Source organism: Lethenteron reissneri, chromosome 25, assembly GCF_015708825.2.
Source record: "Lethenteron reissneri isolate LAM-NWPU_2019-01 chromosome 25, ASM1570882v1, whole genome shotgun sequence".
Classification (NCBI taxonomy): Eukaryota; Metazoa; Chordata; class Hyperoartia; order Petromyzontiformes; family Petromyzontidae; genus Lethenteron; species Lethenteron reissneri.
In genome coordinates, this window is record NC_083803.1 from 16,794,779 (window position 1) to 17,079,246 (window position 284,468).

The 284,468-nt window shown below is 52.4% G+C and overlaps 5 protein-coding genes across 9 annotated transcripts; 3 read left to right on the top strand and 2 right to left on the bottom strand.

Annotated features, from left to right (window-relative positions):
- Nucleotides 1-4,690: 4,690 nt before the first annotated feature.
- WDPCP (WD repeat containing planar cell polarity effector) lies at nucleotides 4,691-40,407 on the bottom strand. 4 transcript variants are annotated; one of them, XM_061559548.1, is made up of 22 exons: nucleotides 40,250-40,401; nucleotides 37,049-37,174; nucleotides 31,184-31,253; nucleotides 29,416-29,460; nucleotides 29,216-29,269; nucleotides 28,848-28,918; nucleotides 28,335-28,394; nucleotides 26,213-26,327; nucleotides 25,457-25,578; nucleotides 21,176-21,427; nucleotides 17,497-17,659; nucleotides 17,192-17,322; nucleotides 16,189-16,392; nucleotides 14,866-15,019; nucleotides 11,747-11,935; nucleotides 11,093-11,216; nucleotides 10,849-10,912; nucleotides 9,775-9,877; nucleotides 8,881-9,091; nucleotides 8,672-8,772; nucleotides 7,914-7,960; nucleotides 4,691-7,058 (listed from the first exon to the last, which is right to left on the bottom strand). In XM_061559548.1, exons 3-22 carry the CDS (start codon nucleotides 31,242-31,244, stop codon nucleotides 7,008-7,010), a joined length of 2,322 nt encoding a protein of 773 aa, XP_061415532.1. In that variant the 5' UTR covers nucleotides 31,245-31,253; nucleotides 37,049-37,174; nucleotides 40,250-40,401; the 3' UTR covers nucleotides 4,691-7,007. The 4 variants fall into 4 exon arrangements, with proteins under 4 accessions (XP_061415532.1, XP_061415531.1, XP_061415529.1 ...); XM_061559547.1 differs by lacking the exon at nucleotides 37,049-37,174 and having other exon boundaries at nucleotides 40,250-40,407; XM_061559545.1 differs by lacking the exons at nucleotides 37,049-37,174; nucleotides 40,250-40,401 and adding an exon at nucleotides 35,253-35,278.
- A 642-nt stretch (nucleotides 40,408-41,049) lies between these two features.
- On the top strand, nucleotides 41,050-63,081 carry MDH1 (malate dehydrogenase 1). Its single transcript, XM_061559549.1, has 9 exons — nucleotides 41,050-41,192; nucleotides 44,012-44,110; nucleotides 45,331-45,427; nucleotides 47,335-47,510; nucleotides 50,212-50,334; nucleotides 52,723-52,899; nucleotides 54,495-54,608; nucleotides 56,318-56,407; nucleotides 62,311-63,081. The coding sequence occupies exons 1-9, from the start codon at nucleotides 41,190-41,192 to the stop codon at nucleotides 62,437-62,439; spliced, it is 1,008 nt and encodes a 335-aa protein (XP_061415533.1). The 5' UTR covers nucleotides 41,050-41,189; the 3' UTR covers nucleotides 62,440-63,081.
- A 6,906-nt stretch (nucleotides 63,082-69,987) lies between these two features.
- On the top strand, nucleotides 69,988-144,104 carry DPP3 (dipeptidyl peptidase 3). The gene is made up of 18 exons (XM_061559550.1): nucleotides 69,988-70,112; nucleotides 72,464-72,759; nucleotides 74,888-74,977; nucleotides 76,653-76,790; nucleotides 77,317-77,391; nucleotides 78,741-78,834; nucleotides 79,191-79,321; nucleotides 84,342-84,472; nucleotides 85,173-85,231; nucleotides 87,094-87,288; nucleotides 90,581-90,693; nucleotides 94,768-94,860; nucleotides 100,924-100,986; nucleotides 117,009-117,133; nucleotides 131,868-131,988; nucleotides 132,440-132,619; nucleotides 132,859-133,021; nucleotides 143,433-144,104. The coding sequence occupies exons 2-18, from the start codon at nucleotides 72,472-72,474 to the stop codon at nucleotides 143,582-143,584; spliced, it is 2,211 nt and encodes a 736-aa protein (XP_061415534.1). The 5' UTR covers nucleotides 69,988-70,112; nucleotides 72,464-72,471; the 3' UTR covers nucleotides 143,585-144,104.
- A 311-nt stretch (nucleotides 144,105-144,415) lies between these two features.
- LOC133347346 (E3 ubiquitin-protein ligase pellino homolog 2-like) lies at nucleotides 144,416-201,422 on the bottom strand. The gene is made up of 7 exons (XM_061559551.1): nucleotides 201,173-201,422; nucleotides 182,124-182,294; nucleotides 174,980-175,109; nucleotides 159,991-160,092; nucleotides 151,203-151,400; nucleotides 149,801-149,989; nucleotides 144,416-145,936 (listed from the first exon to the last, which is right to left on the bottom strand). The coding sequence occupies exons 1-7, from the start codon at nucleotides 201,178-201,180 to the stop codon at nucleotides 145,319-145,321; spliced, it is 1,416 nt and encodes a 471-aa protein (XP_061415535.1). The 5' UTR covers nucleotides 201,181-201,422; the 3' UTR covers nucleotides 144,416-145,318.
- Nucleotides 201,423-243,079: 41,657 nt separating this feature from the next.
- On the top strand, nucleotides 243,080-276,178 carry AFTPH (aftiphilin). 2 transcript variants are annotated; one of them, XM_061559553.1, is made up of 10 exons: nucleotides 243,080-243,204; nucleotides 246,672-248,805; nucleotides 252,702-252,838; nucleotides 261,032-261,158; nucleotides 262,421-262,477; nucleotides 263,259-263,390; nucleotides 264,052-264,112; nucleotides 266,435-266,521; nucleotides 269,238-269,361; nucleotides 270,133-276,178. In XM_061559553.1, exons 2-10 carry the CDS (start codon nucleotides 246,820-246,822, stop codon nucleotides 270,287-270,289), a joined length of 2,868 nt encoding a protein of 955 aa, XP_061415537.1. In that variant the 5' UTR covers nucleotides 243,080-243,204; nucleotides 246,672-246,819; the 3' UTR covers nucleotides 270,290-276,178. The 2 variants fall into 2 exon arrangements, with proteins under 2 accessions (XP_061415537.1, XP_061415538.1); XM_061559554.1 differs by lacking the exon at nucleotides 266,435-266,521.
- The last annotated feature ends 8,290 nt before the right edge of the window (nucleotides 276,179-284,468 follow it).

Below are 284,468 nucleotides of genomic sequence, written 5' to 3' on the forward strand. Positions count from 1 at the left end.
ATAAATCATCACCATCAAATGGGAATGTAGAGTAGCAGGTAAATCATGCCAAGCGCCTGTTGCGTTAGAGACGCGGAGGAGTAGGGGGGAGTACACACCGGAATAACCCGTAGAGCAATCAACGCGACTACCACGGATAAACTAAACTAAAGCTAAACTGTCTTATTTTACCAGGTGAGGCCCACTGATATTTTTCGAGAAGTGACCTGGCCACAAACGATAGCTCAACGAAGTGGCTTATCACGTGCAAATGTATCGCAGCCAAACACTCCAAACGCGTGTTTTTGTTCTTTAAATGTGGAGCGAAATACCGGAGGACCCGGTGAAAAATCCACGCGACCACGAACCTGGCCACCCGAGTTCGATTCCCGCTCACGGGAAACACTTGTGACCTGGGCCTCCCCTAGGTCGGCTGAGCCTCAAATGAGCACCTGGGGCGCTGTGGCCCAGGCGGCCGGGCGTGGTGCTGGCCACCCGCCCCCTCGTGTGCCGTGCCGGCCTTCGTAGGTGCTCGCTAATAGCACTTGCCCCTACAGTCTATTGAGGCTATCCAGGGGATCGTTATCTTTTGCGTGGGTGGGTAGATTGGGTTGACACTAAACGGTGAAACTATCAAAGAGGGTGTGTATGTCAATTAAGCAAAATGGGGAACTAACCCCAGTTATCGTCCGATGATGCCTGGAGCACAATCATCACAACTACAGCGAGAGACGGGAAGTGGGGCGCGTGCACGAGAACGCACCGCAAGTTGGAGGTGTCGCAGTGAGACGATCGGTCAGGTGGGGCCTGGGCAGGACGCGCCCCGACTGGGCGGGGGGAGGGTGGCTCAGAGGGAGGGTCGAGACCAATGACGGAGCGGCAGCCGAGAGACGGAACGAGCCCGAGAGAGACGGGGCCGTGAGATCGGCTGATGCGCGCAGGTGCGAGTCTTCGCGTTTGTATCGCAGTACCCGTGGGAGATGAACTGTGGCTGAGTTTATGCATGTCTTCATCCAGCGGTGGATAGAACATGCGTGATGATGATGACCATCATCATCATCCACGTATGAGCCGTGGATCGTGGTGAAGATGTGGGCGCTACCCTGGCGGCGGACAGAGGGCCCCGCAAGGAGCAGGAGGAGACGGCGGCGTGGTCGCGGAACTGCGCGGCAATTAAAGGATTACTCTGCGGAATTCTGGGCGATCTCGCCCATAATTGCGGAGATGGGGAGACTGGCAGAGAGAGAGAGCGGAGACACGCGGTCTCACGAGAGATGGAGACTCCCTCTCCACTCCGCAGCCACCAAACACATTCAACAGCCATCGTTCTTCAGTTACCACCACCGTCACTAATAGCATTAATTTACCATCATCCGATCAAAATCACCATTACCGTCGCTATCGACGCAATCGTTTAACCATCATCATTCATCTATCGGCATCATTATCGTGACCATGAGACTGACTTACATTGGCGCGTCTCAAAGCGCGTGAAATATCTACATCATCATCAGACGCAGGAGCAGCACACGTTGCTTACAAAGCGACACGCGTGCTGTGATGTGATGTGCACGTGTGGCACACGATAAGGGGAGCGCTTGCGACTCGTGAAAGTGCTGTGTGCGCCGCGCGCTCTCAAACGGCATTGTCGGGTAACCACCACCACGACCACCACCACCGAGTAACCACCACCATCACCACCGAGTAACGACCACCACCCCCACCGAGTAACCACCAACAACACCACCACCACCACCACCGAGTAACCACCACCACGACCACTACCACCGAGTAACCACCACCACGACCACCACCGAGTAACCACCACCTACACCACCACCACCACCGAGTAACCACCACCTACACCACCACCACGCGCGCGAGAGAGAATCGGCCTCCGTGTCGAACTTGTGATTCCCATCGCGACGCCGGGCAGTCTCCACCGTGTTGGTCACCGTCCTGGTCAATCCACTGCTGGATGGCTTCCCAAGTCTCCGCTGGGTTTGATCCCCCAGACCTTGACGACGCTTTGTTGTCTATCTCCCGTGTCTCTCCCTCGTGGGGGTCGAGTGGATTGTTCTCCGGGTTCCTCCGTTGTGTTTTTTACCCCCTCCGCAAACACCACGCGTTTCAGGATGAGTTATCTGCCACGATATATTCCCACGACGACGACTATGACTCTCTATCCAAGCCCCCTGCGACGAGACATCGCGTGTGGCCCCAGGCCGCCGTCTGAACCAGAGCTGCGTGGCTCGCGCGTGGATTTGCCTGGTGAATGAAACTACAAAGAGGGGCTCTGGGACAAACAAGCGGCGATTTTGGAGAGCGCGGCGCGATCCAGAAGAGGAGAGAATTAGACGACCCTCTTCGCTGGAAGCAACGAACGCCGCCGAGACGACGCCGCGGTGCTGGCGGAGCTGGACCCAGGCGCCGTGCCACCTGGCAGGAGCGCGGGCAGGCAACGATCCATCCCCCGTTTAGCCTCGAGCAGAGAGACTCTCTGGGGCAAGCGCCGTGAGCGAGCGCCCTGTGAAGGCCGCCACGGCACACGCGAGGCGAGGGTGGTGGTCTCCCCCGGCGTTCACTTTTACTACACACCGCACCATGAAACTCGCTTTTACTACACACCGCACCGCACCATGGAACTCACTTTTACTACACACCGCACCATGGAACTCACTTTTACTACACACCACACCATGAAACTCGCTTTTACTACACACCGCACCATGGAACTCGCTTTTACTACACACCGCACCATGGAACTCACTTTTACTACACACCGCACCATGAAACTCGCTTTTACTACACACCGCACCATGGAACTCACTTTTACTACACACCGCATTATGGAACTCACTTTTACTACACACCGCACCATGGAACTCACTTTTACTACACACCGCACCATGAAACTCGCTTTTACTACACACCGCACCATGGAACTCGCTTTTACTACACACCGCACCATGGAACTCACTTTTACTACACACCGCACCATGAAACTCGCTTTTACTACACACCGCACCATGGAACTCACTTTTACTACACACCACACCATGAAACTCGCTTTTACTACACACCGCACCATGAAACTCGCTTTTACTACACACCGCACTATGGAACTCGGGTTCAGATAATCGTCACTGGTGTTGGCCGTGAGCGGGAATCGAACTCGTGTGGAAGTTACCGGCGTGGTGAAGTATGGTCAAACTAAGAGGCCGCCATCCAGCAGTGGACTGACACGGGGCCCTGAACAAAGGAAGAGAGAGAGGAGAGTTCATCTACACAACATTATATTGTTACACGCACGCCTGGGGTTGAATTTCACCCGATACGGATTGACTAGTATGTTGGGGTGTAATGCTTTAAAGGTGTCTGGTAGAAAGTCGAGGTGGGAAGACGACGACGATTGCCCATTGCCACTGCAACGCTCTGCGTAGGACACGCTCGGCTGGAATCCGGTTCTCTTTGTTTAAAGTGACACCAAACTTGTGTGTCCCTCCCCTTCACTTCCACACGCACGCGCACGCACGCGCACAAGCATCCAGATAACAATATATTTCTTTCCATTTAATGAGCACGTTTATACCCCCCCCCCCCCCCCTGGCAAGCCACCAGCCTCTTGCCCACATCCCCTGCAGGGGCAGGCTGGCACTTGTGGCGGCGCGCGGCTGGCTGATGGCTTAAGGGAGTCGTGCCAAGAAGCCGGGGTGGGGGGGGCTCAGACGCGTGGTCGTGACACGAGGAGCCGAGGTGCCAATCCCGCACCCGGCACCACGCCAGCCCAGGGCCGCGCCTCCACCGCGCACGCCGCTCTTGAGCAACGGGTGGCGCCCATCGACATTGGCGGTCACCCTCGCCGAGCCGGTGGTGGAGTTGCACCATCCCACACTGCCCGCGGGCAGAGGGCCCCGCGATCGTTGATGGGACAAATATTGTCCACGGTGCAGCTCCTTGCGTCAAGCCGCTGCTGGATGGGGCACATGCCACGCTTTGGCAGTCACGTGGCCCGGCGCTGGCGGGCTCGAAGATTGTTGCAGAGGTCCACGGTTCGAATCGAGCGGCCGCCCTGATTAATACTGCAGCGTGTATTCACTTCTCGATGAGGATCATGCATGACATGTTTGAAAAATGTCCCACCAAGTATGGGTGTAACAATACAATTCAGCCATCACGATTGTTAAACTCATGATACGTGGATCGAATCTTGCAAGAACATTCGTAAACTTTAATTGCTTAACCCAACTTACTCATGCATGTATTCAATAGACATGCTGCATTCACAATGTTATCAAAAATAATCGACGAATCGGATCACGAGTGGGCGTATCGTGAAGAGACAACACGCAGTATGTCCAAGAGTTGACGGTGATCGTCAGCCATGGTCTATCCACTGCTGGACGAAGGCCTCCCTAAGCCGTCGCCATCCCTCGCGGTCACGCGATGCAACACTCACTCGATTCCTGCACATGAACTAATCTCATCGCTCCATCTCCTCAATGGGCGTCCTCTGGCACGCTCCCTCCTTCGCTCCGTGGAACGGTACCAACACTTGCCATTAATAATCATAACGCGGTTTCCCAGAGAGCCCATGCAAACAAAACAATGCCTGGGCTCTCATCTGGCTAACTGACAGCGAGTGGAGGTAATGAACACGGGGAGGGAGGTTGGTTCTGCACGAACGGAACGACACGCCAACAGCCACTCGTAAGTCACAACGCGACCTTTATTCTGTTTGTGTATATCTTCAACAGCAAGCCCAATGTACATTCTCGACGCAAGAACATCTCAACACACCCACACAGCAACACACGTATAATCAGCACCCGCTGAGCCTGACAGACGGCCGTCACCAGGGTTGTTAGCGAGCGCCTATCACATCTGGCTACGGCCCTCGGGTGGGGTGGTGATGCCAGCAAAATGTCGATGTGGCCATTCGTTTTCTCACATTCTGCTAGCTACCGCCCTTTTAGGCCGAGTCAACATAGGTGCATGCCCAGGTCATATTGAAATCTGATTCACTTCTGGTGCGGCGTTTGGCCAGAATTCAATGACGAGCGTGTACAGGTCACCGAGTTGTTCATGAGCACGAGCACCGGTTGCGAGGAGGGCGCAACTGCAATGTCTGCTCACGCTTACGCCAAACTGTGCCACGCGCAGCGGGAAGGAGACTGTCTCACTGGGCTCTCTCTTGGACACAAATGGAAGTCACACTGACGGCGTTGCAGTTGAGAAGAAAAAAAGAATGAAGTGGATTGCACTTGTTGACAAAAACGGTATTTACCGCAAAGCCACCCACACGGACACAAGAGTCACGCACGGGTACACACGCCACATAAATCCACATATAAATTCATACACAGAGCGACAAGTGCGTTTGGGTCAGCCAGGGCGAAGAAGGCGTTTCGGATATTCTGTCCGGACCGGCTTCATTCTGCTCCGGGTGGTTGACACGCGTCGTTCGTTGAGCCCCGCTCGCTGCACGCACGAGGCGACGTGCACGGCGCCGTGGCCAGGCGGCCCCGAGTCCCGCGCTCGTTGGCCGTACTTCCACATCGGCTGAACAGATGCGATGCTCACTTTTTTTGGCGAACAAACCGGAGGGTGATGTTTTAAACGGACTCGTGGCCGAGTATCCTGCGCGCAGTGCATTAGCCACTGGGCCAGTGCACGTGGTAAAAACTGCATGTGTAAATAAGGACTTTGCGTGAGCCACGGGGAGGCCTGGTTTTGTGATTCATCCGTGCATAACGGACAGCGAGACGCAATCCCGTGCGTCACGGGCCGAATGAGGACGCATAAACACACACAACACCAAGGTGAGACGCAAAAAAAAAACACATGACTACAATGAGAACTAGAATCCCTGACAATTACAATACAGTACAACGTTGCAATGACAGATCAGCTTGAAATGTACACGTGCACGTATAAAATAATACGAAATGACGCTTACAAAAATCGAGTAAAAAAATACTTTGATTTCTCAAATATTGCACAACAGGGCTCTCTCCTCCCTGCTCCTCGTTTCTCTGTACCCCAGAATGAGTAACTCCCTGTATTTCATTCTTCCCTTCTGCCTCTCTGCTCCCCCCTGCTACTCTTTGCCTCTCCCTGGTTCCCTGCTCATTCCCGTTCCTCCCCAGATCATCCATGCACATCTATTTTCACTTCTGCTCCTCAGCCCATTCCTGCCCGTTTGCTCCTCGCCATTTATTTATGTTCCAGCTTGCTTCTCCTTGCTACTCCTTGCTCATCTCTGCTTCTCCTTGCTCATACCTTTCTGCTCCTCTCCACGAGCTCACTCTGTCTGTCTGCAAGACGAATGCCCACCGCTAATCTTGCAGTCTCGCCGGACCCAGCGAGCCCGTTAAAGGTCGACCGATGCTGGAAACTTTTGCGCTTTGTGTCATTGTAATGCCACACACAACTCCGCCCGTTATATTTTTACATTTATTTGCTAAACCCTAGGCCCGATCGTGTCTGCTTTCCTCAGCCGGGCTGAAGCCATGAAACGCCATCCCATGTACTTAGAGGCAAATGTAAATCGTTTCTCACGCGTGGAATGTAATCCACTCTTCGTGCACAGATTTGTGACTACAGAGAAGGCTGTGTGTTTGTGTGTGGGGTACTGGCACGTTCTGAGAATATTTACGTACACATTGCAGTAAAAGGCCGATGATGCCCAACAAGACACAGCCTCCACGTGGCGCGGTGCTGCAGTGTTGTGGTGCACGTGTCATGACGCTGTGTCGACGAGCGCTTGTAGACATTCCGAGTTCTGGAAAACAAGTCCACCTTGGGTTTGAGTCCAAAGCCAAACGTAGATCTCTATCAGAGTCCTGAAACATTTTGTTTCAGGACGACTGGGTCCAGCATTGGTCCAGCCTGGTGCCTGTGCGTAGGTCTCGTTCGGATATTGGTTCGGGCCTGCTCCGGGTTTTGTTCCGCGTCTGACTCGGGTCTAGGCCCAGGCGTGGCTCGCACAAGGCCCAGGCTTGGCTCAGACGAGGCCCAGGCTTGGCTCAGACGAGGCCCAGGTGCACCACCTGCAGGGTCCCCATGGCATGGCCTCCCTGTTGCGCGGCGTGGGGACACAGAAGGCGGAGTGTTAATCCCTGCCCACGCCGGTCCCTCCCCAGGGAAATCAATGTCGCTCCCAGCTACGGGTTTACTTGGTCCATTTTTTTTATTTTCCTCTTGTTTAAAAAAACATGAATGTCAACCGTTTTATTTCCACATTTTAAATCCTCAAATACATTACCAGCGATCAAAACGGTGGGTCAATGCATGGGGCAGATGAAATGTTGATGAAATGAGATCTTAAAACTTATACAGAAGCTTACGTCAATGCTCTTTTTAAAAACATTGCAATGTTACGTGACGTGCAAAACAACCGCCGGGTATCTTGCCCCCTCGGCCCTCCGCGGCCCCGCTTAACAACGCAAGCGACGACGTCAAGCGAGCAATCGGAGGAACTAAAAATAATGGGGAGCGCAAAAATGACGACTTTAACGAGCATTTAAGCTCCTGGCTGACTATTACCGACGGGACTGTCTCTGCCATTAAACTACTCCAGGTGAGACACTTTCGCACTTAAAATGTGCAGAATTTATCACGCTGGCACTATTAATTACAGTAAGTTAGCGCGCCCACATAATTGGACGTGCCACGAAACGGGCTATTAGAGTCTACATTAGTGACGACGTGTGACGGCGTAATCCCGCTGCAGACGCGCGGGCCGCACGTCTGCAGGCGCGACCGCACGCCCCGCGCGAGCCGGGGCGTGCGGTCGCGCCTGCAGACGCGCGGGCCGCACGTCTGCAGGCGCGACCGCACGCCCCGCGCGAGCCGGGGCGTGCGGTCGCGCCTGCAGACGCGCGGGCCGCACGCCCCGCGCGAGCCGGGGCACGCTCGCAGCGCTTGCTCACCACGCTCACCTCCGATCCCAACTGCTGCCCGTCCACGCCAGCCGCTCCTGCGGGAGGAAGATTACGAGTTACTCTCCTCTCTCGTATCCACGGGGGGAATGAGGGATTTAGCCAAACAAGGGACACATATGAACACGCGCTCACACACGGAAAATAATGGACAGATTTGTTATCCAATTTGTTTTAATCTCCCGGGATTACACTTGTAGCGGTATTTGTTGTGTATGATGTTCTGTTTATGGTGGCTGTGTAGCCTAGTGGTGTGTGCATTCGCCACCGAAATGGTAGATTGCAACGGTTTGACAGTTCAAATACCGGTAACGCCTTGTGGTGACACCAAAGCCTGTCGCCCGTCAGTGGTAAAGTAGACTTTAAAGAGCCTATGACATGTTTGAAAGAGTAGGCCAGTGTATGCTGGTGTTGGAACTATATCTGTGCACGGCCTTGGGTCACTCACAACATGCAGCCTTAACTGCATGAAACTTGTTCCCGTGTCCCTGGTCATCTGTGTCTTTACATTCCCTGCAAGTCTCTCGTAACCGCGCGTCTCTTCCACGTCGGCCTCCTTCAAGTCCAGTCCTCGCGCCCCCCCACGCTACAGCTTTCCACAATTGCCAATCACCAGGGCGCATGTAGTGTGCAGTGGCTTCATTGGCACACGACGAAGAAAAAGTGTCGATGGCGAGAAGGCGGATCGCAGGAGGAGTGGCAGGGGTCCAGAAACCGTGCAGCAACAGCGTGGCCGCGAGCGGTCGTACCTGCACGTGCCCACGCGGCGGGGTCCTCCAGCAGAGCGGCGGCGTACGCCTGCAGGCACGGCTCACACGACAGCTCGGCCCCCAGCTTCCGCCCCACGGGCCTGGGCGCGAGCGGGGGCGACAGACATTAGGCTAAGCGATAACCGAAACCATGCCGTCCGCCAGCGTGGTGACTGCGATGCGGCACCGTTCCCCGTCTCCTTCCCCACCTCGCGCTGGGCTCCGCCGGCTCCAGGCCGTGTTTGCCGGAGCCGCCGCCGTGCAGGCTGCCGCCCGTGTCGTAGCGGCGAGGCCCCGTCCGGCTCCTCTCCGCGGCAACGGCCCTGGTCAGCCCGGGAAGCTCCACGCGGCCGCTCGGTGGCGCTGGCAGTGCGCGGCCCGTCTCGTCACACACCGCCCTGTCCAGCAGGTCCACAGTCTCTGTGGCAGCCGTCCAGCGAGCATGTTAGTACGGGGGATATTTGATGATTATATTCACCTGAATTTAACGAACATTTTTGTCAAATTTCTACAGTTGTATTCCGATTATGCTATCGGCATCATGTGATGAAGTATCTATTTGGATCTCACAGAGCAGTGTTACAGAATCACAGAGTTACCTCTGAAATCCCTTCAAGTCACCTCTGGTCCACAGAGTAAGGGGCAGGACCTTCACTCGCACCCAGCCAGTGGTGGTCGATGCCGAGACCGCCGCTGGCTGGGAACCTCCGACTTAGGCCCGCATGGCACTCAAGTACTCTACTCAAGTCCTCTACTCAGATATGCACAAGGTCCGTAAATCATGGATTGATGGTATGAATATCCATCATTTTTATGTAAACCCTGTTTATGGAAGCAGTATCTATAACCTTCAATCGAAGCTGTTATTTACAAACATGTGCTGTTTTATAAGCTGCCTGAAAGGCTCAAATCGAATTTCCACTTTTTTATAATGCCCGCCCCAAATGAAGCGCTCCATGACATCGTCGTGACATCACGATTCGTTCGTTGTCCGCGTGTCAGGCACAGAACGAGCTACGTGGGCGATCCTGCACCTTGGCTGCGTGGCGCTAGCAGGTGCAGCGTGGGGAGGTGCGTGGGGGCGGTCGTGCGGGTGGACTAACCGACGCCGGCAGTGATGCTGTCTGCGTCCACCTCGTCCGCCTTCCTCCTCGCCACCGCCGCCAGCGCGAGCTCGCCCCGCGCCGCCGCTGCAAAGTGGATGTCCTGGGGGACGGGGCGGCGCAAGCGACCGGGTTAATGCCTCGGACTGTTGGGACGGAGGGGAGGTAGTCGGGCCTACAGAGTTACGGGATAATGCATCGTTTTGGGGTAAGGAATACGGTGCAGGGTACGTGTTTAGGAGTTAAGAGTTAAATTTAGCATTACGCTTGTTTACTCAGGGAAGCCTCACGCTTATCGCAGTAGCAAGCGATGATTCATGTGCATTTCAATAGAATAATTTGCAGGAAATGTTTGACATTTGGACCATGCCGCCGGCACACAACGGCCCGGTCCTGTGACCGACGTCACGGTACCTTTAACGTCCACCGTTAAGTGGACGGCGCGCATTTGCGGTTGAGGGTTAGAAGTCAGGGAAGCCCACTAGAAATCCAGAAAGTCAACAGCGTGACCCCATGTAAGCGGGACGCACTGACGTGCTTCCCCAACGTGTCGCCGGAATGTGCGATCCTACCCAACCTTAGCGAGAGCTCACGACTTGCGGAGGAGATTGAGATGAATTTCCTGGACTCAACGAACAAGTTTCAGGATGGAACAGATCTCCTCCTTTGTGCTCCCCGACTATAGAACTCCTTTCCGTCCCTTTTTCCACATTCGTGTGACGTTGCTGAATTTTTTTCAATGCGTGAGTTTGTATCTGCCCTACTGCAAGCAGTGCTATCTATCGCTGGCTACTTTTAACTATAGGTTTTCAAGCCTGTGCTAAGCAGGCTTGAAATCTCGATGTTATTACCATTACAAACCACGAACAAGGATTTGAGCATTATTTTTCATGGCTCCACTGATGCCCCAGGTTGAAATCGTCAAACTCATCGCACGAGAAAATTATTTTACATTCAAAACGGAACATGAGAAATGAACCCGGCGGTATCGTCACGGCGACGCCGGCTCGGTGCCCCCAAAATGGACACCCCCCACCGCCGTTGAGCCGCCCAGCCTCCTCGCACCACCCTCACCATGAACAGGTCCCGCGCGCCGATGTCGATGGCGAGCAGGAAGGCCTTCTCAAACTGCTGGTACCTGCAGCAGACACACGGCCGGTCACTCGCAAATCGCTCGGCACACAATCGCCGTTGCTCCATAAGCGCCGCTCGTTCCGTAACTGTGACTCGGTGACTCGCGGGTGACGGGGGAGCTCCATCGCGAGGCGTCCCCGTGGCGAATGGTTTGGTGGCGAACTTCACCGGAAGGCGTCGTCACCTGAGCAGGTGGTGGAAGAAGCGGCGTGCGTAGTGGCAGAGCGCGTCGCGGTACGCCAGCACCGTCGAGTCGGCCACAGCGCGCCGTGGGGCGTAGAACGTGGCGAGTGCCGACTCCAGCAGGGCTGACACGGAACAAAGACAAAGATCTCGCGTATCGTTCAAACAGACTGTCGGGGCAAGCGCTGTTAGCGAGTAGGAGCTATGAAGGCCGACACGGCACACGAGGGGATGTTTATACACCGCACCAGGTACTCATTTGAGGCTGGGTGGACGTAGAGGAGACCTAGGACCGGTTCAGATAATTGTCATTGATGTTGGCCGTGAGCAGGAATAGAAATCAAGGTTGCCAGGTTCATAGCACAGCGCGTTAACCACTGCATTGGCCGGAAATGTTTGAAATTGTGCAAACATCCCAGGTGTAGGGCCACTCTGAAATCGTCATGATTTGACAGTGAAAAACACGATTGACTGGCATTAAATTATATTATTTTGCTGAAATGAAATGTTTTCTTGATCAACTGGTGAGTCAAAGTACAAAAGGTGAGTGATCGCCCTTGCGTGTGTGACACACCAAACGGTGAAAATCGTTTGCGACGTGAGCACGGGGGAGTGCGACGACGTGCGAACCCATCGCGCCGTAGGCGCCGCCCACCTTCCGTGTCGGGGGTGAGCGGCTGCCGCAGGAGGCGGTCCGCGACGGCGGTGAGGCCTGCGAGGCACTCGGGCCCGTGCGAGTCCCAGCTGAGGCTGGCGAGCAGGCCCACGGCGGCGCCGGCGCGGCCCCGACGCAGGTGCTCGTGCAGCAGCTCCGCGGCGCCCAGCCGCCCGCCGCTCAGCACGCCTGGCGACGCGCAGAGGGAAGGCCGCGGCGACGGCGGGAGCGAGAGGGGGTGGCGGCACTTAGTCGGGTGAGGAGGAAGGGATGGTGGCGGCGAGGGCCGGTTGGGGGGGGGGGACGCGTGGGAGGACGCGACGCTGAAAGCGAGATCGGGGCGGGGGAAGAGGTTCCCTAAAACGTAGAGAACGAGTAAGCGATGAACAGGGTAGCGCGCCGAAAGGGATAGAGGGCGTGGGGGCAGGCACCGGGCAGTGGCGAGTTCATTAGGGTTAAAGTTCAGGGGAATGCGCAGAGCGAGCCTCTGGAGTGCGGCAGCCCGACAAAAGCTCGGCGAGACTGCGGGCGCATTGCAGGGCGGCGCACTTCATGCGCCCCCTCCCCCGTCCCCTCTTGTTAAAACGTCGGACAAAACGGCACGGAGCTCCACCGTCAATCACAACGCGATCAAACGAGCCGGAGGGGGGGGGTGGCGTGGGGGAGCGAGGGGGGGGCGCGCAGCGCGACTTGCGTAAACCCTGCGTGCGAAGCGAGCGCACGCGCGGGGGCCCTTTTCGCAATGCGCTCTTCAAAAACGGACAAAAGCGAGCGCCGGCACAAAGCGATCACGAGAAGTCGTGGGCACCCCCCCCCCCGCACTCAAGAGAGTGGATGGCCACCCCCCCACCCCCCCACGGTGCCTGGGTGGCGGGGCGCGGTGCGTCTTATTCCGGGCCCCCTCCGAGAGTCGCACAATTAAGATTCCTCGCCCCGCTGCTCATTTAACGGGTGGCCTCCTCCAAAAGGGGCAGAGCACAAAGGCGAGACACCCACCCCAATTAGGGCGGCCGGTGGCACGGCGGGCTCTCGTCCTGTCAGCACGTGCTGGGATTGGGCTAATTGCCAGGGTCACTAGAAATCTGCGGAATCGCCATCTGCCTTCGGCATGAAACCATTCCTACCCCTTCGCTTCTCTCCCCTTTGCGTGTGCGTTATCGCGGATCGTTAAACTTCAAAGGCACGGGGAGGAAATAATAACACTGGAATATACGTTGCACGCAGCGGGGTTCAATGTCGACTCAGGGGTGCGGGGGAAATGAAGAGCGGGTTTTTCGGCGCAGCCCCTGAAGCCGCCCGTGCCAACCGATGGGACGACACGATCGCACGGTGCACATCACCGCACGAGTCTCTTGCGCTAAATAAAGACGTGTAACCGCGCCGAGTGGCACGTTCATGGCAACACGGGGCCACAGCTCACCAGCGCCATCGCGATGCTAATGAGTCGGACTCATTAGCATCGCAACATTGACTGCTATATGTACGGTATACCTACTATAATCACCCAGGAATGTCTGTCCATAACGCTCGTGACGTCACTCCACACTGACCAGCTCCCATCATTAATATTCATGAGCAGGTGACATCCTCCAAATGGACACCCCCCCACCCCTCCTCATTAATAATCATGGGCGGGTGACGTCACTCAATATGGAGTACTCCCCCCACCCCCTCACTAATAATCATGTGCAAGTGACGTCACTCCACATCGAATAGCCCCCCTCATTAATAATCATATGCAGGTGACGTCCTCGAAATGGACACCCCCCCCATTATTACCGACTATAATGAACCAAGAATGTCTGTGTGCAACGCTCGTGACGTCACTCCACGTCGACCAGCCCCCTAATTAATAATCATAAGCAGGTGACGTCCTCCACATGGACCCCCCCCCCCATTCATAATAATTAGCGGGTGACGTCACTCCACATAGGGGGGCGAGGCGCCTCCTCCCCTCTTCTTGGCGTCAACTTACAACCCTCACTACAAAGGCAGAACCCTCACGTCACGCGATCTCCGTAACGCTGTTGAGACATGAAAGTAAAAAGGACGTCGTGATGAACAAGGGATTATAACCTTAAAATGAAACAAGTCTGTGTCACCGCGCCCTTACAAAATGTACGCACATTGATGCGATGAATATATCACGTCGCGGTCTGCTTTCCGCTTGCAAGTTTCACATTTACTGCAATACACCCGTCCTTGGACGGGCAAAAGACTAGTAAGTTGAAATAGAGCACAGGATGATACCGAGATCCCCCTTATCAAATGTTATTCGAATCGTAGTATTTGCTTCCGCAGATTTCTAAGGGCAAGGCTAATTGCCTTGGAACTGCTCAATACCTTCAAGGAAATGCAGGAGAGGGGAGAATGGGAGAGTTGGAGAGTGGAAGGAAAGGGGGCGCCGGAGTGACTGAAAAAACTGAAGGATACAAAAAAGCAGCATCGTACAATTAAAAGGGATCGTTTCCAATTAAAGTCGTGATCTGCTCGTCTCTTAGTGGCGGCGTGGCCTGTGCGCTGTGGTCTGTTTGTTGTGGCCTGGGAACCTGGAATCGTGAACTTCATGGCGTGATGCACATTAATACCACGCACACATGGATTTAAAACGGTCGTTTCCTTTAAGCCACTCGCAGGCACAGTTGTATTGAATCTCTCGGTGAGTGAGTGGGTTAGAGCTCAAAAGAGTGGAAGGAATCATGCTCACAAGCACAATGTGTGTCTTCACTTGTACATTATTGTGTTTTACATTTTATGGGTTTTGTTCCACTGATGATCTCCAATAATATAGTGACAGTTCTATATTGCACTCAAGATACCAAGTAAGGATAAAACCAGTGAGCAAGTTGGCAAGTCGCCTTACTGCCGTACAATATTAGTTCACAGTTCTCATCGTTTTAGCGCTGGTGGATAGTTCTGAGCTATCGTACACTCAACCGCCCTACTGGGCTCGCACGGTACCATGGGGTTGTCCCATAAAGTCGCGCTCCGAAATATTTTGGAACACGGGCGTCGCACCACCATACAGGTTCACTGTCGTAATTCCATTCCCCTCCGCCCCGCACTCTCCCTGCTCTGCCCTTGCATTAAATATTAAGTGCCGCGCCCCGCCTGTCTACCTGGTTTGAAGTCGAGGACGCCCAGCGGGCCGGCGCAGAACAGCACGAACAGCGAGTCGGCTGGCTCGGGGCGGCCGGGAGCGTGGGCCGACAGGGCGGCCGCAGCCCACTCGAGGCGGGCTAGCCCACCTTGCGAGCGCACCCACTGAGACAGCTGATGCACACACACACACGCGTAAATACAAAGACACACACAGACCACCTCCCGTTTAGCCGTAAAGACTATATGAGCGAGGGCAGTTAGTGAGCATCTGCTGTGGTTATTGTAGCTCACGAGGGGGTGGTGTGGCCAATACCACGCCAGACTCCTTTGCCTCCCCAGTGCTGATGTTTACAACTCTGCACTGGGGTCGTTACTTTGGTAACGACCGATGGGATATTTGTGAACTGTGCGGCCAACGCTCGGCGGATGTGCCAATTGGAACGACCACGGTGTCTTTTGCCGCATCGCCCCGCAGAGCCCAAAGGCCTCTGCGTATCTCTTTTCGTCGCCCTGAGAGTACCGATCCAAGTGGCGGCCGCACCTGGCGGATTAAGTATTTTATGACATTTATCCAACTGTGTGAGAGCATGCGGGGGGTGTGGGGGGGGGCATGGGGCGTGTGTGGGCCCCAACATTTGTCACCAACAACCTCCACGAGCAGCGCAAGTCAACTTCCGAAACGAGCGCCGTGCTGTCATTGTGATTTGTGCATAACAATAATAAAGAAATAAAAATACACAATTATAATTGTATTATGTATTAATTAATCCATGGATAATATCAGTGGCGCGCGATACAGGAACCGGTCCTGCACTCTCTCGTCATCACCAACCCACCATTGACCCACGAGGCGCATTATGGTCAATAAACCTCCATGACTGGTATGGCGTGGAGTGGACTTCATACATTCGTAGATTGAGAATGGCTGTAATTCATTTAACTTTATTTATTTCACAACCATAAACAGGGAAGGGTGTGTTTCTTTGCCATAAATGCGTTGCAGTGCCGTGTCCACCTTTTACCTCCCTAACGTTGCAGGCAATACGGACAATGCCACCGTTCGAGCAACATTGCCACAACATTCACCATTTAATGTCAGCTTGAGGCTAAATCTTCATCTTTCATACGGAGGATGATGTAGATGCAGAGCAAAAACTACAATTTCACATTAAGGTGGTCAAGCCGCATAACCGCGTCAGGAGCAGCGGAGTGTATCGCTGTGATGTCTCCTTCATATTTGTGGATCGGGAATTGCATTTTTATATGTTGTACGGTCTGGGATGCCCTTGTTTGTCTGTGAATGAACGAGCGAGGGAGCGAGCAAGCGACCCGGGACTCACGTCGATGGCGACGACTGGCGCGGGCTCCTCGGCCGCGGCCTGCGCGCTCAGCGGGGTGAGCGCCGCGTCCAGGCACTGCACGCGCGCCGGCTCGCAGCTCGCCACCGCCACCACGCCGCCCGCCGGGTGCCAGGCCACCATCTCCGGCCGCACCTCTGCCTGTGCCACCAGGCTCAGCTGGCAGCTGGCGTCGTACAGCACCACCTGTGCGGGCCGGCGGCACGACCCAGGGCGGCACGACCCAGGGCGGTTAGGACAGCACCGGGACAGCTTAATTCGACGGTGGGCATTGCACTCGCAACAATGTTTTTGTGTAAACGCGCTTGGTGGGCGACCATAGTGCAGCCCCACCACGTGGGCTGACGTGCACCTAGTCTGGCACCACCACCGCAGTGATGTTCTTGTGTGTGGATGTGTTCATAATGACGTTATAACTGCTTAAATAATGCATTTATTGTATTTGTTGCCAAGTTGCAGCAATGATAGTAAACGTCGACCTCCCCCATTTCTTGACGATGTGGGAGACTGCAGTGTGGATAACAGAATTTGAAGATATGAGGAGTTTCCCTGGGATAGTTTTTAACCAATCAAGGATTAAATGTGCCATAGTCCTTCCGCACTGTCACGGACATTTACTTAAATTATTCTTAATTCAGGATTTCAATTGTAATCTCAGTAGCGCTGGCTTGGTGCTCTGACATGAGCTTCCTGACATAATCCGAGTGGCTGACAAGTGTTCTTACGCTGACACCTGTGGTGGGTTGGCTCCTACTCCGTTTAAGTTCACCCTACTCCTTTAATTTGTCTCCCAAAGCGTGCAACTCCTGCTGCTGCGTTTTTATAACTGCAGGAGCGCACGCGCTTATGACCACGCCTTGCTTAGGAACAACCTGGCCGCGCGTTCAAGTATCGCCGCACGTTTGTGCTTGTCCACGCATTTTGCGAGAACCACCGTGCGCACCGGCGTGCGCAACGCGTCATTCCGGCCTGCCTCGCGCCACACCTGCGAGTCGGCGCAGCCCAGCAGCAGGCGGTGCTGACCCCCGGGGCCCCAGCTGCAGGAGATGGCGGGCGCCGGCAAGGGCACGGTGGTGACGCACACGCGCTGCAGCCACGAGCCGCCACTTCCGCCCACTGACGGTGGGCACGGGGTGGCAACACGGGATCAAAGGCACGATCACTGCGAAGCAACTAACATCCTGAACGTCTGTATATCTGCATTGGCAGTTGCACCAGGGCCCATGCCAATCGAGCTACGCCACTGGCGGTGGCGGTTGTGGAGCGGGGCGGATCATCTGCGGCGAGTACCTGTACCGAGTCGCGCGGTCGTGCACTCGTAGAGGCACGCGTCGGCCGTGGCGCTCCCCGTGGCGCTGCCCCACGGCCGCTCCACCGTGCACAGCTGGTACGGTTGCCCCGAGCTAAACCGCACGTCCAGGGGCTCCCCGTCCGTGCACACCCAGCTCAGCACCTGGGGCCGTCGTCACCAGCAACAATGACATCGGCACCACAGCCATCACCGCTATATGTGTCTTCTTGAGTCGCCCGTGTGTTCGTCTACCTGTCTGTCCATCGCTGTGCTTGCATGGTCACATGACGAGACGCATTCCCCATCACGTGAATTGATTGCGGATAGTTGCATGGCAATGTGAAGGCTTAATACAAAATTTGGATTCGCAGTTTTTCCGTGGGTCATGTGGAATCTTGGGTGTCCACAGGAGACTACCCCATGAAATGTCACAGGCAGGGTCTGGTGTGTGTATATATCAGCATACAATGCATATCCGTCACGTCGCTTTGCGACCTAAGTTCAACGTTAACCATTGAGGTATTGGGCCACAGAGCTCATTTTCTCGATAGACTTAAGCCGCCGAATGTTCCTGGAATGATACGCTCTCGCCCGGGACCCTAATTCACTTCGCACTCCCGACTCCCCATCTCTCTACACTCAGAGCCCACTACCGCTACTGCCACCACCATCGTCACCACCACCCTCACAAATAGGCCCCTCTCATGACATTTTCCAAGAGCCAGGAGGGATGCCCAGGGGCTCCGTCACAGCGGTCGGTAAGGGCGCAAGGTGAGGGGTGGTGAGAAGAGCACGGTGGGGTTATGGGAGACGGAGACTTTGTTTGGAGAGGAAAAGGCCGCCCCCTCCCTCCTGAGGTAGTGCCGGGCTGATTAAAAAACTAAGCACCCCCCACCGTCAAGTCTTCACTGCTCGCCCCCCCCTTCGCTCCCCTCACCTCTCTCCGTCACCCTGCATGCCCGGGTTGTGCCGTGCCACAAATCTCTGCTGCTAAGTGAAAGCCTCTCTAACAGTGGCTGGCATAACCGGCAAGCATTTCTTCAGCTCCTCCTCCGGGCACTCTCGTGTTAATTAAGCAGACGCAGTGCTGGATGACAAATTGACGTTGAGTGTGGAATTAGACTGGCGCACCGCCGCCAAAACTACAGGACTAAAATTTAAGTCGCTTGCCACAAAGGGGCTGCTATTAATTGATTGATATAAATATATATATTTTCACATCTCCATTCTAGACCTACAGCGATGCACTTAACCCAAATGCCATTAAGAGCAGAAGCTCTGCTAAATGTGCCTCGTGGGACAGATTAGCAGCATTAATACCCGGCCGACGGGGGTGTAATTCATGGGTGCCTCCACGGGACGAGCTTTTATTAAGGGGGATTATACCCTAATGTTTAATACCTATTAATGCCACACGGAAAATAACTCTGGAATCCTTCCCCCTACTCCTGGCTGGAGCTAAGTTTGGGATTTTTGACAGTGCCACACGGTGCGCTTTAGTTAACGCTTTTGGTCACCCTTTGTTGAACGCGGTTTATTAAGGGACACAATGCTGGGTGCACGTAAACAGTTTCCCTTTCATACTGATCCAACGTTGGTTGCTATTGGCCTCAAGAGCCATGTTTCAATGGACTCCATCCATGTGAGTGAAGCTGAAATTGAGGCTTCACGTTTAAAATCGCACCACGACAAGCATTGATTACACGAAACGCTTTTGACGCTCGCAGTCAGCGGTGAAGGGGAGAAAGCAAAACACGACGGCAAAATTGTTAAGCGCCAAGTTCGTTAGGCGAGCATTTCACGTCCGCACGCTGAGAAGGTTTCTCCTCCTTGTGCCTTCAGAGTTTAAAACTTTTGGTGTTTTTTTATTTTCTAGAAAAAAGACCCTCCGCAGTTTTTAACTTTTAGTGCAGCACACGAAGGCCTTGAGCGTGTCATGAAAGGCGAGCGGTGGGCTTGCGCAAGCTCAGCTGACAGTCCAATTAATGTCGCGGTGGCATGAAAGCCACCGGGGCGGAGGAATTTTGCCGGCTGACGAAGCTCGTCAGCTGAAAGGCGATCAAGTCAAAGTCTTTCAAATTAACTTAACTACTTGGGATTGAGCACAACTTCGCTGTCACTTATCGCAGTTCTGCCATAACCTCAAAGTCCGTGCCATGCGCTGGCACCCGTGATGCACTCCAACTGCAGGCGTGCACCGCGGCCACGTGACCCATCGTCGTCATGGCAAAGTGCACATCGGTACGCCGATGTTGCCGATGTTGCCGATGCTGGATGTACTGGGCAATGTTATGCCGAGACAGAGTGGTTTTCTGGGATAACTTGGATGTCACTGCCAAGCTAAAGCAAAGTTTTTTTGCGGCGGGGGGGGGGGGTTAATGCGTCACATGTGAAAGCAACACGATTTGTGGTCTGAAGACAAGGCCCAAAAGCAAGTCTCTGCCGCGATCGCTGATGCACAACTTTAATGTATCCTGCGTTGCGAGTTTGTTTTTCCTCGAATTACTTACCCACCACCCCACACATCGATCGACTCAAAAACTCCCGAGCTAAATTAAATCAACTGGCAAGTGCCATTGATTTTGGCAGGAATTTTCAGCTCGGTGCGATTAGAAAGACCGTAGAGTCGTAAAAGATGGCAAGCAGTGTAAAAAACGGCGGCGAAATGCGTAGCAGGTGTTGTGAGCGACACGAATCGTGACACAAGAAAGTGGCAGTTGTGCAATGGTAGGCTTTGAAGCAGGTGAGACACTGCTACAGGTACATGCTCTGTATTCCCTGGTTGGCTACAAGGGCAAATGAGTCGGTATTAGCAATTATTCACGGATTCATTGATCAAAATAATTTGTAAAGCTTACAATAAATGTACTAAATCGTGCATGTAGTAAATTGATCACTCTTGACTGATGGAGATTGTATGCGACGTATTTCTTTGGACCAGTGGTCGGAAAAAGAATTGGACAGGTTCAGACGAGAAACTACACACTCACTAGACAGTATTAATCAGACGGTGCCAATAAAACAAAAACTATTTATAATTAAATATAATTGTGACCCAAAATTTGGTCGGAAGGGTGAATGATTTTGTGACGAGTCTTGGGGAGATTTGCAAAGGTGAAAGCGGTTGTTGCAGGACGTACACGCAGATGAAGGTTGAAGCACCTTGTGCACTTTATGAGAGGCAGAATGAGTCAGGCCGGACGTAAAAAGGAAGTCAATATTAATGAACATTTAAAAATTCATTTGGTAGCAGTGGGTAGAATAGCACAAGACCAGTGGAAATAAGAAATCCTCAAGGTGGACGCTGCAAATCTTACATGAAGGTAAAAAATGGGATTTGGGTTCGAATCCAGGCCTTAACCCAAGATTAGACTGGGCTTTCAAATATAAAACTTGACGGTTTTAGCTCAAATACAATTTTGCTTCCATTTCCATGCAAAGAAAATCTCTACAATTGGGCACGCGGGCAAGTACAGTGCTTACTTTAAGGGATCTCGGGAATAATTCCACGACATCAACTTCCACAAACTGTTCTCTAACACAAACTGGGTGATGTACTGCTCTGTGAATAGACAATTTGTATCACGGCCACGACACCAACACCCTAATTTGGTCCAAAAAAAATAATGAAAATTTCCACTCGTGCCGCCCCTGGCACCGCCTCTGCGGCAGACGCACCTCTAGACGTCCCGCGGCACAGCACAGCAGCAGGAGATTGGCGCGGTCCCAGTCGGTGGCGACGGGCGACCAGGGGCACGCTCCCTGGACGCCGGGCCCAGCGCCACCGCCGCCGCCACCTCCAGCCCACCAGCACGCCGCCAGGTCCTGTGCCGCGTTGACGCACACGTGCCACTCCACGCGCCGCGAGGGCCCACCCGGGGGGGCGGCAGCAGCGCCGAGAGCAAAGGCTGGCAGGTCCACGGACGACACCTTCCATATGCACGGGAAGGAAAGGGGCGGACATTGGCAGAGGGGGAGACTGAGCGACTGAAATTTGCCACCAGTGTGGAGGTATGTTGAATTTCTTTCACACTGTAAGTAGCCAACCACGCTAATCGGGGGTGCGGGGGAAGGACAACAAACTAAACACAAAAAGCAGATCTAAAGAAATTAGTTTTAAATATAGATTTAAAAGTGCATAGCTCCAGTGGCTTTCTAATATCAGATGGAAGAGCATTCCAGACGGCCACAGACGCAGCGCAAGCACGTATAAGATTTATCCTTGTAGGATGCGATTAATACAAATCGGTGTCATAACTCGATTTCATACATTTTTATCTAATTTTCATCATAAGTTTTTCCCGCTTATGTAATTGTGTTTACCCCATGAGTGTAATTACAACATAAGCATGGTCAAACAACGCCCATGACCGACACGGTGCGGAGGAGGCCTTCATGTAAATTGGCTGTAGATGTTGACTGGTTTTCATTGTTGGAATGGAGAATTTCCACCGTGGTTTAGGGCTACCAATGTGGATGAGCACTCCCATATGCTCTTATGAGCAGGAAAATATTTGACCTGGCTCTGACTGCATGGGAAGCATGGGTTAAGTACTTGTAGTTTAAATATATCCTGTACAAATCCCATGTTTGAAGCACAACTACTTTTTTGACAATGCCATTGAACTGGCTGCAGCTGATTTTGACATTGACTAAATCCAAATATAATGTTGTTAAATAAACAGAGGTAACCTCTGAAACACTCACTAATTATTATTTATTAGACCTTAGCGGTTATATTTCGCCTGTGCCTTCCGCATTGATTGTGTTACACAGCGCACGCAACTCAAGTTGGATGACCATCTGGCATCCTCGAGATGTAAAATCAAATTTTTGCCTTTCCCTCAACTTTAAGCAAATTTGCTATCAGGAGAATCCATTTCGATCTCTCACAGAGCAGTAAAATGCCCTGTGTTACAGATTGCAATATTTAATTCTCAGAGCTGCAATTTAGGATAATTAAGTGCAGAAGTAAATGTAATATACAGGGTTTTGTTGCAATCATTGGTGACCAGGCTGAGACATTGATCTCAATACAATTGAGAACCCAGTTTAATTACAATGGCCCACACATGTGAATGGTCTTTCACATACACTTTATAACTGGTGCAAGCAATACATTAATTTCTCGTTGGCAAAGTACTGCAGTGGTACAGCTTCACTCCACCCTACCCACACCTACCCCACTAAATAAATAACAAACAAGTGCAACCCTCTGTCAATCCACTACTGGAGATAGGCCTTCTCATGATTTATTGAACATACATCACCCCACTGGTTAGTGTGGGTTGGTGAAGGAGAAACCTAGGAACAGTTCAGATCTCACACGCAACTGATATTAGCCGTGGCCGGCAATCGAACACAGGTCGACAGGTTCACGGCAGAGTGTACTAAACCCTGCAAATCTCTGCGCCACTACTCCCCTCCACCCCCGCCCGCCCCCCACCCCCAAATAAATTAGCGGTAATTAATTAACAGCAACAACCACTGTGACAAAGTAGAAATGATTCAGCGGCCGTGCTCCATTTTTTTTTTATTCCACCCCAGCAACTGCTATAAATATAAAACCAGAACACGTCCAGTTCCGCGCTCAGACATTTCACCAAGATACTCCCGTACGAAAGGCCCTGCGACATAAAGCGCTTGCGCACACCACACGTCGCGGTCCGTGTATATTTATGGCAATTTCCAAAGGCCATGCAAACGAGCGGCATCCACGGCCATCGCAGGAGTCTTAGGCGAGAGTGAGTGGCGTTGCGAATCTCTCCTGCGGCACTGTGCCGTCACTGTCGCCACGTGCAATCAGCGCGCTGTCAGCGGATTAGACGATCGTTTTAACCCTTTCCGCGGCGCCAATTTCACGGCGGCCGAGAGGCCCACGGGGGGGCTCCAAACTTTTAGTGGAAAGAGGGCCCAATAAGGGGGGGGGACGTCGCTGCTGCTGCTGTGGCCGCCGTTACTGCAGCCGTGCTCAACGTCGGGTGTAGCAGTGCTTTTTGCTTAACGGATGGCAAAATAAAAAAATCAAGAGCCCCCCCCCCCCCCCGTCGTGACCCCATATTAAAAAGTGGAAAATAAAGGCAACAGTGACTTGTGATCACAGCCTTATTTTATGCTTCTGTTACGGTACCGTTTAAACATCAAGCACTCGGATTTTTTTGCCTCCCGCTATCATTCTCCCTCCTTGCCCTCTTTCTCTTCTCTCTCGATCTTTTTATTTCTCCCTATCTTCATATCTCAATCTACTAAGCATCTTCGCTCCATCCCGCCTCTCTCTTTCTCTCTGACTCTTGCCAGCCTTCCTCACCTCCTTTTACTCTCTTCTCTGGCTCTCTTGCTGTTTTAATATCCTCCCTCTGTTGCTCCCTCTGCTCATTCTCCATCCATTCACCTCGTCTCTCTTTCTCAATCATCCTCTTCCTCTCCCGCTTCCTTTACTAATATATATTTTTATCGCCGTTCAAAGTAATTTGGCGGCTCTGGCCGTGTTGCCGCTATCAATAAACCCAAGTGGCAGCCGCCTGTCCCCGCGGGATTTACACGCGCCTTAGGAGAGCCGCACCACCAAAGGGACCATTTAGAAGCGTGAAATGCGATGGCCGGCCGATTTAAAGTGCTCTTCCAGCGCACGAGCAGCCAAGCCCGAGACGCCTTCCACACCGACCGCTTATGATCACGTCCCGGCACACAGAAGGTGGGAAGATGGGAGTAGCTGCGCTGATGGGGATAGAGGTGGGTTGGGTAGGGGAGGGTGTTGGGTAAACTGGGAAAGAATCGGCTCTTTAGGATTAGAAGAGAGTGGGAGAGAGAGAGAGGAAAAAAAGGCATGAAATCGAGCGAAATTCAGAAGGAAATTTTCGTAATTGAGTTCGGAATTGCGTTTTGACACATCAGACCGCGGCCACGACATGTGACAGAGAGGCAGAAAATTGATTTTGTAAGGGAAGAAATGTCGTAACACATCCGCTCCGTGATGGAAGAGTGCTCCCCCGTTTCTGTTTACAGACACAAAAGCATCAAACGCGCGTGTTGGGACACCCCCCCCCCTTCACCGCGACACAAAACCTCAATTTGGAGTGCGACGCTTTGCCGAGCTGGGTGGCGCGTGGCTCGCTGGAGACGCGATACCACCGGGGCTGTGGCTATTAACCCCCCTTTTGTGTGGCCTGGGGAATCAGAAGGCACACCCCATAGGGCTGCGGCCATCGTCTCGAAATGGATACATGTCACTTCTTGGGGGCGTGCCACCACTTTCTCAGAGTGGAAATTTAGTGTGTGAATCTTTTCTGACAAAAGAAAAAACTCTTAAAAGTTGTTCTTGTCTGTTCACGTAATATTTTTCTGTATTCGTAAATATTAAAAATAATTTTACTTGCATACAAATTTGATTCTTGACTGTGCACGGATGAAAGGCAATATTTGAAGCACTTAAAAGAAATGCGCAAAAAAGTAAACACACTCTTTTGTTAGAACAAGAGGATATAAAATATAACTTTTAAGTCCATATTTGCCACTTCTTCCTAAAACATATTCATATGAAATCCAGCAATTACGATTTCGCATGACCACCGTGGCCATGCAGCAATGGGATTATTCCATGCGCTGGGTTGAAATGGATTTTTAAATCGGAGGATGGTGAGTGGTGGTGCTGGGATGTGGAAGGCTAAATCTAGCAGTGGAAGGAGAATGGCTGATGATGATGATGATGATAATGTACCCATCTGGTCCCCAATTCCTGCTGTAACCACCCAGCTATTGCTGGTTCCCAGTGCGTCCACATAGCTCCTTCTATTATCTGCCATATAAATCCAGCTGTTAATAAGGTCTGCTGCACCTATCCAATCTCCTCTAGTGGCTGCTCTGTCCACCAAAACCCAGTCCCTCCCCGTATCTGCTGTTATCGCCGAGCCGCCGCCGCTGCCACCGCTGCCGTCATCGTAGTAATGCAGCCACGCTCACCTTGATGTCGGCGGTGGAGATCTTGTCCTGCTTGCGGTCGCGGTCGGCTGCTCCAAGCGACACGTACGACAGGCGGGCCTTCTCCACGAAGGTCGCCAGCAGGAAGGCATCCATCAGCACGCCTACACGCGCGGACCGACACACGTGCATGCCCGCGTGCTATTGTCTCACCGCATCAGCCACTATGCAAAGGTGAAAACTTTTAGTTCTGCTGAGCAAGTAAAAAAACCTAAAAAGGGTCAATATTTTGACTGGCAAATGCTTCATCAACATTTGAGCCAACTGAGAAACGTACCAGCTGCACTATGAAATATTATGCAAAAGGGTCTTTCTAATGCTATTGTATATCTATGGTCTGGGCATGTTTCAGGGCAAGTGCTAAAAGCACGCATCTACTAAGGCTGAAAAAGTTCACGGGAGGGAGCTGGGGAAAGAAGGCCTGGTTGCCCGTCACTAAGGGTGACACCACTGCTGCGCTCATTTCAACCGTGTCAGTCTAGAGTAGCCCCAAGGGTAATTTAAAGGCAAATGAGATGAATCTCCACTCTCAACTTGTTTTATCCACTACTTTGTGTTGCCCACCATTTTCACTACTTTAAAAGAAATCTACAAATTTTTTCACGTAGCAAATCCCCACCCCCTACCTCAACGATTAAATGTTTCCCACAATTTAATTCAAGATCAACTTTTTAACACTAATTTCTTATAACTGGATGAATCGACGCGTCGTTACATGGCTGCCGATCTGAGTGGTACCGTTCCAGATGGTGTCGGCCGGCAAGCGGCCCACCAGGGCCTTGTCAATCACAACCCGGTCGAGGTCGGCACCGACCAGGAACAGCGTCACCAGCATGCCCGAGCTCATGAGCATCTGCGGGACAAGCGGACTTCACGAACCATCTTCAGCACGGCCACCGGCACCGTTACCACTGACGGGGAGCGACGGGCGGGGGGGGGGGTTGTCGCCACCTCCACAACAATCGATTGTGCGCAGCATCAGCAACCCAAGTGGCCGGTGCCCGAGTCAGTGCTGGGCTGTGCCAGCCAGGTGGTGCCTCACACGACCACGGGACCCTCCTGCACCATTGTTTGCTTAAAGTGACGCCTGGTCCACACAGTACAGGGTACCACTGTCCCCTCCACTGTCACCGGGAGCGATGTTCTTCGCATGGACGGTGGAACCGAGGTTTAGTTCTCATCGGAGGAATTTAGGAAAATGTAGTACAGAATCATATTTCGTGGGATGATTTAATATTTGCAGTCATTGGTGATCAAGTTGGGCCAATCAACTTGCTACACTTGAGAACCCAGTCTGGTTACAGGTTGGCTGCCTGGATTTTCCAACCCAGGATCTCAGCGGTGTCAGCTTAGCGCTCCGATCTTTAAGCCACACGGCCACCTCTGTTGGTGTGATGTGATTCACGCGACAACATTGCCAAACGGAGCACAGATATAATTGCGGGCAAAAAAAACCACCGTTAAGAGAAACATCTAGCTTAGGTGGCAATATGTAGACTGAGTCTATGCAGCAGATTTAAATACCAACAGAAATAAAATGATTACATGTATGTCATGGCTATAAATAATGAATGATATAGCTAATTAGTCAACAGTGCACTTTGAGTGGGGGCAAAGTAAAAGCAAACGGAGAACAAGCTATCTGAATGCACAAACAGCATGGTGAACAGAAGGAGCTATATGAGAAGGAATGAAAATGCCAAACAAGGGAAAGAATACGAACACCCTTGTAAAACCATTAGGAAAATAATGAACTGAACGGGAGGGAGTAATGGGTGTTAAAGAGCCCCTGCAATTGTTATGAATTCCCTTTCATTACACCTCCCCGTTTGGAATGTGAGCAGTGGCACACAGGTAGGCAGTCTCCCACGTAAAATTAGCAGACAATGAGCCTTAATGACACGACATGAAATCCCATGAATATGCAAAGTTACCCCCCCCCCCCCCCCCGTGAATTATGATGCATTGCTTCGTTCAACGACTGCCCATTGAGCCCATTGTTTTGTCGGGGCCTCCCAACCCATTCCAATCCCCACCTCTCATTCTCTGGCCTCCCCCGCCCCATGACAACGTCCAACAATGAGGGGCAGTCAATTGCCTAGGGTGCACTCCTGCCCCCAGCTGTGCACATTTTTCAAATCCGGTTAATCGAATCGGCAAATTTCCACATTCCCATGATATTTTAGCAACCTCACTGGCAGATGTACAGACGCACACACCTTCACTATTCCGTACCACAGTCAGTATTCATATGGCAAAGATGGCACCGCTGTGATCCAGTAATTAACTGGGCTCACAAGTTTCATGAATTAATGCTCTCAGCCCATCACTGATCACTACAAAATACACGGTTTGGACAAAAGTCTTACGTCAAAGAATAATAATAAAATAATTAGTCCTTCATCAATGTACTGCCAAATGAAGACATGTTCTCGTTGTGTCAGTCATGAGGTTCTTTGACCATACTTCCCCACGCTGGTCAGTGCAGATTGGTGAATGGGGGTTCTGGTGTAACACAGTACTCCTGTTAGCCATAAACAGGAGTCAAACTCAGGATTCAAAGCGGAATGTGCCAAGCACCATAATGCCATCCACTCCATCCTCCTCAAATTCAGACCAAAATTTGTTTTCATCCTGTGCTTTAACATTGGTGTCATGAAGAGTTATCTTGTTGCAAGGATATATTGCCCATGAATGACAGCATGTCAAGTAGACTACCAACCAATCTATGAAAACTTTTTTTTTATGTTGTCCCCAAAGAGGTGTTTTATTTTTCCATAAGGGTTCCCTAAAACATATAACTCGAGAAAGAGACTAAATATCCCCAGCATTATATTTGTCCATGGCCACGACCTCTCACCTGGCAGCAATGCTTGCTCCTCCATCTCGTGTCCACGCAGCGGCTGCCTTGCAGCAGCTCCTAACACCGACACAACGAACACGCGCAAACGTGCATGTATCTGCATACGCACGCCACTTAGAGAAGCAACGACGCACAAACGTACACACGTGTGCCTAGTTCAGCTTGGCATATATTCACACACAATGGCCATTCTGGGTCTAATAAATGTGGTGCAGCTGTGGCATAGACCAAAGGATAGATGTTGCTACGTCCATATAATAACCACACAGTTTAAACAATGTGCGACTTGTACTCCAGTACTCCAGTATTATGAAGTGGCTTTAGCAGAGGAGTTAAACACTCACGCACAAAACAAGAATATTTATAAATTATTTTAAGCTATCTGTATGCTTTCCTATGACATCATCCCTGCCGATGAAGCTCGTATTGCGTGGAAAATTAAGGCAATGGGGAGAGGCCAGGCACAGTGGCCACGCAGTGCATTCTGGGTTTTTGAGAATGTGTTTGCACCTCCAGGTCCTTGAGAGTTTCGCGCAGTTTCTCCGGCCGCTTGTTCTTGGGAACCCACGTGTAGTTGCGACCTGGGTGACACAGGAGTTTGCCTGACAGCTCAGCTTAGCTCCGAGTATAAACCAACAATAAAAAAAACACCAATTAAAAAAAGCCGCACATTCGCTGCGACGCTCATAAAATAAAAGACCGATTGTGCAAGCTACGTGCGTTGGAAATTTGTTTTTTTTAATTGTAATCCTCAACTTGTGATTTATCACGCACTCTCGAACAATCTGTTAACTGTTTCAAAAAGGCTCTCTCTTGTGAGTGTGGTTCCCCCCCCCCGCTCAACGTGGGTGTTGGAACGTGAAGGAATTCCACCGTACTCTCGGCGTAGCGCTGCTTGTCCTCCAGATAGAAGAAATCGCTGGTCGGGGGAACTGCACGGCAAAACCACATGTGTGCAGGGCTCAAAACGATGCGCGGATTTCACAAAACATGCAATTTATTGATAAATCTTTTCAAAAAGTACAAATTGTTACCGCACGGTAACAACATTAAAAAAAACCCAAAGACATCCGCATACCTGCCTCGCCCTTCTCGTGATAGTGGAAACAGCCGATGTCGGTACCTTGCAAGAGAAAAGGTGGGGAAAGGAGAAAAAAACGCCAAGCTAAATTGAAGTGGTTTATCTAAATTGCAATCCAAGGCGTTCACCTCAACGTTACATGGCGGGCAGCTGTGGTCAGGCGTCCATGCAGTCCAATGCCGCGTTTTTTAAAATTATAGATTTCGGGAGAATTACCGCACGTGGGAATGCGAGCGGGGCAATCGGTGGTGCAACAAAGCGCCGGCAACATGGACACCCTTGTGGGAATCGAAAACGGAAAAACCCCAACAAAACAAAACCGACAATGAGCCAGCTGGGGGGTTCGCCCGGTCATGCCAACGCAAAGCCAGGCTTGCAGACATCCATGGGAATATGAATAACGTACAGAGCGTATATATTAATACAGACAAAGATCCCCTGTATAGCCTTCACAGACTGTTGGGGCAAATGGTGTTAGGAGCATTGAAGGACGGAACCGAAAACGAGGGGTCGGGTGGACAGCACTATACCCGGCCGTCTTTATCTCCCTAGTGGCGACACACTGCACCAGGTACTCATTTGAGGCTGAGTCGACCTAGGGCAACAGCACCGGTTCAGATAATCACCACTGGTGTTGGTGGCCGCGAGCAAAAGTTGAACTTGGATTCGTAGCGCAGAGCGATAACCGTTGCACCACCGCTCATCACATTCATATACACACACAGACAGTAACACACACACACTGCCGAGAAAAGCACCCTCGTCCGTGCGGACCTCTCCGCCCGGAAAGATTCCTACGCGCAGCGAGCGTCTGATGGTCTCAGCCCTTTCACGGGCAGCTGCACAAACAAATTGCGCACTTTGAGGCCAAGCGGGTGGTTTAGGGAAGACAGATATGGAAGCACATGCCTGTAATCTGGGAGATGTATAGTTCATACACACACGCACAAATATGTTGTGGAAGTTGGCCCTAGAGGGCCCCCTTCACCCAGCTCAGCACGGGAGCCACCGGGACCGGGCGGCATGAAGATGATCACAAGCAGGTTGTTGACCAGTCATGGTCAACAATTTAAGTTGCCTCAGAGACTGACACACAATGGCTGACTCCTGCAAATTATCAGGTGACTGAGGCTAAAATGGAATGGGAGCTCATCCTGTACTTTACAAAGAGGTGTATTGTCTCGTGTGAAAAGACTGTTGGGGCAAGTGCTGTTTGTAAGCTTAAAGCCAGCAGGCAATACAAGGAAAGGTGAGGCCAAGCCCCACGGATATTTGGCCACCTTTGACCCCACAGATCTAATGTTAAACACATCGGACAAGGCAATCAATTTAGGATGAGCTGACCTAGGGGGAGTCCGAACAAGTCTGAATGGCACTTGTTGTTGACCTTATCCATGGCTGGGTGGCCGGGATTGCAGCACAATGCACAAACCACTGCACAACCACTCCCTAAACTGCTACTCCAACACTCAAACATATCCACTCACACACACATATTAAACCGACATTCTAATTGAAACATTTCACATTCTATAATGTTTCACTTTGAGTTTAACCCTGAGCTGCTCACCTATTGGTGATCCACACTAGATTCACAAGCAAAATGCTAAATGAGTTTGTAACCGTGGCCAGAGATTGCACTTGGCTGGCTGGTATTGTAGCAAAGAGCAGTCCCAGTGACACATTGCTTGTACCACCCAGCCGTTTTCCGAGCTGGCAGTTGAAGACGACAGGGCCCAGTCATGCTGTGCTGCTCCTCCATTACCTTTAACGGCGAAGGAATTCTTCATCGTCCAGAGACGCAGCTCTGCGTGGAAGTACGCCATCCGAGAGCCCTGCAAAAGGCAAGCGGCACATGGCGGCGCCATTTCACGTGGCTGCTGTAATTAAAATCAGGATGCATGCTGTATGGGCCCAATCCACATGCCGGCAAATGTATTCTTACAAAATATTCGGAAACAGCGTGAAAAAGAATGTCACCGCCAATGGAGCAATGTGTTTCGGCTGTTTCCTCGACCTGTGACTCTGGGCCCAAATACACAGTTACTAAGTGAGCACACATTAAGAGGTGAGGCCACTGACCACAAGAGATTGAGTTTGAATCTCGAGCAGGACCAATTCAGCCTCGTCACCGTCATCCGGTGAGGGTTTGGTAAAAGGAGCACCTCCTGTTCAGGCTCGACGATAAACTGGTCCCTGCCACATGAATATAGTTTCCACCACTGGATCAGGACCACGGATGAAGAATAATTCTGTGCAGGTCTCTTGAGAGCATGGAGACCCTTAAAGATTCATGACTTGGTAATATACTTAATGTGTCGGAGTTGGAGACTGATTTCAACATTTTTATATTGTTCGAGTAAATATACATTCACGTATAATGATTGGTATAGTGAGTGATAACAGTCGTGTGTTAATTCCTTCAGTAGATAGAACGTATTCTTTGGGGCTTTCGGTAAAGTCACGTAGATAGGTTAAAAGCAATTAACAAAAACTACGACGTTTCGATCGCAACACAAGCGGTCGTCATCAGGAAAAGGGGGTTATAGCCTCTAAAGGCAAACTGTTTATAAAGGTTTGAAATGGGCGTAGCCCAAGTGTCATCAGCATGGGCGGGGCAGCTGATGTTAATGTACGTGATGGTACTCGTAGAGGGCAACGACGGCGCTGGTGGTGGGTTTCCACCAATTAAAGGGCTGCCAAGTGATCATTGCACCTCGCTAACACACTCACACAGCTGACGGTGGAGGTTGCTGCTAGAGGTGATGGTACTCGTAGAGGGCCACGGCGGCACTGGTAGTGGGCTTCCACCAGTAAAGGGCCACTGCTAGTGGTGATGGTAGTAGTGGGCATTGATGGTCCAGGTGGTGGACTACCACCAATTAAAGGGCTGCCAGGACTACAATGGAAACATTACAGCCAGTTATGACTTAAACTGGTTGATAACGTCCTTCCAGTGATTGCTGAGTTTGTACCCATCTTCTCAGTTGAAATTGTGTCTATGTCTGTATATATGGATGGCTTCATGAACGAATCTTTGTTGATAGCCAGTGGGTTTGCAAAGTAACTTCGTCTTAGAGAAATCAATTTCGAGTGAGCCCACCGCATTAAAACAATGATCAGCCACGGCCAAGGTATTGGTCCTACTGTGTTTCAGATCTGCCTTATGTTCACGAACACGGTCCGAGACATGTTGCTTAGTTTCCCAAACGTAACTACTGCCACAGACACAGCTTAGTTTGTAGACGCCGGAGTATTGCATGTCAGGGATCACATCCTTCACAGATGGGATCAGATCACGAATTTAACGTACTGTGTGTACTGTGTTAAATCGAACCTGGATCTTGTGTTTGCTCATGATTTGGGAAATATTTTTGGTGTCTGATGATAATTATGATGATGCACGGTATTTGTGACATTCCCAAAAAGTAGTCTGCAATACAGCAAAGCTGTGAAGTCTGAGCAACGTTAGTGAATTAATAATTTAGGCATATCCAAGTAACACTAATTTTCTAATATCCCTTCATTTAATACACCCTGTAAATAATAGGACAAATTTTCTGAAACATGCGAAGAATAACTTTCCTCTTCCTGAATCTCTCACAAGCACCACTTCATAAAAACATGACAATTTTAACCTCCAAGTCAGTTTATAAATGGCCAGAAGCCAACAAAACATGCCAAGGCACAAAGCATCCCCACTAGATCCTTCCTGCGCCATTGTAGACTCACTTTTTGGAAGCGGGCAGGGGTCCAGTACAGAGAGAGGGAGAAATCTAAACGGCTTTGACTGAAAATATAATAAAAAGTTCACAATGCATGCCACGCACCGACGGCGAGATCGACGCGCCACGGGGCACGGCTCTGCCCACTTTTTTGGGCAGGAGTCATAATGAAGGAATTTTGTATTTTATACGTTTCATTATTATTATTATTGATTTAAAGTGCCCGTGCCTTTTCAGCCGCATATCCGTCCACAGCCCCGGGCTCGCACGGCCGCGACAAAAGCGTTCCGGGGACGCTCCCCTCAGGCCCCTTCCTGCCAGCCAATTAGCGCAGGGCGAGAGACGAACAAAAAAAACTCACAACAAGGGGCCGCGAGACGCCAGGGCCTTTGATCGGCCGAAAAGCGTGGAGCAGTGGGGGGCGGGGGGGGGGCCCAAGGGCCCCCCTTCGGCCGCGCACGCCAGCATGACCCATGCAGCCGCGACTTCCGACCCGTAGGTCAGCACTGGGCTCCCTAGCAGGGTGCCGCAATTAGAGTAATTCAGGGTGAGAAGCAGAGATCAAGGATGCAATAAGTCACCCAGAAGATGCGAGTGCTTTCAATTTTTCTTAAGAAACGTGACACGCTGTCTGGTGATGTACACAAACTACTCGCCATAAAAAAAAATCACAAAATTATTCTAATTTGCAAAGAAAATGAGAATACCACAATAATAAATTACCAAATGGTATTAGATTTTCAACCCATAAAAAAAGTTGCTACCTAATTGCAGTCTGATAAGAGCATGGCTGTTGCATTACACACATTTGACAATTTATTCATTAGCTAACGCAAGTTTACAGCACAGCCTACAACAAAAACATCACTTGATGTGTTTTATGTGACTCGTCTTTTTCTGTGAAAGCACGTTCCAAGACAGCAGGCTAACTGACGATGTTGGAAGTCCAAATATGGACTTACAATTACAAATGCAGTCTTTTTGCCCATGTGGTGCATGTATAATATATTTTTCTCAAACGCATAATTGGTTCTTAAACAACGTGCACGTGCCATAAGTTTCTGACCCAACGTTAACTGAGGAATGAATAAGTCGTCCAGTTCCGAGCGGCCAAGATAAAGCAGGGTTGGGCACCGACTTTGACGATGTGGGTCCTTCCGTGCATGCACCGTGCCACACAGCAGTGTCTGTGCTCTGAGATGCACGACAGATGTAAGTTGTTGTTGTTGTCTATGATGAACCCACTTTGCGTTAAACTAGAGTTCTGCACGAGTACAACTTCCACATCATAGAAAATTGCTCTTTCAATCACAAAGCACATTATGTAATTTATTACTTGAGTTCAATGTGTAATAACATTTTTGTTTGTGTTAAATATCTTGTGAAATTGTATTGTAAAGAACACAAATTGCATATTTATTCAATGAATGAAATAATTAAATAATGGCGATGTATGTAGCAATCCAATTTCTTTCGAAATGGAAATTTGTTTCCAATACAACAATGCTCATATTTTGATAAATGTTACTCATGAGGCCGCTTTAAAAAAAATTTCATTTTCTGTAAGCATCTAATGAATAACAAACTTCAACAAATGCTGTGTCGCTGACCTACAGAATTCCACTTCAGCTATACTGAATGAGGTCAAGGACCCCATTGACTACCGACTTCAGAAGAAGCTGTCCAAATGTGAAGCGCCAGTGGTTAAGATGTTTGGGTACCGATAAATCTAAAGTTTAATCTGAAAACAAAGGCACCTGTCTGCAATTCTTAAAGGTTTGGCTGCTTCCAGGCTCCTCTATTGAACCCTACTCCCACTCTCAAGTTCATCTGATGGGTTGTCATCCACCTCCAGTCATAATAAAACGTCTAAAGCCAATGTAAACTAGGGTAACATATTAACTTGTCTTGTGCAATTGACTCATCATTTCATCAGAAGTCACAGGTCTCTTTTCTGCTATTGTTGTATCCCTTTGCCTGTCCTGGTGACACCACGCTCATTTATGTCCTTCCCACGCACCTCCGATTAGGACGGTTGGCTACGTACGGTGCGAGAGAAGTTCAACGTACACACATACGTGCCACAGTTCACACAGGTGTGTGACTTACGTGAACCGCTCGTCGTAACGTGACGTTTTTGGTCCACAAGCGACGCACGGAGGAGCCACCTCGGATTTCCCAGGGAGTCCACGTTGAACACGAGCGACTGAAATGACGACCGCTCTTACTCGTGTGACTATGACACGCTGGACAGAATACGTACAATGAGAGCATGTGGGAAATCCCACACTGCCTCCACGCTGTTTCACTTATGTAGTTGTAGTAAGAGCCTTCGTGAAGTACACGTACGGTCACCGCACGCAAAGCCGTCATTTTCCGTTGTGTTTATTTCATTTCGAGGGATTTGCGATAATTGTAATGGTTTGAGGCTCAGTTTCAGTGGCGAAGGATAATCTGTTGTGGGCAAGGGCTGAATTTGTCAGCGCAACAGTGCCACACGCTGGCACGTTCGGGTACTACGCTGTATCAAAGATGAAGGTGCAGCCCTGCAATTGCTTGTTCAGGACACTGCTGGGAGAAGGGCCTCCCACCAGACGGAGCTCTAGAGGACCTCATTAGAGGGTATCTTTGCCCACTTTTCCAAACTGGCCAGACATCTTGGAAGAGGCTGGAGTGCCTGCACTATACCAGGCGACACGCACCCTGCTGATTTGCCTGTGGTGTACCAATCTACACTACTGGATGGACAGAGGCTGGAGGATTGAAATACACTTTCCGATTGTTTTAACTGCCATGCTGGGAGACCGAACCAGCGTCTTCTAGAAGTTGTGTCCTAACAATGACACCACAGCAGCATCCTTACTAGGCTCTGGACTGCACCATATGGTCGGAAATAAGTTTAACACGTAGGCTTTCGCGACCAATATCATCCATAATACAGTTTTTTTTTTGGGTTAGATCACATAAATATAAATGTCTCGTTAAACCCGTCACCACCCGACATAGCCATTTAGTAAGGTTTGTCACATAAACAGAACATGCCAATTCGTTACTAATACAGCAGACCGGTGTGTTGGAGAGCAAATCCACAGCATTTCCATGTATTACTGGCGAAACGTCATACTCAGATTGTAAAAGTTATGGATATTTACGCGATCTAACCCAAAACATACCACAATTAAGTGACATTGTGCAAAAGCGGTAATTCCCATTGGCCAAGGACAAGGGTACAATTGTGCAGTTTCACATTTCTGCATTCAAGGCAGAAATTGACACCGGAGTCCTATAACTGGAAAAGTGAGCAAGAAATAGAGCGGCAATGCAATGTGTGTGTGTGGCCAATGGGCGATGCAGGGGCAGGAAAACGTATGATCACCGTGGCCTACGCCAATAGGGCCTGGGTGCCGAGCGAGGAAAATGGAAGGGAGGAGGCACGTGCTCGCTGCGTGGGTTGGCCGTGCACTTTGGCAGTGATTTAAAATGGGAACATTGTATTCAAAGAAATAATTATATAAAAGCAGCGGATTAAATTCTCGTGTTTGCGCAATAATTCCCAGGGGCTGGTCCAAATCACTTTAAAACAAGGTATACAAAAAATGTTTCTCCCACCACATTCATGACTTTGTTTTAAGCCACACATTTCTGGTCCAATCAAAATAATATGATGGATTAAGAGGTCTATTTTTTTTTTTTATAAATCAGGATGTGGTTAAATTTAATATATTTTTGTCAAAAGAAGCAAGCAGTCATTGGGTGGCCACTGCAAGCCTGACATCCTCCAAAGGATCGGCCTGGCTGCATCCATTATGCAGTCTATCCACAATATCTGGCCTCAACGTCGCTTCATCACGTCGACCGAGATGTAAATGAACAAGGCTTGCGTGATGCCGTGATGCCAGTCTTACTGATTGTCGCTGAGATGTGGACTTCTCCTGCAGTCAGACTTAAACAGGCTGCAGGCCTTCCTGTCACATGCGGTGCGAGTGACAGCTCCTTGGCACCAGATGGTTTGACTTTTATACTCTTTGGTTCTTTCGGTAAAGTCATGTAGGTGAAAAAATAGAATGGGAAAATAAATAAATAATTATTCAACAAAAATTTCTAATAAAAATAAATCTATTTTAATTTAATTCTTATTTTTATTATTTTTTATTATATTTTTTCACCTATGTGACTTTACCGAAAGAACCAAAGAGTATGGATCCTTGCAGTCACGAAAACTTCAAATCTGGTTTGACTTTTGTCGCAATACTGACGTCTAGTCAAGGAGGACTGGTCTTCCTGTTATGATGGACAACATCATCTGCTTAATAAACATCCATCTGTGTGGCAACATTGCAAGAATGGAGGACTACTTTTATCCATCCAGGTAAAGAGTGGACCTCCACTGTCTCCATCACAGCACCATCGAGACGGCTGTCCAGAGGACTCATGAGTTGGTCAGATCTGTCATGACACCGGTCTAACCTTGCAGAAAGCATTCTACAATACAGTGGAACGTGGACACTCTGGTTGGTGCAACAAACCTTTTTTTGACCGCAGAGCGTCATTCATGCATATTGCAACTTCAACAAGCTGAACAATGTGAACAACTTTAACATCTAAAATGGTACAGGAACACCACAGAGATACAACACAAACACGATACAGGGTACGGAAGTGAACACGATACGAACCAGGTGGGGCGACAGTACACATTGAACCTCTTAACATCAGCAACCATATTTCATCAAGTTGGTCTGTGCGAGCTCGTGAAGAGGTGAAGCCCAGGACTAGTTGAGACATCGCTTGCCACTGATGTTAGCCATGGCCAGGAATGAACTCTGGCCTCCGGGTTCATAGGAGAGTATACTTTCCACGATGACACTGTTCGCTAGCCACCAATCGGTAGGTTTTAGATCAGTGAACACATTCACATAATGCTAATTAAATATTTCTCTACTGACACAGACAGTAAAAATTGTTACATGAGAATATGAGATTTTATTTTTAAACACATTTTGAATGACATGATTTCCTCGTTCAGTGCAGCTTTAACAATAAATAATTTCACAAGTCGAGTCTGAATTACTTTACCTGTTAATTAATTGCCTTGAATCCTGATATAGTTTTAAAACTCGACACGTTCGATTCAACTCCGTGCAGCTTTTCGAGGCAAGATCAGACCTAAACTCTGCTGCCCGTAGGCGTATCTACATAGCAACGACCTCACGGCATTAAAGTTTCAGAGTGCAGACGACGAGCATGAAACGGAACCGCCCAATTACATTACTTGCAGTTCCTGGGCAACTCGCTCGCTATTGTTTGCCAGAAACACAACACGCCACGCTCTTATCGCCACGGATAGATTACGTTCATTACAACCTCATTACACCAGCAGCGTCAGCACAAACTGCCAGGAAGGATGCAACCCAACCGCGTGGAGTTACACGCCACGCTCTTGGTGCGTTGGGCACACGCAAGAGGTGCTTCCCTGGCCGCTGTGTACGCACGTAACATGTGCGCGCTCACGGCTCTGCAACTTTTCGATGTGAATTAAACGGACGCTCAGACTACTTGGGGTGGGAATAAATGGTGTCAGCCATTGGTTATACAAATGTTAGTCACATTTAATGTTTGATCAATGCAGCTTTGTCCCAGAGTGTCCTCACACAAAGGAGTAGTTTAACTCTCATAGTGTTTGGCTAGGTATTATGGGTTTATTACCGCTACCTAATAGGCCGTCACTCGAGCATTCAAATAGCTTATGTCCACTAATCCGTGTCCCCCTTAACGTATACAGTGATCGCGTGCAAATGTACCTCAATGAGCCCTCATCGCCTCCTAAATACGTAACCGGGTAAACACACACACGTGTGAATACCACGGGAGGGATCCCCGATGATCAAGTCGACCTCAATGAGCTGCTTGTGCTTGATGTTTATGTTGAAACACACACAGGTCTATTATTAGACGCCACTCTATTTATGACGACACAACACCCTTCATCATCTCCCGTCCATAAATGACGTCACGCACCTAAGGGGGGGTCAGACATTTGTGACGATGTGTGACGAGGGGGGTTTGAGAAATGTGACGTCACGTCAAAATGTGCAACTTTAAATATAAACAACACGTTCTTACTTAATTCAATATAATTGTTATAACACTAATTTTGATTAATTTTCATTATTAACTATTTGATTATTTAAATTTACTAAGGTCACCTTTTATTTATTCCATGAAGGAGCATTTTGGTTCTCCACGGGAGAATTTAGAAGCTTACATTTAGTAAATGTTTTGAATGATTGTTATTAAACATTTAGATTTTCAGAATTCTACCAGGGCTTTTCATTCTGTGGAATGAATATGTGGTTGTTATAATTGTACTCTCCATTTTGCTTCGTTCTATTACAAAGTTTCAAGTATTTTTTATTGTTAGAATTACTTTTAATATTTTATAAGAGAATTTCAATATAATATTCTAAACATCTGCAGTTTTAGTTAGACGTTGAATATTTTAAAGTGAATTTTATGCTAAATTTCAGCTTTCCAACGCCGCCTTTATAATAAATGTTTTCTCCTACAACATCAGAGTGCAGTGCCACATTAAATACACACTACAATGACAATAGTTTAAAGAGATTTGACGCATGTTTTAAAAAAATTGGGGGGGGGGGGGGGGCAGAGCTTTGTGACGTCATATGAGGGAGGGGGGGGGTCTGATTTTGTGACGCCGTGTGACGAAGGGGGGGGGGTCAAAAATCATCCAAAACCGCGTGATGTCATTTATGGACGGCCCCTAACATTCGTAAAACAAGTGACAAGTCAAGAAAATTTAAATCAAAGTAACGCGCTCTACGCACACAGGCAAGCGACGTTAAGACCACCGAGTAACGTTACCTCAGTCACGAAAGCTTTAAATCTAAACAAAAGCAACGCTGTCATGTCCAATGGTTTAATCGACGACGCAGCGAACAGACCGGTGGGGTGGCCGTTCAGTGTGAGCGGGCGTCAAATGTAAACACTGGGGGGCACAAGCGGCTCCCCTCCGCTGCGCGAGTAACAACATCGAGGCCGTCAACGAGTCCGAGTTGTCGCATGGGCGAGGTGACCCACGGCCCTACCTCGATCGCTCGCAGCGACACCGACAGCCGAGGTGTGGAGGGGACTTGCGAAGTTGCCGCTCGCCTCACGCGGGGTTCATTACAACGCGGACGAGCTCGCGGTTGCCAACGGACGCCATCAAGTTCGGCCCGAGGAATCGATCCGGAATTTCTAATGATTACACCCACGATCGATCCGCACCGTTCAAATCAATACAGCTCGGAATCGATAGCCTGGTAAGGTTCGATTCTTTTGGGATCGACTCCGCAGTGGTCTGTTGACGCACGGTCGGGACGCAGAGCTCGCTGATTGGGTTAAGCCGCCCAGAAAGAGGCGTGGTTTTGAAGCTGGTCGACCAATCGCGAAGAGGGATCTGTGAGTGACGTCACAAGGTAGGCGTGAACTCTCCACGGGGATATAGAGCCGCCATCTTAGTCAGGGATATTGAAAACTCTTGTTATTTATTGGTTTCTGTGATTATTAAAACATGTAAACTCACACTTGCGTTTTTATCTCGTCGATATAAAAAACAACAATTTTATATACACTTTTTTGTATTATTGTTCCGTAATTAAACGTTCACATCTGGGCGTGTTAACTGCTGTAAGATGGCGTAATGTTTCTCGCGGAAATGACGTCATCAACGTCACGGCCACGCAAGCTCGCACTTCAACCTCTACGTTGTATCCATCCGCGCTACAAAGCTCGTTAATTCTAAGCAAAAAAAAAACATTAACGTGAACAAAGCATTATTTAAAACACATCTTGTTCAGTCTCCAGTAAAAAAAAAATCCCAAAAATAAAAAATAAACAAATTCTTGCGCGCCGGAACTACAAGGACTCTTTGCGGAGCGCGCACGCGTACACCTTCGCACGCACCGCGGCCACCGTCCTCAGTCGCCCTTGGTCCGCAGTCGTGCCGAGTCGCATACTCCAACTCTTCCTCCTCCTACAGCAGCAATGGTGAGCAGCGCTGCGAAACCACTCGTCGTCACAGTCACAGAGTTGTTGAACGCATCTCGTAGACAAACACTCGTCCACTGACCTGCCTCATTACAGCGGCTGGCTAATTGGTGCTCGGTGCGTGTTGCCATTGAACGATAATTGCGCTGCTGAGCCGTGGCGGGCTCTCTCGCCACGGCTCAACGCGGACGCAGCGCCGCTGTGCATTGCTCTGTGCGATTGTTTAGCGTTCATCGTTGAGTTGCAGTTGTTGAATTGCGCTTGTTGAGCTGCAACTGTTAAATATATTCGACCTTGTGTCGCGAAGCGGTGACGGCTGTCCGGCTGAGGGGGGAGGGGGCGTGGGGCGTCGCTTTCGACCAATGGCAGGGCCCGATAGTAAGGAGGTGCGGCCGCGCTGGCCAATGGGAGCAGCCCTTTGATCGGCGCCCGTGTTCGCAATCGGGCCATGTGCGCCAAGCCACTCCACTGCTGGATGAGAGGACCTCATCCTAACCCCCCCCCCCCCCACGGCCGTGCGGGGGTTAGTTGACCATACTTCACCACGCTGGTCACTGCGGGTTGGCGAAGACGAGGAGCAGAGACGTTGGCGCATAGGATGGTGTTAACGGTGGACTTTGTCGCATTGCCGATGTTTTGAAGCAATTCCTCTCGCGTTCCTCCCATGCTGATTGTGTTATTTAGCGTTACGTTGGAGTGTAATGTTAGTGTACATGCATTTAGCGCATCTAAAAAATGTACACTAGTAATTGATGGATGTAGTGCCAAAAACTGTTGTTATTTATGTTTTGTAATTTCGTTTATAAATTTACTTTATGTTAAGAGCAATATAATTAGTTTTAAATTATGCCTTTTCAGTTCTAAAGGTCATTCTAAAATACTTGATAACTGATTTTCCTCACTTTGTTGTGTTGTCCATCCTGACTTGATTAAATAATTTGACAGTCCACTCTTTGACAGTTGTGTCTGCGGCTTAATCCTCCAACTCAATGCGAGCATTACTCTCTGTACAACGAGCTTTTGTTTTGGGTTATTGAGTTCTACCACAATCGCTCGCACATAATTTTACTATCTGTCGTCAGAACACCATCGTTGTCGGTCGAGGCGTATTACATAATACACTGTTAAGTCGAAAGTCGACCGTCCTACCCTCTGCTTTGTCATTGGATGATATAAGGGCATGTGGACGGGTGCCAACATCAGCAGCAATACAATGCCGCATCATGATACAGCAACACCTCTTCACATCACACGGTAGTGGGGGGGGGTAATGCAATTGACAACTCGTGATATAAGCACGCGCCATATAGAAAGAAATGTGCTCACGCTCCCCCGTGCTTATGTCCAGTATCTAGCTTAATCTTAAAACGGAGTTGCAACGAGGTTTATGATGTAAGAGTTGTAAAAAAATGATAACCTTACGTGAGGGAAGTGAACACGATCACCTAGGCGAGGGCCCATTGGGACTTGGCGTCTCTGTTTAAGGCAGACCTGGGGTTTATTTATAGCCTCCAAAACGACGCGAATCAATATTGAGCTATTTTATGATTTCGCGTCGAATTAGGATCCATAACTTCGAGACGGGGTCCTTGCAGTTAGCATCTGGAAGTTCGCCAGCATTGATTCAAGCAAGTCTGACTGCTGGTGGAGTTGTACAAAGCCGGTCCATTGTGTTGACGTCCTCAATCAATGCTGCGGAGGCTTGTGTAAGATAGAGATGAGTGGCGAGCCATATATGTAGGAGACTTTGCTTTTCTACATTCGTTATTTATATTCTCCAGAAAGACACTGATGAGTATTGGGTTTGAGTAAAGACGGCAAGTGGTGGGATTGGATTGACTAACAACAGGTAGGTAGGTGGAGCCTGCCTGCGCCCAAACTATGCCACGTCGCACGCAAAGTCTGATAATGCGTGTACCGCTCCTTGCTTGTTACTATTAAGCTGCTTGCATTTTATTTACATCTCGTTGCACGTCAGATTTTTTTGGAATTGACCTGTATTTTAAGCGGTAAATAGACATGTTTGTTCAGTGGGCCATCTAATCTGTGTTGCATAGAACAATCGATCGATTTAAATTCTCTGCTAAAATGTAACAAACATGGGTGCGCATTCTTTGCCTGCAGACGAAGGTCACGAAGCATGACTTGGCAATGCGGGTATTTTCCGATTACAGATTTTTGAAAGCATTTAATTGGAATCAAGGGTTACGCACAGTGCACAGGCGTGCTCATCCGTGGAAGTGGCTGGTGCTATTATTAGCGTCTCCCCAGACCACAGCCTTATGAACTCGTTAGGCTTTAGCATTCTCCTCGTGAGTACCGCATTTCACAAGGATATCTCAGAAAGGGTGTTAGCTTCGCGCGAACATTTTGTGTGTACCTGTACAATGCTGGATAAGGGCCATCTCACGCTTTACGGATTTGGCCATACTTCACCACACTAGTCAGTGTGGGTTGAAGGTGGGATGCATAAATGTGGGAGCATAGAAGGACAGTACACCCATGGGTTTGCTGCACCGCCCACTTTTGTGTTTATGAATAAAACACCTTTCGTCAGCAAGGCATACATTTCACGTGGAATACGTTTATTTCTTGCTCTTGTTGTTAGCGTTACTTTTGGCTTCGGAACCCGAGTACCACCAAGTCAGCCTGAATAGACATGATATGCACCACATTGGCTCTTTATTGACTTCTTACTGGTGTTTTTTTAGCTATGGATGTTCTGAGTAAATCAGTTGTGTTGTTGTTCATCGTTGAGAGCGTTAAATGCAACGACTGTGGGCATCGTTAAGATGTGCGTGCGCGTGTTCTTCCAACAGACGGGCATTGTGAAGGTTCTGGTGACGGGCGCTGCCGGGCAGATCGCCTACTCCCTCCTGTACAGCATTGCCAGTGGCAATGTCTTCGGCAAGGATCAGGTGAGGAGGGTCTGCCCTCGTCATGCCAAAGACAAACTCCAATGAGTGTTGATGACTCCGAGTGGAGCCGCAAGCAGGAGATTGCAGTACCCTACTCGACGTCTCCGAGAGACTGAAGTGGTAGCTAATTAGCAGTTGGCAGTGGCAACTTTGCAAGTCTACCTTGGGGGAAAAAACACCGTTTGGAGGTGCTCTCTCTTGGTGAAAATAAATCAAGGTTTTCATTCCAGTGCAATCGTCGAAGGGTTGTGTGAGTTTAAAGTCGGAGAGGTGGGGATGTACGCACACCGTTGTGTGTGCCGACGGAACCGAGCCAGCTGGCGTGCTGCCGGGGTCACCTTGGGCCCCAGTGAAGACCAGATGCTGCTGCTGGCTGATCAAGTTACATTTTGTTTAAATTTAACTGGATGGGGTGTGCTGTCTACATATAAATAACGCAGTGTTGTGGTAGCACCGGCTTATTTTAATATTTGCATTTTTAAGCCTTTGGGTCTATTTCATTAATTTAAACATTTGTAATACAATTATTTTTTATAATGCTGCCATCAGAGGCAAGTGCAGCAATATCCGTTGTTGTGCTGCACTATGCTCCAAAGTCTCTGCTCCCTGCCTTCACGAACCTGCACTGCCCAGCATGGTGAAGTATGGTCAAATGACCCACATGGCATGTGGCTGCCCATGTCCATCAGGTGATTGATAAAAGGACTGTACATGGCACAATAAAAACACACGTCTCTCGTCTTGTAGTTCTGTACCTCGACTCGTTTAAACAATACTATCTATTAGTGGCAAGTCAACGGCAGTCATCCCGTGTTGAGCCTCGCCCCCGCCGTGGGGACGCGGAATTTCCACCACCGGGCTCAGGTTTGCCATTGACAATAATTGCAACTGCATTGCTTGTTTGAACAGTGAGACCCTTTTAATTAACTTTAAAAAAATACTTTGCATCTTTAAGTCTCATTTAGCAGATTTGCACCACTTGAATGCATATCTGGACTTGGCAAAATTCAAGCAGACGCTGTAGATTTAGTATTTTTGGCTCTGGGACGCGAGCCAAGCCGCACCAGTGGTTGGGAATGACCTTGCAGCAGGCGCTCGCCGTGGCGGGTGCAGGACGAATGGGAGCCAAGTCACCTCTTGTGAAGCGATGCCTATGTCTCGGCAGTAAAAACGCGCGTCGCTCCGGTGTCTGTGTGTGTGTCCGCGTGGACCCCACGCAGCCCATTTCCCTGGTGCTGCTGGACATCACGCCCATGCTCGGCGTGCTCGAGGGAGTGGTGATGGAGCTGCAGGACTGTGCCCTGCCCCTCCTCAAGGGTACGCACGTAGAGGGCACACGCCCTGAGCCATTGACATGCGTACAGCTCGCGTAGTCCGCATGTGCAGCGCATGTGGGCAGCCTCAGCCCGAATTCATCATTTGAAGTTTAAAATCTTGAAGGCCTCTGCCAAAATTATAATAATTTTCGTCTGCAATTTTTTGGGATATTAATAAGTTCTGTTAAAGGGAGAATGGAACCTGACGGATGTACAGTGCTCTAATGTTGTGGATATGAGGCATTGAGCATGTACAGTTTTGCCCTTTGTGGATACAGAGGTTACGTGAACCGATCACATACTAAATGTATGATGTGAAAATAGTGTATGCTTACATGCAGTATTAGATGCATGAGAGTAAGAAGCAAATTTATTGAATTAAAATGGATGATAATTATAATTGACGGTTTATGTAAAATGTATTCCAATTTAATTCCCATATTTAAGTGAACTACGGTCGAACATTCCCCCTGTATGACACAACATGGAGTTGCCCCTCATCCAGCACGGGATTACGTCCGTCGGTCTCTTGTTGCCCCAAAACAATTCGCTTACCTTCGCGCGATCGCGAGTGAAGGTCATGCGACCTTCACTCGCGATTGCTTGAGTGGCAACGAAAGCCGCCTCACGGCCTTACCTCTGCGACACGTCATACCATAGAAGTCGAAAATATGCCTCGCTTTGTCTCTTTCGTTGTATGCACAGGCAAGGCGAAATATTTATAGTCGGTTAATCGTAAAGAATTCCTTGAATATACTTTACAAAGGACAAGCCGCTTTTTCTCTATTTGTTCACATCTAGTCGTACTGCCAATCTGCGCTTTATGATGGACAGAAAGAGCTGTGCTTTACGAGTTCAGGACGCAACGGGGCCCCCGTATTGTTTCCGTGCAGGCAGCGAGGCTGCTGTCATCCTGTGTGAATTGCACCTCGCGCGATCGCGGGTGAAGGTTCGCTCGAGCTGCGTAGCCATAGTTTCGCACTTGCCAACTCAACGGACAAATAACATCCCACTGACCTTTGCTTTGCCATTCCGTGTAATCTTATTGTTATTGTGAACACACGGCCTTGCAGGCAGTTGCCCCTGAGCTAATTCCAATAAACTTTCCTTGTAAATGTCAAGTTACAGCCCTTACCAATCCACTGCTGGATGAAGGGTGGAGATGGGCACTCGAGGACTGGTTCAGATATCACTCGCTACTGGTGTTGGCCGTGGCCAGGAATCGAACTCGGGTCGCCGAGTCCATAGCACAGTGGTGTAACCACTGCCCGTCTGTTTCACCCATAAGTGGGAACAACTCGCACGCATATCATGTAAAGTATTGTAATCGTTCATGCGTTTATCGTCCGACGACCAAACATTTACTTTGAGCAGTAAAGCAGTATTTGCATAAAGAGACAATTAGAATGTAAGTATTATACTATGCTACATATTGTACAATACATATAGATTATCGTGATTCAGTGATTGATATAAATCCTGATCGTGTGATTGAAGAACAGTCAATCTGAAAGCTAGCACAAATAAAGTGGAGTCTACGCTTATAATGCAAACAATTTCAAAACCAACATTGTTAAATTAGAGGCGGCACTAAAACACGACACAAGGTGACGCGGGACAAAAACGCCATGGCGTCAAGGGAAAGGGGCAGGGCGTGAGTATTCAGGAGGAGACGCGGCACCTGGCCTTCACTGTTCTTAGCCACACGTTTCAACGTTGTTATCATCCATATCAAATTGGGTACATTTCATGACCGCGTGCCGGGTTGTATGGAGCCGATCGCCACACTCAAGGAGGATTTGCCACCTTTGTAACGGACGCCCTCCTCTCTGCGCTCGCTTAACCCTTCCGCCGTCATTGTTAATGCCGTGCCGTGCGCGTTGCGCGACGGCGTGCCGCGCTGCGCAGAGGTGATCGCCACCGACAAAGAGGAGGTGGCCTTCAAGGACCTGGACGCGGCCATCCTGGTGGGTTCCATGCCGCGGCGCGAGGGCATGGAGCGCAAGGACCTCCTCAAGGCCAACGTCCGGATCTTCAAGTCGCAGGGCGCTGCGCTCAACAAGTACTCCAAGAAAACCGTCAAGGTGTGCCCGGCTAGTGTGTCCTCCCACACTCCACCCTGTCCTTTACACACAACAATAATAATAAGTAACTTGTCACACGCCTCGCTGGTAAAAAAAGTTGGAGCGTTATTAGAAGGCGCGGAGCCCAACTGTCAAAGGCTCGCCAGAACAAATGCTCCCCAAGGTGCCCACGATACGACACATTATTTGCTCTGATCTTGAAAATACCGAGACTGCTTTTTCCAAACTGTGACATCAGTTCGCACGGCCATTTTCAGTTGTTTTTTCCACTCCACAACGTTCTAGTCATCTTGTCGTTATGGTAATGGTTTGCGAGAGCAAATGTTGCAGGTTGGCTTTTGAACGGCCATTGTTTGTACAGTATATATTCACCTCCTCTTACACATGCCCTGCTATTCAGTTATATGCAAATTTCACCTGGAGGCAAATAGCCAGAACAAACATAACATACATTAGAACTTGAATAATACATGAGACAAATAAGAAATCACTGAAAAATACAACTCTATCTGTATAAAAATAAACCTGTGGACCTTGTCCTCCAGTGGCGTCAGCAGAGGGCAGTGCAGAAAAATCTATTGTACTATTCTATGCTCCAACGTCTATGCTTTCCGCCTTGATGAACCCGCACTGACCAGCGTGGTGAAGTATGGTCAGATATTTCTCAAGTCCCGCACAGCGTGGGAAGACCCCCTCATCCAGCAGTAGATTATCCAAGAGGGCTTTCCATGTACTGCCGTCACAGCCTTTGCTGTGATGGGCACCCAATAAAAGCGTGCACACGTGTTTTGTTTGGTTTATTCCACCACCTGCCCCCAATGTAGATGTCACATTTTGCTTTAATTAAATTTGCTTGTTGACTTAACAACCGTGAGTAAATTAATCATTTATATTTCGAGGGACAGGTGCCAGCTGCTCATTATCCACGATTGAGTGCCACAGGATGTGAAAAATCTATCACTAATAACAATAATTCATCCGGGAAAGACTTACTGAGTCTCTTAGCCTCTCTTTTCAGGAGGGAACTGAATTTGACCAGTCACGTTATATAGAGCGTTTTTAGTTTGTACAAGGAATTGCTTTGCACGAGTACCCAGAGAAAGACTCTTAAGGTCTACACACATAATGGGTGCATAAATCCTATTACTGCTCTTCTGCCAACTCTCAGCGCAGGGCGTGGGAGTTTCACAGATGTGTTTGTCATTCGCAAGCTCGTTGCGCTGGGTCACAGGCGTACGCGCCATCAAGCCAGGCACGATGCGATGTCCGTGTAGCGTGGGAATTGTCACACCACAGACTGACCTCGGTTTTTATCGAAAAATCAAGATCCACCTCTGCGGATGATAAAACGTGGTTAATACAATTGGCGACATTAACATTTTACCACGCATATAACACACCGTCCATAGGAGATGATCGTAATGATATTAAATTTAACAGTAATGGTACCCGACAGATTTTTCCGGTTGATCAAATTTCGGATGGCTTTCCTGCCAGTCGTGCCATGTGCTATTACTCGCGTTCAATTCATCCTTACGCCATTCATCTGCCATAGAAAATCTCATTATCGCAGACTGAATGAGTCTCTGTTTCGTTTTAAAACTACATCAAATAAGTGGAAGGTTATTCAAGCCTTACTCTCACACTATAATACAATTTAATGGAGCGATTAACATACTCGAGCTTTATAGAGCAATTCGACGTGCGTAAACAGCCGTATTTAAATTTTGTGTCTTCCGGGAGCTCAGGTGGCTGTACAATTACACTAATTCTCCAGCAGAGGGTGCAGCGACATCAGACATTCAGAAACGTTGGCTTTTGTAATGGGCTACGGTTAGGTCGCGCTGTGTGGGGCAACGCTTTTGTAAACTGCTCAAAACCCCCAGGGGCCATCCTCTTCGCCGTTCCCAACATTTAATGTTCATACGCCAGATAAGCCAGTGCACACTGCAAGCTGATAATCACAATCAAGATGGTTGGTATTGATGCCAACCTCTTCCATGGGGAGGTCCTGGAACTGGAATTGAAAAACGCTGGTCTAGAGGGATCATTGGAATTTAAACTTAAATGAAAATCTAATTGAAAATGTAAGCATAGTATTATGAACCAAACATTAAACCTTTATGGATTGATTATCATTTGCTTAAAACACAGTAGAGAAGCCCGTTGGCACTGGAGGTGTACTATCCTGTTTGCAACTGGATATAGTCTGCATCTTTAGCAGCTGAAGTTTTTTTTTTATTCTGCATTATTGTTCATTCGCATGCCTATATTATGTGTACCTCAGCATTCTCTATCTGAAAAGTGCCGCTGGTCATTCCATTGGAATTTGCAAAGTAGCACTACTTTTCATGCGCAACTGCATGTGAGCCCGTAATTGCTAAACCCCTTGAATGCTGTTTCAGTTTTAGCACGGTGAGTACACCGCTGCTAACATGCCACGCGGCGGTGCTCACTTTCGATGCACGTGCGTGCGTACATCTTTGGCCCCGTCGGCAGCGTAGCTATCGAGTGTGCGCACGGTGCAATCTTACTGGGGCCTGAGGGACCCGGGCGCCGGGCTACAAAGAGAGGGGTGGGGGAAATGGAGAGGAGGGCCACGTCGCATTCCGTGCGTCGGAGCCCTTGGCTGAAGTCGACGCCGCCGCTGCTCTCCTGGTCCTTGCGTAACCGCGGTGTCTTCGTGCGTGCGCGCGCGCAGGTGCTGGTGGTGGGAAACCCGGCGAACACCAACTGCCTGATCGCCCTGAAGTCCGCGCTCACCATCCCCAGGGAGAACTTCACATGCCTCACTCGCCTGGACCACAACCGCGCCGTGTCGCAGGTAACCCCTCCTATCTCGTGCTTATTGGCAACAATATAAATGATCTACACTGTCGCCAACTTAATTTGTCCTCTAAGTCTGTAAATACGTCAAATCTTTACGGTCTGGAGACATACGGTATGCAGGGTTTGTGACCTTTGACCTAGGTAGGAAAGTCGTGATTTAAAATGATCATCATGCTAATTTATGGTCGTTTTAGGAATTTCTAAGCTGTCATTTGCCTCATTTTTTTAGGCGAGATGCAGGAGTAGTTTCGTAAAATGAAGAAAAATCGGGGTAACGTGGGGAACACATACAGTCCTTTGGTGAACTTCAATCGTGAAATATTGCGGTCATATTGCATTAATTACAATACAGGTGATACTAATTATGATTGGTGAGAAGAATTATCATTGTTTAGCCAGCCAAGTCTCACTGAGTCTCAATACTTAATATAGGACGGTCCTGTTGGGAATGTTTGGCCGATATTTTTTTATAAAGTATTTACATTTTCAGTGTGGGAAGAAAATGGAGTGCTTCGAAAAAACCTTAGAAACAAGGCGAGATTAGAAACCTACTAACTGTACTACGTGATATATGGGTATCACATGCACGTGGTTCGTCCCCATCTTTGTCAGCCACCAACCCACTTCCAGGCATTTGGATGGCAGGCATGCTTTACCTCCGCTCCAGGGTAAATGATGCGTTTCCCACAGCTGTGGTTCACTTTCATCCATCCATTATGCAGCTCTGGCACGACACATTGGCATTCATTTCTATTTCACCGCTACACTTGTGTTTTTTTATATAAATTCCGGCAATTGTCAAACGCAATTTTACTCGAATGCAATTCGGCGGTTTAGACAATGTGTTTCTGCTCGTGTGTTCATTGGGGAATTGCCAGCGCCACGCCGGGGAGGGTCGATCGCCAAAACTGCACACCACCGTCTCCTGGTTTTGGGGGGAAACCACGTAGATGGATTTGCTGACGAATGCGATGCGCGGGATGGGTACACTCGGAACTTCCCCCGAAATACCGGAGAAGGCAGAGCGTGAGGCAGGGGAAGGAGTGGGGAGAGCACGAGAGAGAAGCACGCTTGACAGTTCTCTAAAGCTGGGAGAGTTGTCGGGAATCTCCCGTTATTAATCCAGCCCAGTGGCCGCCGTGCTGGCGCCCAGACACATTGATTGGGATGAGTCCCGTGCTGCGATGAACGGAGCGTTTAATCATAGGGTCCACCACTTTCCCCTCCCCCCTGGGGTTCTCCAGTGAGGGGGGGGGCGTATATGGCGCAGCTCCAGAACAAATGGCAGATTACAAAAAAAATGACAGATGACTCCGACCGAGCATAATGAATTGTATTACTTGTGTAACACTTTAACCATTTGTAAGCTGGAAAACAGAGTGGTTTTAGTGTGCGAGTCGATTCTCGTACCACGTCTTCTCAATTTGAAAGTGACTGGTGTTTTTATTGGTTTGTTTTGTACGCTTAGAATATAAACACCCGTGAACTTACGACTAATATGTTGGCTGCTCTGGCAAAAGTGATACACGGTTAAGATACCAATGTTTAAGGTTACACTGTTTCTTTTCCATTAATAATATTATAAATGGTGATTCGTCTAATGCTATTTTTATTAAATGGTGTGTGTTTAATACTTAATAGATTAAATGTATAAATTATACAGGTCTGTCAGAACAGCTATAATCACTTTAGGGTTATAAATGCATAAATATTATGCATGTATGTTTATATATTAATGGGAGTGGAGTGGTGGCGCAGTGCTTGGTGGTGTTCTCCGTTGTGAATCCGCTGAACTGGGTTCGATTCTTGGCCACTGATTTCAGTCCCAGGCCTCCTCCTCCTGCCATCACAAAGCCTCATTGGACATCTATTATAATTCATTGACCAGTGTGTGGAAGGATGTCCAAACAACTGCCGTGACTGACACGGTGTGGGGAGACTATTATCCAGCGGTGGATTGACAAAAGACTCTTGGTTTCGGCAGTTGTAACTTTATGTTTATACGTACGACACATACACATCTAACTGCTATCGGAAAATATTTTGAAGTCCTATTGTCTGCACAAATGGCTCTGTGTGAATCAATTCATCTTTAATGTTCGGTTTTTAGAGCTCCTTATTTTGGTGGCCCATAAAGTGAAGTAATTGTGAGGTGGCTCAGAGGTCAGAGCAACGAGCCTGCACTTCTAACAGCCTGAATTCGAATTCGGGTTTCAGCCACCCATGGTTGCACTGTGGTCTCAAGTGTAGCAAGTTTGTGGTCTCGACCCAGGCACCAGTGACACAAAACGTACAATTTTATTTGATTTTCAAATAACTTGGCTTCGCGCTCTGATCTCTGAGCCACTCCGCCACCCTTGGTAACGAATCACCGTCCCCCCAGGTGGCTATACGTGTCGGCGTTGACGCGGCTGCCGTCAAGAAGGCCATCATCTGGGGCAACCACTCGTCCACGCAGTACCCGGACGTCCACCACGCCACCGTGAACGTCGGCGGACAGGAGCTGCCCGTCTTCCAGGCCGTGAAGGATGATGCATGGCTCAAGGGCGACTTCATTTCGGTACGTCGCTGTCGAATCCATTGGCTCAGGCTTTGTTATGCAGTCTATTCTTAGTCTTAAGCCTCACCTTATCATATTAATAAAAGTATGCGGCTCTTGCTCCACCACCTCCTCCAACCATTATATAAACGGAGTGGTGGCTTCTGCAATCTCTCATTTACTTTATACAGCTGTCGTGGCTGTGACGGTACCAACTGAAGACGGAAGCTTGTGTTGCCTCCGAAACGTCGTGATTTTTATTTTTAATTTTATTTTACTTTTTAATGTTTTTTGACCTACGTGACTTTACCGAAAAACCTAAAAATATGAATCATTGCAGTCACGAAAGCTTCAAATCTAGAATTAATACAAGACATACTTCAAAATAATGCCTCTTGTTTTTTTCAACGACTTTTAATTGAATTTTTAGATGATACTTTATGGGAATGTCACTAGTAATTGTCCACTTTTCAGCATAGTCTCCATCCTGTGCTGTACATTGGCACCAACATAGAGGCAGAGCCAACATTTCATCACAAACGCATCCATTGGCGGAACACAACGGTTTGCAAACGTCATCGTGTAGAGCGCCGTCCTTTCAACGCTGACCTCCGAGTCGGTATCGGGGCATTTCCACCGTGTGTGCCATATCTGGGAAACAAACCGGCTTTGCCAAGAGCTTAGTTGCGACCTTGAGCATTGCTTTGACTAAGGAATAGGAAAACAATTGGCATCAAGCGCTCGTTACAAAACTTGTCTGAATAGCAACCGCCTGGCCGTAATAACCACCCTCGAGCACTCTGTCGCCTTCTTTCAACTGTGTCTGGGTTCCGGAGTCTGTTGGCGGTCCGGTTTAGTCTCTTGTGCGGACCGCAGTTTGTGTGCCGGGGTATCGCTGGCCATGTGGGAGCAGCGTTGACAACCCTGTGTGGAGCTGCCTCGCGTATCCTGCATTGATAACCCTCTGTGTAAAATATTGTGCCCCGGTGTCTATAAGTGCCTCTATTGAAAATAGATGTGTCTAGATGCAGCTACAAGCTTGCTTGTGAGTGTGTGAACCAGCTATAGCTGGTGCAAAGCATATAGTGTTTTATATTTTTACATACGTATGATTGACTCGCAGTAAAAACAAACTAAGCGAGTAAGATATTGCAGTGAGTACAAATACATATTTTATTTTATGATTTTATCGTTTAGGTACTCATTATATCAGAGTGCAGGATTAGTAGGTAAACATGAAGATTCAAAGTAATCCTATAATGGTTATAAGCGGAATATGGAAGGATCGGGGTCACAACTCTTGTCGGCATCTCACGCCCGTGTGCGCGGAACCCACCCGTACACGAGAGCCCGTGATGGACGATTTTTTAGCGAGGATCCGAAGGCGCTCATTATTTGTGGATCCCCAGTCGGACATTCCAACGGCTGCTCCGTGCCCCGACAGATTCTCGCTCCATCTGCGCATGAGGCCGGTGCCACTCGCTCGCCCGCTCGCTCGCATCTGGCCGCTAAAACGCAACGCGAGGCTCGCAGCGGTGTCGCCGGGAAAAAAGTTTTGCGGATTTAAATTAAATGTTTGTGTGCTCTTTCATCCCCCCGTGTTTGGTCGCCTGCAGACGGTGCAACAGCGTGGTGCAGCGGTGATCAAGGCGCGCAAGCTTTCCAGCGCCATGTCGGCCGCCAAGGCCATCTGCGACCACATGCGCAGCTTCTGGCACGGCACTGCTGAGGTGTGCGCCGCCTACTCACCGAGCCGTCACGGCCCGCTCACCACCTACACACCCGCTCAACGCCTGCACACTCGCCAATTGACCGCCTACACACGCCCCCGCTGACCGCTTCCATACTCAAGCGCTCAACCACCTCCGCTCACCGCTGCCAGACTTGCTCACCACGTCTACTCCCACCGTTTCTCGTACACTAAATCCCTCACCACCTCCACTTACTCCCTGTGCTTGCTCACTCCACCCACTCTCCATGATCGCGCTCCACTCCAATTAAGCGGAGTGATCTGATGGCCTGGTTTTGTGTGTTTTTTTATATCTCGGTGAATTTGCATATACTTAATTTACTATGTTTATAATATAAGTGCATTAAACATAATTACCAGCAAACCGGAGATTTATTTACTTGTGCTCGTGCATTTTCCAATTACGCGAATACGCTTAAACAAATATTCATACAAATGTGTGCTTCACAGAGTAACTCTTGGCCAAAAATTAGACAAGGATGTAAATAAGACCTGTGTGCTTGTTTCACGGGAGGGGCATCTTATCTTGAGACGAGTTGAGCGCGGCTATTTCTCCTTTCCCTCGTGCTCTCTGTGATACCGGCGTCTGGATTTGTGCCGCTCGACACAAATCAGTGGACGCTTGACGTGCTCCTGGCAGTGCATTAGTCAGTGAGGTTTGTTACCGCTAGCTCCCGGTCTCAACTTGAATGCAGTCTCCACGGACCGACGCAAGCAACCCGCTATCAGGCTATGGCTGTCCTTAGAGTCAGTATCTCGCAAGTGATATAACCTTACAGACACAAAGCAATTTTGTCAGTGTTTGGAGAGATGAGCTTTATTTATAACCACATATGTTCTGTGATCCTTACTGTTGGGTCTCTCTGGGCATGTGATGATTGACCTCTTGACGATTTGACGGATGATCATGATTTGGGTTCGCGATTCAATTCACAAATCTCTATTTTACGATATGATTTTTAGCATCTCGGCCATATTTTTGCACGATGTTTTTACATCTCCTTTTCTACAATAATGTTATCTCCGATGCATGCGAGCGTAAATAATCTCACGTCAGTCAATTCATCCGCGCACGGTTGCGTGGCCTTATCCAACAGTGGCCTCTTCATGTGAACGTTACGTTAGCTGTTGCGATAGCCGACGGCGATAGAGATGCGAAGCACAACTGCCCCGGCAGGTGTTGTCCCCCGCTGGGGCAGCAAAAGGGTGAGACTAGCGGGCGCGCGGAGCCACGCGCCAGCCTCCGCGTTTGAGACTTGGCCAGCGGAACACTTTGCCACGGACCCGCCGTCATTTGTCTTAAGCCAGCCGTTCAAAATGGCAAATGTTTATCTACTTTTCACTTTGTTTGCACAGCCCCCCCCCCTAAAAAAACATGAAATATGATTAAAAGCCGAATTAATTGTTAATAGTGTCCGTAAATTAGAATTTGAGTCCATCTGGTGCTGGAAGGGGGAGGGGGGGGGGGCCTGTGTGCATTGCGGGTGAAATTGACCAGATGGTCTTTTTCTAAAAGCAGAATTACGCATCCTTGGCAGGCATCGAGGGTACGAGCCATATGTGCGACCCCCGTGATTGAGCGGTTTGTACGGAACCCAAGTCGTCTCACGCATGAAACGTGTGCAGCGGTGGAGCTTTGGCGTCCACAGCCGAGTGGACGTAACCCGGCCGTCCGGCGTCTCGTTGCAGGGTGACTGGGTGTCCATGGGCGTGGTTTCCGACGGCAACAGCTACGGGATCCCCGCCGACCTCATCTACTCCTTCCCGGTCGTCATCAAGGTGAGGGTCGCGGCGGCCCCTCGGCGTCTTGTCACCACCGCGGTCTGCCAACAGCGCTGATCACGCTTCGAGCAAATGGGGTTGAGTTTCTGTTGGCCTGAGTCTCTTGGTGACCGCGTGGCAGGTTACATGTTCGTGTGGTCATGTGTCAACTGCTTTTTGTGCATTTATTTTTGTCGTCCCGCCGCACCTGCGATTAGCACGGTTGTCTACGTACGGTATGAAAACACATTCCTGCGGAGGGAGCTGGTAGGAACGTTGGGTTGCTCGGTCAATGGCCAGGGTCAACGGCAGCGTGGTATATTCCGCAAATATGCCCGACTGTGAGGGCGGCGGGCACAAGCCGGCGTGAGTAGATTAAACATTGAGTTTTATAAGGGCACCACTAGCCCCACCCCTCCCACCCCCCACTCAGCCCCACTCTCCCCACCCAGCCTCTCCCCACCCTCCCCTCCCCACCCAGCCCCTCCCTCCGCACCCAGCCCCTCCCTGCACGACGGACGGACGGACACAATAATCCCGTGGGCTGGTGTAACCAGAGGTTCCTACCAGTATAAGTTATACATACATACGTCCTGTGGCACTGTAATGATGTGGCTGAAAGTCACTTTATCATCTCTTTTCTCATTAACCTTCAAATTGATGTCGAACATCCACAAAGGCTACGAATATTTTTTTAAATATATATGTCCTCTGCTTTCATTAACTTTTAAACTTCAATAAGATGATCACACAGCATTAAACATTAATGCTCGCACGGGCCGCTTGTCACGTCAAGTGAAGCATACGAAGGGCCCCGCCCCCCCCCCCCCCCCCCCCCCCCGCGTGCGCCACGCTGCCTTGGCCGTCAATCTCCCTCCCAGGGCTGCCCGACAAGCCAAGCGATGGGCACCAAGGCCTCCCCACAAAACACGTGACCAAATCACCCAACGTACTCCCAGTCTCATCAGACCATGGAAGCTGAGCAGGCCTGAGCCTGGATTGTAATTGGGTGGGTTACCACTGTGCATAAATCAGGCATTGTAGGATGCTACAGAGCTGCCGAGGGTAGTTCAGCAAAATACATTGTTGTACTGTACTGTGCTCCAACATCTGTGCTGCCCACCTTCAAGCCGCACTGACCAGCGTGGTAAAGTACGTTCATGTGACCCGCGAGGCTTGGGGAGGTCCTCATCCAGCAGTGGATTGACAAAAATGTTCCATACATTGACACAAAGCATCAGCTCATGGCGTGTTCGTCCGCTGGTACCCGTGCACATGAATTGGGTGCATGTGTTGTGAAAAGATAAGATGTGAAGCATTGTGAAAAACAAACTTCTTTAGTTTCAGTACTTGTGTTTTTGTGTTGCTTCTTCCCTTACATTCTCTTCAACAGTGATGTTTAAAAAAAAAAACTCTTGCTCCCCCCCCCCCCGTTCCAACGTGTGTATGATAAGCGCCTTTGTGACTGGACAGGACTCGAGAGAAAATGTTAGAGCCACACCATCGCACCGCGCTCCTTGTGATTGAGGCTGAAATCAAAGTGGTCGCCCACCCAAACGGGTGGGCCGTGCTCATCCCTTTACATTCCTGAGCTAATGTGGAAATTCAGAATTTCTATGGCAAGGGTAACTTGATCTACAGGCGAGTCACTATTGAGTCGCTGTGGTGAGATGTTAACTACTGCGTGCCTGCTATACTGGAGGTCATGGAGTCTATCCCATATTTGGCGTTTGCACGTTCTTCCTGTGGTTGCGTGGATTTTTCACCGGGTCCTCTGGTTTTTCCCTCCACATTTAGAAACGCGTTTGGAGTATTTGGCCGCTATAAATTTCCACATGATAAACCACTTAATTGGGCAATCATTTGTGTCCAAATCACTTCTGAAAAAGAGCTACATAGCTCAGTGGGCCTTACCTGGAAAATTGTAATTAGTTTAGTTTTAAACTCTTTGGTTCTTTCGGTAAGTCACGTAGGTAGAAATGAAACAACAAATCGCGACGTTTCGATAGCAACACAAGCCATCGTCTTCAGGTGAAAATCGCGACAGCCATTGCGCAATGTCTGCTGCGAGCAGACATGGCGGCTGTCGCCTTACCAACACTTACTTCACCTGGAATGGTACTTTCTATATACAAAATGAAGGTACCCCCATGGAATCCCCCCTATCACCAGTGGTAGCTAATGTGTTTATGGAGAAATTTGAAACAGATGCCATCCTGACATTCACCCTACATCCTTCCTTGTGGAAGAGATACGTAGATGACACTTTCGTCATTTGGCCACATGGTCAAGCAGCACTGAACCAATTTCTCAACCACATCAATTCCATACACCCATCCATCAAATTCACCATGGAAGTGGAGAAGGATGGTAAGCTACCATTCCTGGATGTTCTCATTGAGAGGAGGCCTAATGGCTCGTTGAGACATTGTCTCCAGGAAAGCTACCCACCCACTTTGCAAACCTTCGGTTTACCTTCAAAGATTTGTACATGAAGCTATCCAGATATACAAACATAGAGACAACTTCAACCGAGAGGGATGGGTTTCAGCTGAGCAACCACTGGAAGGAGGTGATTAACCAGCACGGCGACCAGCTTCCGCAACCTGGTCTGACCAGTCTTCCTCTCGCAGCGCAGCAGCCAGCCTCGCAGCAGCAGCAGCAAATCCATGGCAGCAGTCAGCTCCGCAACAGCGAAGCTCCGTAGCTGCGGGCTCCGTAGCAGGAGCATGCTCCGCACCCTAACGCGTTAGCACGGCCATCTTTTGGATCGCTAACACGGCTGCTTTTGTCACACATGGACATGCAACCACCGGCATGACTGCATCGACTTGCTCATCTCTCATTGCCTTTAACATGCCACGCCATTTATTATCTTTACACTATAATTCCCCATTAACACTACTTCGGCTACCTTTGTTCTCAAAAACGTATATAAACTCTTGCTGGTAGCAGCTTCTCTTCACAAGGCAGCAGACATCGTGCTGCTCACAGCAGACATCGCAGCTGTCGCAATTTTCACCTGAAGACGATGGCTTGTGTTGCTATCGAAACGTCGTGATTTATTTTGTTTTATTTCTACCTACGTGACTTACCGAAAGAACCAAAGAGTATGGATTCCTGCAGTCACGAAAGCTTCAAATCAAGTTTAGTTTTAGTTTAGAGTTGTGGGAATTTAATTGACCCCAGAGAGATTAAGGGCGAGGTTGACCCACGCAAAGGATTTGAAGTTTAAGCCTTCCGATTGCGAGCCACACACCCAGACCACGTTGGCACGAGGCCAAGACGTCCGACCGACACTGATTACTCGGTGACCCAACGCAGACGTGCACGATGGTGAGGTCCATCGCGCTGTTGACACTGCTCGCCACTGTGTAAACTTGATTCCTCGCTCTTGCTACCCACGCTGCATACGTTTGATGAAAATGTAATGGCTTTCCTGCTCTCCGTACATCACGTGTATCTGTTGAAACCCATAAAACCCAACTTATTTTTTATAAGCTTGTAAGGTTATGTGCGTAAAAAAAATATTTATGTGCTGAAAATAATTCTTCGGAGATAAAGAAATTGAATAGGCCAGTAAATTGCACGGCAGGAATTTTCTCCATGCGAGTTTGTTCATGCGCAAAATATTTTTAATTGAGTCGTAATTTACACTCTAATACATAGTAAACGTATCAGATAATTTAAATATTAATCTTTTTTGTTGCCATTTTTGCAAAAAAATGCTGCTGCACCAGTCTCGTGAATCAGTGCGTTTTATTTCATACAGAGAAATTGAAATTCCACTCTTCTTCCCGCTTATCTCGGTAGTCTGCGAAACATTAATGCGTAGTTATCTTTCGTCTTCCCAATTCTCCGTCGCATCTGAATGTACTACTGCAAAATACAAAGTTAACCCCACACCTACTGAACATGTTCACAGCACAATTATTCACGCGCCTCAATTTCCACAGTGTCAACCGTTGGGTCTGTAGGTGCACAAGGCAAGAGCCAGCTGCCTGCCTGTCCACTCTGCCCCTGTTCAAGTGCCCATTCCATACCTCTACCTCCTGCCTATGTCTAGGCGATGCAATCATCTGATTGCTGAAGGAAGACACGCACCTCAAATGATATTCATCCCTTGTCTTGTAAACACGTACCTAGACTGTATTTTTGTCTCTTCGATAAAAGTTTTAAGGTTCATAGGAAAATTTTGTTTAAAACCTGCAGTCAGGTGTGTACCACATTAGCACTTTAGTGATGACATTGCAACATTACTTCCGTACATTTAAATACAAGGTGAATCCAATGACACCTTTAGAATGCTTTGGTACCTTCTGTCAACTATTGTCATGCAGTCTGGGACGCACAACACAAGTGTGTACCTACAAGATGAGAGCTACTGATTTGTAATGGCCTAGTGTTGCCCATTGTGGAAGCGTGGTAATCTGCAGGCTGCGAGTGTTGAGCGAGGTTTATTACTGGACAGTAAAGACAGCGGCACGGCTGTGGGCATGCGAGACGTACACGGCGGAGTGTCCGGGTGCGACTTTGTGAGCGGTGGAATAGTTTTGCTAAGCAGAGCGATTTGGAAAGCGCTTGTTTCAGCCAATTCCCCCGCGTGCAAATGGGGCACCGCTGGGTTTCCAGTGTTCATTGAAAGTTACGGGCGCACCACAGACCCGAGCGGTGGGTACTGGTGCACGTCGTTACTGTCGTGTGCATTAGCGGCGCTAATTAAGCCTCCCGCAATATCAATTGGTGTACGGTTGACTCCCGCTAGTTCAAATTAATTGGGACCGGACCCCATGTGGACCGGCAATTTATTTTGGATTAGAACTTGTCCTTTAGAAAACAATGAATAGTCGCTAATTAGCACTTAATAGAAGGTAGTTGGTGTGTGGCGTAGGCGGCTTGAATGCCACGGAGGTGTCGCGCGTTGGCACTCGCCGTTTCCTGCACATTGAATCGTGACCTTCGGCGCAAGCGATAGTGTCAGCCGTCATCTTGATCTCCTTAATTATCTAATTTTATTTCGATTTTGTATGTTACACCAATCGCAAAGAAGAGGTTTCTCATTAGTGGACTTGACATTCGCGCGAATCTGCATTCTTTCCTTCGAATTTTGGACACCAAACGGAAATAGCAGAGTCCCAGAGGCCACATTTGTGCCTTTTACAAGCAGCTGAATTTAAATTGTTGTTAGGGCACCCATGCAAAAGCAGTTTCCAATTAAAAACACAATGATAATAATAATTATGTGGCAGTAGTGCCGAGTGCACTCTGATGCATCATAATTTAATAATTGGGGTCCGTTTTCCAAGAAGCAATTAAATGAATGACACGAGTGACAAAGCATTGTATGTATGGGTCGGTGTCATTAATTGGGGTGTAAGGATGCATCAATTAAAATTCTTAAGCTCACACTACATGCATCAACTTGCACGTTTAAGGATCTGTTTCTAAATCCATGTATGTGTTATGTAATGGGTTTACCTGATTCTGCCACTATAGTTTATACAGCCACCAGGCATCTAATAATTCACCCTTTTCTCCCGTCTACCCCTTAGAGTTGATTCATTGCCTTGATTCGGGGACACGATTCATTAAAATAATTAATCTCTGTTTTGTGTTGTCTGTACCATTTAATTTGTCTTGTTTTTTTACATCCGCCGAAAGGTAGCACTTCCATGTAATAATTTGCATAAACAGTCGACTCTTACGTGCAGGAGCGCGTCAGCATGATAACTTATTTCACCACGGCTGGATGTGCAACGATGGCTATGGCGACGACACTGCGTGCAGACGTGTTCGCGAGGACGGCACGCCCCGACCTCGAGCGTTTCCCTGGACAGACTTTGCCCCTGGATGCCGGTGCCGTGGCAACGTCGCTGTGACTCACCCCCCGCCTCTCCCCCTCTCCGGACGTCTGTGCGCAGAACAAGAGCTGGAAGATCGTGGACGGACTCGACATCAACGACTTCTCCCGCGAGAAGATGCTGCAAACCGCCAAGGAGCTGGTGGAGGAGCGCGACATGGCCCTGGAGTTCGTGTCTGAAAGTGCGTGAACGAGCGCCACGTAAAAACAAAGCAAACCCTGCCCCCCGCACCCCTCCCCTCGATTCCCGCTGATGCCTCCCACAAACCCCCTCTGCCCACCTCGCACCCTCCCCAACGGTCGTGGCGATGAAGCGTATCCGGTGGTACCACCTGAAGCACGGACAAAGCGTGTGGTGTACGTTCGTAATGTGTGAATTGAGGATATAGGGAACTGAGAGAAATGGTTGATTGATGCGCCATAGGATATTAGCAGTACAGATTAACGCTTGATATCGTAGTCACGCACAGTGCAGTGAGCCCCATAGTCGCTGCCACTGTAGAATGTCCCCTGCACTTCCGATCTTGCTGAATGTACAACCACGGTGGTGAACACTCAAACGGAAGCATGAACCAACTGGTACGCTATAACAGTGACTGAACACACAGACGTATGTATGTTTAACTTCTTTTGCACCGTACGTAGCCAACCGTGCTAATCGGAGGTTCGTATGCGTATACATTTCCCTCGCATTCTCTTGAAGTTTCGTAGCGTACTCTTAAGATAAATGAAGCTGTCGGCATGTCTCCGAGTCTCCTCGAATCCACAGATTTCAGCCTGTAATAGGAATGGCTTGCACTTCATGACATACAATAAATGTGTGATCAGTGTCCCCCGGTGTCTCGCTTGCTTGATTGTGATGTCTGTCGGCAGAGTCCTAGGAAGGGAGAGATGGAACTGTGTGCCTTGGTATCAGCTTGGTTGAGACCCAGGCAAACACATCCACCGATGTGGTTGTTTCAGGGACTTGGGGAGCGAATATTAAAAATGGTTTAAGAAACTTTTATCAAAATCGACAATTTCATCCTGTGAAATTGAAGTGTAATTGATTCCATCTCATTCCTAGTATTGAAATTGATTTCCTAACTTAGCCATTTCCGTTGGCACGTTGCTTTGTATACGTTACAGTTTCTGCCACCATTTAATAACTTTACACATTGTTAACATATGAATAAGCAATGCTTTCAAGGACATAACATGTATAAATGTACATGTTTAGTAGGCGGTTAGGGGGCTGAAGGGTAACAAAACCAATCACTCTGCATCCTAGCTAGTTTGTGTGTGTCTGCCAACAGGTAAGCTGTGACCAGCAAGATTTGCTTTCTGCATTCTTCATGCGGAAGCAGACAGAAGCTCTCAAGTGCTTGAGCGGTGCGCTCCTGGATGCCTCGCTCGGTGCCCGAGTTGGGAAATTAATTAAACATTCCGCACGTTCGCTTCGCCGTCGATTCCCAGTGCAATTACACTGCCCCCCCCCCCCCCCCGCAGCCTATTGATTCGTAATTTTTGTCTCGGTGTATCCTGTTGACACCTCTGCGCCACTCTCTCGTTGCGTGCTCCCCGGCGCCAGCTGCCCCGGCTGTGGGTATGGTGGAGCGGCGTTGCCGACGGCCGTGGTTTCGCAGCGCTTGGCGAAGGCTTTAGGGGTCTGTGACACGGAGTCGTGTTTACCTCGACCATGATTTGGGGAACCTTTTACCGAGGGTCAAATAGGGCTTTTCCATCGCTTTGGTGAGCCAAACATTAAACCACATTTTAGAGTATTCTATATGTGTTAAATCTTGCATTGTGTGTATTTGTATGCATCACTTTCAACAAACTTTTTTCAAGCTACATGGACAAATTTGGTATCAATCGAAAGCCCACCTGTAGATGTGCAGGCAAAACAAAGTTTTTTTTTTTCTTTTTCCCACAACCTATTCCAAATTATGGACGCAGAGCAATGTGGACTGCAAAATTTAAAACCCATGTACCCAAAATGCCGACGTGCATTGCAAAATGAAATGTTTAGTTCCTGGCCACGAGGACTAATTGTCAGGCTAGCAACAGGTGTCTCTGGCAACAGGTGTCCCTAGCAACAGGTGCCCCTAGCAACAGGTGCCCCTAGCAACAGGTGTCCCAAGCAGCGGCTGGCCCAGAACGTCTTCGGAGAGCATCAGGGGTCCTGGTGGGAGGTGCTGGACGAAATTATTGAATGGACCAAGAATCATGTGTATGTGTTGAACTTCTTTCGCACCGTACGTAGCCAACCGTGCTAATCGAAGGTGCAGTCGTTCGAACGATTGAGAGGAATTTAGTGGAGAATTAAAGACAAGCCACAGTACGACTGGCCAAGCAACCCATACTCTGGACCATACTCATAGTAAACCACTAGTCTGCTCCAACGGAGGAGGAATAACACCATTACACAAACTCTCCGAAAGTCATCTGGTTGTGGCGAGCAGACCTCTAGAACATACGGCTGTCCTACGCAAGAATAGAATAACATGAGCTGAATGATGGAGGAATGAGTAAGTGTATGAAGTATGAGAGAATGAAATAAGGGATACATGAGTGAATTAGAAGAAATTAGTGAGAGGAATTGAGCGGTTTGTGAAGGAATGAATGGAATGATTGAGGTAAGCGTAAGATTGGGAACTCGATTCTCGGAGGAGCGCTTCACTCTCCGGGCTCTGTGTGCTGCTAGGTAGATTCGGCCTCAAATGAGTACATCGACACTGGGGAGACGAAAGCGGCCGGGTGTGGTTCTGGCCCCCTCGTGTACCATTCCGGCCTGCGTAGGTGCTTGCTAAAAGCACTTGCCCCAACAGTCCGTAAAGGCTACATGGGGGATCTTTGTTTTTGCTGCTGTGGGCTCCAGTGGGTGGGACGTGACAACTCCACGCACACAGATGTAATGTTTTTGCATAGCTGACTGATCGTATCTGTAATTACGCGTCCTTTGAAACAAAATAAATACAATTGTATTTACGGCACGCTACTTTGTTGTGCAAATGTAAAGTTGAGAAGATCTGGGGCCGTGGAGTGACCTGGCAGGGTGATATCAAAACGTTTAATTCACCATTCATATCACCATTCATATCACCATCTTCTTAACACGTAGGTTTTTTCTTGTGTTAGGCCATGTAACGATCTGGGTCAATTATTGTCGCAAGACCCTCCACCACCAAACATCAAAACAAATGCAATTGTCACACTGTGAGAATTGTTCAAGTCACCGGTAAGCTGAGCATTAAACGTTGATGCAACGCGTGACAATATCGCGTGTTTGTGGAGGAACTGAAAAATCACTGTTTGCGGATATTTGTAGCTTTGAACAAAATGTGCGGAATGAATTCCTTCTCGTTAACACTGAAATATGGATGGCGTGAGTTTTTTCTGTGAACTTTCCGACTCGAAAGTTTTCACTTCTGTACAACTTGAACTTCCCTCGTCGAGATATTTTCGCGCACACAGCCGCGCACCACGTGCGCAGCAGTGGATCCGGCAAACCATGCCCGTGGCACGGCGCTCAGCGGGCGAGGGATTTGGTGGATCACGTAGATTTGTGAAACTCCCAAACTCTGAGAATAGGGCTTCGCCTCGCCGGGGCTGCGAGGTAGCCATGATATAGCAGTACAACAAGTGGATGTTTCTTACACTATGTAACACAATTTTTGTTCCTGGGTAGTGTTATTTCCTAATTGCTTATGCCTCAAAAGGACAGAAATGGCTATTATTCCCCACAAACTTTGCTTACGTGACCACGACTTTATGTGAAGGAATGACACAAATGCACACCACGTTTGCTCATTGAAAATAGGTACATTTCAAACTATCACTGTCGGGAATAATAGCTTTAATAGCAATTTTCTGTATTTTTGAAGCATAAGCAATTAGGAAATAACACTTACTACCCAGGAGCAACATTTTGTTTGTTCCACAGTGTTATTAATCCTCCTGTGTGAAGCTTTGAGTGTCACCCTCTCATGTATGTTTGGGGATTCGTCGAGGCCGAGTATTCCGATTTCAATCATTGGTTAAATATCCCAGCGCAGGACCCTCCCGCGACACACACCCAACGAGTGTTAAACACGTCCCACGTGACGGACTAATCAATTAGCGCTGATCTGCGCCGCACGGAATAGGTGCGGCACAGACACAATCTGAATCGGCTCCATTCACGCAGACGGCGCTAATTGCCTAGCGCGTCACGTGGGACGTGACGAGCAGCCATCGACCGCGTGCAGCGTGGGACGAGTTAATTTGTTACTTGAATGGGGAGTAAATTGAACGCGGGAAGAGCGTAGTAGTCACGTGGTGTTCAGCCGCGAGGCCTGCAGTTTGGCAAACCCTGCCCTTGGGACTGGCCCATGGAACATCGATAGGTAAACATCGATACTTTTAGTGAAAACACTGATGGCACGCCGTGAGATTGGCACGAAAGCACGAAAGTTTGTCCGATGTTGATGCTTTATCGAAGGTTTTTTTAAAATGTCTACAGGATAGAGCAACGTAAATTTCCAAAATAAATGCTGATTATCGAAGTGAATAATAAGCTTTAAAAAATGCAAAAAAAAACACAAGTACTGTAATCAAAAGGCACGAGGCTGGTATTGAAGGGTTAAAGCTCAACCGCTGGCAAACTACATGTCCTCTGCAGCATTGTAGCCCTATCTACAGGTCGCATGCACGTGTCAGCGATGTTTGAAAAGAACCAGTTGTCTTTTCTGTCGCATCCGAAGAGCTTCAACGATGTTTTTGGCGTGACAAAAAAAGTGGGTCTTCCGGTCTTAGCGGAGGAATCCCAACATCGATGTCACCGATGTTATCGATGTTTTCTTGCTAATCCCGACTTAAACCCGTGCTAACGACGCACACGAGTGGTATTAGTTGAAGTGTCACGCGTGAATCGTCTTGTGTGCCTCCAGCAACACGCGTAAGCGAGGTGGCCACGTGCGCGTGTAAGCACGTGGCGCAATTAGAGAATTGGACGCGAATCCGAGCACGAGCCTAACAAGCCGCACTTGTTTATCAAGCTGCACTCGTTTAAGCAATTTAGGCAAACTCTGGAGCGAGTTGAAGCCGAATCTCCGGCACGTTGCTCAATATGTTCACGTAATAATGTGTATTCGTAAATTAATTACTTATAGTTGACTAACAAACAGGGTGGCGTCAGCAGTGACAGCAGTGAATGGGGCCCTAATTGTTTGCAGGTCTATGTTGAATTTTTACTTAAAACTTTCGTGACTGCAGGAATTAATATTCTTTGGTTCTTTCGGCCTATGTTGAGTTGGCTGCAGTTCGATAAACTCTTTAATTAATCTATTTTCGTTTTAGAAGTAAAGTTACATCGAAGCACAAAACAAGACGATAAAATATATGACTCAAGTTGTGAAATACAACTTTGGCATCTTAAAGGGGAAATAATTATCGCGATGATCATGAAATTTAAAATCGTAGATTGGAAATTTTTAAACTCAAAGTAATCTCCACATATATATAAAAGGCAAAGTTGTGATTATGTGTGTCTGTTCAAAGATGTTTAGCGTACTTCCCGACATACAACAAACTTGAAATTTGCCATGTGGGTACTTTCCAGACCGTACACCATGCGAAATTATAAAAAAATACACTTTTTATATTTTTTTTTTTGGGGGGGGGGGGGGCGCAATAATGCATCTATATTTTGCACGGCAAGTGAGCTGTGACGTCACATCTGTCATGTCACCCGCGCACGTGGAAGCGTAACGCAGTTAGCCTGCTGACGTCACGCACCCCCCCCCCACCCAACCCTCCGCGAGTAAAGTGCCATACACATGTGTTGCAGGTCTAAGGCGTTCTTCGCGCAGCATTGCTTTAACACGTTCCTTCGGAGTGGGCAGGTAGGAACTTGGTTGGACAGCGCATTCGTGCACGACAGACAGACAAATAATCCCTAGTGGGCATTGTGGAAGCTGTTGTTCCTACCTGTATAAGTGTAGTGTATCGTGTCGTGTATAGTGTAGTGTGTAGGTTAAACGTTGAGTTTTATAAGGGCACCACGTGGTGACCAGCCCCACCCCACCCAGCCCCACCCCACCCAGCCCCTCCCCACCCAGCCCCACCCTCCCCCCCTCCCAGCCCCGCCCCACCCTCCCCTCTCCACCCAGCCCCACCCCTCCCACCCACAACTGAATCACCTTAAGGCTGGGAATGTTGAAAGAAACACGAGGCAAAAAGATCCGCTTTTTTCTTTTCAAGGGTTCCATTTTATGAATGGAGCCACCCTCCCCCAGTTCCATTTTGTGAATGAAACATCGCCCGTCTCCTCATTGGCTCGAGTGGCGGCGGTGCCCCCCCCCCCACCACTAACCCCCCCCCACACCGCTAACCCCCCCCCCTCTACCAATCCCAACCCACCGCTCCCATTGGTCGGCGCCCCCGAGCCAATGGGAGGGCTCTGGTGGGGCGGGGCCATGCACGACAGACAGACCAATACTCCCTGGTGGGCAGTGTGGAATTGGTGTTCCTACCTGTATTGTTTGAGTCGTTTACTGCCGTACGCACCCTGAAAGTTGTGTGTGTCTGCAGCAAGCGCGTGTGTGTGTACCTATGGACGCGCACGCGTTTGTGTGTGGGGGGAGCGGTAGTGTAGTGGTTAGCGCTACGCTGCGCTACGAACCCGGCGACCCGAGTTCGATTCCCGCTCACGGCCAACACTGGTGACGATTATTTGAACCGGTCCGGGGCCTCCCCTAGCTCGACTCGGCTTCAAACGAGTAACTGGTGTGGTGTGTGAACATCGCCACTGGGGAGACAAAGGCGGCCGGGCGTGGTGAATCCAAGTCCCGGGCGAAACCGGGGTAGTTAAAGCTAGTACTGTATATAAAACAAACGACGCCTCGGGAAATGGCTCTTCAAATCACAAATGCGAAGGCTCATTGTCTGAAACGTCGCCTATTCCAGTATTTATATGAATCGCAATGTTATTGACGGATGTCTTGATTTTTTAAAATAGCCGTGCTTGTGTTGTACCACTGCCAACGGAGCAGCACCATCACCATACACCTGCAGCACCGTGGGTCACGGGTTGTTATTGATTCAGGCAGCTGATTCAGGCAGCTGATTCAGGCAGCTGATTCAGGCAGCTGATTCAGGCAGCTGATTCAGGCAGCTGATTCAGGCAGCTGATTCAGGCAGCTGATTCAGGCAGCTGATTCAGGCAGGTTGTTGTTGTTGTTTGACTTGCATCCCACTGGGATTGTTGCACACAGCGTTGGTGTACGGTGTTTTTCCTGCAATATTTTCCTGTCTTTTCTTGGATTTTCTGTTTGCACTTAGTCACATATTCACTTTAAGATGTTTTTTGTTCATGTTTTGTGTTTGTTGCGGTTGCACCCGATTCAAGAGCCGAATGGCTCACAGGGCTTCACCTAATACAGGGGTCGGCAACCTACGGCTCCGGAGCCGCATGCGGCTCTTTACGGGCTGCTTCTTGACGATATGTACGTATGTACAGTATGTACTCAGATGCATTGCGGCTCTTGAAATACTGAATTTTGTACCGAATTGGAAAGAAATGGCTCTTCTTGTTATTTTGGTTGCCGACCCCTGACCTAATACATGAACTTGAACTTGAGCTGCGCAGGCAGCCCCGCCCCCCACTCGCCCCGCCCCTCACCCACTCGCCCCCCCCCACTCGCCCCGCCTCCCACTCGCCCCGCCCCTCCCCCACTCGCCCCGCCTCCCACTCGCCCCGCCCCTCCCCCACTCGCCCCGCCTCCCACTCGCCCCGCCCCTCACCCATTAAAGCCGGGCCCCCACACCGCGGGACTATTCACTCCGCGTGCTTTCAGACTTCCGCCTCCTTCGCCGCCGTCTCACGCACCCCTCCCCGCACAGGTACGTGCTGCCGCCACATCGCCACCTCCACCTCCTCGTCCACCTCCGTCCACCTCCTCGTCCACCTCCGCTTCGTCCACGGCGCCAACTTCATTTAACGCGCCGCCAAATGAAGGCCGACGCCGGTTTAGAAATCGCAGCGCGCTTCGGCACGGCCGGGGGGGGGGCGGCCCGCGCGATTGGCCGAGCGCGCCCCACGTGACGCGCGCCGGCGCGACTCTCTAGAAACGATAGCGCGGATGCGGCCCGAGGCCGCGAGGACGTCGCCTTTAGCAACTTTTATTTGAGCGTAAACAAACAACATTTCGGCTTTTTACGCGACCCGCGTGTCTTTTAATTTACTATTTTTTTTAAATCGTGTCCAAGCGAAGCCCTTCGCTCGTGGCTTTTTTTGTTGTAGTAGCAGTAGTCGTGTGTTCCCTCTCCCACACTACCGATGAGTCGCTAGCTGGGCCACGCCGGGGAGAGGCGTCCGTGTCGGTATTGGTGTTTGTTATTATTGTACCCCGGGGTGTCTGGCCACAGTCGCAGCTCTTGTTGTTGTTGTTGAGCTCTGGGGGTCGTTACATTGTAAGTTGGAGGGGGGGGGTGTGTGATGTACAGTTTGTTGAACTTCTTTCGCACCGTACGCCAATCGAAGGTGCGGGCGCAGTACGGCCAAGCGCAGCCGTCAACCCACCACGCGGTGTTGGGCCGCCTGCTTGCCCAGGGACGTCGAGTTGTCATGCGGCGTGCAGCCGCTTCAGCAGTACCAGCACACTGCCAACACGTTTGTGCTTCTCCCCTGTGATGGGGCTTTGCAGGATGCACGTTGCGATGAGTAGGGGGCACGTGGTGGCCAGCGAGGCGTGGAACGTGCCCTCCTGTAGTGTACGGCAGGGCACTGACCAGGGGTTGACGGGGTTGACGCACCGACAACGAGCTCGTCCCGATGGGGTTCTGCCACTTCCGATTGGGCTTTGTCGGCGTGCAGCTGTTGATCGTATCCCGATTCGCGTGAACGCCGCCCGTGAGGGTATATCGGGTGGTGTTTGACGGTGACACGAGAACGCGTAACAAACACGCGTGCAGCCGCACCGTCTATCAGCACGGTCGGCTACGTACGGCGCGAAAGAAGTTCAACAAACAAACAGGACGCACGCGAGAAGCCCTCCCTGGCTGGCGACATTGGCCTCGAGCTCCTGAAACTTGTGCTGCGATCACGCGGGGGGGGGGGGGGGCAGCAGCAAACTCCACTGTTGTACGGCACTTCTATACCCCCCATTCTCACCCCCCCCCCCCACCGCTCGCCCGACTTGACCAACCCGCACTGAGCAGAGGGATGAAGTCTGGTCCAGTAGCTGCCACGACCCGCAAGGTGTTGGGAGGGGTTCTCATCCAGCAGTGGATTGTACCACCGTGTTCATAAGATGCTTACTACTGCTTTAACAAGGCGCAGTCGTGTGTTGGTCTTAACATATGTACGTATATGACTAGCTACAGAGTCACGTGAACGATGCAGAACGTTCATTACATTAAGGTTGGTGGTTAAACAAAAAATTGGAGACATGCGGATATCGTTGCAAATTCTGAGAAGGATTTGCAAAATGTTGGATAAAATATAATTTTAAAAAATGATTGACAATCGACTAAACTATTTATGTATGGTCGCAACAAATAAGGTCAAGTTCAAGTCGGTGACATCAAACATTAATGGGCTGCAGCACTAACGAGTTAGCATGAACACCGAAGATGGAAGGTGCATCCAAGACAAATGAGACGAGCACTGGCAACAGATGTGTTTTCGAAGATGGGATCTGTGTTAAAAATAATTATTGACGACAAATAGAATACTGAGACTCAAAACACACGGGGTGCACTAATATGGATGAGAAATCTGCACTTAAGACCTGGAGAAGCAAGCTAGAAGAAAAAGATGTGTTTTTTAAGGAGGATGTTGCACGTTTCATTGACGGTCCACACAACAGGTACACGAAGAAAGTTAACAAGAATAATTGGAGGAGGCAAGTTAGAATTCTTGGAGATGCAATGGGAAAACGAGAGACTGAATATGAACGTTGTTTTGACCGGGAAAATTAGACACGGCAAGAAGCTGGGGAAGGCGATGGCTTAAGTCCAAAAATCTATTTGAACAATTGGATGGAACTGGGAGTGTCCAATGCAGCGTTCTTGAGTAAATATCATGGGCAAAGCTAAATGGAAGGAAGCCCGTGATTGTCGGAGTCCTTTTGAGAAAGAGGATATGGCGCGTAGACATTGCTCTGGTTGGGTTTCGAGACTCGCTGGCTAACGCGCTCGACCACTGCACCACCTTTCCCCCCATCCTCGTCCCTCTGACACCGACGTCTCAGGCCGAAAAATGTCGGGAAGCGCCGCCACCGTGGACCCGCAGTTCATCCTGCCCAACAGGGTGAGCGTGGTGCCGCTGGAGTGCCGCGCCGCCTTCGAGCTGCTGTCGGCGCGCGAGCGCCAGTACGCGCACTACCTGTCGCGCGCCGCCTGGTACGGCGGGCTGGTCGTGCTGCTGCAGACGTCGCCCGAGTCGCCGGCGCTCTACGCGCTGCTGCAGCGCCTCTTCCGCGCGCAGGGCCCCGCTGAGCTGGGCGAGCTGGCCACGCGCCTCGAGCTGTCCGCCGACGAGTACCAGGTGTGTGTGTGTGAGTTGCTCTGTCGGTGTGTGTGTGGGTGGTGTTCTGTCGGTGTGTGTGTTTCTAGGTGTGGGGAGCGGTTAGCGCCTTCCGCTACTAACCCAGTAACCCGAGTTTTATTCCCGCTCACGGCCAACACCAGTGACGATTATCTGAACTGGTCATGGGCCTCCCCTAGGTCGACTCGGCCTCATTAGTACCTGGTGCGGTGTGTAAACCTCGCCACTGGGGAGCTCTGCGATCACTTGTTTGGGAGGAGCGGATGAGTTCATGCTCTTGACACAGCCCAGAAACACAGATTTGGGAGCTTTATGTTATGAAGTCAACATCGCACCATGGCGCCGTGGCACTTTAATTCTATTCCACAGCCACACGTACAACACAGTGATAACATTCAACTCCGAAACGGTGTCTTTCCAGTTCCAGGTAGGGAGCATAGTCATTGTGGGATTAGCTTCCTGGCACGCGCCGACTTCTACTGGCGTAACGTGGCTGGCTTCAATAATGCACCCTTGTCAGCTCCCACAATGCAGTGTGGCTGTGGTGCTGTGACCGGTTTATTTATTTATTTGTATGACTTTTCTATGGGTTTATTAATATTGTATGACAGTCATGCTCAACTGATTGCACTAGAGGGCGCTGTCGTCGGGTTCCTGAAATTCATGCGAGCGTGACTTGAATTATTGTACAAGATCATGAGAGCTGTTTGTCTTCCTTGAAGCTCGGCTCACACATCGCTGTATCAGAGTGGTCGTCTTCGTTGTGACGCACCTTTATGACGTGGGGGTGGAGGCTGGGGGGGGGGGGGGCACCTTGAAAGTCGTAGCTTGACCCTCCACCTCATGGCCATGCGCTCGTTCAGAAAGGAGTTGGGTCTCTTATCGATGATTTATATGTAAGCTAATGCTCTGGGCGCTCTGAGCTACTGTGTTGGGATTTAAACATCGCTACCTGTGCTGGGTTTCGGTGTACAGCTGCATAACGGCGGGTGATGTCCGCACCACACTGCGTTTATAAAGCGTCTAAATATGGCCACTTCTCAGAACTCTGACAGACTTTAATATCTCACATTGGCTTCGTTTGTGACCTTTTCTGTTCAAGTCTTTTATTCCCCCAAAACTTCTCCCAAAAATACCATTTTTATATTTAAACAGAGGTGAAAAATGGGCAAGTTCGGAAATCCCCTGTGGCTCGGTTCACCCAGCAATCCACAATCTAATTTTATTTGCCACCCTGAAGGTGTCTGCACATTGTAGCGTTGTTGATGATGTAAAACCGTTATTTAAGAACTCTACAGACCTTTTTGTTAAAACATTTCGGACCCTTGTACGAGGTTCCGGTTCGAATCCAGCGACTAGCCCGATTTTTTTTTCTTGCTGCCGTGTGTAATAACCGTAACAATACTACACTGTGCTTCACAGTGGACGTGAAAGATCCCCAGATGTCATTCGCAAAAGGCCATTGTTCCGGTGTCTTGGTCCAAATTTCCGAAATCGAACATTGCCCGCGTATTGCTCAAGTGTGATTGTACACAGCCGCAATCGTTTACCCCCTTTCGGCAAATTGATGCCCCAGGTTCACCCTTGCAAATTAGACTTTCCTGGTGCCTCAAAGTCTCACCCTGGTGAAAGTCAACTTGAACTTGAAACTTTCTTGAATTCTCTACGCTGAGCTGCAGTCTCTCAATACATTTGTTTCGGCTGACGTTGAGGTCGCATTTGCCGGAACGGTCTGTGCGCGGCTGGTAAGGGGCCATTCATTTAGTACGTACGCTTGACGCACCCCGCCATGTGATGATCCGATATAAAGACGCACCACCTAATACGGTTAAGTGGCCGATTATTTAATCCACGCAGAAACGATCAAGGATTGATAATGATTACGTGTTTTGAGCTAACAATCCACCACCGGACTAACTAATTTGAAGGCCAATGTCGACAAATTATTACGGAGGCTTCACCCCCTCCATTTTCTATGCTTGTGTACATTGTCAGTAGACCCCCCCCCCCATACGCAAGCGTACGCATTTGGGTTAACTCCCCCTTCCATGCGTACGTACTAAGCTTGCTCGTGTGTGTAGGTCGTGTGTGTGGGCAGTGCGTTGTGACCATGTCGCACTTCTTGCAGAGTTTTCTGGTGTACGCCGCCGGTGTCTACGACAACATGGGGAACTACAAGTCCTTCGGAGACACCAAGTTTGTGCCTGCAGTGACTAAGGTTTGGTTATATGCATTTGTTCAGTTGCGTCGACATTAGAGGTCTTTGTTTAGAAAATGTAAATGGAACAAAGTTACTTGATAAATTATTCTTGCTTGGTTGCGTACAGCCATACAATTGGTGTAAATATTCCATATTATATAGGCTTTCTGAATTGTAGAACTGCTTGGTCAATGGAGAAACCCAAGAATTGTATACCATGAAACCCACGCCTGTGACAACTTGTTAAAGCTTTGCAAATGCACCCTAACAACAAATATTGCATTGAATTAATTTTAAATGTTCAGATTTTGTACACCCATTACGTTTCGCAGGCTGAAAACAAAAACTTGCATTTTGTTGACAATGAACCTCTCATGGTTATGTTTTATTTCACAATCGCGCAGTGTTTGCCCAATGCTTAGGTCTTGGAGCTCCTGGGAAAAGGTACTCCGCAATTAGTGTCTCGTTAACGGCTTGTGCTTGCCACACATCTGTGAGACGCTAATGAGGCAATGATCACAGCCCTATTTCAGCAATTTACATATTTGCACTGTTTCATCTTGCGAGATCGCCAGTCCGCTAGCTGTGCACGCCGTCGTGTGATATATGACTGTTGGCCACTGTTGTCAATGGGAACATTTCGCTCGTCAGCTCTGGGGAGGCCAGCACCCCTGTTTCATCACCGAGTGAACGCGGCAGCGTTCCGGTGTTTGAGTTTTAAACCATGTTTTCAACTGGTCAGTCGAGCAGGCCGTTGATGTTTGGACCAAGCCCATTGAGTCGACCAATTAGTTTTCGATGGTGAATAGTGCTCCATATCAGCTATGGGGGGGGCCTCGTTCTATGCAAATGTGGTGCAGTAGAACCACACGGAGATGAGGAATTCTTTCAGGGCTGTTGCCGTTTATTAAAACACTGTCACACTCGACATCCTACACTCACGCCAGTGTAGGTGCACTCTCTCACGGCCCTTTATCCTGGACACCGAATACTATTTGGGATTTTCCCTCGGCTACCCTACGGACTCTCTCACTCTTCCGCCGGAGCAGGGGTTCAGACAACACCGCTCTGCGCTGAGGCGGGAGAGACCCTCTCCCAGCCGATCCCTTACCCTGGCTCCCTACGACGACCTCGCCTGCGTCACGGGGCCCCCCTTAAGAACCCTTTGGACGGCTCCCCCCCCCCCCCCCCCCCCCCAGCTCGGCTCCGCCCATGTTCCCGGTGCTTTCCGTAACCCGTGACGTTACGTCATCCTTGATTGGCTACCCACTTGCACCTCCCTCTGCTTGCCCCCTCATTGGTTACTCACAATACTCCTCTACACAAGTAGCAGTACCGTACAAACTGGTACAGTGACTGTCTTTCGTGGTAAAACCCTGTTCTAATGAAGAGCTAAATTTGATTATTTTACAGCTTGCAATGTTTTTCACTGTTCGGCAATTCGTGTTTTATAGTTAAACATAAATTGTATAATGGCATGTTTCTTAAATACCAACCCTCAGCTCGGTGCGCCCAATGGTGTAAATGGCTGCACCACAGTTCGTCGATCGGCAGGTTGAGGTATGGTGTGGGGGTCACTTCCACCTCTTCTAAGGTGTGTGGCCAGCGTGGAAGAGGGAGGCCAAAAGTGGCGTGCGCAAGTAACTGCAGGGCTGCACCTTTTTACCAAACACCGTGCTTGGTGTCGCCACAGGACAAGCTGGAGAAGCTGGTGCTGGCCTCGGCAGCTTGTGAGAAGAACGCGGAGGAGATGAAGGCGCTGTGGCAGGAGTGCAGCGGCCCCATGTATTCGCTGGCGCCGGGAGAGTGCCAGCTTGGCCTTGGCACCAAGGTGCGCACCGTTGCCAGGACCGTGTCATCAGTATTTTTTTGCGCTGCTTTGTTCTATTCCGCCGAACCGCGTACATTTTTTTTTCTGGCGGTTTTGTCGCTGACTTCGGCGTTGCGTATTCTCCGTGTGAGCATTGGCTGACGTGCATTTGTTTGCTGTAGAGGGATGTCTCGGTGGACTGAGTTGCTTTGTGACCGCAAGGAACGAATTTTGGGTTTCTTCTGAAGTGGTTAAGACGATTCCTTTTTTGGTATTGAGCTTTCGGAACCAGACTTCTGCGGCATTAAGTTTCGTTGCAAGGATTTTGACGGAATTGGTCACCCAGATGTTGTTGTTGTGCAGCATCCGAGTCGCTATTATTTTAATTATAAATCCACGACCACGGGGAGAAATGTGCAAACTCCAAATTTTCTGGCGTCGGGATCGAACCCATGACCTCCTGCACACCAGGCAAGGTTGTGAAATGAATCGTCACCGTGGCACCCCGTAACGCGCAGCGTGCCCTTTTCCCTTGCTCTCGTCCCAGGGGATCTCGTCGTATTTCTCTGGAAACTGCACGATGGCGGACGCGGAGCTCGTGCAGAAGTTCCTTGATGAAAAGGTAAGGGGGGGGGGGGATGGTCGTTTTTGCACACAGCAGAAGTCTGTGTGCCCTTGGGGGAGTGGGGGCGTGGAAAGTACCTCCCTTTAGAAACTAATAGCCTTGCCGATAAAGTGAAATGGCTTGGATTTTCAATTATTGTGATGGGTTTTTTTTGTTTGGTTGACATGGGTTTATTGGGTTTATTGTCCTGTCGACAAACCGGCGAGCACTCCTTCCTCTCGCTCCACCAAGAGCGAGGCTGCGGGCTGCTTGGAGGGAATTAATATTGTGCCAGCTATAATTTGGTTAAATCTAAATTGGATTAATTCCTCAAAAGCAGACCTGCTGTAATGCAAATATAATTTGCTATCGCGCCTAATTTAGGAGAATTGAAATGTTGGTATCGCTAACGATCGTTCAAGCTGTCTGCGATTGCTGCGCGTTTGTATGTAATTTGGCGCGAGCCGCTTGCGATGGTTGATGTTGCGCCTCCCCCGTGACTGCGCGTGAGCTTGTGTTTTTAATTGTCATTAGGTTGTCGACTTGCGTTTGCCACCTTTTTTGAGCTGCTTGCAATAAAACATTTTTGAGCCTTTCAGCACCTTGGATATTAAGTGATGTTCCGGATGAGTGAAAATCAGTGTAGTCCGTGGCTAATTGTATTAGAAACTTGAGCATTAACGCTGCCTCTATAACATGACATATTGTCAAGCATTCGTTTTAGGAATTCGTCTTCCTGAGTGGTAGATGCTCTGAAAGACTGGCACAATTGGAACAGTGCTTCCCGCACTGCTGTGAACTGGTTGGCCCGAGTTTGATTCCTGACCATGGCGACCATCGGTGACGCGTGATACTTGATCCATTCCTGTGCACTCCCCCTCCCCCTTCACCAAACGACAGTGACCAAAGTGATGAAATATGGCCAAATACTTGGCATGACCTGCACGGCGTTGAGAGGCTGTCATGCTTTTGCTAATATCGAGGTGTACTTTTTGAGAGCGAGACAGGGCGCAAACATTTGTGGTGGAGTCTTGGGTTGCAGCAAGAGCTGGTTTATCCAATTTCTTTAAATGATCAATTTACTCTCCTGAACGATTCGGTTACATGAGTAATCTTAACGTGGTTGGAAATAAAAGCCCCGCCTCTGTTCCCTGGTTGGTGGCGTCGCCAGCTGCGGCACTCTTGACGTGGCTTGCTGGGGGGGGTGGTTTCCCACCTTCGCGCGGTCGGATAGGGTGGCAGCCGCTGTTTTTTAAACGGGGCCACAATTGAGCGGTGCATTGTAAATGTTCAGTTGATGAATCGACGTAATGGACGAGCCCCGTCTCCGCCGCTGCACCTGATTATTTTTTTTTTTGTTCTCGCAGAGCATCAGCGCGTACAACACGCGACTCTTCAAGACTGTGGCGAGCGATGGCAGCGTGGAGTACGAGGTCCGCCAGGCGTCCATCGTCCAGCAAGGTTCGGACGTGCCACGTGTCCCCAGAGTCATCACATTGCGCATTCTCCCAGAGGGACTGCGCTGTGATCGGCCGAGTTTTTTTGCGGTTTGGGTTTGTTGCTGTGGCCGAAGGGCTAGACTCCTCTACGTCAGGAGGCCAAATGGAGGATCAAGCAATGAGATTGGATGAACAACTTGGACAAGAAAGGACGACAGAGAATTGATGTTTGGCTCATGGCCATGAATCAAGAAGTCTTTGAACGACGATGGGGCAAGAAGGCTGGCGAGTCGTGAGCAGGCCCCGGTGCCTTGTAGTGTGTGTCACTGTGCGCCTTTCTCACCCTCTCCTGTGCTCTCCTCGTGTCTACTCCCTCAGACAAGCCAGTGGAGGGGGAGAAGGAGAACAAGTGTGGTCAGTACGAGTTTGAAGGCAATGTGTTCAAGGTGACACGTGGAGACTACAGTCCCCTGTTGAGCAAGGTAGTGGAGAACCTGAAGAAGGCCAAGGTGAGGAATTACTGCACACTCCAGTACTGTTGATGTCTCTTCCCCCCCCTCTCCACTGCTCGCGATCCACCCACTGCGTGGGCTACGTGGTGGCACCGTTGTCCGTCCACACATTGGCCACGACTGCCAATTTTCAACGGCGTTGTGAACAGATGTTTACCCCCCCCCCCCCCGCGTGTCCTGACCGCACCGCGAGGTCAAAAGGCTCTGCGGCCCAGCCCTCGACGGCTGGTTGAAGAAGTCCAATGGAGGTTCCTTGGTATGCTCTGTAGAGCTGTGCAAGTTAAGACCAATAAAAACACTTAAAGGTGTTTCAATGCAACCAGCCGTTACCTAATTCAATCTGTTTACTTTTGTATAGAGCGCAGCGCCTTTCCGCAATAAAATTGTCTTAAAAGTGCTGCACAGAAAAACTAATGAGAACAAAGAGCAATAAAGTGTCCAAAGCCATAACGATTGTTGAAAAAAATATATGTGCAAATGATGGGTTTAAATTTTTTATAGTCTAACTATAAATAATGCAATTTGATAAATGGCAACTTCTGAAGACAGTGTGCAATAAGACAACAATAAACGATGGTGTGTAAATCAATTTAAAAGTAAAGGGGTAAATAAAGATGACGCAAGAGCTTAATGCACGTGCATGTTTCCTAGCCGGCATTCGCACAGCAGCGACGGCATCCAGTGGCGGTCTCTCTCGTGGTGCGGTTGTCGTTGAGATGCGCAACTGCCGTTTTGCAACGGGAAGGAGCGTTATGAATTTGCGTCCAGCTTCTTTTGGCCATCAAAATGGCGTTGGCTCCGAGCCGACGATTGGTTTGGTGCACGAGAAATTTAATGGCGGAGGCTGTGAGAAGGTGGCGCCGTTGCATTTCCGTGCCCCAAGCGTGCAGCGATTTGCCTGCGTTACAAACTACTCCGGTACGCCACTTGCATAGCTCCATTGCTATTTCACACTGGGGGGGGGGGGGGTGTGGAAATAGTTTTGGCCGCGAGATGTTTTTTTGTGTGCGGCCGTGTTCAATGAGCCGCTAAGGCAGCAATAACATGTGCTGCTCTTGTAAGCTAGCTGCCGACTGAGTAATGAAGCATGTAACATACACTATCCATGCTACAAGTGTGTGTGTGTGTGTGTATATATGTATCATTCCTGACAAATAATACATAACGTAACTAGTAATTTTGCCAACAACGCACTATTACATATCAGTATCGTGCCGATGGCAACGAAGATATTTGCATGATGAGTTAATCAATTTGCGTCGCACGCAGCCTTGTGTTGCTGGTACGCAATTGAAGCAGCGTGGGTGGCACGGGGTGGATGACTTTGTGAAGTGCGCTGCGTGAACACCATTGCTGCTTTTTGGTCTTCAGTTTGTCCTTTCCCTGCACCTCCGATTTTTTTGGACGGTTGGCTAAATGCGGTGCCAACGAAGTTCGCCGTACATGTGTGTACCGTTGCTCGCGGGCCTCGCCGAGGGGCGTTGCGCGTCGAAGTCGTGCAGCTGTGTAGCGGCGGCGCGAGAGCTCGCGGCGTCTTGAGCGAACATCCGATGGCGTAGACCGTATCGTGGCAGCGCGCGGAGTGCCGCGTTTCGGTTTCATTCATTTGGTATAGCCCTGTGAGCCATTCGGCTCTTGAATCGGCTCTTGCGTGTAACCGGCGTGCTCCTTCGCTCTCGAGATGCGACTCGTTTCGTCCGCAGCGCATTTAAAACGCGCCGTCGTTCACGGCGTTTAATACCTGACGCAAAAAATTGACGCCGCGGTAATGGAAATTTCCGCTCTAGCAGCTCGCGAAGCAACGACCCAGGGACGTTTGATGCCTCTGGCTTGAAATGCTTGGCCGAGTATGGGGATATTAATAAATAAATAACTAGCTACTAAAACACCAGCGACACATTATGTCAACTTCTGACACCTTTCAGACATTTTTGTTATTGCAGCCGAGTGTTTGTATATCAATTTCCTCCATCGGCCTCGCGTAATAAAAACGTCAGTGCCACCCGAAAACGATTAAGTGGAAATGTGCCATAATTAAAATGTTGAATGATTGCACGTTAGTTTGCACTGAGCTGCACAATTTGTTTTAATTATTCTGCAAGAGTGCGCAGTTTTGCCGTTTTGTATGCCAATTGCCGTGGTCGTCTCCATTGCCACTTAACCGTATTAGATGGTGAGTCTTCATATCGGATCATCACATGGCAAAGCAAGCCAATATAACGGAGTCTGTAATTTGCTGAATTAACTCGGTCGCAATTGAACCGTGATGGGGGATTGCCTGTGCTATCATTACGAGTCGATGATGGCACAGGCAGTCGGGCCGAGACAACCAGTCTGCCACACTTTAAACCCAACGTCTTGGCGATGTCAGCCCTCGCCCATTGAACCGGCCACCCAAAGACTTGAATTTAAGAAGCCTTCCACTGGCACGCAGAGCCAGTTGGCTGTTGAGAGAAAGAGGAGAGTAAGCGCTGCGTAACAGAGATCCGTGGAAAAACTAAAACATTCGGTGTCACCATCGTGTGTCGTGAATGTACACTTGCTTGCAGCATTTGAGTGTAATGCACATTGGTACAAATGACCGGTGCTGCTGCCTGCTCGCCTTGAAATTGCGCTGCCAATTCCCAACAATCTCGTTCATATCGAAGCTTCTTGAAACCATAAATGACCACGCTTGCTCGTGCCACAGACATGCGAGGAGTAGACATTTGGGGCGGGGTGGATGCGAGATGCTCCCTCTGCCTGTGGAGTGACCGCTCCTTCTACGATAAACTTTTCTCATCTTTCTGTATGGCGGTTCTTGAGATCCATTTCGGATCTGGGGTTGCAGGACAATACAATGATGACAGTAGTTCCTTGCAACAAGAAATATCTAGGTTCGATTGCTGCTCGCGCACCTCTGCGCCTGAGTGGTGTTAGTTTGTTATCCATCGGTTTTCTCCACTTTCCTCCCCCAAAGCTAAAAATGTGCAATGTTAATCGGTGTTGGCCAAAATTCTCCTGAAAAATATTTTGATTCATTGTCGATTTGCTGGTTAAATAAATAGTGATTTGGTATTGTTATTGAATTGTAGTACATTCATTGGTCGGTAATAGATCCTGCTATGTTCCAAACATGCCCACAGCCGCTGGACTAACAGAGCCCTTCCGCTGAAACACAACTGGTTGTATTTAAAAAAAACATTTCCGTCAATAGCTGTTTAGCTTATCGCAATATTGTCTGTGACCTTTTTAATGGTGGTTTACGTGACTGGAAAGTATGTCCTCTTAGCTTCTGCTCGTTGTTAATACATAAATTAGTTTTTGTTCACGACTAAAAACATTCTGCGCATTTAGGTAAACTTGCTCTGTAGCATTCACGGCGGGCCTTGATAACGTCAGGTCACGCGCATTAAGGGCGACCCTGTCAGTACTTACTACTGCAACATCGCAATCGGCATTGCATTATGGGAATGATGTGTGGGTTGAATCCGGCCTATTCATCTGCATTGACTGCACTGTTTTGAAAACATTCAATTGTTGAACGCAGTTGCTAAGCACAGGCGCAAAGGTACAAAAGACCAAGTGGGCTTTCAAAGTAGCAACAGAAAAGAGATGAAATGTGTTCGTGAATAGTGAGGTTATAAGAGCGTGGCGGGGCAGGGGAAATACGTAGGGGAGCAGCGGGGAGGGAAGGCACAGACAGAAGTGTTTTTTGACCTGCAATGTGGTGGTGGTGGTTGACCACCTGAGGTGTGGCATTTAACACCACATTACATTGCCTCGTACAAGGAAGGGTCTTTGTAACGTTTAGGGATCTTCTGTAGTATAGTGTTCTCACACTTTGTACAAACTCTACGGTTGTACGGTGTCACAACGGCTTGAACAACCCCCAATTGTTTGGTCAATTACTACAGTGCTTAAGAGTTCATTATTCGGTCAGGAGGTGGTTACCTGAAATTGCTGAGGTCAACCTGGCCCTTTTGTGGGGTTAATAAAACAAGCACTGCTTTGTGAGAAGTCAACAGAAGTCTGTCGAATTATTCATCTCGGCCATAGGAATGTGGAATGTCCATCTGGCTTGGAGCTGTGAGCAGAGGCTCTGGCTGCTTGCCTTGCTTGTCTCGGCAGGAGGCTTCCAGAAGTAAAATGTACTACGTTAATTGCAATTGGCCAGCTTCACCAAATTTGTAAACCTTGCAGATAATATTAGTCGTTTTAAAAAGAAATATGGGCGTCGTGAAATGTAAAAATTCAAATTTTTTTAAGATGTGGCTCGTGGAGTAAGTGATTGGTTTACACGCACATGACACTGAATTGCACCATCACGTCCCAGTGTGGATGGAAATGTCAGTTTGATTACGTCCGGGACTGCAGTATTTTAAGAGCTTATTTTTCGTGTGGACATTATTTCTCCATGGATTACAGTCCTAATTGCCAGACATAATGTGAACCTGCTAAAAGCCACAGACGGCATGGTGATGCTAACAATCGCCCACATCGTTTGTGTGTCTAAAATGTATGTTCAAAATCCTGGAACTTTTTTCATGGCAGAATAAAATGACTGGTTCTGGAAGTAAGCCACAATCCCAGGGCTTGGAAACCACCGACTCTTTTCCCATAGTTCTGTGGAAGAGCGTCAAACGTAATGTCTAAAAACAAGCATTGTGAGGTGCTTCGTTGGAATTATGTTGAGTCACGGAGGAACACGTGCATTTGAGAACGCATGGCAATTTTTTTAGTAATTATTTTAACTAAAGCAAGTGGGTTTGTATAGGAAATGTCCCTAAAAGGGATAATTTGGTGGTCTCTACTTGACTGGCAGGCAAGGAGAAGTCGGCACCTGAGCAGGTGGCACGATTAAAATCGACTCCTGCTCAGGTGCCAGGTGGATCAGTTCCATCGCAAGACTGAGAGGACACGTCAATGGCTTTGGAAGCAGTAATTCGGCAGTGGATCGATCGTGGTGGACGACTGATGATGGTGTGGGCGAGGGTGGTTGCTGACCGACCATGGCGTTGTGCGGTCCCCTTGGCAGGAGTGTGCGGCCAACGAGCACGAGGTGGGCATGCTGGCGGGTTACATCGACAGCTTCACCTACGGCTCCATTGACGCGCACAAGCGTGGCTCCAGCCACTGGATCAAGGACAAGGGCCCCATCGTGGAGAGGTGCGCGCCAGCCAGAGCGTCCCCACATTTCCATTCCCTATTAGTAGTATTCATTTTATCAAGACAAACGTAATTATTATGGAGATGAATGTGAACGGTAGTGTGTGATGTATGTTATGTTTTTTTTTTTACTTTGGAAAAACTGTAGCTTTGCTTGGATGGGCAGTCTGCTTCCTGGAGGTGGGGGGGGGGGGGTTAACCAAATTTTCCACATTTTCTGCAGGAAATTGCCAGCATGAGCAAAACGTTGCTTCTTTCATACTGTTTTTCTGGATTTCAGCCCACACAAGTTCGACCTCGGGTTCTTGCGTTTTCACTGCAGCTGCTTTTTGTTGATGGCATTAAAAGTTCAACATCAATGAAATTAGTTGAATATTCATAAGAAATGTCTGCAAAGCGGGGCCCCCCCCCCCCTCCTTCTCCGGAACACAGCTTGGTTGCGTTGGGTCTACTGTTTGCGACGGGAGATCCTCCAACTGAAATACAAGACTGTATCGGGCTTGTGAATTGTTACGTAAAGCTTTATTTATTTTTAATGTAATGTCTTCATTTTATGCAGAAAAAATAAGGACCATTTAGCAGCAGTTCCATTATCACTTAACTGGTGACCTCTGATTTGTTGTTGCAGTTACATCGGATTCATTGAAAGCTACAGGGACCCATTATCACTTAACTGATGACCTCTGATTTGTTGTTGCAGCTACATCGGATTCATTGAAAGCTACAGGGACCCCTTCGGTTCCCGTGGTGAATTTGAAGGTATTTCCGGCACAACGCTACATCTCCGCGTCATTTCATACTCTGTTCTAAATGTGCTCACTGCATCCTGTTATGAGGATGACGACCTTTTCCGTTCGGAACCTTTGCCTTGCCACCAGTACCTCGTGTTGCAGAAAGGCCCTCTCCGGTAATTGACATCGAAAACGACTTTGTGATTTGACCTTCTTCGGATAGCCTCATGATGCACGTTTGGGATACCATTTTATATGCCATGCAATGGGCACATACAAGTTTATCTTTTGTCACTTAGATAAAAAAAAAAGTTTCAATCTTAGAACTGCAATACACCAGGTTCGCCTAAATTTAATGGACCAATTTTTGTTGTACGGTTGCTGGTAACTCGGCGGAGACCAACTCGCTGGACTTGAACCCGGTTGAATCACTGGCAGCTGAATCTAGGCTCCTTTTCAGTGTGGCCTCGCATTACCAATAGTTCCGTGAGCCACCACCTGATAACTTTTTTAAATTATTTTGTATTTTATAGTACCACCTAACCAGCTTTCATCAGAAATGTATTGGCAGACAGCGTTTTTTTTGCTTGCAACGATGCCTCACAGACTAGGCCACAGCTTTGCATTTGTCAAGTTGTCGATCAGCTGCGGGGAGGAGTGATCGCCGAAATGTCAGGTTGTGTCGGAGCTGTGATATTTAGTTTTCATTAATGTAGCCTTTACGCCTCCCCTCGCGATGACTGGTGGCAGGCGGGCCAAAGGTGGTTTTTTATTTTTATCGATAAACGACAACGGATGGGGGGGGACGAGTTTGCCATGCTCGTCCGTGTGCTTTGGAGACGAGACGACCGCGCAATGCAATTTGCTTGCTTTATTGCTACGCCGGTGGTGATTTTATCCGTCTGTTTAACCCCCTTTGACCTTGGCAGTTTAAAATAATAACAGCGATGCATTTCGCTGAGTATTGCTGGTTTCTTTTGAACCCACCCGGGTGCATTTGATTTGTCATAAATTGTCAGTTGTGCCAAATGGGCAAAATGAGAGTATTTTACCAAAATGCCATTAGACGAATAGCAACCTGAGACCTAATGCTCGGTGTCCAGGCAATGCGTGTGAGTGTGCAGAATGGATTGGTTTGCCGACTACATGCTCGGTTTCTCTGTTTTCACGGTCTCAACGACTGCATGGTAATTGAGGCGGAGTTTAAACCAGCTCTTGAACAGGGCCCATGCCAAGCATGCTTAGCACAGCCAAATAAACCATCGCAATGAATGCATTCGTAATTGCTGACTTGAGCCAAATGGGATTGCGCCTGCATCTTGTTAATTTGGGATCCACTGCAAAGTTTTGAATTAAAAAGGAGACCTCTTAACCACAGATAAAGCAGTAGTTGCTAATTCGCTATCTTACATGATATAAATGGCCATGACCAAATCGCCTGGAGTGCATCCAATCTCATCAGTTCTTGGAAGCTGAAGCAGGGGTTGAGCCTGGGTAGTTGTGGGCTGGGTGACCACTGTGCATGCCAGGTGGCTACAGGGGGCTGTGCTGCGGTGTCATGTCTATGCTCCCCACAGTTACCAACCCACACTCACCAGCGTGGTGAAGCTTTTCCAAATAACCTTTGCAACGCGCAAACGGCGTAGGCAGGACCTCGCCCCTCGGTGGATTGACCAAGTGGCATTTACACGTATACACGTACAATGTAACACGGTATTGCATTGTACACGTGTACAATGGCGTGCGGTTATAAAACTAGCACTGTTTATGTGCACGTGTGTGTGCGCAAACTGCCTTGAAATTCTTCTCGTTGAACATCTCAACTCGCATTTAACCGTGCGAGTGCGTGCGTGTTCCACCTTGGCCGGCCTCCCTCCCTCGTCCGCGAAGGCTTCGTGGCAATGGTGAACAAGGACATGAGCGCAAAGTACTCCCGGCTGGTAGCCTCGGCCGAGGAGCTGCTGCCCCAGCTGCCGTGGCCGGCGTCGTTCGAGAAAGATCGCTTCCTCAAGCCGGACTTCACCTCGCTGGAGGTGCTCACCTTCGCGGGCAGCGGCATTCCCGCCGGCATCAACATCCCCAACTGTACGTCGCCCAGAGACGCACACACGCGCATACGCGCAAGCGTGCACGCGCGCACAGCAACAGCTGCCGTTCGCCACTAAGTGACGGTGACGTCACCACAGCGCTTGTGTGCCAGGGTAGGTGGCACGTGGCACGTCGATGCTGCGTGCAATGAAAGAAGAAATGGCTTGACCTTTTCAGGCAATAATACAGGAGGTATTAAGATGCTCAAACGCCATGTAAACACCTTTTTACAAGCCATGAAGTCTGCATTAACCACACATACTTGCGGTATAACATGCAAACAAATATGCTTTAATGTATGCTTTGTCCTTGAAACTTATTTCCTACACCAGGGACGTGTCCTGTAGTGTATTTTTTGCATGTTAATGCTGGCAACAAGGGTCTCGTTGGCACGCACCATTTATAGAAATTTTGCCTGTTATATATTTACCCCCTTTTTTAAGGAAGTGTTCTTGATTCGTGTTGCTTTTTTAAAATGTGCCTTTTGACCACTGCCAGCGTTGTATCACCAAATTATTTGTTTAACACCCTGAGGTTTTGCTAGACAAGTAATGTGTACATTAATATACTGTGTATATACACGACAGCTGTTGTACTTTTTAAATGCAATATAAACATTTGCGCCTTGCTCTCGTGTCGGTAAATATGTGCCGGGGGGGGGGGTGTTACTTTTTGCGGCGGTTTGCTATTTGACGTCTCGTCCCCCAGCACCTCTCTGTATTCCCACACCCCGCGCGCACGCATCTACCTGTTGGCAACACGTCGGTGACACGCGCGCACGCCTGTTAGGCAGGCCGGGACGGCCGTTCCCCGCCGACACGTTTGTGGAAGCGTAGAGAGAGAGAGAGAGCGTGCGCGTGTCAAACTTCCCCCACGCGCTGTTTTGTCAACGCCGCGAAAGCTGTTTTTCCCGGGAGCGCCGAGGTGGCTGGTGCGCGTCACCGCTTGCCGTCTGCGCCGCGCGCGGTTGTTCTTGTTGGGTGGGGGGGGGGTGCGCCGGGCACGACGGCCGTGTGCGCTTACCGCCATCGACCCCTCGGTGGCGCCTCTCGCCAAACGTCTGCCCTCGCGTTGGCGTGACGGTGACGCGGCGAACCGCCGAGGCTTCAGTGCCGCCAGGTTTTGCGCGTATAGATTTTTTCGTAGCGAAATTTGCAGGCCTTGAAATGATGCCGTAATTGCCTCCTCAGCCGGCCCTGTCTGAGGCACGTACGGTTTATGATTTTCTTTTTTAATTTGTCTTTTTTACGATGATGAACATGAACGAGCGGTTCTTGACACGCACGACATATCAAGCTTTACAAGCCAATAAGTGGAATCGAGGCATTTTTTTCCCAGTGTAATGCGATGTAAATGAGCATCCAAGGGCTGCTCTGTTGCAACCCATTATTCTGCAATTATGGCCGGCATTTGCTACGAAAATTGTTTTTGAAGCCAGCTCTTGTGACTTGTTGTAGCTGCATTAATGTGCGCTTGAGGTAAGGGCGTTTGGGGTAGAGAATGTGTCGTAGCCACACTGAATAATACATTTTTGTTGGGCACTTTTTTTTGCGCGCATGAAAGTCGGGCTGCGTTTTTTTCTGCGCTCTCTTGAATCAAGAAATCGTGCTGTTATGGTTTTGTTAAAAAAAAAAACATCTGGCACTTTTGTTTTGACTTCTGACGGAGATGAAAGTGGCGCCTGCTGCGACAACACAACTTGCCTCTTGCTCGACGACGTTCTCTGAGACCACGACGCCACCGGCGTGCACTCGTGCACGTGGTAGTCGTGCACGGTGCTCCTATTAGTAGGGTGGAGCGTTTGATTGTCATGCGCACCAAGCGGAGTGCAGCGTGGGGGAAGGCTTAAACGATTTGACCTTCATGGCGATGGTAACTCAACGAGAATAACATAAAACGGCACGCTACGAATTACTGGGGATGGAACCCTTTCTCGCCTTCTGTTGCTTTTTCCGGTAACGGTGGCGGGCGTTCGTGTGCACGACTACAACCAAACGTTGTCGCTGTTTTGTTTATTTTAATTGCTGAACAAACGCCACTTATTATTTTTTTGGCCGTACGCACCAGGAATGGAGGCGTTTCGGCACTAGCCGCTGTTGCTGCTGTGGAGAGGGAATATTCTAAGACCTTTAGTTTTTGCCGGCTGCCCAGTAAAAATATCCTGAAATCTCTCGTGGCGTTTGCCTCTCGCTGGCTTGGCTCCGATGAGATGTCCACTCGGAGTGTAATGAACACCAGCGTGTGTCTCTCGGCTGGCTCTCCTGCGGACAAACTTGACGTGCCGTCCGTGTACGTGTCGGCAGATGATCACGTTTCTCGTAACATACAACCGTAAATGCCCCTGACCCCATCATTACTTGGATGGATGACCACCAGGGCTTGCCAGATGTTTTGGGAGTGGTTGCGAGGTGGCTTGGATTTACAGCTCTGGGTGCCGTCCCCTCGTGTGTTTTTGGGGGGCTGGGGGTTCTCTTGGTCTTCCGCTGTCCCCCACGTGCCAAACACTCATGGCTATGAGCAAGAATTGCAAAATGAGCAGGACCTTGCTGAATTAAGTTTAAAGTCTTGGAGCTTTTGTGGGGAAAATCTTTTCTCATTTGTCCATTCTGGGGGCTGGAACATGGCCGAGCGGTAGCAGCGGCGTTCCAGAGGTTAACGTTGCAGAGTTTAACGGTTCGTTTCCAGCAGCCGCCCTGGTAAATGCTGTGCCTGTATTAACTGTAAACGTACGCGCAGTCTGCTTCGCAATTCACAAGAATAGGCCACATTGTGCCAGCATCATGGTCCACATAAAAAAAACTATTTACCTGAAATTGCTAAATTGGCGTTACACATTAAGCATCACCTAATGCGAAAACTTGTCAGGACCCTCCTAGAAAGTCATGATACCTGGTGAGGTTTTTCTCCGGGAAAGCGTAACAACGGTAATTATTATTATCGATGCTAAATAAGTATTTTTGCATTGCCCTAATGTCGATCGCAGACTTGTAAAATGATTGAGAGAACAGCCTCTCCGTATATATATTTTTTTCCCCACCAAACATTTCCAACGAGAATTTACTTTTTACCCATCTGCTTCCTGGTGGGGAAGCGTGCGAAAAAACACTGTTCGCAGCCGTGCGCGAATTTAGCACACATGTTGGAATGCACTCGCCGACTCTAGCGCACTTCCCCCAGCTCCCACGCCCACATCACCCGTGGCGCCCGCAAGCTCGGCACTCGCTCGCCCGTCCGCCCACCCGGCCTGCGCGTCTAAGTCTGGGGGGTGTGCGCGTTTTTTCTTTTTCAGACGACGACATCCGACAGTCCGAGGGCTTCAAGAATGTGTCGCTGGGGAACGTGCTGAGCGCCTCGTACCAGGAGGAGCGCGAGAAGCTCACCTTCATGTCGGAGTCCGACAAAGTGAGCAGTGTGGGTTGGAGTTGAAATTCCTGGCAGAACGACTGTGCTGGCCCAAAGGGTGCTCTCCTCCAATTTTCACAAAAAAATTTCCACATATTTATTTCCGTTGTCCGCTAAAAATAATTCTTGTGGAGCCATTGCCGCCAACACGTGAATCGGAGCCGACGTGATTAAATGCAGACACATAGCGGAGACCGAACGCTGGCCTTGGGAGCACGTGGAAAACGCAATGTCTCGTTTTACGCGCCGTGCGTAGAGTACATCCTGCAGCTGGGACGAGCCAGGTTTGTAGCAGAAGGCGTGCGCTTGAGCCCTGGCTGTCAAAGCGGCGTGTACACCAAGCCGCGACTTGTGATTAACACATTGTTCTGAAGTGCAAGGCGGTGTGAAATGTGTTTTTTTTTCAGATGTACAGCACCATTAGCGACGTGCCGCTACCAGGAGCCCCGAGGCGGATTTTCGCTTTGCAGCGAGTTGGCAATTCCCTGCGTGTGGCCTGCGGCACATTACATGGCACTTTTGCAATGCTCCTTTACTCGGAGCATTGCTGCATTTAAAACTCCCCGTGTGTCCCGGAGGGAACCGGGGGAAGGGAAGGAAGGGGGGGGGGGAAATTGCAGGGAGATGGGAATGCGGAGGTGGGAGAAAGTGGTGGGGGTGGGCAGAAGCGTGGCAGTGTCTCGTCCTGTGCAGGGGAGCAGTATTCTTTCCTCTGCCAGCCCTTCTCATACTGCTATGTGTGCACACGCACGTAATCATCAGCATTTTTTTTTAAATAGCGGCGTTGGTCCAAATTGCTTTTCAAATGACTGTAGGATTATTTAACGTGCACAAGTTGTTTGCGTGGCAGCGTGGGAAGCCAGACGAGTAGGAAAGCAACCAGAACCGGTGCCAACATTTGCCCACGCTCTGTGGTCCTATGTTGGGCCAACTTACATTTATTTTAGACGAGCGTTTTAATACATTTAAGTGGAAACCGGAGTACCTGGGGAAGACCCTATGCGTGCGAGGGGAGTAAACGCAGCCTTGCCTACCGGAAGAGCTCGCCGAAGGATTTGCGAGGTCCTCGCACAATCCAGCTTGGTTAAACTCAGGATGGATAGTAGGCATGCCAGCGTGAATGTTTCTAATTGGCCCTATTAGAGGGGTCCACGTTTCACAAGCATAAAAGGGAGGGCATGACTGGCCGAAAAGACCACGAAGCTTCGTGCGGCGCGACCAAACCAGGTAGCTTCCACGCAGCATTGCGCAGCCCGTGAAAGATAATGCCGCCCCACTGATTCGGATGGAGTAAGACTTCTGCTGTCAAACCGGAGCTCGTCCGCACACGTACGAACGCCTCCCATGTGCACCGTGTCGGCCTTAACAATCGGTGATCTCTCGTGGAGTACTCCCCTGCTCCACAGGGTTCTTTACCTTTCTTTGTTCTTGTGCACGTTGTGTTCATGTCTGCGTGTAATTCACGTGAATTTGCTCTCGTGTAAGAGTTTCTCATTACGGTAGGCTAAGCGGGGCCCAAGTTTGAATTATAACCCAATCGCTGCCTCCCTACCCCGCTCGCACAGCTCTTGACGCCTCCCAACTCCAACCTGCACACAACTAGTTGTGGTGGCATTAGAATCTTTTTTTCTCACCCAGCAGAGCAGTGAGTGATGAGGCTGTCGCTACTCGTTAGTCCTGTTTGGAGATTCTCAAAGCCATTTTTGGCTCGGGGAAAAATATGAAATACATACCACAGTGTCTCTTAGTGATGTGACATTGGCTAAAATTATGTAAGCTAACAAAGTAAGGAGAAAAAAACTGGCACAGATGCAATCGTCTAGGATTTACATCTTGCCTGCTGCGATCAAATAGTTGTGTTCATTATTCTTGGCAGTGTCCTGTGGCAGGGCATTAAATTCAACATCTCCCTAATGAAACTGTGTGTTAGCGCTGCACACACTGGGAGTCGGCCGCAGAGCGGGTGTGTTTTTTCGAGTGAGCTGAACGGTTTGACCTTGTATGTTGGCCGAGCGTGGTGTGCGTGTCGGAAAGCCCGGAGTTGGTAATTTTCGGCGCCCGGTTTGCATTTGCCAAACTTCGCTCGTCCCGCAACTCTCAATCGGCGTAGTGCCATTTTACTTCCCATAAAAAAAAATTCCCCCCCCTTTTACGTCAATCGTTGCGGTGCAAGTGTGAAGGTCGACCGCTCGCCAGCCAAAACGAGACAGGGTGGAGTTTAAAAAACACATTAACTCGGCAGAATGTGCCCGGTGATTCCCTGTTGCCCAAGGTTGTCAGACATCAGGAGTGATGAGTTTTGTATCTTTGTTTTTCTTCCCACCCTCCCCCATTTATTGTTGTTTATATTTGAAACTTGGTCTCGTAGCGTCTTGTTTTCCTCCCCGCACCCCGTTGTGCTGGTTATCTGTCCACGCATGGCTCTGGCCGCAGTACGCAATCCGTGGCCCTGCAGCCATGCACCGACACGGGCGCCGACTGGCACTTCGCGGAGCCCGTGGTTGGGAAGTTTCTCCGACATAGGATAGCGTACAAGGGGAGGGAAGTGTAGGCAGGGGGGGTGGGAGACGGGCTGATTGGGAGGTACCCCCCTGCAGGGCCGCGCAAAGTAATTGGGTCGCCGCGTCTCTCCTACCCCCCCGCCCCCGCATCCCCCGTCTCTCCCAGGGTGCTCGTGGAATTTCGCGATTGCGACGAGTTGGCACGGGTGAGATTGATGGGCGAGAGGGTGAGCTGTGGCCCAGATCTGTGCCAGCAAAAAAAAAGCGGAGTAGCTGAGTGGTGCGAGCATAGCAGTTAGCTGTGCATCCACAACAAATCCGGCGGCAGCTCGTGTTTTTGTTTTAATTTGTGCGTGTAGGAGGTGCTGGCCAGTTACGCTTGGTCATGCGCGCGTTAAATGTCAGAGATTATCTCTGTGCTCTAAGTTAGTGCCTCAAATAACACGACTACCCAATCGACTCATTCACATATTACCTGACTTAATCAGGTCAAGCCTGCTTGACGAAGCATTCAACCCGTGCAGAGCTGTTCAGTCGAACTCGAATGCACTTGTGATCCTTCAATATGCAAGGACTTGAAATGATTATGGCCAATTCGAAAGATCTACGGTGACCACTCCATCTTGTTAGCTCCATTACAGTAGCATGTTAGTGCTTCTTTAGTTTGCTGTGGGCAAAGGTATTTCACGAGACTCGTTTTTAAAGGCATTCATTATGTTGATTGGATAATGAGCAAACTAAACTGTTATAATTTTTTTAGATTGAATGAACCCATTGCAGTGTCATTTAATGTATCATGTCACAAGCAACAAGAGACCATTAAGGCTGGCTCAACAAATGCAGCCTTGAAAAATTAAATTAACTTGCAAACGGTGAGGTAGTTGCCAGTACGTATGTACGTGCACTTTCTGCGTTGGCATTTTGCACGTGTCCGTCTCCAGTGTGTACTGCAAGACGAAGCGCCTCCTGTAATGAGTGCTGTATGGCGCGCGCGTGTGCATGGTGTCACGTGCTTGTAACACCTCGCAAATGGCCGTTGCTTCACTAGGTGTGATTTAGGTGGAGATGGACGCTAATTGCCCTTTAAAGACATGCCTGCCCTGATAAGAGCTGCTGCTGCTGCTGGCAGGCTTGCAGGGCCGTGGGTGTTAACAGCATCCTAGGATGTTTTAATGGCACAAACATGCACATTAACAGTCACCCCTAATCTCACGCTTCTCTTGGTATAATGCCTTGCGCCGTGTAGAGGGGTGATGCGTAGGGGCAGTGGTTGGCACGCTGAACTATGAACCAGGCGACCTGAGTTCGATTCCAGGCCAGTGATATCTGAACCAGACCTGGGGCCTTCCCCTTATTTCCGGACCAGCGTGCTGAAGTATAGTCGAAATAACCCGCATATCCATCGCTGCGAGTGGGGACCTTCATTGCTAGATTTCAAAGAAGCTAGACGTAGTAGGCCGAAATATATCAAACGACAACATCACACTTATTGAATTGTAAAATTGACCTTTGGTAATGAAACTGTGCATTGTGAGCTGACTAGTGTGTGTGTGTGTGCGCTCCCCTTCCCTAGGACCTGTACGTGCAGTGGAAGGGCCCGTCGTTCGAGGTGCAGGTGGGGCTGCACGAGCTCCTGGGCCACGGCAGTGGAAAGCTCTTCACCAAGGTGACCACCGCCACACGCGCACCCACTCGGCCTTGCACACGTGGTCCGCTCCCGTGCAGGCCAGCCCAGCCTGATGGTACCACGCGCAGTCCCACCCAACCTAATATACAGGGATCTACCGCCAGATGGACGCCAAGGTTCATATATGGTTGCGCCTCCCCCTCCCAGTCGGTGACTTGGCCTAGCGGTAGTGCTTTCGCCACTCGTTGCAGAGGTTCGCGGCTCGACTCGAGTAGCTGCCCTGATTAAACCATAACGTTACACTCGGTGTGCTTTACATTGGATGTTGAAGATCACAAGAGTAAGGACGCCCTGTAATGGCACTATGGTCCAAATCTTGTTAATTTGGAATAGACTGCAATCATTGGACCATCCTGGAAAAACTGGGCAGGATCATCCTGGAAAAAAGCAATGAGACTTGGTGAGGTTGTCCTGGGTAAATGAGTTTAGTAATAGTAATAATAATCAAAAAGGATTTAACATTTTTCTGTAATTGTAGTATTTTATTCCTTTATTAAAAATGCAACCCTTTGTCAATTCACTGCTGGATAGAGGCCCTCTCCAAGCTGTCTCTCATGTTGGTTTGATCTTATCACCATGCTGCTCCATGTGATTTGGTGAAGGGGGGGGGGGGGTGAGGGAGGAGCCCAGGAACGGTGCAGATGATAAGGCTCACTACTGATGTTATCCGTGGCTGGGAGTCCAACTCAGGTGATTGTGTTCATAGCGCGGTACGCTGACAACAGCGCCGCTGTTCCACCCCCCCCACCTCATCGTAGGAGACCCCGAGTAGACCATAATCTCCTTTGGCACCCTCTGGACGATGAATTTGGATCGCTTCACGCGATGATTCAGATGGCCCACTGCAGATCAAATTTGGAAACAAAAAATCAATAAATGTTCAGTGTTGGCATATGGGTGTTGTTTTTTAAAAATAAATAATTCAATTAAATGTCATTAGAAATTTTATCCCTTCTAACATAATGACCAAAACCCATCGTCCTGCTGTCATCATCATTATTATCATTTATAGCCCTAACGAAATTTCACACGACACGGCCAGGTCCCTTGAGGCTTGCGTGTTGGCGGTGCGACCAGGGTCACTGCGGCTGCGTCCAGCGTTTCCAGCAAGACCTTGCCGTTATTGCCACCGCCGCCGCATTGCCCCTGTCCATTTTTTTTATTAGCTTTTCCAAAGCCCTCGGGGAATTAACTCAATTCCAGAAGATTGTCAATGATTGTTGGACAAAGATTAGCCCCTACACATTTTTCCACGCTAATGCCGCAGCAGTGGCGCTAATGACGGGGCGTGTTCTTTTGTTAATCCGCCAGCCCTGCGTGAGCGGAGCGTTGCGATCTGTGACGCGCAGTTAGATTCCTGGACCCGATGCATAAACGCCACGTGGTGATCGGTATCTGAAAGTGTCCTTGCCCCACTTCTAGGTTGACTCAACCGAACAAGCAAGTGTTTATGTGAAGGTGTACGAGCACCATGTCTGGTGAGACGGATGGTGAAGCGTGTGTCATGCTGGCCTTGTCAAGGATTGTTGGTTAAAGATTTAAGTGTGCCATGCCGGTCATATTAGGTGCCCCTCAAACGGCACTTGTTCTAACCGTACTAATAATTGCATCTGTGTGTGGGGGAAATGAAGCCATAGGCTTGCCTCGTGAACTTGTTCGTCTCAAGGACACGTGTATGAAACGTCCCAACGTGTGCATTTGAGTGTGCAACTGTGCGCGAGGAGTGGTGGCGCAGTACTTGGTAGTAGCGCGTTGTGAACCCGGCGACCGGAATTGGATTCCCACTCAAGCCAACTCCAGTGATAATAATCTCAACTGGTCCTAGGCCTCCCCAAGATCGACACTGCCTTAAATGAGTACTTCGTGCGGCGTGTTAAACATCAGCACTGGGAAGACAAAGGTAGCTGGGCATGGTGCTGTCCACGTCGCTCCCTAATGGGCCACGTTGGCCTTCATAGCTACTTGCTTACAACACTTAAGCCAAGGGTCTCTTACGGCTATAGAGAGGTCTGTTGGTGTGTTCTCTAAGTGCACCTAGCCTGGCACAAGTGCCTTGACGTCACCACCACTTGGTGGCGAATGGCGGCTGTTGTTGGGCTGTTCATGCATCGGTTGCTCATTGGTTTAAGCGTGGAGCAGAAAAACAATCGTAGATTTTATTTAATTTGGCTTTTTTTATTGTACTTGGTACTTTAAAGATGTGCGAACACATGATGCAAGTTGTTTTAAAACTGAAGCATCGTCCAAATACGAGAAACTCGCGCAATCTGCCTTAATTATCAAGTTGTTTTAAAAGCCGGCCATTCATAGCAACTGTCGGAGCTGGTGCGATTGCAAAGCTGTTTGGGCGAACGTAACGAGACCCCGCTTGGTTCGGGGGATCGTCTATGTGCCGCTGGCCAGCCATACTCCACAAATGCACAATGAGGCCTTTTTTTTTTAGAACGACATTTAGGTGAACTTTTTGAACAACCTTGAAAGGGGGAAGCACAATGTTAACAAAAGCAGTGGAACACGGGCAGAGGCGAGCACGATACGGAAGCCCGGCGTGTCCACTTGCGGGGGGCGGTTTGCGCGCCGCGCGTGAACCGCGGTCGCTGTCGTGATCGTTTGATGTGGCGACCTGGGTGGTGCTTGTGCGTTCCCGTTTTTTAAATTCGTCGGTCGTCTTTTTTTAGGATGAATGGAGGTGCGCGTCGAGAAAGTTCGCGCGACGCCTCCGTCGAATAATAACACGTGCGGTTGTGTTTGTGTGGTTTTCTTGTGACAGTACGTTGAAAGAAAGAACAAACTGTTTGAGCCTGAAATAAAAAAAGGGAACTTAAAAAAATATATCCATAAAACAAAGTTTTGCACATCAAGACATTGAGACGTGTTATGACAGGTGCCTGTGTTATGATTAAATTTTTTATGGAAATGTTTACCTTATCGCAGGCTGCAACCCACATTTTCTTTCGTGCGTGCTTTTTATAACAAGGCTGTCTTGTAAAATATCACTTTGTATCTACGCCTCGCCCAGTCACAGAACTGTTTTTATTTTTCGGAGTTCCTCTTTAGATGTTAGGGCAGTTTTAAAATAATGCTCATGTGCGGGACGAAACCACGATACCCAGAGAAAACCCACATGCCTGGACGAGGTGAAACGCACACAGAAGGCTCTAAAGCGTCGTCATCCCCCCCTCGCCGTGCTTCCCCATTGAGTGACAAAATTGGTTCGTTCAGATGATTGTCACCACCTGTGGCCTAGGTGCACTAACTCTGCACAGCGCCACCCTCACTGTCGGTGGTGTCCACTGCCCTCGCATCTTTATTTAACCCGGAGAAATCCTATGAGCTATGACGCTCTTGTTCACAGATGTCGGTCTCCTCGACTCGGTTCCACCGGTGACCATTGCAATGCACGGCAAGACGATGGTTTTGCAAGATCGGATCTTGTAAAGACTGTTTTGCTGTGTCGGCATTTTTACTTGCTAAAGTTGCAAACCAATACAGGCTCCGTTCCACCTTAAAACATGTGTTATTTTTTTTGTTTAAATGAGGCAACTAAGGTGAGCAAATTGGGGAACAATTACACACCAACCCATGAAATAGATTGTCAGGTTTGTCGTCAATGCTGCCTTGTAACAGATAGAGATAAACATGTATAACAGGCTAATGTCTTGGGCAGCACGCGGTCCCTTTTCAGAGCAGAGCGGGAGTAGTTGGACCAACTTTTGAATCTCTCGCTGTTCCAAAGGCCGCCGCGTGGCTCCCCATTCCAACAATCGCCGGGGCAGCCGGTGCTCTCCATTCCAGAGCCGGTGGCAGGATACCTCCGTGCTCTCGTGGCAGGCTCGGCCTAATTCACCACGGGGGGGGGGGGGGGGGGGGGTGGCTGATTTGGCACCGGAAACTCCACCGGCGATCGAACTTCCAATAGCGAGTCACGTGCCCTGCCTGCAGCAGCAGTGCCATCCGGCTGGATATGGGGGGAGGGGAACTTAAGTCTCCCATTTTTCTGTTTTTAATTTGGGCTTTGTTGCAACGAATGATTTATGTGGGTGGCCATGTAGCTCGGGAGGTGGTGGTGGGGGGGGGCTTGTGCCAATGTTGGTCGGTGTTGCCGAATCTGTCGGATCGGGGCGAATCGCCGCGGGGCAGACAAAGTGAAAAATGAGCGCTACCGCCTGTGGGTCCGGCGTGGTTCTCCCGCGCACAGCTCTAATGGTCGCTGCCTGGTAGGGGGACGACTTCACGCGACGTCTGCCCCCCTCGGTTTTGTGTCTGACAGTAAGTTTCCCGTGCTCGGCTCGGAGTGCGCGTAGGCCAGGCCTTCCCAAACTCCGCTTCTCCTGAACCCCCGCGGCTGCTGTACGCATTTCCAAGGTTGCCGATTTTTACCCTCCCATTTCGAATCCGGATTAAGTGGTTGCAAGCGGCACATGCCAGAATGCGTTGGCGTTCCACATGATGGAGAGTCTCCGATTTTTTTTTTTTATTGAGGTTAACAATTGCCACGTGAAACATGCATACACGAGATGCCCATCTTAATTTGAATGGCGCTCCATACATCATGGGAGCTATTATTGCCCAATAATGAGGTGCATGCACAGTAGCTTTTTAATCGGCATTGTGTCCATGATGTGAAGTATTTTTTGCAGAGCAGTGCGAGTGACCCTTTTATCCGCACCAGGGGCACGCTTTCCCATTATGCCCGGCTACAAAATAATTGGTTGTATGTATAGTTGCACTATCAGAGCTGAAATGTATCCAAAAATCTAATTAAACTAAAAGACATGTTACACACACTGTTTGTATGCAGTCATTGACTGGGCTGAGACAACCAACTTGCTATGCCAGAGGGAACCGGGTTTTAAGCGCAGATTGCGTAGCCAGATTCGAACCCAGAATCTCATTGGTACTGGCTCAGCTCCTGCCCCCGAGCTCAAGGGGGTCACCCTTGTTCTCTTAGCTGGCGCTTTACTCGGTTCGTGTTTTCGCAGTTGTGGGGGGGGGGGGGGGCGACTTCAGAGGGTTTTGAGGTGCTTGTAGCAAAAGGCCACTGCAACGCGGGGGTGGGGGGGGGGTTAAAGCAGCGGGCGGTTGGTTAAAAGCTTTGTGACGCTTTAATTTCACTGCCTGGAAATTAGACGCCGGTGCATAATTGGTTTCTTTTAACATTGATTCTCAAGCGCTTATTTAGCGTGCATCGAATTGTGTGGCGAGAGTCATTATTTCATACGGCATATATTATACGTAATGGGTTGATGTGATCCCTGCTGTCACGAGTGGCTTTTAAATTCACCACGATGTAAACTAAAGTGGATTCTAGAATTGTGAATCGGGACCCTGAATTGAGACGATTCGTCGCGTCGCTGCGGTGGCGCGAGTCGGTGCGCCTCGTGATGATGGCCAAGTGGCGATGGCCCTCTGTGGTTGTAGATGGGCAGGAAGCGGGAAGGGTTCCAACCGATTGTTGACATACACCGCAGGTCCATCTGCTGGAAGACTACTATCTCACATCATTGAGAATAAGAATAAAAGAAGAGCATTTATCATTCAGCCAAAAAAATATATATAATTATTTATACTTAAATTATTGGTTGCCTTTCATGGTCAAGGTTGTTGCAGTGTGGATTAACCTAAATGCCACCTCAATTTAACTACTCGTTCCGGTCCAGGTTTTTCAGCATGCAATTGACTTCTCTCTCACTCTTCCCCATGCAATTTACATTGTCTTGTTATCTCGAAGCAGCTGTACAGCCTCCTGCCTAATTAGGGTGGTTTCGGCAGAAGGCAAGGACTTGGCATTTTCGTTGCGATGGTGGTGTGCACGTGTTTTGTGTGCGCACGTGTCGACCGAGCTTATTGGGCCTGTGTGTGGGCGCACAATGCCCTTGCGGTCTGCGGATCGTCATGGAACACACCTCCCCAATGTACGCGTGGAACCCTTGAGACTGATTTTCTGCCGTGATAAGACGGCTGTCCAAAATATTTTTTAAATTATTTTTGCCCCCACCCTCCATGAAATGTGTGCGTATGTTTTGCCCGTCTGTGCCGCAGGATGAAAAAGGGGTTTTGAACTTCGACGTGGACAAGGTGGTCAACCCGATAACGGAAGAAAAGGTACGGTCAAACCGGTCTTGTGCTCTCTTGCGTGACCCCTCACTGTTTCATAACTCCCGATTTGGCAGCGTGTGAACAAGAAAATCTCGCATATATACTGTATTTTTATAGCGTAAGGTACAATGTCAAACGTCAATTGGCTAAAAATTGTAATAGACTACAATTTTTTTGGTGACAGCCCACAACCTGCCTCCCTGAACACAGGAACCCCCCCCCCCCCCCCCCCGCCGCAAGCCGTGGGCAGCGTGATGCGGCTGTCGAGATTGCCAAATCGCGCCCATCCCCTTCCTTGGTGGACACAGACGAGTCTTAAGTTATCTACATTCTATGCACTTTTTGTCTCTTCATCGAAGCAATAAACGGTGGAGTAAGTGGTCATTAAATAATCTCGTAACCCGGCTCTAACTTTGTATGTTATGTTGTACACGCTGCTGTGAGCGGGTAAGTGAACCTTGTCACCGACATGCAGTGACCTGAACGGTCTACGGAGGAGTGTTTAGTGCTCTCTAAGCGGCGGGAACACCCCCCCCCCCCCACCCCTTATAGTGGCGCACTCTGCTGCTGTTGCATGGCACTTTGTTGGTGTTTGAGCTTTGGGAGGGGGGGGGCACGGTGCAATCAGAGGGTTGAGTGAGGGGGTTTTGCAAGAGGCGCAGCACCGAGGGCTCCATCCTCGCGCCAAATGCACATTGGGCTGTCCGCAGAGGCCACCCATCACCATCACTGGGGCAGCCACAGTGGTGGTTGTTAATGGGGGGAACTCGCTGCCGACCCTGGGAATTGTGGCATTTCATTTCCTGGCTTGCAAACCGTCAGGTGGAGATGAACGTGGGTATATGCTTGTTTTGAGCCGAGGGCGAGCGAGAGAGACACTTGCACACTCTGGCTTTTTGACTACATAAGCGTGGACACAACTGTACCTGCCTGCTCAAATTATGGGGTTTGTTACCTCTGGCCTCTTGCCACCCTTTAGGAGGTGTGCGTGTTACTGCAAAGCCTTTCGGTTTACCTCGCATGGAGAGCGGTCGCCAAACCTGTGCGCACGCAGGACAATCGGTCGTCTGTCCTCCCAGTTTTACTCCCAAATTTATCTTCCCGTCATTATGGGATTAATACATTTGCTCAAGTCGCATCGGCGCACCATCTTTTAAACTCAGAAACCGGTTAAGGAAAACCTCCTTTAGAAATCCTTATCCACATTCAATGGCTCAATGTTTTATATGGCTTGCAAAAAGTGTTCATGTGTCGGTCAAACTGAAATTATTCATCGTGAAAGCTGGAATAATAAAAATGTATTTACAACCCAAATTTTGTATTTTTCTGGGTCCTTGGCAATGGAAGTTTAAAAAAGAAAACAAATATTTTTCTCTACTTCTTTTTTTTAGGGTTTGTTTTATACACCTCCTAAAAGCAAAGTTTACCCTATAAATGTAATTAATGACAACATAAACTACAGAGTGTTCTTTGAAAGTTTCTCATTTAAGAGTTTTTTTCTTTAATCTACAAAGAAATGCCTCTGCAATTAAGATAAATTTCCATCAAAGCCCTCCAACGGTACGGCGCGGCTGAGAAGGCGGCATTTGAAACGACTTGGGCGAAATAAGAATCCCAAAACAGCAGCCTGCGCCCGGGGAGAGAAGGCTCGCCAGCACCACGTGCGCACGTGCGTAGACTCCATTACCGTCTCCCGCCATCTCGCACGTTTTACGAGCCCCTCCGCTGCAGTGGCAGAAGCAGCAGGCGGCGCATGTGCGTGAAATTGTTTCTGTGCGTGCCAGCGCGCTGGTGGCGCTCGCCAAGTTTCTCGTTGCCCTCTCCACGCGAGGTCTTTTTTTTTTTCTAAGCGGAACACGCTACTCTGCACCTTCGCCACTCATGGCGCCAGTGTGGGCGAGCCTGCCCTCTCGCCACGCCACCCTCTCGTGGTGCCACCCTGTCGCCGTATTTCGCCGGCCAAGTAGCGGCATCGAAGGGTTCTTGGTTTTGCACGTGGATTTACATGCGCTCCGAGAGCGAAGCCGCACATGCGCTTGATCCGCTGCCTCCACCTTTGCTCTCCTGTGAGCTTGTGCCTCCTCGGTGTTCCAGGGGCCCGTAGGAGGGCTGCTTGAACTGCTGTCGGGGCTCTCCGTGGCACTGTGAGATTCTGCAACACCGCTCAATTTATTTTGCCCATGCCTGACCTGCATTCACTTGAGCTGCCATGGAAGGTATCTCCGAAATGTGTGCGAGTGAAATTAATGTTACCATTCACTCCGATTCGGATCGTAAAGTGAGAACGTGCTTGGTCACAGGCTTCTGGACCAGGCACGTAGAGAAAGGTTTTGTGTGTGCGCGTGCGCACATTTAAGGTCTCGGAGCGAATGTATATTATTTTAATAGATCTTGATGAGAGCGAATTGCAGTGGCTTCTTGCGTAGATCTCATTTGGAGTAAATGGTTGTGACGCTTATAGATGTTACTGAAAGGGATGAGCAGGAACTTTAATATATATCTGTGAAGGTGAATGCCAATTGCTCTAATGGATTTGAATGAGGCAGAGTGGAAGTCTCCTCCTTTTAACAGATCTCAATGGGAGTGAATAGCGGTCAGTAAGACACGTCAGATTTAGCCATCCTCGCAAACTTGGCAGTCGCTCGTTGGCGCCGTCGTCTACGTGAGGAAACGTGTGCGCTAGGCCCAGCGCCAGCTCTGGCGCAGAAAAAAACCCGTTGCCGCCGTCCCCTGTGCCTACCATGGGAGCCGTTCAAGGGCCACGGTGCAGATGGCGGGGGACGTGTTTTTAACGACCGTGCTCCGATGAGGGCAGACGGGTAGAAGGATCCAGGGTTCTCCTGTTGTTCAGCCACACCAAGCTTTTTAAGTGCTGCCAGTCAACTTTTTTTTTCTTCCATTCGGATGCTGCTCGTGCCCTCAAAGCACCCACACGGGTTTCGCGACGCGTCCTCCACCGTTCGCGGTGGTGCGCCGCTCTCGCGGTCAGCCAGTGGTCGTCTCTCAACTGGTCTCGGGCATGGCTCGGTGGGAGGATGTCGCTCGCGAAGATTCACTTGCCCCCACCTCCTGTGACACTTGCGGTTGCTGTGGAGGCGTGCGAGGTGCGACTTGCACACCTGCGTGGTAAATGAGGTGTGGCCACCGTGTAGCGAGTAACTCGTGTCGTCCGTCCATGTGGAGAGAGCGCGTTATGTTCTTGTGCGCTCCTGGGATTTCTCCCAGGCTCTGCGGGTTTTCTCCTAAGCAGGAATTGAAAAGGGACTGCAGTGGCGGTGGTGTACGAGCACAAATAGTAATAAAATAAAAACTCAATCTTTGTCAATAACACTGCTCGACACCAACAGAAATATATCGCAGGCTGACAATCGGCCAGTGACCTTTCCTCTTAAAGTAATGTGCTCAAAGTCCCAAGAATGACTCACGCGAGGGAGTTTAATCCTGCGGTGTTTCTGGGTAGAATGTATGAATCACGGACGGCAAGAGAGAACACCATTTGCGCGAGTGCTCCATTTTGGTGCTGCAAGATTAGCGCCTTTGCTCCTTCTTTGGGGACTCCTCGGGTTCATCCACCCGAGCTGGACACCCTGCGCTGCTATCGACACGGAGCCCGTTGCAGTGCGAGACGACGAAGCTTTCGGAGCAATATAAAAACTGTTCGTCATGCGGCGGGGAGCTCATTACACCCGTGACGCGATGACATCGAGTGATGGCCAGCCGCCACTCCGAGCCACCTGCTGAATCGCAGTCATCTCTCTGCCGCGGTGCCGCCCCCTCCTCCTCCGCGTGGTGGGGGGCGGGGGGCAGCTGGGGGCCCGCACAAAACCTGGGTGGCCAATTATCGGCTGCTCGTTAACATTTCAACCCTTCTCACCTACACGGCTCCCTGGGGCACGGCCGGGGGAGGAGTGGGGGGGGGACATCTGGGATGCGGGAGTCGTCGGGCACGGAAATTAGGGGGCAACGTGCGGTGCCCGCGACGAATACCGCGTACTTCTTTCCCACGCCGGGTGCTCCGCAGACCTTTCCGGGCTGCAGCGTTTATCGCTGTAATGATCGCAATTGCTTTATCAGTCCCCTGGACAATGAGAGGTAAAGAGCGGCAAGTCTTTGTGGGGGGGGGGGGGGGTGGGGGTGGGAAAGCTGAGCGTTTACAATGGACCGCTGTCAGGATTCCGGGAAGAACTGCTTCATCAATTGGTCAATTCCTTTTATTTAAAACAAAGCGAAAAGCTATTGATATTCAATGTCTCTTCTTCCCTGGTGGGAGAGGCAGGTTTTGTCGAGTGGGTGGACGCATGGAAGCATTGTTTTGGTTTCTGCGAGGAGGAGGAGTGTGCAGCATGTAAATGTGAGAACACGTGGGGATAATGGAACTGGTCACCGACCGCTGTACGAAAACAACAGCAACAACCAAAATGGCTTTTCTGCATCGAACCGACTTCCCCCTCCCACACTGCCCCCCTCCGCTCGCCTGCGTTTCCACCGCCTCTCACTTTAACAGACCCTCCGTGTGCCCAGCTGTGTTCGGTGGAAATTGTCGGGAAAGCTATCCATCACTCGACGCTGGGCCCGCCGCGCGCTTCCAGCAAGCCGCCTCGTTATTGCTCCCCGTGCGGCCTTCACAAAAATATCTCTCCCATCACGTGCACTCTGTTCGGCGACCAGGAGGGAAGGAGTCGAGCGCAGGGCGTCGTCTTTAGTCAATTAAATCCCCTTTAAATTTCGATTTAAAGCTTTCGTGACTGCAGGGATTCATCTTCTTGGTTCTTTCGGTAAAGTCACGTAGAATGGAAATAATAAAATAAAATAAATTAAACATAGTAGAGAGTCTGTCTACTCGACAGACCTGCTCTCCACCTGAGGACGGCTGCTTGCGTTGTGGCCGAAACGTCGTGAGAATAATTTTATAATGTTTTATTTTTATTATTTTATTATTTCCATTCTACGTGACTTTACCGAAAGAACCAAGAAGATAAATCCCCTTTCTAAGATCTTCCTGCAACACCGCTGCCGTTCCTCGGTTCTTTCTGTCGGGCGTCTTGACGGTGGGCAGGGGCGGCGCTGCGACGAGGCTGCCTCGCGTCAGCGCTGCGGGGGCTGCCAAGGAAGCCGCCACGGAAACCAACGTGACGGATTTTAATGAAGCCAAAACGTCCCGCTCGCGCTCACAAGGGTGGCCGAGAGGAAAGCCAAGGTGATTGTTAAATCGGTGGGGGGGGACGCACGGAAAGGTTTGACGTGCACGCGAGTCTTTTTTAAGTCGGGCGTATTCTAGCTTCATCGCTTCGCCATGGGCTTACGATTCTTAAACGTGAGCCGCCGTGATGGCTACACTCCCCCTACCACCCCAACCCTTTGGGCGGGGGGGGGGGGGGAGTCTTTCTTGTCAGACAAACTTGTCCGCTTTGCTGCAGGGACGGCTTGTCAAGTGGCGTGTGAATCGGGAGACCTGAATCTCTCGCCTCAGGAGGGATGTTGACAGCTGCGCCAAGGAGGGTTCTGAAAACCGCCCCCAAACCATTGCACCGCGCCGTGCCCGCTCTCTCCATCTCTGAATACCACCGCTGCCTGGGCAGTGCCTGAACAATGTCTGGTTGTTGGGTCTATTTTGAGCCAAAACATTTCTAACGGGAAAACAGCAATCTCAAGACCCAGAGAACATGAATAGCAATCACCCTGTCATCCCGACCTGCATACGGTGCACAATACTTTTTTTCTCGCAGCTGGCACTGAAGCGAGAGCAGTTTCCTGCGCCGCTGTGTTGTGAACTGTTGAGACGACCTCCCAAGAAAGGTGCCTGCGAGAGGAATGTGAGGTGGGAGGCGGGGGGGGTCACCTCTCCTTCGGCCTCCCCAGCCAATCCGAATCCTTGTCAGCAAGTGGTTGGGGTGTGTGGCTACACCGTGCAGGTGTGCGTAATTGCTGTAATGGTGCAAGGCTCCCCTTGATTATTCGTCCGTTTCCACTCTGCAATCCAACCGTATCGTCTCCTGCGCAACCGCAAACCCCCGAGAACCCTGCACAAAACGATGAACTCAACGACGTTTCCACGCAAGCCCGCCGAGCAAGAACGTTCACTCTCAAACAACGAACCTTGGGGCAATCTCGACGCTCCCAGCAGGGGTGCCGCGGGGCCGGTGGCGCTCGCGTTGATGCAGATTTACATCCGCGCCTGCCGAGCGGCACGTAATTGCATTAGGACGCGTGGCGGCGGCCCCGTGTTGCTCCGAGCGCGGTGACGAAGAGGTGCGTCCAAGTGATAAAAAGGCCCAGATTACGTGGAGCTCCTGTGGGCGCAAGCTCTCGCCGGGTGACTATTAAATGTGCGTCCTACGGCTAAATAATGGAGTGTGTGGAAACGCCGACTGTGACGGAATTGCTGCAGTCGCGGCTCTCTTGAAGTCCGGCTCACGATTGTGCTGTGTTTATTTTTTAACGACTGCGTTAAACGACGACATCTTTCACCCGTGCGCGAGTCGCGTGGTGTAAAGTGAGCGTACGTCGCTAGAAAATTGATCCGTGTGTTTGATCGGCATGAATGGGTGCCGGCAATTCATGCGAACATCAAGGGGGTCACCGTGCCATGGCTTTTGTCAATTCCTGTTGGCCGCTTCCTGATGCAAATCGGGATGACGCACTCCTGAGATCCATCGCTTGACGTGAAGCCTCTGGATTGTGCAGAAATAATTGTGTAACCGGGACACCAGAATGAGGAAGTGTCTTGTAGATTGACAAGTATTAGATTTTAAAGTTTTCTACTAATTTTGATTTCTTTGGATATTTGAAGTTATTTCTGGTCATTCCAGTTTCCTTTGCACAAAAATACTCTCGTGGTTTGACTCGGCATCCCGCAGTGCCCTACTGGAAGAGTCTTGACTCCATTAAGGCAAGTATCATTAAGTGAGATCCTTTGTGAGCGATCCATTCTGGCGACTTGACGAGAGATCTGGAAGCTATGCGTGGCCCTTCCGTCATTGGCTGCGCGTCAGCTAACTCCGCCCGGCGACCTGCGATTTTTTTTTTTTTTAAACCGTGCTTCGGATGCGAGGCGGAACCCCTCGCCGCACCACGTTAGTAATGCGCAATAAAAAGGCCAACGAAATACGGTCGTGACGACAACGACAACAAAGTTCTAAAGCGGTTTGGGCGGAGACATAAAACATGCATTTGGGGGGGCCTTGACGCAGCGGTCGTATAAATTGAGCGGGCAGATGACATATTTCGCAGGGTGTCGCGGGGGCTGCCAGCACTTCAAGCAGTCCATTAATCTGCATTACGATGGTGGTGGGCAGCGACTTGGGCTTGGGGCTAGCGGTAATGAATTTGTTTGAGCTGCCAGGCTTGGAAATAAAAAGCTCCGTGTCGGCGTGTGAAGTCGGCTACTGGTGGATGGTAGTGGGGCCGCTCTTAATTTTAGTCTGAGATGTCTTTAACGCGTGCGCCGCGCGGGTAGGGGAGGGGAGTGAGCTCTGGTGAGTTGCGGGTGTTTTTTATCGCGAGGCTTGTACGAGAGGGCTCCGCTTTGTTGTCGCGATACTCGACTAGGTAGCCGAGTCCGTAATGTTCTTGCCCGTGGAGGCTGTGAGGTTTGGCGGGGAGCAAACCCCCCCTCCCCCCAGCCGCTGCTGTCTTGTGTTGCTGGGAGCATGTCGTTTATTAGAGTGGGTGGTAAAAGCCCTGTGATAATCTGTGCATTTGGAGACAAATGTCACATTTTGGAACGAGATTGTGCAACAATACTGAATTCCGTTTGTTAAGCTATGCACGAACTGTGGACATGGCAAGTGAACGATACACACATGTTTCTGAATACCTCAACCAATTACCATACGAAGAAACTTGCATGAATACAATATTGCGGAACTCTCCATTTGACGGTTAACGGCTAATTTAAAACAAATAGGACTCCACCCTTTATTTGAATTGATCAGAGTTCATCAATGCGGTGATTCTTGGTCGGAGTACCACGACTCGCGATCGTGTAGCAAACGCAGGTCTGACGTCGGCGTGCGGTACTTGGAGAACTGTAATTGCAGACGAAATATGCCCTTGTGCCTAGTGCGAGCGCACGTGTGCCTATTACGCAGTTACACGGTGGAGGAGTGGCATCGCGATTAATGATCGCGCTTGCGCCACGGTCCCGACCACCTGGGTTTGATTCCTGGCCGAGATGCTCGACGTCGGCAGCGTGGGCTTCCTGAATCTGGCCTCGGTTGGCTGGTGCGTATGAACATGAAAGTGCTCGAGAGGCAAAGGCAGCCGGGCGTATATGCTTTTAATCCAAGCGTGCGTGTGCTGAGATCTGGACACATTCCCATCGGCGAGCGCCTCCGGCTGGCGAGGTTGCGTTGGTTGGGTCATGTAGCCGGCACACTCGGCCACCGCAAGCCCAAGCAGCTTCTGTTGGGCCGCATAGAGGGGGCTAAACGGGTACGACATGGACTGGAGAAAAATTGGGAGAATATGGAGCTGAGTAAACTTGCCAAAGACTGGTACCAGCCGTGTCAAGATCGGCCTTTGTGGAGGAGGCTCGTGAAGGACGCTACTGGGCGCCCTCCAACAACAACAACGGAGGGCGGAGGAGCGACGCTCGCAACAACGAGTGGCACGCCGGGTGGCTAAAATAAAACAAGTTGGCACAGTAGGGGGTTACAGCTGGTGCATCTACCAGTCATCTCGGTCAGCGAACCCATGGCACCTGGGTCTGTCCCGTGACCTGTCGGCGAGCCTTTGACACTTCGTGGCCTCAAAGTGCACCTAGCCTGGCACAGGCGCTGTGGTGACATCCACTGTCACTTAGTGGCAAATGGCGGGTATTGGTGGAGATATACAGCTGTAACAAGGTAGATTAACGTGAGTGGTCCGTGCCTTGTCTGTATGTATGTTCAACTTCTATTGCACCGTAGCCAAAATTTCTTATCGGAGGTGCGATTTTTGTTGCATGGTGCAGTAACTTGAACATGATAGCCAGCAGTTGAAATAGGTAGCCAGTGTGAATCTCGAGCGGGGGAGTTGCGTGTCCACAACGCACGCATCCTAGGCGAGAAATGAATTGTAGATTTAACAAACGAGGAATCGAGGAAATGGGCGTGGCAAGAACCTCGCTCTGACGAGTTTGAACGAGACCGCCTTGGTTCTAATGGACGGATCGCAGACGTCGGATCCCCTGCCTTCAATAAATTCAACGCCGGACACGACCACAGACTGGTGTAGTGCAATCTGTGCTGAAACTTGGCCAAACAGGGGGCAATCCTGATTGCAAACAAAACGATGATGATGAACAGAAATGCTATTCATAATCAACGTTTTTGGGTTTAGATCGCGTTTATTTATAAATGTGTCGTAACCCTCCACCACCCGACACGGCCAATCAGTAAAAAAGTGTCACGTTGACAAAGACAAATAGTTCACTGCTTTAGCCCACCGGTGTGAAGCCACAACATTTACAATTTGAGTACGACGTTTCGCTGGTAATTGCAACCAGCATCATCGGGCAATTCGCCAGAACCATTCTGGCGAATAAACCCAAAAACGTTGATTATGAATAACATTGGTCGCGAAAGCCTACGTGTTAAACAGAAATGCTATGTTGGCATACGCCTCCCTTTTGTACGGCGTGTTTACAGAGATAACAGAATTTATTTGTTTTGCAACGGCAACTAAAGTTCTGATTTTGAGGTCCGAGGTGGTTTAGCTATTCGGCAGCTTTGGTTGAGCAGGAAACGGATTGTAAATGAACTCGTAAGCAACAGATTTGTATGCTCATAAAATCTATCGATGAAATGGATGTCGCCACTTTGTTTCGTGAATTAATGATCGTGTTGTTAATGAGTAGTGCATTGCAAGTGGGGGTGAAGGTTTTGAAAGCAAATTGACTGACAACCGCAAAGACCCGTGAAAGAGAAATGTAAAGGGATGGAACCTTGACATTATTCGCAAAAATGCAAAACTGATTGGAGAAAAGAAATCTGAGTCACAAATTATTGAAGATGTCATCGCGCGACGGGAGCGTGGAGGCGGCAAATGGGGGCTGATGATTGGCAATTTACAATGGTCGCCCGTGGGGAGAGAGATGGAACCCTAACTCAGGGGAGAGGATCTGAACATACGTGTAGATTCTCCCCGATCAGAAAATGCACGTGGCTCTCGGTCCGTCCCACATATCGATGTTGACACCTGCAAGCCGCCACGCTGCTGCTCCCAGAGATGCAGTGTGATTTTGTTTACGTGGAGCTTTTAAGTCCCCACAACTTTTCACGTCGACGTTCAACAGAGGTCTGTGTAAATCTCCGAATTCGTCGCGTGGTTTTGATCGGTAGTACATGTTCATTACGGATTCCAGACTTTCAGAATCCTACCGAGAGTGTCGAGCAATGTATTGAATGGTCGAGGCCAGGCTTGATGTCCACTACAGTCACCGAGACTCGTTGTCACCGAACGCGCGTGAAGACTAACGCAACGCCTGCAATGAAATCGTGCGTTTTGTGTGGTTTTTTTAAACCTATTGTTCAGCACCGCCTTAAGTCAAGTGGCCAGAAACGAACAGAGCCATCAGAGTTGCGATGGGTAACCGTTTACGCACTTCCTGATTTTTGGGCAAGGTTATTTATACTCAACGAGACGACGGAGCGTTGCGCTGTGCGGTGCTCGTACACGTTGTGGATGAGACGCAGCAGTCCTTTATCGGCACGTGGCAATTTTCCCCCCTCCCCGCCCCTCCTTGCGATTTTAATTCGTTGACCTTATTCAATTCAAGAACCTGTTCACTTCAAGTTGTCATTCTAGCACCTCGAGTAACTGCAGGGGTAACACCAATCCATCGCATTCAACATGATGCAAATTGAAAATAATTGATTCTGTGCACGCACTGTGTAGACCGGTTCACGGTTCCGTGGCTGACACGCTGATATAAAATGAACTGCAGTAGCTCGCGAGAAAGTAAATCGGCAGTCGGTAACGCCTCCTTCCCGCATTCGTCCCTCCACATTTTCACTGCCATCGGCCACACGGACTTCTCGGCGTGAATTCGTTCGTCAGCATTGGTTCAACGCAAGCGAACACTGGACTGGTTTTGACATTCAGTCAGGGGCGGTTTCTTCATTAGGGCGATTGGGCGACGCACCACCAATGTCATTCAACCACAGAGTCACGCTAGCCGTCACTGCAGCCTCTGGATATAGTCCAATCAGCGTCATGTCACGTTCTGTGGAGTACCGCCTCTTTTTGGGCGATTTCACTCCGGCTGAGAATCGCCCCGAGTGGCCCCATAGACTTACATTGAAAGAGGGGGGCGCTCCAATGCATTCTCTATGGCTTCCGGGAGGGCAAGCCCTAACGTGCTTACGTCATCATACGTGCTTACGTCATCATACGTGCTTACGTCATCATACGTAAGCACGTTTCATCCAACAATATAATTTATCGCCACCTAGTGGAATCTTCTTCTTGGTTCTTTCGGTAAAGTCACGTAGAAGGGAAGTAATACAATAATAAAAATAAAACATAATAAAATTATTCTCACGACGTTTCGGCCACAACGTTCCACTCACTGACATGGTGCAGTGTGCAGAGTAATGTATGGTGTCGTAATTGTATAGTAAATATATAGCAGTGTGATACACATTAGGGTGGGTAGAATAATACATAGTGTTATATTAAAATGGATAAGGCAGCAACTGCAGCAGCAGCAGCAACTGCAGCAGCAGCAGAAACTGCAGCAGCAGCAACTGCAGCTCCCTTTGATGCTGTTAATCCTGCATAATGCACATGCATATGCAGTACTAATCACATTCCTGCATTTCCCATAAATATGCTAAATTCCTCTTGATATGCAAATTCATTTGTCAAGGCGCCCAGCTTATATATGCTCCAAGCTCGTGTGCTGTTTCATTCAGACTCTGTCGCCTCGACGGACCTGGTTTTCACCTGAGGACGGCTGCTTGCGTTGTGGCCGAAACGTCGTGAGAATAATTTTATTATGTTTTATTTTTATTATTTTATTACTTCCCTTCTACGTGACTTTACCGAAAGAACCAAGAAGATGAATCCCTGCAGTCACGAAAGTTTTAAATCAAAATCTAGTGGAATCTTTAATAAAATAAACTTGAGTGGTTTCTTTTAATAGTGAGTATAGAAACAAACAAGATGTATTGTAAGAGTCACTTTATTTTTCATTAATATTAAAGAAGTGAAGTTGCCTTTACATGCTTAAGCTGTTAATTTATCCATTGCATGGGTGGACCTTATCCTTATCAATCATCCAGACATTTGCCCCCCCTGAGAGATTTTGCAGGAGCCGCCACTGCATTCAGTGTCTCTATCGGTAGAATTTATGGGCGCAGGACCTCCTCGCTAAGATGTGGGTCATAGTTCGCTGCTAAAACTAAATTCGTAATGCACGAGAATCTTGAACACCATCGTGCAAGAATGTCAAGATAAACGGACGGACAATCTGCAAATCCTCTTGGAAGAGAATCCGTGCTGTACCCCGCTGCCTTCGTTTCTCTAGCGCTGATGTTCGCACGCACCAGCCTGTCCTTTATAAGGTTAAGCCAACCTAGCCCAGGTTCAGAACGCACGCGCTGCTTATGTTGAGCATCCCGATCTGAAATCTAAACCCAGGTGGCCAGGATCGTGGCGCAGCGCGATCATTAACCACGCTGCTGCTCCCACCGCGTAATTACGCACAGACGCATGGGGACGGGCACGCGTGCGTGTAGGGCACAAATGGTGTTGTGCGTCCGCAATAATAAATAAAAACTACGAGCGGAGTGGAATGAAGGCGGAGATTGATGTTGGCGCGTGACATTTACTGCTACGTGAACGCCCATCTGCCGAATGTGAAACAGTGAAACAAGTGCAGGGGAGAACGAGCAGCATGCAGGCGCCGATGACGTGTGTGTAATTGGGGATTGAGCAATTAACGATATGGGCGTTATGGTCGTGTGACGGAGTTGACTTGTGTCGAACTTATTTATGTTTGTGTGGTTTTTTTCTCGGCCGTTTTTTTCTGGAGCGCTTTCTGCGTCGTGCGAAGCGGTGAGGACACTGCCAATGGGAACTCGTAGTGATGAGTGTACCACCTTGTGTCGGAGGACAGCTGCAGACATGTTAGTGCCTGCTAAAGCCTCTTGTCCACTTGGTGGAATAAATGCCGTCAAGTGGATGGAGGTGGGGGAGGTGATTTGATAAACTGGGCCACCACCACGCCGGGAGGTGGAATCGAACCGGTCGACCTCTGGTTTGCGAGTCTGGTGTGCTCCCCGTTCCACCGTGGCAGCTCTCGCAATGCACAGTTGTTGGTGTTGGGGCCGAGACCATCGGCTTGCCACATATAGGTGCGTAGATTAACCGCAGGTGGTGGCCACCCCAGGTTCAATGCAGGGTCTGGCTCGGAGCTGCGGACACGGCCGTTTTTACGAGTCTCCCACTGCCACCATTTATATTTGTTGTTTACGTGCCTCGGCCTGCAGTCGTGACGGGGTACCCGGCGCAGTAATTTCTATCAATAACAATTGACTGCGGTTCACACGTGACGCGCCCGTTGCCTTTTTACGTAGGCGAGGGTTTAAGTATATCGCAACATATTCCAGCCATTACCGGTCCAATTACCGCCACGCTTGGACATTCCGCCATTTATTACACTTGCCATAAAACCCCGTAGCAATTGCGACGGCCGTGTCTTTGGTCCGGAGCAGCTTAATTGTGCCCACTTTATTTACACCGGGGGGGGGGGGGGGGGCAATGTAAACTTTGACTGCTCGAGGTGAGCAGCGGTGTGATGTCCCTCCTCGCGAGCTTCGGCTCGACTTTAAAAAGGATGCATTCCAAAAGCGCAGATCGCTTTTGTAGATAAGCGTCTAGGCTGGCTGACGTGAGTTGGAAGATTAGTGTGGGGGGGGAGGGGGGGGGACGTTTTGGTCACCCCAAGCGTAGCACTTCAAAAATGTCAGCGCATTACCGTGTTGAGGCGTTGTGGGAGTGGTGTCACCCAGTGCTGTGACAACTCTCCTCCCAGCTCGTGTCAAGACAGCCTGGGACATGGCCGAGGTGCGTCTTCCTTTTTAAATCGCCGCTCGCCTGTCCAAACATTTAAGTTCTACGACGTAAAAATTCCATCTCTGCTCTGACATCGCTGTGTTTGCATTTCCTCTCTTATGAGCTGACTTTGTCCGCTGCTCTGGTTTTTACTTGTTAACGTTCCGCATTTACGTGTAATAAATCCATATTTAGATTATTTAAAATGTATTCTTACAATTAATGCATTGAATCGTGCTCGTAGAAAATAAGTCTTCATACAACATATGCAAATCATATGCAAATCGCACACCATTGCAGCGTTTGGGATGCCGAATTGAACGCAACTTTACAAACGAGACCTGAGAAACGGTACCAACTCAACCATTAACGATAAGACGCATAATCAATCCTTGAGTGCAATCGTAACCCCAAAGCTTGCCGATCGAACTCGCAGATGGGGTGGGGGGGGGATGAGTGGTGGATGCCCTCCCCCAACCTTATCAAGCGTGCCCAGTCTCCCGGACCGCCCTCGTGCCAGAGCCGCCCCAGGCTCGCTGTCGACGAGCACCACCGTTGTTGTTACACGCGGGTGGCGATGGTTGGGTGGCACGGTGGGGGGGGGGGGGGGGCTGCCAAAGTGGTTTTGCGTTGACTTGACCGGTCGGGCTCGTGTGCGAAAAGTAAATCCTCAACGATGCCCCCCCCCCCCTCCCATTATCTCGCCGTTTGCCCCCCCCCCCCCCCCGTCTCGTTTGAACCGCGGCCGCTCGCTCCCCTGAGCCCCCTGGACATCCTGTAATCGTTGCCGGGGCGCTCGCAGCTTTGATTTTTCGTTTGTGCCGGGTTGGGATGATGTGCCGCCGCTGCCGCCAAATTGGACCTCTGAGGCTCTTTTAAAGAGCAGATAGTGAATGCAATCGCAAATTACACACGGTGTCCGTCTCGGAGGCAGCGGCGTTCACGCCGCTCTTGCATCCTTCGCCCCGCTTTGTTTGCGTTTTTATTTATTTATCTTGATGTTGTCGTCTCCGTTGTTTTGTTACGTTGCCGTGCTTTGGTTTTTATACTCCCCCCGCCCCCCATAATCGCTACGTCTCCATTTTTCGGGGGCCCGCTCGCAAGTCCCTGCGTCGTCGCGGATGCCCGCTGAATTATTAATTGAGCAATTTTAATAAGTTCTGGTCGGGTGACCAGTGGTTATGAGGGCTCAGAGAGGAGGCTCTCGCCGCTCAATTAAATTTCGCCCAACGTTTATGAACGAATTCCAACTTACGGCTCCGCCATTTGCGGCCAATGAGTTTATTTTATTTTTTTAAAGTCTGCAACTGCAACACAAACTAAAGATTATGGATGTTGCACTTAGTGGGTGATGGAGGATAATTGGCACAAATGTCCCCCCACCTCTCAAGGAAGTCTTTTAAAATAATTATGGAAATAGCACCGTTCGTTCCGACATAACGATTTCATTAACGGTGACTCCCAAGTGGTATTAGGTTCTAGGGGGGGTGGTGGTAGTTATCCTTAGCGCTGTGGGTAATTTTAAGCATGCCCACGTGTTTAGTGATGTGCAATAATTCCATTGCATCGTGCATCTGAAGTGCCGTTGCCCATGTTTTCTCGCGCACGGGCGACGCTTGCACTCTCGGCACGTGGTGCGTGTTACGCCGCATTATTTGCTGATGCTGCTTTGCTAAGTGTTTGGTTTAGTCTTTAAGTAATTTTTTTCCACGTACTGTGGGGCCCATTGGGCTATTGGTGGGAACACGCGTCGGTACTCCAAGGCGGAATAATCGACAAACATTACCAAAGACATGGCAGAAAGGAAACCTAATATACATTTTTTAGGAATCTAATTTCATCCCCCAAGTCGTGATAGTTGATCAAAAATCGTTGGCGGGATTAATCGCGGCGCGACTGGAATGCCCACAGTCAACCACAACCCCATTCCCTAACTTGACCACTCCACTTAACATTCACCCTAACCCCCACTTGAACCCTGTGTACAGATCAAGAGCTGGTACAAGTCTAAGGAGACGTGGGACGGCAAGTTCTCGTCCATCGCGTCCACGTACGAGGAGTGCCGAGCCGAGTGCGTGGGCCTCTATCTGAGCCTCGACCTCGGCGTGCTGCGGTGAGTCGCGCACGCACGGAGAACGGGAGCGATGTTCGTATGTATTAACCGTCGGGCACCTTTTTCAGTTCACACACGAATAACTGACGAGGCGGGAGCCTGAACAAATACTGTGCAGCCAAGGAGATAAAAACTTTAGTTAACGGGCGAGCAGAAAAACGGTGAGCGTGGCATTATTCAAGAATGCACCAAACCCTGTGCGTGGCAGAGAATGTATCTTCAGCCAGTGGGCAGCCTCACCTTCCGGAGCCCCGCGCTTGATCGAAAACTCGTGTTTTATATTTTATTTACTTTTTGTTTAAATTTATTTTTTGCAATCCCCAGCACGATGGGACAGTTTAAGAGGATTTATGCTCAGGACTTTGTCGGAATCCCCTGCCACGCCATGGTGGGACAAACTGCTTACGCAGCTCTGTCCTTTAGTTTTCTGTTCCATTTTTTTCCCTCCTCCACCTTTTTTTTTTAACACCGGGCCATCTCGCCGCGGTCCAGCGAGCATTGGTAATTGGCTTTCCCCGGCAGCCGTGGGGGTGAGATAAAGTCGCCGCGAGCCGGCTCCCGCACTCGTAAATCGCCCGATAACGCCGAGCCAACGGCGCGAGCGCGGCGCAGGACGCTCCGCGGGGCGGGGAGCCGGGGGGACGGGTGGGCGCCGGGTGGCGTCGCTCTGACGATGACCGTGGGAAGATGTGGGAGATGAGACCGAGGCGTGGGCATTTGCTGGGGTCTCAGCGAGAGGGCGTTGGTTGAAGAGGGGCCTTTTTTGAGAGGCGGTGGCTGTCTGTGCGTTTCTCGAGGCGGCGCGGTCGTGGGCGGGCCCTTGGGAGGGCGGGGGGGGGAACGGGGAGGGACGTTGGAGCGCGAGCAGACGTGGCGCGGATGAGAACCCCTGGACCTGCTTTCCCCTCTTGCAATGCAAGCGATTGTTAGAACGCAAGTTTGTGAGCGTTTCTGTTTTCCTTGTCCTTCCCTCCACGTCGCGTCCGCCTGCCATCTTCCCGCACCACCGTCTCCGTTACAGCTGCCTTCACGTGGTGGGCCCATGATTTAAGCGTTGCTTATTGGCCGCTTTGGCCTGGCAATGATCATAACTCTTATGAATGGTTGCCTGGGCCCAGGCATTAAATGATGCTCATAAATAGTGCTGTTAAGTTTTGAAGCCCGAATTGGGTTTTTTAATTATGCGCTGTGATTCAGTGGCAGCCTTCGCTGTGCCTCATCAGCACCGCAATTCCACGGCTGGTGAGCACAAAAGGAAGAGTCGTCCGTGGGTGGGAACAAAAAAGGGGCAAAACCTCACTGATCCGTCGCGTATGGCTTTCCTCGCGCTCGCTGCTGCAGCTGCTGTTTAGAATGTTTAATTAAAGTTTTCTGCCCGACTGGGCCACGTAATGAATAAATATGAATAAGTGAAGGGGTGAAATGGTTCACGGTGGCTGCACCACTCATTCGTCGTAAGCGCCCGTGATGGGAGCCCTCCGCATGCGTTGGCAACTGGGCCACCAGTACGAGCCGTGGTGTCTTGCCTGAGCGCAGTGGACATCGGAGAAGCATTGCCCGCTTGAATGGTTGATTGATTTGAAACGTCGCTGGCTCCACGTTGGTTGGCGTCCCCGCCGATGAACCACTGTGCACTCGGCCGACAGTTTAGTTACCGCTGCTGCCTCGAGTGTACTGTGAGCATGAACGCGAGCATCTGCTGTCAAGTGAGCGTTCAAGGCGCCCATGTGACCGTCCACAAGAGTGGACGACGGTTTTCCAGTGCCCCCAACCCTAATCGCAAATTCCCAAAACTGAACGGCTCGTTTGTAATGAGAGAGTTCACCAGCACTCTAAAGTAAAATTAACCACGGAGCCCGCCTGCTCCATCCAGTAGCACCCATGCCCTGTACCCGTCACGCTCCGCTTGCCCCACCGAACCAGCTCGGCCACCTGGAGAAACCCCATGCATGGTCGTCGCCCAGCCCCCGATGGTCGCCCACTCTGACCTCGTTCGCTAAAGTGGAGACGGTGCGCAGCAAACTTCCTGAGGACCCGAGTTGCACAAGTGTGCACCTTGTTTTATTTGTTTGATTTTTTTTAACGTTGAGAAATCGTTACGGTGTCCACTACCCCCCACCATAGCCCCGTTAGGCTGCACATCCCTCGGGGAGCCTCGTGCGAGCCAGGGTACATCTGATGGAGCGTGCTCACAGCGCTCGGCTGAGTCGAAAGTAAATAAATTGCCCCATTGCAGATACCCTGTTGAAGTCACGGTGGTGGCCGTAGGGGATGGCTTAGGCAAAGCATGCAGGGCAGGCGGGCGCGACTTAATAATAGCGGCTGGAGCATGTAAACCAATACATTTCGCCTCGATTCTTTTTTTTGCCTGTTACTGGTGTGGGAGACACTGCCACTCTGAACAATCGCACTGCGGACAATTGGCAGCTCCAACCCTATCCGTGACCTCGGCACGAAAGGTGCACGGTTACATCACGCCCACCAACACAGCCGTTACTGGGTCCTACGGGCCCACCAAAGCCAATTTTTCTGATAGGCAGCGGCGCCAGGTATTTATCATGGCGGAGGAGCGCATTCGCCGCGGCGCGTGGCGGCGACCAACCACTGGGCACCCCCGACCTCTGCAGCCCGTTAACCTCTCAGGCACAGGACCATTGCGCTATGACCTGGGGTGCCAATTAGGCCAGAGGTGGCGGGGAGTTGCTCAAACGAGCAGTGCGCTGGGGCCCGCCTGCAACTCGCCGCTCCGAATTCGGCAGTGAGAATTACGAGGTGTCCCGAAAAGTTACGTCTCGATTTTATTTCGCCCACCAATACAAAACTTTTATTTATTCAATCATGGGAACGTCGTGAATGTTTGACCGTTTTTCAACATTCTTGGTGCTTTTCTACGCGCATGCGTGCGTGCCAACGTAGAACCAGGCCCATCTTTCCATCCTGGTCAAAGGATGCATCCGTGTCAATGGTACCCTTTTGCGAGCACCATTTTCAAGGAGCCAAACATCCTTCAAGAGACCAAACGGATAAATATCTAGGGGTGCCAGATCTTGGCTTAAACGATGGATGGGGGCAGCTTCACCCATGACTTGTTGCTCATTTTACCAACCCCAAAATGGATGATGATGAAGATGGACTCGGGACCTCGCGATTTGGCAGCTGTGCATATTTTTCCTAGCTAAATAGTAGAGTAATCGCTGTAATGTTTCTGTTTTTAAAATGTATTATTAACAATCCAGGTCATCGACAATTAATATAAAAAAACCTGTAAGAACAATCTTGTTTAATGCTGACAAAATGTGGGTTTTCATTTCCGCAGCTTATTGTGCAGAGCCTTGACAGCCAACCGAGGTATTTGTTGCATGTGGCTTCAGGGTAACCATGTGACCTGTGATGCAGCGGTGTAGGTGACCGCATGCCCATCTCAAACGGGGCATTATGGGTAGAGGCAGCCTCGCACGTGAGCATACAGTATGGCATTAATTCTATTCAATGTCGGTAAATCTTTTTGTTATAATTTGCCGTAGCCGAGTTATTTTTATATATATTTATACACAACACCTGCAGTGATTTTTGTTTAGAGAACATTGCTTTGTCCCAGATTAGCGAACAGGCACACGGTTAAGAGACGTGCTCAAAAACATGCTGGCAAAAGCCAGAATATCTTTCCCACTCGGACATAAAACCGCACGCCGTGGCATCCCCTCCTTGAGTGATGGCCCCCCTCCTCCAGCCCCCCCCCACACACCCATCTCCCTCTCGCCCTCCACCCCCAAGGTCCATTCAGCCGACCTATGTTGTTCTCCAGGATGGTCGTACGCCCCCTGGATTGCCATCAATCGGTGCACAGCGTAAACAAACATCTTGGCTATGTAAATTATCCAAACTAATCTTGAGCTAATCAGCGTTATCCCCTCGCCGCCGCGTCTCCATTTAATTAGCCCTCTAGCGCATCACCAGCTCTCGCCTTGTGACCGTCACTTCTGGGAGCTCGTATTTTTACGGCAAATATGTGGAGGGGAGGGGAGAGGGAGACGTTGAGAAAAATGTGATAGTTATGAAATATCAACTCGATAGCAATTTGCTATTCAATTAGGAGGACTGTCTCGATGGGGTTGTGCAGGCGGCAGAAAACCGTGTGCGGCGCACTCCGGGCCGTTCCGGGGCCCGGGTTGCGCTGCTCACTCCGCCGCATGGCACGCGACGCTGACACTCCGGCGCATGGCACGCGACGCTGACACTCCGGCGCTCGCGTGGAGCGTCACCTGGCGTGAGCGCTCGTCCCGTTACAATGGTCGCCGAGATAACGATTGCATGGCGACGGTGAGTCTCCATTGGCCGCATCCATGAGAGGGGGGTGTGCAGCTGGTGGTTTCCTTGACGGATTTGTAAGGCGTCTATCGGTGTGTTAGGTTGTGGCCAAATCTTAACGGGCCTTTGCCTGGGCAATGAGCCGGCTGGATCTGGACTGCCGGCTCAATGGACGGTGTTGGTGATGACACATCATGGGTTCCATCTTCCAAATTTTCACTTAATCCGAAAAGCGTAATATGAATAATTTATTTGACAATGTTATGAATTAAAACCGCTCTGTTTAGAAATGTGCGCGAGCCGTTTGGCAGTTTAATGCAGGAGTTGTTAACGCTGGTGGTGTATTAGTTTGTTTTATATTTAATTTGCCATCATCACTCGAATGTGTTCCTATTAAGTGGATGGGGGGGGGGGGGTTGAAGGCTCTTGTAATTGCCGCTTTAATCCCCAAGTAATCCATCCCCTGAAATTGGTCTCCTGTGAAATACCCTCTTGGCGTAAATGTACATGCTATGCGCACGTTAAAAGCAAACGTCTAGTTTGCGAAACTACGGTTTGTGGTTTGTCGGGTTCACCGTTTCATCTTTATTATATTAAGAACTGCATAATTAGACGTTCTAAAGTTAAGAAGATACAAGTATTATGAGGTCCTGATTTCTGTTTTTGTAATAGCCCGACTAATTTATGATCTAATTTGTCATTGCATACCACGGCACCATGCCCCGCGTGGCTGCCCCCTCCCCACACTATTGTGGCCACGGCCGTGGAAATCCCTCGAGCGCCCCAGGCCTTAAGCGCAACCCCGTCGGGGTTTCTCGCCGTGCGTCGCCCGAGGGCTGTTCCTGCGATGAGCGTGAACGTTGTCCGAGTGCCGCCCGCCGCCGCCTTCGGCACCAAAAATTACTGCCGTTGGAACAAATGTAATAAAGTAATTCCTGAAGCTTTTTCTTGTCAATCCATTGTCATATTTCCATCAAGAGCCCGAGACATTCATTGGGTTATCCATTTTCTCTGGGTGGTCCTTGGGAGCCATAGCTATATTACGTTTTCATTATTCAGCTGCGAGTCGTTTTTCAAATCTGTGATTTACGCCGAGGCAGCGGCGCTCTATGGCCTTACCGCGGTAACGGGCGTCGCGGTGATGAACGTAATCCAGGGTTTCGGAGGCAACTCCCCAACCTGCTGGGCTGTTAGGTGGCAGTACAGCAAGTGGGTTTACAAACGCGAGCACTCTGTGTAATGGTGTTATCACCCCCTACGCGTGGGTGTTTTCTCTAGGTACTGTGCGGTCCGTGTTTCCACATCATATCAGTAATAGGTAGAGATTGAAAACCCTCCTTTAGGCACACGGGAGCGTTGGCTTTTCAATGTCAAGTTAATTTGGCGAAGAGCGCTGGGACCTGAGGTTGACGCACCGCAGTACGTTTTCCGTGTCCCTCCCAACACGCATCTCGGTTTGTTTTTAGAGAACCTGCGTTGTTGTGACTTTGGCTTTGCTCATGTTTCGAGCGCAACTTTACAGCCCTCCTTTCTCAATCGGTGCTGCCACGTCTTACATTTCGTTTCCATTGTTATAATTGTCTCCATTTTTCTCAAATGGTTTGTATTTTTCAGATTTTTATGTGCATTGCTTTTGTAGTAGTCCAATTTGCACAGTCTTGAAATGCCATTGATAATTATCTTTGACGAGAGCATGTATCTGTGCCCGGCTCCATTTCTGGTGTGTTTAGTTACTTCTTGCAATCCTGAGTGTCTGTTCCATCATTGTCAATTGTTTGGATAATTTCTAAAATATATTTTAAAATTTACAATACAATTTGCATTTATATATGCTTCACGGGAAACGCAACAATCTCGTTAGCCATATGCCCACTTAAGACCCTTAAGTGTTTACCCAGACAAGGGCAGCTGCAGACGTCACCCACACGAACTTCACGAGGAGGTGAATTCCAGACATGAGGAGTAGAAGCAGAGGAGCGACCGCCCGTGGAAGCCAAAGAAGGCATTCGGTTTCCAGTCAAATGCCACTTAGCAGTCTCCAAAGGATAGCCACGTTACATAATATTATTTGACCATTAATCTTCCAGAATATGATTGGTATATACAGAATCGTGGGAATGAGGGCTATCGCATGGCATTCATGTTATATTTTAATAAAGTAGTTGTGTGCAGTGGTCTTTCAGTTCACTGCTAGATGAAGCCTTCCCCCCCCCCCCCTTCCACTGTCAGTCATATGGGTTTGGCCATACTTGACCACGCAACCCCCACCGTGGGCTTGGCGCAAACCGACAACTTGTCGTGCGAGAGTTCGAGCCTCCTGCCGGCCCAGCGGGCAGGCAGAGGAGCGTGCGTCGCTGCGGATTTCCACGGGGCCGGCTTAACGAGCGCTCTCCACCGGAGCCTTCCGCTGCCTGTCGACCCCGTGTGACCCCCGCTGCAGCACCGTCATGGTGGTGTTTGGGGGGGGGGGGACGCGTGCCGTCGCTGCTCCTCCACCCAACCGTCCGGAAAAACGTCCCCCCGCCACCCCCCTCGTCTGTGTGGGAATGGGCGCTGCGCATCTGTGGTGCCGCACCATTGAATTCGGTCGTAGAATCCGGTTGGCTGGTTCTGTATTTTTTGTAATGAAGGAAACATTTTTTTTCATCTTTAAAATGTTCAAACTCAACATCCGTCGACTCCTCCACAGCACTTGCTTGCCAAAGCAGTGGCACGTGATATCCGAACCAGTTCTGAGCTGCCACCCCCCCCTCCCCGTCTTACACTGAGATGTTTGCCCATTTCGAGCGTTTTGCATGTAGGATGAAGCCAGATTGCCCAGTGCGAACCTGCACTTGAATAGGCGACACGTCAAAGTCCGTACGGACGGGTTTATGGAGCTCGCCACTCCACTGCCACCGCATGGCCGTGTCGCAGGCCCGCCGGTGGGGTTGGAGGGTTCGTGCTCCACCACCCCTGGCTCTTGACGAGCCGGCTTCCTGGCACGTGCCACCGTGCCCTGGTACTCGAGCGCTTTGTTTAAATTGTGGGTGCGCGCGCGCGTTCGCCGTACCCGACGTTATAATGCGTGCGGCCGCCGATCGATTTGCCTGCGGCTATGCCGCGGAAAAATGAGTTATGTTTATTTGTTTACGCATCGATTCTGTTCATTGAATGCCAATGCGTGGGGTGGCTGCGTTACTATTGTGTACGGAGTGCGGCGGGGGAGGGGGTCCCTGTTGTGATGAAATCGCGCGACGTAGCGAACGTCAAGTGGTGGTGGGGACTGCCGCTCTCGCGATCTGATATTGCGAGTTCAGATCCCATTTAGGGGGTTTCTACTGCTTCATCATTAATTGCGGGGGGGGGGGGGGAATCATTAAACTGAAGCTAAAGCAACTAGTAAACTGGCCTGTTCCATGGGAACGTTGAATTTCCATCAACTGTAATTGGCGGCGTAGTGTGGTCGTTGCGACGCTGTATAATGCTTATTCAAATCTGACGCTTTGCTTCATGTCTAGAGTTCTAAAAAGCGTTTAACGGTATCTCGCAGGATGCGGTCTCTTTCACTGTTGGCTGCTATCGTGTGCTGTAGTCTGTGTGCTGTGCTCGTATCATTTGCACCGATGCCGGCCTTGGGATTGAAGATTGTGCCTCGTGGGAGCCACACCCACAATGACTTTGGGCTGCTCGTTGGCTCTCTCTCGTGCTCTCTTGGCACGCACTCCACACGGCGATGAACGGTTACGATTTGGCCGCGCGCTGTCAGTTCGCTGCCCCCCCCCCCCCCATCGCTGCCACCAACAACAATAATCGGCCAATTTGAAAATCGCCGCGGACGTGCACAGCAAATCGAGTGAGCGGCCAATTCCAGGGTAAAGGGTTTGAGAGAGAAAGAGAATATATTAAATCTCACCGCCGGGGATTTTTTTCCTTGACAGCCGTGTGGTGAAGCGCGCAGTCCGCGTGTGCAGCTCGCTCGGCGCGGCGCTCTAAACAAACGCTGAATGATCCCCCAAATCGCGAGTAATGGAGTAAGCGAGCAGCTCTGTGACGGAGCCCAGCGGGGCCGTTAAGGGGAGAGAGCGAGAGGCGCGTGCAGCGCCGTGGCTCGCTCGCGCGTCCGCCTCCATTGTGAAGATCATTAAAACAAATCGCCGAGTCGATTTGCTTTTTGTTATCGTTGCTTTCCATTCAATAAGCGCGCTCCCGCGCGTGGGAAAGCCGCGCGCCTGCTTGAGGTACCTGCCCGCCGTCGCTTCTCGCGCAGACGAATGTGGACATGATTTTTTCGATATTTTTTTTTCTTTCGTAACTTCGTTGTTTTATTCCTGCGAGACCCTGCCGCGTTGAAGCTCGTTTTGAAAATACATCTTGTTCTTTTCACGCACGGTTGCCTAATTTGACAGCGCCGCGCATGCTGCGATAGCGCCAAGTTGGTTGTATTGTTGTGGCTTTAATTGCGGGGCATCTGACCACGGCTGGCCGCACCTGACAGGCCGAGCGCGGGGTTTCCGCGCGTCTCCCCGCCCGTCTGCCCTCCATTTAAATTCCACGTTTGTCGTTGTTGCCGTGTGCCACGCGAGATGATGATGATGATAATTATTTAAATGTCGGGTGTTTTCGAGAGCGATTCTACATTTTGTATGAGGTGAGGTAGAGAGTTGGACGGTTCAGCAAAACTTGTTAAACAAACACAAAGGGCTGCCGGGCGTTTTTTTTTTTTGTTAGAGCCACATGCCGCTTAAGTTGTATAAAGGTTCTAACAGATTGTTGTTTTGCACGTGTCTGCAACGTAAACATTCGGTGTTATTGGCAACGTGGTATTTTGCCTTTTAGTAAAACAAAAACGTGACCGAACTCGGATTCCAGTAAACGAGGTTGACCTCTCGGCCAAGACGAGCAGCAGTGACACATGGTATCTGAATCTTGTCCGAGCCCTCCCCTCAAATGGGTACCGACTGCGTGGCGTTCCGGACAGCAACTGCACCCACCGCTCGTGCGTGGTCCCGGCCTCAATATGTGCTCACTAATCCCACATTGCCCCCCCCCCCCCATGCCCAATTTCGGTTACACCAGGAATCTTTGCGGGCATCTGTTTCGTAGCGCGTCCGTGTGTCGCGTGTATCCGTGACGACGTGTCGCGTGTATCCGTGACGACGTGTCGCGTGTATCCGTGACGACGTGTCGCGCGTGTCGCGTGACGACGTGTCGCGCGTGACGACGTGTCGCGCGTGTCGCGTGACGACGTGTCGCGCGTGTCGCGTGACGACGTGTCGCGCGTGTCGCGCGTGTCGCGTGACGACGTGTCGCGCGTGTCGCGTGACGACGTGTCGCGCGTGTCGCGTGACGACGTGTCGCGCGTGTCGCGTGACGACGTGTCGCGCGTGTCGCGTGACGACGTGTCGCGCGTGTCGCGTGACGACGTGTCGCGCGTGACGACGTGTCGCGCGTGTCGCGTGACGACGTGTCGCGCGTGTCGCGTGACGACGTGTCGCGCGTGTCGCGCGACGACGTGTCGCGCGTGTCGCGCGACGACGTGTCGCGCGTGTCGCGCGACGACGTGTCGCGCGTGTCGCGCGACGACGTGTCGCGCGTGTCGCGCGACGACGTGTCGCGCGTGTCGCGCGACGACGTGTCGCGCGACGACGTGTCGCGCGTGTCGCGCGACGACGTGTCGCGCGTGTCGCGCGACGACGTGTCGCGCGACGACGTGTCGCGCGTCGACGTGTCGCGCGACGACGTGTCGCGCGTGTCGCGCGACGACGTGTCGCGCGTGTCGCGCGACGACGTGTCGCGCGTGTCGCGCGACGACGTGTCGCGCGACGACGTGTCGCGCGACGGCGTGTCGCGCGTGTCGCGCGTGTCGCGCGTGTCGCGCGTGTCGCGCGTGTCGCGCGTGTCGCGCGTGTCGCGCGTGTCGCGCGTGTCGCGCGTGTCGCGCGTGTTCGCGCGTGTCGGCTCGTGTCGCGCGTGTCCGCGCGTGTCGCGCGTGTCGCGCGTGTCGCGCGTGTCGCGCGTGTCGCGCGTGTCGCGCGTGTTCGCGCGTGTCCGCGCGTGTCGGCGCGTGGTCGCGGCGGTGTCGCGCGTGTCGCGTGTGTCGCGCGTGTCCGCGCGTGCGCGCGGGTCGCCGCGTGTCGCGCGTGTCCGCGCGTGTCGCGCGTGGTCGCGTGTCGCGCGGGTCCGCCGCGTGTCGCGCGTGTCGCGCGTGTCCGCGCGTGTTCGCGCGTGTCGCGCGTGTCGCGCGTGTTCGCGCGTGTCGGCGCGTGTCGCGCGTGTCGCGCGTGTCCGCGCGGGCGCGCGTGTCAGGGCGGTGTCGCGCGTGTCGCGCGTGTCCGGCGCGTGTCGCGCGTGTGCAGCGCGTGTCGCGCGTGTCGCGCGTGTCGCGCGTGTTCGCGCGTGGTCGCGCGTGTCGCGCGTGTCGCGCGTGTCGCGCGGTGTCGCGCGTGTCCGCGCCGTGTCGCGCGTGTCCCGCGCGTGTCGCCGTCGTGTCGCGCGTGTCGCGCGTGGTCGCGCGTGTCGCGCGGTGTCGCTCGCGTAGTCGCGCGTGTCCCGCGCGTGTCGCGCGTGTCGCGCGTGTCGCGCGTGTCGCGCGTGTCGCGCGTGTCGCGCGTGTCGCGCGTGTCGCGCGTGTCGCGCGTGTCGCGCGTGTCGCGCGTGTCGCGCGTGTCGCGCGTGTCCGCGCGTGTCGCGCGTGTCGCGCGTGTCGCGCGTGTCGCGCGTGTCGCGCGTGTCGCGCGTGTCGCGCGTGTCGCGCGGTCGTCGCGTGTCGCGCGTGTCGCGCGTGTCGCGGTGTCGCGCGTGTCGCGCGTGTCGCGCGTGTCGCGCGTGTCGCGCGTGTCGCGCGTGTCGCGCAGTGTCGCGCGTGTCGCGCGTGTCAGCGCGTGTCGCGCGTGTCGCGCGTGTCGCGCGTGTCGCGCGTGTCGCGCGTGGTCGCGCGTGGCGCGCGTGTCGCGCGTGTCCGCGCGTGTCCGCGCGTGTCGCGCGTGTCGCGCGTGTCGCGCGTGTCGCGCGTGTCGCGCGTGTCCGCGTGTCGCGCGTGTCGCGCGTGTCGCGCGTGTCGCGCGTGTCGCGCGTGTCGCGCGTGTCGCGCGTGTCGCGCGTGTCGCGCGTGTCGCGCGTGTCGCGCGTGTCGCGCGTGTCGCGCGTGTCGCGCGTGTCGCGCGTGTCGCGCGTGTCGCGCGTGTCGCGCGTGTCGCGCGTGTCGCGCGGTTCGCGCGTGTCGCGCGGTCGCCGTGTCGCGCGTGTCGCGCGTGTCGCGCGTGTCGCGCGTGTCGCGCGTGTCGCGCGTGTCGCGCGTGTCGCGCGTGTCGCGCGTGTCGCGCGTGTCGCGCGTGTCGCGCGTGTCGCGCGTGTCGCGCGTGTCGCGCGTGTCGCGCGTGTCGCGCGTGTCGCGCGTGTCGCGCGTGTCGCGCGTGTCGCGCGTGTCGCGCGTGTCCGCGTGTCGCGCGTGTCGCGCGTGTCGCGCGTGTCGCGCGTGTCGCGCGTGTCGCGCGTGTCGCGCGTGTCGCGCGTGTCGCGCGTGTCGCGCGTGTCGCGCGTGTCGCGCGTGTCGCGCGTGTCGCGCGTGTCGCGCGTGTCGCGCGTGTCGCGCGTGTCGCGCGTGTCCGCGCGTGTCGCGCGTGTCGCGCGGGTCGCGCGTTCGACGACGTGACCGCGCCGCGCGACGACGTGACGCGCCGCGCGACGACGTGACGCGTCGCGCGACGACGACGCGTCGCGCGACGACGACGCGTCGCGCGACGACGACGCGTCGCGCGACGACGACGCGTCCGCGCGACGACGACGCGTCGCGCGACGACGACGCGTCGCGCGACCGACGACGCGTCGCGCGACGACGACGCGTCGCGCGACGACGACGCGTCGCGCGACGACGACGCGTCGCGCGACGACGACGCGTCGCGCGTGCGCGCGTGTCGCGCGTGTCCGGCGTGACGACGTGTCGCGCGTGTCGGCGTGACGACGTGACGAACGTGTCGCGCGTGTCGCGCGTGACGACGTGACGACGTGTCGCGCGTGTCGCGCGTGTCGCGCGTGACGACGTGTCGCGCGTGACGACCGTGTCGCGCGTGACGACGTGTCGCGCGTGACGACGTGTCGCGCGTGTCGCCGTGACGACGTGTCGCGCGTGTCGCGTGACGACGTGTCGCGCGTGTCGCGCGTGACGACGTGTCGCGCGTGTCGCGCGTGACGACGTGTCGCGCGTGTCGCGTGACGACGTGTCGCGCGTGTCGCGTGACGACGTGTCGCGCGTGTCGCGTGACGACGTGTCGCGCGTGTCGCGTGACGACGTGTCGCGCGTGTCGCGTGACGACGTGTCGCGCGTGTCGCGTGACGACGTGTCGCGCGTGTCGCGTGACGACGTGTCGCGCGTGTCGCGCGTGACGACGTGTCGCGCGTGTCGCGCGTGACGACGTGTCGCGCGTGACGACGTGTCGCGCGTGACGACGTGTCGCGCGTGTCGCGTGACGACGTGTCGCGCGTGTCGCGCGTGACGACGTGTCGCGCGTGACGACGTGTCGCGCGTGTCGCGCGTGTCGCGTGACGACGTGTCGCGCGTGTCGCGTGACGACGTGTCGCGCGTGTCGCGTGACGACGTGTCGCGCGTGTCGCGCGTGTCGCGTGACGACGTGTCGCGCGTGTCGCGTGACGACGTGTCGCGCGTGTCGCGTGACGACGTGTCGCGCGTGTCGCGTGACGACGTGTCGCGCGTGTCGCGTGACGACGTGTCGCGACGTGTCGCGTGACGACGTGTCGCGACGTGTCGCGTGACGACGTGTCGCGTGACGACGTGTCGCGTGACGACGTGTCGCGACGTGTCGCGTGTGTCGCGTGACGACGTGTCGCGTGTGTCGCGTGACGACGTGTCGCGTGTGTCGCGTGACGACGTGTCGCGTGTGTCGCGTGACGACGTGTCGCGTGTGTCGCGTGACGACGTGTCGCGTGACGACGTGTCGCGGCGTGTCGCGTGTGTCGCGTCGCGGCGTGTCGCGTGTGTCGCGTGACGGCGTGTCGCGTGTGTCGCGTGACGGCGTGTCGCGTGTGTCGCGTGACGGCGTGTCGCGTGTGTCGCGTGACGGCGTGTCGCGTGTGTCGCGTGACGGCGTGTCGCGTGTGTCGCGTGACGGCGTGTCGCGTGTGTCGCGTGACGGCGTGTCGCGTGTGTCGCGTGACGGCGTGTCGCGTGTGTCGCGTGACGGCGTGTCGCGTGTGTCGCGTGACGGCGTGTCGCGTGTGTCGCGTGACGGCGTGTCGCGTGTGTCGCGTGACGGCGTGTCGCGTGTGTCGCGTGACGGCGTGTCGCGTGTGTCGCGTGACGGCGTGTCGCGTGTGTCGCGTGACGGCGTGTCGCGTGTGTCGCGTGACGGCGTGTCGCGTGTGTCGCGTGACGGCGTGTCGCGTGTGTCGCGTGACGGCGTGTCGCGTGACGGCGTGTCGCGTGACGGCGTGTCGCGTGACGGCGTGTCGCGTGACGGCGTGTCGCGTGACGGCGTGTCGCGTGACGGCGTGTCGCGTGACGGCGTGTCGCGTGACGGCGTGTCGCGTGACGGCGTGTCGCGTGACGGCGTGTCGCGTGACGGCGTGTCGCGTGACGGCGTGTCGCGTGACGGCGTGTCGCGTGACGGCGTGTCGCGTGACGGCGTGTCGCGTGACGGCGTGTCGGCGTGTCCGGCGTGTCGGCGTGTCGCGTGTCGCGTGTGTCGCGTGACGGCGTGTCGCGTGACGGCGTGTCGCGCGTGTCGCGTGACGGCGTGTCGCGCGTGTCGCGTGACGGCGTGTCGCGTGACGTCGCGTGACGGCGTGTCGCGTGACGTCGCGTGACGGCGTGTCGCGTGACGTCGTGTCGCGTGACGGCGTGTCGCGTGACGGCGCGTCGCGTGACGGCGCGTCGCGTGTGTCGCGTGACGGCGCGTCGCGTGTGTCGCGTGACGGCGCGTCGCGTGTGTCGCGTGACGGCGCGTCGCGTGTGTCGCGTGACGGCGCGTCGCGTGTCGTCGCGTGACGGCGCGTCGCGTGTCGTCGCGTGACGGCGCGCCGCGTGTCGGCGCGTGACGGCGCGCGTCGCGTGTCGGCGCGTGACGGCGCGCGTCGCGTGTCGGCGCGTGACGGCGCGCGTCGCGTGTCGGCGCGTGACGGCGCGCGTCGCGTGTCGGCGCGTGGCGTCGCGTGTCGGCGCGTGACGGCGCGCGTCGCCGCGCGTCGCGTGACGGCGCGCGTCGCCGCGCGTCGCGTGACGGCGCGGGACGGCGCGTGACGGCGCGTGACGGCGCGTGACGTTCGTGTGACGGCGCGTGACGGCGCGTGTCGCGCGACGTCGCGTGACGGCGCGTGACGGCGCGTGTCGCGTGACGGCGTGTATCCGTGTCGGCGTGACGGCGTGTATCCGTGTCGGCGCGTCGCGTGTATCCGTGACGACGCGTCGCTCCCCGTGGTCCCCCGCGCGCAGGATCTTTGGGCACGAGGGCAACGCGGCGCAGGACGTGACCTACGTCAACTGGCTGTCCATGGTGCGCGCCGGCGTGCTGGCGCTGGAGTTCTACACGCCGGAGACGGACACCTGGAGACAGGTGCCCGGGTGCCAACCGCGTGTCTTTCCCCCCCCCCCGCCCCTCCCCCCGCACGTGCCCCACCCGCAGGGAATACACACGTTCGTGTAGATACTTGACTTTGCCCTGCTCACGGGGGTGGCGTGAGTACGGTGCTGGTGCGCACCGCCTCTCCTGCTCCTCTCTCCACCACTGCCCCGGTTTCTTTGCCCCCGGTTTTGCTGTCTCCATGCCTCCGCATCTCCATGCCTGGGCATCTCTCGATCCCCATGTCTCTGTGTCTCCGTGTTACTGCGTCAATGTGTTTCTGTGGTTCCTGGGCCCCATGCCCCCAAGCTCCATGTCCCATCTCATTTGTATACTCATGCCCCTGTTGCCCATGCTTTGTTTCACCCACGTACCCATGTTTCTGTTTTGGTTAAATCTCTCGTGTTCCATGTCCTCTCTGCCCCCTGTGTCCGTGCTGCTGCAGGCTCACATGCAGGCGCGCTTCGTGATCCTGCGGGTGCTGCTGCAGGCGGGCGGTGGCCTCGTCAACGTGGAGCACACGGTGGGCGCAGACGGGCGCCCCGATGCGCGCATCTCGCTCGACCGCGCCAAGATCCCCACCGTGGGGCGTACCGCCATACACGACTTCCTGCTCAAGCTGCAGGTGCTGCCACGGCGCGCATGGCACGCGGACCACGGCGTGCATGGCACGCGGACCACGGCGTGGCACGGCACGGCAAAATAAGAACGCTCTCCGAATGTCGGTGTAGCTGCCCTGAGCCGTCCTGCTCGACCCAGTGTTGTCGCCCATCAAACCCGCCCTTCGCCCGGTCTTCGCACAACAGCGTGACCCCGTGAACTTGAACCCCCCGCGACCCTGCCACACCCCCGCTCCTCCCGCAGGTGTACAAGTCGACGGCGGACGTGGACGCCGGACGGGCGCTGTACGCGGCGCTGTCGGCCGTGAATGATGACACGGAGCTGCGATTCCTCGCGCTGCGCGACACCGTGATGCTGCGCAAGGAGCCGCGCAAGATGTTCGTGCAGGTGAACACGGCGCTGAAAGGTGAGCAGGTGGCGCGGCACGATGGCTCGCGTGGCCGCCACACTGCGGTGAAACCCCTTTGCCGCACCTGTGCCATCTCCCATTACGTCGTGCACAAATCGCGAGGATGCAGTTTTTCTGGAGGTGAAATTTAACGACAACCTTTCAAAAGCCTGGGTCGGGTGAGTCGCCGCATGCCATTCGGACGGTCGCCAACGGTGGGGGGGGGGGGGGGGGGGGGGGAGTACAGTGTTGGGGTAGAGTGTGCAATATACCCGCGCGTTCGTTTGTTCTAGGGGGTGTGCAGGGGAGGGGGGCCACTCATTTGAGACTTGTGGGCATGCTAGGGTGCGCTAATGGCTGTTGTTAACAGCTGTTTTACCCTGAGCCCATCCCAGGGTGCTTGACCCTCAGAACCTCGTGCTTCCGGCGTACAGTTACCCGTGACCGATGCGAGCGGCGTGGTGGTGTAGTTTTTGGTGCACTGTACTCGGAAATCCGGCGACCCGAGTTGGGTTCCTGGCCGTGGCCAACATGGGTGGCGCGTGATATCTGAACTGGTCCTGGCCCCACCCACGGTGACCAATGCGGTGAAATATGGGGCAAACAACTCTCTTGACCGACACGGCATGGAGGAGAGTCATCCAATGAATCGACTTGACAAAAGGGTTTTATATTATTTAAGTTCTCGTGAGCACTGCACCACGTATTTGCGCTGGATCCACATCAAAGGTGGGCGGGGGGATGGTGGGGGGGGGGTAGTTAGGGGGGGATAGTGGTGGTGGCGGGGGGGGGTCGGTGGTGGGTGGGGGGGGGCGTGACGACGTCAGCGCGATGCTGGAGCCCGGCTCGACGCTGTGGGGGTACAAGGGACGCCCCCGCCCGCGTTCCGGACAGCAAAACATTTTACTCGTAGAGTGTCACGTGTGATTATCGTGGCAGATGGGTGCAGTAGCGTGCTCCTCCCACAACCCCTGAGGAACAACAGTAATCGTTAACATCGGATGCCCCGTGGCAAAATAACGAGGAGAGGAGCCAATTGGAGGGGGTGTAGCGCTGATGAGCGAGAGGGCGCGGCGCGAGATCGTGGAGGGCGCGGCGCGCGGCTGCGTCGCTAAACAAAAACCCCGGAAGTTTTTTTTATTTGCGCAAATTCGCGGGCGGATCGATAAAACGCAATAACTCGAAGGTCGAGAAGTGCCGCGGACCCTCGTGCCAAACCGGGGGGTTTTCATTTCACCACCGGTGGCTCTGGCAGTGGTGATGGACTGCGCTGCCACCTCGCTTGGCGTCAGAAAGGCCAGACTGACGCACGCGCGCGCCAACCTCCCACGGCTCGCGGCTCCCGGCAAAGTTCAATCGGCGCTCTGACATGGCATTTAATAAGTGATGGCGACCGGCGGTCCCGTCTCCCGACACCACAAACGGGAAGTCGCCGCTATTATTCTCCTTGTAGTCGTGTCGTAGAAACGTAACGTCACGCACGCTGCCAATGGGACGTTCACGATTTCTTTGTCGTTTGTGTGATACGTGGGGTGCGTGGAGCTATGAACCCGCGAACCGAATTTTGTTTCGTTTCCCAGTCGCAGCTAAGATCAGTGGCGAGTGAAAATCCCCCCCCCCCCTGCCCTCTGCTTTACCAACCCATACTGACCAGCGTGGTGAAGTATGGTCAAACAACCCCCATAACGGCACGGGGGGGGGGGGGGGAGGAGAGACTTGTCCTTTGTCCAGCGGTGTTTTAACGACGGGCTTGCTACATCGGACGGTGATCCGGTTGCACGTGTACCACCGCCATGTTTACCAAGTCTTTAGGATTTCTTTCGGCGGACTCGTTGCTACTGCTCACAGCAGCCGTCGGGCACGTTGCTGGGGGCTCTCGGCTTTCCGTGTCAAGTCCCCCAAGAAACACGGTCTTGGCTGCCGCATGCAGCGGCGGGAGAGTTCAAACGGCTGCGCCGGCCGACGCTTGCCACCTCCCGCGGTGCGAGGGGCGAGTGTTTCGGTTCCGAGAAATCCAACGGCAGTCGAGGATCTCTCCGTGAGCAGCAGCTGAAGGCCGGTTCCGTGTGCATCAGCCTCGTATAGCCACCAAAGTTCTGGTTTTACTAAGCAGGAGCAGCAACTCCTGCTTAGTAGCAGCTCCTGCTCATTAACCCCCCCCCCCCCCCCTCCTTGAGTCTTGATTCACGGTCTCCGTCACGGACGAGTCTCGCTTGTCGAGTGCGAGCCTGTCGTCACGTGCGCGCGTTATGTTAATTGAGCGTAATCTTGAACGCGATTTTTCAAAATGCGTTTTCTCGTTCGTTCGAGAACAATTTGTGCAGGCAAAATCTAACGCTCTCGCATTCATTAATCCAACTGCAAAGATGAAAAAAAGCTTTTTTCTTCGAAATTTTCACACCATGAACGTCGGCAACTACAGAAGCTTAATTGCCGGGAGCCCCTTTCATCATCGAGTTGTCGCGTTCGCAGCACGGGAAAAAATGATGGTGCGTAGGGTGACCTGCTTTTATCCAGTGTCTTAATGGCAGATTCATATCAAAGGCTGAGGGAGGGGAGTGTTGGAGAAGCGGCGCCCACCGGACTGCCGTCGCGGGAAGGCACACAGGTGCTCATGTTGCGGTATCACCTAGTGACAATGATGTCATTGCCACATCTCCGCCAATTTGTGTTTCTTTATTCAGAATATTGGTGGGTCGGTAGTCGGGTTGAGATTGACGACTGCTACATGGGGAGTAAAACTTTGCAGCGGTTCGTCGGGGAGAATCCATTCCCACGCTCACGTCGAGGTACGTAGATCGTACACTAACGACGTGCAGATGTTGCTGTTGGGCGAATGGGGCAAAACAAAACTGCAAACGCGACAAAACGAAAATGAGAAACAGTACCGACAGGATTGTAAAAACGAGACAAAAAATAACTCTTGTGAAGGTGAACGGGTTTGTGCTGGTTAGTATGGACACGTGCAAAGCCGTTGCCTGCTTTTCAATGGGTCCACAACATCAAAACGATGTCAACACTGCTGGTGGCTGATAATGATGGTGGTGTGCAGACACAGGACATTAGCAAACTGAATTAAGGAGCCGACAAGGCAGTCCTTTGATCGAGCCGTCGCTCTGTCTGTCAAAAGTGAGTCGTGCGCACGTGTGCCCCTTAATTGCGCAAAGACGTGCGCCTGCCTCGGGGGTGGCTGGCACCCGCTCGGAGCCTGGGTTCTAATCCAGGCAGCTGCCCTGTGATCGAACCGAGAGCCCTTTTTGGAGCGAGTCGATGGTCGCAGACTAATCGCCAATGACTGCAAAAGAAAACCCTTAGCTTTACATTTTGTTTTGCACTTAATTTAGCTAGACCTCCGAGAATGAAAACCTATCGATTTGACAGTCATCGGATGAACATTCATCTGTAGCAGGGCCGGTGGGAATTTCTGCACCCCCCCCCCACCCCCCCCTTCATTGTGTGAACCAGAGTTCACGTGTAACGAGCTTGGACGTAGCTCTGTGAAGTCCGCTTCTGTGAGCCCTTCTCCAACACGATGGGTGGCACTGCCAGTGCGTATTTGACACGACACTGATGGGACGATGGCTGTAAAAATTGGTGGAGAAGACGACGTTTCTTTCATCAGGGGAACAATGCCGGGTGTGGGCACTGCTCGGAGTGAAGCGCGGGCATCGGGGAAACAGAATGCCGGGCTTGCCAGTGCAGGCTGCACTGTACAAACTAATCCTCACTGCGCATTTCGACCGATACGAATCGCTCGTGCGAGTCTGCCTCCTGAACTCTGCGCCCAGCGGATGTCCCGGGAGGGGGAGGGGGGGGCACAGCCCAGTAAACGAGCAGCTGCAGATGTTGCCTGGTTGACGAGGATGGTGGATGCGGTGTCACCTGGCAGCCCCATGTGTTCCGTTGGCTGGGGAATTGGTGATTTGTGCCTTGCCCGTGGTCTGTTCTAGTGAGGTGGTGGGTAGAGGCCACGAATGAAATTTGGAACGATCGGTTTTTGGACCAGTCACAAACCGAAAAAAAAACAGTAAATCGATAGAACTGGGGTACCACGTGGGTTGGTTCCGTCAAACCTTCCTCCCTCCCCACCCCCGCGCTGACCCCCCTCCTCCTCTGCCCCCCCCCCCCTCTGCCGCCTGCGCTCAGCGTGGCGCGTTTGGTGCCTCCGTTATGGCAGCAGTGCCCGCCGTGTAATTGTAACGGACGGCGCCTCCGCCGCCGTAAACCTCCGGGGCCCCCTCGCCGTGGATGATGGAGGTCCGCACGTGGGACGGCATGGCAAATAATGCCGCGTCGTAAACGCACCGCGCGCATCTTAATCTTCCCCCGGCCTTCCGTCAAAGAGGGCTCTCGGTCTTCGTTACGGCCGATGGTGCTCATGCTTCGTGACGTCCTGTCGCTCGCTTGCCGGCGCCCAATGTTGGATTTCTGGGTGGGGGGGATGGCGAGCGGGGGCAGTGGCCTGACGGGGGGCTGGTTAGGGGGGCTGCACAGGTCCAGCAAGCTGGGATTGGTGGGGGGGGGGGGGGCGAGCAAGGAGAAATGGCGCGGCACCCTTCACACTCCTTCACACTCCTTCACACTCCTTCACACTCCTTCACACTGCTCGGCAGCGTGGGACCAGGATCCGGCTGTGCGACTCGCTCGCCGCACGCCGTGACCGCGGAACGCTGGGGGTTTCCGTGGGGGGGGGCTGTGTTGGCTGAGGGGTCGTACCCCCCCCCCCCCGGGCTTCCCCGGCTTCCCCCCCCCCCCGGGCTTCCCCCAACAACCACGGGCCCAGCGCTACCTGCGAGCCACCTCCCTCCTCGCGGACCTGCGGCGACTCCGACCCCGTGCAGCGTCCCAGGCAATGGTTGACAAGACGTCTCTCCATTTGTACAGATTTTTACGCGCCCCATTTACCCCAAAATTGCTGCGAGTGTAGCATTTGCGACATTGTCGATTGGGTAGGTTTTTGTTGAGAGCAGGCAGATTATGTGAATGAAGATAATCGTTAAGTGCGTTACGCGGCCAACATCAAAAGTGGTTTTGGGAAGTGTTCAACTGAAGCTCGCATGGGTTATCTTGCAACTGAATATTTACGTGGCTAATCAAGTGCTTCCACCACACCGCTCGAGAGCATCAAAAGTAATTTGATGCTTGCCGACGATAGGATGCATCCATCATTGAGCGGAGCGATCTCTTTCAATTCATGAATCGGTGAATCACCCATCACTTGGACTGTGGCCACAGGATGCGAGCACGCGGCAATGTGCCGTGTTGGCGGCGTCTCCGGCCCCTTGGCCTGAATTGCCATTTTGTGGAGGCCGGGCGCAGCGTCGCGCTTTGCGTCTGATGAAGTGGCTTCGTCCTCGGCACCGATTGTATGGCAGCGGCGATTTTTAGAGAAGTTACAATCGAGGAAATTACCCAGACCCCACTGCTCCTCGGCGTCGTCCATGTTGTTACGAACATTATCACGAGCTCGGTGACGGTGACATCGCTGGCGTTGGCAGCGGCGATTTAATAATTTTTCTGAGACGGATCGCTACGTCCCCCCCTCTCTCACCCCCATCCACTTCCTCACGCATAGCTAGACCGGCGGCTGGCGCGCCGTCGCGTTCTGGATTTGACCCCCGGCTTTGGACGACTGAGGGACTCTATACCCCCCCCCCCCCCACATGCCCGCCGCCGCCTCTCGCGCTCACAAATGGCCTAATTTCCACGCCACGGCAATTACCGCGCGCGTGGCCCTCGCAGCTGCCACGAGCGAGCGGCGCGAATCCCAGCGGCCGCCAGCTGACGGCAGGACAAAGCGCCGAAGCCACCCCCCCCCCCGCCGGATAGTGACACGTGCCCCCGGCTGTTCCCTCCACGTGAGCCCTCCAACTCGCCAGCTCAGCGGGGGGAGGAGGGGGGGGGTCATCAATTTTTTAAACTCTGGGAGGTGGTGGGGTGGGGGGGGTGCAAGTCTGTAGCTGCTGCGAGGCCGCCACGGGATTACGACGGCGAGCGCTTCCAAACCCCGCGAGCGCTCGTCGGTCTTAATCCTCCTCCCCGGGGCGGGGGCACGAGGAGGCTCGTGGGGCGATGGCACGAAGGCAGTGAAGAAGGGCTCAGGGCTCGGATTAAACGTCGTTCTAACGACGACGAGCTCGCGCTCTGCCGTGGTGGCGCGAGGGTGGTGCGTGCGGTTGTCTGCCGGACCATGGCACCCGGCGGGGCCACGCGGCACGGCGGGGCCGCGTTGGTTTACGTAGCGGAGTCATTCGTGCACGTTGCGGCTTCACAATGTGTACAACATGCGTAGTTTTTGACCGGAGACACGGGAAGGCAAATGCAAAGCCGGAAGGTAGACAAGCACAACCTGCATTATGAACAATTTCCCAAGCTTCTGTGGTCTTTCAAAAGATGGGGGGGGGGAGGGGGCGATACCTGCTCTGTATAATCACAAGCAATTTAACTTGCAGGCGATTTTCGAATGGGCCCCACTGTGCCATCTGGTGTGGTTTTTTTTATGCCGGTTGATGCATCAGCACTGATAATCAGGGTGGCCCCGAGATTTGACCCTTGAACCTCCACCACAAGCACGGAACGGGCTACCGCGAGGCCCCGTCCCACCCCCACGAGCCCTCTGAGTGCGCTCACCTCGCCTCTTCCTGCGCTTGCTGTGGGGTTTGCTGTGGGAGTTTTGCCGTGGGGTTTTGCACGTCGACACTTGAGTTTGTTTCAGGGGGAGGGGGTAAAAAAAACCTTTTCGGGGAGGGGGGGTGCATTGGGCTGGGTTCGTTCGTGCTTCAGCGTACAGCAGCCAACGAGGCGATTTTGAATGAGAATCGTACGGAGGTCTGGCGGTCGAGCGGAGATGAGTGCTGAGGGGCGGGTGGTCGACCTGCAGATGTTGAGCGGCGATGCCCAAGTGCGGATGTAAGCGCGGTGATGCATAGACGGGGGTGTAAATGGTGACGTGAAAGGGGAAGATGGTCATGTGAGTGGTGGTGTGTTTTATTACCTGACGGTGGTCATAGGCCCTCCCTCTCTCTCGGCGAGAGGGAGGTCACGTGACTGCTCCGTGTACACCGCCTCTGTTGCTGTGGCGAGCCGCTGGCGCTGCGACCGTGGGTGGAACAGAGGAGGAGCCCTCCGCGATTACCCGTGGCCCGTTTTGTCCAGCAGAGTGCTTTCGCTAACCTCATTTAGGAGGCGGACGTGGCAGCTGAGAGCTCGCCAACAGGCGCGCAGAGTGCAATCGGCTCCGGCCTGCTTGTGTGGGCTTTTAATTAATTGTTAAGCCGCCCAGTTTTTTGGCGACCGCGAGCGTTTCGGCGCGGTTTGACGCCGCCGCCGCCTGCAACGGTGAACTGTGCACGCACACACGGACGCCTCCATGCCTTGATGCGTCTCGAGTCTCTAGGTTTGCCGAGCAAGCGACGATGGGACCTCGGTCATGGACTTAGGGTATCGTTGTTCACAGGTGAAGCACCATTAAAAAAAGAGGAATTTCCTCTGCAACAAGTAAATGATTGGGTATTTTTAACCTATTGTTAATTGAGCACAATAGCTTGCCCCATCCTCTCATACTTCCTCAATTTGATGAACTTGGCTTGACATTTTATTTACCCAACAGTACATTGTGTAGTGGTGGGAAATGTTACCCACTTTTGAAGTTTCCATCTAAACTTTAAAAGAGAGCTTTATTTTTGTTATTTTGTGAACTGGTTTGTAAAGAAAGAACTCCCCTTCATCTGAGCAGTGACAAGCGCGCGCTGTTGATCTCTCCCCGGTTGAGTGGTGACTCACTCGGGAGCTGCTGCATTCATGTTTGGAGTTTTGAAGCCACCCGATCACAGCGAACGACAGCCCGCGGCGCCACTCCGCCCCCCCCATCCCCCCCAGCCACCAAGCGCGGGTGTGTACGGTGGTCCGCAGAGACTTGCTGTGCTGCCATCTCTCGCCAACCTCGCGGCCCAAACCGAATTTCTAGAGCGCTTCGTGGGAATCTACGCGACACCCGCCACCACCAACCCTCGCCTCCAGCGCAGCGCCGAAGCCCCAGAGCGCTCACGGTGGCGGGGCACGGAGCGCCACGATGGCCGCCACGTTGCGTGCCAGCAACCACCGCCGCAACTCTCGCTGGACGTTGGGGAGGTGGGATTTAGGTGGGGGGCGGGGGGGGCGACGCAGTCTCTGGGGCGCTCGGGTTTGATTACACCAAGTCGCCAGCGCATCCGCTTGCTTCCGCCTCCCCGCCTTGGCCTGGCTGAGCCTGGGGGAGGGGAGCGGGGGGCAGAGCGAGTGGTGGGGGGGGGGGGTGAGGCGGAGACCGTGGCGATCATCGCCCACGCCCCCCTCCCTCCGTGGGCATGTTTTGAAGCCGTGGAGGCGACGCAGGGAAACGGGCCGCTGCCGTCGTCTGGGGGTGGCTCGCGGGTGGCTGGGTTGATGGCCCGGCCGACGGCTCGTTGTTGACGGGCCGCGTCTGTGCGAGGTTCGCCGTTGTGCTCTGTCAAGCGGGGGGGCCGACGGTGTAAGTGGGGTGGGCGGGGTGGGCCTCCGCGGGGTCGGGCAGGGTCGGCCGTTGCTGCCGAGCGATGGGGGAATAAGCCCTTCTCGGATGAGAGCAGGAAATTGAATTTGGATGCTTCCCCCCCCCCCCTCCGTTGATCCCCTGTGATCCCTCGCTACAATGCGATGTCCCTTGCTTGAACGCGTTGGTGCGTCGGTTAATTGATGTTGGCCACCGGCCAGAGCGGGCAAGCGGACGGGCGATGCGTATCATGAGTGGATGAAGTGCTGCCCCGTTACCGCCGGTCACCTGCGTGCGCATGTCCCGTCGTGTTTTTTTTGCGGCGTTTGTGCAGCTGAGCGTTGTCTGCGTGAAATGACGGTGTTCCGTGACGACGTTGGGAATATCCAGAACGCCGAGCGGAATTTGCCGTGGCATTGACGGATGGCGTGGAAATCTGAGATTCTGTTAATTACACCGCGTTCTCACGCTTCCCCCCCCCCCGCACCACCCTTTCATCCTGGCCAGGGGTTAGGTGCGCGCCTGTCTGTGCGGTATGCTTGGAAGCTCGCGTGTGGACGCGCGCGTACATGCAGACGTGGACCGGCTCGACGCCTATGGCGCCCGCCCGCCACATTTGCCCGTGTCGGCAAAGATAAATCATCGGTACCGGCTAATGAAAAATTGGTAATATGACCTCTTCCAAACTCTGGTTTCCACTATAAATTACATCATGTGTATCGGATTTTTTTTCCCTGCCCCCCCCACTCCCTCTTCCAAATAAATAAATAAACAGAACAAAAAACCCTTCCCCATTGCCGGCAGCACATCTCGTCTCCAGCGCTGATAACTCACATCTCCCATTTCACCCTCGCCCTCCGCTGCTGTGGCACCGGGTGGCTTCGCCGCTCAGATTCTGAGCGATGTTCTCTATGAACGGGGGGAAAGCCACCGGCGATGTGCTGTGTATCTGTAAAAGCCTGTAAACGAGCCTGCGGTGTTTTTACAAATCATTGATTGTCGGGATGGGCTGCAGGAAAGTGAAGTTGCATTCTGTTGATTGACAGACGCACGAGAGCAGTTTTAATAACCGGTGTTGGAATTATTTTGTGTCGCCACCGAATAAACTGAGTTGCTTGTCGAACCGTGGGTGCAATTCACCAGGCCGAGAGAACGCCGCGGCTCAAATGGCAAAGCTATAAAGTGCAGGTCGTGCGTGAAGCCTCTCCCTCCGCCCGACCCGTGTCCATGTGACCTTCGGCTTTAATTCGCTTCCAGTGATTTTTCAGACGTAACATTATGATCCTGTAAGTTCCCCTGATCGAGCAACTCCGTGGGAACATTTGCGGCTGCAATTTAACGGTTTCTCGCCGTTGACAGCCGAGACCATGGGCAGCGTCTTCCTTCCCGAGCCCGTGAGGCTTTCAGGCTTAACGAGCTGCGCATCGTCTCGGTGTAGATCACGTGTCGGCACATTCAAGCAACGCGATTGTCCCGTGTGGGCGTTTCAGCGTTTTGCTTGGGGCTGCATCAAAGCGTCAGCGGTGTGGGGGGGGAGTGGTCGCGGGTGGTTTTGACCACAACCCTTGTGTGTGTGTGCTATGCTTGCTATAGTTAACGGGGACTTGCCAACAGCTTTTGCCCCAACAGTTTCCAAGGCTGAGAGCTCATTGTATATCCATATCGTGTGTTAATCCTGCTCATTGCTAGAATTGGGCAAAGTAAACTGGTCCTGGGCCTCTCCTAGGTCAACTTGGACTTGAATGAGTACCTGGTGCAGTGTCTAAACATAAGCACTGCGGAGATGAATGTGATCGAGCGTGGTGCTGGCCACAAGAAGCCCCTCGTGTTTTTCCTGGCTTTAATAGGTTGCTAACAGCTCCAGGCCCGACCATTCTTTGAGAATCTAAAGGCGAGGATCTTTGTCTGTGGCACGTGCAGACGAGGAGGTGGTCGTGACGGAGTACGAGGGCAGTGCTGCGGGCCTGGTTCACTCCTTCACCGAGCGCTTTGCCAAGGACGGGGAGCAGCTGGAGGCCGTGCTGCTGGAGCTGTCTCGCCGGGACCAGCACCACTGGAAGCAGCAGCAGTAACGCAGCTGAGTGGCGGCGGCAGCGACGTCCGCGAAACGTCGCGGGCACGAAGATGCAGCGAGGCTCTGCGTGCGTGAACTGCAAGGTGGTGTTGGTTGTTTGGGTTGTGGTGTTGGGTGGGTGCATAGGTGGACAGAGCTGGGCCCAGTGGCTCTGCCTACAAGTTGGTGTACCCAGGCTGCTTGGCCCACGCTGTCCCATGCAATTTGAGGCATCGTTAATGGTTGGGCACTGTCATTGCACTCCAGTGACGCCGGCATTGACATAGTAAAATTCGATTTTTAAAAAGGGCCTTTTTGTGATGTAAACTTCAGCTCAAGTGAGGGATTTCCCGAGGCACGCAGCCAAGGTACATACCTGCAAGAGATGTTTGTTTTTGGATTGCGTCTCCTCCTAACCCCCTCACCACATGATCACAACCATAACTTGATTAAGTAATAATACTGTACTTTAATGTTTCCAAAATTCTCCCGTGAATGCAAAGTGCTTTATGTAAAAAATAAACGACTCTGCAGGGTAACAGACCATGTCTTGGATGTTTCTTTTTGGGTTCACCTTTTCTCAATTTGCACATGCTCAAACGCGCTCCGATTTGGTAACAAGTGGCAAGTTGGTTTCTGCAGAGCGGTTAATAAAACATGAGCTCTGAGGAGTCAAGGGCATGGTACTTGTGAATTAAGATTGTTTTTTGGGCCACGGGACTAAGAATAGACTCCTCACAACTTTCCTGTCTGGGTAATAAAGATTGAGTGGGGGGGGGGGGGATCAACATTTTCAGGGTTTCAAATGCTGCGGTTTGTTGCATATTTAATGACTCAGGCAACGGGAGAAGGCTGTCGGCAAGCAGTGATGTCTTTATTTGGTCTAGCAGAAGGAAAATGGTCTTCCTATCTGATGTTATTGATTAAAAGTTCAGATGCTATCAAAGTTAAGTAGTCGTCGGACCTTAAATCATTCTACAGTACATTACCCACCAATGAAAGGGAGCAGCATTTGATGGGCACTTGCATGCTTGAGTTTAAACGACAGCTTATAACTGTACATCTGAGCTGAGGGCTGTTTTATCCACACGTCCCAGTACCTCCTTATTTACACAACTGGCAAAACCCTCTCATTGACCGCCCCTGACCCCTGCCGCCTGGGTACATGACACCCGCGGTTCCCATGCATGTGTCCAGGCTGCAGAAGACCAAAGGATGTTGTACAAAAATATCTCTCCAGCATTCTCTGATAAGACAACCAACGTGGCACCCGCGCAGTATAAACTCAGGGCTTGGGCCTCCCCCTCCTTGCTGGCAAAGCGGTTACAGGGATGGTGGGATATCCTTACGACCCTTAGTCATCCAGTGGTGGAATTGCAATATGAAAAGGGGCATGTGCTAGTTCCGAGATGTTAGGTAGCGCTAGTAAGCATGCACCGATCACCCTTTAGTCACAAATACTGTCCATCAATGCCAAATTTAAATAAAATGAACAGGTGACTTCTCAAACTAAACTTAAAAACATTCGATTCAAAACCAATACAACACATAACTAATGCGGTCACGTCGGAATAGTTAAGTCTGGGCGTGTGTGCGCGCCTCTAATCTTCGGTTTTGGTACCCATCCTTGGCTTGGTCCAGTGTATTTAAAATCCACCTCTTGCCTCTTTGCGCGAGGTCCCTTAGTCCGACTCATCCAGCAAGTTCAGCTGCCACCGCCGGCCCCGGCGCTGGGGTGGCGTCTGCAGCCGGGTCAATCGACCGGCCCCTGGAAGATGAGCCGCACATAGCCCGGCTCCCCCGACAGCTGCGTGGCGCAGAACGGGCACGCCGTGTGGAAGGCGTGCGTGCCGTGCGGCAGCGGGATCTGCGCCCAGTAGCGCGCCGTCTTCTCGGAGCACACGTGGCCGCAGGGCGTGAGCGCGTGCGTGGGCGCGCCGGCGTCCAGGTAGAAGCCCGGCTCGCAGCCCAGCCACAGCGCCACGTAGGGCCCCACGGTGCGGCACATCGGGCACTCGCGCGCGTCGGCGTCGCCCGCCGTGCGGTGGCCCCAGTCGTGGTGACCGTGCACGTGGCCGCAGCGCAGGTACGCCCACGGCTGCTTCTCCTCGGCGCCGGCCGCGACCACGGCGGCGCCGGCTGCGGCTGCCCCGGCGGCGGAGGACGCGGCGCGCGGGCGCAGGCTCGGGAAGGCGAGCGTGTTGAGGCCGACGGGGCACTGCGGCCGCGCCGCGTTGATCTCCTGGCGCAGCGCCTCGATGTGGCGCGACGTCGGCGTGTGGAAGAGGCCCTCGGCCGTGCGCCACAGCAGCGTGGCGCCGCACAGGTCGATGAGCGAGCCGTCCTGCAGCACGTTGCTCTCCCCCTCCACCTGCGGGGCGCACGCACGCGCCCGGTGTGAGCCGCCGCCGCCGCCCTGTGCCGCCGAGGGGCGAGGGCCCTCCTGGAGGCCGAGCACCATGTGCGATGGGAAGCTCGGCCATCCGGCCTCACGCGGTGTGACGATGTGCGAACGCTCTGTGTCCAAATTGTTTTAACATTTCCTGTTGGGAGTAAAAATGTCCGTGTTATCTGCCACTAAATCTCTGATGTTCATGTTCACTTAATGCCTGACCCAGGGAAATTTACGCAAATATGTCATCTGGGTTTGCGTTGATGTCTGCCGCTCCATCGCACATCCAGGCAAACAGCACGCTCCGCGTTTTGTGTGCAAGTGGCAGCGTCGTTCCTGGTGGCTTGCGGTCACATGATCAGCTTCCTGATCACAGAACTTGAACATCAATGTTCTCACTCGAGACTGGTGGTTGAAAATGCAGCAGACAAGCTGCTCACTTCAAGGGCTGCTCCCTGCTGTGATGACACCACTGTTCTGATGCCAGCATTGGTCTTAATCTCTAAACAAGCAGTTCTCTCTTATTTAGCAATGATGAAACCTGCTCGCAGCTGTAAACACAAACTACTTGTCACCCAGTGTTCTGGGCCAACTATGGTAGCCATGCTCCAGTTTAAAGACCTAAAAAGTCGTCGTTGCTAGCACTGTTGAAGCAATATACAGAGTTTGATTCAAAGGGGGAGAAGGTGAGCAGGGAGGGGGAGAGAAAACACGTTCCAGCGTAAGTGGGTAATTACAAATGTGTACGCGATTACAGATTTGCTAATGCAATTACATAGCAATGGGCAATCCTGCTTGCTGCAGAAAATGTCAATTCTTATGCAAGCCACATCTAGCGTCTCCTGTACACACTCGCGCAAATTAAATCGTTCCAGCATCACAGGGAGAAACCAATTATTTTCATAAAAAAGCAAGTTATTCTCCGTCCGATATTGATGCCTCGCCTGGCTCAGCAAGGCTTTGAATGTCAATAGGCAGGGGGTCCCCTGTCCCCTCCCCCCGGTTAGCGCTGCCATCACTACCGGCCAGAGCCGCTAAGCCCCGGCCCAACCGCCACGAGAGCCACGGTAAAACCGTACAGCACCCCACCTGGAACAAAAAATAATAATAAAGGTATTTGGAAACACCCACTCATCTGTCTCTGGAACCGCCAAGCTGCTTTACACATTGTGCTCGTTTGCCACGAGAGCACGCCGAAGCTTCCTTGCCGTTCTATTGAAGGCGAAATCGCGCTGCCAAGTCTCCCTGGCAGTCCATGCTCCCCCCCCCCCCCCCCCCCAACATAACGTCAAAATGGTCACAGACGCGCCCCACCACCTTTGTTACCCGCCACGTAAAAGCGGCTCCCACTGTCCGGCACGGCCTGCGCCTGCCGGTCGCTCCGTGTGCCTTCCTGCGTCCGTTCGCAGCGACACAAAGCGCAGTTTTTTCCACGCACTTGAAAAAGCAGCAAGCAGTTTGTGCGTGCGCGAGTTTTTTTTATGGCTGCTGAAAAGGCCAGCACTGAGAACTGCCACGGGCCAGCGAGCTGCCACTTTCGGCGAGAGAATAAGTCGTAATCTGGCAACATTGGCTGCCTTCAACAGCGCTATAAACTCGTAATTTCGTTACCTCGGTGGCCGGCAATTTACACGGCTGGCTGGGTGCGCGCCACTGCCTGTAAGTGGGGGCACCGCTTGTGCTGCGCCGACTGCCATCTGCCTCTCCATCGCATCCTGTCGGCTCTCCCGAGCAGGACCGACAGCCCGCCCGCCCCATTTGCCTCTTTCATTTGACTCTACCCCACCACAAGCACCCTTTATTCATGCCTGTAAAAATATTAAAAGAGGCATGCGCATGAACCAGCACTAATCAGCTCCGGCCGATGGATCTGCGGTTTGTTAGCGATGCCAATGGCGGCTTGAGAGAATCCAGTGCCGACCACCCCACCGCCCCCCACACAACTTCAGCCGGGCACACAGAGCCTCAATCAAAAGCTCTTCACAACACTAAAGATAAAGTAATGGAAGGTGTACATCGGTAATTCTCCGTCTTATAAAACTTACAGCGGCCGTTAAAAATGTCAAGTGGCCAGCCACTTTGGAGCAATATTCATAAATCATTCTCAACCCTGCCACTACGGCCATTATCCCCAGGCCGATTGATCCTGCAGTCAGCAGCATCGGCTGTAAAACTAAAAAGGGAAGAATAATCCTCGGGCAGCATCGACGACCACCCCATGCGTGCGTGTGGAGAGCGAGCGGTGTTTTTTGAGCGAGGCCTCCGCTTCACAAAAGTGGTACTATTTATCAAGGGCAGGCAGAGAAGGGGGGGGGGGGGCAGCAACCGAGTTCTGTAACTAGCCAGCACATTTAAAATTGCTTTGGCCGGCACTACCGCTGCACTTGGGCTGTTTATAGTGTGCGGCAAATCGATACTTGACTTGTGTTCAATAGGCACTGTAATGAAAAAGTGTCAGAATGTAACGGCTGCGTTGCGCTGGGCGGGCAGGTAAGGAGACTGGGTGTTCAGGGAGGTCAGGCGGGCGCGACGTTTGTGTGCGTGTGTGTGGGGGGACGAGAAGCCTCAAGGACTCGGGTCTCGCGGTAGACTGTGGCGTGAGTAACGGAGCGTTGCCGTTCGTCTTGTCGGTTATTTACAGCCGAGAATATTACAAAATGCACAGTTGTAAAATAAACCTACTTTTTATAAGTGCAATAAATTAATTCACGAGACAATGGTCTCTTCTTTAGCTACATTTGACATTCACCTGTCGCGCGCACGCTCACACGCACACCCGAGCGCCACCCCCTGCTCTTTTCCCTGACATCGAAGTTAATTTTCCCTCTCGCCCTGGGTCAATCTGATTCTCTTTCCAGTGCCTTGAACTTTACTGCTAATGAGCATCACGCAGATGGTGACCTTATCATTGGAAAATTCCCACTCCCTTTGCGAATAAAAATTTACACCAAAAAAATTACATTGGAATGAATTCAACTCCAATTGTGCTGGATGGAAATCGGGAGCGAGTGTCAAACCGCTCGTCGTACGACTTGGGGTCGTTCCATGCGAGGAACAACACAAGAACCGCCTCCTTGTACACCGCGCACTGGCAACGTGCTTCTTACTCTCGGAATTAACAACAATTGCTGCGATTGCTTCCCCGCTGCACGTACCCACGCACGCACGCAGGCACGTGCAGCCGTCGCGCTCGTTACACACAAAGTGCACGCCACACGTGAACCACGATACCCTCGCTGTGCTCGTCAAGGAGCATAAACCATCAACCACGCAAACTCCGGTCACCGTCGCAGCAGCAGCAGCTTTTGGCTGGCCATCGAAAAAAGACGGTCAACGCATCGCGCGCTTTCAGACACTCTTCTGTGGCCGTCTGGAACGCTCTTCCGATATTAGGAAACCACCAGAGCTGTGCACTTTTAAAGAATCTAGATTGAAAACTAATTTCTTTACAACTGCTTATTGTTGTGTTTACTTTGTTGTCCCCTTTCCTGCACTTCCAACTCGCGCTGTTGGCTAAGTACGGTACGCGAAAGCAGTTCAAAACAAAGACAAAGATCCCCTGCGTAGCCTTAACAGACCCTTGGGGCAAGCGCTGTTAGCGAGTAGCACCGATTAAGGCCGGCACGGCAGACGAGGGGGTGGGTCGCCAGCCCCCTTTGTCTCCCCAGTAGCGATGTTTACACACCGCACCATTTGAGGCCGAGTAGACCTAGGGGATGCCTTGGACCAGTTCAGATATTCGTCACCGGTGTTGGCCGTGAGCAGGAATCGAACTCGGGTCGCCAGGTTCGTAGGTTCGTGGGTTAGCAGGCATGCACGCGCGCTTGCCGGCGCTCCACTCACCAGCTTGCCGCGCTGCTGAGCGGAGCGCGTCTCGCGCAGCGTGTACACGTTGCCGCACACGGAGATCTCGCGCCACACGCCGGGGCGCGACTCGTCGGTGAAGCCGCCGCGAGGGTGCATCACCAGGATGCCGTTGGTGGTCAGGCCGTCCATGTGGCCGTCCGGGTTCTTCCACTTGGCCGCCTTTTCCTGCACAACAAATAGGCGCGGGCGTACTACAACAACAACCGCCATTCGCCACTAAGTGGCGGTGACGTCACCACGACGCTTATGCGGACGTACACGCACGCACACGTACACACACGTACACACACGGTCACAAACGAGGTGTGCAGTGATTTTTCCTCCTCACCGTTGGCTCAATCGTCGTAATGTGATTTTAGAAACGGTTACGATTTGTTGACGAGAGTGAACGCAGTTTCTACGGCGGATTTGTTAACCTTGTGTTGCTCTCCGTAGCGCCGACTCCAATCCCTCTACAAGATTGGTGCAAGTCTAGAATCAAACCAACGTACCTTTCACACGCCTTTACACGTGGACATGTATTGTGTGTACGTTGGGAGCTCACCAGAATTACAAGGATAAACTGCCATGTAGGCTGTAATCATGCCAAGTCATCAATTGTACGCAAATCATGTTTTCATTCATAAACTCTTCGGTTCATAAATTAAAACGCGTTGGCTTACAGACTACATAATTGGACAGCGGCTTGATTTGCATGTGTGGGGCTGGCATAAAGGTTCATTTATGTAACATTCCTGAGTGTCGCTGGTGGGAGGGGGGGGTAGTGGAGGGGGGGGTGATGGGGGACTGGGAAGAGGGCCCCTATTGTTGGCAGTATCTCTTGTCCGGACGCAGCAGCAGCAGTGAGCCCAGCACTGTATCAGCCCACGCAGATTAGCATCAAGAATGCGTGCCGAGTCTCAGCGCGTGCCACGTGCACATCTGGACAACAAAACTCCCAGTGTTTGACTTGAATTATTTAAAAGTAACGCTCTCATTTCTTTAAAAGTTTGAATTTTTTTTAAGAACTGGCCTAAATCACCCAAATTGACTCGCGTAACCCTGTATATGCACACGAGGGGAAAAACCTGAAAGGCTTTCGATCCAACGTTACACAATTATGATGTTTGCTTAACGACGTAATCCTTTCGCGATCAAGATCCATCGCCAGGCGTACGTCGTGCAGCGTAATTCGCGACGTCGAGCGGCCAAATCTGCATCGTAGGCATCTTTGCACCGACGCCCGTCGGTGGGGTTGCCAAAGCATCGTCTATTTTTAGAAAAGCGTTTTTATTTCTCGGGCGAAGAGCGAGCGGGCGAGTGGCAGCCCCCGACGACGTCCCAACCGCAAGGTGGCGGGCGGGTTGTGAAGGCCGAGAAGGCCGGAGCGGTAACGCACGCCCAGGAAGATGTTCTTGGAGGTGTCGAAGCCCGCGGCGAAGATGCGCGCCGTGTAGGGCGCCGTGCGCTGGCACTTGATGCGGCAGGCAAAGCGCGAGATGGTGCTCTGCGTGATCTGCGTCTCGTCGCTGCTCTGGCTGCCCGGCACCGTGTCCATCACCACAAAATCAATCGGGCTCTCGGTCGAGCGGCCAATCTGCACCACGGGCACGCGCGGACGGAGCACGCGCGCAGGTTAGGACGCGCCCCGCACGACACGCGCGCGTGTGGTGGCGTACGCCGACAGCGAGCGCGGAGATGTCGCACGTCGGAAGCTAAGCAGGTTTTGAGCCTGGATAGTGCTTGGATGGGCGACCGCCGTGCACCAAACAGGTGCTGTAGGCTGCCGCACTGTGGCTGGTAAATCATGGGACAGTGCAGCAAAATCTATTTGTGTACTGTACTGTTCATTCTTCCACACATCCATGCTCCCCGCCTTTACCAACCCTCGCCGACCAGCGGGGTGAAGCAAGGCCAAATAGCTGCCACGAGCCACACGATGCGGAGAGGCCATCATCCTCTCTGCACGCGTCTCCCGAGCCACTCGCTCTCCCGTGGGCCTCAATCGTACATCTGTGAAAAAAAACGCGTAGCGCACGGCGGGCGCGCGGCGCACTGTGCGCAAGGACTGCTGTGGTGGTTGTGGAGACTCGGGTGGCACTGCACATTTTCACGCAGCGCCCACGCCTGTGAAGGAGGAGGAAGTAACACCTCAATTCCTGTTAACGGACGCACACACGCACACGCGCGTCCTCACCGCGTTCCGTGGCCGCATTTACACGAACCCTAAACAGAGAATTGGACAAATATCCCAACGCAGGACACTTCTGCCAGTGGCTCTGTGGGGCATTTTTGTTTTCTGGGGCAAGCGACGTCAGCACCAGGTTTACCCTGTAAAACTATATATTTCCAGAGAAATATAAACATTCGTACGAGTAAATGTGATACGACGTTCGCCAAAGTCATTGCAAAAATGCAATGTGTTTTGTGCGGTTTTGAAGCGACTAATTGAACATGATGTTGAGCCACTTGAAACCAAACTGGACTGCAAAAGTTGCAGGATGACGCGAGCGTGATGCTGCGGTCGTGCAGCGCTCAAGGGCCCTGCGGCTCCAGCAGACCCGGTGAGCTCAACGCGGGGAAACGGCTACGCGCGTCCGGCCTTTGACGCAGTAAACAATGGCTCTGCATGTGCGTGCGTGTGTGCGTGCGCGTGAATGTGTGGGAAGATGAGTGCGTGTGTGTGCGTGTGTTCTAAGGAACGGTGGTGCGATGGATGAGTGCGCTGTGAACCCATTTCGACGAGTTAAATGCCCAAACGTGGATATTATCACTGGAATCAAAGTATGGGAACCTGTGCTCGACCCACCCTAGTAGCTTGACTGCACCTTAAAGTGTAATAATATATCAAATGTATAATTGCGCATTCCATCCTAGGATCCCAATGCACAATGCATGGAAAGCAGTGAAACAACAACACAACCAGTAGGGCAACCGACCAAACGAAAGAGGCAAGGCCATCTTAAAGAGATGGGTTTTCAAAGCAGACTTAAACATATCTACTGACTGATCGCCTGATTTCAAGTGGCAAGGAGTTCCATAGCTTGGGTGCCACGCTAACAAAAGCCCGATCACCAAAAGTGCAAACCTATAGACCAGGGAGGTCTGAGCAGTTGGACATCAGAACATCTTAAGGACCTTGATGGAATATATAAATGCAAGTAATATGAGGTGAGCCCCTTTAAAAGCCTTAGAGGTTAATAGCAGTATCTTAAAATATAGTTGGATTTTGACCGGTAGCCAATGAAGGGATAAGAGGAGCTGTGTGATGTGCTCACGTCGGCGCTGCACGAGGTGTGAGCACTCGGGCAGCTGCATTCTGAACGAGCTGGAGTCTGCCCAGTACTTTGCTTGGAATCTCAACCAGTGAGGCCTTGCAGTGATCGAGTCGGGACAACACAAAAGCATGGACCGGTCTCTCCAAGTCAGCAGGTGACAGGAAGTGATGCATTCTGCCATTATTTCTTCAGTGGATAAAGGACATTTCAACCACCTTAGATAGATGTGCCTCAAAAGATAACGAGCGGTCAAACTGAACACCGAGTAAACATCACAACTGTGGCATGGTGCTCGTCGCCCACTCGTTACTCGCGAACAGCAACTACCCCAACGGCCTGGACGGATAAACGAGGGAGCTTTGTGTATGTGCGAGTGAAACCAAGACGAGCCATGACATCACCAGGGCACACAAAACCCACATTGTCCGAATTTGCGCGGCACGCCGCGGATGTTGCCGCTGGTGGAAATTTTGACGTCAAGCGAGAGGGTTATTCGCCTAATCCATTAGCTTGTGAAGCCCACGCTCGTATACATACACACACGCGAGCAGTGTAGGGATGACGCTATTAACTATTTACATGATTGATTACGCCGCGTAAAGGCCGCGTGTTCATCAGGCGCGTGCCACGACGCCCGCTCGCAGACAGCAGCACTGCCGGGGGGGGGTCCTCCGTGGCATGGCTTCAGTGCTGTTGATGCTGCTGCTGCTGCTGCTGCTGCCGCCCGTTTGATCTCGGGCGTGGAACAAGTGGCTGCACCGCGGGAGCTACGGCGGCGTCGTCACCGCGACCAAAGCCAGGCGCAAGCGCGGCGCAGCCAGCCAGGTCGCTCATGGGATCTAAAGGGTGACAGCCCCCCCCCCACCCCAATTAGCCTAAGAGGCCAAAACTCAAACACGCGAATGGCACAGAGCGAAAGATTTGGCGCGCGCGGCAACAATAGGGAGAAGCTGAGGGAGTGCGCACGCACGCACCTACGCGGCGCACACTCCAAAGAGAAGTACCAAATGACCGCTTTGATAGAAGATAAAAACAATAAATAAATAAATATACACGCGTGTCAAGGACTCAACTCGAAAGCCATGAGAGGTATGACACCACCGTCTCCGCTCCCCTCCCCCGCACGACCAACAAAATAAAACTACAGCTATCAGCGTTCAACGAGAACTTAACTGCAGACGATTAATTTTTACGTTACTTTTGCACGCCTTGTTTTCGAAAGCGGAGAAATAGAATGCACGTACAGTAGACCTGCAACGATTTGGCCCCTTGCGAGTTAATTCTCACGATCCGCTGTAGTGATTCCATTCCAGACGCTATTATTTGCTAACATTTAGTGCACCCCTAACACAACTACTGTAAACAATAAAACCTCACGTGCGCGATTCGATGCATTTAACACGGGTGCAAGAATCTATTTTAATCGACGACCCGGTTTCGTCAGTTATGCCGCTAAAGTGAACCGCGCACCCCGGCACCTCCCCACACCCCACGCGCGCACGCAACGATAAAATGACGGGCTCCTGCCGCCGCGTCCACCGACACTGACAAACACCGCTGCCAGAGGCACGACGAAAAAAATGCCGTCTCTGGAGAAGATCCCTCCACCGCCGCCATTGTGGCGTGACGGATACTCATCCAGACAGAACCAGTCCCACTCGGCCACAACCGCACGCTCGCTCGCTCTACAATATCATCCTTCGCTAAAGCAGCTGACAGGTGCCCAGCGTCCAAGGTATCTTAACAAATGTCTGCAACATGCCCACCCCCCTCTCCCCATCCTCCCTCACGAGGACGCCCTTAAAATTAGTGCCGTTCTAACACGTGCCGCCATCCTGCCGAAGAAGAAACACGGCGCCAGAGAATTCCTTCTCACTCTGCCACCGGTGTTTCCGCGCATTAAAACTGTCTGCGCGCGTCGTAGGGTGATCATTTCTGAAAAGTTCAAATCAAGCTGCGGTGATTTCCCCTACCGGGCAAATCAAGTCAAGCTCCAAAAAAAATGGAGCGCACGCAACGTAGTGAGAGCTTTACCTGCACGCAACCTGCATGCCAGCAACGTTTCGGGGGTTTGTTTTTTTACAACCTATTCTCCACTCACATTTCCACACAAAAAATACAGTCTAAAAGGGCCGTGTTTTTTTATAATGAATTCTGTAAAACGCTGCCTCCATATATTTCAGAGTCGCTGTGGCGGAGGCAAACGGAAGCGAGATGTGCGCTGGGGCGGCCTGGGATGCGTCACCGGCGTCGTCTGCGCGTCGGGTGGCAAACGCAGACATGAAGAGGAGCGTGCGGTGAACGCGGGCACGGCAAGCCATCGGTTAGGGAAACCGGAACGCATAATTTTTTAAGTTTGTGCGGAAACAGCCCTATTCGACTCCTCTAAATGTAAATGCGTTTTTTTTACAAACGTGAATCGGCTGTAAAAATGGCACTTTAATAGCAAAGGCACTGTGGCGGGTCGAGCGAAGGGAGAGTGAAAAGGGCACGAGTGGGGGACGTGGGGGCCCTGACAGCACCTCGCGCCGCCCTCCACGAGGTCTGACGCACGAATCGCATCGGCGAAGTCTCGGCACACGGTGCTCCGGCCAGTGAAAAATTGCACTATTTTACAGGAAGCCTGCACACCATATACGCACGCGTGCGTACATACGTGCGTGCGTGCGTACGCCCGACACGTAATTGTGGGCGTGTGAAGCACGCACCAAGGGTGCGGAATAATGCGTGCAACAGCACCCGTTTCTGAAATTGAGAGACCGGCACAAAATGAGAGGGTGCAACAATGCTATACAAGTAATGAAAAGCAAAGGAGTAAATAAAATCTATGAAATAGCAAAGATTATGTCTGCGGGTGGAGAGGAGGAGGACAAGGAAAAATTGCGGCTGCATTGTTCCAGCAGTTTACTGTTATTTATGGCAATAACCAAGAATAAAATAACAGCCCACTTTTGTGGAACAGACAATAAGGGTGCTTTGTAACTGCCAAAACGCCGCTATCTCGTTAAAAAACACTTCAAAGCAGAAAAAGCACAATTACATTTTCTGAACACTGGCGGCGGCACACGCTCGAGGAACGGAGCACATTGCGCCTGAATTTTAAGGCAGATCTCTTCTGCATTCTCAAATCGACTTTTCACGGAAAACAAGATAAAGCATCGCAGCACTCGCTAGAAAAACACAACGACGAGGTAGACAAAGCGGCACGGCGTGCGAAGCCAAATCCCCAGCACGCCAGATTGTGAGATCCAAAACACGTTTGGAAACGAGGCAAGCAATTTGCGAATTTAAGTCAGCCATGCAACCCTGCTCGGATAACTTTAGACGTCCTCTAAAATGCACCGCAATCGCCACCAGGCTTTCTGAGCAACGCTCTCCTGGTTTAGGCACGCGCCATTTCCCCACCCAATCGCTTGGCATGGGCCAGCCGAGTTGAAAACCAAAAAAGCACCCGTGGAATTGTTCCAAATCGCAGGAGGTCACCGGATTTGTCCATCTGCAGGCCTCTGCCAATGAGATTGCCTAGGATCTGCGGTCACGGGATTCCAAAGAGGCTGGCGGGCAGCAGGAACGCGTGCACTGGAGAGCCGCGACACGGTACTCGACCGTGGAAATAGTGTCTGGTCACAGGGCAAACCCGCAGTTGCAATGATTCACGGGCATCCTCCCTGGAAGCACGCCGCAGAAATCGAAAGAATTCGCATTTCGTTTGCGAGCGAAAGCCATCGTCGCCCGCGCGTGGTTATCGATCGGCTGTCCGTCACGTCGGAGCCGATTCCATCAGGGGGCCGGGTCTCCCTGCCGCAGGGGCCACGCGCACAATGTGCCGGGGATGGCGGTGGCTTTGCAGGGAAATTCCCACGGCTCTTTTGGCAAGCGCCCGGCAGCCCACGAACAAGAACCAGCTTCACAAGGAGCTAGCTAGAATGCCACAGGGTAAAAATTCTAAAATAACATGAACTACTGCCACACCAGACCTGGAGAATACCGGTTCAAATTCCACACACACACACACTTAAAAAACGAGCGTGCCATCAGATTAATCGGTGTTTAAATAATGAATCAAAGGACTGCGTAAGGGTCCACGCCGTGTGTGCAGAAACTCTGTGTCACGGGCTAACGACGACGAGAGAAAGCGATGTTACCAAAAAAAAAAAACATCCCCCACGCTGCACAGCGGCCCCAGAAAAAAAAAGTGTAATCCTGCGAGCAGATTTTTCTAAAATCTATGTTTCGTTGAGCTAAGGAAAAAAATAACGGAATCGTTATTCAGGTCTCCAAAGGCCGCAACAACACCGTGGGGGTTGACTTCACGTGGGGTCCACGATCAAATGTCGAGGCGGCAAATCGAATCCATCGCGGGACCACACTCCGACACGGCAGCAATTCTCAACCACAGTCAGCCCGAGCGGCAACCAGAGGGAAAAATGCATCCCCCACAAACGTGGTGGTTAAGTGTGTATACTACAAACACATTCACAGATCCTGATCGTCATCAGCGGTGTATCGGCGGTGCAGTGCAACTCGGCTGCCTCGTGTTCTTTCCCATTTTGACAACCGCCGTTATTTTTTCAACAGATTTAATTGACTACATTCGCACGGTTGCCAGCGCACAAATTATTAATGCCAGCTGCAAACGTTGTATTAAGTACAACACGTAGCAGCTATAAAGTGTGCGCACATGCACAACATACAGTGCGCAGTATGTTTTTTTGTGTTTTTACTTTTTAATGATGTGCTGCAAAAGACGCTCACAGCACAGGGCTACACATTCTTGTGAGGGAAAGGCAGCGAGCGTTTATGATGTTAATGCGCAGCCCAGGGCAACGCACAGTTGTTGTGGATTTGCGGACGTCCTGATTGCTCCTCGTGAGCCACAAATATTTAATTTCGGGGTTTTTTTTTTAACAACACAATCATTAAATTTAAATTAGAAAATTCTGCCTAACGAATGGAAGGGGCTCACGTTGAAAAGTTTAGCAAATGCACCCCCCCCCTCCCCCACCGCTCTGGCACCAAGTTCCATACGACTAACGTTGCATTGATTTTCAATGTCACGCGAGCGATCCGAGCGACAAAGCTCGGCACGGGTTTGGGCATCGCGGCTCTTAGCCCTGTCGCCCGGCACCGTCAATGTTTGCGTCCATCGCTTGCCAGAGCCGATTGCCATTGCCGAAAGTCATTGACTCTCGCCGCTGATGCACTTGTGCCGGGCCTTCAGGCGAAGACAGCAACGACCCCGCAGAGCCGACGGCTCTTACTTTGCAGACGCACGCCTAGGCCGTGCGACCCAGGCTTCTCCGACGGAGAGCACTGAAAGACATTCGCGTCACCGGGAGACGACGCGCCCTATGTCACGTCATGGCCGTTTCTCGATTCATTGATACAACGGTGACATCGCGGCACTAAAGCGACGCACTGCCGATTCTCAAAAAACATTTTCTCGCCGTATAAAAGGCGTTTCCCGTAAGCGACATTGGCACCCGCGGCTACGGTCTCAAGAACAAAGCTTCCTGCTCAGCGTAGGACACACAGCCTGGGTGCTTCTCTGCAAGGGGCTGTTTGTTTGTTTTGGGTTGCAACTTCCGCCGAGTCGAGCTGCGTGCGCGCGAGGCAGCGAATGGCCGCGTTGTCGCACGTAACACCGGGACGGTGGTGAGCACGGCGCACCGTAGCCAACGCCTCCGCGCCGCCGGCAGGGCACTGCGGCATTTCCGAGCGGCGCGATGGTGCCAGTCGCTGTGGGTGGCACCCGTGTCGGCGGATCAGGTGACCTGCAGCCCCGACTGGGAGTCGGCGCCGAGGGCTCCGGCTAAGAGCGAGAGGCTAAAAAGTGAACGGCTCAGCGCTGCCGGATTACGGCTGCAGTCAAGGGTTACAGTTTGACAGTCAAGGTTATTCGTTTGAATTAGGGGCTAACGGTTTCTCGACTGAATGACCACTCGGAGTGATATAATGTCCTGGCAAACGCCTTTTGTTTTAATGATAGTGACAGGTTATTTAATTAGGACCTCACACTTATAGAGAGAACACTCAACACGCACACACAGATGGATCAGGAACCCACTTTCTGTACTGCATTTCTCCTGGCCACCTCGCAGTCCACTGGGGGTCTTGCAGAACACGATCTTCACATGATCCAATGACCCGACCTCCAACACTCTCTCCATTACAAGCGGGTGCATGCCACACATGCGTTAGAAGTTAATGTTAGCAGCTACAGGCGGGGGCCAAAGTGTGTGCTGTTAAAACAGCCTGTGTTGGGTCATGGGTCATGAACCGCACATTGAGGTCGTGCGCGTGTGTGCGCGTGTGTGCGCGTGTGTGCGTAGTGCTCTTGTGGGGTGCGATCGTGTAGCGGTTAGCGCTACGCTGCGCTATGAACCCGGCAACCCGAGTTCGATTCTCGCTCACGACCAACACCAGTGACGATTATTTGAAATGGTTGTGAGCCTCCCCTGGGTCGACTCAGCTTCAAATGAGTACGTGGTGTGGTGTGTAATCATCGCCACTGGGGAGATAAATGCGGTTGGGCGTGGTGTTGGCCACCCACCCCCTCGTGTGCGGCTCTGGCTCACTAGCAGCACTTGCCCCTACCGTCTGTCAAGGCTATAAGGGGGTGATCTCTATATTTATAGTGGTAGTGTAGGGGTTAGCCACACTGCGCTACGAACATGGCGGTCTGCAGTCGATTCACAGCAATAGAGAGCATTAGTGACGAATTATATCAGAACAGGTCGTCCCCGTGTTGAATGATTACCTGATGCGGTGTTTCAACACACAGCGATGGGGAGCCTACGACGCCCGCCGTGCAACTGGCTACACTAACCCCCTTGCGCCAACAGTCAACGCAGGCTGCACGGGGGATCTTTGTCTTTGCGGTGGCGGAGTTGGCGGGGGTGCAATCACCTGGAACATGTCGGTGTCGGCGTCGTGCGTGTACTCCACCACGACGGTGTGGTTGCGTGACAGCGTGTACGAGATGCTGTGCTGCTCCTTGCTGCTCACCGCCTGTGTGGTGGCGGGGGCAGAGGGGAGCGAGGGTGGAAAGGGGAGGAGAGGGGGCGAGGGGAGAGGGTGAGAGACACGCACATGAGCTCACAACAGGTGTCAAACGGCAGCCTTCAGCACCATCGCCACAGTGTGAACAAACATCGAGCTGCAGCCTCTGCCGAACATCCATCAGTTGCCCGACTCGTCAAGGGCGCTCACGTTCCGCCGGAGAGCCGAGGGCTGGGAGGGGTAATCCGTCTCGCATCCCAGGAGGACACGGCTGGTAGCAGTAGGGGTTGACTGGGACGGCCAGAATCAAAGGCTACTCCAGAAGCTATTTAATATCGTGCTGTTAATACGATTAAGAGCAGTGCAATGGGTAGAGATGAATTGAGGCACGTTTAATATTTTTATTTGCGGGTGGTAAAGTGTGAAGAATTTTAAGCCACGCGCACATTAATCCAACCGGTTTGGCCGTGCAACAGCACTGCTGTATTTACGAATCTGAAAACGATGCTAATGGTGCGCGCGGCTGCATAGCGCACACCTATTTCCACCGTAGTTATGATTTTCTTGGAACAGGCTTTGACGAGCCACGGCAATTAAAGCTGATTGTGGCTTTTTGGCCCAGACAGATCTCACGCTCGCAATGCGTCGAGCAAAGCGTGGCTGTGGTTCAACAAAGTATTTGTTTCGGGCAGCCGTGTGACAGTTCAGCCTTAAAATAAATACATCGAAGCTATTTCTGCTGGTCCTAAAGCGGCTATTCTGAACGTATGAACGACGCTGCCAACGGCTTCCTGGGGAAGGGGAGAGTTGGGGGGGGGGGTTCGTGAAAATCGTGAGACCCCCCCCCAATACTCCCCCCATCTAAAGTACCCGCGACCACCCACGTGCTCGTGTCTTCCAGAGGAGGCGAAACTCTCTCCCACCCCCACCCCCTCCTCTCTCGCCTCTCCACACGCTGCAAACCCCCCACCCCACAATCCACGCGGCGGCTTCTGGAGCCCTCCGAGAGCGACATTTAATAACGGGGTGGATACAAACGCAGACCGAAACGCCACACGAGCAAGACGCGCTCGAAACGAACGGCGCGACGCCTCGCCAAAAGGCTTTGCTGAACCAAACACGTAGGCCATGTTTATAGACTCGCGTACGAGTGATATTTGTCAAACATTTTGTCAAGAAAGGTGGACGATTTGGCCTACTCGCCCGTGGTCGGGTATTTGGGTTAGTGAGCGTTGGCAGCCAACAACCCGGTACACAGGCGACAAGTGGAAAAACGATGTGAACGCCGTTGGGGCGAGCTTTATTAATTACACATGTCCTCGCCTGTTGCCACAAAAATTTAGAGCGTTCCCTTAAATGATTGTTTAACCATCGATTTTAATCAAGCTCTGGGAACAATACGCGGCATAAGTTGCTCCAGCAGGTCGAACGCTTTTAGCTCACGAGAACCCATTCATCGTTAAACATGTGACTCAACTGTACGGCAACTGTAATCCAGCCACAGAGCTGAGCTAAGCTATGGTGTCCTTGCGTAATGGGGAAACCGAATGTGGCACAGACTGCCATTGAACTCAAATAGCAAGGCTTCGTTTAAAATATTTACATAACATTTTTTTTATTTGGTATCTTTTACCGCGAGGCACCGCTCAGTCTTACGGTCGATTCACCCCACTTATTTGATATCGCGAGGTCGCCGCGGCTGCCGAAACAATTAAAATGGCGCAAAAAATAGGCACGAAGATGCGCGTTGATCGCGCACTCCGGCTAAAAATACAAAGGCTTCAATTAACAGTCGCAACTAGGAGAAGGGGGAAAAAAATCGACGATAACTAAAAACAGCACAGCACGTGTGGCCAGGAGGGGCGGGGGGGGGGGGAGACGCGGAGAGGGGGGGCGAGCGCGCAGGGAGGCGGCGTTTATCGGAGGGTGCTGCGTACTGGGATTCCACGAGGGGCGTGGGAAACATTCGCTTGGTAAATAAAAATAGATTTCAAAGCTGCGGAGTGGGGAGCACTGACGGGGCTGGAAGTCGGAGATGTAATTGCTCGCCTGAGCCACAGCGACAGGCGATTAACCCCTCCCTCGCTCACAGCCACCGAGAGCCTCGCGAGGGAGGGCAGGAGGATGCAGGAGTCACCCCGGCGTGTCTCCTGCTTCGGGCCGCTGCTTTGCGGCCACCCGGCCGCTGTGACGCAGCGCCGGCTGAGAAAGTTCGCTGCTACGCAAGAGCCGGGGCTCCGACCGAGTCTTGATAAACAATTGTCCCGGCACAGTTTTAGCACCGCAGCAGCAAAGGCTGAGAGGCATGCGGAATGTTTAAAGGAAGCTTTCAGTGAGCACGAGGCAACATACCTGATGCGCTCAAATAATTATTGCTTAAAAATAATTATTCCACGTGATTTTTTCAAATGTATGTTTAGGTTAAAGCTTTGCCATATGTTCTGCTGCATGTGTAATGATTTTTTTACTATCATCCCAGTGCCCCCTTAAAATCACATTCTGTACTCTGCTGCTAAAAGAATCAATTTCAATTAAATCTGTTTTTGTACAAAAAAATACCGTTTGCCAAATTCTGAACTAAATGCTGTAGGTTTAGTACAAAACCAAAATTCGTATCTAAATTATTTATGCTCTCTCCTTACAGGCACTGTAACGAGCAAAATCAAAAGCTTATGTCGACCAAAAACATAATTTGCGAGATACTTTGTGCTTTGAAGATTAAACAAAAAGGTGAAAATTCGAGGACTGTGCACGGCAGAGAGAGAGAGAGCCCAACACCGATCGTCGCTCGCACAACACAGCGGAGCCATCGCTGGAATGTTCGTCGCAACGTGCACGGGGGGCCAGTGCAGCGGGGGACAGCTCAAACGTGGCGAGGCTTTCACCTGCTCCGAACCAAACCTCACCTCTGCTGCCCGCTAAACATCTCCTCAGAAGGGTTGACGCACACGCGGTGAGAACGACGCACGCTTTTAGCAACGTCGCGGGTTGTTTTTTTTTGGGGGGGGGGGGGGGAGGTTGGTGGATCACGGGCCCACGAGGCGCCCGCCGCTGCCACTCCGTCACGTCTCAAGCTGATCCTTGGTGCCAACTCGCGCTCAAAACGACAGCGTATCCATTTAACGATTAAAATAGCGGTAGCCGCCCCCACCCCGCCCGCCCGCACTCACGTGCACCGACCATCCGCCATCTCGACTCCGTGACATTTCTATCCGAGCCATACAACGGAGGGTTGCGGACACCCCCCGGTGGTCTCGCGAGCTGCCCCGACGCCATTCTCCCCCCCTACCCAGGTGACGAGGAAGAAGAATGGCTCTCCATTACGGTTGTTGAATCTGGGGGGGGGGGGGGGGGGGGGGGAGGAGGCCCCCGACCGTCCGTCACGACCGTGGTCACGGCATCGCGCCCGTTCCCTGTGGTGACGAGCTCTGTCGTGCGGGCGAGAGCTAGCCCCATCGCCCTGGGCTCTCGTCCCTTTACAATTTTGACCGATAACCCCGCAGGGCAACTCCTCCAACAGCTTGGCGCCCCTCCCCCCCAAGCCCAAAACGCTGGCATCTGTTTTGTAGGATTATCTGCTCCTTGAAAAACCCCCAAAGGGTTTCCTCAATGCAGTCGAGGGGAGCTCAACCATCACGACCGGTCTTTCCCTGCGGCCCGGCGATATCGGAACGAACTGTCATGCACGTCGCCTTCCAGCGGGTCCCGGTCATCTCACGAGCTCCACTGCAGCGCTCGCACGTGGAGCCTGGTCCATGGGACCAACTCGACCGAGATTGCCGCGTGTCGCGGGACTCCTCTGCTAACCCCAGGGACCCCTCTGCTAACCCCAGCGTGATGCGTGGCCAGGCTGTCACGGCCTCGCGGCCGCTGCCACAGGGCCTGCGGCAGCAGCCACCGACCATTGGCCCCGGAGCGCTCCTTCGGAGGAGCCGTGGCATCGGGAAGCCCATGCCACGCTTCTCCCGGCCTCTTCTGGGCATGGTGGCCTCTCTCTCTCTCAGGCACCCCCGCTGTCATCTTACACGGCCGCGGATTTTTGGTACCAAATCCGGAGCCTCCGAATGCCCTGCCCTCGAGCTCCCGCGCCGGCAGAGCGCGACGCCGAACGTGCTCCTCGCCCCGTCGAGTGCAGCGAAAGCACAAGCACGGACCGCCGCGTTTGAGAGACGCTCCGCACTTCACGGTCCTCACTGCGAGCCCAGCCACCGTAGTGTATTCCGCCCAGCGGCAATGTTATTAATTAACCGTTTCTAATCATTTCAAATTTTACTTTTACGCGCCTAATGGCGCTGCGTTAGCCGCACTGACTGCGGGTAGTGCCCCTACTGAAAACATGGGATTAATTTCTAGATCCCAGCCTAGCCTACAGGGTGAAAACCCTGCCAAAAAAACACCAAGTGTTGCAGAAGCACCATAAAAAAAAACTCTGGGCACCGAGCCCAGAAAACTAATACACTGAGTGGAGATGGCGGACGGGTCACGTGATGCAGACAGAGTGGGAGCGGGGAGGGGGTAAGAATTATATAATTAAATGAATACGAATTTGGTTTCTGGGTGGCCGGCACGCGGATGAATGTTGGCGTGTGGTGGAGTCGGAGCGTGTCGGCGACCGCCGGACGAGCGGTGGTAATACGGCAAATTGGATGTTTACCTGTCCTAGGGATTGTTTTTGTGTTGCCCCTTTGTACGCACGGCGCTTTCTCCGGGCACTCGCGTCTCCTCTCAGGTGCAAAGTACTCAATAAAGGATTTTTGCCACGGCGTGTCGAGTCGAACCTTCTTGAATGCAAGTCTTGAGATTTCCTGGGCTGAGATCTGTCGTGACTCGTGTCAGCTGCAACCTTCTGTGGAAGGGTGACAATGCTGCAGCAACTACGGGGGGTTAGAACGAGAGTGAGACAGTGCTGCAGCGGCCGCAGCTGTAGGAGTTTAAGTGGCACAAAGTCTAATCATAATGGATGTGTCTTATATCGGCATGCATTGAGATTATTTAGATTCTTTTGGTGCTATAAACGTCTAAATGATGGGTCACTTTGTTGGGCTATTATTTGTGGTGAGGTCGCTTCTGAAAAATAAGTTCATACCTCAGTACCTGGTAGGATGGGGATGGGTTAGTGGTACTTGTATGTGTTAGGGTGATTTGTTTACCCTTCTAGTACTTTGCACGATTCATGTTTTTGTACCGTTTATTGTTATAATGGTCTGATCCGCCCCGACTGGACATCTGCGACAAAGAGCTTCATAGCTGCCTGTAGGACCGCACAGCAGCGGGTAACATAAGGATGCACGCTGCTGCTGCGGTTACTGCTGCGGTTACTGCTGCTGCTGTGGCTGCAAGGCAAGACTCCGTGTTCTTGATACCAAATTAAATGGAAGCGGCTAATCCCAAAATAAAATAAACCACGGAGGCGCGCGGGCGCTTTCAACGTGGGGCACTGTGACAAGAATGCCGCGCATAAATCACTCTTCCTACAACATTCTCGCATTTGTGCTCCCCTAGAGAGGACATTACTCAGCGGCCAATGTGCTGAAGTGAACCGTAAACTACAGCATGCAAACGTGGCTAATGTTGCCGTTTGTGCGATGGCGTCGCTTAGGCAGGCGGCCACACCAATGCAGATTTGCGCTCTAAGCAACCGGATGCCAAGGCTTTATCGGCAGACAACCGGCCACAGAGACGGGCACTGGGAGTCAGGCACCAAGGTTAAAGTCACAGCTTGTGTGAAGCCTCTGTCTCTCTCGCCGTCTCGTCAAGAGGCATGGAACCGTGGCATTAGGTTACGACCCGTAAGTGTTTTGACTCTGCATGTGTTAAATTGCACAAACTGGTCTATTCAAAAGGTCTCATTAAGCCAAACTTCAAAAAGGTTTCTGATTATCCAACATTAACGACTAATGCTGTGTAATAATAACTTTTTTCTCTCCGCATAAAAGCAAAGCACACGTCCTTTGGACGTGACTGGCCGTCCATCCCTCCCAGCCAGCCAACAACACTTTGCATCTGATATCGAGTCCTGTCTCTCTCCACGTGTCTCTTGCCGTACATCGCAATACATCTCAATGTCTCGCTTCGTCTCTGTCGGTCTCTCTATTCCTCCGTTCCCTCCTCCACCTCTCTCCCTCCCCCTCTGTATTCCTCTCCTCCCTCCACTGCATCCCACCCTCTTCCCTACCACCTATCTCTCTCACCGTTTCTCTCTCTCACAACCTCGCTCTACTTATTACCACCTCTCCCTTTCCCATCTCTCTTGCCACTCCATAATCCTCCCTCCCACTGATTCTCGCATTCCTTCCCTCTCCCCTCTTTGTATTTTGCTCTCTCTCTCCTCTCCATTTTACACCCTTTCACGCTCTCCCTGCCTCTCTTCTCTCCATTCCTCTGCAATCCCCTCCTCCATCTCCCACCCACACCCCCCTCCCTCCATCTCCCACCCACACCCTCCTCCTCTATCTCCCACCCACACCCCCCTCCCTCTATCTCCCACCCACACCCCCCTCCCTCTATCTCCCACCCACACCTCCCTCCCTCTATCTCCCACCCACACCCTCCTCTCTTTATCTCCCACCCACACCCCCCTCCCTCTATCTCCCACCCACACCCCCCTCCCTCTATCTCCCACCCACACCCCCCTCCCTCTATCTCCCACCCACACCCCCCTCCCTCTATCTCCCACCCACACCCCCCTCCCTCTATCTCCCACCCACACCCCCCTCCCTCTATCTCCCACCCACACCCCCCTCCCTCTATCTCCCACCCACACCCCCCTCCCTCTATCTCCCACCCACACCCCCCTCCCTCTATCTCCCACCCACACCCCCCTCCCTCTATCTCCCACCCACACCCCCCTCCCTCTATCTCCCACCCACACCCCCCTCCCTCTATCTCCCACCCACACCCCCCTCCCTCTATCTCCCACCCACACCCCCCTCCCTCTATCTCCCACCCACACCTCCCTGCAGGGTGGGGGGAGGGGGTGGAGGCGTGACGTCAGCAAGACAACACGAACCCGGCTAGACGCTGTGGGATGCGGGTGAAGCGATCGAGCACATGTGCACGGCCACGCCACTGCGGCGCACGCGCAACTGCTCGCCAGCCAGGCAGACAGGAATCCAGGCAGGAAGCCACACAGACAACTTTTTTTCCCCCCTACTATAGCATGACAAGTCAATGTTTAAGAAGTAAAACAAACGGTGTACCAAAATTTACACAGAGAAATCAATGCACGAATGCTGGCAGGTTTAAAATTAATTCATATTGGACATTATTTTTTAATTGTATGCCAGTTATAATCTGATTAAAATATTTCAAAAGCCTCCAAAATGTTGCACATTGCATTGGCTATAACAACTATAAAGTCCCTTGAATGTCCTCAGCCCTGCAGCCAAGAATTATAGGCAGGGAAACGCTCGCCAATATTTAAAAATGTGTCCATTCTCTCGCTGGCAAAACCTTTCCAGGGCTGCAAGTAATTTAGCACTCCTCTTGCAAAACTGTTCCGTCCATCGGGAAGAGAGTGGCGGAATGTGTACGTTTGTTTCGGCAGTGCAATCGCCATTGTAAGAAAAACCCAAAGCACTAGCCCTGAAAGCAAGGTGATCCAGTATCGATGTTTACACAGCACGTCTCAGGCCACAGCCCACACACGTGGGCAACGTGCCAACAACAAACGAATGCCCGTGCCGTCCACGCCACTGTACTCTTTCTCAAAACACCGCTTCTTTTCAAACCGTGTAACGTGGAAAAAAAGCAACAGCGTTTATACTCCCTTTGGGGCGAAGCCTAACAAAGGGAGCCCCCCCCCCCCCTCCCCATTTGTTTTCTCTCTCACAGAGTCTGTCGAAGGCGTATGCATGAAGCCCGCCGATGCGCGCTGTAAGGGGAACAGCCATCCTCCCCTTCCCGACCGTGGGCATGAAGGGCTTCTGCCTTCTCCTCCGCGACTTCCAAGCCTCCCTCGCCCCCAGCATCCCTTTAACCCCACCGCCGGCCGCGCACGCTGCGCTCTTCGACGTCCTCGCCTCTGCCCCGCCCCCCCCCTGCAGCCCTACCACGTGAACGTTGATTTCCGCGGGGACCTCTTCAAGGGGCCGCGCGACGAGGTCCCGAGCGGCGCTTCTGCTCATTCGGCGCCCACGCTGCTCGGGACGAAATCGTCCAGCGCACGTCAGTCGCCTGGAAAGACGTGGCGACCTACGGGAGTTTCTATCATTCACCAGACTCTTCCACGCACGCACGCACGCGCGGGTTTAGAGAGGCAAGTGTTAACACCTCTGGCTACGAGAGAGTGACGCGGGGCCAATTCGGGGGCTGTGACACGGCGATACCGGCCCCGAGTGCTATCGCTGCCGAGCACGAGGACCAGAACCTCATTTCTTTCCGTCACTACTTGAAGCTTTTCATGTCATTGCAGAAAACCGGTGAATTTGTTTTACTTATCTCTGCCCCGCTATAACAATACATGCCCCCCATGCCCTATGAACTGGACAGCCCTTGTACTCAAAGCCATTTGTAATGTGCTAAAGATGGAATGTGTATTTGCAGCAAGCGCAGGAACGTGGGTATCATTGTGTGGCTGTTGATTTAGGAGTGCAAAATACCGCTTTGGGAGAAAGGCGCGCAGCGTGCGAGCCAGCGGTGGAGGACCTTTACCGAGAGCCGTAAACGTCACGGTCACGGCTCTTATTCAACCTTGGTGGCACTTCAACGCTTGCGCTCTTTCAATGTTTTTATTTCTCCCACTCGAGATGAGGTGGCTCAAAGAAAAAATTCCTGACCAGAAGATGCAGGCTTCTCAAACCTAACCACAGCTGCATAACATTTTCAAAGGGCATTTGTTTTTTTGTTTGTTTCTATATAATTAACCATTAAGCAGTTAAAAGCAACTTTCCAAAGCTTACAATGTGCTGTTCACCTGATCTCTTTGGCAAAGCCAAGATAATATTTTAAACTGCCACGGCAAGACGGCGGGGCGGCTACACCCAGTTCCAAGTTATTTGTTTTTCATGCAGTCCAGGCGCATAATGAAGACGTAACGACAACCAAACTTTCGGGAAGTGCATCCATCGCCACATTTCCCACTGCCGGTGGGAAACCTGCCGGGCTCGCTTTACAGACCGTCCAACCTGCTTGGGCCTTGCCAGCACGGCCCGACTCGGGCGCCCAGCCCCGCTTGCCGTCGTTCACCCCCAAGCGTGCGGCACTGTTTCACCCGGACCACCCGGGGAACCCAGTAGTGATCTCACGGGGTCAACGTGGAGGAGAAGAGAAATGCGCCATCAGCGGCCCTGAGCAATAAGTTCGGGGACATATTAATGTAGAAAATAAAAATTGGTAGAGAATTAAATATTCATAGATATTATCCTTGGGGTAGCCTGCCCTCATACAATCCTAGGGGGCTAAGGAATAGCGAGTGGCAGGAGGGAATGGTCCAGAATCATTCCAGGACCGACGAACCAGCTTGGCAGTGGTTGTGGGAACGTAGCAATGACACTCTGGGCGTGACCTCAGCCCCACTTCACAGATTAGCGCATCACTCCCGCTCAGATGACCTAGATATTGCACGTTGGGTGCGCACGTGCTGTTTGGTCAGTGTGGGAGAAGTTGGATTTGCCGTTTGAAAACTGTTGTTCTACGCCACCGAAAACAATGACCCTCTGCCTCGTGTGCCAGCCTATAACATTACAGCCTCGGGGGGGGGGGGGGGGGGGGGGGGGGAGGCCACATGGGGTTTTCAAACCACTCCGCTGCACGGCAGGATGAAGCAAAATAATGCAACCGACTGGCAGTGTTTTCTTGGAGCTCCTTTGATTTTGCTCATAAATCTCACGTGACCACAGAAGCCTGCATCCGACTGACAGCGCCACTGGATGCGACTTTGCAGGGGTTTTTTTTTTGCTCTTCAGAGACACTTTAGTGAGGCGTCTGACATCGCACAGAGGGCTTAGCAAGCAAATGGCAGATGGCACGCCATGCTACATGCACAGGTGACTTTCATATCCATCCAAAACAACTTTAACCCCTTCATGCATTACGCAACCTGCTTTGATGCAGGCACTGGGATGGAAAAGTGGCGCAACGATTACCGGCACTTCGCTATTAACCCGGCAACCTCAGTTCAATTCCTGGCCAGGGTGAACCACATTTTGTGTTCTCTATTTACCAACCTACGCTGACCAGCGTGCTGAAGTTATGGTCAAGCAAACCTAAATGACCGCCACGGAATCGGAAGTCCTACATACTGCAGCCAAATCAACAAAGAGCATTAAATACTTATTAATTACGATTGCTTTTTATCAGGAACGATACACGTTACACATGCCTGTAACTATGAAATTCCTAAACGGACCTAACCCTCCATAATGTGCCCGCAGTGGGTCACCTACGGTGGCTGCTCCAGCCACCGCACTGCCCGACTGTCAAGTCACCGAGGCTGTAATGTTTTAAGAGGGCGCCGAGCCCCAAGGCTTGGGACAGAGCGATAGTCTCTGCAATTTGTCCACATTGTAACCCGGTCGATGGTTGCCCATTCCTATTTATGTAAAGGGGAACCATCAATTAAATGGAGTTTCCCCAATGTCGGAATTATTCACCAAAATGTTGTAGCAACCAAAGAAAGCACCCATGGCTGTTTTATTATTCCTCAAGCAAACCAGCTTGCACTTGATATTCCCAGAATTTATGCCAAATCCACATTTCACGAATGCATTTGTCAAAATTTATATTACCTTATTATTCAACATTTGATGTCGGGGGACACCTATTTAAATATAGAACATGCGTATTCGTGCAAAGACGCTTTGAATTGAAAGGATGATTAAAATTATCACGATAATATCTCCAAGTTGACTTCCTACACAGTGTGCTGACATCAAGTGTGGCCAAAAGCTTCATTTATTGAAGGATTCATAGTTGTGTTGGGAGTTGAAATAATAATTGTTCCCACCATCTGCCGTTGGAAGTCGGTAAAGGCCTGTATTGACGAGCAGGTCAGGGCTAAAGTGGGGTTACGTTCAGAGCCCACACCGACACTCGGAAATCCTCTGGGTAATACTGCCGAGGAAAGCTACGACGAACGCAACAAATCAGGTTGCCGTTGCCGTACTCATTGTGCTCAATTTGTTTGTTTACAAATTATAATCAAGGTTTCTTATATTAAATTTGAGTTGTCACAGCTTTGCTCCAGAGGGAACGCACTCTATTCAGCATCGAGCCTTCCAGCCCTGGCAAGCATTAAGGAAATAATTTATTCGAGGCTAATTCCTAAAACGTGGCCAGGAAGTTAAGGCCCAATGCCTTCCTCTTGCAAACAATTCTGCAGGGTAAGTGTGCATCCTCGTAAAGTGGAAGACAGCAGGCTTATTAGATAACAATTCCACAGAGCGTACGGTGTCAGGTAAGTCTGAGGTTTCAATGACAGTGGCCAGCTGTTAACCCGGAGCTAAGCGCATTGATCACATGGCCACGCAAGCGGTTCCCCAGCGAGGATTTGAGACAAGACTGCCGGGCGTGGCGCCCGAGGCGTGTTTGTGACTGCGCAGCGTACATACCCCCCCCCCGCACCTCCGATTAGCATGGTTGGCTACGTACGGTACAAACGAAGTTCAACGTACGTATGCGTGTGCGCACACTCGCAGTTGCCCACGTATTCGAGAGCGGTTCCACACACTCACCATGGAGCACCGCCAGCAGCCTGTGCCATACTCCACACACTGTTATGCCAAAGCCTGGTATTAAATTGGGAATGGCCAAGGCTCCGACGGCTAAAGCGAATGACGGGAACTAGCGAGACAAAGCGACGAAGATTGTCAAACGATAAAGAAACAGGCATGGGCTGGGGAACAGAATACTTAAGGAATAACGTCGAGAGCATTTCGAATTTATCGAGCATCTGTTTTTGCATGTGGTTACTGAACCAAAAATGCCAATGCTTAACATTTTATTTATTTCGCAAGTATTGTTGTCAACCGATGTCGCGGGTGCGAGCGGTATGTATTGTTTAGTGTTCTGTCATGGTCAAATTAATGCATCACCCAGAGCCCCTCCACCAATCGCCAAATGAGGGCAAGAAAACATAGTATGGACAATTTTCTTTCTTCCAGCACAGGAGTTAAAATTTGCAGATCGGTAGTTTTTCTTACACAAAATGTTATTTATTTTGGTAAACAGGGTAAGAGAAAAACTGCAACACAAAAACATCATCTTGTTATTTTGAGATGATTTACAACGCCCAAACTGTGTGGATATCTGTGTTGATAAATAGATAATCAAATTGCACTTTGAGTTTGTTTATCGGCTTGGGAGAAAAGGTTCTGTTAAGCATTATGCCACCGAAAATGCTTCTGGTAAACATTAAGGTTATGGTAAGCATTATTCCGCGCAACATGCTTCGGGCACTTTCTTTAGCTTCGCCACGACGTGTTCAGACACAATATTTGGCATCTGAATTATTCAAAGGCAAGCGTGCATATTCCAAACAGGGCAAGCACTCACACTTAGTACAATTTATGACAACCACCTTGAGTGTCTTCAAGGTCTGGACAATTCCAAATTAAACGATCGTACCTGGCGGCAGCGAGGTTTAAATCCGCAGTGCCGTGGTCGTCCCTAACTCAAGTGTTGTCAAGTTGCGCAACTGCGTAGGTGGCAAAAGCCACCAGTGTGCCTGCTATATCCAAGTGCCGGTCGACGTATGGTTACGGATTTATCCAAACAGATTTTGATTAATAAAACAAGGCTTCACCCCCTTCCTCGCGTAAATACGGGTGTTGAGATGTTCAAACACAAAATAGACACCAATTAGAAGGCATGAAGCCTGTGAAACCGCACACACTTTTGCTAGAAAATGCAAACATATGCTTTTATAATGTATGCATTCTCCTGGAAACAAATTGGCCTGCACCAGAAACAAACATCTTTATGGCATCGTCTCACCAGTGCTAATCCAAGGGTGGCAAAAGGCAAGCAGTACAAGGGCAATGCCAACACCAAAGCATTAATAGCTTGGGAGGATTTATTGTTTTTGTGGGACAAGTAGCAGAGGCGGCCCCACAAACACTCTATCCCCATCTTCCACGGGCCAGCTTCAGAAGCACGTTTTCATTTGGGTACAAGCCTTGCAAGTGCGGCTGAAGAGACGAGGAGTATTCTATTGACTCCACATCAATGGCTTCGTGGGACAAAGCCATATGGTTATCCATTGCTCAATGATGGCTCTGTTGCGACTGTGGCCCAAACAATCCTCCAGAGAATAACAACACGACGGACAACGAGAGACTTCCACCGTGCGACGATTACGACATGCGTTGCACCTGCGACCAACTCGCACCTGGCATCTCTACTCGCACGCCCTGAGCAACCCAACTTGCCCCGTTTGGGTGCATTTCACAAGCGATTAAATATTAACCCAAGCCATGCCATTGCAGGACTAATGGAAAGTAGCATTCGTCACACAAATTGAGGGGTAGAAACAAAAAAACATAACACAAAAATGTATGTCAGGTGCTCACCCTGTCCGGAACAGGTTGCGCATGTTTGAGTTGTAATTGCACGAAGGCCTGGGAGTCTGATCAGCGTAGACCCAACACAGACTGCTGGCTCTCAACAGCGAAACACGAGGCAGATCTATAGCTGCTGTTAAAACCAGCAGGACCAAAACCCCCAGCACTTGTAATCGACCGTTTGTTTCTCTTCAATAAAGACAGAAACTAAACACAGCATGGAATCATATGAACTTGGCGGTTAAACAAGACGTCGTTGAATGTAGAAAACACTGAGCTGTGGTGGCTACATTTTAAGTGGAGCTGCACCATTTGCGTTCATTACATTTCAATTCCAACTCCGATTTTGAGGAATCCATTGGCTCAAATTGAAAGCCCTTTGCACACAATCGTGCTTTGAGCAGAAACACAGTTTCGGTTGATAAACATTTTTTTTCTAACAAACGTATTTGACGGAGATTTATCAGCGTCTACCCACGTGTGTTTGGGGTATCTCCTTAAGAGTGTCTTTGCGCACACAGTGAAGAGTTCAGAGCTCCGACCTTGCGAAGGTACACCATGAAATACACCGACTTGAAAATGTTGCAGATGGCTTTGGGTAAAAGTGCACATTTCAGATTGATGTAAGTTAATATGTAAGCATACTTACTGCCTTAAGGAAGATCCAAGCCAAAGACAAATACCTATAATCTGGTAGACATGTACCCAGGATGTGTCCCAGGCTTGTCTGAAACAGGATTTAAAGCGTCTGTCATAGCAATCTAGTGATGTCAATGCGCCGGCTCTGTATTAAATTTCATGGGGGAATGATGTCACAGCAAGGCCACTGAGGTGTTGCGACTGTTTCTTTAAAGTATTTTTTGTTCACTTATGAAGCTTCAAACTCATGTTCAGGCAGCGTGAGGAAACGCAGAACCATCTTTACGAGATATTTACTTTTGGGGTTGTGTCTACGCCTAAGGTCACAAGGGGTGGGCACTCCAAAACAAGGTACGACTGCAACGCCGCACCCCACGCTTTTCTTCCTGGAAACGCCCCCATTACTCAGCCCAGCATCACCTTGCAAGGGCACAATGTCTCGCACCGTGTGCCTGTCGGTAAGATAACACCGCCACAACCACATGCAGCAGCAGCAACTTCAAAGCAAGCGCCAAGCGATACGGGAGACGCGGGCCTCGCAAAACATTTAGAGACGTGACTTCTGCCATGTCCGTCGCCAAGTTTAAACACGTGTGTGAATACCTCAAATACCTGAATATATATGTTTTAAATCGATTCCCCTTCAACCTCCACGCGAACACCGACAAACGTCGCTCAGCTCAAAAACCAACGGGCGGTGCCATGAACGGTGCACGCGCACCCCCAGATTACGCGCAAGCGAGGCTGGTGCTGCTCACCTTGACAGCCTGCGGCGTGGCGGTGGTGTGCACGGTGCTGGGCTTCACGCCGTTGGCCTTAGGCCGCTTGTAGAGGGCGAAGCGGCTCTTCCTGCGTCCGCGGTCGCCGTTGGGAAGAGAGCCGTTGTACCTGCAGACGCAGAGACGCAAACGACATTCGCCGCACTGCCTTCTTTCCCGTATCGTCTGAGCAACGGCTCTGCTGCGGTCAGCGGTGCTAAATTTTGAGCAAAGTAAGCAGTGTGAACGTCAAGACAGAATCATAATGCACTCGCAAGCGTGGCCTTTCGTCAATATACTTTGCGTCAACTCCCACGTGCGAAACACTCATGAAGCAAGGAATTGGTCTAACATCGCAATGCAGGTCCCTTCTGAAAAAGGCCACTGAGACTCGCTGATCTTTATTGGATAACAGATTACATTGTTCTCATAGAGGCTCTGTATGTCAAAAAGTCAACTTAAGGTGTAATAACGTGATAACGTATGGAACTGAAAACACTAAACCTTGTAGTAAGTTGACTTACCTAATCTCGGAAAATGCTACGGGTTCTACAGGGAGATGTGTCCGAGTGAATGGAGATGCCTATACTATCTGTATGCGTGTTGTTTTTGCCAAGGTGTCAAACCACCTACACGTTTGGCACCTTGCCATTTTCACGTTATGCTCATTGAAAATGTACAACGAGAATCATCGCATGGGGAGCGGCGATGCAGTGGTTAGCTCACCGCACTAAGAATTCGGTGACCTAAAATCGACTCCTGGAACACAATCAACATGAGTGGTGAAGTAATATCTGAACCAGTCTTGGGCCCTCTGTTCAGCCCCCTTCACCAACTCGCACTGAACAGCATGGGGATCACATGGTCAAGCAACCCCTTTGCCCAACATGGCATCGCAAGGCCTCCATCTAGTAGTCGATTTATTAACAGCTAATACAATTATCATCATCATTATTAAACGCACAGGTTTCCACTATTTATGACAGTACCACTTTATGTTCCGACGATTACTTAGAATAACTTTTTTGAAAGAATAAATTAGAGGGGAGAAAATCGTGCGTCTCATTGCAAATATTATTTTTCCAAGGGCACTGAATTGACATGCAATATGGCTGGAAGCTTCTCAGCACCAATCCAAAAATAGACTTTACTCTGCCAGTGTTTAATGCCTACAGTCCAGAGATTAAAAAAACCCATTTGCGTTTCAGGATTGCATAAGCTGCCTCGGATAATTACTAATTAGAAACACTGAAGAGATAAGTTGTTTGGAGAATTAAGAACATTCTTTATTCAGTTCTCCATTGAAAAAGTTCTGTTTACAGAGCAACGTCGAGTTGTAAATATCCGAACACGATAAAAATGTAGCGATTTATGTAAAAAAGTTATATTACTCATTTATTCTTTAAGCAACGTTAATAACACAAATCTGCCAGGAGACACAACCCAGATATTAAAACACAATCCGTAACTTTACAAATACGCAAATGTTTTCCATGGGCGACTGGCAACAAACACACACGTCGAGCACTTTCTTAACAGCGGCACACGTGGCAAAGAGGCTTGACGATTGTTGACGTTCCCGTTTGGCAAAAAACTACACGGCAGGGGCGACGTTTGTTGCGCAGTCCAGGTCGCTTGCGCTCCCGCTCGGGAAAAAACACTGCCCTCTGTGAGCGGCTTTGAAAGGAAGCCCCGCCCCCCCCCCCCCCGTCATTGCGTGTGCTTCGCCAGCAGCAAAGCTGGGCGGTTCTCTTCCATCCCTGGGAGTACGTTACACAAACAGAACAACTTTAAATCGAATTTAAAAAAACACGCGCGCTGGCATGTCAATGTCTCAGCGGTTCGACTCTCATCCGCACTTAAAGAGTATTGACAGGATATACGTCCGCGTTCATTCAAAGGAACGATGGCACATCATCTCCCTATCGGTTCGCTGTTTAGCGCTGTCAATAAATCCGGCTCTGCCAGTTGGTGACCGTGCCTCTCCCAAAGTAAGTGCTTGCAAACAGCACTTGACCCAACGATGTAAAAATAAGGTTGTGTTTGTTTTAACAATGAAATCACTCTTAAAAGGCAGCTTAAAGGTAGCTTGGTTTTCCACAATTTGACACGTAGGCTTTCGCAACCAATATTACATTCATAATAAAATGGGTTTTTTTGGGGGTCACATCGCGTTTTTTTTACACAATTTTAACACGTTCGTACATTTGACCAATTGTATTTGAGGAGTTGGCAGCGAATGGGAATGCCCGGAGGAAATCCATGTTTAATAATAAAGAGCACTGAGGAGTCCACAAGGAGACGTTCACACACACGGCTATTTTCTGTATTGCCACATTCAGGCCACCTCTGTGCCCACGGAGATGGGTATGTTGACAAAACGTTGTGACCCACCGACACCTGCTTACACAGTGCCACATTACAGCCAGGTGCCACCACACGCCCAAAACAAACACTATACCTATGACGCATACTATCATTATCTAATTAAAAGGAAATGCAGAAAATTATGAGATGAGGGGATGGGAATGAAGGGGATGGGAATGAAGGGGATGGTAATGCGACTGAGATACAGTGCGGGTGTGGGTGTGTGTGTGTGTGTAAGCCGAGCGTTAGTGCTGCGCTACGAACCCGGCGACCCGAGTTCGATTCCCGACCAATAAGAGTGGAGAATATTTGTATCGGTCCTGGGCCTCCCCTAGGTCGACTCGTCCTTAAATGAGTACCTGGTGCGATGTGTAAACATCAGCGCTGGGGAGACAAAGGTGGCCGGGCGTGGTGTTGGCCAGCCACGCCCTCGCGTGCTGTGCCGGCCCTCGCTAACAGCACTTGCCCCAACTGTCTGTTAAGGCTATCACGGGGGGGGGGGGATCTTTGTCTGCTCCAAAAGCATTTCCAAGGAGTATGAAACCAAATGCAAGGGGCACACATTTCCTCCGCCGTGGCCTTGAGGAGCACACAGGAACGACAATCTGCTTTCCGGGTAATGTGGTTAGAACATGGCTAGCTGCACGGCGTGGTACCATGAGCTCATTACTGAACCCAAATAACAATGGGAACCCTTGTTACAAATACTGCACGCTCAGGCTCAGAATATCTCAATACGCCAGCGTCGACAAACTTTCTACCCCCTCCACCACTGAAAGGCCCGCGCTTGCGCATCCGCACGAGCCCCAGCACGGCGGTGTGTGTGTGCACGTGAACGCAATAAAGTCGGGGCAGCACAAGCCGGCGGGATAATAAGAACCAGGCGAGAGCAGATCGCAGCCCGCATCTCCACCGCGCAGTGCGTTGAGCGCTGTGAATAATGGACGTATTCACATGCTCGCTTTTACTGCCGTGCTGAATTTTAAATGTCAGGCGTGCCCACTGGTAGGCAGCCCCCCCTCCAACCCCCCCACGACCCGTGCCACGGCAGCGCTTCCGAGGTTGAGAACCCTTTAACGGCGAGGGCGGGCGGGCGGGGGAGGGCGGCGCAGAAGAATTCGGCGGCTGTCCCTTCATTAGCCCGACGCAGTCATGCAAATTTTACAGGAGTACGGAAATCTAATCAAGAGTTTGGCACGACCCAACCAGCACCACCACGCTGCCCATCACTGGGGAGGCTCATTGCTTGACGCTCTGAGAGACGGATGGGGCTACCTGGCCCAGGCCAACTACATTCTCGGTAATGGCTCCGCAGTGACAGGGGGGTAAATAGAGTGGGCACCTGGTAATGAACAGATAATGAGCAAGCCCTCCATCTTCTCCGGCGGTTATAACTTTTGCTTTAAAAGCACGCACGCCATGTGTACATGGATAAATTGATAACACGAGCAATTAAATAAATAAATGTGCCTATTACTCCGTCACACTTCAAACAGGCACGGTAGTTAATCACTTGAAGCAGGCAAAATGTGCAGTTATTGCCGAGCGAAAAAGATAAAAATACATAACTACGATGAATAAAGGAACTTGTGGTGGGATTTTCAGTGAAAGCACAAAAGCCAAGGCGGGTGGGCAAGCACGGTGGTAACAAAAAGCACCCCCCCCACCACAACATCAATAATAACAGGAACAGGGTGAGCCGAGAAGGATGGCATCATACCTCCCACTGAAGCACATTAGTTGCACACAAGAACATATAACCGCAGTCTTTAAAAAGGTATTGTAGTCATACGTTTTTGTCACCATCAAAATGGGCCTTCACATTCAGATGCACACAAACTATATTTTATCAAAGGGCAGCAGAATGTTCGTGTGTCCGTCTGTCCCCGCCCCCCCCCCCACCAATCTCCTTGTGTCTGTCTTCCTTATGTCTGTCTTACACTCTCAGAATATATTTATCTCTCCCGTGTCTCTCCGTCCCTGTTTCCGTCTCCCTCCATCCACAACTGTCTCTTCGTCCAACCCTTTGTATTCGTGTTCTCCCGTCTCATCTCTCGTTGTCCCGCTGTCTACGGGAAGTCACCTCTACCCTATTCTCTGCCCTATGCTCTGCCCTATTCTCTGCCCTATTCTCTGCCCTATTCTCTGCCCTATTTCTCTGCCCTATTCTCTGCCCTATTCTCTGCCCTATTCTCTGCCCTATTCTCTGCCTCGTCTCTGACCGTGTGCTCGTGGCGTGGCTTGTGGCAGTTGTCACCGCTCTCCCGTCTCGGACTTTGCACTCCTATCGTGTGTTTGTACTGTTTGTTGTTGTTGTAACGTTCCGACACTGTGAAAAAGAGCTTTATAGCTCATCGGATTCCTCCAGAATAAATAAACATTCTCATTCTGTCCCCTGCACTCTTCTCCTCCCTCGCCGCCGTACCTCCCACCCCACCCCCACCCCCCACAATGCAAATCTGCAGTGCTCACGTGATTAAGGCAGCCCAAAATATTCGGCTACACATGTTCAATTCTTCAATTCGGTTGAACAGGAATGCCATACTGACAGCCGTATTTGGCCGAATTGGAAGGCAAAGCAGATGTGCGGTGCACTAGCCCCAACTTAAAAGCATTTCTGCAGTATTTGAAGAAAATTTCTCCATTCAATTTTAAAGTACGTCATGGGTGCTTTTTATTCAATACCCCTCCCCCCCCTCTAACAGCGCATCTGGGAAACGATCTTCTCGTGACCACACTGAAAATTCATCAGGTTGAACTCTGACACTTTCCACGCAGCACACAGGCCTCTGCGGTCCTGTTAGCCAGTTGGAAGCAATTCCACACGGTTAACGTTGCAAGGCGCAACTTTTCGTGTGCCTCCACACCGAACCAAAGCATCGTACAAAATACTCGCTCTCAATCACAGGCTACGACCAAGTTTGGGAATTCATCTTGAAGAACAGTGACTCGTAAGCTGCAAGCACCGTGCAACGATCGCCGATTCCACTCCGCCCCACGCAAGGGAAACAACAACGCGCCGCTGGTCAAGCATCTCTCAAAGCTTTCTGCAAGCGCCCAAGTAGAAGGCGCATTGCTCAGCTCGGAAGCGAGCTCCCAGCAGCGGCGTCGGGCCGCCGGGAATTTTCTGCCAAGCCGCCGTTAGGTTGTGCCGGCTGCAAGGCCCCCCCGGAATAACACGGTTGGGTTCAGGCATCGCCTGCCGACATCGACTTTTAAGTAAGGGACATTTAGATGTTCCAAAATATGCACATCAATTGCGTTAAACAAATAATTCTCGAGGGAAATTAATTTAGAAATGTAATTCACCCACGTATTGGGTTGATTCATAATTAATACGATCACTTAAATCACCGAATTGGCATGTACGCACCTGTCTGACGTTACGATTCCTCGGGGAAAACGATCGATTAAACATTGATTTAATTTTGATCAAGGATTTCTCGTAGTTAAGCACTTGTTTCATGCCTCCCAATAGACTTTGTTGCCCCTGATTAACACTCGTCGTATAAAACGGCTTGATTTGTGTTCACCTTTCGTAGCACCAATGCAAGACGATGGCTTTAACCTCCAACCTAACACAAATTAAGCCGATGTAACGTTGAATCCTGCAAATATGAACTCACGGCCGAGTGTGAACGAACCCCAACTTCAAACAGCCGTGCAAGTAGCCTGTTAAAGTGCAGAATAAATAATGTAATTTTTTCATAATATTTACAAATGACATGGTGCATGCCTCTAATCGACAGTGAAAGCATTTCAATAAATTTGGCTAACACTTTAAAGCCATGAAAGCTTGTAGGAGGAAGCTTGCATTATAGACAAATGCCCAATGTAAGTGGATAGAAGTTGACAACTATGCACGTCATATTTGCCCGACTTCATTTAACAACATTTTAAGTAAGATGTTATACTATGACATTCTGTACATATTTAATACAAAAAATAATATTGATGTATTTCTTTAAGATACGAAAAAAAACGAATTCACCTAATAGATTTGTGGGTGCAAACTGGGTGACTAGTCAAGTATACAGTCCTTTATCAGTCCGCTGCTGGATGAAGGCCTTCCCCACGATGCCATGATAGTTGTTGGACTGCGCGGATCAGCGCAAGGTGGTGAAGGGCTGGCTGCCGAGATACCACTCACGTGAGCCGTGGCTGGGAATTGAACGACACATCGATGCGATCATAGCGCCCTGTGCCGCCCACCGCACTGCTGCTCCACGTCGGCTATTCAAGGCGTGCTCGAAATGAATGCCTCCAAGAGACAGCAAGAGTTCAGAAATCAAACCACAACCCTCAACCTCTACATCATCAGAGTCTTGTGACATTGACAGAAAGCCCAGCCCCCAGGAAAAAAAAAATCTTGTTGATATGCAACTAGAATATTTTTTTGTTCTTTTTCTTTCTTCCCAAAACACAAAAGCCATGTTTGCCAAAGCAGGGATAAAACAACTTGGCTCCATGCCTACTTTGAAATCTTTGCCCAAGGCCCAAGCAGCAATTCACATTTTTATTGCCATCAACGATTATCAGGCTTGATGATGCGGTCGATAGGCCAGCAACAAAGACATCAGCGACTACCATCAAGGAGAGGCGAAAAACGTAGAAGGAAAGCAACCCAAACACAAGTGCTGGTACAACAGGGGTCCTCTTGCAGGGGAGACAAGCCGCGAGCAGGCATTAGCCACGGAGTGTACCACGCAGCCGCGGGCGTGTTCTCAACACCGCCTGCCCGGCCGCCCCCCAACCGAGCCGTCGCGGTTGCCCTTACCCCAGCACGATGAGCTCGCCATACTTGACGGGGTCCTTGCTGGACGGCGGAGGGGACGCGTCGGGGCTGGCCGGTGAGTAGACGAGGTGTGGCGGCTTGGCGATGCTGTTGGCTTTCTTCGCCACGTTCGGCTCAACCAAAACCGGTTCCTCTCGGACCTCCGAGACCGTCCTACGGAGGAGCACAGAAAAAAAGCAAAAAACCAGGGGGACGTGGTGAGAAAAGGACACTGCTGAGCTTTCTTTCTTTTACTAAAGAATAGGGTACAGACATTTCCACAGAGGATTGTAAGGCACAGCGGACACAAGAAACAGTCAGCTGTATAGGAGAACATTATATATTAATTTAGAGAATATGGTACGTCATGTTCGAGTTTGTTAAAAATATTCATTAGGCGTTACATTTTTTTATGTACTTTAAATATTGTGTTTAAAATTAGTTGATGAAACCCATGTTGCCCTTGCAAATGAGGCAATGTCTCAATGGGTCTATTTAATCTCCTGGTCAAAAAAAGACAACCGACTAATTTTGCATGAACTGCAGAGTACACACGTGTGCAGAAAAACCATGCTTGTTTTAACTCAATACTGTCCTCACTGCAAATGGCCATACTGTACAATAATGACTGCCTGGTTTATCGATTTCACGGCACCTGTAATCTACGTAAAAATATATAAAGGATAAAAACCTCATGTTTTCATCTTCTAAGTCCATTGTCTACTTCAGAGAAAGAAAGAAATAATGTCACGTTCGTGTTCAATTTCTGCTTCCCTTGGCTAGGAAATTATTATTCACCAGTGTTCTGGAAATGCACAGATAATGCACCGCTACGGCACTTAAAAGCAAATTAAAATAAATTAAGGCAGGCTCTTGTCCTACACCATGCAGCAAAATGGCCTAAGTTTCTCTTTTCATTGTGTCGCTGCATCAGCTCACATTGGTTATCCTGGGTAAGGTCGCCTCGTGGTACAACTTAACACAGCCACCAAGGTGATCTTGGAGTTGGAATGGGAGCCAGTGAGGCCACTGGAGTATTGGGGTGCAGGTAAGAAGTCTGGCAGTGATCATTAGGATCCTCTGGAGTTTGGAGATGAGAGATTGAAGAGGCCGAAGCATAGAGGAGAGAGTTTCAGCAGTCGAGTCGGGATGAAGCAACGCGGATAAGGGTCTCAGCAGCTGCTGGGATTAGGCAGTGGCGGACAAGGTCCTGTAGAGTTGAGATATCACCCCACTCGACGAGGTCCCGTAGAGTTGAGATAAGGTGGTGAAACCATGCCTCCTTGGAGACATTAAGTTCCGTGGAAGGGGAACAGAAACACCAAGATATAAATGCCGGTATTTCTTACAAACACTCTTTGGTTCTTTCGGTAAAGTCACGTAGGTATAAGATTAAATAAATCACGACGTTTCGGGCGCAACACAAGCATCCGTCATCAGGTGGGAAAGCATGATCTGCTGCGGAGGCAGCAGATCATGGATTCCTGCAGTCACGAAAGCTTCAAATAAAAATTTTCTTACAAATGTTAAGGAAATGAAGGAGGGGGGTGGGGAAGCCCCAGCACACGATGAACACTGCTTTAGCCTCTGGCTGAGAAATGCAGACGGCCAAGATTAAATGCAATTTACACGACGAGCCGTCCTGCTCAAACCTTTGAAGTCAAAGTTTGGGTGCCGTAGTAAAGTGCCGGTGGGCTGGACACCTTCCTCGCTGCCAACTTTGAAATGTACTCTATTTGGAAATCTCACTCGGAAGTTCCACCCCCCCCGCCCCGCCCCCCCATGTCTGGTGCTGCTGGCACGCGGTACGGTTGCTGCGTCAACCAACGCCGGAACGCCGCCTGCCCGTCCTCGTCGCGGTGCTTCCTGCTGCAGGAAGTGAAGGCCGTCTGCCAGGCCCATCACAGCCGGCCACACGCACGCGGCTCATAACCAGGGGTCGGCACGCGTTATCAACGGTTTCCTATTCTGCAGAAAAGCCCATAAACTATTTCTGTCTTATCATGCCCCTAATATTTAATTCTTCCCCAAAAATAAATATTAAAAAGATCACGTTTTAAGAAGCCCACGTTTAATTTCAAATGGATCCTTGTCGATATGACAGTCTAACGTATAAACGCTGCCTACGACAGCATCAATTGTCAACAACAACGACATTTAATTAGGTTTCCTCTGCCAAAAAAGAAGTGACTGACCTTTTAACCCAGTGTGTTTTTCCAACCTAGCTATTTATGAGGATGGACTGTCTTTTTTTTAATCTCCCAAACCCCTGACCACCACTATGATGAAGGGGGGGAAAACCATAGCAGTCAATATTGCCATAATTAAGGATAGGCGGTCAAAAGGTTTCACAAAACAATTATAACAAAAGTATCATACAAAATATAATGTTCATACCTTTTCTGGCATCCCATCTTTAATAAAATCACCGTAAAAATAAGCACGCTGATGCTCGGCAATATCTTATTAAAATAGTGTGCGATGGTGCACACTATTTTAATATCCTGGAGCGACAAAAAAGCTTTGAACATCGCCCATATCATCACGCACATTGCCACATACGATCGGTATTGCTACCAGCAGCTACGGCACAAATGATAATAATCACCACCATCACTGCTGACCCAGCAGATAAATACTGATTTAACTCAAGACTCAATCCTAATAGTTGCACAACCAGCTCGCCCAGCGTACACAGGCAGACCAACCTGTGCACTGTATGCGGTTGGCAATGGCCATCGATTGCTGGTGAAGAAGTGCCCAACTTGGTTTACTGTGCAAGCAGACTTGGACGAGCATCGCCAATTTTGTGCGGATAATTATTCTAAAAATGACCCTGCTATCACCAACAGAGCCAGAAGTTATATACATGGCACTGGCCAAACTTGGGCGTTTACAAAACCACGAGTAAAAAAAAACAAGGTTACAATGGTTGGTCAATGGGCCTGTCGAGTCAAACACATTCTCCAAGCGAACGCAGCGGTGGGAGCAACTGATTTTCACTTAGAGAGCAGCAATGAGACAGAGGCACAGGTAGCGCCCGAGCCTAATACCCGTATAGGAAAAATCATCAGCAGCATTTAATGAACAAGCCAATAAATGGCAGGACAAGAAATCAGTATTCAGCCTGAGATAAGAATATTTAATCTGGTGGCTAGGTCAATAGCAGAACGTGGTGCAGGAGGCCCACACGATGGGTAAGAATAAAGCACAAAACCAAGACGTCTTTCTCAGGGGCTCGATGGTTATGGGTTTCTTAAAACTGAATGGCAGGGTCGTGCATCAAACAACGGGCGCTATGAAAAGGTCGCAGCAGAGACCTTTTAGCGTAATAGTTCAAAACGACGACTCCTTTTGGCTTTGTCGTGTCTCCAGAATGTCAAAAAGAACAATCCGCCCGTGGTCGTGTTAAGCCACAAAGCCACAGGGAAGCGGCCAAACACGGTGAAGGCAGAAGAACAGAGAACTCGTGAGAAGCTTGTTAGAATTGATGTCAGGGGAAACCACATTCGATTCGGAAGAGACCAAGAACAACAAGTCCTCACGCATGGACAACTGGCGGACTTTCCCGAGACTGTTTGGACACATCGCTCATCATAAAACCACCATGCTGCTGCTGCCAGAAATTGTACGAGTGCGTTTTGTACTTCCATGTCTTATATCCGTGGCTCTTTTCCCCTATGTGGTTATTTTTGTTGTTGTTGTTGCTGCGCTTTTGAGTCGCGGCAGCCGTTGGGAGCTTTGCGTTCCACTTTTTATGGCTACAATTTTTTCCGCGACACGGGGGGGGGGGGGGGGGACACACAAGCAAACGGTAACACCGCGAACATAATGCATCCACCACATATCTCGTGGAGGGATAAAAAAAACAGTTTTCAGCATATCACCATAAGCCTGCAGCAACAGCTGCAATTGGTTGCACGTTCTTTTTTTTACGCAGAAAAGGCAACGCACGAAACACATACAGTGTGCGTGTGTAGGTGTGTGTTATTGTACTCTAATACAAAGAAGACACGAGAAGTTACCATATACAATGCAGTCCTCCGTAACAGCAGCACATTCATTCCCGCACGAGTACATTAAGGAGCTTAAAAAATAAGCCTGGGGTCACACCGACTGCATGCCGCGAGATTGGAGTGAATTGTGTTGTATTCTTTCTTACCCACAAAACCATTTGGCCATCTCCCCTTTATATGTAATAATATGGTGACGCTTACAATTGCAGTTGTATGATGCGGTTGCTGTATTTGACACGAGGTCCTTGGAACATGGGAGCAATTAGACAAATACAGGGTACTTAAAACAAATGTAACACTTATTTTCGTTTTTAATGGAACGAATAACAAACTGTAACATGATAAAAAATAAAAATGTATGTTAGTAGCTTCAAAAAGTCAAAATTTAGTCTCTCCACTTGTTCGCCATCATCGTCAACACGTCTGGAATCTTCTCCAGGTGGTCTCCAGAGCCTGGAGGCACATTTCTCGTAGTATTATTGCAAATTTTCAGAAGTATAAAAAAAATGTTTGAAGGACCCTGTATTATGCCCCCCCCCCATCTATTCAAAGTCCGCATGGGCCCCCTTGGTTACTCAATACAATGGACCCTCGGATATTCAAGGATTGCCACGAGCTTCATTGTTGAACTGCATTTCGAAAAAGGACCACTTTTGCTCCACAGCCACAGCTAGGAGCCACGATTACGTGCGCAAGGACAAAATGGGAGCCCACTCGGCACAACAGCCCCGTTAGTGCTTCGAGAGCCGTGGGTCGCGCAATTTACACAAGTGCCATCGGCTTTGGGGGGGGTGTGGAACTCCTGGGCACTCCGCCTCCTGCCCCCGCTGCGTTCTCCATCACTTGAAAGAGGACAGACACTGTACGAGCCGAACACGAGACAGCGGCGATTACTTTAAACACTTCAACGTACAGTAAGTGTTTTGATGTTAAGGGGGGTTAGGGCGCTTAACAGCGCACGTGATTGCATCACCGGTTAAAGCCCAGTCCGTCCGTCACCATCTACTATGCCTTGGTTTGTTTATAAAAATGTGGTCTGTTAAATTATGGGACTAGGGTTCTCTTTGTTTGAAGTGACACGTCACGATCTATTTACATCCTTCTACCTTAAGATTTAGTGAAACGCGTATTTAATCGACATCTCCCAAGCAATCTCGCAAGACACTTTGCATTCAATTTACATGTTTCGACAATAATTTTTAATGAATGTTGCTCTTTATTTTTCACGGAGAGGAGGGGGGGGGGTGAGTACCTGCCCAGAAATCTTAATGTGACAAGCGAGAAATTATAAAAATGTATTAGCATTAACCGGAAACAGAAGTCAACCGCTGGAGCTCCCACCACGGAAATGTAACACGGTCATGTTCCCAAGCCATTACGCCGTGTGTCATGAGGAATCATTAAAAGGTGGTCCCGGGTTACGCAACAGACGTAAAATTAATGGTAATGCAGTGTAACACCAGACGAGGTTTAATCCGAGCCTGCACGCTCTTTACAACATTTTAGAGTGCTGCCAATCAGCAGCATCTGCGGAACTGTCACGCCATTTGTGCTATTCTACTAAATTGTGCGTCTTATTCATGACTGCTACTGAATGAGCTTCTAAACCGACGGGGAGATGTTAAAACAAAGACGTAAAGCAGTCAAATTAAATGTGCACCAGCCGTGCTTTGGTGACCGCATTATGCTATCGTCTTCTAATGAGATGTATTGCAAATGTATATTTTCGATGGGCGCTGCGGCAGAGCCGACATTCCCTTAAGAAAAACATAATTTCCATTGGAAGCAGCCTTGAAAATGTATGAGCCCTGCTCAGTAAACATTAAAACTAAGAACACGGAATCTCAATATAAAATATTATTCAACACCCAATAAATCTGACAAAAACACCCTCTCTGTGTTTTCAGCAGTGTTGGGAGAAACAACATACACCGCAGGGCACAAAAGCCTACACATAATTAACTTATAAAATAACACGAGTAATGCCTTCACATATTTTTCACGGCCCAACTTGTCGCTACAGTGGGTCCCGTTTTTTCAGCAGCACAACAGAGGCCCTTCAGTCTGAGCGCAGAGGGCCCCCCCCCCCACCTCTTTCTTGTTTGCTCATCCGTGTTTGTGAAATGCAGAGGGAGACTTGTCGGCGGAATCGCCACCCCACCAACCGCGCCAACTGCTACGCCAAAATGTCTGGTGCGGAGTGACACGCAGCGGCATCCCCGAAGCAGACAACTTCCAACCTCGCCTCGTTATCCACCGCTACAGAAAGGGGGGGGGGGGGGGAGGCAACTTTGCTTCGTGTTTTCGTTTCACCCCCCCCCCCACCACCACCACCAATGATTGGGTTTCTCTGTCCACAGCACCCTCTCGCTCGGCCTCCCGTGTCGCCCCCACTGATGGTTCGCACAGCTGCTACGCGTTACGCCCGGCTCATTCACGATGCGCTTAACGACGGCTCGCAGGATGCTGCGAGCACGAGCCTTGCTCCCATCTTTAAAATGTTCAACGGCCCTCGGACGTTAAGCAGCCTCATTGTAGCTGCAAAACACTCTGCAGACTGAACTATAAATATTTGTACTATTTTTAGGCGAGAGGAAAAAACCAAAAACATTTACGGAATGTGATAGCCTCAATTACCACTGACAGTTTTCTAATGTGGTGTGAAATAAAATTATGCTGTTTAGGAGCAACAGGATAATAAAAGCATTCTGAAGCAAAGCATTTGGGCATCGGGGAGAATGTGTGACGAGCAAGCGCACACACATGCATCACCACTGGAACATCAGCACGACGCATCACCACTGGAAGACCTGGATTTGTGTCCAATTCCTGAGATTGCAGTGGTTTCCCACCATTGCAGCTGACTGAGTGATGTACAAAAGTCTAGGATCACAATCACAACACTCCACCACTTGCCTGCCACGAGTGTGTTAATTTTGCCCAGTCACTCGCTCACTCGCTCGCTCACCAACTCACTCACTCGCTCAGGTGTCATTAATGTGCTTTGGAAAGGCCACAGCTCACTGGGCAGCAAAAGGTCAGTAAATGTATTCTGGACACCAAAATGCTGTTTCCTGGCAGCAAAAATAACAAGTCAGCGGTTTTTGTTAGCAAAAAATACAAACCAGTGGAAACTGGACACATGTTGTACGGCAGTGGCTCAAGATTGGCTGTTTAAAATCACATGATCAGATTGGTGGTGAAGCAGTACATTCCACTACAACAACATTGTACACAGAACATACTTTTCAAATGGTCTCTTTACAACATTTACCAAACATATTTTAGCACCAAATCTTCACGCCTATATCAGAGACATTATCTACCTGTTACATGAACAGCGTGATGATTAATCATTGGTAGGGCAAACATCACCAGGCTAATATGCTTCCTACGCGATTTAAGTGTTCTGCTGGGTTGTAAAAACCGGCAACACCCAGGGTGGTTGCGGCCATGCACTCGACTGCCGTGGTACTCGACTTGCGCGTCCTGCTGATCGATGCAAAAGCTGCCCGGCCGAGGTGAAGGAAGACACATTTACAGATTAAAATCCTGCCCCGTGTTCTTAAGCCTCGAGGTGCCATTCAGGTTGTGTGACTTCTCAGGGAGGGCCTGACTTGTCCTCCCATGATTTCATTTAATAGCCCTGCCCCAATGACGTCAAGTCAAATTGATTCCAAAACTGTGCTCACCTGCAGGGGCAGATTTTTATTATTTTAAATTAAAAGAAAAACCAAAGAGGATGATTAATTTGAGCACGTGGGTAAGGAGGACAAAATTAATTTGCATTCTGACGTTGCATTAAATATGCAGCAAGTATTTTTTGACAGGTTTTATCATTCTGAGCGTTGCAAATGGATTTTCCAGGGAGTTAAGAAAATCTATCTAAATTGTCAACCGTTTGATGAATTGACCACAGAATTAAATGTGTTGATGAATAAAAGGCAAGAAAAGAGCAGGCTAGGTGGCATGATAATCAGTGGTTTTTTTGTAACACCAATGCAGACCAGCTACGATGAGCCAGCATTGAGCTTGCAAGAAACACACCGGCCGGGCAACCCAAACAAATTCCACCGTACATCCGTTGCAGCCCACAGGGAGGAGAGATGCTGGGTAGCCTTCCAAGCCCAAGGTTACTGCAAAGCAGTAAATAAAAACCACACCACAATTCACATATCACAAATCACGTTTTTTTTTTCGCCCATACACTTGACAATCATCATGATTCACACACTTGGTGCCTGACTTCTTTGCGTCAAGCACGAAATGACTTGGCCTCATTCAGTGCCCGAAAAGAAAAGTAAGCATTGATTGTCCTTGAGAACGTAACGGTCTCTGCCACAGGACACCAGGCAAAAAGGGCCAACAAATACTGAGAGTGGAAACAACAAGCGCCAGGCTTCCCCACGCACAAATCACAAACATCGGTGTGCTGCCCTGATAAAGAGAGGTGAATAGAAAAAGGGAAAATCCAAAACAACAACAAAACATATAACATATGGAACAATTTGTGAGCTCCTGCAGCCCTTTAGAAGTGATCAAGTGCCTGGGAAACCTCAAAGAATGGGATGTAATTTGGTCGGTAGAGCATCAGAATGCAGAAAAGAGAGACTGTTTTGAATTTTGGACAGTAGCGGAATTTGACATCAATCATCGAAAAGACAATTTTCAGATTGGGGCCTGGCCAGCTATAGAAGTCTGCAAAATAGCACAGCATGCTTGGGCTTGATAGGAAGAGTGGAATATTGTGCTTGATAGGCAGTGCCTACCTTTGCATTATCGCAAAGTCTGCCAGATTGTTTGCTCACCAAGGGGAAAAAGGAGCAAGTAAATGGGAGTGGGCAGATCACTCAAATCTGTGAGAAGATAAAAGACAAAATACCTCCTCCCCAAGAGCTATCCGTGCATCTCATGAGCCATTCTTTAAAAAGCGAGTAACAAAGATCTGTTGCATGAAACTTTAAAGACGTGCCAGAAACACGGACAACTTTATCAATTTATTATTCCAATATTGGCATCCATGCTCAGATTGGGGTTTGACCAAGACATTTCAAAGATCAACGTTTTATCTGTTTTGATCGCGAGATTAGTAAGCGGTCAACTACAATTCAATCACAGCAGGGCCTAAGGAATAAAGCCAAATATAACATAACTGAGTGAAGACCCTGGGGCCGGCCCAGGACACGCAGGCGGGACGATGTCGCTCGGCTGGCCTGGGAACGCCGAGGAATTCCCCAGGAAGGGCTGGAGTCTGTCGCCAGGGTAGGGAGGTCTGGACTGCACAACTTAAATGTGCTGCCACAGTGACCCTCACCAGGACAAGAAGACTGAGAAACGAATGAATAACATACCGTTTGTCCTACAAAGCGGGGATATGAAGCTTTTCCTCCCTTAATGAAACCAAACTTTCAAGAATATTTTTTTTCAGCATACCAAGAAGGTTGAAAATGTTGAAACCACTGGTAAGGCACTGGTAAAGCAACTACAGGCCAAGCACTTCCCCCCTCCACCGCCTACCAGACACTGCAACAAATCCCCAATTCATGAACAGCTCCGCATTTACGAGTTGAGAGTGTCAAGGGCACATCGTGTTGTGAGCTGTTTACCAGTCCAGAAACAGAAGCAAGATTATGAAAAATAACCACCCCACCCTCCGCACGCAGTAAACTTAAAAAACATATTGGCACAAGCAAATCCAGTTTAGTTCCCCAACTTGGCCTGACCACCACTTCCAACGATGCTTAGCCACCACCATCCTTTGTTGAAACTTTCTTTTCAATTGCCCAGCTGTCCAACACATTTACCACAAATATATAAGCGGACAGGAGGTGGGACGCGGCAACAGCGGGGCAGCGGTTAGCGCACTGAACCCTGCCTCGCGTTTGACTCTCAAGCCACAGCACAGCGAAGAGCAGTGACGAGTGATACCGTAGTCCCGTACTGCCCACTAAGTTATGATCAAACCCCATGAATGGCACCGTTGGCATAGCGAGAGGCCTTCACGCAGCAGTGGGTGACAAAGGGGGCTGTGTATTATTATTTCAACGTGCACATTATATCCCCGTCACAAGTGCTGATCACAGGGCCCAATGTGACGAGTGATTGTACGCACAATGGGGGACAGGCTGGCTCCGTGAACTGCGCAGAAGAAGCAGAAGACGCCCCCCCTCCTGCCCCCCCCCCCACTCCAACCCCGACTCCTCGCCCTGTCCTCCCTCCCCCTCCGGTGAATTCAAGATGCCCTTCTTCCCCACACGGCACGCTCACCCCGGCCCCCCATCAATCTATCGCGGGTATCGATACAACGTAACTCGACTCAATTGGATGCATTACCGCCAACATGGCAAAGACCCTGGGTACGCCAGTGTCGTCCCTGTGTGTGCACGGCTCGTAATGTTCACCTCGCACAATGGGCCGTCGTCTATGATGTGCGGGAATGTGCCGTTACACAAACACGTGGAGACAGCGCTGCTGTCCATTGCTGGGTGCTTGCCGGTAACGCGTGCGGGACCCCCCCCCCCCAATCGATATGACTACAGTGGCGATCCCTGTACCCTGGGCATCCGTGCAAACGAGATCTCCCATCCCAAGGGAGTATCCAGTTAGAACAGTTTAAATGTATATTTCACAGCGGACGCGATATCGCTGTAACACCTGGTTCAGATCAGCCGAGTGAAGTGGGATGTGTGGATTTCTCGCCCGCGTCAACGCAGACGAAGCCGTGCCACTGCGCACACGCCGAGGACGTGGGACGCGCACGTGCGGCTACAGTACAGTGCCCCCCCCCCGTATGGCGTGCCCACGGCTCGTGAAGGCAAACAACCAAATCACAACTCTCGTTTTCCACAACAAAATCGAGAGGGGGGGGGGGGTGCGCAAGTTGGAAGGGGTTGGCCAACAGCCTGGCCAACAATAATGTCCAATGACTGACTGCTGCTCTCACAAAGGAAGCCCACAAAGACCACGCGTCACAACCCAACAGGCATGAGCAGACTCCACGCCCGCACGCACACACATCACACACACATACATCACATACATCACATCACTCACACACATCACATCACTCACACACATACACATCACTCACATACACACACATCACACACATACACATCACTCACGCACACACTACTCACGCACTCGCACACACACACACATCACTCACACACACCACACACGCACACACACACATCACATCACACACACACATCACATCACTCACACACACATCACATCACACACATCACATCACTCACACACATCCACATCACTCACGCACACACTACTCACAAACTCGCACACACACACATCACTCACACACACCACACACGAACACACATCACATCACTCACACACATACATCACATACATCACATCACACTCACACACATCACATCACTCGCACACATACACATCACTCACATACACACACATCACACACATACACATCACTCACGCACGCACTACTCACGCACTCGCACACACACACATCACTCACACACACACACATCACACACACACACATCACACACACATCACATCACTCACGCACACACACCACACACATCACTCACACACATCACATGACACACAGACATACACATCACACACATCACATCACTCACGCACACACACACACACATCACTCTCACACACACAGACAGACATACACATCACACACACTACTCACGCACACGCACACACATCACTCACACGCACACACACGGACCCCCCCCCCCCCCCCGCCATGAATAGCTGGCACGGGGTGGAGGGCAACGCGCGTGCTAAGTTATCGGCGTGGGGCAACGCCGGCGATGGAAAGGTCACGCGGAGAGAGAAACGCTGAGCGGGGCCCGGCCGAGACGGAGCGACCACAACTCCAGCTGATGCCGCTGCTGCCGCTGGGGGTGGTGGGGGTGGTGGGGGTTGGGGTGGTAGTGGAGGCGTCTTTTGTTGTAATCTGTGCCGGCCCAATGGACAGAGGCTCCGCCTTGCAGGCCACACGGTCAACACCACCACCCCCTGCTCCCCCAGACTCCCACCACCACCCCCTACTCCCCCAGACTCCCACCACCACCCCCTACTCCCCCAACCCGCCACACCACCACCCCCTGCTCCCCCCACCCCCCACACCCCCTGCTCCCCCCACCCCACCACCCCCTGCTCCACCCACCCCCCACACCACCACCACCCCTGCTCCCCCCACCCCCCACACCACCACCCCCTGCTCCCCCCACCCCCCACACCACCACCCCCTGCTCCCCCCCACCCCCCACACCACCACCCCCTGCTCCCCCCACCCCCCACACCACCACCCCCTGCTCCCCCCACCCCCCCACACCACCACCCCCTGCTCCCCCCACCCCCCACACCACCACCCCCTGCTCCCCCCCCCCCCACACCACCCCCCCCTACTCCCCCCACCCCCCACCCACCACCCCCTGCTCCCCCCACCCCCCACACCACCACCCCCTGCTCCCCCCCCCACACCACCACCCCCTGCTCCCCCCCCACACCACCCCCCCCTGCTCCCCCCACCCCCCACAACCACCACCCCCCTGCTCCCCCCCACACCACCACCCCCTGCTCCCCCCCCACACCACCACCCCCTGCTCTCCCCCCCCCACACCACCACCCCCTGCTCCCCCCACCCCCCACACCACCACCCCCCTGCTCCCCCCCCACCCCCACACCACCACCCCCTGCTCCCCCAACCCCCCACACCACCACCCCCCTGCTCCCCCAACACCCCACACCACCACCACCACCCCCCTGCTCCCCCAACACCCCACCCCCACACCCCCACCCCCTGCTCCCCCACCCCCACACCACCACCCCCCTGCTCCCCCAACCCCCCACACCACCACCCCCCTGCTCCCCCAACACCCCACACCACCACCACCACCCCCCTGCTCGCCCAACACCCCACCCCCACACCCCCACCCCCTGCTCCCCCAAACTCACACCACCACCCCCTGCTCCCCCCACCCCCCACACCACCACCCTCCTGCTCCCCCAACCCCCCACACCACCACCCCTTGCTCCCCCCCCCACACCACCACCCCCTGCTCCCCCCACCCCCCACACCACCACCCCCTGCTCCCCCAACCCCCCACACCACCACCCCCCTGCTCCCCCAACACCCCACACCACCACCACCACCCCCCTGCTCGCCCAACACCCCACCCCCACACCCCCACCCCCTGCTCCCCCAAACTCACACCACCACCCCCTGCTCCCCCCACCCCCCACACCACCACCCTCCTGCTCCCCCAACCCCCCACACCACCACCCCTTGCTCCCCCCCCCCACACCACCACCCCCTGCTCCCCCCACCCCCCACACCACCACCCCCTGCTCCCCCCCCCACCCCCCACACCACCACCCCCCTGCTCCCCCAACCGCACCAGCGCACCAAGACAGCGACGCGCGGAGCGACAAGGTCCTCCTCGTGGGCCGCATGTAGACAAAGACGACGATGCCCCCCCCCCTCCGCGTGGCATCCTGTTGGAGCGCGCGTGCTGTTAGCGAGAGCCTATTGGGGGGGGGGGCAAAGGTTCGGCTGTCTTTTGCCCCCCCCCCATCGCTGATGCTTAGAGACAGCTTCACCCCCCCCCCCCCCACGATTCAACCTAAAGTGAGATTAGGAAATGTAATTAAGGGGAGGGCCCAACGTTTGTTCCCATGTCACTCGCCACGGATGTGAGCCGGGTGCCCAGCACTAACCACGACTCCCCCATGTACTTCACTTGACTTGATCTCCCCTACACCGTGTAGCCTTGACAGACTGTAGGGGCAAGTGCTGTTAGCGAGTAGCACCTATGAAGGCTGGAACGGCACACGAGGGGGTTGGTGGCCAACACCACACCAGGCCGCCTTTGTCTCCCCCAATGGCGATGTTTGAGGCTAAGTCGACCTAGGGGAGGCCCAGGACCGATTCAGATAATCGTCACCGGTGTTTTGGCCGTGAGCGGGAATCGAACTCGAGTCGCCGGGTTCTTTGCGCGGCGTGCAAACCGCTACACTACCGCTCCCCCCCTCCAAAACAACAACAACCGCCATTCGCCACTAAGTGGCGGTGACATCACCACGACGCTTGTGCCAGGCAATGTGCACCTTGAGGCCACGTAAATTGTCGAACGCCCGCTGGCAGGAGGTCACGGAGCAGACCCAGGTGCCACGGGTCGACTGACCGAGATTACCGAGATGACTGGCTGAGATTACCGAGATGACTGGCTGATGCACCACCTGTGCCACCTACTGTGCCAACTTGCTGTGCTTTAGCCACCCGGCGCTCCGCTCGTTGTTGTGAGCGTCGCTCTTCCGCCCTCCGTTGTTGTTGGAGGGCGACTGCCTCCAACTGCCCAGTAGCGTCCTTCACGAGCCTCCTCCACAGAGGCCGATCTTGACACCGCTGGTACCAGTCATCGGCAAGTCCACTCAGCTCAACGTCCTTCTGTACCACATCACTCCATCTCTTCTCTAGCCCGTGCCACGCCCGTTTAGCCCCCTCTTTGCGGCCGAACAAAAGCGGTTTCGGCATGCGGTGGCTGGGCATGCGGGCTACATGACCCAGCCAACGCAGCCTTGCCTGCCGGAGGAGCTCACCGATGGGACTTTGCCCAGATCTTTCAAGGATTTGTGAGCTCCTCACACAATCCAGCCTCGTTAAACCCAGAATGGATCGTAGGCAGGCCAGTCTAAATGTTTCTAACCGGCGAAGATGTTCCATTAGGGGGGTCCACGTTTCGCAAGCGTAGAGAAGGGAGGGAATGACTGTGGCCGAGACGACACACACACAGCTAGAGACGTGCTCCCAATAAACAGAGACACATTAACGTGCAACGCAGGGAGAAGCAGTGGCGACACGAACAACCGCTCGCACACTACCACACAGACTATTTGGACAGCGCACACACACGTGCACAGATATGCAACTCCACAAAAGGGTGCACAACCTATCTCCCAGACTCCCAAGACAAAGATCCCTGTTGATCCCTGCACGCATTCACCCAGTATAGCCTTGGTGTGGTGGGGGGGGGGGACGAGTGCTGCTGCTATTATTATTGAGCAAAGTATCCAAGCGGCGCTGAGGAACACGACAGGGGTGGTCGCAGTCCTGGTCGGTATCACGACCTACCTACCGCCTCTGTTTCCCCCGCTGTTGCTACACACACCGCACCCAAGTGCTCGTTCGAGACTCAAGTCAACTAACTTGGGGAAGTTCAACGTCCGGGAAGTGGGAACAATGAGGTGGAGCGAGACTGGCTAGCGGGGCGAGGACGCTTTCCCGCAGGCCACTCTTGCATCTCCGTGAACCGATGAAGACGCGCCGAATCGGGAACTCATCGGGACCCGATTCAGATATCAGATCAGCACTGAGATTATCCATGGCCGGGAATCGAACTCGGGTTGTTGAGTTTGTAGCGCAGCGCGTGAAACAATGCGGCCACCGCTGTCCACAAGCACGCACAGAATCACACACACACACTCACTCACACAATCACACACATGCACACACATGCACACACACACTCACAATCACACACTCACACAGGCACACACTCACACACAATCACGCACACACATACAATCACACACGCACACACACCGCACACACACGCACACACTCACACAATCACACACACTCACACAATCACTCACACACACACACAATCACGCACAAACTCACACCCCCACCACCATCCCCTCGTCACGGCCCGCAGGCAGCCCGGGTCGGTGCTGGGGGTTGAGGGCAGCCCGGCGCCTCTCGGAGTCGCCCGTGCGGGAAGCCCGACATGGGGCACAGCCACGGAGAGGAAACGACAACGAGCAAGGCGCGGCCACCACGACGACGATGATCCACACAGCCCGCACTGACTCACACGCGGATGAGGACACCCCCACGAACACGCGCCCCCCCCCCCCCCCCCCCACGTGGCCCTATAGAGTAGTAGTATAGACCGTCAGGTTCTGGTGAACAGCACCATGCCCCATGAAGGCCGACCCGGCACACGAGGGGGTGGTGGCGGCTAATACGCACCTCCTCCTCCTCGTCTCGCTGCTCCGCATTTGTGATGTTTACACACCGCTCCACGTCCTTATTTAAGGGGGTTAGTCGATCTAGAAAACGCTCAATATAACAACCTGCCACTGGATGTTGACGTACATTCACACACGCATAAAGACCTCCCAACACATGCACACACACATTCACATAACGCGTCCATCCATACACACAACCCACCAACTTGCAGGCGTGTGACGCGTAGACCCACACACCACGCACACAACCCCCCCAAAGTAGAGCCCGCCTCTCACAGGCACGGTAGATGGGTATACCAGAAAACAATTTACGCACAGACCCACACACAGGCAGATCCCATACAGCGCCAAACATCGATCCACCCACAGACTCAGCTTGCAAAGACTCATAAACCAAGCAGACCCATAAACACCGACCCATACACAGGCAGACCCGCAGACACAATGCCCCGTCCAGTACACGAAACCTATACAGATCCACAGATCGATCGTACACGAAGACTCACAAACAGACGCATAAACACTGCCCTATAGGTAGACCCACAGACGCCAATCCACATACAAGCAGAGCCATAAACACCGACCCATACACAGGCAGACCCATAAAGGCGAACAGAGGACCCACACCCACAGACTTGGCTGACCTATACATATGGATCCCATACACAGTTATTCAGAAGGACCCCATACAGAGAGACGGACATAAAAGAACCCCATATGTACAAATATGCTCCCAAATTCCAGACAGCCCTTATACATAAAAACCAAAGAGGCAGACCCACAAACTCACAACATGCCGTTCCCATACGGATAGAGAGTCAGACTCCCACCTAGGCCTCGGCAAGGTAAGGTAAAAGTGTAAAAACAACGAGCCTACCTTTACCCTACCTTTTACCTTACCACAATACAATCACTCGACCCTACCTTTTACCCTTTAGCAGGTAAGGTAAACGGTAGAAAGCAACGAGCCTAGTCCCACCACCGTGGTGGACACGTGTCGCATCCATTTAAATCATGTTACACGGCACAAGTTTCCACTCGTGTACATCACAACACAGCCGTGTACATCACAACACAGCCGTGTACATCATAACACAGCCGTGCTTACAGTAGTCAGATTCCCTACGCAGAGTTTCGCGTTTTATGGACTACGCTAAAGACGCCAGCACGATCGTGTTACACCGTATTTAAGTGAGCACGTGCACACAACATTGCATGGCACAGAGCACCAGACAGCCCTTTTGGCATTCCACTGCTGGATGAAAGCCTCCCTGCAGTGTCACTACGTGCTGGGTAATGTTCATGTTGCCAGGAGCACGACACGGATTTAAAAGTGCACTAATTCTCACACTTGTACGGTCTTATGTACGCATTGACTTACACGGGCGTAGTGAGTATAGTGTATTGTAAACACATGGGTCATGTTCATACAATGCATACAAATACTGCACATTACAAAAACAATTGGCCTCTCTATATTTAGTCCATAGAACGTGCACGAAAGCGCTGTGTATTCAGCGCTATTAACAACTGCGTAGTGTACGTGAGCCTGCATTGTGCGCGTGCCACCACCACCACCACATGTAAACCAACAGCGTCTTTGGTGTCATGCACATTAGTGATGTAGTATGGAGAGATGATTGGTGGTGTACTATAAACACTGTCCTTCATGAGAACGTGTAATTATATATCTACAGCATGTGCCCCCTGTGTAGCCTTAACAGACTGTTAGGGCAAGTGCTGTCAGCGAGCACCTATGAAGGCCGCCTTTGTCTCTCCGGTGACGATGTTTACACACAGCACCGGGTACTCATTTGAGGCTCTGTCGACCTAGGGGAGACCCAGAACCGGTTCAGATAATCGTCACCGGTGTTGGCCGTGAGCGGGAATCGAACTCGGGTCGCCGGGCTCGTAGTTCAGCGCTAACCACTGCCCCACCGCTCCCCACACATCACACACAGGGGCATGCATTGCTTGTTATCCACTGCTGGATGAGGGCCTCCCCACTCCACGTGTGATGTACCTCCACGCACGCCGCAGTACGCAGTTGTACTGCGCCACGTGTACAAACATGACGTGCTGCTGTTGTGTATTGAGCTTTATACACGTATATACATGCACGCAGTAAAGCGTGTGGATTGTATATTGTCTTCTACTACGTGTACGTTGGCCTATTATAGTGTTAAAGTTCATCTGTACGTAGAGACAGACGGCTACAGCACACAAACTTTATTAGATGGCTGTAGTAAATGCGATAGTTTACTACACTAGACTGTATTGATTACACGTGTGTACTACGCGTGTTGCTTATACAGTACCTAATTACAATATTATTTATACTTTAGAGCGCCTTAACTCAAAGCGCATCACGTTCCGCAGAGTACACAGTCCTGTACTCATGTGAGTACAAAGTCTAAAAGCATTACACGCTATAGTTATAACCTTAGTTTAATGCCCATTACAATACTGTACATACATCATATAGTACACATACCGCACTGTTCTAGTCAAATAGTAACATGACGTACTAGGAGCTCAAACCTTACATTGTAGAATCACTGTCGAACACTATTTTAACATAGCACAACGCCCACGTGGTGCTATACGTGAACACACAACAGTGTACACGTTGCGCAGTGTACAATAGTGCCACTGTGCTTCTATGCGCCCACATCCACGGAGCCCACGACGCCCGCATTGACCAGCGTGGTGAAGTATGGTCAAACTACCCCCTTCATCCAGCAGTGGATTGCCCCACAGAGCCCGTACACGCCTAACTCTTGCGACACGGCACTATGTAACCACGCAGACACACAGACTAATAACATTACTTGTGTAAATACGCGCATCGTAGTATCCTGTTCTGCGCTCCGCACGGCACGTTTAGCGAACACCTCCTCGCTGTCAACAAAGCTCGTGGGCAGCCTTAACGACGTTACGCAAACACTGGGGCATGCGTGGCGTCTTGGTGCGTCAAGTGAAACTTACTCGGGCATGGTGGTGGTGGTGGCGGCGGCGGCGGCGACGATTCCGGCGTTCGCGGACAGGGAACCACGCAGCTTCCAACACCAACCAACACGATATCCCCACCCCTCTCTGTGTGTGTGGTGTCCGCGCTGCTGTTAGTATTTTATCCGCTGTGATTATTATCGTTAACTACGACGATTGGTGGTGGTGGTGGTTGTTGTTGTTGTTAGAAGCACGGGGGGGGGGGGGGTCCCAGCACAGCGCTCGCTCCACTCGCTCCCGACTCGCGGCGCGCGCGTTGCCGAGTGCGGGGAGCCTCGCGCCGCGCGCGCGCGCCCCTCCACCACGGCGGGGCCCCGCCCCTCCCCTAAGACCCGCCCACACTCATCAACATAATTTATGCGTCCGCCACCCATTGGCCGTCGCGCGAACGTGTTTAGCATAATTTATGCAATTTTTTTTTTTACACGCGTTACGTAATTTAATATTCATAGTAGAATCGTGACGTCAGCGGCACGGTGGACGAATCGCCGCGGCGCCCCTCTTGCTTACGAGGCGTGGCCAGCAGCCGGGGAGAGGGGGAAGGGGCTCGGGGGGGGGAGGGAAATGTCTAACGACGACCTCCGATTGGCTATGCCGCGGTCGCACGTGACAGTAGGAGGCGTGGTGATGAGGTGGAGGGGGGGAGGGAACACGTAGGCGAAGGGAGGGGGGGATGTGTTCGAGTTGGGGACGGAATGTACCAAGGCAGGGGGGGGGGGTTGTGGGGGGGGCAAGAGATCGGTATCTGCTGACGTCAGCACTGTTTGGGTTTTTCGGGGCTTGCAGTATTTATTTATTAATTTCGGTCTTCCTCTGGCCGCCTGCGCCAATGAGAGGCTCGGGCCGCGGAATGTGAGTCAACCGGTTTCATGCACAGTGACTGCGCCAAAAATAATTATTGCGTTGAAAAAAAATAAAGTACGCGACATTTAACAACAAAAAATCCAAAAAGCACCACAGATTGGAAATACCCAGAAAACAGCAGTTCCCAAAATCTTCTTGGTTATTTCGGTAAAGTCACGTAGAAGGGAAATAATAAAATCAGAAAAATATTGTTTTATTTTTATTATTTCCCTTCTACGTGACTTTACCGAAAGAACCAAGAAGATGAATCCCTGCAGTCACGAAAGCTTTAAATCGAAATTTCCCAAAATCTGTTTACTTGGATTTGATTCATCCCTCACGTGAAATACGTTTAGCAAACATCAGGCGCGTGGGGCACGTGAGAAGACTTAACTTGTATTTGGACAAAAGATTGAAAACACTGCAGTACCGGCGCCGTGAAGTACAGAGTGGGAGGAGGGCTTCAACAGTAGATGTACAATTGGGTGTAAATGATTAATGACTGTTTTCATCGTGCTGTGTAAACGTTTCTAAATATTCATGATTTTAAATGGCCTCTGACCATATATGGCATTGTACAATCTTTCGAAAAGCCCTATAAAACATTAATTCCTCCACTTTAGTCGACGATACACGCATTTTGACCAGTTTAATATTTAAAAATGTTGTATATGATCGTACTTTTATTTGGAACTCGTTCAATTCCTATATATTTAAGACACGCACAGTTGCTTCGTACACACACACACATGTTTAGACACAGTATTTATTCACCACTATTAATGACCGACGATGTGCCACGAACTCATCAGATCTCAGACGCTGGGCTGGGTTGAGCCTCGGTGACCACGTGGGGGTGGCGACATGTTAACTCCCTCGCCTGGTATGCAGGAGGCTGTGGGTTTGATTCAACCGTGACTCTCTCGCCTGGTATGCAGGAGGCTGTGGGTTTGATTCCAACCGTGACTCTCTCGCCTGGTATGCAGGAGGCTGTGGGTTTGATCCCAACCGTGACTCTATCGCCTGGTATGCAGGAGGCTGTGGGTTTGATTCCCAACCGTGACTCTATCGCCTGGTATGCAGGAGGCTGTGGGTTTGATCCCAACCGTGACTCTCTCGCCTGGTATGCAGGAGGCTGTGGGTTTGATCCCAACCGTGACTCTCTCGCCTGGTATGCATGGGGCTGTGGGTTTGATCCCAACCGTGACTCTCTCGCCTGGTATGCAGGAGGCTGTGGGTTTGATCCCAACCGTGACTCTATCGCCTGGTATGCAGGAGGCTGTGGGTTTGATCCCAACCGTGACTCTCTCGCCTGGTATGCAGGAGGCTGTGGGTTTGATCCCAACCGTGACTCTCTCGCCTGGTATGCAGGAGGCTGTGGGTTTGATCCCAACCGTGACTCTCTCGCCTGGTATGCAGGAGGCCGTGGTTTTGATATTAATGGTGACGCCATGTATGTTTGAAGATTGCATGTTCTCCCTGTGGTCGCGTTGATTTTTCTCTGGGTACTCCGGTTTTCCCCCTCCACATTTGGCTGTGAGAAATGTCCACGTGATAAGCCACTTCGTTGAGCTATCATGTGTGACCAGGTCGCTTCTGAAAAGAAGCTGTACAGCTCAGTGGGCCCTACCTGGTAAAATAAAACAAAACTGACCAGCGCTGTATCCTGTGACCTAAATAACCCCTCCACGATGTGCTACGGCTCTCATCGAGCAGTGGAGTGACAGAGAGGCTACGCACGGCGTGCGTGTTATTACCATTGTTTCATCCGGTGAGAGAGAGAGGGCACATTGAGAAGAAGAAGGCTCCTCGTAGGCTCTCAGTGTTCGGGTGACCCGGGGAGATGCTGCCGCTGCTTTATTCTCAAACAGCGCGGCTGATCAAAGCGTGCAAAAAAAATTACAGTAATGTGTAAAACCCGTGCCGGCGTTCGAGGCAAAGCCGCGTGATCACAGTCCACTGGCGGTTTGCAACCACATGGATATCGAGGAATGCGTGTGCAGGCGGTGCAACTGCGCCGAGACCCACGGGTCTGGAGGAGGGGGGGGGCATGAGTCGGCCTACAACGAGAGGAACGGGGTGGGGGGGGGGGTTTAAGAGAGGGCCCCAATTGGATTCCTTGCCAACCACGCCGCTATGCCACTGGTCAGACACGGGGCGTCTATTAGGTCACGGAAACTGGTTGCTAAATTGAATAACGTGAGGTTGAAATGCGATTAGAAACAATTTCTCCGTATACAAGATTAAACAATCGTGCAGGGATGTACAATAACGCGCACTTATACCACAGCCTTCCGGCAGTGGGACGTTTAAGGATTGCTAAATACGGAACCCTCCTCAGCCATGCTCAATCCGCCGCTTGATGAAGGCCTGGTAAAGTCGCCACCGTCTCTCACAGGTCCTGCTATTTCGCAAACCGCCTCACGCCTCCATCCCATCTTATTGCATCGCTCCATCTCCTCGGCAGACGTCATCTCGAGATCCGCTTCAATTCTAGTCTATGCTTGCGTACAGCAGCGGAATGCCATTGTGGAGGTCTGCTCGCCAAGAGAGAGAGGGGGCTTCAGGATAGACCAGCGGTCGGGAACCTATGGCTCGCGAGCCATATATGGCTCTTCTGGTGACATATATGGCTCTTCTGGTGACATATATGGCTCTTCTGGTGACATATATGGCTCCCAGACAATTTTGAGTTGAAAAAAAAAATACAAAAATCAGTTTGGAACTGATTTTAAAATACTTGTGATATTGCTTAATAATACTGTGTCATTTTAAAGTAAACAGAAATTAGTTTTGAAGATAAATTTCACGGGTCACGGGGCCTCAACGCCTGCATGAAGCTCAACCTCACCACGTACGAACCAGACTACAAGGCCATCAGCAAAACCACGCAGCACCAGAAGTCGCATTAAAAGTGATACATATTTAATTTATTATACGTTAAAAATACTATATGGCTCTCAATGCAATATATTTAGAAATATTTGGCTTTTATGGCTCTCCCAGTCAAAAAGGTTCCCGACCCCTGGGATAGATAGAGAGAGAGAGGGGGGGGGCTTCAGGAGAGTCCGTGTCGAGTTGCGATTCCTTCTCCATCGAAGGAGCGCAGACGACAGTGGCTCTACTCTTCGGGCAAGTGCGAATACCACGGCATGACTAACCTGGCAGATGTGGGAACACGTGGAGGAGGCGCACGAGGGCGTGGGAGAGTGTTTGGCGAGCATAGATTGTTGGTTATAATTGCGCAAACGAGCGCCTTTGACTCGCAAAACAAAACAGGAATCTCGGCGCATGCGTTGCACGCTAAGATGACTACGTCGCCATTCTTTGGCAACGCATTCCGCGTGCGCGCAGCCTCGCGGTGGCTGCCCGCGGGAAGAGCTGAGAGCGTGACGACGTTTTTACATTCGGGCACACAAAAAGAACAGGGCGACTGTAAACCCCGGTTTGCACCCTCGTCACAACTCATCAGCAGGGTGTAGCCGTCGTTAGCGCCTGCCTCCGTTTGAGTCACAGGAACCCTGTGGTGCACGGGGTGGCCTCGCCTCCTACGCAGTGGGGACAGATTGGGCGTGGGATGCGGGCCACGGAGGCCACAATCGGTTCCACAGCGAGCCCAACGCAGCCCGCGCAGGTCTGTGAAATAAGAGGACGGTCGTTGCGACTTTTTCTTATTATTATTACTACTACAGGGCTCGTCGTGCTACGCAGAGCGGCGCGCGTCTGCAATCGCCACGGGTCTTTTTTTCGCGCTCCGGTGATTTTGAGCGATACATCTGCATGCGGTGGCGACACCCGTCCGTTTCGTCGTCTCATCCTCCAGGGCAGTGGTTCCCAACATTGTTGGACCTGTGGGGCCACTGTCAATCTCTCTACACCGTGTTCGCACACCTTCCCGCGGGGAATAAAAATCCGGCGTTGTCTTGCGAAAAACAAAAAAAATTCGTGTTTGCAACGGTTCCAGCGACCACTTCTCACGGCCCGTGCGTTGGAACCACAGTGGTACGTGGGCCTCGGGGTGAGAACCACAGTGGTACGTGGGCCTCGGGGTGAGAACCACAGTGGTATGTGGGCCTCGGGGTTAGATCAACAGTGGTATGTGGGCCTCGGGGTTAGATCAACAGTGGTATGTGGGCCTCGGGGTGAGAACCACAGTGGTATGTGGACCTCGGGGTAAGAACCACCGCTCGAGGCATTTGAATCGGATACTTCCAGCGCAGGATCGCGAGATGAGGTGGCGGCGGCGGCTTGGGGAGGTCCTTCATATCCAGCAGTGGATTGAGCGTGGCTTTCACGGAGAAGATTAACCAACGCCAATTCGTGCGCTCACGTGGGTGGTGGTGGTGGGGGGAGGCGCAGGAGCGCATTGAATGGAACCTGAAGGGGGTCCACGTGGAGTTTCACTTCATTAGAAACATCTCACAGGGTGCAGACCAATTATCGAGATGGTTTACAGAATGAAATATATATCTCTATTAAGTAATGAAAAAAACACGCTTTGAATCCATAGAGGAAGGCCATGTTATTTGGGATCTCATTATAGGTAGTTCATTTATAATCGTTAAAGTTGAGGATACGTTCAACCAAAAGAGCAGTTCGACTGAACCGTTCAAGCAAATAAATGTAATTGTAAATACTGCTGAAATACACGAATTGTAAAAGAATGCTGCACAACAGAAAGCACCTCAAGGAAGTAGTTTAGACGTTCTCAACAAGTTCGTTTCAACGGTTTGCACTCAACCAGATTTGTGTGCGGCCGCGCGGGGTTGGTTTTCCGGCCACGGCTGAGACCGGTCACGAAACTCCGTGACCCGTTCCCCCTGTCCATCGCCACCAGCCCGCACGGACCGTGTCGTTCGTGGGGAGGGGGGGGACGGAGGCTTCATCTAAGCGGTGGTTTTACAAAGGGCTGTCAAAAGGAACGGGGCGAAACTGCGCCATTTCTAGGAAGACGCTCGTTCCACGAAAACCACGAGCAGGCGTGGGGGCGACGGGGTGTGTAATTGTATCCAGCCTCTCGCATCGCCTCGCTCCGGTGTCTCTACGACCGCAGACCTCCACAAATTCAGTTCCCGCGGAGTTCACAAGGTGCCTGGGAGAGACGATCTTCCTTCCCAATAATACACACATCTTGTTGTCATCGGCCTCTGGCCTCCGAGTGACACCGGCGGAAAACACCTTGTAATGAGATCAACGTACGCCGAGAGCGATGCTCGATTACAGTTATTTTTTAAATCTCCACGCTGTCAGAAGGCTCGCGGGTTTTTTTGTGCGTGTGTACATTTTGTCGTTTCGAGTCAGCGGGGCCCTCGATGTTAAACAGTGGACGCCCCTAGAGGGGGAAATCCCCTGGGCCGTGAGCCATCTTCTGGCGGCTCGGCTGAGGGGTTACATGTGGAACAGTTCGGGCCATCGCCTCGAGTGCTCGGCGAAGCAGATTCATCGGGGGACGAGGGGCGCCCCTTTCACTCCAGCGACGCTCCCTCCCCCTCCTCCTCCTCGCCGCCACCTTCAACCCCTGACCCCCGTCACCCCCCACTACCCCCTCGGCCACCAGCCCCACCCCCACCAACAACCACCCCCAGCACAAGACAAGACACAAATCCCCCGTGTAGCCTTAACAGACGGTCTGGACAAGGGCTGTTAGCGAGGAGCACCTATGAAGGCCGGCACGGCACACGAGGGAGTGTGTGGCCAGCACCACGCCCGACCGCCTTTGTCTCTCTACTGGCGATGTTTACACACCGTACCAGGTGCTCATTTGAAGCTGAGTCGACCTAGGGCAGGCCCAGGACCGTTTCAGATAATTGCCATTGGTGTCGGTGGCCGGGAACGGGAATCGAACTCGGGTGGCTAGGTTCGTAGCGCAGCGTAGCGCCAACCGTCAAGCCACCGCTCCGCACGCCCCCACCACGAGCACCACCACGAGCACCACCACCACCACGAGCACCACCACGAGCACCACCACCACGAGCACCACCACGAGCACCACCACCACCACGAGCACCACCACCACGAGCACCACCACCACGAGCACCACCACGAGCACCACCACCACGAGCACCACCAACACCGCCACAAAGAGCCCCCTCCCCTGCACCCCACAGCCCAGGCTGCATCCACACAAGGGGCAGCGTTGCCTTTGAGGGATTTATTTTTTAAATCTGCCCGGGGTCAAAGGACAAAAGGGATGCTTGCTGGGGTGTTTCAGCACGCACTGTACGGCGAGAGAGCGTGTCCCTGTCCAGCAACAGATGGTCACTCCACTGCTGGATGATCACACACCCCCGCCCCCCCACGCCGAGCCGGTCAGGACGTCGTCGTGGGGGTTATTTGGCCATACTTCACCACGCCGGTCAATGCGAGGTCGTGAAGGCGGCGGGGGGGGGGGTATAGACGCACGGAGCAACGTGATAGCCAATCGACGCACGGTCCGCAGCCTGTGCCCGGCACGACCCGCCGTGCCCAGCGGCCTCCCAGGCAGCCCATGAGCTTACGATCAATTGACGAGATTGGCCGCCGCATTCCGGGTGCCTTGGTCATAGGGCGCTGCTGCTGCTGCTGCGTCCCGCACCGTGGGCACAGCAGCAGCAGCTGCACCAGCAGCAGCAGCTGCTGCTGCTGCTGCTGCTACTGGTGCCTCGAGAGAGATGGGGGAGATGGGGGGAGCGACCACCCAGCCCGTTCTAAGGCGACCAGCGGAGCAGCTCCCACCCCTGTGCCCGCAGCACGCAGCTACACCCAGGCGCTCCTGCGCGCCGCTCCTCGTCTCGCCTCTGCCTCGTTTCCACGGCAAGTGGGGACGCTGCTGGCTCCGTGCCGATCCCACGTGGGGTGGCGTGACGGGGTTGGAGGGGGGGGATTGCCTGCCCCACTTGGCAAACCTGGGGTGGGGGGGGGTGTGAACATGAGCCGGTAACCCCCCACTACAAACCTCTGTGAACGGGTCGACAGAGGCGGATTGAACTTTGTTTAGTTACTGCTACAATACTGCCCAGAGAAAGTGACTGTCATGCGCAAGGCGGTGTTCGAGGCGAGGCTTAGCAGTGAGACACCACTGCTGCCTGCAGCCAGAAATGGGGTTGGCACGAGCACGTGCTCAGGACAAGGTTGAAGTTTGGGTAAAAAAAAAAAGTCCGTGTTGGCCTGTCTCGACTCCTGCCCCGACTCCTGCCCCCTGACTTCCCTTCCCTGGCCTCACTGCTGCTCCAGCACAACCCGCGGCCTTCCCCATGACGACCCGACCCGACATTCCCCCAGCCCTCCCCATCCACGCCGCTCCCCCGAATTCCCTCCCGTTGTGGTCCCACGGTCGGAGAGGCTCCCAGCTCCCTCCTCTTTGCACGTCCCATACAGGTCCCGTCCCACGTGTCTCCCTTTATCCACGTGCCCCCCCAGAGTCTCGCTTGGCGACCACGGCATGGGCCCGGGTGGAGGGGGGCGAGTGGGGGGCCCACGGGAGGCTGAGAATGGAGCGACGCCAGGGGCATTGTTGGCCCAGGTAATAGTGGTGACATTTGAGTTTATAGAAGCCTAATCCCTAACTTTGCCACTCAACTCCTAACCACAACCCTTAACCCAAGGACTCACAATCAGTGGGTCAAGACCCCGGGACAGCGCCACAAAGGGGCCTTAAATTCCACTCAAATGAACCCCAAATTTAATTAACACAAAATTCCGGCAGGCTCCAGAGGGGGGTTTTGGGGGGGGGGGTCCTAATATAGTGGCACGCTTTAGAAAGAGGCCGCATTCACAGCGGCGTGTGGCGGCGACGCCTCGAGCACGAACAGAACCGTGGCCCCTGCAGCGAACCGCAGGGCCGCGGGAACGGCGCCCATAGCGCGTCGCGACTTCACGGAGTGAGCGTGACATTTGCTCCGAGGCGAGCCGGAAAGCCAGCGAGATAAAGGGGGGGGGGCGCTTCTGTTTTCTTCGGTGGTGGTGGTGGGAGGGCGAAAGGGAATTCACCGCAACAAAGAAATGAAATCGTGCAGTTGCATGGACTCTTTGGGTTTTTCGGTAAAGTTACGTGACTTTACCGAAAAACCCAAAGAGTATGAAACCTTGCAGTCACGAAAGCTTCAAATCTAGAATGAATGGACAAACTCACGCGCGCACTCCGCTCATCCTGCTGCTACAGCAGTAGCCTGAGCGTGGCGCTTTTAGTGACGACACGTCTTTAAAAGCATCAGTCTTTCCATAAAACTACAGTTCTGAGCAGGGTCATCGTCCCTAAGCTGTCACCCCCCCCCCCCCCGGTACCGGCGCTGGCTCAGCGCGCCCCCCGCTCCTACGGCTCGAACCACACCAACGCCTGCCGCAGACACGGAGAGGCGAAGTTGTTGTTGTTGTTTGTGGTGTGTGTGTGGTGTGTGGTGTGTGTGTGTGGTGTGTGTGGTGTGTGGTGTGTGGTGTGTGTGGTGTGTGTGTGGTGGTGTGTGTGGTGTGTGTGGTGTGTGTGGTGTGTGTGGTGTGTGTGTGGTGTGTGTGGTGTGTGTGTGGTGTGTGTGTGGTGTGTGGTGTGTGTGTGGTGTGTGTGGTGTGTGTGGTGTGTGTGGTGTGTGTGGTGTGTGTGGTGTGTGTGGTTTGCGTTATAAATGCCTAGAACCGCGGGGAAGAAGGCATCATGACAAGCGACACGCCAACGAGCACTCTGTCGGTGAGTTGTCTCGGCTGTTAAAATGCCACCGCGGCCGTAAAGGGTTGGAGAGTTTCTTATTGTGAGCGACGTCGACAACGCGCCCCTCCGGGCACAGACAGGACCGCAGTGGGGGGGGCGGGGGGGGGGCTGCAGCTGGCCCACTCAGCGGCACCGTGGAGAGCACAGAGAGGAGCCCGCGGGCTGAAGAGCGAGCAGCGGGAAGCCGCTGTTGTTGCTGTTGTTGTTGTTTTACTTTGAAGATGCAGCGACGTCTACGGTGCGATGGGAATGCCTCTGTCGGGAGGCAAGGCTCCTGCTCTGGGCTGTCCAGCGGTGTGTTTGTGCGCAGGAGGAAACGCGAACAGAGAGCCACGAGGCATTCGCGCACGGAGAACTCCGCGGGCGCATGGGTTCACGATCCCAATCATGTTCTGATTTTGAAATACAGTAGCGTGCAAGACGGGCCCTGCCATAGGAATGTGGTGTTTTCACAGCTGGCTCAGGGCTGTGGTAACAAATTGAGGACCACCCCACGCTGGTTTGAGCGCCGCGACAAAGCGTTTCTGTTTTTGTTTTGTCTAAGACACAGAAAGACCAAGAGGCAGAAGCACGCGGGGCGATGCTCGACAGCCCGAAGCGAAGTGGGGAGGCATTCGACAAGAAAGAAGAGGAAAGCCGCGATCGGAGAGGGTGGTGAGAGCTTGGAAGCGAGGGCCCTCACGTCGGCAGAGACGACTCGAGGGGAAGAACGACTCGGGAAGACTGGGGCGCAAATGGCCCCAGCTTGCGGCCGGCGGCGTGTTGCCTTTCCTGCGCAGCGGGGAGGACGTTTGCAGCGAGGGTCGGAATCGCGCGGGGGTGGCACAGAGACACAAACACAGCAGCGGCTTTATCACTTTTTATTTTCAAGTTGAATATTACATGCGAAGAAAGCGAGATCAGCGATCAGGCTGCGTGTGGGAAGGCGATGCAAGAAACCCGGCCCTGATGGCCCTGACGGTGGCCGCCAAGGCCCTGGGCCTCGGTCTCTCACCCCGCGGCGCGATCGCGCCCTCAAACGCTGCGGCACCAACACTAACCCAGCTCTCCCCCAACTCTCCCCCAACACTCCCCCAACTCTCCCCCAACACTCCCCCAGCTCTCCCCAGCTCTCCCCTAACACTCCCCCATCTCTCCCCCAACTCTCCCCCAACACTCCCCCAGCTCTCCCCAGCTCTCCCCCAACTCTCCCCCAACACTCCCCCAACTCTCCCCCAACACTCCCCCAGCTCTCCCCAGCTCTCCCCTAACACTCCCCCATCTCTCCCCCAACTCTCCCCCAACACTCCCCCAGCTCTCCCCAGCTCTCCCCCAACTCTCCCCCAACACTCCCCCACCTCTCCCCCAACGCTCCCCCAGCTCTCCCCAGCTCTCCCCTAACACTCCCCCATCTCTCCCCCAACTCTCCCCCAGCTCTCCCCCAACTCTCCCCCAGCTCTCCCCCAACTCTCCCCCAACACTCCCCCAACTCTCCCCCAACACTCCCCCAGCTCTCCCCCAGCTCTCCCCCAACTCTCCCCCAGCTCTCCCCCAACTCTCCCCCAACACTCCCCCAGCTCTCCCCTAACACTCCCCCATCTCTCCCCCAACTCTCCCCCAACACTCCCCCAACTCTCCCCCAACACTCCCCCAGCTCTCCCCCAACTCTCCCCCAACACTCCCCCAACACTCCCCCATCTCTCCCCCAACTCTCCCCCAACACTCCCCCAACTCTCCCCCAACACTCCCCCATCTCTCCCCTAGTTCTCCCCCAACTCTCCCCCAGCTCTCCCCCAACTCTCCCCCAGCTCTCCCCCAACTCTCCCCCAACACTCCCCCAATTCTCCCCCAACACTCCCCCAGCTCTCCCCCAGCTCTCCCCCAACTCTCCCCCAGCTCTCCCCCAACTCTCCCCCAACACTCCCCCAACTCTCCCCCAACACTCCCCCAACTCTCCCCCAGCTCTCCCCCAACTCTCCCCCAGCTCTCCCCCAACTCTCCCCCAACACTCCCCCAACTCTCCCCCAACACTCCCCCAGCTCTCCCCTAACACTCCCCCATCTCTCCCCCAACTCTCCCCCAACACTCCCCCAACTCTCCCCCAACACTCCCCCAGCTCTCCCCCAACTCTCCCCCAACACTCCCCCAACACTCCCCCATCTCTCCCCCAACTCTCCCCCAACACTCCCCCAACTCTCCCCCAACACTCACCCATCTCTCCCCTAGTTCTCCCCCAACTCTCCCCCAGCTCTCCCCCAACTCTCCCCCAGCTCTCCCCCAACTCTCCCCCAACACTCCCCCAACTCTCCCCCAACACTCCCCCAGCTCTCCCCCAGCTCTCCCCCAACTCTCCCCCAGCTCTCCCCCAACTCTCCCCCAACACTCCCCCAACTCTCCCCCAACACTCCCCCAACTCTCCCCCAGCTCTCCCCCAACTCTCTCCCAGCTCTCCCCCAACTCTCCCCCAACACTCCCCCAACTCTCCCCCAACACTCCCCCAGCTCTCCCCTAACACTCCCCCATCTCTCCCCCAACTCTCCCCCAACACTCCCCCAACTCTCCCCCAACACTCCCCCAGCTCTCCCCAGCTCTCCCTCAGCTCTCCCCTAACACTCCCCCATCTCTCCCCCAACACTCCCCCAACACTCCCCCAACACTCACCCATCTCTCCCCCAATACTCCCCCTACTCTCCCCCATCTCTCCCCTAGTTCTCCCCCAACTCTCCCCCAGCTCTCCCCCAACTCTCCCCCAGCTCTCCCCCAACACTCCGAGCACCGACGAGCGCGGATATATCCACGCTTGCCTCTTCCTCCCTGCACGCGCCGATCGAGATTCGTACAACGTACACACAAAGCAACCAACAACAAGACATACAGGCCGAACGGAATTGTCAACTTCTTTTTTCAAAAGCACGTTTCGGTTGAGTGAGTGTCACACGCGTGCAAGAGGAGGTGCCATCTCGCGCGCCTCTGTGCCACGGCGGAAACCTGTGTCGTGTCGACGGCGCGCGTGGATTCGTCCCTCCACAAAGCTGCTCGTGGTCCACCCTCAACCAACATCCACTGCGCAAACCATGGCTGCAGCACATGCGGATACCTGATGATGATGCACAAATGGACAACTAAAAACTCTCCGGTCGTGCGCGACTGCGGTCATCCAGAACAGACACCGTACAACGGATAGTGCCCGATTCACAAATACGACGAAGGAGACATCACAGCGCTACACTCCGCTGCTCCTGGCGCGGTTATCTGGGCTTGACCACCTGGGTGTGACATTGCAGTGGTTGCTGTGCACCTACATCGGCCACACGGAAGAAGAAGAAGAACACCCTCCGCGATCGATTCCACGGCGCAAATAATTCCGGCGCGCACGGCACGGAGGGGCCGGAACGGCCCGCCACGTGACTACTCGGCCCGGTGAAAATTGAATGTAACGAGGCCGCCCGTGTAATTACGAGCGCCGAAGGAAAATGAAGGACACACTCAGACAAAACCGAGGGGTTCCCGCGTGGCTTCTCGGGTCCGCAATGGCTGCGTCACATCGCCACACCTGAGCCACTCAGACGCCACGTCCAAATTCTGGGTCTCAGCCACTGGCTGCGATTTAACCGGCGGCTCTCGAGGTCACCTGTGACTGCACACAGATCGCGTCATATTTTAAAAAAAAAATACGTAAACTATTTTATATGTAAACTATTTTTTTTACCAGCTAATGTCCACTGAGCTATTTCGCTCTTTTTCAGAAGCGACCTGGCGATCACAAATGGAAGCTCAACAAAGTGGCTTATCGTGCGGACATTTATAGCAGCCAAATACTCGACAGGCGCGTTTCTCAATGTGGAGCGGAAAAAACGGAGGAGCCGGAGAAAAATCCACGCGGCCACGGGGAGAGAGACACGCAAACTACAAATATACAGCAGCAGGCGTCAGGGTTGGGATCTAACCCACGACCTCCTTGTACACCAGGCGAGGTGGTTAACATCTCGCCACCAAATATTACATTTTGGTTTCATTGTTTTCCACTTTCATCAACATACAGTCGTGACATAAGATGCAACAAAGCAGGCGGTGAAATGGATGATAAATAATTTGCCGGTCAATCCACTTGGGTTGAAGTGCCCATCCTCCCGAGTGTGCGGATCCTATCCCTGCGCTGCGCTTTACACCCAAGACGCACACACACAAAAACACCCGCGACAGATTTGCCTAAAATTCATCAGGGCCTCCGGATGTAACGTCATGCACGGACGAGGCGAGGCCTTCCTCGACACACTTCTAGTCTCCCTGCTCCAGTTCGAGTGGAATTGAGCCCCCTTCTTTTGGCAGTCTCGGACCAGGCTGGGCAACTCCACGTTCCTATGGCAGGGACAAATCTAGCCATATGTCAAGCAAGTTGACTTCAGATTAGTAATTCATAGTAACACGAGCAAAGCCCCCAAAATAACAAAATAACATCAAATCACGAATGATGGCCAAAAACGACACCAATCATTTTCGGCACAGACGGCACCAACAAGCATCATTAAAACATTTTGAAAAGCATTTCATGGAGAAACCAAAAATAAAATAATTCCAAGTTGCAGATAATCCCAACAACAACAACCAACAACAACAACTCACAATCACACAACACACCAACTCACAGTCACGCACACGAACCCACAATCACACACAAAACCACAATCACACACACAAACTCACAATCTCTCACACCAACTCACAATCACACACAATAATTTACATAAAGTAAAGAATACACAGCCTTCAGTGAAATATACGACAATGAAAATAAATCCATGATGAAACCCAACAATGAACAAAATTGAAATGTAATGACAACACGAGAAAATAACATCAATCAAGAGTAAAAGTCCAACAGTAAGGAAAGAAAACCCGTAATCATATCACGAGTTATTCCAGGCGTACGCAGCGTCAGACATCTGAAGACATCATCTGTGGTGGCAGAGGTGCTGAGTAGCCTGCAGGGCTATAAAACACAAAGGTGCATCAGCCAGAGCTGCAGAACGTAGAACGGTGTTATATAATAAAGCATATAACACAGACAGCGCCACGCCCGGCCACCTTTGTCTCCCTAGTGGCAATGTGTACCCATCGCACCAGGTACTGTACTTATTTCAGGCTGAGTCGATCGAGGGGAGGACCATGGCCAGTTCAGATGATCTTCACTCGGGCGGCCGGGTTCGTAGCGCGGTGCGCTAACCACTGCTCCAACGCTACCCCCAAATAGAGCCGAGTGTCTAACACACGCAGGGGCCCACGGAGTCGTTGAGAGCCAATGACAAGTTTAACACGCAGTAGACTTTCGCGACCAATATCATCCATGATGGAGGTTTTTGGGTTAGATCGCGTAAATATATAAATGTGTCGCTAAAATGTGTCGTTAAAACCCGCCACCACCCAACATCTACGCCTCTATATAAGGAACGAAACAGGTGGACTTCTCCACAAATCTGGCTTTCGCCTGATGAAGCTAGTTGTAATTACTGGCGAAACGTCGTACTCAGATTGTAAATGTTGTGGCTTGGCTCTCCAACACACCGGTGTTGCTGTACTAGTGACGAATTGGCCACGTTCTGTTTACGTGACAACCCTTACTAGTTGGCTGTGTCGAGTGGTGGCGGGTTTAACGACCCAACATTTATATATTTACGAGATCTAACCCCCCAAAAAACCCTCTATTATGAACGAATGAAAATATTGACACGAAACAACGAAGCGAGACCCTGGGCAGGCAGCAGCCACAATTGCAGAACCAAACCCCGACAACAATAGGGCGCCACGGCGTGGGGAACCCAACAGAGGGCAGAGTCATAATGACCGTGCCGCCTCGTGACCTCGTGACCCCCTGGGGCTGCGGGCACAGAGGCAGCCCAGGGCGAGAGAGAGAGAGTTGGGGGGGCTGCGGTGTTCCACTGCCGACTCGGCACGCGTGAGTGCCTAACGAGGGCATGGCAAAGGGCGGCTTATTAATTACGCGAATTAATTTACAAAATGAAACATCTATCGATGACCGAGCGTCTGTCCCAGACTAGGGGAGACTGCGTTCCCGTCGCCGCCGGCTGATGATGATGATCAATGATGATGATGATGATTAATGTGAGGGACGGGGGGGGGGGATCGATGTCACGTGGCTCCGCGGTAGCGCGTCTGCCGCTTTGCTGCCGACCGATGTCCATGGGACGATCCCAGAGGGAGGGCGGCCGCCCTGGTGAATACTGCGGCTGTGTTAACCGGACAAGAACGCGGCGCCGTCTGCATCGCAGTGGACGTTAAAGATCACGTGACGCCAGGAGGGAGAGAGGCCCACGGCGTGCCGGCGTCATGGTGCAAATTTGCCATCCAGGTATTTGAGAAATGACCCCGCAAACTTAGAGTGGTGGTGGTGGTGAGGGTTAGGTCTAGGGCGAGTGATGGGGTTAGTGATAGTGCTCGTGCTAGTGATAGGGCTAGGGATAGTAGTTAGTGATAGTGCACTGCGCAACGCGCCCCGCGATCCACGCACGCCGACGGTCGAAGAGCGCGTGCCACCTCGGCCCTCGCTGCCTTAGCGGAAGGCGGCTGCAGCTACAGCAGCAGCTGCTGCACCAGCTGCTCGTTCAGCAGCTGGTGCTGCTGGTTCGTGGGTCGCGTGGCCCATGATCGTGACCTGGCGTCGTCGTCACTTATTTTTTTTGCAGAAGTGGCCGCTGTTGTGCCCCCCTCCCCGCTCGCACGCGCGATGTCGTGGCGGTGCGTTTGACGCGGCACCACGTGACGCGGTGGTGGACTCGGCCCGTCACCGGAGACTTCACACACCACACATACACCACACACACTCACACCACACACACTCACACACACACACACCACACACACACACACCACACACCACACACACCACACACACTCACACACACCACACATACACCACACACACACACACCACACACACACCACACACACACCACACACACCACACATACCACACACACCACACACACACCACACACACTCACACCACACACCACACACACACCACACACACACCACACACACACCACACACACACACCATACACACACACCACACATACCACACACACCACACACACACCACACACACCACACACACACCACACACACACCACACACACACCACACCACACACACAACACACACACCACACACACACCACACACACACACACACACACCACACACACACCACACACACCACACACACACCACACACACACACACCACACACACCACACATACACCACACACACACACACCACATACACCACACACACACCACACATACCACACACACCACACACACTCACACCACACACACCACACACCCCACACACCACACACACCACACACACCACACACACACGCAGCACACACACCACACACACACCACACACACCACACACACACACCACACACACAAACCATACACACCACACACACACCCCACACACACCACACACACCATACACACCACACACACACAAACCATACACACCACACACACACCACACACCCCACACACACCACACACACCACACACACACACCACACACGCAGCACACACACACCACCCCACACACACACCACACACACCACACACACACACCACACACACACCACACACACACCACACACACCACGCGCAGAGGGGAAGAACAACAACAACACCACCCACAACGTCTCATCCCATTACAACTCTTAGAGGATTATAGAAGACGACAACCCTCGCGCGTGATTGATCGCCATGCGGAGAGCACGCGCTTGCAGAGCGAGCAAGGAGTGGCACCATCTGCACCGAAAGAGTAGAGCCCTGCCCGCGGACATGAATAAATAAATACAACCTTCATCTATCACTTGCTGTGGGTCGGGGGGGTGGGGGTCTGGGAGGGGGGCACGTGTGGGTACCTCGGAAGCAGCCCTGTGACGTTCACTCCCAGAGCCGTTCTCTGCCTCACAGAGCGGTGCACTGCTCGCTGCGCGGTGGATAGCACGTGGTGCTGACGTCACAGTTGGAATACACAGAATGGGGGGGCGGGGCGGGGGAATCCAACGCTAAACAACAAAAGTGAAATCCCATCGCGATCTGAAACGAAGCCGAGAAGCAGCGACAGGAAGAGGATGAGGAGGAAGAGACGTGGGGAGATGTTGCGGGTGGAGGTGGTGACGTGTGTTGTTGTTGTTCAAGCGAAGCCTGCTTTAATTATTTGTTTCCCTGCGGAATGAAATAATTCGGAGAGAAAATTCCAACATTTGGACATTGAGAAAATACAACTGTGTGTGTGTCTCTTTGTGTGTGTGTCTGTGTGTGTCTGTGTGTGTCTGTGTGTGTGACGCAGCGGTCAGCGCTACGCTGGGTAACGAACCCGGCGACCCGAGTTCGATTCCCGCTCACGGCCACCAACACCAGCGACCAATATCTGAACGGATCCTGTGTCTCCCCTAGGACGACTGAGCCTCAAATGAGTACCTGGTGCGGTGTGTAAACATAGCCACTGGGGAGACAAAGGCGGCCGGGCATGTAGCTGGCCACTCCACCCCCTCCTGTGCCTTGCCGACATTCATAGGCGCTCGCAAACAGAGGGCGAGAGGTCGGTGTGAGTCGGGGACGCGAGTGAGAAGGAGGAAGAGGAGTGGGGGGGGGGAGTCGGAGTCGGGGTTTGGTGGATTCTGGCCGTGCGGGTTGGCGTAGAGCGGAGGGGTCACAGGCGGGGGGGGGGGGGAGGACCAAGCCGGGTTCGCCTATCGCGCGCACGGCAGCTGCTGCGGCCACTTTCCGGGAAATGTTATGAAAGCGGATCGCTGCCTCCCTGCCAGAGGGGGCCTCTATGGCTTTGTTTACAATCACGGTTTTTTTTGCTAAAGTTTGGTTTTTAACAGAACGCTTTCCAGTTTACAGGGACTGGCTGGCTGGCTACAGGGACGCGTTGTCTTCCCTTGGCTCTCTCTGTGCCCGCGTGGACAGCTGTTAGGTGGAACCAGGCTGCTGCTGGTGGTGTTTGGAGGACGGGGGTGTGGGTCGTGGTTCGCGCACTGCGTTATGAACCCGGCCATCCGGGTTCAATAGCCGCTCACGAAGCCCACGATGAGTGGCGAATATATGTAACCGGTGCTGGGGCCTCCCCTAGGTCGACTCCGCCTTACACGCGCCGTGATGCGTCGTGCGAACATCGACACTGGGAAGGAATGGGGCGGAGGTCACGGGGCCGGGCGCGGTGGTGCAGGCCACGTCAGCCTTTCGCGTGAGTGAGCAATCCATTCGCGATGTCTGTGTCATCATCGTGACTCTGTGAGCGGTGGCGCAGTGGTTAACGCGCTGTGACACTGAACCCCCCCGGGCGACCGGAGTTCGATTCACACTCACGGCCAACATCGCTGATAATTGTCCGCACCGGTTCTGGGCCTCAAATGAGTACCTGGTGCGGTGTGCAAACATCAGCCCCTGATGGCTGTCTGGAAGAAATTGGTCCCCGCGGGAACGCGTGAGTGAATGAGTGAACGAACGGCCGTCTGGAAGTGATTGCTGGCCGTGTCCTCGGTGGCGTTCCCTATTATTTATTTATCTACGCCGAGTAAACAAGTGCTCTGACCTGTAGCCCAACCCCATCAATCGGATTCCAGCGACTCAACAAAAAACAACGAACACCCCACAAACCCCAGCAGCTCCAAGCCGAGACGGGGGGGGCGGCTCCACTGCCCCCGCCACCTCCGCCTCGCCACGCGGGGCCCGCTCGCGTGGGGGGCCCCGCTCGCTCCGCACTCACGGGGAGGGGAGGGGGGCGACACGACCGGCGCTCGGACACGCACGGGCACAGGCCCCGCGGGCTGGTGGAACCTCGCAGCGCGCAGCAGCCGCACACGGGAGAGGAGCCACCCGGGACTTGCATTCGTATCGATGTTCACGTGACATTGTTTACGTTACATTGTACACCAGGCGAGGGGGTTAACATCTCGCCACCGTGGCCACGTGGTCTGATGGTGGTGGAGGGTGGGGAGTGCAAAAGAGTTCCGATAGCAGTCGCCACTGCCGTTAGCCGCAGCCGGTAATCACAACCCAGGTCTCCGGGTTCACTGCGCGGTGCGCTAACCACTGCGCCACCGCCCCCCACACGCGCACCCACCGCGCAGATTCCTCACCCACCACCGTAACCTCCACCTCGTCCTTCAACCTCCTTCCGCCGCTCCTCGACTCTGACCGCGCCGCCCACCACCTCCCAGCGCAAGGGGCACGCGCGGTTCGCGTTGTTGGCGGTCATGAGCGGTGACCCCCCCCCCGCCACCACCGCCGCCGTCAGTCGCCCCTCGCTCCCGGCCACGGCGGCGGCGGCGAGGGAGCGAGGAGCTCCGCCTCGCCACTCCAGCGCAGTTGCCATGGCTCCGGCGGAAGAAAAAAAGAACAAAAAACACCACGAGCGTTGTGATTATTCGTGATATATTGGAATTCATTATCGCTGACACGCACGCCTCGCTCGCCTCGCTCGCGTCGCCGCCACCGCCACCGCCGCCGCTCGAGGACGGGGGACACGTGCCGGGCCGGGGAGCGCGTGGCCACTCCGGGCCTGAGAGCCACGCGTCGCCGTTCCGCGGCCCACACCTTCGCTAGTCCGCCGTGCGACGCGATTCGCCGCCGTGTGTGGAGACCTCGTCCCCGCGTCGCCGCGTGCCAGACGCCTTCCTCCACCTCTTCTCATCGATCATCACCATCCACCTATACTCCGATCCATTCAGTCATCTATCCATCCACCATCCGTCCATCGACCTATCATCCCATCCATCTTTACACCGATCCACCCATCAATTCCCCAATCCATCCACCGACCCATCAACGCCCTCATCCCATCCAACGACACATTCCAATCCGCACATTCGGCCACCACACGATCCATCTGCAACACAATCGTTGCCTCGAGGTCACCTGGCCACGGTGGACGCTCGAAGCGAGCGAGCGCCACTCGCCGGGACGGCTGCGTGGCCGAGTTTGCCGCGGCGCCACAGACGTCGGTGGCCACTCATCTCTCCGCGCACGGCGGCTCCGCGCGTCTCGCGGCGCGTGTTCACGGCGTCTGGGACGTGGCGCGCTGCGCATCGGCGTCGCTCTTGGTGGTCAATGTCGACGCCTCCCGCGGTCAACTGCGGAGACGAAAAGAAACGTCCGTGCCACCCACCCACCCACCTCGCGTGCCGTGTCGGCTATCGTGGATGCCTCGCTTCACACAGCGCTTGCCACAACGCTTTGTGAAGGCTATACGGGGTCTCTTTGTCTGTGCTTTAGCCCTCGTGTCGTTGCCCCCCCCCGCCCCCCGCGTGACGTTAATCTCAATCGGCACCCGCTTCGTCACGCGGGACGTTGTTTAGCAATCATCGGGCGCGTGCGGTGGTCGTCAAGCGCGTGCGGTGACGACCTCGCTTCCGTCTGAACGACGGCGGAGCGAGATCGGTCCAACCGGGGCAGGAGGAGGTGAACAGTCGGGGGCGGGGGGGAGGGAGGGGGGTGGGGGTAGAGGAGGGGGGGAGGTCGCGGAGAGAGCCGCGACCTCGGTGAGCGCGCTGGGCCCGGCCGGCGTGCGAGCTGCCGTCACTGCGCGCCAAGTCGGCCACGTGCGCAGGACGAGGGTCACGGGAAGTCGTCAAGGAGCGCGTCCACGCGGGGGGAGGGGGGGGGCGAGGGGGGGGGCGAGGGGGGGCGAGTGCTCGTGAACGCGCACACGTCGCGAGCGGAGCGGCGGAGTTTACGAGACGACGAGGGGGAGGGAAAGGGGAGGAGGGAGGTGAGGTGAGGGTGGTCTGCGAGTCGTGGCTCTGTTTTTGTTGAATTCGCCACTAAATCAGCAGCGAGCGAGGCAGCCACTGCCGCTGCGACCCCCCCCGCCCCCCACAGGAGGCGCTTCTACTGCCCCCCCCCCACCCCCCCTTCTTCTTATCGCCGCACCGGCTTCGCCAAATTGAAGTTTTCTTTCTTAATTGCCGACCACAGCGAATTATCCGCGGCTAATTAAGCGTAAATCAGCAGGCGAGCGGAATGGGGGGGGGGGGGTAAATCGAGGAGAATGCGGGGGGGGGGGGGGTCCCCCATTTCACCCCTCAATGGGGAGAGAGGGTGTCACGTGGGCTGCCGCGTGGCCTCCACAGAGCTCGCAGCCTCAGCGGCGCGTGCTTGGGCACGGGGGGGGGGGGGGGCTGGTGCGAGGGTGGTGCCTCTGGGTGCACTGCCACGGTGAGTTGCAGTACGCAGTGAGTACGCTGCAGAGACTCACTCACACACTCACTCCACACTCACTCACACACTCACTCCACACTCACAGACTCACTCACACACTCACTCCACACTCACTCACACACTCACTCCACACTCACACACTCACTCCACACTCACTCCACACTCACACACTCACTCCACACTCACAGACTCCACATACACTCCACACTCACTCACACACTCACTCGACACTCACTCCACACTCACACACTCACTCATACACTCACTCCACACTCACACACTCACACACTCAATCACTCCACACTCACTCACTCACATACTTACTCCACACTCACACACTCACTCCACATTCACAGACTCCACACACACTCCACACTCACTCACACACACACTCACACACTCACTCCACACTCACACACTCACTCATACACTCACTCCACACTCACACACTTCACACTCACTCCACACTCACACACTCACTCCACACTCACACACTTCACACTCACTCCACACTCACACACTCACTCCACACTCACTCCACACTCACACACACACTCACTCCACACTCACTCCACACTCACACACTCACTCCACACTCACACACTCACTCCACACTCACTCCACACTCACTCCACACTCACTCCACACTCACACACTCACTCCACACTCACTCCACACTCACACACTCACTCCACACTCACTCCACACTCACACACTCACTCCACACTCACTCCACACTCACTCCACACTCACTCCACACTCACACACTCACTCCACACTCACTCCACACTCACTCCACACTCCACACTCACTCCACACTCACTCCACACTCACACACTCACTCCACACTCACTCCACACTCACACACTCACTCCACACTCACACACTCACTCCACACTCACACACTCACTCCACACTCACACACTCACACACTCCACACTCACTCTACACTCACTCACTCCACACTCACTCCACACTCACTCCACACTCACTCCACACTCACACACTCACTCACACACTCACTCACACACTCACTTACACACTCACTCACACACACACACACTCCACACTCACTCTACACTCACTCCACACTCACTCCACACTCACACACTCACTCCACACTCACACACTCACTCCACACTCACACACTCACTCCACACTCACACACTCACTCACACACTCACACACTCACTCCACACTCACACACTCACTCACACACTCACTCCACACTCACTCCACACTCACACACTCACTCCACACTCACTCCACACTCACACATTCACACACTCACTCCACACTCACACACTCACTCACACACTCACTCCACACTCACACACTCACACACTCATTCACTCCACACTCACACACTCACTCCACACTCACACACTCACTCCACACTCACTCCACACTCACACACTCACTCCACACTCACACACTCACTCCACACTCACACACTCACTCACACACTCACTCCACACTCACTCCACACTCACTCCACACTCACACACTCACACACTCACTCCACACTCACACACTCACTCACACACTCACTCCACACTCACACACTCACACACTCATTCACTCCACACTCACACACTCACTCCACACTCACTCCACACTCACACACTCACACACACACTCACTCCACACTCACTCCACACTCACACACTCACACACACACTCACTCCACACTCACTCCACACTCACACACTCACTCCACACTCACTCACACACTCACACACTCACTCCACACTCACTCCACACTCACACACTCACACACACACTCACTCCACACTCACTCCACACTCACACACTCACTCCACACTCACTCACACACTCACACACTCACTCCACACTCACTCCACACTCACTCACACTTCACATTCACAGACTCCACACACACTCCACACTCACTCACACACTCACTCACACACTCACACACTCCACACACACACACAGAGGCTACAGGGGGATCTTTGTCTTTGTGTAGAACGTGAATGCCATTTAAGTTGATCTCGTGTGTGTCTGTGATGTGTGGGCAGAGTAAGGTGCGGCTTATATACACGGCCAATGTGCATAGCAGATTCGGGGGACAAGTCAATGAGTCTCAAGGATACTTTTAAAGAGGATCCTGCATCAGGACGTTTGTATTTTACTTTGCGAAACCGGAAGAACCCGAGAAAATCCACCCGAGAAATCCACCCCCAGAAAATCCACCCCCAGAAAATCCACTCCGAGGGAAATCCACCTCGACTGATACGAGTAAATGACACCCATAAGGTCCGCACAGATGGGTTCACAGAGCCACTTTCACGTGGCCACCGCGCGTCCCGGCTGGCTTAGTGGATCTCCGCGTGACTCACCAACCCTGGCTCGTGGGCGCGGGGCCATTGTGACGTGGACATCGCGACGTGGCGGGATGGAGGGGGGGCCGTGTGGCATTCCGGACCCAGCAGGCGCTCCTCACTCACCAGCGGGGCTCCCCGGCCCCGCGCGCGTGAATCGCGCTGCCTCGACTCTGCGGGCAGGAGGAGGAGGACGAAGAGCTCAAGGGGACGCGCCCAGTCGCCGCGTCTCGCTTCTCGCGCCGTTTAGGGCAGAGCAGCTGTCAATAATTTACAGAAACCAAATCGCTGCGAGCTGCCTTCACTGTACTTGTGTGTGTGTGAGGGAGAGAGAATGTGTGTGTATATGTGTGTTCGCTAACAGAACTTGCCCCAACAGTGTGTTAAGGCTATACGGGAGGTCTTTGTCTTTGTGTGTGTGCTTGTGTTTCGTGGATGGCGCTGCATTGTGGCCAGAATTCGGTCCCCGCTCACGACCAATGACAATGTCGAATATCCGAACCGATCCTGGGCCTCATCTAGATCGACTCAGCTCTAAACGAGTACCCGGTGCGGTGTGTAGTTAACGTCGCCACTGGGGAGATAAAGGCGGCCGTGCGTGGTGCTGGCCAACCCAGCCCCTCGTGTGTCGTGCCGGCCTCCATAGGTACTACTCGCGAAAAGCACGTTACCCTAACAGCTTGTTAAGGCTACACGGGGGATCTTTGCCTTTAGTACAAGCAGAATGCCAGCGATCTGTCAAAAAGAGTTCTAAACAAAACGTTTCTTTGTGCACGCGGTGACCTTACAATAAACACGAGGTCGCTGTGACGCAATGAATCTGAAGGGTTGGTGAAGCATTCTCAACAGCTCTCATCCGACTGCTGTGCAAAAAAACTTCCCCTGTCGCCTGCCCAACTCCTTCACGCCCAGCCCCATGCAGGCCAAGCGGGCCGGGAGAAGTGTGGGGGCTGAGGTTTCTGTGTATTGGGGGGGGGGCTGGAGGGAAATTCTCATAACGTGGGGAAAGGGATAAACGGCCCCCTTGTTTTCTGGAGAATCCCGGCACCCACACCCCCTGCCCCCGTCTCCCATCGTCCTTCCATTGACCTCGATCTTCTTCCAAAGGACGCTGATTTAAGATCCAGAGGCGACGCTCTGAGACCTCCTGTAAATCACCCCACACTCGCAGAGCTGAGTTGGACGCCGGGATAGACTCTGCTGCAGCAGCGTGGAGTTGCCGGTGTCGCGTCTCCTGGATGCGCTCGCCCTCGCTGGGTCTCGCACACTAAGCGGCGGGGTTGAGTCTCGTTAGTCCCTGGAATAACAGGCGTTATAGGCTTGGGCTGAAAATGCGTGCTACAACACGGCAGTGCAGCGAATGATTCTTAAATCGATCTGTGCGGAGCGTTGAGTGCAGCCCTCCGGTGTGCGTGGGTGCTGTGGCTTCCTCTCGCGTGCCAAACGCGCGTGTGCAATAGACCCGTTGATTTGTTGAACCGGCTGAGGGCTACAGAGGGGCCAGGATGAGCTTCATTTGCAAGAGCGACATTGGGGCATCGATCTGCCGATAGGGGGCGATGATCGCCGCTGGGCTAAGCCACTAATCCCAGTCGAGGAATTCGCGGTGTCAATTTTCAAATTTGGCAACAGTGGACCCTGACGCCGGCGGCCCCCAATGGCACTGCCCTTGCGAGTGGGCCAGCAACTCGACGAGAGCGATGACAGTCAAACAGAGAGTGCTGCACAGCCGTGCACGTTTCATAGGCCGGCTGCGTGTGCACGTCCACACGCAAGCCAAAAATATTCGGTTAACATTTAAAAAGTCCAACCACCGCCACCCCGCCGTGCAGAACTCGCGTTACAGGTCACTCTCGAGACTCGATTGGAGGCTGCGACTGCCGCGCTCAGCGCCGAACCGCTTCATGCCCCGTGGCCACCAAACTCCGCCAGCAGAGCCCCGCTCCGCACTGGAGGCCTCTTACCCCGTGTCCAGGGCGGAATCGCGCCCGCCGCTAACGGAGGCGCGCGCGACTGGGGCCTCTCTAATCGGCTCGTAACTCTGAAAGTAAATGTCGAAAATGTGTTTGCGGCGGAGAGAGATCCCACGTGTTTCGAATTTATTCTAACGACGCGGATGGAAGTTTGACTTTCTTTACGGGAGAATAAAACGGAATGGGGCCATTGGAAGGGCCGTGTTGATCGCCCGCAATTTACATTAAAGCGGCGGCAATGAACGCCTCGCCAGAGCGGAGATGGTGAGAAATCTTTAATCGGCTGTAAAAACATCGAGCTTTGGCAGCGCTTTGAAGAAATAATAATAGAGGATGAAGCCATATATAAGATTAATTTAAATGTGAAAAGAATTGCATAATGGCAGAGAGTGGAAACGACGTCATAAAGCGAGATTGAGATGCCGCAGGAGGCGATGTTCGTTAACCCGCGCCGTGCCATGGAGACCCGTGCCATGGAGACCCGTGCCGTGGAGACCCGTGCCATGGAAACCCGCGCCTTGGAGACTCGTGCCATGGAGACCCGTGCCATGGAGACCCGCGCCTTGGAGACTCGTGCCATGGAGACCCGTGCCATGGAGACCCGTGCCATGGAGACCCGTGCCTTGGAGACCCGTGCCATTGAGACCCGTGCCGTGGAGACCTGTGCCATGGAGACCCGTGCCTTGGAGACCCGTGCCGTGGAGACCCGCGCCATGGAGGCCCGTGCCGTGGAGACCCGTGCCGTGGAGACCCGTGCCATAGAGACCCGTGCCGTGGAGACCCGTGCCTTGGAGACCCGTGCCTTGGAGACCCGTGCCGTGGAGACCCGCGCCATGGAGGTCCGTGCCGTGGAGACCCGTGCCTTGGAGACCAGTGCCGTGGAGACCCGTGCCATAGAGACCCGTGCCGTGGAGACCCGTGCCTTGGAGACCCGTGCCGTGGAGACCCGTGCCGTGGAGACCCGCGCCATGGAGGTCCGTGCCGTGGAGACCCGTGCCATTGAGACCCGCGCCATGGAGGCCCGTGCCGTGGAGACCCGCGCCTTGGAGACCCGTGCCGTGGAGACCCGCGCCATGGAGGTCCGTGCCGTGGAGACCCGTGCCGTGGAGACCCGTGCCATTGAGACCCGCGCCATGGAGGCCCGTGCCGTGGAGACCCGTGCCTTGGAGACCCGTGCCGTGGAGACCCGCGCCATGGAGGTCCGTGCCGTGGAGACCCGTGCCGTGGAGACCCGTGCCATAAAGACCCGCGCCTTGGAGACCCGTGCCATGGAGACCCGTGCCATTGAGACCCGCGCCATGGAGGCCCGTGCCGTGGAGACCCGTGCCATGGAGACCCGTGCCGTGGAGACCCGTGCTGCGGAGACCCGTGCCGTGGAGACCCGTGCCAAGGCCCGGACCGTCAAGTTGTAGACGTGGGCGTTGCTACTGTGTAGATTCTCGTGCGGGCGCAATATCCGGTCGTTCACTGTGACGAATATCTGAACCGGTACTGGGCCTTCCTTAGGTCGAATCAGCCTTACAATCAGTACCTCGTGCGGTGTGTAAACATCGTCACTGGGGAGACAAAGGCGGCCGGGCGTGGTCCTGGCCACCCACCCCCTCGTGTGCCGTTCCGGCCTTTAAAGGTACTCGCTCGCAGCACTTGCCCCAAAAGTCTACTAAGGCTATACGGGGGATCTTTGTCTCGTGTGTGTGGCCCAATTTGTTGTTTAGGGGAGGGGGTAGTGTTGTTTCTGTTGATGTGTTCGATACTATTTGCAATCAATATGCAGATTTGTTTAAATTCTAAGTGAGCTTGCAAATAAATCCATGCCTACATAGAAGCACGCAGACAGCTACATACACAACATCAAATACAAAGATCCCCCGATGGCCTTAACAGACTGTTGGGGCAAGTGCTGTTAGCGGGCACCTATAAAGGCCAGCACGGCACACGAGGGGGTGGGTGGCCAACACCACGCCCGGCCGCCTTTGTATCCCCAGTGGCGACGTTTACACAACGCACCAGGTACTTATTTGAGGTTGAGTCGACCTAGGGGAGGCCCAGGACTGGTTAAGATAATCGTCACCGGTGTTGACCGCGAGCGGGAATCGAACTCAGGACGCCGTGTTCGTAGCGCAGCATAGCGCTAACCACTACACTACCGCTCCCCCCCCCACACACAACCGCACACTCGCAGAGACAGCACAGGCAACACACAACACACACCAAGTCGGTCCATGACATTGCACAGCGGATCTCGAATGCTCTCCACGCCCGCACGCGCCCAACGACAAGAACCAGAGCGGAGTCAGTGGGCCACGCATCTCGGTGCAGGACCCTCCTGCTGCTGCTGCTGGTGGCGGTTGGTGGTAACGAGCCCCGAGTCTTCCTCGAGGCTGTCACTGAGTGATGATGATGATCACGATCTCGTGCGATGGCTCCTGCACGCTGCCCTCGCGCGCTATCCCCAAAATTATATTGGCGGATCTGGGACCCCCCCCCCTCCCACACACCTCCTCTGAGAGCCTCGAGCTGCCCCCCCCCCCCCACCACCGAGGCAAACACAAGCAGCTGTCCTCCTCTTCCTCCTCCTCATCATCACCGTGACACGTGTCTTGTTGTTGTGATGATTGATGTTATGATTGTTGTTGTTGTTGTGCATGCGGCGCGGCTCCACGAGCATTCATTGCGGGAGCGACATCGCACTGCATCTCTCCCTGGCACGCAGCCGCAGCCCCCCCCCCCTTGTCCCCCTCGCCCCCCCCCCTGGCCCCCCCTGCCCCCTGCTGTGCGCGTCCCGCAGACCGCTTGTGCGAACCCGTGGGGAGCGGTGGCGCTGTGGTTAGCGCGCTGCGCGACGAACCCAGCCACCACCTGTTCAATTCTCGCTCACTTGAATACCTGAACGGATCCTGGCCCTCCTCTAGGTCGACTCAACCGTTACGTGAGCACGTGTTCCGAGGCGTAAATATCATCACTGGACGTGGTGTGAGCCGCACCAGGTATCGCCCCAGCTACTGATGGAGGCTCCTGCAAGGCGTGGGGGTTGTGAGGCATTCCCCCTCCAGCAACGAGGGAGGGCGGAGGAGGGACGCTCACAACAACGAGCAGAGCACCGGGCGGATAAAACGCAGTGCGGTGGCACAGTGGGTAGCGCGGGCGGCGCATCGTTCGTTCACGTGACTCGTGCGTGGCCACCCCCACTTTGAATGCCTCCGCTGTCCCCGCCCCCTGTGAAAACAGACGCTGCTCTTCCCTGCAGATGCACTTCTGTTCGCCCCTTCTCTCTTATCCCGCTCTTGCCGTGTCTCTCTCATCATCATCATCAGCACCACCCTCTCATCCCCGACATCCACACGCGTATCCTTGACCCCCCCCCCCACTTCTCGTGGTGCGCCACGGCTCCAAGGTTAAACTCTCACGTCACCAGCTCTCACTCCCTCCCTCAACCACGTTCCGCAGCGAGCATTCCTTCGTTTACATTGAGCGGCGAACTTTCCCTCCCTCCCTCCCTCCCCTCCCACCTCCCTCCCTTCCCACCCTCCCTCCCTCCCTCCCTTCCCACCCTTCCTCCCCTCCCACCCTCCCTCCCTTCCCACCCTCCCTCCCTCCCTCCCCTCCCTCCCTTCCCACCCTCCCTCCCTTCCCACCCTCCCTCCCTTCCCACCCTCCCTCCCTCCCTTCCCACCCTCCCTCCCCTCCCACCCTTCCCACCCTCCCTTCCTCCCCTCCCACCCTCCCTCCCTTCCCACCCTCCCACGCACGCCCTACTCTCGGTGGAGTGCTCGGATGCGTCAGCACGAGTACACGTGTACTCTGAGCAGGAGGAAATCCGCTCGTACTAATAAAAACTTCGGAGTCATTTTCCACCTCTCGCCACGAGCAGCAGGGACCACGTGGGGCGGACTCCGGGGGGGCGATCCGTGCCCCCCCCCCCGCCCCACCTGCCAGCCCCAACGCGTCAAGAGGACATTCCTCGCTGGAAGCCGTCGTAGCGAGCAGCGCACCACTTGTGCGGAAGCTACTTGGTGTGTCGCTCCGCACGAAGCTTCGAGTCTTCTCGTCCACGGTCATTCCCTCCCTTCTCTACACTTGCGAAACGTAGACCCCCCAATGGAGCATCTTCGCCGGTTAGAAACATTTAGACTGGCCTGTCTACGATCCATCCTGGGTTTAACCAGGCTGGATTGTGCGAGGAGCTCACAAATCCTTGAAAGATTTGGGCAAAGTTCCATCGGTGAGCTCCTCCGGCAGGCAAGGCTGCGTTAGCTGGGTCATGTAGCCCGCATGCCCAGCCACCGCATGCCTAAACAGCTTCTGTTCGGCCGGATCGAGGGGGCTAAACCAGCGCGGCACGGACTAGAGAAGAGACGGAGTGACGTGGTACAGGAGGACGTGGAGCTGAGTGGACTTGCCGATGACCGGTACCAGCGGTGCCAAGATCGGCCTCAGTCGACCCGTGGCACCTGGATCTGCCAGCGGGCGTTCGACACTTCACGTGGCCTCACGGTGCACATAGCCTGGCACAAGCGCCGTGGTGACACGAACACCACCAGCATGGTGTGTGGGGCACTGTGGGGCATTGTGGGCACTGTGGGGCACTGTGCCTACTTGTCTACCTTCATATCGGCAGAACTTCCCTCTGCACGCAATGAAATACTCTCCGTCTCAGTCCATCAGCTGATCAGGTTTCCACACCAAATGTTATCAAGGACCCTGTCGCCAAGCCAGTCAACTCTGGACCGGTTTCGACTTCATATACCTCATCAGCATCATTCTACACCCAAACATCGCACACCTCCTGGCTTTGACATTCCTCCTCCTCCTCCTCGAAGACGCCGGTGGCGGATCAACAAGCCGCGTCAGAACATCACCAGCGGGCCGGTGCGCGGCGTCTCCTCCGTGAATGGAAAATGAAAGACGCGAGCCACAGGAGTGCGATTGTGGCCACGTAATCAAAACCATTGGCCATATAATAAACCCATAGAGATACAGATATACGCGTAGCGGGTACGCGGAGACTCATAGAGATAAAAAAAAACAGATCCACGGAGGTGGACTCACACAGATGCACTGAAGTCGAGCCACGGCTGGGCGATTATGGCCATGCAAGGTAAACTGTGAACCAAACAGTGAAGCCACTGTGGCCGGTGCTCCTTCAGCGGAGAAGGAGGATCATCAAAACGACGCGAACTCTCTCCCTCCCTCTCCCTCTCTGTCTCTCTGTGTGTGTGCTGAAGCCCTTCCCTCTAGTCGTGGCCAGCAGCAGACCTCGACATTGCCCATCGAGCTCCTGAACATCGCTGCTGCTGCTGCTGCTGCCATCGTGGGCAAGACAATTGCCACCAGAGGCAATCTTCGTGAACAACATGTGCCTGGCGCATTTCCATTGCAGCTAGAAGAAGTGAAACTAGTCCGGAGCATTAAAACAACAACAACAGCTGCAAACAAACAACAATAACGCGATGCTGGGGAAATAAACTAAGTCAACAAAGCGTCTGGCATTGCCGGCGGGGGCCCATGAAACAAACAAACAAATAAACAAATAAATAAATAAACAACCTCGTCAAGAACCCATCAGCGGCGTGGCGCGGATTGGGCTTCGCGACCGCAGCGAACGAGGCAGCGCCATTGCCACAAACCTCCACGGAGCTCGGCTCGACTCCCGTCCCCCCTCTCCCCTGCAACATTATAAATGACCGGGATCGTTTCATCCGCCTCCTTGCCGTGTTTGTTCCTCGGAGTATGAAACGCATTGTTGTTTTTTACACATCCCGTCAGCCAAGCCACTTTCTGGGAGAGCGTAAATCAGCGTCCACGTCCACGCGGCTCGCCTCGTGGTACATGTCTTCCTCGCAGTTGACCACGTGACGCGGACAGCAGCACACGTGGAACGTGAAACTCCGTGCGACGCGCAGACGACGCGTGCACAGAGCACTCGCTGGCTTTGTGCATTCGTGCAAAAACAAACAAACAAAATACCCATCAGCAGTTCCTGAAGAACTGCACTGTCGGGCCCATTGTGTGAGGTCAGCATCAAATTAAATTTGACCAAATACGACCGACTGACTGACGGACGGAGTTTCGTTCTCATTAGGACTCATCAGCACAGCAGAGCCACCCATGCTCACTGCTGTAGCGTCTGCCCTTGGGAGTCCACACATGCAGAGGCCCCCGCATCCTCACTGCGGGGCCCATCCGTGGCGACGGCGCGTGCGCAAGCCTTCATCTAGCAGTGGACAGATAATGGTTGATGATGATGATAATAATTAACTCGGCAGGATTCCAACCTCCCCATACGCCCGCAACTCAACTCCTGACATTTCCCGCCCTCCCCCACATCACGCTGCCCCCAATCTCCCCCTCACTGCCTCCTCCTCCCCGTGTCGCGACCCCCCCAGGGGGGGGGGTCGCCACGGCTCCGTCATCTCTCGGGCGAGGGGGTCTCACGGAGCGGCGCGGCAGACACAGAATCTCGTTCACCCTCGCCACGCGTTCCGCGCAATCACCGCCCCCGGGGCTGACACCGTCAAATTGCTCCCCCCCGCCCTCATCCCTCCACCCGCGCAAAAATCTCTCAAAGGCTCGACGACTGAACGGGAGGGCCGCGACACCCCTCCCTGCCACCCTCTCGCCACCCCATCTCCCTTCACCCTCCCCTCCTCCACCACCTCCCTTCTTCTTCCTGCCTCCCTTCAACTCCCCCCACCAACACCTCCCTTCTCCTCCCCTCCCTCCACACCTTCCATTGCCCCCCCCCCCGTCCCCATCTCCCTTCTCCCTCCCCTCCTCCACCACCTCCCTTCTTCCTCAGCTCCCTCCCTTCTCGTTGCTTCTCTCCCTCCCGTGCTCCTCCTGTGGCCGCTCACGCCGCCCCGACTCCCGAGGGGGGGTGGCCGTGCGGGCGAGGTGGCTCAGGCCACAGGGACCGGAGTCGTGCCCAGGGCCCATTGAGAGAAGCGCCCCACCCCCAGCCGGGCCGCGACAATTAAATCAGCACCGTGGATAGCGGCGCCCTCGCTATCGCAGGAGCACCGGGGCAGCGCCCACTCGCGCGAGGAGCGATCCGGGCGGGGCGAGGCGCGCGCTGAGAATGAATCAGAGACAGCGCGTCGAGGGCATGGACTTCCTCCACTTGTTACGCTGCGCCGCCAACACCAGCACCGCACAGAATTCGCTCCTCGCTCGGGTAGAGAGAGAGAGAGGGAGGGAGGACGACCCAGAGGCCCCACGCGAAGGAACCACATATGAGCGTGCGAGGCAGCAACGCGGTAAGTCAGCCGGCGCTACTAACAATTGCCCAAGCTCTGCGGTCCTCTATATATCACGGTGCTATCGGTCAATCAATGAGTGTTCGCGCTAGTGGGAGGAAACCGGAGCACCCGGAGATAAAAAAACCCACGCGTGCGAGGGGGAAACACTCGATCCCCTACAGACTGAAACAGCTGTTGCCGTCCCGCCTTCTCCCGGCGAGCCAGGGTATACGGCTCCTCCTCGAGGCCCACCCACGGGAAGAAGGGAGCTTGACAACAACAGTGCGGTGGTGACCCACCAACCCTCGCCTGCTGCCTCCACAGCGCTGGGTCACTCACAGGCAAGCAGCCCACGTACAAGAGAAGCATCGTGAACCAGCAGCGGCACCGCCGCCGCTCGGCTGTGGCTCGCGTGGCCGAGTCCCACCCACACCACCCACACCACCCACACCACCCACCACCCACACCACCCACCCACACCACCCACACCACCCTCACCACACCACCCACCCACCCACACCACCCACACCACCCACCCACACCACCCACCCACACCACTCACCTACACCACCCAGCCACACCACCCCACCCACCGACCCCACCCACCCCTCGCGCGAGTTCCCCCCACGGCGGCCCCTGCCCGGGCGGAAGTGTGCGTGGCACGGGGCGCGAGGTTCTCGTCCCAAGCCCGAGAACCGCCACGCGAGTCCAGCTGGGGACGCGCCTGGGATGGGGCCCCCACGCCGAGCCTGGAGAAGTCGTCGTCTTACAACCAAACAACAAGAGACGTTCGAGTCACGAAGCGCGCCGTCGGCGTCACTGCGCTGATCGACCAATCGCCGCTGATGTCGGTGACTTCGTTGTGACGTCACCGAAGGCCGCGTGTTTTCTCCTCTCTCTCTCTTAACCGACGAAGCTGCCAAACCCGTCACGAATATCCCGCGAGCTCGCTACGAGGACCGGCGCCGCCCGATCCGACAGCTTGCTCCGCAATTCCGTTCGGCCACGGGTGCTGTGCTCCGCCTGTCGGGGGTCATCGCTCCAAGCCACGCGATCATCTTTAACAATCATACAGAAGCCATTCTCGACAAATTGTGCTCTTGGCGTCAAACCGCGAGACGACAAATTCGTGTTTGAACCGTCACAGGGCAGCGTCACGGAAGCGGCTGTCACAGAGCTACCTCCGTGACCTAAACTATAAATAATTGTTGTTGTTGTTTACCAGGTAAATCCCCACTGAGCTATGTAGCTTTTTTCAGAAGCGGCCTGGCTATCACAAACGATAACTCGACGAAGCGGCTTATCATCACGTGGACATTTAAAGCAGCCAAATACTCTAAACGCGTGGCGACGTTGGTTCTAAATGTGGAGGGGAAACCCCGGAAGGACCCGAAGAAAAATCCACGCGAATACGGGGAGAGAAAGAGACACGCAAACTCCAAATATAAAGCAGCAGCAGGCGTCAGGGTCGAGATCGAACCCAAGACCTCCTGCATACCCGGCGAGGGAGTTAACATCTCCTCGCCACCGTGGTGTCCATGTTGTGTGGCACCGCGTCGTCACCACATCCCGAACTTGTACATTGATAGCAGCCCCCCCTCCCCTCCCACATGGATAGCAGCCCCCCCCCCCCCCCCACAGTGGGTGAGGCGATAAAGCGACGGAGACAGCGGGAGAGAGACATCGCGCTGGCTCCGAGGGCCTGGGGGCTCGCGTGTAACGACGATAGCATCGGCGTTACACATTCCATCCCCGTATAGACTCTGAGCTGCACTGCAGGAGCGGGGCTGGCAGCAATAACGATCGGTTCACGCTTACTGATGAGTCGCGGTGAAAGTGGAAACGAAACGGCTCCGTGGGTCTTGCCCTGAGCAGCGGGGCGCAATGACAGATGCGGCTTCGTGTTGCTGATGATGAGACCCAGTGAATGGGAGCCTGTGCCAATAACTGATAGGGCTACAACGTACTGATGAGACCCAGCGAGGCAGATCATGCCTTCACCGGATTTGTTATTCATACTTGGCGTTTAGCCAAGATATTATACTCGTGTTTGTTTAAAAAGTTAGAATTTGCGGAGTCAGCCATAATACATTAATTTGATAAGCATAAAAAACTGGATTTTAAAATTCAACCATTCCATAAACTGCGGACAAAATAATGTTAAATAAATTAACCTTATCGGGAATGATATATATAGCAAAAATGTTAATCTCACATCCAGCTTTAATTACGCATTTGTGTAAATAATTACACACCTATCTTAGGTAATTAAACCCGGCTCTCGGTATCTGACGAAGAGTTGACAACACGTGATTTATCATCAACCTGCACTAAAAATACAGCCACGCGTGTCTGTGTGTGCGTGTCCGTGTGTGTATGCGTGTCCGTGTGTGCGTGTATACGTGTCTGTGTATGCGTGTTTGTGTGTGCGTGTCTGTGTGTGTGCGTGTCCGTGTGTGTGTGCGTGTCTGTGTGTGCGTGTCCGTGTGTGTATGCGTGTCCGTGTGTGCGTGCGTATCCGTGTGTGCGTGTCTGTGTGTGCGTGTCCGTGTGTGCGTGTCCGTGTGTGTACGTATCTGTGTGTGTGCGTGTCTGTGTGTGCGTGAAGTGTGTGTGCGTATCGGTGTGTGCGTGTCCGTGTGTGTGTGGAGCGGTAGTGTAGCGGTTAGCGCGCTGCGCTACAAATCCGACAACTCGAGTTCGATTCCCGCTCATGGCCAATACCGGTGACGATTATCTGAACCGGTGCTGGGCCTCCCCTAGGTCGATTCAGCCTCAAATGCGGTGTGTCAATATCAGCACTGGAGAGACAAAAGCAACCGGGCGTGGTGCTCACCAGACTGTCTCTATGTGTGCCGTGCCGGCCTTCATAGGTGCGTGCTAACAGCACTTGCCCAACAGTATGTGCAGGCTATAGGGGTGATTTTGTCTTTATGTAGGCATGTCACAAGTGGATATAGAAATTTCCCAAGATTGGCGGGGGGTGGGGGCGGCAGGGGAGTCCCCAACTGTTAATGTTTTATAGAGAGCCCTACAAAAATAACAGATATAACAAGCAGCGTATTTTCGTTGGTAAATATCATAAAACAAACCAATGGTCGGAGTCCCAAGGCGGATCCGCGACTGATGCGTGTGCATATCACTGTGCGTGTGCATGTCACTTTGCGTGAGAGACGAGAGGAGAGTGGGACTGGTGGAGGAGACGGGAAGAGCGGGGAGAGCGGGGCTGGTGGAGGAGACGGGGAGAGCGGGGCTGGTGGAGGAGACGGGGAGAGCGGGGCTGGTGGAGGAGAGTGGCGGTGCGTGAGAGACGTACTAATAATGTCACTCGGGCAGTCGCGGTGACGCGAGGCTCCATCACCTGCACGCGGCGCCGTGATGGAGCAGCAGCAGCAGCAGGAGCAGCAGCGGGATGATGAGGGGGAGGCGCGATCCCTGATAAAGGTCACGGCTGGGACACGCGCATCTTCACCTCCAACTGTCGCCCGCACTGCGCGTGAGTGAGTGCGGGGGGAGCAGTGGGCGCAGTGGTTGGCGCGCTGCGCTATGAACCCGGTGACCTGACTTCGATTCCCACTCACGGCCAACATCGGTGACGAATATCTTAACCGGTCCTGGATCTCCGCCATGGCGACTCGACCTTAAATGAATACCTGCTGTGCTGTGTTTAATGTCAACACTGGGGATAGAAAGGCGGCCGGGCGTCGTCATGGCCACCGACCCCGCCTTAATAGGTGCTCGCTAACATCGCTTTCCCCATCAGTCCATTCAGTCGAAGAATGGGCTCTGTGGAGTGTTCACGAAGTCGCACTCCAATGTGTGGTGAGGCTGTGGAGTCCTGTGCTGTCACAGCACACGTGCGGGACGCCGCCAGTTAGCACGGTGAGTTGGTGATGTTGGTAAATCGTCGTCACTTTCTCCGAGTTAATGAACCCGCTGGCGTGAGCCGATTTGTTAGACTGTGGCTCTTCCCGGCATCCCTTGGGGCGCATCGTCCTCTAATCCGCGCTCATGAATCACCCAGGGATTCCCGAACAGGCCGCGTGGGTTGGACGCGCGACTTTATCAGAGAGAGGAGAGCACAGCCCAAGAGCCAAGTAGGTTGTGAGCCTGCTTGGACTCCGATAGTAACATCTGTGACCACCGGGGATTGCCAGGTGTTGTAGGCGCGGGGCAGCAAAAATGGAAATCTTGAGTCTCAACGCACGGTGGGTGCGGAGAGGAATCTCCGAGTACTGCGGGGTTTCTCCCGCATTCAGGCGAAATCCAAGTCATAGAATGGTTCAAACGTTTCGATACAGAGCCCTGGTCCCCTGCAAACAGAGCCCGAGTGAAGGGCATGGTGAGTAAGAAGACGGATACAAATCGTTATCCGCTAGAGTGGAGTGATTTCTCCCGCTTACAGCTAGAAACCCGCTGATTGTCAATCATCGAGAGCTGGTGACAATCAGACGCAGCGTCAATCAACTGCAGGGGGTGATGGTGGTGGTGGTGGTGTTGTGTCGGCAGTGCCGGGGGGCTAAGGGGTCACGCGGTGAGGATGCAGTCCGTGCCACGAAGCGCCGAGTGGCTCAGCAACCTTCCCCTCGTGGGTCCCCTCGTGGGTCCCCACGCGTGTCACGATGCGGCTTATGCACGAATGGTTATTTGTACATTCCGTGTGCTGTGCTGCCTTTGTGTGTTTTGCTTGTTTCATTTGGACGGTCCGTACTGTTTACGTCTTGTTCTGTCTCGTCTGAAGTGTTTGTGTAATTATTTCCGTGTCGTTTGTGCTGTCTCACCTGCTGTCAACACTCACCTAAAGGGAAGGATTTGCATGACATTTGTATAACAATAGACACTTACACGCATTATTCGCAGAAGATACCTCTGAGGGTAATGATCGATTTTAAGCAATGAGTCGTGTAATGAATACACCAGAGAGCTGTCCAAGGTGCTGACCACACAAGGGAAAACTGTCCACGGTACTAAACGCCCAGCGTCGTCCGTGGTCCTGCTGCTGTCTGTGGTGCTGAATGCAAGCGGGAGAGCTGTCCACCGTGCTAAACGCACATGGGAGAGCTCTCCACGCTCCTAGACGTTAATGTTGCGTCTCTTGCTGGCGAGATTCTTCTTCATGAGAAGCTTACGTTAATGATGCATCTAATTTGCTAATGCTATTACCATTATGCTCATAATACACCTGCTAATACACAGCATCTGTGTATCTTGGGGATGCGGGATACCCACGATGCTTTTCACAAAGGCCAGCTGGCCATTGTGAGCCTGCACTTACCGCCCAGCTCATCAGCGGCATCACACAGATTGATCGCCCCGCTGGACAATTCCCATTAGCAGCGAGCGCGGTGGGGGGGGGGTCTCGTGTCCAGACGGGCGCACGGGATGAGGCACGGCAAAGCGAATGTTTTTGTTCGACTCTATCCCCATCCACACCGCTCCCTCCATCTCCCCTCGCCTCGTTATAATCATCGTGCGGATTTAATTCATTCCCGTAAAAAAAAAAATCTCCCAGGAAGTGCGATCCTCGAGATGTGAGTTGTGAGTCCGAGTTGGGGGTGGTTGGAAGGTTTGTATGTTTGTATGTTGAGCTTCTTTCGCACCATATGTAACCAACCGTGCTAATGGGAGGTGCTTATCGGAGGAGCAATGCTAGCATAGAGAGAGAATACATAGAGTGAGACACACAGAAAGACATAGACAGAGAGACGACTCCGAGACAGACACACACAAATAGAAACACAACGCTCAGACACACACAACTGCAGGGGGGCAGACAGACATGGAGAGACACAGATACACACAGAGACACGTAAAGAGACACACACAAAGATACATGTGAAGAGGGATACGCAAAAACAAGGAGACGCCCGAAGAAAGATTGTGAGACACAAAGAGCGATGTAGTGCGAGACACAGAGACAGACGCACGGAGGGGCGGACAAAGAGAGAGAGTAGCTGAGAAATACGGGTGATCGAGAGTGTGGGGAGAGATGTGAGAGATGCGGAGAGGGAGTTATTTATCTCCAATTTGTAAATGGAACGATGGTCGTTGTGGGGGCAGGGAGCAGAGCAGGGAGGAAGGACGACGGGAGATGGATGGATGGGGAGAGAAAGGAATAGGAGAGGCACGGGTAGATGGATGAATGGGTGGGGATAATGAGAGAAGAGAGAGAGGAAGGAGAGATGGATGGGGATAGCGAGAGACGAAAGAATACGAGAGACAGGGAGAGATGGATTGATGGGGGGGGGGGGGGGGGAGAGAGAAGAGGCAAAGAGTGACGAGCGTATGGGGAGAGTGAGAGAGTGTAGACTCAGGGAGATATGGATGGAAAGAGAAGATAGTAGAAGCATGTAGTGATGAGTGGAGAGTGTTACTCGAATGTTGTTTCACCCACTAGGAGCATTGTGAACGCACGGCCAGGCAGGGCGAGTGAATGCTGCTCGTGTCGACAGTGCCTACACGACTCGTCGGGTGGTCACGCTTAGTGCAGGCCACCGGTCCCACACGCTGCTCCCGCAAACCACAGTGGTGTAAACGAGTGACGCGGGGAAGGTTACCCCAGAGCTATGAGATCATTCATCCGTTTGTTTGGCCAGGAATGCCTCGCTGAGTCTCACGACTCGTGTTTAGGAGAGCTCTGCCGTAGGGGGCCATGTTGCTAAGTGCGATCTCAATTGAGCAATTTGAGGGTTGTTTTTTACATTGTAATGTTAGTTGGTCAATACCAGTTACATTGTATGGGTTGTTTTTAGCTATGGGAAGAAACTGCACAAGCCGGAGAAGCCAGATGCAGAACAGGGGGAGAACATATAAACATATATACACATATAAACGCCACACAGAAAGGCGCCCTAGTCGGGAATCAAACCCTGGTGCATCTTATTGTGATGCACAATTCACAGGGAACGTCATCGAGGTAGTGTCCAGGTGAGGAGGAGGAAGAGCGCGTGATGGTGGGGCGGTTACGTGGCCGAGCTGTAGCGCCTTTGCTCAGAGGTTTGCAGTTCAAGTCCCCGGCCGCCCCGGTTAATACTGCAGGTGTACTAACAATAAAGTGCTTCACAGAGTGTACGTAACAGACAACGCTGACAGTCATGCTGGTGATGGTGGTGGTGATAAAAATGTCTTATGATGGTGGTCGTGGTCGTGATGACACTGGTGATGATGGTAGTCGTGGTAGTGAGGATGACAGTGGTGATGATGGTGGTGATAGCAATAATTACGATGCTTTTAATATTGGTGACGATGGTGGTGGTGATGTGCAAGCCAGGAAGCCTGGTTCAATCAAACGGTGCTGTCTTACGTCACGTGTGATGTGTTTAGCAATCATCAGGCGCGTGCAACCACTTAATTTGTTACATCATGGGACCTCCTTTGCGAGTGTCAAAATATAAGAAGAGGTTCTCCCCTTTTTTCTGGCAACAAAACAGGTGTTAAGATGTTTAAACACCAAACTGAAACCTCCCTTGCAAAAGGTTTCAGTTTGGTGTTTTAACATCTTAACACCTGTTTTGTTGCCAGAAAAACTGGGAACCCTCTTCTTACACTTAATTAGTGTTTGAAAGCGGCTGGATTGGTGAACTCGGCAAGGCGGCCGTGGTGGGTCGCCAGGGCACGGGGGGGTTCCTGGACCTCAGGGCGCATTCGCCTTCGTTTACTCAACGGGCATTTGGCTCCCGAATCGAGGCCCTTGACTCGTCAAAAGCTCGGATGCTAAGCGGGGCTAGGACTGGTTCGTGCGCGGATGTGAGACTGGCTGGGATTAGCAGCAGTGTGTTGGCATATCCGCGGACGGTGGCATTGAAGCTATGGATTATGGAACTCCGTCTGTGCGAAACTTGTTAGCCACCCACCCACCCCGGCCCAACATCGTCAGGCGAGAGAGAGAGAGGCGGGGGGAGGCCCCCAGAGCGACCCTGGCTGGCTCGCGGGCCGATAGCGGCCCCTGCTGTGCCCGCCGGGGAAGAACCTCGATTTGACGACCACCACCACCACCTGCGTAGAGAAGCCGGCCGCGTTGACCCAACACTCCGACATGTCGCCCGGCAAGCGCCGGCCCTGACACTCCTCGCACGCGCAGCAGCGGCCTGCGAGCCGAGCGGCCTCCCCTCGAGGTGTGACCCGCGCGCGCGACCGCTCGTCAATGGGCGCGTGAGAGAGACGCACGGCCACACGCGGGCGCGCTGCGCCACTGTGGGCCGGGCGAATTAAAGGGCGGTGGTGGGGGGGGGGGTGTGGTGGGGGGGTGGGGGGGGGTTGGTGGTGGGGGGGGGTTGTGGTGGGGGGGGTTGGTGGTGGGGTTGGTGGTGGGGGGGGTTGGTGGTGGGGGGGGATTGGTGGTGGGGGGGGATTGGTGGGGTGGAGGAATGGTGGGGGTAGGCATTGGGGGGGGGGCGTGCATTGGTGACGGGGAGGGCATTGGTGGGTGGTGGGGAGGGGGGAATTGTTGGGAGGGGGGAATTGTTGGGGGGGGGGAATCGTTGTGGGGGGGGGGGGGGGTTGGGGGCGTGGCCTGGGAGTGGTGACGTGGCGGCCCCGTCCCCACGCGCCACTTCCGCCAGAAGCCGCGCGCCGGTGACGTCGCCGGGAGGGGGCGGGGGGTGCACGCGCGCGGGGCATTGTGGGGGCGGCGCCGGAAGGAGCCGCGTCGCTGCTGAGGCTCCCGTCGAGATGGCGCGGACAGCGGCGGCGGTGCCGAGGTGACGGGGGGCGAGAGCGCGGGGAGAGGAGCGCAGGGAGACGCGGGCGGGGGGGGGGCACGCGGCGGTAGCGGCGGGAGGTGCGGAGTCGCGGCGGGGGGGGGGTGGGGGGCATTGCCCGCCCCCCCCAAACGCTCCCCGCCCCCGCCATTGTATTTGGTAGCGCAAATCGGCGTGCGGCGCCGCGCGATTGGTCGGCGCGGGTCACGTGAGTCGGCGAGAGCCAATGGCGGCGCGCGGTCGCCGCTCTCACGCGCGTCCAGTGCGCGGATTTTGTGGTCGCGGCGGCGGCGCCTCCCGCCTGGCCCGGCCCGCGGCTCTCGGCTCGGGGCCGCGGGCGGTGCCCCCCTCGCCCCCCTGGCCCCCCTCGCCCCCCTGGCCCCCCTCGCACTCCCCCCGCGTGTTTACCCGGCGCCGGGGATGCCGAGCCGCTGGGCGAGGTTTTCTATTTGTTGTTTACACCTCGTAATGACATCCAGGTGAAGGCTCGCCGCCCGCCCTGCTAACGTGGACGTGCCGCAGCGTGCGCTGGCGGTTGGGCGCGCCAGCGGCGTGGAGCACGGAGACACTTTGCGGGCTGTGCTCTCGCGTTCGTCGGCAGACTCAAAGTCTAACGAGCTTGACGGGGACACTGAATCTCCATTCCACATTCCCATGACGAGGTCACTGTCCGGATAATGAGCGCTGTTGGACTTGCCACAGTTTCTGCTGCTACCTTTTTATCGACCCCCCCCCCCCCCCCAAGAGGTGATGTCGAGGATGATTGAATAATAATAATGTGTATGTAATAATATGTATGTATGCCGAGCTTTAAATTCAACTCGCAACCTTTAAATTGCCAAGTGGAGCGCGCGTGCAGGCCAAAACGCGAGATTGAGCCTGGAGTCCAAACGTAAAACCGGAGTGGAAGTCGTAAAGCGTTTCCTCAAATCCTCGTGTCCATTAGCGGTCCCATATCCTATGGTGTTTATCGACCCCGGAGGAGCGATGGGTTGTTGACTAGAGGTAGAACTTTCGCACCCTACGTAGCAACCCGTGCTAATCGGAGGTGCGAATGGCCATGGTGGTAATGGGATGATGATTTGACTCCCGGCTAGGATTTAAGCCCCCCCGAGGTTTGTGTTATACTTCAACCTTGGTAGGCGCTCACAACCCGCATTTGACTGGGTGGCCTTTACGGTTTAACCAGCAAATATCGGTTTTGGCTTTGAAAAATGGCAATGAGAAACACGGAAACACTTAAGGTTCAAAGCTTTTAAAAGGATACAAAGAATCCCATCCATTTCACTTACCAGGTATGAAACTGGTTGCTTTTCTAGTCCTATAAAACATCTAAAAAAATCTAAATGTTAAGTTTCTTTAAAAAAAACCTTGTTAGACTACTTGAGATGAATGTTTATGAAGTTTGCAAGCTTTTGGTCTATATAAGGTATAGTCCATAAGAGGTTTTTTTTGGGTTATAGCGCGTGAATATAAATGTGTTTTTAAACCCGCCACCACCCGACACAGCCAATTGAGTAAGGTTTATTACGTAAACAAAGTGCCAATTAGTAACTAGTACAGCACTAACCGGTGTGTTGGAGAGCAAATCCACAACATTTACAATCGGAGTACGACGTTTCGCCAGTAATTACAACCGGCATCATCAGGCGGACGGCCAGATTTTGTATACCAGATAAGGTATACTACTCACAGGCCGGTTGAGACAAGTTAAGGAACCCACTGCTATACTGCGTTCTCAAGGCCAGCTCAGCGGATTTTGTCGTCTCACAAAATCTGCGTGATTCATGAAAAACCCTTCGCCTCCAAAGCTCTGCGGTCACCGATGTGCAACACCACACCCAGGCCTAGGGAGGTAAACCTCTGATCTGACAACGTTGGCCAACTGTTTTACATTTCACCTGAAGGTGTTAATGGGCTTGACAGGTGGCGATGGCTGTGAGTTCGAGAGTGGCCTGTCACGTGGCAGGACAGCTTCAACAGTTTCAATCATCACTGGCTCGGGACGTTAGTGTTGCACTCAATGATTGATCTTGGAGGCTTTGTGTACTGTGTCTCTCTTTTGTGCTTATGTGTGTGTGTGTGCGAGATCAGGTTGTGTGTGCATCTGTCTGCCTGCGTTGTGTGTTTTTGGTTTTATTTTCAACACAAGGTGTAGCTGTACATTTGTGAAAATGTCTCGTTCACCACTGTTGGTTATAAGTTATCTTCACTTGTCGTCAGTCTCATTTAAAGCATAACTATGAAAATACCAAACACGGAAAGAGCCTATGGGGGACCATTTTAGGCAATCATTATTTTAGATTCTTTGGCTCTGTAGTGTTTTTATCACGAGAGCAGAGTTCATGTCTTTGCTTTAAATACAAACTCGTTAGAAACGTCCGTGAGTATGGATTTTCGCCAGGTCACGGCAGGTTTGTGCATACCTCTGAGCCCCACCTCACATGTTTACCCTTTACACGTTCTAACGCAGTGGATCCCATTAAGTGTCGTGTGCACGCCCTCATTGAAATTCCAGTGTCGCCAAGGAATTCGGAGCTTGTGAGAACAAAACGAATTTCTTCGTAAAACTTTTGACCCTTACTCTCAATATGCAAGCGGCGAGCACAATTCCTAGAGCCAAAAAGCCTCAACTAATGAGAAATGAGATTATCAAGCCAGGCAATAGCCATGGAGATATGTTGGCTGTTCAGTCAATGAAATTAGGATCACGTTTAATGCAGCACTGAAATATAAGCAGCAATGGCTAACTATGAGCCAAAATATAAAATTCAGTTATTACAAGCCAAATGCATTTGTGAAGTGGCTGCCAACCAAGCATCATTAGCTTTTGAGTAATACATTTAACACGAACTTGAGGGATATAAAATATATTTTCATAGCGAAAAAAAAAATTCACTGGTGAAATTATCTAAAGTTATTAACCTTATCCCTAAATTAATATCAAGATGATTTATAACAAAGGACATTTATTTTCATCGGCCTTCATGAAATAGTACTTTGTCAATTCACTGAGTCAGCAGTGTTTTTAAAAACTGTTCCTGAATGCTCGAATGTAATGGAATGGAAGAGTCCTCGAGTTGAATTTGTTTGCAACCTTTTGCAGACACTGTTGCTGTGTTGGTCCAACGGGATTTAGAGGGGAGGGGTGGTAATGAGCACTGTGCCTTACAGCGTGGCTACCAGGATTAAATTCCAGCCTCCCCTTCACCCGCCAGAGCCTGAAATGAATACCCGGTGCAGCGGTTGTGTCACTTGACAACACAGGAAGGCACGCAGGGGCAGTGCTCTCTCCTGCTATTGCTTAGCCACACAACCACTGCTCGAAAACACAATCGCCGTGCTTGTCTTCCCTGAGAGATAATTTAGAAGAGACGGCGCGGTATCGGCGATGTCTCGGTTGCGCTTTCACCGCCGTTGAGCGCACAGCGACGCCCACGTTAATGTTCACCTTCCTTTTCTTCCAGGCTCGGATGCTGCTGACGGACGAGCGAGCGATCGATCGAAAGAGTCTCGCCTCTCCACGCTGCGCCGCCACCATGGAGCCCGACGTCGCCCCCATGTACTCGTCTTCCCCTCCCCCGCTTGACGACAGTGCCATCTCCGACGAGGAGGATGACGACTTTGGCGACTTTGCCGACTTCACGGCCGTGGCGGCACACGAAGACGCCTTTCCTGACTTGGACGCCGGCGGGGGCGGCCCGCTGCTTCCGGAGTCCGAGCCTCCGCGGCGCCCCCCGGCGGGCGACTTCCCGGCGTACGTGGCGAGCGGGCCGACGGGCGCGCGCGGCGGCGCCGTGTCCGACCTGCGGAATAACAACGACGGTGGCGTCGGCGGCGCGGTGTCTCGAGAGGACGATGGGCCGCCGACGAGGCCGCAGGACAAGGCGAGGCAGAGGCTGGGCTCGGCCAAGCAGAGGCTCGCAGCGAGCCCCGACAGCTGCCACAGCAGCGACGCCAGCATGGAGACGGAAAGCGCCAGCAGCGGCAGCAGCGCTTCGTCGTCAACGGAGCGAGCCGACGGCAGGTAGCCGCGTGGCCTCGCGCGATCCGGGCCTGGTGAATGGTTTTGACGCGGGGCACCCCGCCAAGGGGACGGCGCCAAGCGAGGTGCACGAGCAGAGCTCCGACATCGCGACGACGGTGGCCAGGAGGAGGAGAAGCGTGGAGCCCAGCCCGGCCTCCACGCCCTGCGCCAGCCCCTGCCCCAGCCAAGACGGTTTTGGTGACTTCGAGGAGCCAGGCGCCGAGCCTCGGCCTCACCCGACCAGCGAAACGACTGCGGCGTCCTTAGACGGTGTTGGAGCGCCGGAGGCCAATGGCACGTGGGGATTGCCAGACCCGGCAGAATCACCACACCCACTGGGCTCCGGTCAATTCGCCGACTTCGCTGCCTTCGCCTCCCCCTCCCTGTCCGCGCTACCGGATGGCGAGGAAGCGACCCCTGGCGATGTCACCACTGAAAGCGAGCGCACAGCGAGAAGCGCTGTCGGAAGCGGAGCGGAAGCGGACACACGGGAGACCGTGGACTCGGACGAGGGTGAGCCGCACGCCGCCACGTGCTCCGCCGAGGTCGACGAGCGCTTAGAGAGTCGGGCCGGTACTACCGACACTCTCCTGGCCGTCGAAGACACGGAATTTGCGGATTTCAGCAGCGCTGCCTTCATGGGTGGCGACGATGTCGTCGCCGCCGCCGTTGATGCCGAGAGAACTTGCCCGTCGGCGTCCGACGATGCGAGCTGCTCGCGTGACGCGGCAGCCATCGACAAAAGCCATGCCCCCTCGCACCTGGAACAACCCGGCGCCGATGACTCCTGGACAGGCATCTGCGCCAATGAGGGTGCTCCGACGAGGACGCCTCCTCTCACCGCCCCAGCAGAGTTCCCACCCAGTGACAATGACGCCGATGGTGCCGCTCACTCCGCAGACTCCGAGCAAACGCCCGCGGAGCCCCGTAGCACACAGGAGCCGCTCACAAACCTTGAAGATGCTGATGATTTTGGCGATTTTGACGTGGCCGCGACCGCCACTGCTGGTGCTACTGCTGCCTCTACTGCCCCTACTATGCTCTCGGAACAGCCGACGGGTGCCGGGGACGAGGAAGAGTTTGCCGATTTCTCGGCGCCGGCCCCGCAGCAGCTGAGCGCAGATGACGCCGAAGGGGAGGATGATTTTGGCAGCTTCAGAGAGGCGTCCGCAGCCAAGTCTCCCGCCTCTGAGGACGATTTTGGCGACTTTGGCGCCGCCGTCGTCGCTGTCGCAGATGGAGACGCGCAGGGTTCGCTCGCAGCCTCGGACTCGGCTGAGTTTGGAGACTTTGCGAGCGAGCAGGCGGCCGGGGCCGATGGTGACTTGAATGACGGCGATGGCTTCGCGGACTTCAGCCGTGCACGGAGTCCCCTGGGTAAGGAGGGTGAGGCACAGCAGCAAGACGAAGAGGAGGGTGGCTGGGCTGCGTTTGGGACAGCGCAGAGCAGCGATGAGTTTGGGGCGTTTGGAGAGGCGCCCGGCAGCAGTGGTGGCACGCGTGGTGTTGAGTTTGGCCAGGGAGGAGCAGCAAGAGCCGGTGCAGCCACTGCGGCTCCCGCGGATGTCAGCACGGTGAGTGTTGGTGGCTTGTGATTGGCATTTGCGGTTTGTCGGGAGAACAGCACGAAGCAATATTTGTCTTAATTTTGCCGATTTCAAAGGTCTGGATCTATCTATGTAGGATATAATTTTTGTTATAAGTACACATGTGAAAGTAGTAAGCAAATTACCTATAGGCTTAAAAAGACAAAATTCCGACCTAACAGAAAGATAGTGGGGCACGATAAGTTGAAGAGTTTAGAGGTGTAGAGCGCTTTGTGTGGCAGAGCTGGCGAGAGAGCACGAGTCACACGGCGAGTTGAAGAGATGCGAGTGAAGCAAGCGCGGTGACGGACGGGTGGCGGAATAACGTAGGTGGCTCCGGAGGTGCGCCGACGATAGAAGCACCGGCGGGAGGCGACAAAACCACAAATGAGAGTGTTCACAGTTTGAAGTTTATTTCGTCTACCGGACCGCAAGAGAACAGGACAGTCTCATTCGCGAGAGTGAACCTGGGTCACTCCAACAAAGGAAATACATCGGAACAAAACACCATAACATGAGCAATCACAAACATTGCAAACATCAATCAATATTAAATCAAAGCTTAATGTCTGATTACTTTGCAGTGTAAATTTGCTCGGGTGGATGATCAGACCGATCTTGGCACGTGACAAAACTAAGCCATGGAAACATTCAATAGATAGATAGTCACATGTGCGAGACGCATAAGAGGCCAACAGCTGTTCATTATGTTCTCGTAATACGACAATATAAACCCTACCCTATCGAAAGCTCTCACTCTTTAATGACTGAATATATTACTGGTAGGAACCTCCTGGTTACACCAGCCCACAGGGGATTATTGTGTCCGTCCGTCGTGCAGGGAGGGGCTGGGTGGGGAGGGAGGGGCTGGGTGGGGAGGGGAGGGTGGGAAGGGGCTGGGTGGGGAGGGTGGGGCTGGGTGGGGAGGGTGGGGAGGGGCTGGGTGGGGAGGGGCTGGGTGGGGAGGGGCTGGTCACTCCATGGTGCCCTTATAAAACTTAACGTTTAACCTACTCTGGCCGGCTTGTGCCCGCCCTCACAGTTGGGCATATTTGCGGAATACACCACGCCGCCGTTGACCCTGGCCATTGACCGAGCAACCCAACGTTCCTACCAGCTCCCTCCGCAGGAATGTGCTTGTCCGGTACTGAATGGTTGGTGCTTTGGCTAGTTAACGTCACTCACAATCGGAGTCCATGTCCCTGCCTCTTAGGAGTTGTACTGGCTCAGGGTCGTAAGTTAAGATTCTTGCCTCCTCCATTTGAGCAGGGGTGCCGTTTTGGTACAGTTTAGCTAAGGCTGGGTGACGTGTACATTCAGTACGAGAAAATGATGCGTAAGCCATTTAGGAACGTTGAATTCTCATTGTTATCAAGTATCGTGTGACATTGATTTCTCACTCTAATTATTCAGTTGGAAACAATATTTGTCAAATACTCCGAAAGTTGCAAATTCAGCGACTTTAATCGAATGACATTTTTATCGCTACATGGCAGCCACCTTGGTTGAAGGGGTCTGATTTTTTTCAACTTTTGGTTTATAAATCCTGACTGGCCCAATAACTGCCCTTCTCACAGCTGACAGAATATATTTTTCTATTTTCTCTTTTGTAAAGGAGTTTAGCTGCCACTGTCACAGCGGGGCCGCTTGTGTCTCTCAAAATCTCAGCAGCATCTTTATTAAGATGCAAGTGCCTTAGCGGGTCGTTAGCATTCTGCAGAGTGAGCTCACTGTCATCATTCACCCTTTTCAGCTGCGAATTGCTTATTAATCCACTTCTCAGTCAGTAATATTCATAAGTATCGACCCTAAAGAGGTCTTGACGGAGGTGCAAACTCAAATGCAAACAACATTGTTTCACTTCGACTTGAAACGTTCAAGTGTTTTTAGCTACGAACCGCAGCGCTTGGCTGCATTGTTTGTAGCAATGGCCGAGGTCACTCATGTGTAACAGCATTATTGTAACAAGCAGGAGGATGTGGAGATGTGTTCTCGATAAAAATTCTAGAGGCAAAAACGAGAGAGAGGGAACACTGAACCCATCATGGGACCTCCTTTGCCAGTACCAAAATATAAGAATAGGTTTTTCCCCTTTTTTGTGGCAACAAAACTGAAACCTTTTTACGAGGAATCATGTCTGCATTAACCACAATACGTGTGGTCAAAATGCAAACAAAAAAGATACTCTGATAATATATGCATTGTCTTTGAAACTGATTGGTCCACACCAGAGACGGCTTTCTTTTGAGCCTCGTCTCAAACGGTGTTAGACCAGAGGACGCCAAAAGGCGTTCTTACCACAAGCATTGTGGTTAATGCAGACATGATTCCTTGTAAAAAGGTTTCAGTTTTGTTGCCATAAAAAAGGGGAAAACCCTATTCTAACACTGAACCCGGCTGGCTTTTTCGATGAGACAGATGAATTGATGAATAATTCAGGTGCCTATGCGATTGCCTTGCATGCTAATGGTTTGATGAGCTCCTCGGAGCTGAGCGGCTGCCAGGAATGAATTTCTGCTCTGCGAATTTCATCGCATGGCACGGCACGCAGCACGGGAGCGTTGCAGGTGCGGGGTGGGCTGGGAGGGCAGAGTCCGGTGCTTCGGAAAACCCATCATTAATTCATCCTCCCCTGCTCTGCTTACCACACAAAACACGACCGGCGTATAACGGGAGCCTCGATTCATACCACGAGAGGGAGAGAGGACAGACTTCGGGAGCAGCCAAGGAGAAAGAGAGACCTTCCTCCAGTCGTGTGGAGATCACGAGTCTCCCGCGAGGAGTAAAGCGGGCGGCAGTGTTTTGCTGGAGCACGAAGGAGAGCGAAGAAAACTTTTTTTGCGCACAAAACTGCGTTGCTTTCTTCAAATGACGTGTCACATCCCGCGGTAATCGCTGCAACTTTGCTGCTTTTGTTTCACGATAAGGCTTCATGTTAATTATTGAGCAATTAGTCAATCGCGGCCAATGTCTCCAATGGTTACGACAGTAGTAGCGGAGGCTCTTTTCTGAGCGCGTGACCCAAGGAGCCCGGCAGGAGATCTAGGCAAGGACTAGGAATAAAAAAAAATCATTTCAGAAAACCAAATAAGTGAAAATATTACATTAAGGTGAATTAAATATTTACCTTCACAAAGCACGTAATCTACTTTTCCTGTTCATCGTGTCCATGAACAATAGCGGTTCCCTTGCCATTATTTATTAACTATTATTACTACACTTACCCAGGAAAGCCACACTGACTCGTGACTTTTGCAGGTGGCTCTTGCCAAGTTGTCGAAGGAGGACGGCAACTTAGAACATTTGTGATTTGGAGTCCCCGCACAGAGTTACATTTCTCAAGTTTTTTAAGCCCCACGTTAAACAGCACAGACGACAGCGTTGCTTTAATGAACGTTATTTAATGACTATTTCACCGTTTAACTCCAGCTGATGAGATGTAAAAGTTTGGAGAAATGAAAGAGTTTAATCAGTACATGGAAACTGACCTCGCTACAATGCTTGATTGCCAAAAGTCTGATATTTTAAAAAATCTATTTGGCAGTTATTCCGCCAGAAAGTAGTAGGTGAGACCTTGGCACCTGCACGTGTGTGGGACTCGATGTCTTGCACGCTACGATTGTGGCTCTGGAGGTGCAAATGTAACCTGCGGTCCACACTTGCTCACCGGCGCTTGGTGCTGGCGAGTGTCTGCATCTGTCGACAGAACAGGCTGATCCGTGCAGCTCACAGCCGAATATTTGCACAACATTTGGTGACCTTATTCATAAAATTCCCTGCAGACAAAGTATTCAAAGTATTAAAAATATGGTAAGCCGAAAACATATGTGCGTCGTCGCGTTTCTCACACGTGCGCGCGTGTCCGTGTCCCCTTGCCGCTCCAGCTGTCCCTGCTGCAGCGCGTGTTCCAGGCGTGCTTCCCGTGCCCCTCGCTGGCGTGGGCCGAGGATGCTGTGGTGCCCCTCCGGGAGGTCATGGTGAGCGCCCCCCAGGGGGCCGAGGAGGAGGTTGCCCGCCACAGGTGAGAGGCACCGTGCTCTCGTAGTCACGTGCGTGCGCGTACACACACTTGCACGCACATAGATGCTCCTGTTCTCATGCACGTACGTACACGCACATGCTCTCATACACACACGTACACGCACGTGTGCTCACGCACGTGCTGTCATGCATGCACGCACGTACACACGCACGTACGTACACACGCACGTACACGCACGTGTGCTCATGCACGTGTTGTCATGCACCCATGCATGTGTGCACAAAGATTCCCCTTGTAGCCTTTTAAAGGCTTTTGGGGAAAGTGCTGTTCGCGAGCACCAATGAAGGCCGGTGTGGCACACGAGGGGGCGGGTGGCCAGCACCACGCCTGGCCGCCTTTATCTCTCTCGTGGCGACGTTCACACATCGCACTCGCTACTCATTTTAGGCTGAAGTTACATAGAGGAGGCACAGGACTGGTTCAGATATTTCTCGCTGGTGTTGGTGGCGGTGAGTGGGAATCAGAAGTTGCGTCGCCGGGTTCGTTGCGCAGCATGCTAATCGCTGCACTACCGCTCCCCATGCACGCACGCACGCACACGTGTACATGCGTGCTCTAGGTCATCAGTCAACGGGCATAAAGGGGTTGCCGGGGCCCCTCAATTCTACCACACGCTTGGCTCTGCTTAACGAAAGGACGCCCCAGATGCCACATAAATAACTATGCACTTTCTATTGGTTTGATGAATGTTCATGATTCTATGTCACTATTTAGGAATTGTTTGTATATATTGAATGTTCTGCAGTGATGTGGCCTGCCGGTTACACGTGCGGCGCTAGTTGCATAGCTCCGTGGTTTTAATCTAGCGGCCTTTATGCACGTGTCTTCACATTAATTATACGCGCCGTCTGCTTCAGAATGGACATTGAAGATCCTGTGACGTCTTTCGCAAGACTAGAGCAAATTGGCCAAATAAATAAATTTGCCTCCAAATTATTCGATTGGCTTCATGAATCGCAAGTGCCCCCCCCCACCTGTTCACTACTGGCAGATCACAGAGCCGGGGCAGATCACAGAGCCGGGGCAGATCACAGAGCCGGGGCAGATCACAGAGCCGGGGCAGATCACAGAGCCGGGGCAGATCACAGAGCCGGGGCAGATCACAGAGCCGGGGCAGATCACAGAGCCGGGGCAGATCACAGAGCCGGGGCAGATCACAGAGCCGGGGCAGATCACAGAGCCGGGGCAGATCACAGAGCCGGGGCAGATCACAGAGCCAGGGCAGATCGCAGAGCTGGGGAAATTGTTTGTGCCGGTTCCAGTTTGTCTGTGGTTACCTGCCCTAACGAGCGAACAGCCCCGCTCTCGTGAGTAACTTTTCTGATGTTCTGGTGCCTTGTTCGTTCACTTAGCCCTAGCGCGCCATTTGTGTGCAATTGGCGTGTACTTCGAGTAATTGAACCTCAAGTGGATACGTACCCTGGACAGAGTTTACCCACACACCTGCCATTACAATCACCATCCCTTACCCCCTCGCGTCTTTCCCACCGTGTGTAAATGTTGAGTTGTGAGGTCACATTTAGATGTTTTATAAAGTGTTGAACTTTACGTTGTTTAACCAGGTGTGTATTCAAGAGACAAGGATGTGTTTGATTTTCAAATTCGCCTGGGGGTGTTAGTCTATCCATCCATAATAGATGTTTTTTTAGTTAGATCGCGTAAATATAAATGTGTCGTTAAACCCGCCACCACCCGAAACACAGCCAATTAGTAAGGTTTGTCACGTAAACAGAACGTGGCCAATTCGTTACTAGTACAGCACACCGGTGTGTTGGAGAGCATATCCACCACATTTACGATCTGATTGTTTTGCCAGTAATTATAACTGCCATCATCTAACCTAAAAAAAAACTGTATTATGGATGATATTGGTCACAAAAGTCTACGTGTTAAACTAGTCTATCCATATGTTGTTTTATATTTTTATTATTTTATTGTTTCCCTTCTAAGTGACTTTACCGAAAGAACCAAGAATATGAATCCCTGCAGTCACGAAAGCTTTAAATCGAAATTTAGTCTATCCATGTTAATGTTGTCAGTCTTTCATCTGGAGAGGGGAGTGATGATTGAAATGTATTATTCCAATCGAGTGGTTGGCGGGTAATTTTTAAATCGCCAAATTTGGATCCCGACGCTTGCACCCAATGGCCAACTCTTGCCAACGCCACCGGAGGATCTCGAACGACACTGGGCGGGGAATCTCTAACGCCCCCTGTGAAGCAGACGGCGTGAATTTTAACCATGAATCCTCGCTACCGCTGCGCCGTCTGACCGCCCTGTCAATCCAAATTGCTTGGTGTTGTGTTTCCCTTGCTCTCCGCCATGAGCTTTAACTTTAATAAATGAGAACGTGGGGATTTTAGACTTGAAAGGAGGAGTTAAGCAGGATTAACCTTTTCCAGTGGTGGACAACCACAGATTTAACAACACATACCTCGGGTCACTTCTGCGACTGCAAGAGGCCCGTAGAGTGGCTGAAGTGACCGGGCACGCTACAATACCAATGCAATGTTGTTGCTGGCTCGACAATATTTCCCTCTAGTACCTGATTAGTGTGGCTTCGAAACTTTAAGTGAGGGATAAATATTGTTTGCGTGTAATTTAAAAAGTGGTAGGCCTTAATGTGCTGGCAGTCGTATGAAATGAAGCCCTTAAGGGTGTAGTTTCCTCACCTTTGCTTTAAAGTTTCTGATAAAGCGTTGCCACTGTAGTTGCCCAAGTTATGTTGCTGAGCGAATGCTGTTCTACAATGATTTTCCAGCCCATAACTTCAAAAACGATGATCTCGTATTAGATAGCCTAGAACACAGAGGCTTATCTGCAAGATAAGGGCCGATTGAATGTTTTATTCCACGTTCCTTGAAGCGCGCATGCCCCATGGCTATGTCGTCATGCTCCGAGCGCCTGTGTGTTGTAGTCTTCTCATGTGTGGACCGTGAGTGAGGCTTTTTTGGTTTTAGAGCTGCTTTAATACTTCAATACTATCAGCTTTTTCAAACGAGCGGCCAGAGTGCCCTTTGTTTTCCCCATACTCTAATCAGGAGTGTGTTCCGTTTGACGAGGGGGGTGACCGGGTGGCTTCTGAGAAAACATAACTCTAGCCTTCCAAGACTACAAAGTGCCCACTCCAGGATGATAATAATAGTTCAATTTATAACGCGCCCAAATTTGCGGACGTAATGGCCGCAACTCAGAGGCGCGGTGAAAACGACCCCCTTCAAGGTGACGATGGCGACGGCAGTAAACCCCACAACAGCAGCCCAGAGCCCCGGTTCACGCAGACTTTTATCCCCCGCACGACCTGGCCACGCCCCTATTCCCGAACCCTCTCTCACCGCACCTGGCCCTGTCTGTCTCTTGCCCTTGTTACAATTTACGACCGTTAGGGTCCCGTGCTTCCCCTTGCGGACTCTGTCAAAGCTTGTCGCATCAATCATTATTAGCAACTACTTAGGTCCCACGTTACCCTAACGTGACCCTGTCTGTTCCTGTTACGTTAATCGGTAACAATGGCCACGAGGAGCCGTACTGTCCCTACATCACCCCGTACTGTCCCTACCATGGGAAGTAGAATGCATCACAGGAGTGGGTCTGTGTTGTCTTTCAGACGCCGCTTGCTCTCGAGCATGGGGTGGTGAGCCTTGCCTTTTGCCATAAATTATTTTGCATCACGAATGGTGCCGGTCGGCACAGTTGGAATGTAATTGGGAACATAAATTATAGGGTTGTGCAGATAGAGAAGAAAGAGGTACATTAAAGTGTAGATTGTCAGAGAAAGAGCTTTATCAACATTTTAGTGGATATTGTCAAGTATACATTCGGTTCCAGCCCCCCCCCCACCTCTTAAACACACAGTTTGTGTGCCCTTGGTAAGTGTTGACGACGTACTCAAGTCATTCAGTGTGAGTGTTGTGTCTCTGACAGGGAAACGTACTTGCCTTGTTGCTGTAGGAACGCTGCGGGGCTCGTGACACGGATGTGTGGGGGAGTGGGGCGCGGCTGCCACCTTGCGCTCGCGCGCGCTCTGATCGATCGGTTGGATCTAAGTGGCTCTCATTGATCTGCAATTCCCCCAATGGGAGACCGACCATGGAGGGCATAAACACAATCACGCCGCGCGTGTTTCCGCTGTCCAGTGGGGCGATATCCGTCCTAAAAGCGGCAGAGAGGATCGGTGGGGTTCACCGTCGGGATTAGGATAAGTGTAACCTCCCCCTCCCTCGCCCCGTTCCTTCGTCAAACAAACCAACACCATTGGCTGGTGAATCCAGCAATGGCTGTTGGGGACTGGGGGCCATGGTGTAGACGAGTAGGTCATCGGGGGGAGGTGGGGGGGTTTGACCATACTTGACCACTCCTGGTTGGTATGGGTTGATAAAGGTAACACGATTTATCTCGCTAAGTAACCTGACTGGGTACCGGGGTGCTCAAATGCAGGACAGCTACTCGGATCTGCAACGCCCTTAAGCATCTTCTCCCTGGTAAAGCAGTGCTCCGTTGAAGAAGTGATATGGTTAAATGAACGACAATGAGAGACAATGTTATTTTGTAAATTTATCTTACCAGGTAAAGCCCACTGAGTTATATGGCTGTTTTCCAGAAGCGACCTGGCAATCCACGCAACCACGGGGGAGAACATGCAAACTTCCAAATATGCAGCAGGCGTCAGGGTCAGGATCGAACCCACAACCCCCTGTATACAGGGCGAAGGAGTTAACATCTCGCCACCGTGGTTGTTTTCTTGTGTTCACCATAAAAATTATCTGATCAGAGTAAAAAAAAAGTTAATGTGGTGCATTCAAGTTCAATTATTGTCAAGCAAGCATCTGCGTTTCCACGAGCAGTGTTGCGCAAACTTTTTTGTTGTCTTTTTCCCCGACTTTATTCCATTCGCGCCTTGGGCATCTTGTCATGAGACAACACGTCAATCACCCGCTGACGGAGAACAGCCCGCGGCAGAGAGTGGTGGTGCAGATCCACCACTTGAGATCTCCTCAAGCGATCTCTTGTCCCCACACTGTCGCTTTTGCCATGGAGACATTCATCACATGTATGTTGTGTGTGTGTTGGATTTCTTTCGCCGCTGTACGTAGCCAACCGAGCTAATCGGAGGTGCGCGGGAAGGACAAGAAACTAAATGCAAAAAGTAGTTCTCAAGAAATTAGTTTTCAACTGAGAAGTGAGTTTTCATGGCAGGAATAACCAACATTTAATGCTCAGAACTGATTTGCCAAACTAAGTTAAAACCCATATTTAGCTTGCTGGATCCTTTGTGTAGTCATCATGGTGACTTGGCTAGGACCATCAGCCCACTCGACTTTAGAACCCAAACCTCATCACGGGCGGCTGCCAGTATTGGAACCCAGCGGGTCTCAGCGGTGCGAGCTCAACGTTTTAAACCCCTGAGCCACCAGGCCATCGCCAAATACGATGGCTGGAACACCGCTGTGTTAGATGGAAACGAGATAGCGTCGTGGCGGATGGTTATCGCCACTGTCACAGAGAAGAGGGCGTCTCAGCGGGGGCGCCAGACAAACACACATCCCGGAAGAATAAGTGAGCAGCCGAAGGTGTGATTGCGTTTCCATTCAGCGTAAATGTCAGGCTTTCCATAAAGAGGGACGGCGCATTTGCTTGGGGCTCTAGGAGGGGGCGTGCACACCTCCGAGACACGGGGGGTGTTTCCGTCGGCGGTGAGAGCTTGGCTTGTAACGATATTATCCTTTCCTCGGAGATTCAATCAGTTGTCACCATACCACTTCACAACCCCATAATGTATTCTCATTGTCAATATGGCATTTGTATTCTTTCTCATTTAGTTATGTCTTAATTGTGCAGTTTTGTTTGTCTAGATTAGCCCGAATGTATCATCAGCATCAGCAGAGCGGTACTAGCGGTGCGAGCGGTACTAGCGGTACTAGCGGTGCTAGTGGTGCGAGCGAATCAGCGCAGCGAGGACCCCTCGCTGGCACGGCGCGCCGTCATGCAGGGTCCCCGGGCGCCTGCTGTTGGCAGCCTGGTGAGACGGCGCAGGGGGATGCAGGGAGACGGTAATTTGTGCCGCTGCGGAGGGTGATGGATGCGGTGTGACACGCGCTCACTCTGTTTCCCTTTTCTTCGTCACGTGCATTAGTTTATTGTTTCGGGTTTTATGCCAAATCGCAGCGACTTCTCTTCGCGTACTAAGTGGATGTGCTCTGGGAAATACGGATGCAAAGTGCTACGCATTGGCAGAGTGATCAATCCACTATCATCTAAACCCGAGCTTTGATTACCGGATTGCCCATGAGATGCCGATGCGGTTAATTTGGCTTCCACAAGCGTTGCTTCTCGGCTTCGTGGTGGCAAGCGTGCGCTGCCCCCCCCCCCCACCCTTGAACAAACACGAACACGGTGCATATCGCTTGGTGCCCACGCTTCATCCGTTGCTGAGATTTATTCTGAAATCCGCTACCCTCTCACCAAGGCGTTTAATGGGAACTCTGCCTTGATTTTGCCCTTTATTAGCGTCGTCCCCTCTTTGGCTGTGTTGAATCGAGACCTTCACTGCGCACCGGCTTCCTGTGGTCGCTTCCTGTGTTTCGTTGTTGAGGACAGGAACGTCTCTGACGACATTGCGGTTTTTCCGTGAGAATCGAGTCGATTTCGCTCCCAGGTTTGTTTCCAAGATTCCTTTGTTTTTGAAAAACGGTGCCCGATTACTTGCACACGGCCCCTGTTGGCTGTGAACTCACAATAGACTGTCTCATAGGTACTGTCCCTGCCTTATGCCAGCAGTAGACAGATCATCGCGGATGACGACGAGTGAAAGTTGTTACCTCATTTTTATGATTTGGTGTAAAGCTACCAAGACAGTTAATGTTATTGTTGTTACTAATGCATTGTTATAACTACTAGCACGATTCTTTGTGGAGGTTCTTAATTCACACTCTCTTTAGTATTTAATCGTTTTGCTGCACAGCGCGACGTAGGCGTAGCGACGACGATGTCTGCACCCTCAATGCGGCAGTGCCACAAGTACGGCTGTGCGTGGTGCTTCGTGTGTTAATTGCACGCACGTGGAAGCCCCGAATTCGGTCGGCAAAGTAAATCGATTAATTATTCATAAAGACCGCTCCAGAAAGGGTTCACAGCGGTGCCGGCTTTAAACAAACGCCTTTTATAACTTTATAGAGTTGTGAGCGACGGCACGGCGCACGTAAATTTCGGTACCCCCCACCACCCGCGCACCGTGCGACTGACGCCGCACATTAAAATGAAGTCGCCAGAGCGCGTTTAGAGATTCACCACCACCACTGCGACGACTCAGCCCGTTAAGCCGGCAGTGAAGCGGGCTCCCTGCTGTTTGGACATCTGCAGAAGCAGCCTTTTATACTCGCTCGGGATAGATTCCCTGTCTGCTGATCGCTTACACTCAGTGACTGCCTCATCCATTTTATGAGTCAATGAAATATTCCGCTTCTGCTCGATGTTTCTTTTTTTCTCTCGCTTTCTCGTCTCCCTCGGCAATTTTCCCAGCGTGATAAAAGAACAAAGGCACGCTGCCTGTCGTAAGGCACGTCAGATTGTATTCTCGACAGACGTCTTACTCCTAATGGACGCACCGCCGTCTCTTACCAGACGGCCCGTCCCTACGCGTCGTCGCTAAACGTACACGCACCCTCGTTCTCACGGGCCCTCTACGCGTCAGCTAGAAGAGGTGAAGCGAGCCAGACGAGCGCGAGGGAACTTTCAGAATGCTGATGAGACCAGGGTCATGAGAGGGCCGGGCCTGGCGGGTGGGCGGGCAGGCCGGGAGGCAGAGCAATCACCCGTGGGTGGATCGCGATCGCAGTCGGAGACGGCTCCCGTCGGCGTTAACCAAGTGAGTCGGCGGTCGCGCTGGCGGCGGCGGCAGCTGCTGCTGGATGCGTCGGGACCTCCGTGGGCGTGAGCGTGGGCCGGTGCGTGACGTTGCACCACGCATGTGCGTGCGTACGTGCCTGCATTTGCGTGCGCAAGGGCGAGCTCGCGTGCTAGCTCGGATCAGACGCGTTGACGGCCGCGTCTTGCGCGTCGCGCCTCCCAGCAACACGACCTGGCCGCCCCGTGGGAGACCCCGGGTTTTGGCGATCGATTAACGGGGTGTGCGTGCGTGTGTCTGCGTGTGTCTGCGTGCGCGTGTGCTGGCAGGCCGGCGCTGGCCCTGTGGGCGGAGCTGGTGGAAACGGACGACGCTCACGGCCTCAGGTACCAGTGGGGCGGCTCCCACACCAACAAGAGGCTGCTGTCGGCGCTTGGCATCGACACGCGCAACATCGTGAGTGTCGCCCGCTCGCTCGCCAACGAAACTACTAAGTGGCGGACATGGCCACCTGTCGGCTCACTAACCTGCTCGTTTGCTCAACCACCCGCTTGTTTGCTCGATCACCAACCTGCCTCCTCTGCTTACTTGTCCACCCGCTCGCCACCTCGTCCACCTGCTCACTAATTCAGCCACTTGCTCGCTCATTCACCTCATCCACATCATTCACGTTGCCTCTCGCCCTGTGTTAGAGCATCATGCTCCTCGTTGAGTCGTCTATCGTGTTTTGCCAGTGGAGCCAGGCATGTGCGTTGCATGTTTATTGTACATTGTGTGATGTTCCTTCTGAAGTAGTTCTATAACGACATCTTCTGGGGTCTGTTCTCCGTGTTCCGAATTCATGTTTCCTCGTTTTGGTTGAGTAGTAACGTATTATTATTTGAGTATGGGTGATGACACGAGTGCATTGCATTATCTGAACAAGGAGTAAGTGCGAGTCTGTGCGGACTCATCACGAGCGTCGAGTTCACAGAATTCTGCACGCGTGTGCCGAGCGTGCCACGTGTGGAAACGCACGTTTACCGAGCGTGTGTAGTGAGTGTGCGCCGAATCGGAATATCTCGGCTCAGTGCAGCCGACAGGTCAAGGCGCGGAGCGGACAGCGCTGTGTCCACACGTGGGGTGCAGTTTCCCCTAACATCGCAAACTCTGGGGGGTTGGGGGGTCAGCCTCGCGCCCCCAGCGTGTCATGCACGCGTGCGCGGCCCTCCAGCAGTAAGGTAGAAGCACGCAAGGTTAAACGCCGATGGATTAATTGATTAACTACCTCACAGTGAATCAATTAAGCGAAGCAACATTAGCTGAAGCCCACTTTGCTCGGCCCTCGTTAAAGTGTTTCCTGGAAGCGTGCGTTCGCATTCCCAGTCTGCAGGGAAATGAGCTGCAGTCGCTGTGATTGTTTCTGTCAACGCTGTCTCGCGACGAACGCCAAATGCCAATGATAAATCGTGACCTTCTCTCCTCCGTGTACCGTCACGTTGCGTAAGAATTCAGAGGGGAGTTGTTTCCAATGCAAAAAATATTCAACGATCTGACACTGCAAATATATTTATTCAAGCGGTCCCCAACCAGGATTTGAACTCTCAACCTTCCCAACCGCAGTGCCGCCCGGCTGGGCTCCGAAGGGGCTGTTAATATCGTGACAGAACGGTCGTTTGGTGCACGCCGGTTCCATCTGTCGTCTGCTTTCTTTTGTCGCCCTTCCCCCCTCCCCGCAGCTCTTCACCGGGCAGAAGAAGCAGCCTGTCATTGTGCCGGTCTATGCCGCCGGCCTGGTGAGTCGCCCTCCCTCCCTCCCTGCCTACCTCCCTCCCTCCCTGGCCCTTCCACCCGCAACAAACCCATGGTCGTTTTGCCGTGGACACGGGACCCCCGTGACGCTGGGTTGCGTTTTGATCGCGGGGCCGCACACAAACGGGAAACGCGCCACCAGTGCCGTCCTCCTCGCTGGCGTACAGCGGAAGGCTTGTCTAGTGGAGAGACTGGCCTTTGCCACAGAGCGTGGAACTTACTGTCAGATCAACCTCACCAATGGAGATGAACACTGCCCCGCGCTTGTTTGAGCGGGGAGAGACGTTTGTTTGTATGTATATACGTTGAACTTATTTCGCACGTTATGTAGCCGACCGTGCTGAAAGGAGGTGCGATACTCTGACAAAAAAAAGAAGAGGAGCATTTTGTCCCATGGCTTTTCTTCAGACCAGAGGGAACATGGAGAGATTGTGTGATACATTAGCTCAGATTAGGCCCATTCATTGCAGGGCAGTATTTGTTAACATCCACACTGGTCAAGTGTTGCCGGATTCTATGGTTTTAAATCAGATTTTTTTTTAAGTGTTACGTTACATACGACCGAGTGCCGTTTTAGGGAAAGTTTTTACCATCGATTGGGCAACGTTTGACGACATAACGCAAAACCGATTCATCTCCCTTAAGCGGCATGCGATACGGAATTTTGCGTTCTCCCAGCTCTCCACAATTTCAACCGCGTGCATTGTGTGCCACGCACGTTAAGTGCTGTGTGTGTTGTTGTTGTCGTCGTTGTGCTGCGTGTAGGGCATGCTGGAGCCCACCAAGGGCCCCATGAACCCCATCTCTGCGGCCGAGAAGATCGCTTCCATCGCGCAGGGCTCGGGCACGGCGACGCCGGGCGGCGCTGGCGCCGCAGCGTCCGGCGAGAGTGCGCAGGCAAGACGGGGCGCGACCTCTAACCTTGACCCGTGAAGCGCGACCTTTAACCTGCCGCTAAACGAGAACTCTTGAGACCTCATCCTAGAATCATAAATCCGAAGCCTCGTTTTCAAGCTCCAGCCCCTCAACCCAATAATGAAACCTGGGCCCCAAAAGTAATTCGCTTCATCTTAACTCTGAACTTTTAGCACTGACCCTAGCCACTTCTGAATCCTAGCTGTGAACTTTGAACCTTGACCCTTAATCTACATTTTCTTCGTATCTCTAACCCTTAAACCCTCACCCATAAGCCACTTTCTTGAACCCTAGCACTGAACCTTGAACCCTGACTCTAAATTTCTGGCCCATAACACACTTTCTTGAACGCTAACTCTGCACCCTGAACCCTCAATCTTTGACCTGAACCATATCCGTAAACCCATCCGGTCAGACATTACATACGTGCCAGATGGACAACAACGCATCACATTACCTCGGCTTTTTGCCCTTTTCGTTGGTGTTGGAGACATTGACACATTTTTTACACGGCACCAGAAAAAAACTAAATATTCACCAACAACGCCCTGTCATTGTCCTGAGAACGCGTACATATGACCATACTAACGTCTGCGTGTCTGCCTGTGCTTACGTGTGTGCGCGCGCGTGTGCACGCCACCAGGAGGGCGTAGCGGCCGCGCAGTTCGACTGGAGCGGCAGCGGCCTCAAGAACCCGCTGGACGGTACGTTGCGCCGCAGGGCGACGATGGGCAGTGGTAGAGCGGCGGGCGCGCCTAGGCGAGCGCCACGCAGCCTCAGGCAGACTTCCTTCTCCTGACCTGTCTCGCTGACTCGGCTCCACCGCTGTCGCTCCATCTCGGACTGCCGCAGGCACGAACGAACGCACGAACGAACTCAACGCACGCACGAACCAACCAACGCACCACCACGTTTTCCCTGCGTGTTGATCGCTGTACCGCTGCCCCAAGCGTTGCTTCGCTCGCTGTAAATCTAGGCTTTCTCCCATCTCGCCTTCCTCCCCTCCTTCCACCTTGGTCACCTTGCAAACCAAGGCGTATTTTCTTCTTTTACCACCCCCTCCACCTCGCCTATAACGTCTCCTCTTTATTCGCGACACGATGCCGAACTTTTGAGAAAACCACCCCGATTTTTTTAAAATGCCTTCTCTGGCATGAAAGTGTGATAACGTATTTCCAATTTTATTGTACATAAAACGTTATAGATGTATAGATATATATAGAGTGACAGAGAGCTACTTATTCAACCATAACATTCCAAGCCATTCCATGAATCGTTCATGTTGGTGAGCGGTAACATTTAAATACAAAGTGGAGATTGTTTTCGAAATCCTCATTTTCAATTCTCCAAAAAAAAACACGTTTGGCCGAGCATTAAACAAATGTAATTAAATGTTAATGCACCGTAAATCAGACGATCAGGGGAAGGAACGTCTCCATTTCAGGTAAATCGTTGGAACGTGGCGTTGTGGGTTAGTGGATGAGCGCAGTGATTTTTCAACGGTTGATAAACCACTCGGTGCACCGCTATGTCGCTTCTAAATGTTGTGAAGGTAAGGCAAATGCAACCAACGTGTTCTACTAAGCATTTTTACGAGCAACACACTGATCACGTGAAAGCTAAATTGCTTCAATTGGTAATGAGAGAAAGCCTAGATAAAGTAGTATTACCTGTACCTTGAAATGATCCTGGAAGTGTTTGGTTTCCTAGCCGCGTGATTTTCCTCCCGGACGTATTGCTATTCTGTCCTCTCCTTTTAAGTCGAAGCCTAAATCCATGCTTCTGTATTTTCAGCATTTCTTTTGTCCTGTGCAATATTATAACCAAGTGCTTTATTCGCAGTGTGTGTGTGTAGAACTATTTTATTTGCCTTGAGTTTTTGAATCTGTACTTTGAAAAAAACATGGAAGAAAAAAATGCGCAAAAACATTACGATGTCACATCGGATAGGAGCTGGCGCTTTGTCAGGAGGGGTTCACCCTCGCCGCGTGCAGTGTTTTTCGCAAGATCATAACGTCAAGTCGACTTGCGTGTTGACGAGAGCTGTAACCCTTTTTGAACGCAAAGGCTTTGTTTGTTTCCCGTTGAATGAATTCGCATATAAAGCTTCTTTCTAAACTGTCTGCAGCCGTCTTCTACGTGCGTGTCTCAGACTCTCTCGAGGGTGAGCTCTGTGTGTCTCTCTCGCTCGTTAAGAGCGTTCCACTCACAAGAGGAAGGGGTGATCGCGTCAGTGCCGGTCAGCCGCTGACCCCTGCGTATTGTTACCACCGTCGTTGTCAATCATCGTCATCAGTAGTAATAATAATAATAAAACTCACGTCCTTTCTTTACCCTGCAAAGCCTCACAGTCTCGAGACTCGTTATCATGAGGGCCCTTCATAGCGGGTGTTCAGCTTTTGCAGAAGGGTAACCGGAGCACTCGGAGCAAAACCCATGCAGGTAGAGTCAAGGATCCGTTGCTGTGCTGTCATCTTCTGGCCACCTCGCAACCAACGTCGACAACCATCTGGTATTCCCAGGCAACCTCCCTTCTAAGGTTTCGCCAGGTCCAGACCTGCTTAGCTTCTGTGGACTGATGAGATCAGGCACACTCGGGCGTGGTTTGGTTGAAAGGCATCATCATCCATTTATCACCAATGATCTTCTTTCATCGATAAAAGGAGGACACTCTGTGGGGAGTTCATTGCGGCCATCCTGTATGTAGACTGGCCCCGCCATGACAGTGTGGAACTTCCAGCACCGACTCAGGACCGCCAATGTAGATGAGCACAGCCCCACGCTCTGTTGAACAAGGAGACACCTTTGGCTTACAGCCCGGCACCCTCCAGCCCTCACCTGCCCTCACCTGCCCTCACCTGCCCTCACCTGCCCTCACCTGCTGTCACCTGTCCTCACAATCTACCGACTTCTTGATGTTTTCTTTCTCCCCTTTCCCTTCCGTTGCTCCCTGGCTCAATTCCCGCCGGACGTGAACCCTAACGGCACCGCCCTCTTGCCTCCCCGCCCCCCTACTAACCGCCTAGCCAACGGAGCCTCCAGCACCCTTAATCTCGATTTCTTTGGGCCAGCGGACGAGTGGACGGGCGCCAGCCAGGGCGCGTCCATGCCAGGTCAGCGACGCCGTGCTGTGCCTTGCCTTGCCGTGAAAACGGGGCGAGGGTTCTGTCTGCGTCGACGCGAGTCGTCTCCGCGGAGACGGCTCGCGGTCCGTCGCCGTCCCGGTCGTGTGCCCCCCCCCCGAGTTGCACGACGCGACGTTCGCGGAACGTGCCGCTGACCGGACCCTCGCTCGGCTGCACTTTGCTTTGTGTTTGCTCCATCGCCCCCCCGCCCCCTCACTCCCCCCCTAGAATTGCATTGCAATCGCTCTAGCTGCCACCGCCGCTCCTACCCGCGGATTGCATTGTGATCGCGCTAGCTGCTGCCGCCGCTCCGACCGACCGAGTTGTCCGCAGATTTCTAAAGGGGACTCGATTCGCCGTACACGTTTGGGGTTCCCGTGTCGCTGCGAGCTGCGAGCACGCGTGTGCGTTTCGCTTTCCTTGCTCGCTTGACTCGCACGCAGCCTCTCCAAAGAAGCACGTAGCCTCTCAGCGGAGCGTGTTCGGCGATGTCGGCTTCCGTTTGAAACGGCGCTGGTGGCGGTGGTGGCTCGAGCCAGAGCGCTGAGCGGCACTTCGGAGATCCTGGCCTCAATTGTCAGTCACCACCAACGGTGAACTGAAAACTCAACACGTTCGTCAAATGGCCACGTGAAAAGATTGGAACCATTATTGGGGTGCCACCGCATCAGGTGGCACCCACAGTTGAGATATCTGCTCTGTGCTCATGGATTGTGTGGATAATTTATGGACCCTCGTTGGCTATCACTGACTGCACGAAAATTGACGTTAAATGATTTTTCACTTCACCTGGCTAAATTTCAGCCCTGTGAATGGATAATATCAGTTTACTGTGCAACAAATATGTTTCTGCTGCAGGACATACAGGAAAGTGCTGCCCCATCGTGTGTGGTTAAAACATCTCATTTTAAAGACTCTCGGAAGGAGTTCTGTGATATCTGCTTCTCCGGGCCTTCCTCTTAATACACGGGGTGATTTACTGCCCTGTGAGAGTTCCCAATGGATATTGAAATTGGGATTATACATTGCAATCATCGCCCCCCTACCGGCAGAATAATAGGCTATCTTAGTCTCCCGAGTTTTCACCTGGTAAAACTAAATCGACTTCAAACGTCTCACGGCGCGACACGTGCGTGCATGTGCAGCCCTTCGTCAATTCGCTACTGGATGAGGGCCTTCCCCATGCCCTGTGGTTCCAGGTAGTCGTTTGACCATACTTCACCACCCTGGTCAGTGAGGGTTGGTGAAGAAGGAGAGCATAGACGCGGAAGCGTATAAGTATGGTACAACAATATAATGCGCTTCATTGCCCTCGGCTGCCCAGAGTGTAGCCCTGCAGCAGCCTGTAACACCTGTCGTCCATGTAGTTGTCCAACCAAGCACGATGCAGCCTGAAACTGGCTAAACTTGTGAGATCTGATGAGATGGAGGCGCGTTCGAGGTGAATAGGTCAAAGGTGAGGCAGTATTAGTCGGCGGCGGTCTCTTCCTGTGCCGCCATCCCCTCTCATAATCATGGCCTTGCTCGCCGGGAGTCGCTCGTGCACGATGATTCCATGACCAAAGCGCTGGGTTGGAGGCACGCACCTCGCGCGGCGCCAGGCTCCCGTCCGCGTGGCCCTTGTGCCGGCTCGCTGAAGCGCCCTGCGGGGCAAGGGGGCACGCGCAGCTCCCTTGCCAAGCGGCACCCGGCAGGCGGCTGCCAGCTGTCGGGAGGCCCGCAGCGCTGCGCTCCCACCAGAGCCGCCAGAGCTACCGGGGCCTACAGCTCTACAGCTCTGCTTCTCAGTCGCTGGCCGCACTTTTTTGCCACCTCATTAGTGTGCGTGCTTAATCCTCCGCGCGCGGACGCATCGCTGCAGCTTTGCCAGCGCGTGTGTCACTTAGGCGGTTAAACGTTAGTTGTGTTGCAATTTTTTTTTTAATCCGTTAAAAATGCCCTGCAAATCAGGATGGGTGTCGTGGCTCGCTCGGCTAATTTAATTAGCGCTCCACTACGCCATCGCGTGAAAACTGTGCGCAGCTCTCAGCGACTTTGCCTGAATTGAACAAGAATCGTTGAAGGCAAATGGCGAATAACGGAGACCATTTTTTTAAACCGCATGTTGAGTCATCCAGCGAGAATCTCGCCGTGTCTCCATGCTCAAACGCGTCCACATTGTCCCTCCACGTTCAGTAAGCTTCTCTTTATTTAACCCTGGTGAGCACCCACGAATGGGTTTTGCCATCTCATTTCCCAGGAGTCTGTGTCGGGGGAGCCTGGTCACACGCAGATGGATACACGAGTTTAACAACCAAGTGAAATCCAGTCCAGCGTTTCCATGTTGATTCAAACGCTGCTGAAAGCTGTTGGTACACATAGCCCATTTTGTTTATGGATGCTGTTTTCTTTGGTGGTAAAGCATGCTTTTCCCTAGTTTTTATTTATTGTTGTTTATTTGCACACAGCCCCCTCCCCCCAAGGCAGCACATAATGATGTCGTACAACTTCGCTGCCGGTAATTCATCATACTTGCCGTCTTGGCTCGGCCGGGTGTGGCGAGTGACCTCACGAGTCCACAGAGTCTTTGGGTTCATCCGAGAAGGGGATGAACCCAAATCGTCGTTAACCTTCGGCATTTATTGTTGGCGTTTTTTTCTTCTGCCGGACCATGGCGGTGACCCCTGACCCACTGACCCGACCTGCGTGCGTGTGGCGGCCGTAGGCGTCGACCCAGAGCTGTTTGAGCTGACCACGGCCAAGATGGAGTCTGCGAGCACGGTGAGCCGAGTGACCGACGCCATCGCGCGCCTCATGTCCACGGCCGACAAGACGCTCACCTCGGCGCGGTGAGTGGACGGGCGGGGGCGATGGTGGTGGTGGCGGGGAGGGGGGGGTGCGCAGGGTCGGGGGTCGGGAGGCACCTTGTGTTGTGTGAGAATGGCTCGCGAACGCAAGCATGGTCGCTCCACGCGCGTGCCGGTCGTGAACGTGCCCGCGTGTGTGCGCTCACGCTCCATCTTCAACTTGCCGGTTGTGGGTTATTGACGGACAGCTCGTACCGAGCCCACGGTTCACTTCCTCGCTGCAGCCGCTCACCGGTCGGTGAACCTCAACGAGCCAAACGAATGAGTTTGGACAGTCATCGTGCAAATTATCCTCGCAAAGGAGTCTCGTTAATTCCCAAGCCCCTCCTACAGGAAGGAGGGAAGCATGAGCAATGAATCGGTGTATTTTTCATATGGCAGGAAACCAGATTACTCAGAAATTCAGTGGCATAATCACTCAATCTACCCAGGCGGGTCAACATCTTTTACCTACTTGCTGTACTGCGTTCAACACACCACCGCATAGCACTACAGGTTGTGCGTCCAACACACGGTAATCTCTGAGTGATCCACCAACTCTGCCTCCAAAAACCATTGAGAGACAATGTGGTTGCACTGTTTTTGTGTTTATTTCTGGTGATGTGTCTTTGTGTTGTTGATTTGTATTGTTTAGTACTGTGTTGATTGTTGTTTAGTGTTGTGATGTTCGACGAGTATCGTGGTGACTGACGGCGATTATTGTTGATCCGTGTTGGGCTCCGTGTCCTTTTGTGTCGATTCATGTCGGAGCAGGAGGCCGCGTCGCGAAGAGAAGCTGAGCGGCGAGGCCCTGTCGGTCATGGCCGCCCTTCCCGACCTGTCGTTCATGCGCGCCAAGGTGCTCATGTTCCCGTCCACGCTCACGCCCACCGCGCCAGCCTGCGGCGCGGTGGGCGTGGACGGGCCCTGACCCCTCGCTCGCTCATCCGCCCGCCCGCCCGCTCGCTCAATCTCCGTGCCCGACACCAACGCCAAAACCACCGCGGAATCGTCTGGGAAAGAGCGAGGCGGTCGGTGCCGGGGAGTTCCGTGGCGGGCGTGTGGGTGGGCATGCGGGCAGAGAGGGACGAAGTGAGAATTGACCGAACGTCGTAGGATCCCCGTCGGGTGAATGAGTGAACTACTGTATGTAGAACATACGAGATTGTTTCTGATCTTTGTCTCCCGTCGCAGTCGTTAATTGTAGTTTGAGCCGCGACGGACTGCGGCAGCTTGCACATGTACACATAAACCGATGTATCATATATTGTTGTTTGGTAAGGGGAGAGGGGTGTGTGTGTGTGTGAGGTGGGTTGTGCGTAGTTGTGGCGAGAGCCTTCTCCACCCTGAACACCCCCCCGCTTGGTGAGTCTGGGTCGACCGCTTGCACTTGACGTCCGCGCGTACTTGCACGCGGTGGGGGGGGGGGTGGAAGCGCCGGCGGCTGCGTTTCCTATTCCCTGTGTAGCGAGCGCCGTTCGTTTTTGGCTCCGCCCGCGGGAAACTCTCCTCGCGAACCGCCAGGAGGGGTCGCTCACCGCACTACTCTGCATTAGGGGACGGTGAACCGGCAGCGGTTGACGATCGTTTTATTTAAGGGGTGTCGCTTTTTAGCAACCGATTTGAGGAGCGCGGTAATCGCGCGAGTGTGGGCCCAGCCGTGTTGTCGGCCTGCGTGCTGAGTTGAGGTCTTCCAGCGACACTGGCGACAGCGCTCTGATTGGAAGACACTTTGCAGCTCCAGGTGGTGAAACGAGATCTCGCGTTTACGCAGACACGAAGCTTAACCCTACCCGCTACCTTTTACCTTGGCCAAGCTTTACCGACACTTAAACCGGCTGATGCCAAACCTTACTCTTGCGCTAGGACTGAGCCGAGAGGTCTTTTTAGTTTCGGTTTTGAGCTTTTGCCAGCGTTGCCACATTCACAAAAAGCCCTCGACTCGACTGTGAAAGGGTGACTGCAAGTAGTGGACACTAACTCCAGCTGACTGTAAGATGAACCTGAGCCTTGACTCCTCAGTGATACTCGTACTAAGAATGGGCCTGCCTGGCCCTGAATGGCGACTGTCGAGAAGTTCAGCGTTGGCTTAACCGAGTGGAGCTTGCCGAGTGGGTGAAGTAACCCGCTCCTGCCTGGTTTTATGGAGAAACCACAGATGCAGGTGACGCCGCACCGCGCGCACCCGGGGTGGAGTGAGTTACCAGCGGTGGCTTCGTCATCGCTTCCTTCGGCAGATGGCAGCTCAGCGTCGGCGCCGTGGTCGTTACACACCGCGGGGTACCGGTTGAACTCCCTGCACGCGTCGCCTGCATCGATAAATCAGTCCCAGGGTAGAGTTTGTGGCCTCGGCTGGATCCACGAACCGCCACTCGCCACGCCCCGAGCTGCACGCCGGCAGCGTTACCAACTGCAGGTGCATTTGCGGACGCTCCTTGTAAACCTTGCTTCCTTTAATGGGTCCAAATAATGCGTCCAATCGAGCACCTGTACATTTTTGCATGAATTATCTTTTTTTCCAAAAAAAGTAACCGTCCAACCCAGCGGGGCTCGGGGGTGTGGGTGGGGGGTCTCGCGCTCGCTCGATACCACGCACAGGCCCCCTCTGCTGCTCCACATGGGGCCCCATGGATAATTCACCCCCCACTCACCCGACCCTCCAAACTTCTAAATTATTCCTCCTCTTACAACTTGTAACAAATGTCAAAGGCGTAAATGAGTGCCATTCATTACGTACTTGTCATGTTCCTAAATTAAGCGATCGGTCCGTTTGAAAAAAAGAAGAGGCCTATCTGTGTGCTCGACAACCACGTGGGTGGATTGACGGGGCCACGCGTTCTCTGGGACGTTACGACGCTCGAATCGTCGACTCAATTCGTCTCTTGCACTCGCGTGTGTCCGATTTGCGTGCCTGTAATAATTGTTTCAGATTCGTTGCATTTCGCGATTGGCTCACGGGAGGAGACGGTGAAGCTCCGATGCGTGCACTGTAGGTGTGTAATGGTTTGCCGCTCGATAGACACGCAACGAGACTAGCGTCGAATCGCGCGCGTCAAGACTCTGCTCTTACTATGCATAACGACGATATGCAAAGTTCGCCACATCACGCGCGGAACAAATGACAGAACAAGTGACACCGTGTAGATAGTAGAAACATGACACAGCGCAAACTCGACAGACTGAGATCATATATAATTGGTTGTGCGATGTAATGGTGACGGAATCACGACGTCCATCACGTTCCAGGGGAACGAGTCGTTACATGCCTACAGTGCACCGTGGCGGGGGTGCGGGGGGACCAAGTGGGAGAGGATGGGGTGGGGAACCAAGGGAGGGGGGAGGGGACCAATGTGTGGGTCTAATTGAGCGGTGGATGGGATGGATAATTACATCCCCACTGGCCCTTGCGAAGATCTAAAACTCCAGCACTGTTCAATGTCCATTCCTGCCGCCGGGTGGCGCTGTGACTGCGTTTCGCTTTCGAGCGTTGCCTGGCGGCTCAAAATGAAAAACGACGCCAATTGGCAGCGTTTGCACAACCCGGGCCACGCACTTCACGACGATTATCCTGCGGAGTGGGGTCGGCAGAGGCGGCCCGGATAAAAAAAACACGCGGAGCGACGATGCTCAGACGCGTGTGAACGTGGCCCTAGGAACGCGCGCCGTATTTATTGTTGCTGCGTAGTAGAACGGGAGTTGGGAGGTAGAGATGGTAGAGATGGCCGAGTCGGCGTGCGTCGCGTCTGAAGCGCCTTCACTCGCCGCGGCGTGTTCGCGGCCGCGCGAGGGGGCGACGAGTTGCCGGCTCTCGGCAAGGGAGGGGATGGAAAATTTTAAACCGGTGCCCGCCTAAAGACGCCGTCTTTTATTTTGTCTGAAAAGCACGGCGGATCCGCAACCCAGATAGTCCGCCCACGGACAACCGGGGGTTGGCCGCACCTCGTCGTCCCCTCGGTTCGTTGCTGTGCCAACGCAACCGCTGTCGCCTTCTCACCGCCGCGCGGTTCGCTCGCGGGGCACCGGGGCCGCAGCGGCGGCCGTGGTCACCGTTGGTGGGGTTCTGTGCCCTTTTCTTTTTCGGTCTTGGCCACAATCCTAACCGTGTCGTGGCATTAACCCTAACCCGAATTCTTACGCTAACCATAGCTGCAGCCATAGCATTAACCGCAACCACTACCTTAGCATTAACCCTGTTACTAATAGCCACATCCTAACCAGCCCCGAATACCAAAAGTGACCAAATGCCTCTCCCTAAATTTAGCCACATCCCTAACGATATCCCTGATCCTAACCACATTCCAACACCCTAACTCTATCCCTAATACCAACCTTAACCACACCCCCTTTATCACTAACTTTAACCACTTCCCTTAAAATGAGCCATTACCTCATCTTAATGCAAGTCCCAAGACGAGCAAATATCCGTAACCGGAACCCTTAGGCCTACCTCCACTCACAACCTCAGTCCTAATTCATTCATGTGAAGTCAATTGAAGTTGGCAATTCATGTGTTGTGTTATAATTAATTTACTGCCAGACAATGCAAGTCACGTCTCGGTCGTGCAAGGGACTCGGCTGTAAGAGAATTCCACGGTCCAAGGGGTGATAACCACTGCGGGGAGTCTAATCCCTCACACGCGCGCGAGTGTGAAACGGGTCCTCCACACGGAGCAACGGGAGAGAGGGCCAAGTGGACGTGGCGACAGCACCGGAGCCACGAGAGCTCACGGAGCCGGTCCACGTGGCCCGTTAGCAGCTGGGGCAGGGTTGCGGCCCAGGTTGGGACTTGTCGCTAGGCCTAGGAGGGGTGGTGTTGGCCGTGAGCCTCGGCGCCGGCTTCAGAGACGAGCAGTTCGGCGTACGAGTTCCTTGGCCGCGGTGGAAATCGGTAACGGGCCGAGATGGCAGATTTGGCGATAATTTATTTGTAAGGTCAGTAAGAGTAAATTGTCACGTATATATTCATTTGACGACACAATTCGCTTTCACTAAAAACCCACCACACAGGGTTTTGCCACTCATGGAAAACATTTCAAGCGGTAGAGGTGAACATCTGATGTGGGCCCCCACGGACTCCGCGTATTGTAGGCCCCGCCACCCACCGTGCCTTTCTGGCCTCTCAAATAGGCGCAGCTCATTCACAGAAAATTCTCCGCCATTGTCATCGGGCTGAGACGGGGTGGATATTTGTTTTCGTGTCCGCAACGAAAGAAACTTAACGAGTCCAAAACGTGGACGCGTGTTGGCTTTGAACTCGCGAGTGTTGTCGTTAGGGGTAGAGATAGGGTGAGCCCAAACCCACGTGGTGTTATGAGTTCAACTTTTAATCCATGTTTTATTTACATTCGGGTTGATCGTCTCATTTCACGGAAGTGTCTCTGTCTCTCCGTTCGTCTCCGTCTGTCATCGTATTTCAATCGCGTCGACGGGACGCGTCTCCCTGTCACTGATTTTGCGATCGCCGTCACGTTACTAGGTCGCTTTTTTGATTAACAGTCAATTAATGTGATGGTAAAATGATTGTGAAATGGATAGGATGGACACAAGTGTGCAAGTCCTTTTCGCAGAACTTACTCTGCTCGCACCCAGGATAAACTTGTACGCGTTCAGAATGCAGCGATTGAAAAAGGATAAATATGCTACACCTGATTAATCCCATTAATTAATTCGAGTCTGACACGGATGCTCCTATGAACACGTGCACACATCACAGCACACCCAATCCTTGTAGGCCTGTTAAGGAGAAATTTACTTTAATGAGGAAAAAAATGGGAAGTTAACTCTACTTTGCCGGAGGGTGAGGGTTAAAACATGGCACTTGCGCTCTTTCTCCTACCTCTCGGAGGGCGAGGAGTGTGGTTCAATCGTCGTCGCTAACGGACGAGCAGCCACCACAGACGGCAAGACCCCAGCCCCCCTGGACTCGCAGGAGCCGCCCGCCCCACGGGAGATGTCCCGGAACAGGGCCCTCTCCGAATGGAGCTGTACATAGCGAATGCGTGAGAGCGACCAGCTGTTTATATCCTTGATGACGCCATTGTAATATGTACATAGGTTTCGAATCGGGTGCAATTTGAAGGTGGTGGTGGTGTTGGTGGTAACGATTGAACGACACAATGTACGTAGTTTATAAAATGTAATTTAACAAACAAACAAATCCTGACTGGACTTGGCTTAAGGGAAGACTCGATCTGATGAACAAGCATCTCTTGTAAAACCGCACCTTGGGCTGTCGGAATCTTTGGTAAATATAAAAAACAAACTTCGTTAAATGGAAACGTCCCCCCTCACCATTGTTGAGCTCTAGTGATATCACAGTGAACTCACCGACGTCACGGTGACGTCTCTGTGATATCACCGGTGCACGAATGGCATTGACGCGCGTGACCATCACCGTCTTTTCTTTTTTCTGCCTTTCTCATCGACGAAAATCCCAAACTGGTCGGGCAGCCTGAGCCCCAGCCCCGGCGGGTATCTACCGCAAGAGCTGCTTGTCAGATGGCCCGCGTCTTCCTTGAGGGCGAGCACGATTGTTTTAGTTTGAACACTGTAGTAGCAGGTCCGACGTCTCCCCCTTTGCCTGCATAAGTGCGACTGCTGCGCGTGTGTCAGCCCAGAGGCGCTGCTGCGGTTTATTTAAGATGCTTTACGTGAACAGCCCACGCGTCTGTATGTCTCTATTTACAACAGGGTTTCTGTAATGTTTCATTTCGAACTTGTCAAAGAAAACCTAGTTGGGCACTTCGAGGGCACTTTACCATCTGCTTTGTAGATAAACTGGCAAGGTATTAAAATTTGAAATAAAATATTCTAATATATACCGCGTTTGTGTGTGTGTATACATTCGCAACCTTTGACCCCAATGTTTTGATTCCAGGTGGTGAGGTGTAGTGGTCGTGTCTTGACCCTCCTGACTTGTCCTGTATCCGCGAGGCTTTCCTGCACCAACAGATTTGATAACAAAACTTAGATCAAGACTTCCATGGGTAACCCATCAAAATGCTGGCGAAACACGTAAATAAACCCTACTTGATGTTTGACTACAACGAAGAAGCATTTGGATATGTAGGTGCACGATTGGGATTGTCACTGAGAGACAAAACGATAAACGCATGGATCAGAGGTCAAATCCAAGTTATAGAAATCCTCGAATTATGAAGAGGAAGGGGACGATGTCCCAGGCTGGCGTGGCATGTGGAGCCACAGGAGAGAACGAGGGCGAGGAGACGACAAAGGTCGCGATGGAGCGATGAGGTGAGCAAGTCCAGGAGCGAGGCGGATTGTGAGGGGCGGCGTCATGAGGAGACCTTCATCCAGCAGTGGATAGGCTGGTGACGAGTGTTTCATTTGTTAATTGGGTTAGAGTTTTGGGTGATTTGTTTACCTTTATAATTTGCACTCAGTGTTTTTGTACTGTTTGTTGTAACGTTCAAAACCGCCCCGACTGGACATCTGTGAAAAAGACCTTTTTAGCTCAGCGGATTTCTCCTGCGGTACAATCAACTTTGATTACCGCCATGGCCGCCGCGACCTCGTGGCACTGGAGGCGCGCGTCACAGTTGAGCCCCACGTGACCACGGCCCGCCGCCGCACTGCGGGTCGAGACGCGGGGGCTCGGGTCCTTTCCTACAAGACGCTTGTCAGGGGCTCCCTTTCAACAAATCTCGCGGGGGGGTGGGGCTGCGTCGGAGAAAGGAAGTCATAAATAGCAGGCGGGCGAGGAGACACGGAGTGGTGTGGACACGTGGGGCTCCACGCTCTCGATGCGCACAGTCGCACTCTGTTCCTCCTTGCCGAGGTGTGAGCGCGCCGTGCCGTGCGGACACTGGCGCTGAAATAAAAAGAGGCCGTCACGCGGCGTCGCCAAACCCACGGACTCGATCGCTTCGAATCCACGGAACACCGGGCGAGTGGGGAGGCGATGCGAAGCGTTGGCAACAGCAGTTTAAATAAAACAATTAAGTCAATGGTTTATTTCTCAAATGATCATGGACGTGGTTCTGTTTACAGCCAGTGGTGGAAATTCCACGTACCCATGGCCAGTGGGGAGAGGGGAGTCTTTCCATAGTACAACCCACTGTTCACTTCCCCACAGAGTGGTACTCCTTATATCAGCTACCCTGGATGGGGTGATGAGGCGTCAACTCAGCCATTCAGAATCAAAATTTGCATACTGGAGGAATCCGATGAGCTTTGAAGCTCTTTTGCACAGACGTCCAGTAGCTTCACAGATGTCCGATTTGCGAGCCGTGTTTGCTCTACCGCGGACCCACCTGGCCCGTTCCTATGTACGCTGCGTCCTGTGAGTGGGGCGCCTCCTGCCCGAGCGGAGTGCTGGGGAGGTCAGGGGAGGTCAGGGGAGGTCAGGGTGAGGTCAGGGTGAGGGACACACGGGGGCTGGGGCTGGGGCGGCGAGCAACACCGCGGCCCAGCGCCAACAACAGCAACAACAACAGCAACAACAGCAGCAGCAGCAACAGCAGCAACAGCAGCAGCAACAGCAGCAGCAAAAGCAGCAACAACAACAGCAGCAGCAACAGCATCAACAACAACAACAGCAGCCGAGGGCCATGTGCAGAGGCGTAGCTTGCGTGGGGGGCAGGGGGGTGCCTTGGCCCCCCACTGGTGGCCAAAGCTACGAGTTGGGGGCCCCTTGACAAGCACCATGAGATATGTTTTGAACAACGACAGTGTTGAAGGTACAAAAACATTTTAAACGGAGCGTCCCCTACAGCGGTAAATGTCCGAGATGATGCGAGTTTGACACGGAGGGCTTTCGCGACCAATATTAAGCAGAGGTTTTGTTTGGGTTAGATCGCGTAAATATGTGTCGTTAAACCCCGCCACCACCCGACACAGCCAATTCGTAAGGTTTGTCACGTAAACGTGTCAATTCGTTGCTAGTTCAGCACGCCGGCAATGTGTTGGAGGGTAATCCCACGACAATTACAATTCCAGCACCGTGACGAAGGGCCGTTTCCCGAAACGTCGCCTGCATTTGTAACGCCACCGCTTATTCTTGCATTGACAGAATGTGCTGAATGTGTTCATTGGCACACGAGTGCCAACGCAGCGTCATCGCCGGGCAATGAGCCAGACGAGGCAGCAGCAGCAGCGGCGGCGGCGGCGTGTTTAGTTTTGAATCGAACGCGAGTGAAATCGCGACGCCTTAAACGTGCCGACGAGAGGTGAATGTCTGGCGAGGGGGCAGGGAGGGTGAATCGTCGGCGGTGTCTGTGAGCAGGAGGCTGTGGGTGGGAGACGCCGAGCTGTGGGTGCCGTTCCGTGTCGCTGGCCCAAGCCCCCTCCCGGGGCAACATAAACACAAAACTCCTTGCGGCGACGACGAGGACGACGAGGAGGTGGTGGTGGTGATGGTCACTCGGGGTGTCAGAGGCGCGTGGCAGCGTGCGGTGGCGGCCTCGTGCTCACCGAGGCTCATAGGGAGGGAGGGGAACACACGGAGAGAGAAAATAGACTGGCTTTGCCGTTGCCATGGCTGTCTACAATATTTATTGAGCATGTTTTAGTGACCGGTGCGCGCGAGTCTGCATCACGGCTCACGGGGAGGGGTGCGCGGTTGAGTTCGTGTGTAGAGTGGTGTGTAGAGTGGTGTGTGTGGGGTGTGTGGTGTAGAGTGGTGCGTGTGGGGTGTGTGGTGTAGAGTGGTGCGTGTGGTGTGTGGTGTAGGGTGGTGTAGTGGTGTAGGGTGGTGTGTGTGTGGTGTGTGTGGTGTAGGGTGGTGTGTGTAGTGGTGTGTGTGGTGGAGGGTGGTGTGTGTAGTTTAGTGTGTGTGTAGAGTGGTGTGTGTGGTGTAGGGTGGTGTGTGTGGTGTAGTGGTGTAGAGTGGTGTGTGTGGTGTAGGGTGGTGTAGAGTGGGGTGTGTGGTGTAGGGTGGTGTAGAGTGGTGTGTGTGGTGTTTGTGGTGTAGGGTGGTGTGTGTGGTGTCGAGTGGTGTATGTGGTGTAGTGTAGAGTGGGGTGTATGGTGTGGAGTGTGTGGTGTAGAGTGTAGAGTGGATTGTGTGGTAAAGTGGGTACTCATCATAGGTCCTTGCTAACAGCACTTGCCCCTACAGTCTGTAAAGGCTATACGGGGGTCTTTGGGGTATAGGGTAGTGTGGTGTGCAATGGGGTGTGCAGTTTCAAGTGGTTATTAGAACTAGCATACTTTCTCTTTCATGGCCTTTAATGAGTGAGTGTATGAGTGTTTATAATAAGATAGGTTATTTTAAAAAAAAAGTTCGATTCACAAGGCCAAACATATATCGGACAAACAACCACTGTGATTACATAAACCCGGAGTGGAGTCCACTTTCAAGTGGCGCATGGATTGTGGAAATGCACGGTGAAATATATTTGGTAGCGGAATGTGGCTTGTCGAAGTGTGGAGTGGAGTTTGGAATTGAGACTGGATCGTAGAAGCGTTTCGTGGCGTATCATTTGAGTGGAAGAGTGTAAGAGTGGAGTGTAAGAGTGTAGTGTATAATGGAGTACGGAATGCGGCAGTGCGTCGTCACGCTGAGCTTGGGTTGCGGATTGCAAAAGTGTGGAGTGAAGTTTGGAATGGAGCGCGGATTTTTAGAAGTGTTGAGTGGAGTTTGGGATAGAACGTCGACTGAAGAAACGTGGAGTGGAGTTTGAATGGAGCATGGATTGTGGAATTTAGTTTAGAATGGATTGAGGATGGTAGAAATTTGGAGTTGATGCGAGAATTGATCGTTGGATGCACAAGCGTGTAGTGGATTTTAGAATAGATTGCGGATTGCAGAAATGTGTTAGTGGAGTTTGTAATGCGGCATGGATTATGGAGATGTGGGAGTGAAGTTTGGAACTCGGCGTGGATTTTATAAAAGCGCGGAGTGGACTCCAGTTCACGGTGACGCGCGAATTGCGTGCATCACGAAAGCGCGGAGTGGAGTGCGAGGTCGAAGTTACAGTGGATTGCGGATCGTGCGAATGCCACGAGAAGCGGGGGTTGCGCGAGTTTCGTTTTGATGATCCCGTCGTGACCAGGCAGAACGAGGGCAGCGGCAGCAGCGGCAGCAGCAGCGGCAGCGCCTTCTCTATTTATAGCCGCGTGTCCACAGCAGAGGGGCGCGTGCTGGCGTGCTCCGTGTGTTTACAGATTTGGAGCGGTTCGAGTAGCAGCAGTGGTTCATGCACTAAGATACAAACCCCGGTGACCCGAGCTTTGAGTCACGGTCACGGTGAACGTCGCTGACGTAGGAGGACTTTCAGAATTGATCTTGGACCTCTCCCAGGTCCACTCGGCCTGAAATGAATCACTTGGTGCCGTGTGCAAAACGTCGTCATCGGGTAAACAAAGGCGGCCTGGTGAGGTGCTGGCCACCCACCCCCTCGTGTGCCGTGCCAGCATTAATAGGTGCTCACTAACACACCAATCTATCATGCTATTTAGGGGATATTTAGTATGTTAAAAAAACATATTCACACGTGTGTTCACTGTGTCGTGGTTAATTCACTGCACTACAACCCTGGTGACCCGAGTTGGACATCGGTCCGGAGCCTCCCCCAGATCGACTCGGCCTTGAATGAGCACCTTGTGCGGTGTGTTGACATTAGCACTGGGAAGACAAAGGCGGCCGGGCGGACGGGCGTGGTGCCGGCCACCGATTCCCGTGCGACGCTTTGGCTTTCAGAGCAGGGGGCTCGCTTCCAGCACTTGCCCCAAGTCTGTTAAGGCTATCCGGGGCAATACCTCTTGTGGTTAATTTACATCGCGTAGCTCTGTTTCCAAGCCACATTTCGACTTAAAGTTGAATGAAGAGAGCCAATTAGAACCGTTCCCTCTTCTGGATCGTGCTGCGGTGATGCTGCTGCTGCTACACGCCCAGCCATTGGCGAGCTTGCGCGTTTGCAAGAGGCACGCATTCCAGTTCTCGATGTGGAATCGCAGCGCTGTCGTGCGTTCATCCATCTCCGTGGCATTTAAAACAAGGCACCAGAACGCACGAGGCGCCTTGCCCTGGACGCGACGGCGCCCTCAATGATCGAGATTGAACGCGAACGTAAATCTGCGCTACGCGCGCACAATGAGCACGGCACGTTTCTTCGCTCTAAACAAGTGGCTGGACCGTCGTCCATCAGCGGTGGACATTCCACATTAGCATGGCACAGAACCAGTCAGTGGTGGTAGATAGCGTGCACGCAGGCGGTGCGACTGCACCGGGACACACGTGGAGTGGTCCGTGCAGGTGTTGGAATTTGCCGCGAGGCTCGCAAAATTACTTCTCGCTGGCTTCCTTACCCCTGGGATGCTCCTCGTTACCGAGCAAAGCATGATCGTGATGCATGGGGGCTGACTCAAGTGGTCTCGCCTGCGATTAGAATTCACGATTTCACCGCCAAGAGCCCTGGACTTCCGACAGCTGATCCGACCTTGGCGTATATTCTGCACCCGGCCTGATCCGACCTAATCCGATATTGTTCAAACAACTGACACAGACTCTCTGGTCAGGTCCTGGCTCTGAAACGCCACCGCCGGCCACTCCCGCACGGGGCACGTTCTGTTCGTGTCCCCCGGCCACAGCTCGGGGCCGAGGCCGTGCCTCCAAGTTGCCGCCTCTCCTCCCCGAGTCTCTTTACGAGTGGGCGTTTTCTAAGAACAAACAGCGCCCACTGTAACCTCGGCTGTATACACAGATACACATCCTTCTTTTAGCTGTATACACCACGCAGGGGCTGTTAGCGAGCACCTACAGCATCATTGGCAAGTGGTGTATGTATAATGAGCTTAGCCGTAAAGGCGCAAACTCGTGCTGCGTGTGTAGAACGTCAGAAATGGAGAGACAAAGAGGGCCGGTCATTGTGTCGTCCACACCCTTACCCTCGCGTGCTGCTGTGCTGGACTTCATAGGGACAGGTGCGTGGCGTGCACACACATCGACGACGACTGGTGCCAGAGAGACGTGGTCACTGCTTGAGCCGATTGGAACGAGACAGAGGAAAGTGGAAACGAATTACGAAATGTGCAGTAGTCCCCTACGGGATGTCTGCCCATGGATCGTGATGATGATGATGCAGAAGGTGGAGGGGGCTTGTTTCCTCCCCCCCCCCCCATAATGAACAGCTGTACCCCCGTGTGCCCCCTCCCCCGCCCGAGGTGGCTGGAAAGACACTCAAGTTAAACAAGAACAGTCGGAACAATGCTGTAGATTCCCCAGTTGCTGGCCATCGTGATCCCACTTCTGCCAAATGATCCCACAGCGGTTGCACAGTCGACGCCTGACCCTCAAGATCTGCTCTGGAACTCTCATCCCACTCGCGGAGTGATTCACTGAGGGGGCGGTTATGGGTGCCCCCCCCCCCACCTCACAAGTATTCGGTGCTGTCCCCTAAGTGCCCCCCCCCTTGTCACAGGAGGGAGGGGCGAGGAGGGAGGGGCGAGAGGGGAGGGGAGGGAGGGGCGAGAGGGGAGGGGAGGGAAGGGAGGGGCGAGGGGCGAAGGGGGGGAAGAGGGGGGAGGGGCGAGGAGGGAGGGGACAGGAGGGAGGGGGGGGGAGAGGGGGGAGGGGCGAGGAGGGAGGGAAGAGGAGGGAGGGGCAAAGGGGGGAGGGGAGAGAAGGGAGGGGAGAGGGAGGAGGTGGCTCGCGCCTCCCAGCCCCATTTTGGGCAGAGCGCATTGTGACGTCACGGAAAGGCGAGCATTCCGAGGCCGCGGCCATCACCGCGAGGTGCGGACACGAGACGTCTCACTTTCCTACTCCATAATCTGTGAATAATGATCACGACTCTCCGTCATTGACACACCCCCCCCAGCGTGGCGCTGCTGCCTTGCTGCGTTGTCATCTGCGAGTGGCCGCAAGTCGGAGCAGCCCCGCGTCTCCCGCCAGTGTGAACGCACGTGCGTGGAGCGTGGAGCGTGGTGCGTGCTCCTCCAAGGGTGACCTCTGGTCTCGACCCAACACCTTCACAGCAGAAAACAAACCCCCAAGACGGCGCGTCGCAGCGTGCCAACAGACCACTGCGATGATGTGCGTCACTGGCTTGTTTTACACAGGACAGGTGTGTGTTTTTATGAGCCCTTGACTCGGGGAAAGCCTCACGTGTTATACATCGATTTGTCTTGCTCTCTCTCTCTTGCTGGGTGTGTTTTGAGTGCTTATAAAGTTTACAGGCACGGATTGACAGGTGTATCCCACGGAAGACCTGGACTGCTGTATAGTCGATGATGTGGTGGCAAGATGATGGATTAAAATCAGTTCCGAAGGTTGCTTGATAACTTTATAAACCAATGCATCGGATCGTATGATCCAGCATCGTATTTAATTCGTAGTTCACTTGCCCCTGTCGGCCACTGGAGGCGCTACACTCACCGCATTGTCTCAGCCAGGGGTCTGATTCTTGAGTCGAGACCCACAATCGTGACTCAACTTCAAATCGCGAGGCAAGCTGGCTCATAGTGACACGCCTTGTACACATACACACACAGTCTACTGTATTTAAATGCAACATAACTTAGGACGCAACATAACTTAGGATAAAGGTATTTGCAGAAAACGGGGTTAATAAAAATGTTTGTCTCTCGGGACTCAACGAGGCTTTCCTGGATGAAGGGGACGTGGATCGTGAGAGGGCGATCTCCGTGTGCTCAGAGGCGGCGTGGCACGGCGGTCAACAACAACAACAACAGCAGCAGCAGCAGCGCCCACCTGAAACCCAAGAACCCCCCCCCGTCACCCCCCCCCCTCACAGCCCCCCATCACCCCCTCTCACACCCCCATCACCCCCCCCCTCACACCCCCTCACACCCCCCCCATCACCCCCCCTCATCCCCATCACCCCCCCATCACCCCCCCTCACACCCCCCCCATCACACCCCCATCACCCCCCCCCCCTCACACCCCCTCACACCCCCCCATCACCCCCCCTCACACCCCCCCCATCACACCCCCATCACACCCCCATCACCCTCCCCTCACACCCCCCATCACCCCCCTCACACGCCCCCATCACCCCCCCCCCTCACACCCCCCCCATCACCCCCCCCCCCTCACACCCCCCCATCAACTCCCCATCACCCCCCTCACCCCCCAGCAGTAGCGAACGCGAGGGGTGGGGGGTGGGGGCTCCTCCTCGCGTTTGATT

Coding starts and splice junctions, on each gene's coding strand:
- MDH1 (XM_061559549.1), top strand. Junction 47,511..50,211: donor ACTCCAAGAAAACCGTCAAG/GTGTGCCCGGCT, acceptor GCGCGCGCGCAG/GTGCTGGTGGTGGGAAACCC. Junction 54,609..56,317: donor TCTGGCACGGCACTGCTGAG/GTGTGCGCCGCC, acceptor GTCTCGTTGCAG/GGTGACTGGGTGTCCATGGG.
- LOC133347346 (XM_061559551.1), bottom strand. Junction 149,990..151,202: donor CCAAGAACATCTTCCTGGGC/GTGCGTTACCGC, acceptor TTTGTTGTGCAG/GAAAAGGCGGCCAAGTGGAA. Junction 145,937..149,800: donor CTCAGCAGCGCGGCAAGCTG/GTGAGTGGAGCG, acceptor TGCGCCCCGCAG/GTGGAGGGGGAGAGCAACGT.
- DPP3 (XM_061559550.1), top strand. CDS start 72,472: ATGTCGGGAAGCGCCGCCACCGTGGACCCGCAGTTCATCCTGCCCAAC. Junction 76,791..77,316: donor AGCTTGGCCTTGGCACCAAG/GTGCGCACCGTT, acceptor CTCTCGTCCCAG/GGGATCTCGTCGTATTTCTC. Junction 131,989..132,439: donor AGACGGACACCTGGAGACAG/GTGCCCGGGTGC, acceptor GTGCTGCTGCAG/GCTCACATGCAGGCGCGCTT.
- WDPCP (XM_061559547.1), bottom strand. CDS start 31,244: ATGGCGTACTTCCACGCAGAGCTGCGTCTCTGGACGATGAAGAATTCC. Junction 25,579..26,212: donor GGCCGACACCATCTGGAACG/GTACCACTCAGA, acceptor CCGCGCGTGTAG/GCGTGCTGATGGATGCCTTC. Junction 17,323..17,496: donor GACCGCGCGACTCGGTACAG/GTACTCGCCGCA, acceptor GCCCACCGTCAG/TGGGCGGAAGTGGCGGCTCG.
- AFTPH (XM_061559553.1), top strand. CDS start 246,820: ATGACGACTTTGGCGACTTTGCCGACTTCACGGCCGTGGCGGCACACG. Junction 266,522..269,237: donor CCAGGGCGCGTCCATGCCAG/GTCAGCGACGCC, acceptor TGGCGGCCGTAG/GCGTCGACCCAGAGCTGTTT. Junction 269,362..270,132: donor AAGACGCTCACCTCGGCGCG/GTGAGTGGACGG, acceptor ATGTCGGAGCAG/GAGGCCGCGTCGCGAAGAGA.